Raw genomic sequence first — 250,695 nt, 5'->3', positions numbered from 1 at the left:
TTGGAGATAGATCTAAGGCTAAAACGCTGTCTGTGAGAAGAAAGAGAATTCAACAGGGGCTCTGAAATTTTGTATATGGGCATTCCAAGGGAGGCCGCCTTTTTCAGAAATGGGGCCCATCCACAAATACCTATAAAGTCCTGGAGTTCAGCAAGTTTGTGGTTTCTCCAAAAACCTGTGTGTTTTAGAGCAGTGACATCAATATCAAAGCCCAGTTTCAAGTGCAAAGTGTGTATTTTGCTTCTATCAGAGCATTCTCAACCCTTCTAAGGCCCCAAACTTACTGTTAGTCGTGGTGAGGCGGAAAACTTTGAGTTGTATCTGACCAGACCGTAGCTGCGTAGGTGTCTTTAAAACAGAGGAAAACCATAACTTCAAGTAAATCAGAGATTTCCTAGAGTGAGAGCTGGGGACCTGGCTCAACAGTTGATATGACAAAAAGCTGTTATATGCCCTCAGTCTCACCAAAGACCTTTCCAGTAATTCCAGTTCTTCGTCAGCCGTTGCCACGGGGAATGGGAACATTTCTACCCTCTGCACCCCAGGCAGGTGCATCGATAAAAGGCAAAGCACACTGACAAGCCATGCCTGCCTGGTAGAAAGCAAGGGAGCCTGGCCCCAGGAACGCAGCACATACTGGAAGAAATATTATGGTCACAAAGCCTTAATAGGAGGTGCCTTATTTCCTCCAGAAAATGTGTCCCTGGCATGAAGCTTTTGGAAGCCTGCTCTGATCTTCCAGAAGTTGTGTCCTCCCCTGCATGAGTGTGATGGACACCAAGGGGACTGCTTTACCTCTTGATCCTAAAAGGCAGGAGGGGTGTCCATGCTCCTTGACGTGGACAAGGTGGATTCACTAAGAGGATGATGAGAGAAAGGTGCTGTTTTGGCACCTGGTGCTAAGTACCCCAGGCCCAAGGCAGGAAAATTTGTGGAGACTCAGCCTCTCCCCTTGCACTCCTGCTGGTACCCTGAAATTTCACCGAATTGCTGGATCATTAAAGCTTCACAAGCCTGTGTTGAGAGCCATACTGTAAAAGCTGAATTGATCTAAAACCCTAAAATCCTCAATTCCTGAATCTTAGGAAGCAATTCCTGAATTCAGCATCTGGTTGGGACAGCTGAGGGGCTTCCCATGTAGGAGGAAAACCTGGAAAAACTCTACTCTGCCCTTCCCAGGAAACAAGATTGTTCTCCAAGTTAATGAATTTCTGGTTCTCCTTTGTTTATAGAGACCAAGTTGTCAAGCAGGAAGATCTTATGAAGGCTATGAAGGGTTTTCAGAGTCAAAAGTATAAAGCCTGTACCGAAAGCTGAGGGCTTGGTTACCCTGAAAAGACCTGTTCAGAACACAGCCTGGTTTCAAAGATGTGGCTAGTAAAGGACTACCCCACAGGCAGCTGAGAGAAAGCCTCATTGGCAGTTCAGGTGAAATATTTCAGAGATCGTTTTGGCAGCTTGGTTTTGCCTGGGAACTGCGAACACACTGCAGAAGCTTCTTTTTCCCTGCTTATAGTGATAAACAACACATGGGTAGGTCCACCAGTTTGGTGTATACAAGAAGTGGGGGAGCTGTGTCTTGCACCAGCTGGGGTCGGCAGGCATGTCCCAGGGCCACGCTGGCTGCTCTTCCAGGGACCATCCCACGTAGGAGAAATGACCCTGCGTCCTTGGTGTCCAGGAGCCTCACCCGGCTCTGACTAGATGATCACCTTTTAATAATGCTGCAAAGATTATATTGATTTTCCAGGCTTTAATCATAAGGAATATTTTAGCCATTATGTAGCAGTAAGATTTAAAGCCTTGGTTTGCTTGTTTAATTTTAGCGGGCAGACAATTCCCAGCAGATCTGGAAAACTTGATATGTGTCATCTTTTGAGCCGACACAGAATACCCCAAAATGAGGTTGTTTCAATTCTGCATTAATGCCTCCAACTCACAGACTAACACTCACTGGGACAAGCAAAGATCACCTCACAGAACCAGTCTAGGCAACCAAAAGTCCCAGTGCTATACTTAAAGCCTTTTTTTTTTTGTATACATGACCCAGTAGCATGTACCTAAAACACAAAATAAAACTAGGAAAGCAGATATGTTGAGAATAATGCTTCTAGCTGGCTGAAAGCAGGGATGTCTGGGAAAGCCTGGTGCCCTCATCCTCCCTACACAGTTGCAGAGCAAGGGATGGGTGAGAAGGAAGCTGTTTATTTTCTGCCTGGAAGAAGATGGGCAGAGCACACACTGGGGAAGGGCCTGGAGGAGCCCGCAGTATCTCTGAGCACCTCCAGCTGGGAGAGGAGGAACCCAGGGCTGGTGCCGGGACACTCTGAGCCCGGAGGCATGGGCTGAGCCCTCGGGTATGGGCCAAGCACCCACACATCTAAAAGGAAAGGTTTGGGCAGAACTGATATACTCTTACTCCTGGTCTGTTTTGCAGTATTAAATCTCAGAGAGTGAGCATGATCTGTACAGACTGGCTTTGCATACCAGAGAAGCTGCTTTGGTGCGGGAGGTGTTAATGAAGTGCCATCAAACGGGATGAGGCAGCAGGGGTGTGGCTGATGGCTCCTATGTGCTTTTCCTTCAGGTAACCTCCTCTCCCTGTCCTCGTGCCATGTCAGGGGAGCACTGATGCCTTCATGACCAAACCAGACCCATTAATCTTAAATACTCTCATGCCAAGAGCCAACCTCAACAGTGTATCCTAAAAGGAAGAAGGACTTTCTGTCCCATTTCAGAGCCTATGATGCACTCTTTTTTTTTGTTTTTAGAGCCTGCCTGTGTTTTGTCAAGCTGCTGTCTGTGAGAGAAGAGAGCCTGTCTCCTCCATTCACAAAAGCCCTGGCTCTTCCCTCCTGGCCTTCACGAGCTGGAGGTACTGGGGCCAAGGGGTGCACGATGGAGTGAGGGGTTCGGCACTTCTCCCAGCTCGGAGTCACCAGCAGGAGCAGGAGGAAGAGGCCACCCACCTCTTATGGTAGTAGTCCATAAACCAAGGGCAACATCAGTAGTAAGGACTGGAGACAGACTGTGGCACAGGACACAAATTATGTATGGTTGGTCAGGTTGGCCCCTAAAGCCATGTGTTTTCCCACAGGAGGCTTTTCAGACCAACCACTCATTTCTCCAGCACGTCTGCAGCAGAAGCCATGCCAGAGCACCATGCCAGCTCTCCTTTGCTAGCGCCACAGGTACAGCGTGCGGTTTGCAACCACCACCCGTATGTCAGCTGGTGGGATATGTGCCGAGGCCTCTGCCACCTGGGCTCTGGCTGTCTTCTGCATTACTTCTGATACATCCTTTGGGAGCTACATTGCTAACGCAGAGGATGAGTCCAAGAAAGAGGTAAAGTCCACTGACAGTCATGGCCAAGGGGCTGTGACCAGATCTTACCATGTGCCCTCCAAGTCCTCCAGAAAGGCTTCAGTTCCAGTAGGTCGGGGCTAACAAAACTGGACTCTTAAACTGACAAGACAAATACACCGTTACCCCAAAAGCAAGACTTGTGAAAAGATGTAGCATTCGGTTGTTTTGAATTCTGCCCCCGCACAGACACACACACACAGATGCAAGAATTGTCCTTCCAGTAGAAATGGTGTCTTCGTGCCTTTGGAGCCTAACAAAAATTAAACCCTGCAAAGTACCACCTTGACCTCAAGAGATTTAATCTGTCCTTTCACCTGTGTTCTCTTTCCATCCCCCTCAACTCACACCCATTTCGCCAGCGGCCTTCTCTTTCTGACATTATAAGGCCCTATTCATTTTTGTTCCTACTTTTGACAAATGTTGCTGTTTGAATAGGTACTTTTTGCATAGATGTCTGCTCAAGCTGGATGCTTGGAAAACACCAAACCAAGTGGTTAGGACATTTACAGAAATATAACTTATGGAGAAGCACAACAAAAGAGAATATTCTGTGCAAATATTTTTTGACATTTCCCAAACACAGAGGTGTAGGGCTTTTCACAGGAAAATCAGAATGATCTGAATCTGGCAAAATGGCTGTTTGTTGGGGATTTGTGTTTTACTGCCTTTGCAAAAATGCAGCCAAATCTGGAGAAATCATAACAAAATTATGATAATGAGAGTTTTGCACATGCTCAATAAAGCCGTTGTCAATTTTAGCAATTTCATTCCCTGAAAACTCTGTTGGTTTTGGGTATGCTCCAGAGCCAGCTATGACTTTTGCTACATTTGCAAGGAAAAAACTCTACAGTTAGTTACGATTTTGTTTTGGCCAATGGGGGAGTCTTCAACTTGGATTCAACCTGCAGGAGAATGTCATCCCTTCTGCTACCAGTGACTCGCAGGAGGGAGTCTGCCCGGCTTAACATCAAGAGGATGAGAATTAGCCCACTTGGAAGTGAGGAAGGAGTGTAACGGGACAAGGAAACTGGGATGGAGACTTGGAAACAGGCAAAGAGGAGAGAGAAACTGGGTTTGGGAGTCAGAGCTGCCACCTGGGGTCTGGGTCAGGGAGCCCTGTGCTGTGAGACCAGAAATGATCAGGGCTGGGACGCAAAACATAGATGGGGGTAGGAGACAACGGTGGGGCCAAAATAGCGACATGAAGCCAGAGGTTTGGAAGAGGATGGGTTTGGGGAAAGAGTAGGGGGAAGGGACAGGCCAGGACAAGTCCTGCCTGAGGATGGACAGGGTGATGAATTTTCCTCAACAAGAAATGTGATGATGCTCAGAGATGCAGAGCATCTCAGCTGCAGCTGGCATCAGTAGGGGGGCATGCTTTGGACTAATGAAATACAAGTAATGCCAGAATACCATAAAACAACAAAGCCCCCCAGTTAGTTACTACTTTTGACTGTGACCCCATGCCTCAGCTCACTCCAGCGATATATTCTCTCTCCCTTTGTCTGCCACATTTTAGACAGGAGTGGTGAAGAGAAATACTTGTGGGGCACTCTGACACTGCTGTGCCCACAGAAAAGCCCACGAGGACACAGATAATTCTCCACAGAGCAGAGCTGGAATAGTGTCTAGCAAATAAGATGTACAGCTACACACCAAACAGTGACGAGAAGCTAAATACTGAAAGTTGCTCTCCGAATCAGTGTAATCAATGTTGAGTAATGAGAAGGTCCCTGAGAATGTGTGAAAATCACACACCCCAAAGGAAATGGGGGTGCCTGAGCACCTTCCCTTGTGTTGTGCCTCGAGGGTGCTCCCCGAGGGGCCATGGTGGGGTTCCTGGAGGCAGCTTTGAGGCACAGTCCTCCACCCCACAGGCAGGAAAGTCCCTGCCAGGGCCCACTTAGGTCAGGGCAGGAAAGCAATGACAACCAACGCCTTCGAACCCTGGGACAGGGGTTGTGAAAGGAAATTTTTGGGAGGAATTATGGCAGGGCAAACTTTACTCCCAGCAGGCAGCTCTTGTGAGCTGTTGCCAGACACAGGGGAAATTGTCCTTCAGTGAAGTTGAAGTCACCGTGGAGAGGACTTGCCTGCAACTTCAGTGAGTAGTTAGTAATTTTCTTTCTGAAAGTGACCTTCCTCACTTTATCGTCTAGCTTTTCACTTGTGAGCATTGATTTCTCAGCTTCAGCTTTATTTCCAGGTCATGTTGGCACTACCCTGCCTTGCATGAAGAGTTTGTAAAATGTGTATGTGACGTTTTTCATTTTTGGGTGGAATGGGGCTACAGAGCCATTTGACGAGGTGAGTCTGACAGGGAACAGTGTGAGCACATCCCCAGATACCTCTCTGCTCTTTTATGCTTCTTGGCCCTTTGTGCTACTGTTGTGGGGGGCTTCTCATTGCCCATTCCTCCTTTGGTGCATGGCCAGCTCTGAGACCACCTTTCAGACCCTGTTCTGAACTTGGCTGTTACAAGCCCTGCTACAAATGTCTCTAAAAATAATCATTTAGCATATTGTTTACCCTGCAGCAGATGGTAAGACGCATGGTACAAATGCAGAGGGCATTTCCTTCTGTCAGTTGTCATCCAGTTGTTCTCAATCTTAAATTGACCACTGTAGGACCAGTACAGGGGCAGTATCCAGAACGATGGAGCCCATAGAAAGCCAGGAGCAAAGTACGTAGGGCACAGAGCCCAGATCTTCCAAAATCCATAAGTATGTCCTTACTAAACAGGATGCGTCCTGAAGTTTCTGCTGTTTTCAGACATACTGAATCTCAATCAGATGTGGTGATGCTTGGTGGTGTTTGTCCCCTGTCCAGGAAAGCCCCCGTCCCCCCTCATGCTGGGAGGGCACTGGGAGGAAGAGGAGGGCTGACACTGGAGAGTTTGGTGGCACATTCAGCTCAGTGCAGTTCCTCATAATTTTAAAGTGTTTTCTTGTTCAGGGTTGTGGTTCTAAAGTAGCACTTGTAATTCAGCTGCTGATGTTGAATATCGCTGCTGCAAGTACAAATAGGTTTGTATTTCATCATGTCTCACAGTCTGTAGATAGGACACTCCATCACTTTTGATCAAGTTCATGTGGTTTAATATCTCTCACTTTACTACTTTTCAAAGCCTTATAGACACAAGGAATGCTCATGCTTTGACTGGCACTTAATACACATTTTTTTGCCACGTTTGTTTTGTGCTTCCAGATTGCTAAGTGTTGCTCCTTGCTGCGTTACACCAGGAAGATATTTGAGGCTGAAGCGGCTTCAGTTGCCTTCTCCAGGGCAAAACTGTTTTTTGTCCAGCCCTAAACCTAGACATAGCTGCAGAAAAGAGGCAGGAGACCCAAACCAGCACCGCAGAGTCAGTGACAGGAATGGGTGGCAAACAAAAGGTACCTCTGCACTTCAGTGGTGAAGTAAGATAACTTGCACCAATTTAGCCAATACTTTGTGTATGCAAAATAAGTGTGAAAGACACCGGCAGACAGATGAATTCCTCCGGGAAGAAGGTAACAAGTGCTGAAGTGTTACACTCTTCACTGATGAAGCTCCCTTGACCTCGTTGGAGCTTTATGTTTTGTTAAGCGTAGAAGAAGAGGGCTGCTTATGTTGCATTTCCCATTACCTACTTCTTTGACACCACTCTGCCAGGGAGCTGGAGTTGTGCACATTTAATTCAGCCGTTGGCCTGTGAGAACTGATCTGTGCTCAAGGTTTCATACTAATTTAACACTGTCATTTTAGAATTAGAGTAGTTAAAACAATCTGTCCTCAGAAGCCAGACCGATAGGAAGAAATGTGTAAATCTGGTGCAAGCAGTGCCAATGTGGCATTTGATCTAGCCTTCAGCTGTGTTCATTTTTTGTAACCATATTGGGGCAAGTGCTGTTTTGTTACTCAACGCTAATCTGACATCTGATGTCTGCCTCGCATCATTGTCTCTGGTGCAGCTGGATTCAGCCCAGAAACACCCACCAGACTTGCACCCTTTAGTACTCATCTTCCAGTGCTCAGTACCTTATTTGTGGGAGGCCAAAAGGGCTGTAAAAAATTGTCCTAGTTTCAGCTGGCATAGTTAATTTTCTTCCTAGCAGCTGGCATAGTGCTGTGATTTTGATTTAGGATGAGAGTACTGTTGATAATGCACTGATGTTTTAGTTGTGGCTAAGCAGGGCTTACACTAGTCAAGGACTTTTCAGCTTCCCATGCCCTGCCAGCGAGAAGCTGGGAGGGGGCACAGCCAGGACAGCTGACCTGAACCGGCAGAAGGGCTGTTCCATACCATATGACGTCATGCTCAGTATATAAACTGGGGGGAGTGGGCCGGGGGGCGGCAACCGCTGCTTGGGGATGGGCTGGGCATTGGTCAGTAGGTGGTGAGCAATTGCATTGTGCATCACTTATTTTGTATATGCTTTATTATTATTATTATTATTATTATTATTATTATTATTATTATTATTATTATTATTATATTTTTATTAATTATTATTATTATTTTCCCTTCCTTTTCTGTCCTATTAAACTGTCTTTATCTCAACCCGCAAATTTTACTTTTTTTTTCCCCGATTCCCCCCCCCATCCCACTGGCAGGGGGGCGGTGAGTGAGCGGCTCTGTGGCATTCAGCTGCCTGCCGGGTTAAACCACAACAAAAATCAATCACTTGATAGGACAGCCCTTTGCATCCACTTTGCACAGGCAGGTACAAGATGCTGTACGAGGTGCGAGCAGTAGGAATTTGCCCTGCTGCCCGCTGGCTTGCGTGCAGCTGAATTTGGCCTGCTCCTACGGTTAAACTGTAGAAGTTGGTTAGCGGGCTTCCCAAATATTATGGCAGACTTGCATCTGCAAGCCTGCTCGCTGCTGCAGCTGCTTCCACACCTGTCTATTAATAGCCTCCAAATGATTTTTTTTTCCCTGAAAGTTGCTGCTGCAAATTCACTTCCCAGAGTGACTTGATTATCCTGGTTATTAGTGCAAATCTTGAGTTAGACCTTTAAGGAAACACAGCGAGGTATCAGTTGTTAAGTTAACACAGCTCTGCAGCTAGGATGAGAGCTAAGGTCATGACCTTATAATGGTCAACCAGCCTATTAGTTTAGCAATGTGGGACTCAAATGTCATTTCAGCACCGGTCGGATGCTTGAATTTATTACCCAGAAAGCTCCTTACTTGAAAAGGATAGGATTTTTTCTACCGGCTGCTATAAGTCCCCTTTTTAAAAATAATAGCTATAAATCTGCACTTTAAAAGTTCTCTCTGCGCTCCTTAAATTGTAGGGTGACCTATGGCGAATGAGTAGGCAGAGCAGGTACAGCAAATCATTCGAACCTGTGGGCTTCAGAAAAAAAGGGGAAAAAGGCAAGATAAAGGAAAAAATGCCAATCAAATTTAAATGATGATCCCATTAAATAATGATTTTCATTCAGACCTCACCTTTCAGAGTTTTCACATTTTATGGTTATGCCTTACAGGAAAGAAATTCTGCCCCTTTATTCCCTCCCCCCCCCCCCCTTATTAATTTGTGATATTCTGCGATAATTTTAGTTAAGGGGGGGGGGGCAAGAGAGGAAAAAACCTGACCAAAAAAATCTTGCTGTATTCAGTCCCCTGAGAATGTTGGGTCGAGTTTTTTGATCCCTGTTGCTCATTGATTTGAGGGCTGATGTAGTGCAAGGGGTCCCTATTAGTGGCGTCTGTCACTGCTGTAATGTTTTTGTTATTTTTCCTCATTTGTTCGCTCTGACATCATGTCATTACAGAATGGTGCTGTTCAGGCCCTGCCTTGGCTGTTCGTTAGCGTGTGTTTAATGAGCAGCTTAATTGAGCTGTCTACTAGGCCACCTGTCACCCTCCGGACTTATTAACATACTAATGGCCTGACATTGTATTCTCTGACAGGCAACAGGGTTTACTGATTTGATGTCTGGACATGGGGATTTTATGCAGGAATGAGAGAGGATATTGGGAAGGAGGTTTAAAAACGCAAATTAACTCTTTGGTATCTATGTATTTATGGCTTGCTTGTAAAAGTTCAACACAAAGTAGCAGGGGGAAACGGCCCTGCTTAGCAAGCCCGACTTTGTCATTGCAATTGCAGCACGTTTCTTCAGAAGAAAATATGCTTGGTGTAAGAAGAGCAGGCTTTACTTCTATTACAGTATTATTGTTGTTGCTGCTTCAAAGGAGAAATCTTCTTAAGCACAGAGGAAAGTTTTGTGACTAGTCTTTTCTCTACTGTGGCTAAACAAATGAAAGGCAAGAAATTTCCAGTTAAGGGATTTAAGTGCACGACATTGTTCCCACCTTTTAAAGCCAGATGAAGACATTCATCGCCAGTGAACACTGTGCTGAATTGTAAAGGTTCAAAGAAATGGCTTAAGTGCATGCAAGTTTAATAAAAACACTTGTTTTGATTTGGTTATTTTTTGTTGTTGTTGTTGGTTGTGTTTTTCTCCAGCAGAGGAGTAGCAGACCTTCTGTCACGAGAGAACTCCTGTTACCGAGCAGATAACAGATCCAGATGGGGCGGCTCTAAGTCCAGCACTGCAATAAATCCACCTCATATGCATACTGCACACCCAGACGTGGGCAATATTTTTGGGTGGTGGTGTTTTTCCTTCCCTGTAGGAAAGACTAGGGCTGGGTGGGTCTCACGAGACCTTTGCACAGGTCCAACTGCTACTTGCCAGCATTCAGAAGAAAAAGAAATCCCACTACAAGCAAACGCAGTGCAAAGACAAACGCTGAGGAGCGTGGTTTCGGCTGTCGGCTGTTTGGTGGTGGGTGACACGACCTCGCACGGGCTCAGCTAAGAGCCTGGGCAGCTGTCGGGACCCAGCCAAAGAGAAAACACATGGGGTTTTGGTCCCACAGCTGCCTGGCACCATCCTTGTGGGTGTCTGCAGATGGGTTGGGATATGGGGCAGGGAGAAACAGACCACGTGGGGCAAGAGGGGTCCTCACCGCCAATGCAGCAGAGTTCGTCCATTCGCTGTGAACCACCTCAATCCCCCCCCCACCCCACCCCCCCCCGCAGTTTGATGACTAGCAGCTAGCCGTGTTTAAGTGTAATAGGACAAAATAGCCATGCTTCCAGCAACGCAAGCAGGGCTAGGCAGGAGGAGCCTTACGAAATATCACCCAGGGGTGACAGCTTATTTTGGTGCATCTGATTGAATAACACCCACCCAGACCTCTCCAACCTTAATGGGCCAGCACATGGCTAGGTTTCCAATTTCCCAAACTCTGGATGGTCACAGATTTTAAGATCAAGGTATCCTAGTGATTATATGGCACAGTCCCCTGTAAAGTATCCACCGAACTCTGCTATGAGCCAGTAACTTCTGGCTGAGCCAAGCGTGTCTCTCTGAGAGTTTCTCATCATCTGAGTGGGACAGGGGGAGCACACACGACAGGGAACTGGCTAGCACTCCGCTTCAATGAATCTGCCCTAAAGTGGTCTAGGAGGGCAGCTGACAGTAATTATATTTCTTGTATTGTGGGGAGGAGGTAATTTTGGCCACCTCTGCCAAAGTTTGCTTTCTGGAGTTTGGTCAGAGTCCCAGGTCGCTTCAAACAACAGCAGTGACCAAAGCAGCTATTTTCCATCTGTCTTTGGCAAAGGGAGCTGCTCACTTTCCTCTTGAATGTGAATGTTGCCGATGTGGTCTGCACTTTTTGCCTCATCTAGATTAGATTCTGCATTGGGCTCCCTGAAAAATCAATGCAGCAAACAAAGAATAAAACACAGAGGCTTGCTTACCTGCCAAGCACGTTCAGCTGTGCTTTGGGGCTGGTTATTCGTTGACCTTCAGTTATAATACAGGGGATAAGTTTTGATTCTCAGAGCTTGAAATGGCCTGTGGTCTTCCTCGCTGGAAACCACCTGCAACCCTCATGGTGCCACAGCAGAAACCATGAGCAGAAGTGGGGGAGCTGTTGGTGTCAGGCTGTCCTCTGGGGACTCCCTTGGATTTGAGTTCGTGCTCCATCACATCACGGGAAGAAGCCAGATCTCATCGAACTTCAAAGGCTCTTACTGCATTCATCATTTCAGGTGGGTATGTTCATGGTGCAGAGGCTTGCGGGCATAGTTTCTTTGAAAAACATCAGAGAAGAGAGGCTTCCTTTGGCTTCTGTCACATCTGTTGTATGTATGACCAAGGAGGGAACACTAGTATCTGATGTATCTCTAGTCTCCTCACTTAGATGGGATTTATGAGCACTTAGGATTGTTGTGTGTTTGTGTGCTGAAAAGCACATTCATTTCTTACAAAGAGGAGCGTGCCCCTGTGAGACCAGACAGGTGGCATTTTTGATTGTACTAGTTCAATCTAATTAAGCAGATGCAGCCTGGGTCTTAAAAGTATTTTCTGGCTACCTTGTTTCATGCAGTTTGGGCAGGAGTCCCACTTGGAGGTATTTAAAAGAAGGGTAGACGTGGTGCTCGAGGACATGGTTTAGTGGTGGACTTGGCAGTGATAGGTTAACAGTTGGACTTGATGATCTTAAGGGTCTTTTCCAACCTTAATGATTCTGTGATTCTATGATTCTATGTCATATCTAATTGCTGTAAGAGAGTCACACACCAGCCATGGACATGTCTACATGCAACTTAATTCAGGTTCTTCTGATGGCATCAAATTCCGTACAATTGTGTCAGAACACACCCAGCAGCCTAAATCTGTAGATTTATTTTATTTACCACTGGTAATTCCTGCTGGGTGTCTGGATTATGCTGTGGTAGATCTATGTGCAATTTAACGCCTCGTGACCAGCCCTCTGCGTGTGCTTATTTTTGTATCCTTCCTTTCATAGATCTAAATCACACCTTCTGAAGTTAGTGTGAATCAGCTAAGCACATCAGAGATGCCATGAGACAGGAGGTGAAATAATATACCTGTTGGACTATGTCCCCGTGACTTTGTTTTTGCACTGATAAAGAGCAAAATTCATCTGGATGTGACTCCGCTCAGGTTGGCATGACTGATAGTGAAAAATCTCACATCATGAATTATTTCAGTGGCTGCTGAAGAAGCAGCAAAAGTCTGTATGCATTGGCAATGCATGAGTTTTAAGAGGAAGGCAAATTAATTTCCTTATTAGTGTTCAATTAGTTAGCAAAGAACTTCAGGCCTCACCCCTGAAGCTCCAAATGCTATATTTTTTGTAAAGCTGCTCATTGTTTGAACAAGGTGCTTTTGCATGCAACGTCTGTCTTTAATTTCCATCAAGGTGCAAGTTCCCTTCTGGTTTCTCCTCTCTTCCAGGATCCCCTGTGTGCTGATAGGCATCAGGTAATACAGCAGTGTCCATGGAAAACCTCAGAAAGAATTACAGGTTGAATATTTAGGATGATGTTTAAAATAATAATTTTAATACTGCATTGAGGACTACATTTATAGCATCAATGACAACTGAAGTTTGTTGCTGCATGTACCCTCTTAGTGTGTAGTGGAAAAATAGGTTCTAGTTGTTACATTAGGGGTGCATGAACAACAAAAACTACTCTGCACTGTCGGAAGATTAAGGCTAAAGAATTTAGAGCTGCAGAAAATAGTGCTTACCACCATTCAGGTGAGTAGCCTGATCAAATGTCTTTTCTTTCTGCATCACTGAGAACTGCTGTGAGAGCTCAAGCAGCATGTTTGCAAGTCACAGCTGGACTGCAGAAGGTCACCAAAGGGTAGAAGATGGACATGAATCCAGCTCTTTGCAGTGCTTGTCCAGGATCTTAACCACAGATTCAGTGCCTTGACTTGGGAACTGCTTTCTTGGGATCATTTATTAATAAAATAAATATATGATAGAAATATTGTGGTTTAAATACATACAGAAGGTATGAGGTACTGAGGAGTTAACTACTCCTAGCTGTAATGACAGGACAGAAATGTGCTGCCAGCTTGACTTGGAAGAGCATTGAACAGACACATGGAGATTTATCCAAGCTGGCTATTTTATCAGACGGAAACATGCCCCATCCCTTTATAAAACTTCAGATTCTTTCATTTCTGCCCAGGGTATTTAAGCTATTTTCAGCAGACTACTTTGAAGTCAAAGACATCCAGTACTCCCACCACTCATGGCTCTGGGCATGGCCGGTGGGCTGTGTTGCAAGGTGAAGCACTCACCACCTCCCAGGCTCCCTGACATGGGATTAGGGATCTGACAGCCCTCAAAGTTTTATGACTCATCTCCTTCTGCATCAGGGTGTCCATAACTTATAGGGTCTGAGCTCCTGACAGATCAACAGGTGAACAAAATGCCCAAAACCTTGGGGATCCTTAAGGCTTCCTTGCCCCATGCCATGGAGTAGGGAGCCTACAAAGCCTGGCAACCACTACCAGGCCTCCAGAAATTGGCACCCAGGGCTCACAGGTCCAATGCTGATGGGAAATTTTAAGGACAAAACACTTGAATGATTTCACAACTTCCAGAATTTCTCATAGAAAAGAAATGTCTGTTTCCCTTGGATCCAAAACTGAGGGAATCCAGGGAGCCACCCTCTCCTCATTCAAGTTAAACCACTACCTGAGCATGTTCTTCTTTTTCATGGGGTGCTTTCTTTTAGGAAATGGTGAGTCCTGCTCCAGCAGCTACAGAGGGAATGTCCTATTATCTTTTTCACTGAAAGAGTAGGCAAGGATTTTGCTTCAACTGAGCCACTGTACTCCTTATGTCAGAGATAACCAACTAAGAAACACACACAAAAGCTCTTCTAGCCTTACAATGACTGCAAACACCCCGGAACACCTTCTCACACAAACAATAGAATAGGCAGAAGCATTGATTTCCTGACACTTCAGGATGTATGCAGATGTACCATGTTAGCTGAGAACAATAAAAGCCTGGAAATAAGAAGTAAAAGACAAATCTCATGTATCCCTTAATTCTTTCATAAAATGACACTCTCTTACTCCAAAGGCTTCCCATCCCTCTCCAAAGTGGCATGTACATTCAGCTTCTTCAAATGTACATGGAAAAGGTGTGTCATCTTCCTGCTTTGTCAGTACCGTCAGGTTTTCAGTGTTGCTCAGCTGACTGTCTCATGCCTTTGGGAGAAGATCTGCCATAGACCGCAAGCGCAGAGCTGCGAAGGCAGATGCACTGCCTTGACCAGGTCTTGCGTGAAGGGTTTTCAGGCTGTTATTAATAAACGTGCTTCTCTTCTTGATGAATACTAATAAGACACAAATTTGCCTTTAAACTTCTTGTGGAGAAGAGTAATTGTCCTGACTGTGGAAAAACTTACCTCTGAAAATGCAGGATTAGGTTACACCAGTACTCACTCCTTCAACATGGGTTTCACCAATTCTGTTAAGGCTTCTTCAGCCTCTTTAAGGGGATCAAAGGCCAAGATCATGCCCCTCCTGGGAAAGCAACAGGACACTTTTGTGATCAGGATGCCAGCAGGACCCAGCCTGAGGCCAGAAGCTAAAGTGGTTGAGCTGGAGATCTTCGCACCACCTCTGTAGTCATCTCTTACAGTTGCAAGTTTAGTTGTATAAATCACTGAGCTTTTCCTTTTGTGACTGGTCGTGTCCCCTCCCTTCCAAATATTGCTAACAACACAAGAGATGATACATTCCTCAACCTCACAGCTGATGAGAAAACAAAACATGTCATTTTAAAGCAGCCAACATTTCTGTTGAAGGTTATTTTTTTGCCAAAGCATGCATTCCTCATTAAAAGAAATAGAGACAGCAAGGAGCCCAAACTTTGTGGCAGTGCAGGTTATGGGTAATGATGGCAAATTGGCTCAGGTAAGCATAGGGCAAGGCTGCAGAGATGTCTCTTTTTGCTCTTGAAAATAAAGGGCAAAGCATTGAAGCAAGGGAGAAGGTACAGAATGTTGCAATTTTCTCCTTGTTCAGAGCTTAATTGGACAAAAAAGCTATTTAGCTCTAGCTACCATTAAAAATACACATATAAAAATATTTTTATGAAAAGGGAAAAAAGGTGTGTTTATGAATTCACTACCATCCTCTTGATTTTTCACTGGACTTAGAAGGACCCCAAAGCTTTTGACCCCAAAAGCATGGCCACTTACTGCAAGACTAGTTTGAGAGCCCAAGCATAGCCCAGGGGCAACACCTCAGCAGGACGCGCTGGTGCATGAAAACACAGACACACACTCTCATGGAAGAGCATAAATGAAAAGGTGTTAAGGGAGAATGTAAGAGGAATGAGGGGAATAAACGGACCTCTGCCTTAGGGAAGAAAACAGTCCTGGGCCTAGTTTACCAGAAAAAAGGCAGCTACACTTATAAACTGCTAGATACCTGCAGCTTGGCAAAAGATGGAGTTAGCTACAAGTGGCAGAGGGAGGAGTACATCCTCACAACCTCCTTCCTAATTCACTCTACTATTCCTGGCCAGGAGCAGGCACGGAAACTACGGGAAAGCTGTTTTACCAGCTTGCAAACCTGAGCTCGAAACCCACTTTCTCCCACACACTCTGTTTTCCACCAGGATCTGCTTTTCCTGCCCTGACACTGGTGGCCCTAAGTATTCAACATGCTGGACAGGATCCTGCACATTTACACACCCTGGTCTAGCAAAGAGCCTAAGTGCCTGTGCAGCCCTTTGGAAGGCAGAAGGCAGGTCATATACTTAGATTTAACTTCATCTGGCTCATGGTCAGCAAAATAAAAATTGTTGTTACTTTTAAAAATGAAATCCTGCAGGACTTAAAACAGTGATGTGGCACCTCTTCTTTCTTACCTATAGAGGAGAAAAGCAGGAGACAGGGTCACAGGCCTGTTGCAAGTATAGCAGATGGGAAATTCAATAAAAGAGGGAGATCATGGTGCTGTTGGCAGGAGAAACAGAGTTCCTCACCATTATAGCTGGGTGATGAGTTTTCATCAAGTATTTTACCTTCTGAGAAGCAGAGTTGCATTGGATGAAACTTTTTGCAAATGTTTCAAAAGTAAAGAAACTTAAAATAGATTTTTTTAAGAAGTCACAGATATCTGACAACCAATAAAGGTAAGTCCATTCCATACTTTAAAAAAAACCAACCAAACAAAACCAGTGTATGATAAAGTGTGGGAAGACAGAGTTGATGTATACCATACTTCTGCTTTTGGATCACCATCCAAAGGTCACCATCCTGTGCAGCTTTTATGGACAGCCCATATTTCTTTGAAGTATGATGACATGGGCTGTCCAAACAACTGCTCAGGGATGTAGGCTCTGGGAGGGTTCCCCTAGGCTGTCATATATTGCTACAAACCTTACAACGCAGAGACCTGGGGAGAAGGGTTTACACCCCAGCCTTTGCTTTGGGCATGCTTGTGTCTGGCACCATACTTCATCTACCCAGGATGCCTCAGAGGAGCTCCATAGGCCATTCAGAAATTGTATTATTGTTGTTGTGTGGACAACAGGAAGGATCCAAAAAAGCCTTGATTTTGAGTCTACTTAAAAATAAATAAATAAATAACCTCGTAAATAAATTTAAAAAAAAAGAAAATTCTGACATTATTTGTTGGGTTGATCAAGCTGTTCCATACTGTTTCCTCTTTATTTACCTGCATTTGTATTATAATGTTTACCATAACACAAAATCAAAATAATTTGACACACAGAGCTATGCTGAGTAGTTGAGAATCCAGCAAAAAATGAGAATGTTTAGTTTCAAAAAGACCAGAATGTCCATCCAACACTACTGGAATCTTCCCTCCTGAAGCAAAACTGCAGTAAAATCATCTTGATTGATTGATTTTTGTCACTAAGGTGGTATTTGTCAGTTCAGCCATTTTATCATATCGGATGCATGATTCAGCATGTTAATAAAAGAACTTCAAGGTGCAAAGTACAAATTCACAATCTCCTGTGAGACCAAAGGACATAATGTGTTTTATAAAGGTCTATAGCTTACTGGTATATGCATATTGTGTACTGGCAAACACTTCTTACATTGGTCTGAAGCAGATCCAAGTTTGAGAGGCATTGACAGGCTCATCCTAGCCCAGGTTCTTCAGCCAGCCTTGTGGCAGGAGCTGCACGGTCACCCTATGGATGATCTTCGAGTCTACAGGATAGCTGCATTTCTGCGTTTTGTAGCGGGATATATTACTGCTAGGGGCATGCTGACAATGTAAATGTGTCTGCTAGCTTCTGTTTCTTTCCTAAGCAACACATTATTTTTATTCTTCACGTTTACCAATGAAAATCAGAGATGTTATCCTGTCAGTTTGGGGCATAGTTGGTAAAATTAACAACAATGAAAGAAATGTCTGTGTGGTTTTCTTAGGGACAAAAAAACAGAAGTTAGAAAGTGCTGATTATGCTAAGCCAGAAATGTGTCTGTATTTCCAAAGTAATAATACTTTAAAAAAAGCCCAGGCATTGGTTAACAGGCTATATTCACAGGCTAAGAAGCAACAAGAGCAAGAAAATCCCTGAGAAATGTTAACTGAAAGTTAGTCCATACATTCCCCCACAGGGAGCAGCACGTTCTTCAGAGATGTGTGTTTACGGGCAGTCAGGAAACGGTGTCTTTCAGAGAGTGTCTGATTATTTTCATGATCCAGAACTAAGGGTAGAATCCTCCTCCCAGAAAAGACAGAGGAAGTTTTCACCAGAGGACGGATTTTCCCCTGCATAATTTTAGTATAATTTCTTCATAGTTCATTTCCCCTTCTGTTGACAGCACTGGATCAACCTTGCTGTCTTCTCAAGTCTGTACGGGGCTCAGATGTCACCTTGTGGTGGGGAACATCTCTGCCCCCTCTCTCCTCTGCATGGCTCCTGTTGCCTTCTCTCGGGGGGGACAACCTGGTTGGGACTCTCCAAGTCGAGCTGTTATCTGTGCTCTGTTGTCCCATTTTGTCTCAAGGGTTTGACATACAGCCAGTCTTTTGTCTTGTCTTTTCATTAACTAAGTGTTTCTTTTGCCATTGATCTAACGCTCACCCTGATCACCTCCACGGGACACTGCACTGGGTATCTTCATAAGGGCCTCCTGTAGTTCTTGGGTAATTTTTCACCTCTTCCTTACATTGTGAAATGCTTGACAGTTTTCACCTGCTTGTTAAAACAATATGCTAGACAGCAATCTCCTAGATGGGAATATCTGAAAATTCCCCCCAAAATAGACTTTAGCAACATCCCTCTTTTAAATGGCCATTCTGGTTTTGAACAGCCACATCCACCCTCCTACAGGAGCAGGAAGAATGGCCAAAGGTTTGCAAATGGAGCATGTGTCCTCTGATTTATCCTTCACGTTTATCCCTGAGGTTCAACATGTTTATGAGCCGTTTCCATCAATCCTGTAGTGTCCTAAAGGATCACTGTTCTTTTCTCCAGGTAAGGCAGGTCACATTGGTTTATGCCCAGTGTGAAGAATTTCTGTGGAGTCCAAGGGAAAGCTTTTTTCCAGGTCATCTTTAAGGTCTCAATAATGATTGACCTGCGTCAGGCACTTCTGGAGAGCCTGTACACCTCTTCTGTAACATCCACCAACACACACACACACAAAAGGAGGTTTAAGCACTGTTAGAAACACACAGTTTGTGATATATTTAGATAAACCCAGAAATACTTTCATCGATCTGAACTGCTCACCCCCACTTTTTCTGCTGTATTTCTAATTTCCAGAAAAGGAGGATTACTCCACTAACCACAGGTCCAAGAAATGCAAACGTACCCTCTTGGCTGTGTTTATGGGAGCTGTGGCTCTGCTCACGCCAGCCAGATAATACTGTATGGCAATTTGCAAACTTGCACTCAAGTCATCTGAAATACCATGCCTCTTTCCTGTTCAGCTCTGGCAAACCAGTTTTCCTCAAAGATGGTTTTGACTAGAAACCACACACAGGTAATGCAGGTTGCGCAGTCCAGCACTGGCCTGGGACTGGAGACGTGATCTGGATGCCCAGATGTTGCTGCTGGAGAGGAGATGTGGGCTTTTTGGATGGGGGCACATGCGGGTGTATGCTAGTCGCCATGACAAGCTTGGTTACTAATAGTGTCCTGTGGACAACAGCTGGGAGCACCTGCAAGGGGCACCTGAAAGACCAATGAAATTCTTCCTGAGCCTTTTCTTACCTCCAAGTAGAGGTGAGAAAAAAAAAAACAGAGGAGAACTGGCACCGAGGACTTTGCTCCAACACCAGAGCAGACCATCATTGCTTGCCAGCAGCTCCCAGGACACAGTCAGTGGTATACGTGGCTCTGTTTTGTTGCTTGTCACATTTTGGGCAGAGTTAAGACAGGCAATGGTGGGGGGCAACAGCTTTGTGACCTGGGGCCCTTTCGGCACTGTCAATACAACAGCCAGAGCAAGGGAATGCTTTTAGGCCACCATCCTCTCTGAAACCTCTGGGCAGGATGGCAAAATATGTCCCAAAGTGCTGCAGTCTCAAAAGGACATTTCCAGGTTTCCTGGTCCCTAGGGTTTTTTCAACACCACCACCACAGTGAGCATCTGGAAATGTCAGTTTAAATCAGCCAGTTTCTATGCTTCAGTGACTCGTTCTGTTGGCAGCAGCGTATTGCACCTGACAGGCAGAGAGCACGGGGGGATCCGTGTTCCCTTGCTGCCCACCCCATGTGCCTCTCCGACACCTCCGTGTCCAGCTACAGGCTGCACCACTCTGCTCACCTCCACTTACCTGAGCTGAGAAATGTTTTACCAAAAAATGTAAAAAGTCTTTGTCCCACCTCAGGGGCAGTTATATTCTCAGCATGACTTTCCCCAGTCCCTCCTCCTTTCTGCCTTCCTGGGGACACTGGATGTTGCAGACTCGCAGTCGGCATGCCAGATGAGATGACACTGCCTCCAGCCTCTGACCTGATGCTTACTGCAGGTGAAAAGATCACTCAAAAAAAAATCCGTACAATTAGGTGCTGCTGTCACTCATCCTCAGAAATCTTTCCACTTATTTATGGTAGCAGTTGCTGATCTATATGGACACCCATTTTGAAGATGGTAACTTTATTCTAATAGGTAATTCTATGCCTTCTTGTTCCTGCAAAACAGGCTGAGCTATTTCTAAGGTCATGGCCCAGATCTGTGTCTCTACAATGAACTTTGACTGGGGTCATGCATTTAGTTTTCAGTGTGTCTGCAACTGAATGGACACTACACTGACCCCTGCTAAAGAAGCCAGTACTGAAAATGCTGCCTTCAATAATTAATAGTAACTCGTTCTGATCCTCAGGCTGGCCAGTTAAGATAGCAGATGTCAGGAGCATCTAGGGCAGATGGCCTTGAGCCTTGTCCTGCTCACCAGTTGGATGTCACGAAGTATAAGGACTCTTGTTCAACTGTGCTTTCAGTTTCTCCTTTTTGCACAAAATAAAATTATCAAGCTGATAATTATTCTTCCAATTCCTGTACCTAGGGAGAAGGAATAGACAAACTCCAATATATTTGGATCTGATTTGGAAGAAGGGATGCATGGAAGTATTCTATGAAGCCCAGGAACTGAAATATGGGTCATGATAACATCATAACATACAGAAGACAAAAAATTTTCATGAACACATTAAATCCAATGGGATAGAGAAGTAAACTGGCATTCTTGCCTCATTCTACCTGGAGAAGGGAAGAGAAAGGAAGCACCTCCAATTAGTAGTGCTCCCCAAGGTATTTCCTTCTTCAGTCTCATTTTCAGTTGCAAATTTAAAAGATCATGAAAACCTTGGGGGCTATTTTTCCTTCACAATTTCTTTCCCATCAGAACAGCTCCTGAAAATGAGGAGAGAAGAAAGCATGATGTTTTGCTGCTATCCAAAACCAAAATCTGTGAGCCTTTTCTCTAAAAAGCTGTCAGATTCCTTTTTTTGGAGGCAGTATATCTTAAACGTAGCAGCTGGTTAGCCTTTTCATTAATGTGAAAATACACCCCATCGGTCAAATCGCAGCCTTTCAGAAAAGAATAGCTTGCATATGCTTAACCAGACTTGTTAGGTTTCAGCCAGTGACATCCCTGAAGAAGATGAGGGCAGACTTCAACAGCAGACCGAACCTGAGTCCTTCTGAAACTAACTCTGGGCAGCACCAGGAGAGCGGAGGACATGTCTCTCTCCTGAGGACCTCCCCACTGGCAGCTCACGTACCCTCAGGATGAAAATCTCAAAGATTGGAGAACTTGGCTTCTTGTTTGCCAGGGGGTCATTTCACTCGCCGTTATTTGCTACATTATCACTAAAGCTCTGAGTTAAGCTTTGCTTATCTAAATGCCTTTGCCGTCCAAATAACAAGCGATGTCTAAACTGGAGCCTGCTCCTCTGTGCCGGTGTGCCCCTATAGCCTGCCCTGGCTAAGGGTGGAGTTGTGCTGATGGCTGACCTGGGTCTCTCACAGTGGTAGTATCTAGCCAGTACAGATGCCAGTTAGCTGCTTCTTACAAAAGTCTGGAAATACAAAACATGACTTTTTTTTCTTTTTCAAGAGTTAGCAAGAAGTCTATGCACATCCACATAGCCCTTGTTAAACTACATGGAAACAAAGATTAGCCAGCAAAAGAATGTACAGCTGGGAAAATAATAGAAATGAATATCATTACATGCATCTGGTTTGTGGGAAAATTAAGATAAGGCCATAAGCCCTTAATAAGGCTAGACATTAGAAACATACAGGGAGGAGATTATAAGCATACCAAAAAACAGTCTGCATAAAGTGATTTATCATGGGCACATTATAAAGTACTACCATGCCCTTCCCTCTACGAGATGGCTTAGGGTCTAACGAATGAATGAGGAGCACCAAGCTCCCCGGACACAGAAGTTAAAGGCGACAAGATTTACTACACCCATTCAGCCCTGGACCCACAAAGGAGCCAGCTTTCATTATTTTCAAGGGGGGTTATGGTGCTAAATACATCAAGGCCGTCTTCCTCACTTTTGAGAGCCTGCCATTGTTGCTATTGAAAGCCACCGGAGCGGCGTCAGCCTCACCCCCGTGGCTCTGGCCCTCCACGTGGAGCCTGCGCTGGCTGCAGATGGCAACCAGCAGCGCCCTGTCCCGTGAGCAACAAAGGGCCGGGAGAGTTACGGGGTGGCCACTTAACCCGATTAACGCTCTCCCTCCACTCGTAGGTAGACAACACAATCCTACTGCCTGTTTCTGGCTGCTCACCATGCTGCTTGGAGAAGCTGTGCTCCTCCATCCTTGCTCCTCGGTCTTGCCTTCCCCTAGTTTGGGGTCAAGTCCTGCTTCCTGTTTCCTACCATGAGGTACTGGAGCAGGTCACCTGGAGAAACACTGGAGCCTTCCCCTTTGGGAGGCTTCAAGGACAGGTTACACAAATCTTTGCATATGATGGATTTTCAAGACTGAAGGTTGGACGGAGGGATGTGGGATGAGTGAGTTGGCCCGTCCTGACCACACCTCGCCCTGTGAGTCCATGCCTGCTTTGATCACCCTAATGTGTCCTTACAAGCCTTGCAGTAGCTGCCAAGGGCATGAGCTCCCAGGACTGCTGTAACTGGTGCCTCACTGCTGCCTGTGTCAGTAGAAAACGGAATTTTTCAGTGCAGCTCAAGAATGGTGGGGATTAAATCCCCACCTGCTCTTCATGGAGGACAGCAGCTCTTTAGAGGACCTCTCTGCAGGGTTTACACAAGTGGCCAGAGCGCTCTGGAGGCTCAACCCCTCATCGCTCCGTTAGTGACAAGAGCCCCATGCCCTCCTATGGGTCCCCAAGGCTACGCACTAGCTGGGGACCCAGCCCTATGCTTTGTGAAGGCTCCTCAGGATCCTCATCCAGGTAAACCCAGAAAGCATGTCAGAAGCACTTGGAGGAGAAAAAAAATGAGGCTTGCCTGTGTGCACAACACAGTGCTGTGCTGGGGATGCTCACACTTGTTCCAGGGGTGCTGGCTGGAGGGTGTGTGTGATGTTGTGAAGCAGCTGCAGAAATACTGTCCTGACCCTCAGAAGCAGAAGTGACACCCAGCTGTGCTGGCAGGACAACGCTGCCTCCTCCTTTTGCCTTCTGCTGGGTGGTGTTGGCAAGATTAGCATGGGAGAGAGCCAGCAGAGAGTTTCTTTGAATTAAACATTTGATTTTGTGGAAAGTATTTTGCCCATTTGCTCAAATCTTTGATGTGTTAAAATGTCTTTATTAGAAACTGGAGATCTCCTTAAGGCTTTTGGCCCTGGTAATTATTATTTTTTGTCTAGTAGATCTCCCGACGTCATTGTTTCCAATAAAAGTCACCCTCTCAGTGGCCAAGCTGGTTAATACTGCTAATCATAGGGTTATGCTATAAGGAGTTCTTGATAGAAAAAAAAAGAAACCTTCAATATGTTCAGCAATTTCATCCCTTGCTGAGATGGCCTGGCAAGTGGCTCTTATGCTGGGATGCTGAGCTATAACAGAGCATAAAACCATCAAAGGCAGAGACGCCAAGGGGAGCACAGACACAATCAACTCTCCAATTTCCAGCCATCCAGGCTTCTCAGTTAAGGCAAGTGATTGCCTCCAACAGATCCTTTGCAGAGCTGCCAAGTTATTAGGAGCTGCTCAAGGGAGAGGGAGCGCAGAAGGTGTTCCCAGCGGCTGAAACCTCACCCGCTGCCCTGCAGCCGCAGCCCAGCTCAGCTCGGGAGCATTGTTAGCCTGTTTCCCTTGAGGCTGGTGGGAGAGAAAGCGAATCTGAGTTTCTCTGTGGCTGCTGTTTGGTGCCCACATCGGAGTGAGTTATCATCCTGACAGTTTGGTTTTGCGACCGTGTTCTTCCCTCCCTACAGCCAGACTTTGGTCAACACCTCTGTGCAAGGATTTCATAGAATCATAGAACCGTTAAGGTTGGAAAAGACCTCTGAGATCATTGAGTCCAACCGTTAATGATTTCTCTCAGGCGATCTTCCTTCCCTTTCCCCTGCCCACCCGCAGGTAGGTCTCTGCACTTAGAGATAGGAAGTGTTTATGGATGCTGTCTGATCTTTTCATGGGACTGTCCAGATACATCATAGGGGAGACGCCCTGTAAAAATAAATGGCTTTTAATATTACCTTCAGTAGCAAAAAAACCCACTGGAAGGCAAATGCAAAAGGAGTGGGGAAAAGTTGGGAGTCCAACAGGGGTATTTGAGATAGTAAGTCAAGTAACAGAGAAGTGAATAGCCAGTTGTCAGGATTTCTCTTCCTGTTATAATTCTTAGTGCATGGTAGCACTAAGTCAGGACACGGTTATACCAGGCCACGTACAGACACACAGCCGCGGTGTCCCCATTTCAAAGAGCTTAAGCCAAGTCAATAAGATTGGCAACTCACCCTGGCAAGGAGAGAGGCTGCAGAAGTGAGCAGCAAAGTCCCCATGTGGGATAAACCAGGCATGAGTGGGACAGCAGGAGGTGAGGGGGCTGCAGTCTCTGCCAGAGCACCCACCGAGAAGGTGGAGCGGGGAGCTTGGGCTTGAGCACCTGACGGTCTGAAGGAAAGGGCTGAAGCAGAGATTTGAGTCATGCAAGGCTCTGCTAGTAAATGAATCTTCCATTCAGAAGCTGAATGGAAAAATAAGCTCAGTTCAACATGGCTGATAAGTAATCTTTTTCCTGTTCGAACAAACCAAAACAAAACAAAACAAAACAAAAAAATGCATCCAGCAAGCTAAGCATGAGAAACCTGCTGCCTACAGTCCTCTGCTGAAAAAGGCAGAAAAATATGATCTCAAAGCTCCTTGGTGTGTGTATGGGTCTCGCTCGGGTGAGTGCTGCAGCCACTGTGGCTCCTGAATAAACCTGGAAACAGCTCTTCCTCCTGCGATGAATCTGATCTTTCTGGTTTTGTACTTGTTTTTAAACTTGGGCAAAACAGGTGAAGCCAGGCCAGGTAAGCAGCTTAGGTTACCCCAAACACTTGTACTTTCTGGTGTCGTTACTATTTGGCAAAATTTAACCCAGGTCTAACTGAGAAAGTTTCTTCCAAACAGGAACATTGGTGTTACCTCATTGCTACTCCTTCACCCCCAGGGATGGTGCCTGACCGCGGCGGGTAAGGAGGAGGACAGAGTCCCTGTCCCACAGAGCAGGTGGTCTGAGCATGGCCAACTCCACAAGAAGAAATGTTGTTTCCCCTCCCTTTCCCTGGGTGTTGGAGGGGCAGAGACAGTGACTTGGTGCAAATCAAGATGGTTGGGGCTAGGGGGAGGGGGCTATTGCTGAATTTAGTGACGGGGATAGCTCCTCAAATGTCTCAAACTGAAAGGCGAACACATCAACACATCAAACTGAAAGGTGATACTAAAATACGATGGGATGTGAGGCATTCTCACTGTTGAGCATGGGACTTCTAACCTCGGCTCCCTGCACAGCTCATGGAGAGACGGGGGGATCCTTCAGGGAGATATTCAGAGCTCCTCAGGGGAAAATGATCCCTCCCGCTGAGAGGCACATGTTGGAGGTAACCCAGGTACTTTCTGCCAGGCTTCCTCCTGCATGTCCCTGCTGGAAAGGGAGGTGGTGGTACTGCCCTACAGCCACTGCCTGTAACACCTTGCTTCTTTCCGCTTAAATTAGTGCCTGGATGCAGTGAGGCTCCCTTGGGGAACAAGGGCTCAATCCCTGAGGATGGAAAACCAGCTTATGGCAGACACCAGCCAAGGAGAGGGAAGCAGCAGCAGCTCGTGCTGTATGGGCAGCGTGGCTGCAGGTGCCCGGCCACTGCCCCGGCATGGCAACTGCAAGGTCCCAGTGATGTTTTCCCAGCAGGATCACCCTCTCCACCAGTGCGAGTGGGTCCAGCTTGTCCAAAACGAGATCCTACCAGCCAGCCAGCCCACAGCCAGTCCAGCTGCCGATCTGCTCGCTGCCTCAAGAAGCCCCTTTGCAACCAGAGGGTGGGCTCGAGCAAACACATTCTGAAACCCCCAGACCTGAGCAGCAGCAAAAGCCCTGCCCTGTGCATGCCGAGAGGTTTCCCCAGCCCCCGTTAGGAAAATGAGGGGGGGTGTTTCCCTTTTGTGCTTCCAGCAGCCCCGTGCATATTGGCCCCCAGCTCCAGGCCCTGTTGTGCATGTCTATCATCAGGTCTAAATGTTATTAGATGAGGACAAAACCTGCAGGTAAGCTTCTTCCTGGGCTACAATGGCAGCGTGGAGAAAAGCTCGGCTCCCGCTGGGCACGACACGGCCCCCCAGGGAGAGGGACGACCAGGGTCAGCAGTGGGGACGCAGGCGCCCGCAGCCCAGCACTTGCCCCCATTCGGCACCGGCCGTCATTGTTGCTTCCCACTGACCAGCTGCCTGCGATCCCCCGACCGAAAGCAAAATGGGTAACACAGCCCCCATTCAGGAGAGATTAAATGCCTGAAATGAGCCACACCTCTGAACAATTGCTTCCTCCAGGAGGACCAGCATTCAATAGCCAGGGAGCCCATTGATCCCCACCATAAAGGAGGTGGGGGCCCGCAGGAACAAGGTTTCACGCCACCCCTCACACCAGCTCTCCGAGCCTCCCCCCTCCAACCGCCCGCTTCGCCCACATCGCCCTTCGGTCGCGTTCGCTTCCCCAGAGGCAGGCAGCAGTCTTAAAAAACTCTCATATTCGTCCTGCAAGGCATCGTATTCCTCGCTGATCGCATTAGGACCATCATCTTACAACTCTCCCTCTCTGACAATTAGTTACTATCATTCACACTGTGCAATCAGCTGTTAAATCCTCATTTATGTTAATTTGAATGTGAATGTGCTGCTCAGCAAAATGTTAGATTGCCATGTTTACAAATATACTACAGGTATTTAGAAATTTAGATGATACAAAACATACTGCTTAAGCTACTTGTGATGCCAGTTTAAATAACTTAAGCCTATTTATCAGTTATTTAGTGATTCTTCGCACGTACTACTGTTTTTTCTTCGTGCCACCCCTTGTCACACAAGCAAAAACATGCTTGCTTTTTTAAAAAATACATATATAATCTAATAACTGGTAATCTCAATGATAGAATTTAATTACATGCAACCTCTACATGGGTAGCATGATTTAACCGAAACACGTTTTTCTAATCCATGAAAGCGTCTTTAAAGTTGGTGCATTTAGAAATAAAGAGGAAAATAACCTCTTTGGCTTAGTGCTAGTAGAAGCTCTGTCTTAGAGAATGTAATATGTCCATGTGAAGTGATTTTCCCAAAGCTATTACAGTATAATAAGCTCAAGAATTAGTTTCAAGTTAAAGTTTATCTCATTATGTGCTCTGACCTGTATGCATCTCACACTTCCCATCAAAAGCTGATTTCTTCTAATGGTTTTTCTTCAATGCAGTCAGCAGGGTTAGGCCACTTAGCTGCACGAAACCTGCCTCTGATGCAGAAACTCTTCCCCCAGTCCTTGCTGGGAGTGAGTTCAGACGAGGTCCCACCTTCCACTGCATGGAAAGCAGGCGGGCTCTCCTCCGGGCAAACTGCTGCCTTTTCATCTGGAGCACAGAGGTCAAGGCCATCCTGATTTCCTGGGTGAGGAATTTTGGTGGGTCCAGCCGTCTAAGCACAGCCATGCTTATACCACACCAAAACCCAAAGAGGGGTGAGACCAACCTGCTCGTAATCCTCTCTTTGGGAAAACAAGTTGTATTGAATTAATGAGGAGAAGGAATTGCATCTTACTCTAGAAACCCTGTTAACTTTCAATAAAGCTGTAGGTTACTTAGCAGGTCCTACGCAGTGATTGCACGCTCGCTGCTTCTGCTTCCCTTTGTCCCTGGATAAACAGAGAACAGCAAGTCCCAGCCTTGCCATTAATTTTGATTGCTGAATGAATCATCACGGCAGCAGCATTAGTCTTGCCCTGGCACCCTGGAATCATGGGTGCTATGTGCCACTACTGATCCTCCAGCCCCAAAGGCATCCTGAAGCCTCTGCCCCTGAGAAGGTGGCAATAGATGAAATTCCCATAGGCTGTTGCCTGAAGCAGAAATGCTTTTGAAGTCAAGGAAAGCTGCATGCTTGCAGTTTTGGGGGTGGCCGTGAGGTAACATAGGCACCGTTCGCAGCACTACGTGTGTAAGGATGGCAGGACGTTGCAGACAGCACAGGAGGATTAGCTGCCCAACACACAGCACCGTGTCCTACCTCTCTTCTTTCCAAAGTGCATCTCAGCTAGAAGAAAAGGAAGCATCTTAAAAGGAAGATGCTGAGCATGAGAATAGTGTGTGAGGAGTTGAATCAGGCAACACATTCAATGGACCAAGCATGTGGTCCTGAGGCACAGCAGCTTTGCAGGAGCTGCGGGCGGGCACAGTGGGTAGCGCTATGACAGTCCCAGTGGAGCAGATGCTGCCTTGCTGGAGCTGTGGATGCTGCGGGCTTCTGCGGCATTCACCGCCAGCTTGTGTGCCAGCAGCATCCACAGCTCCAGCAAGGCAGCATCTGCTCCACCGGTCCTCTGGTGCTGAGGAAGCCCCACGGCCACTGCAGCAAATTTTACCCCAGTGGATGTGGGGCAACAGCAGGGTGCGTTCGTAGAGGCGTAGTTTGTTTGGTTGGTCTATGCCACCGTTTGGGGGGGCGTGTTTCTTTTTTTGCCTGCAAAACAGAGAAAAATCAAAGTCAGGTCATTCTTGTGGTGTCTTTTGATTGAGCAGTTTAGGGAGGCTTGGGCTTCCCTGGAGCTGTAGGCACCTGTGAAGGGTGGAAGCTTCCTGCAGGCTCAGGTCTCCGTACGCACCTCCAGGATTTCTTTGCAAACGCCGGTGTCTGCAGGAAGGACCCAGGCCCTGCAAAGGGAAACCATGACATAGCAGAGAGTTGCCATACATAGGAATAAGGGGGGCGAAGGTAAGAAAAACCTCGGGACTTCAGGCCAGAGCCCTCTGAAGCAGAGCAGAGGATTGTGGTAGCCATGTGGATGGCATGGGACCTGTGCTCTTGGGTCAGGAGTTTTCCCCCCAGCTAACCTTTTTTGGCCTTTGCAAACTGGTCCGCAGTGTGACTCCTTTCTAAAATTGAGAATAATCTGTCACTTGCTCCCAGAAGCTGGGATCATTCCACTCCTGAGCCATCGGGAGGGCAAAGGCGGCTGGAAGACAAGTGACTACACTGTCGGGAGCAGCGACGCAGGTAAAGGCTGCCATCATCTGCTGTCTCCATCCTTCTTGGCCCCAGCCCCAAGGTAAATAAAACCAGCAGTAGTCTCTACAATTATTCACCTCATTAGCAGGCTGCATTTCAGTCCTGGCTCTGGAGGTGCCCGTGAAGTACTGAGACCCTCCAGTGCTTAACAGAGCATGAAATGTGCAGATTGCCCGCTGCCTGTACCACCACCTCTGAATCCACGGGTCAGGCTGAAGAGGCATCCCACTTCTATAATACGAGACAGCTTAGATTTTTTAGTATTTTGAATATATTTCATGCTCTCTTGGCCAAGTCCCCTTTCATTTCTCCTTAGCAAGAGTTGTGATTGCCAGGTGACCATGACAAATAAAGTTACTTTCCGTCAGAGTCCCTCTGCCAGATTCTCAGCCCAATAATTGGCACTTTTTGTGAAAGTGCTGGCAAAAAAATATTTGTTATGTTTATTCAAAAGTAGAACTGTCTCCAAGGAAAAAAAAACTTTTTAAAGATGAAAAGTCAGTTGTTCAGACAATCTTCAAAGTGCTCGACTTAATCCGTGGGGGACTTGATTTTGCTTTTCTCAGTGCAGATTTCTTCCCCCCTCGTTCACACACCTTGAGACAAAGGCTATAGTTAAGACGGCGAAGGGGGAGGGAAGAGGGTTTTTTTTTGTGCGGGATGCGTAGCAAATTTATTCTAGAGACCGCCTGAAATAGGCTTCAGAAAATGGATAGAGTGTCTTCTGGAAGAAAAGGCCCCTAAGTAAACTCCACCGCCATTCAGAAGATTTGCTCCGGCACTTAACAAGTGGAGCAGGAAGAAAGAAAAATCTGTTGTCAGGTTTGGGGTGTTTATCAGCTACCCTCTAGACACTTGACCTGATGCCGGGGACCCCCTAATCCGCTGATCTGCATGCGGCGAGCCTTGCAGGATTCAGGCCCACGACCGCCGCTGCAATGGGCTGGAGCACTTGTCCTAATGCGCTGATCCCGCGGCACATTGTGTGCCACTCACCTTCTCCCGCCTCCCGCCTCCCCCCACGCCGCTCCCCCCAAATTTAATTCTACTCACAAATTGTGAAATAAGTTGTTTGGGCTGGATTTGTCGAGTGAATTGTCCTCCTAATGAAACAGTCTGGTCATTATACAGTTGTCGAAGGAAGATTTAGCTCTCCCATACCCCAAGACCCATGCAGGTTAACGTTTTGCGACGGACGGTTGACAAAAGAATGAATAGCCCAACGCTGTCAAATCAGGCTTACAAACAGCTTGGCATACAAACAGTTACTGCTTGTGTGCATGTGGATTTAGGGTCCCCGCTCTCTTAATGGCACAGATTTGTAAGTACAAATCGCTCAGTCTTCAAACTGTTTGCAAAGGGAAGAAAATGACCAAAAATTAGTTTGTTTTAGGAGTTGTTTCCTCCCCTCACCATCATTAAAAAAAAAAGAAAAAAAAAGGTGGATTGGGGAAGCACCTACTCTTACATTTGGCGAAGGGCAATGTACTCGGGCGACCTGGTTTTGCCAGAAGCCCCTGAGCTGCTTCTCCCCTTTTTCTTTCCAAAGCAGCAGAAAGCCTGATCGAATTAATTCTCAAATCTGGGGATTTGCAGCATTCATTTCAATGATTTTTAATACCTGCTGATTAAAACTGTTTGCAATATTTTTTCCATTTTTAATTGCATTAATCATTAACTATAATTATTTAGATTTATGAACTCTTTTGTTCAGCAGCTATGCCTGAACTAGGTGGAAACAGTTTGATTTTCATAAGGTAGGGTGACTTATTTTGCCTAATGAATTGAACTAAGCAGAAATCCCAGAGCGAGAGTAGACTGTGGAAAATTTTTACCAGGTGATTTATCACCAGAGGGACACTTTAAATCTGGATCAGTTTTATTAAATCTGCCAGGTGTTTATTAAAGCTGGAGCAGGAATAATAGCTTTCTGCAATATCACATAATGACCATCATTCTGCAAAGCCCCAAAATAGCCAGCCGAATATGGTTTTCAAGTAACAAACAAGGATAATCTCAGGACGTGTTTGAAATAACTTGTGAGCGCTGGGCTCATCTGACACGCATTTCGCTCTTGAGGACATGGGTTTAAAAACCCCCTTCCCCGCAGAAGTGCAGCAGCAGGGCTGGGGGTTACGCCTGGATTCCCCACCATGGCTCCTTACTCCCTCCAAATTTGGAGGAACTGAAAGCCACGTCCTCAGTGATGTGTGGGGATGAGCCAGTGCCTTGGCTGCTCCCCATCGGGTGTCCCCCGGGGATCACCCTGCAGATGTAGTGCGGTCCCCTCGCATCAGGTTATGCGACCGTGACCACGTGAGACAACAGGGACAGCTTTTTTCCAATAGCCCTGAGAAACAGCTGTGAAAGCCATAGAGGCGTCGGTACAAAACCTCTGCCATGTTCCTGTTACCTCAATAGCTGAGGCTGGAGGCTGTGGTGCTCAGCCCTGCTCTTGCAAGACCTGTACTGGTGTGGGATTTCAGGGTCATTGGCAGGATTTTCCCCTTTCACAAGAGTCTTATTTGCAGTGGATGTGATTTCCCTCGTTAGAAACAGGGGTAGGAGGGATGTGGTTCTCCCCTCTCCTGCTCGCAGGGCCATTCATCCTGCCAGGCAGCCACCGCCCCACTCTGCAGGGCACCGAAGATGGCAAAGGGATCTCTTCAGCTGAGAAAATGGCCTCTGCTTTTACAGGAGAGTGATAAGGCAAGGGGATGCCTGGTGCACGCTGCAAGCCCATGTGCCTCTGGGTCAGCCAGAACCATTTTTTCAGGTGACAAGGATTTTTTTGGTTTGTTTTTTTCAAACCAGTCTGAGGATGCTGAGATAGTGGTGCAGCTAACAGAAGGCCTTCTGCAGGCTGGGTCTGGATTCACGTGGCGTATCTCCCACTGCATCCATCAGGGAGCTGCCAGCTTGCTCTGCCGAGGCTCCTGGCCAACGTGAAGTCGTGGGGATGCCATGGTCTTGCAGCTGAAGCTCAAGCCTGTAAGCTGTGCTTAGCCACACGGCGCCTAACTGGGCATCTCTGGAGTCTGTTAACAGGGAAAATCATCCTCCTCTGGAGAAGCTGGCCTCCCTCCTCCCTGATTATAGAGAGAGCCTGGAGAACGCCTTTACACTGGGGACCTAGCTCAGAGGGATGAAGGCAGGTGAGATAAATCTCATGCCCTGACGTATCCTGAGGTGGCTACAAAGATCTGCTGCAGCTCCGGCAGAGGACAGAGACAAGCAGGTCTCTGCCTGCATCTCCTGAAATGGAGAAAGCACCTGGTAGCTCCCCAGCTCCCACCCAGCACCGCACCAGGAGGAAGAAGGACACAGAGCTATACCTCTGGTAGTATCTTCAGCCCAGCTCTCCTGGCTCTTGCCTGCCTGGCCACGTCCCTGAGCCTGGAGCCAGCCCACCACCAGACATCGCTCATTTAAAAGTTGACATGGGTGCATCGAGACCGCACAGCTGTGATTGCAGGGTAGAGGCACCCCAAAGTGGACCAGCCATCTGGTGAGACACAGGGACCTAGATGGAAGGGTAGAGGAGGTGGAGATAGGAGTGTCCTAAATGAATACGGCAAAAATAGAAAAGACTGGGAAAAAGTTTACTGATGCCCTTTGGTGGAAAACTGGAGGTGTGGGGAACTGCTGAATTTTGCAGTGGGATAGGAAAGGAGCTTTTGCATTTCGGAGAGGACAGAAGGTAGCATCTGCATGGATGTGTGATAGGGGAACTATGTATTTAGTGGAGTTGTAGTACTGTTTTGGATGAAAGTATTTTAATAAAATGATAGTGTTATTGACAACTATCAATCTACTGAAAAATAAAGAGAAATGCACTTGGTTAAAGTATCGCCAAAAAGTTCTGCGCCCCCGCGTTTTTAAATCTTCAGTGGCAGTTGCAGTTACGCAGAATTTCTGAGAATCAGAGCATAGCGTGTAAAATTGTCCTCCCTGACAATGAGCCCTCCCTTCCCCGGCTTGTAGGCCCTTCAGAAAACACAAGACTGAGAGGCTTGCCAGCTGAAAGCGCACAGCTCAGCCTTCGGACACCTGGTCATCCTTTAACATACTGTGGAGGGTAGAAGTTACGTGTGTCCCAGCTGTTGTAGAGACACTGAAGGGCAAATAGCATTGTGTAGGAGGTTTTTTTTGTCTAGTATCACATCAACAAGAGGCAGCCAAGTTCGTTTTGTGTACGAGAAGGAACAGGGCACCAAAGCAGCCTGGTAACACGGAGTCACCACAATGTTTTGGAACAATTTTCCATGCCAGTGTCATTGAGCCTTTCATCTTTTAATTTAAAGCATTCACATCTTGATGTAAATTACCTTCTTATTTGTAGGCTCCCCAAGATCACTAGGCATCACTACCAGCATATGCACTGTTTATGCACTGTACTATTAAAACAGTTGTGAACTCTGTTCCTATTAAAAATGGAAGGACAATACAGCCCAGTCTGGCTATTTTATGTTTATTAGTGTGAGGAAGAAGGGAAAATAGGAATTTTTATTCAGCTGCAGCTAAAGGTCCGCAGACAGGAGTTCAACAGTAAGATTTTTAAAATTCAAAACATAAGAATAAGCAGCACTTCATTGCAGAGTTGAAAGATAATTGTGCAATTAACTGTATGAGGTCAATAATGCCAGAGCTGGATGCTTCTGACAGATAGGGATAATCAATTCAGCCTCTGTATGAAAGGCTTGGAGGTAGCAATGAAAAATAACATAGCACAAATGTTTCAGTGTTATAATGAACACCAGACAAATCATTATTGACTTTTTTTTTTTTTTTTACTTATTTTAAGAGCTAGCACACAAGTATCTTCTTTGATTAAATGTAACTTTAGAATTTTGCTTTAAGTTCAGTATCAGTCCCAATCTAAGTGAGGACATTCATTTAGAAATGTAGCAAAGTCTTCTTGTAGTTTCAGTGTCTGCACAGGTAATCGCCATGACAATTTTCAGCACTGATGCCCCGTCCTGATTTGCTGCAGAGGGGAAGGGGACCACCTGAGCTCTCCTCATGTTGGTAGGCATCCAGACTTGGGTGCATCAAACGTCATTTAAAAATCTGGCCCTACATGCACACGGCCGTGGCACCAGAGGCAGAATGAGCCCTGGGCAGGGATCGGCAATCACAAATTCAGGAGGAAAGAAACGTGGAGCCACAAGGTTGTGACTATGGACAGGGAGATCCCTTTCCTATTTCTGCTTTCCTGTGTAATCAGGCTGAGCTTCAGCAGGCATGGCCAGCATGCCAGGTACTACAGCCCCTTACGTAAAGGCAGAATCGTGGACTGGAAACACTGTCAGCCTTCGCCTGGGCTTGGTATTAACCGTTCAATGCTGTGACTTGCTTGTACTCACCCCGTTAAGCTATTTTCACAGTGGGGGGATCCTTTCACAGCCTAAACCGTGTCCTAAAAGCCTCCTGGGAAGATGCTAATGAATGACGTGAAGCAACATTGCAGTCCATGCCTGTGCTGTCCCCTGCCTCTGCCGAAGCAGTGCGGGGTCAGGCACCTCGCATCAAGTAGGTGTGAACTGCCACGGGGTGAGTGGGGACAGTGACCACAGTGACGTGGTGACACTGGGGGAAAACAAAGCCCTTTTTTTCCCCACAGTTAAAGCTTGATGTCACAGGTCTTGCCATGACCTCCTCCATGTGTATTCTGTGCCCTGGAGAAGCAGGAGAGAAGCAGCCTTGCCACCAGAGCAAGCGGAGGATGGCACCTCGCGAGGCGTCCCTCCACCTGCAGCGCCGCGATTTGGCCATTAAAACAAACCTTGGCCTGCAAAACAATTCAACTTCAAGTGATTAAAAGGATTAATTTGGTGATGCTGCAATCAGAGCGAGAGCACGTGATTCATTATTCATCAATTACGGGTCTCATCCACACACGGCTGATTAGGGTGCATCATTGCCTCAAATTAAGCACGAAAAAGATGTTTTAAAGCAACCATATGGTTCTACTTCAGAAGCAGTTAGCTTACAAATTGAGCGCATTGACTAGTCATAACTATTGATGAATGAGGGAAGAGTGCACCAAATTTATTTAGAGAGTTTCCCCTCCACTTGTGCTGTTTTTTTTTTTTAATGTGATCTAACGAATAAGCAGAGTCAGCTTTAATTGCCAACTCACTCTCGGATGAAAAAGACAGCCTCCAAAAGACCATTTTCCTCCTCCCTCCCTGCATAATTCGCTGAAAAAAAAGGCTAGGGAAGATGATTTTTCCCCCTGGACTGAAGGCAAAACCTCAGCTTTCTTTTTTCTTTACTCCATGGCACAAGGTCTAATTTAACCATGGCGCTGCGGCCAAGCAGGAGTGAGGCTTTACACGCTTGTCAAGGAGAGAGATGGGGTTTTTGGCTGTGGTGGGGGTGGCTACAGGGGGCTGGAGGGGTGCGGAGGGATGCAGCGAGATGCTCTTCTGGGTGACAGGAGGGGTTGTGCGGAGCTGCCACCTGCAATGGCCTCACGGCTAAAAGGGGAGGCAGGGGATGGAAATGGCAGCACACAAACAGCTTCTTGGTGGAGAGGGTGGCCGGTGCGATTGCTGTGGTGGGACAGTCGGCGTGTCTGGCAATTATGTCAAGAGAGATAATTGTACTGGCTCAGGAGAGCCCAGAGCTTCCCTGTTGCAGGTCCACGTGAATATGTTTGTAATTTGGGGGACACCACTCACAGCCAGCTCAAGTCAAAGGGGAGATTCCTGCTGGCTTCACCAGGTGCTGGATCAGGCCTTTAACCACCAATATACCCAAGGGGCAGTGCCAAAATATATGAGATGAGGCTCCTACCCAGCTTTCTAATCTCAAACGATTAGGGTCAGAGGTGGTTTTCAAATTATAAATACTAATAATCTCCTTCTTTTTGCAATAGCTTGCTATTTTCAGTAAAATTATAACTGGTTATTCTCCCTAAGAAACAATATAAATAAAGGAAGAGAACCATTCTGACTGTCAGTTTTTAGGACAGAGAGTTCATTTCTTATTTGTTTGTACTCAGCTGAAGAAAATGGCAGGAGCTCAGTTTTGGTTGCAGGCGTTCCCCCCTCTTGTTTTGATGATTTAGTGTGCATTGCCAGGCTGCTCTGGGGCTGCAATCACCCACCTGGAACCCAGGGCCATGTAAATGCACTGTGGACAGAAAATCACACTCCATGTCAAGTTAATGTATAGTTACACATATACTAAAAAGGTAAAAAACCTCACCCTTAAAATAAAAGCCGTTTGCAATTTTTGAAACATACTATGGTGACCTGATATTTGTTTGAGCTGATATTTGTTTGGACTTTGCTTTATGGAAGTTGTAAACATTTCAACTTTTTGTTCTTGTTCAGAACTGGAAAATTATTTAAAATGGTGGCAATTCTTGAAGTTTGGGTGAACTGCAATACATCCAGGTTTCCTTCAATTCAATGGGTTTGTGCCCTGGTTGTTTAATTACAAAACAGAAACTAATGCAGATTCTCTGATTGTTTTCTCTCTCTTTCTATTTTTTCTTTTTAAATCAAGGCATGTCCAGCAGCCAGGAATTTATCTGTGCTAGAAATGTTTCTTTATGGGATCCCCATGAGCAGAATAGGAACCAGAATGCTTAAACAGTAGGCAAATATTTTCCTCCTATCTATGTGAAACTCAGACTTGTGTTGGTTTTGCAAATCAGAGTCGATCACATGTTCCTACGCGATTTTCATTTCTTTTCAATCCAGGGTATATACTACAATTAATTGCTTCCTCCTGAAGCTTTAAATAAAAGGTGGTTTCAAATAAAAAATAGCAGCCATTAAATTTAATTAATTTCTCATGCAGCTGGCCTGGTAAAGGGGCACCTGCTAATTGAGAGCAGTTTCTAAACTGTAGATTGGTGAGACTACTCTGGTGGGTACAGGGAAAGGCATTACTATTTTTCCCTTGTACACGAGCACTGTGCAAATTGCCCTGTGTAAAACTTATATTTCAGTCATTCTATGTGAAAGCAGAGATTGAGGAGAGAGTCTTGGTGACAGCTCCCCGGCCCGGTCCCTTTGACCGTCCCACGCAACAGGTACACCACAGGTGGAAGAGCGGGAGCTCAGCAGGAAGCCCTCCAAAGGGAAAAAGCCCCCTGTTTTGCATCCTCGTCCGTCCCCTGGGATCGCCAACGATGCTCGGTCCCACAGGGGACTGGTTTTGTAATATGGCTTCTTGACCCCTGGGAGTTAATGGTCAGCCACCAACCTTGTTTTCACCAGACTACCAATTTCGGAGCCCGCTCGCCGCCCCTAACAGACAAAACAATGTGAAAATGGAGCACAGCGCTCTCTGTCTCTCCACGTCCCCCTTTCACAGGCAGCCGTATCTCCTCCTCGCCCTGGTAAGCTCTGTCTGGGAACTGGCTCAGCGAGGAAGGAGTTTGCTTGGCTGATCCCGCCAGATGATTGCTCTGGACACCAGCATCTCTGGTGCTCCAAGCTTTTCCAAAATCAGCTGGGTCCCTCTGCGGCTTTGTATTGCTAAGGGTAGGTGTGGGGAGGGTAATATATTGAATTCATAGCGTGAGGGGCTGTTTTTTCATTCAGTGCTCTGGTTGGGAAGACAAAGGTATTAAATGAAGAAAGAAAATGGTAAGTTTAGGACAGCATCAAAATATGTGCAAGTTTAGGACAGCAGCAATACAATGAGTTTTAAATGTAACATAGCCAACTTGCTCCAATATGAGATTCCCTAATCATTTGAATTTCCCCACTTTTATGGCTTGATTTTGCAACCTTGTCACTAATAACGGTGATCTTGTCTCATTCCCTTGTTTTCATTTTATTGATGAAGCGAAATAGGAGAAAGGCTGGGGAGGAAAAGATATTAAACCACTTTCATAGCATGTCTTTTTTTGGTATATCTTTCAGCCTTTACCTCGTTAAACTGTTATGGGAATTTTTAAGCTAACTATCAACACATACACACCACTGCGAACTGTGTGTATCTCTCTATTCTGGTTTAAACAATCTGGAGGTTTGTAAGCATGAAATAATTTTTCCTCGATCTTGTGTTGCTTCACAAGTAAGGGAAATAAAAATAAGCAAGGCTGATCATAACCTTGATTCTGCGTGCAGCATTGCCATCCGAATGTAAAGGAAAACTCTCCCCTCGTTTGCGTAACTCAAAGAAGTCTTGACCAGGCTTTCTTTAAGGTTCCCCAAAATGGCCTCTTCCAGCTGAGATCAAACAGGAAGCTTTAGCACAAAGGAATTTCTCTGAAAAGCTACTCAACAGGAAAGGGGGATCAGAGTGGAAACTACGTCATTATTCATTACTGTGTCTCCTACCAGCAACTGGATAATAAAATACAGGACTGACTTTTTTTTGCAGGCATCACTCCACAATCTCCAGTCTGTGCTGGTAACAAACAGAAAGACAGAAAATGTCTTCTGTATTTTCCTTCTTCTTAAAATGCATGACTAGAAAGGGTTTGGATTTTAGCTTTCAGTTCTTTTTATGGGCGTTTAAACACTCCAAAGCTCCTTGAATAAAACTGGCAAGATAGCGCAGGAAGCTTTAATCTTCTCCAGGCCAGTCACTGGAGGGGGAGCACTGAGCTGGTCAGGAGGGTGATGTTGGGATAGAGGGTGGTTAAAGAAGTCAAGACAAAAATGCAGAAAAAAAAATGAAAAAGGAGTAAATTTATCTGCTCCTTTCTCTCCTCCTCCTCCAAAGGGAGCAATCTGGCCCGCTCTCTCTCTTTTGTTTATTCATTTGGGATAGGGAAGAAATAGATGGTTTGATGTCATCTGAAATAGATGGTCATCCTCCAACAGCCCTAATGAACTAAAAAAGCTTGCTGTTTAAATACTGATATTCTTTAGCACTGTGTTTTGCTGCAGTTTTAAGTCACACTTCATATGAAAATTGCTGAAAGTAGACTTTTTTGCAGGATCTGCTTTTAACTAGTGTTGGAAATGTAGTTTAATTCTATGAAATGCCTGCAGCTGAAGCAGCTGCTGAGGTGGCGTGGGACCTCCACGTGGGTAAGCAAGGGCGTTAGGAGCCACTGCGGTGGGAGAAGCATGCCGTCCAGGGAGAAGAGTCCTCAGGCCATGAGTCAGTCTGCAGATCTGTGGGAGACGGGAAGAGCATGTCAATGCTCGAAGAAAGCAAAATGTTAGGCCAGGTAAGAATTATCTGTGGTCTTTACGGGATGTGCATATCCAGCCTTCCCTTCAGAGGTATGAGTGATACTGATCAACTGCATCAGCTGATATTACAAAATTATGCTATGTATTAGAAGTACGTCAATGCAAAAGGAGACATTGCTTCAAAAGCCAAAGTTACCAGGGCTGTTGGGAACAGTGTGGTGGGAAATGTGTGCAGGCATCTGATCAACACAGACCAGCTGCTGAAAGCATGGGGACAACCGCTGCTGGGTCAGGCCTAGGCTTTCAAGGCATTCTCCTGATTTATTCCTCTGGCTCCTGAGTCCCACGTGTCTGTCTGCTCCTTGGGACACACAAGACCTTGAATGCTTGTCGAAAGATTCAGCACAAAATATGCGGATATTTAGTATCTGTGAAACTAACAGAAACGTGTCACAATTTGGGATGTCATCTACTGAAATTTGTTTTCAAATGAGGTAACTATTTTTTGTGTAGAATTAGTGTATTGAACAACTACTATGTCCATTGAATTCATGACAAACTTTGACAGTAACTCTGGCTACACTTGAATGAAAGGTTTGCAACATCAAAAATCAAGGCTACTAACCTATGACAAACATCACTGCAGAGCTTACCCATAAAGTTGATCCTTTTGGTAAAACACTGAGCCTGGCAATGGTACTTGCAAGGAATATATTGTTTGCTTGACTACTTTTGAAATCCAATGGCAGCAGTTTGGAAAATTATGCCAGGTGATGAAACATACTTTTTTAATATTTTGAGTGATGATGCAAAATGCCTCTGGTATAATAGTGGATTTACTCTTAGTTTGAGGATAAACCGTACCACTGATGCAGAGACACCTGAGCTAGTGCTAATGCTGAGTTAATCAGGGTCCAACAGGGATTACTGCTTTCCAGACAACTTGGATATTGGCATTGTATTCCTGCAGCCAGGCAAAGAGGGGAGCATCACGGAGAGATACCTGAATTAGCGCCACGCAGTCAGCTCTGATGGCATCAGGGCTGCCAAGGAGTCTCAGCTAATTCATCCTTTTGGGCCAGAATTTGCTCTGTGTGGAGATATTTTGCTAATTTGGGTACCAACTTGAACCACTTGTACCATATTCCTTAGAGCATCTCACCTTTCATTTTATGTTTAAAGCACATCTCTCCTTGACTTGCTGCGATCATGACTGTTAGTAGAAATTGTACTTGAATATTTTAATTTAAAAGCAAAGTATTTTGCCAGTTGTATCATGCTATGAAATGATCTCAGGCCTCACTGTGTTATGAATGGACACAAATCACCCTAAACATTACTGCTACCAAGCCATGAAAATAATGCAAAACTAATCTGAGTAATACCAACACGAAAAAAACACAGTCAGTATGGAAATGGACATTTCCTTCAGGTATTATTTATACAGTCATTTATACAATCCCATTTTTCTTCCCTGAGTGAGCACCAGTCCTTAAGCTTCTCATCATGTTCCCCGGCTTTTTTGCTCAGCAAATCCCACTCTTCAAGGCTCACCGACCCACTTTGTCCTGTCACCTTTATCTCTCCCTCCCAAGGGCAGCTTCTCTGCCCAGACAAATTGAGCATCAGCCTCTGGCACCACCCCTGTGCCCCTGCCCGTCTACCCAATCCCTATCTGTAACAGGGGCTTTTTGGAAGTGCTTTTGCCCATTGGGGCAGCAGGTCTCCCTACCTTGGAGGTGCTACTAGGGTAATAAGGAAACATCTTTCTTACAGACGAAAGTCCAAAGGCTGGAAAGGACTGATGCAGAGAGAAACAATGCACGAAATGCCCATTTTACCAGAAGGCAATGTTTCTGTTAACAGACCCATGAAACCATATGAACTGTGTTTCTTTTAGTTAGTCTTTACCCTGTCTCTGCTGGACCGCGACTAATCCTCTTTAGCTGAACAACTTCAAAGTCTTTGATTAGTTACCCCTTGCAAGCATACAGCAGCTGCCTCTTTGCCTCCGGTTACCTGCTGGCAAAAGCTGCAAGAAAAGGTGTTACCGGTGAGCGTCTGATCTGGTGCTTCGGGTCAGCCCTCAGGTTCCCCCCTCCCCGCCACAGGACGCTGCTCCCCAGCAGGCGAACGCCCAGGCGGACCAGGTCCGAGTTATGGAAGCTGACTTCTCGCCGTCTCATCTGGGAGGGAGCAGGGGGAGGGTGGCGGCAAGGTGGGAGGGCAAAAGCAGCAGGTCAAACCCTGCAAACCCCTCTCTCCCACGTCAGCAGCCCCCACAGCGCCAATTCCAGGAGAAGATGTATAGCAATGCATGCGTCCTGCAGAAGCACTGCGTGCCAGTTTATATGCATTTATGTATTGAGAGAATGAAAAATGCCACTGGGCTGGGACTGAATTCTGCGATACAGAGGCATCTGTTTAGAGGTTAATTTTATAAAAGCAAGGGTTAGAGTTCCTCATGTGCCATCATGCTCAGCTCTCGTAGGACACCCACAGCAGTTATATGTGCTGGGCCAAAGCAACATTAATTCTGGATCTCTGCTTTTCAGTATGATGTTCAGCCTCTAGTTCTCTCAGCCTGGTGATAGTGTTCGCTACAAACCTCACTGTGATACAGCCTCTCCTTACACTAGAAAAATTCGCAAAACTGCAGCAGCACATAGTCTACTTCCCCGGGAAAGCGTATCTTCCACTAGTGAAACTCCAGACCCAAACAGTGCCTGGTAACACCTTGGTACATACTTGTTCAACTGATAAGAAAAATAAAAAAGCCTACAACAGAGAAAATATCTTTTTTTCTTTAAGACTTTGATATCATTGCTACTACTACACAGCTGTATTTATAAGGATGGATGTCTCTCGGCTGTCCTTTTTGTTCTCCCTTATCCAGTCTGCATAAGTAAACAACAGCAATGCACATCAGGCAGGATCCGAGAGTAGCTCTAAAATAACATAAAAACTCTCTGTATGTAACTATTTTTTGAGTTCCCTAGTTAGCTTTCATTTTATTATTATTAATATTGTGTGGAGGCCAGAGTATTAATAAGAGGTGAGGACTTGGTTACCGTGTCACCATAAAAATCTCAAGGTGATGGCTCCAGAGTTGGTATACCCACAGCACGTGCCTTGTTTCGCAGCACCTCTGACAAACATGCCTTCCTGGATGTGCCAGATTTACACACCTGGGGATAAAAATCCCTGTGCGAGCGAGTAATCCCACACCAGCCGTTTCCTGGCAGTCTGACGCAGGGCGAAAACCAGCCTCTACTCCAAACACTCGGTGCTGTGAAGGCATGCACTATACAATAACAGATGATAATAATCAGAATATTTTGTCTTCTTATGCAAAGATTCATTACAAATTGACTTTGCTTCTAGGGTTGAGCAGTTCTGGGGACAACATGAGACCTGACTGAGATCTCCACTTGACTCGTCTTCACCCTCGTTCGGCCTTGAAGCATTTCCTTTCCTTCTGCTTTTCTGAAAAGACGGGAGAAAGCAGGATGGGAGAGAGACAAATGGGACACTTGTAGTGTTTGGGCCTCTGCAGCACAGCCTCTTCTAAAAGAGGAATGAGGGGGACCAGCAGGAGGGATCTAAGGTAGGGAAAAGCCCCAGGGATGGACTGGGGTGTTTCCCCCAGGGAAGAAAGGAAGCCTCCACCTCAAGCTAAGAGCAGTTTGCTGCCCAGACTGCCAAGGCGCTTCAGTTTCTGCTTGGTGCATGTGGTCAGTAGCAGGCAGACTTTCATGACAGGTTTCTGCCTTCAGGACTGTGCAACAATTGCTCCCTACCATTTTGCAAAGGACGGGTCAATATTTGTTACAATTTACATTTAAGTTTCAATTAAAATTTCCCCAAATTTAAGAAATAAAGCACATCATAACATGTTTTTGTGGAAAGGTTATCTGTCTTTGGGAATAGTATGCCTCATCTCTCTCCTCTTCTCTAGCATCCCCTACAGCTCTAATATTTGAATGTTTTCCAGGCATGAACTGATTTTTCCTTATAATGTACCTGTGAAACAGGGAAATGCTGGCAAACCCATTCTGAAGGGCAGGGAAGACAGCGAGATGGGCAAGGGTTAGATTTACCACACAGCATCCTTGATGTGCGGGGTACGCTTTGTGCACCCCAATCCACCAAAGTCAACTTCATCCCACCGGTGGTACCACTGCACCCCCTGAGAACTGGGGTCCACAGAGGTGAGACAATTTATATCTCTGCATTTTTGCATTAAGTGCTTGCAGCCGTGCTCTGACCCTGGTAACCGATGGGAGAAGGAAGAAAGCTTTCTGCTCCCTCAGAGAAGGGACATTTGTTTCCCATTTACTGCTGAGTAATAGCCCACTTGCAAACAAATTGCCATGAAGTAGCTGTTGTACCGCACGTTAGTGGCCCAGGTTGATTTACAGCAAATTGTCCATCTGTCAATATCTCTAGAATAGACCTCTCTCTCCAGGCTGTAATATTCATGTCTAGTTAGCTCAGCACTTCTGAATTTAGGAGCTGAAACTACACTTGAAATACAATGTCGTTCAGCAGTTAAATCACAAAAAGTGCTCTCTCTGTAAGTAGTGGCATTATCAGAAAAGTTTGGGGCTGCTGATTTAGTGCTAGCCAGAGCTCAGTTCCCTGTAGAGGATCAAAAAAGGGGATTTCCACAAAAATAATTAAAAAAAAATTGGTAGAAAAAAAGAAACCGAACCTCAACGCCAAAACTTTTGCTTTGGTCTAGATAGAAGTGTTTTGTTCTGGCTTTAGGTACTTTGGTTTTAGAAAATAAAACGGAGGTAAATTTAACAAAAGAAATGCCTAAGTAATACACATCCACAATCTTCCATTATAAACGATAAACGCTTCTGGCTGTTTTTCCCAGAGAGTTCACAACTGGGTAAGCCTGGCATAAGCTTATGACATTTAGTGGATGTTCTAAGTGTGCATTTTTTTCTTTTCATTCACTCCATTTTAGGAAGTTCTACAATCAGATAATTATTTGTTGCATTTATATACTCCAACAGCGGTTCCTGCAAGCACCATGCAGAATTGCCGCTCTGCCCCAGTGCCCTGGCTGCCACGCAGGTCTGTGGCAAACGCCTCGCGGTCCTGGGTATGCTTCAAGCACAGCGTCCAGAAACCAGCATGTCATTAGTTTTATGGCATCTTGCATACTTTCACGCCCAAGTGACAAGGGGAGAAACACTGACCATAGCATTTCATAACCTGAAGATGAGTGCGAGGGAGGTGTAGCGAGATTTCGTACGGGAGTATTTGGGGGAACCATCTGGGATTCTCTGAGGCTGGTAGGGGCTGCTGATCCCTGCGACGCTGGCTGTGAACCAATCCTGCTCACGTTTCACAGCAGAAGAATGGGAACTAACTGCTAATGTTCAGTTTCACCCGAAAAATAATCAAGTGTCAATCACTGGCTGAACATAAGAGAGCTGGTGGCAGCAGGGAGGTTGCTCTTCCTACCATATGTCTTTTCTCTTGCTTTGGATCCACGGTGGCATTTGTGAAGTGTCAGTACTCGATTCTTTCCATTACCTGGTTTTAATTAACCCCCTAAAGCCCCTTTGTGTGGCTGGTGATATCAGCTGGGGCTCTGAATAGAAGCCACCCCTGTCAAAAAATTTTGGAACAAGCTCCTCTTGAATGGGCCCAATGAGCCGGGGGGCTGTTTCCTCCTTAATCCCACATTTAATAGCACGAGCTGGGGACAATAGGCAGCTTCTCCAGCTTTTTGCGGCTTGATTCCGTTTGACATATCCAGCCCTCTTTTGTCCCCCCGGCGAGGACACGCCACCTCCGCGTGCTCCGCACGGGACGCCCTCCCTGAGTGTCACCGAGATGAAACGGCCCTGGGCAGCCTCTGCCTCCGGACCCGTGCTGCCGGCCCCATCGCTGCCCACAAAGCTGCCTACCGGCAGGGAGGGACCTGGCCAGCAGAGCAAAAAAACCTGGATGCCACCGGTTTTGGTTGGTCTTTTTTTTTTTTTTCTTATATTCCTATAAGGATGTGTTTCCATCAAAGAAGTTAAGGATTATAAGATTTCGCCATGGCAACATGCTATTATAAATGCAAATGTAAAACTGGGAAAGGGGGAAGCCTTTATTTCTCATAATTAGATGACAAAAGGGTATAACATCGGAATTTTTCATATACTTTGAAACTGAGAAAATCATCTTCTCCTCTGTTATCTTTTTTTCTGGAGGGCTATTTTTCTTCAAAAAGAGCTTTTGGCTGGAGACTGTGGAAGAAAGAAATTTTTTTAATTTCATTTTTATTTTATTTGAGTGGTGAGATTGACACTTCACCTGAACAGTGGCTAGATCTGACTGGCTGCTGCTGTTTTTGGCAGGCATTTGCTATCCAAAAGGATGAGTAAAAGATCAGTGTGATCATCAGTTTGGGAGCCACAGTTTAAATCAGGAGACTTCACAAGCAGAAGCTGTTCTGCCTGTGACCTTTCATTTGTATTTACAGCACCGGAGCTGATCACATGTTCATTAGATATTTCTTCAAATGCCTGCTGCATGTAGAATAAGTGGACTAATTAGGTTTAGTTTTGAAAAAGAAAAGTCCTAGCACGTGTGTAGTTGGCTAAGCGTAAAACACTGAGAAGCACATTGTACAGAGAACACCTGTTAGCATCTTTTTTTTACTTGTCCGTCAGTATTTATCTTCTTCACTTATGCAAAAAAACTTTAAAGAGTAACACAAAAACAAGCAATGACCAGCCTCAGTGTCAGATTACTCCTACCTCGGGAAAAGAAGAAAAGTTTGAATTATAGCATATACTAATCCAATCTACTTTTCACATAAAAGAAAAAAACAAAGCAAAACACTATAAAGGCCCTGGCCTAGTGCTGGCCCAAATTTCCACGCGTAAACAGCAACGTGTGGGGACTCCACTTTTGGATGGTGCACTTAGGACTCTCTTAAACAGATCTTGTTTGCACAGTAATGAGTCTTTCCAGGAAATCACAATGTCTTAGGACTAGTTACCAAAGATGAAAACAAAAATTGGTAATAACTCCTCTAATCTGCCTGTATACCATCCAACCAGACTTTTTTCCCCCGCTATTCATACAGCCCTCTTTCAAGGTCCCTTTAAAAATAAATTTCTTTAATGATGCCTGCAAACTCTCATCCTGCCCTCCGAGGATTTTTTGCTAATTTGATGAAGACCACACACATAAAATCAAATGCTTTTGTCATTTGTTTCTCATTGTACCCGCTTTCTAAAAGAAAGCATCGCCTGCGTTGTCTGATCATAAACATTGGAGTTCACAATCTGGCACCTTTCCAAATGTTCATTTTTCAGGGTAGCATTTTAGATAATTGTTGAGCTTCATGGTAACTATCAATTACATGACTCGCTGGAAGCACTAGCACACTTTTCTGTGTCCTGATATACCTTATGGTCTATCATTGGACTGGCTTTAAATCTCTTTGTGGTTTTAGTCCTCACCAACACAAGTAAAGCAGGATTTCATCCTGTGACTTCATCACTTGTAAGAGTATCCAGTGGTAAAACAAGTGCTCTTGCAAGTGGTATTATTAAAAGCTGCATCAATTGGTACACATCATCAAGAGTTATTAAGCCTTATTCCAATGGCGTACAGAAATATTGTATGGTACATACTTCCAGCCAAATGAGTATGGCTTGTGATCTCAGTTCTCAAGCTAAGGAATGTTTATTCTAGTAACTATTTCCAGCACAAGCAAATGCAGAAGCATCACCCATCTAGGTGCCAGAGGCCAAATGCTTCAGGGCTATGCACCTAACCCTTAGACCCTTGGGTCCTGACATAAAATCCCTACTGCTCAGCTAGGCACCTAAGGTTCCTACGTGCTGAAAGAGGTTTTGGTTGGGGATGGGATGCGATTCACCTCAGCCAGCCTGTCCAAGTCAGCCAGTAACGTGTGCTGAAAAGGTGTGTCTGAAACACAAGCTTCATGCACTTGACTCGAGCAATCCCATTTGCATTCGCACCATGCCAAAACAGGCTGTCCTGGCACTTGCATGTTGGCCGACATAATTGTATCACATAAACCCTGGGCCACACTACTTCTGTTCTCCTTCCTTCAGCGTTGTCCATATAAGGCAACTCAACCACATTGACTCCTTCAACTCCCTCCTGGCCTGGCTGACCGAGGATATAGCTGCCATCAGACAGCACCCTTGCTGCCAAAGAAGGGGCTCACTTCACAGTCATTTGTACGTGCTGTCTGCAGAGGGTCAAATATTGCCTGCGGGCCCCTCAAATACTTATTTGTCTCCCCTTTCTCTTTTTCCTTTGCTGTCCTTGAGCTCCTTCAATGTCTAGGATGCCTCACTAGCCTTAAGACTAGACCATAAGATATACTTCATCCTAAGAGGAAAGCAGCTCTTTTCCTTTTGATGATGGACCCCCTTCCCTAAGCTCTTCTCTCACCCTCTGTAAGGCCCCTGACATCCCTGTGAAATCTCGCCGTTGGTGCCCCATTGCCCAGGCATCGTTTTGCTGGAGAGGCCAGAAGTGCTGGTGAGGGGAAATCCAGGTGCAGAGCCCCCAAGGGAGCTTAGCCATGGCAGACACTCAGGATGATTCAACCAGAAAAGGATAAGACAGTGAAATATGTGGTCAATGACAGTCTCAAACTATAAGGATCCCAAAAGTCTGCAGGCATCACAATATGAAGTTAAACAGATTTCTCACCATTTCAGAGAAATAATCTCAGATGTGCTTAGGGCCAGTATACCATCTCATAGCAAAATAACTATCAGGACAGTAAACATTAGCTAAAGGAGTCATCTCTAAACAGACAGCTTGCCAAGTAAAAACGTAAGGGGCTGTTGCCTCTCAAAAGATGACAATCTAAGATAATATAAAGCAACATAAAGAGATTTATATGAATACGGTTATGTATATGCTTCCTAGGAAATAATTTGAAAGAATTAACAAATTGGAACACCATCCTAACTAAAATTTCTCACATTTCTTCCCAAATCCTCACAACTCACTGTTTTTGAGAGAAACCCCGTTACTGTGTTGGGATCTATCCCTGCCAAGTAAATAGGGAAAAGATGAGATTTCATCCTAGAAAGGAAAAAAAAGTCTTCAAAAAACATGAAATTAATCTGAAGGAATGAAATGGAAAAGGTTTTTTCATATTAATAACTGAGCTGATGAAGGCTGTATGAAGCTCAAAGAATTGATATGACATTAGAGTAGCAACAGCATTAGGAGTCATGTGTGTCTCCACACTTGACTCCAGAAATTGTAATAAAGTCGGTATCATGTTTAGTCTTGAGACTTTTTTCGGGGCTTTTTAGTGATTTTACTTTCGACAGACTGCGTGAATAAAATCCCATTTTTGTAAAATGTTTGTATTCATTTACTGTGGTTTCTTAATTCTGTAAAATGGATTGTTCTCCAGAACTGGTCAGCTGTTGCTCTCTGACTTCCAGGAGTAAAGCACAGAGGTGAGGTCCTTTTAGCTAGGAAGCTTCCCGCTCTCTGAAGATCCACCTGCTCCATGAAACATGATAGTTTTCACATCCTTAGTCTGTATTTGAGCACCCCATTTTTTGTCTCAAGTGGATTTGTACCAGAAGCCTGGTAGGCCGGAGGGTTATTAGGAGTGCTGAGCGGAAAGGTATCCTGCTGATGGGATTTGTTATTTAGTTGGGTATCAATGCTGGAAGCACATTTGGCATCCAATAAACAGTAATAGACCTGAGTCTATTACTCTAAGTGTGTAAAAATGGTCGCATCCAGAAAAAATGACACTTCTAAACTAAGAACAAGCTTCAAGCCTTTGCCTCCAGTGTTTGCTGCTGGATATGTCGTAGGAGCAGACAGAGATCAGAGGAGATGAAGCTTGCCAGAGGCTCTGCTTCACTGAATGTTTCGCACCTCTTTCCTCTGCCTGCTCTTTCGAAGCCTGATTACACAAAGTTAACGAAAGCCCTTTTGCCTTCTGTAAAAGGATAAGGATTAAGTGGAAGTTTGCTGGTATGGAGTTCATTCAGCCACACTTTCCTTATCTGATACAGAGCCCTGAATGATGTCTGAACAAATTGTTCGGTAGGACTAGGATATTAAAAGCTCTACTGTAAGGCTTCTTTCCTTCATTTTGTGTAAGGAGCTATCCTTTTCACTGGATGGTACCTTGTTTTGTGATGGTCAGTGAATATGGGAAAAGCAACTAATCTGGAGGATCCTACACTGGAAACAAGAGGCACTTGTCCTCAGCAAGAAATAAATGTCCTCTATTTAAATGCCATTCCTACCTTGAGTAATGAGATAAAGGTGTGACACAAAGGGAAGGACACATTACAGAAATCCTGTATGATACTTGCTGCAAGTGTACTGCATCAACATTAAAAAATGATTAGATGCTGATCATCAGTAAAGATACGATTGTTTCCAGCGTTCCACTTCAAACACAGAAATGTACTAAAAGGAAACTCAGAGCATCAGTAATGAGATTTATTACTCTAGAGGTGAACTTTAGGGGCACTTTAGGAAAACTAAGAAAGGATGAGCAGAGATGGCCTCAAAAAACTGGCAGATAAGAGTAAGCAAGAGTGACGCGGTTTTGGTCTTTAAGCCTGGTTTTGATCAGATTTTTTCGTAAGGGATTTTAATGGCAATGAAAACTTTGTTTTCTGCTAGCATCACTGCCTCTGAGGGGCCACGAATTTTCCCATGAGCATATGCTCAAAATGCAGTCAGGAATATCTTGCTTAAGCCAGCTTCTTAACTCCCACTGAAATCGCTGAGTCTTAAGCACCTTCTGCTTTGTTTTCCTGACCAAGACACCCTCCCATTGCATCTTTAATATAAATCCTGCTTTTATTTTCATTCCCTGTTACTTTCAAGCATACAAACCAAGCCAGCATCTTCCCTGAAACAGGCTCTTAGAAGAGTAATTCCAAAGGCTCAGGCAGGGAGACAGGTAACAGGATTCCCTCCCTCCATCCCCCCCATAAAAATTACCCTTGCCCAGGCCTAATATGTAAGCTCTCCCCAGCTTCACAAACCTCCCTGTTCCTTGGAAAAAAAAAAGGAGAGAGGAAGGAAGGAAAAGATACATGATCAGCAGTGCAGCCTAATGGTCAACATGATGCACACCCCGGGCAGTTCGAAACAGAGAGTGGCTCAGAGTACCAAGGTCCCGCTCTGCCCTCGGCTGCGGGAATGGTGGCAGGGCACCTGGAGGGGGGTATTGCTCAGGAACCCCTTGCAGCATTTAGCTCAAAATAGGCACATCTAATCCCAGGCAAGGCACCCCTGCCAGAGCTGGGACATCCACAGACACCAGTGGCTCAGTAGTCTGGGCCCAAAGCTCCCAGGAATGCATCAGCAGCGGCTGCCCCCCGTGCCCCTGTCCTGTTCCCCCCATGCCCGCAGCCCACTCCCTCCATGCCCAGGGAGGCTCCGGCGAGGATCTGCCCCGAGGGAGGCCAGCAGCCGCCCTGGGCTCCCCGAGCACCCGTTCTCATTGACACGGGCCCCTCCAGTGCCTCCCGGTTTGTGATGACAAAGAGCCGTGCCCCAGACCTGCCTGCGGCAGGGAACCGGAGCCGCCTGGGGACGGCAGTGAGGGCTGAAGGGAAATCCCAAGCACAGCCAGAACGAGGGAAACTCAAGCCATCTCCGGTTTCTCCCCAGCCATCTGTGTCCCCTCCTGGCCGGGGGGGGCCGAGCTGGAGGAGAGCAGCTATGCTCGCCCCGTGCTGCTGGCTGGGTGTCTTCCTCCGGCGTGGCAGCCGCGTTAGCCGGCGTGGTGCATGGCACGGGGCAGGTGTGCCACAATTCATGTCCTCCACGGCCTGCGGTGTGAGCAAAAGAAGAAGTTTCTGCACTGCGAATGATCCAGCAACGCTGCTGCCCAAGATTCACCGCCTCAAATTGCTCATTAAGTTGGAGAGATGAAATCTATGACATAACCTGGCCATTACCAGCCAGGGAGCCGACCTTTCCTTTCGGCCGGTTTCACGACGGAAAGCGCCGGGAGGGCGCGGGCCGTTACCCCAGGGCCAGCGCCGTCCCCCTCCCGCTGCCGCGCCCGGGGCAGGGGCGCTCAGCACCCCGCTCCCGCTCCGGGCCCCGCCAGGCCGCCAGGCGGCGCTCGGCCTCGGCGGGGCGCGCCGCGCGCGGGCAGGAGGCCGCCTCTGCCCGACTGCTTCTGCCGCGGCCGCGCCGCTGGCACCGCTACGGGCGCCGCCTGGCGGCCTGGCGGGCGGGCGCTGCGCGACCGGCAGCGTCCCGGGGCCGCCGCCGGCGGGAGAGGCAACACCCCCCCCCGGTGGCGCCCGTCGCTACTTCACCGCCCGGGTCTCACACACACACACGCACACAGAGGCATGCAAACATAAAGTCCGCACGGGTTTGTTTTGCCGCCCACCTTGGGCAGATGAATTCGGGACGGAGCATTTTCAGCTGCTGTTGCTTGCTACCCTCGAACGCAGGCAGGCAGCAGCATGAACGAGCCCTGAAAAGAGCAGCCTGGCTAGGGGCTTTTGGCAAACCGTAATTTACGATTGCTTCCCCCTTCAGCTTTGCTTTCACATCTGTGTTTTGTTTACATAAAAGATAAATCCCTCCTACCCTACTGGAAATCCCTCTATTGACGCTAATTCCTTAATTTGCTGCTTAGCTCTTTGCAACGTCTGCCACGTCAATTTAGCAGGTTTTTCAAACCACAGGTATGTCTATGCAGCATTTTGCGGGCAGGTAGGAGCTCCCGCCACCCTCACCCCGGGGCAGCTAACCAACAGCCAGCCGCAAACCAAAATTTGGCAGTATGCTTTCTGTCCTCCGTCCGTCCCCCTTCCACCTCACGCCCCCCAGTACAGCTCGGCACAGCGGCAGGCAACCTCTCTGCCACCTGAGGAGACGTGCCTGCAACACCTGAGCTTCTCCTGCCCCTCCGGTGCTTTTGGACTGTCAAGATAAGCTGGTGATCTGCTTCCCGAAAGATCAAACAGGTTGTCGATCACTAGACGTGGTTTGTTGTTAGCTATATTTATCATTGTGGAATTGACTCAGAGACTGCCTGAGGGGGTAGTTGGTGCACTAGAAGAAGAGGAATAAAAAGGAAAGGTTGGTGGGATGGGAAATTCAGCCTGCACCTCAACTGCACGCTACAGGTTGCATCTCCCTGAGGAACAGAGGGGCCCGCTCCCTCTCCTCCCTTCAGAGATCAGTGGCTCCAGCTGGCAGACGAGAGCTTCTTGCTGTTAAAGGACATGGAGAAACGGCACAGTTGGCCTGGCACATTGCTGAACACCAGCGGTCCGATTTTCTTAACGACCTCTATGCTCCTGCATTCAGTGGGAGATGGGGAGAGCTGAGCTTTACTGGCAGTCTGTACCCAGCTGCTCAGCTGCAATGATGTTCACAAAGCCAAGATCGGTAGAGCCACACGTCAGCCGAAATCTAGGCATAACCACCAAGCACCTGAATGGTGCTGTACATTAAATCAGCCAGAGGTTTTAGTCCAGCTGTTAGCGGATGACCATCACCACAACAAAAACTGCAGCCATAACTGGTGGCACAGTTCCTCTGGGGAACTCCAAGCCAACAAGAAAGCCATGACATATAGCTCCTAAAACAAAAAATATTGCAATCACTCTGTGTAATGTAAGCCCAGACCTAGATACCCCATATTAGTGCCAGCAGAATAATGACTGTTCATCATGGGTGAGGCCCACGCTGCTCAGTTTTTTCAAACATTAAAATAATATATTTTTTCTATGGTGTGCAATGAGAAAATACAATTAAGTGCCCTGCAGAATTATACTCCTTAAAAATCACCTGTTGGATTAGATGAAATCAGTATCAGGTCTTCAAAGCAAGTGTTTTTAACAGGAGTAGATTTGTTTTTGTTGAGACCTTTTTGTGCTGTAAAATTGGTTGTACTGTATGTAGAACAGGAGGAGGAAGCATGGCTATGCTCGAGAAAGAACATTATGTCAGGTGGGCTCCACGTTTTGGGCTTGGCACATTATTTTGGCTTCCTTCTGAGAAGAAACCAAAGTCAAGTCCTCCGAAATAATCTGGCTATCAGTATAGCTAGCTTCTTTCCTTGTTTTTCATCAGGTTTCTCAAGCCTTAGCTGGAGAGGTGATCTCACTTACGTGTACACAGTCCTTGGCCTGTGGGTTCAGATAAGCACTGGTTGCTTCCAAGTGTGGAAGCAGGGTTTTGGTGTTTGCTTAGAAATGTTTACCCCTTGACAAGACGACAAAACATCCAGTTCACTTTATGGATGACACTGAACAGTGACTACCAACCTTAATGGTTAACCCTAGTCAACTCAGAAGCAAGCATCGATTTATCACGCCCAATCATCATTCAATTCACATGGGTTTATACTGCTGTAATAAGTATATACATAACATATGTATATGTATAATCACTCTATGTCAGCATATGGGATATTATACTTTTCCATACTGTGGGATGTATACTCTGTTCCATAAAAACCTCTCTACTGCTTAGCTTCTTGCAGAATTGCTGCTTATTTTTATTGACCTAAGGCTGTAGCATTTCTGATGCATTATATGATTTCTCTTCACATTCACAGGAGAAGAATGCACAGGATAAGAGGTAAAAGCACCCCAATCTCAAGCCTTCACATTCTCCCCGGAGGAATGCTGAAACTCAGAATAATTTCCCAATTCAAGAAGCTATATATATGCACATATATACATATGCACATACACAGAACAGCTAACAGGTGTATTTCTTTTCCTTCAAAGACAAGTGGCAAAAGGTATCAGTCATCTTATGCAAGTGCTTTTGTAGTGGTCCACTTTGCACACAGATAGGAACATGTTACCATTCCCCGTGATGAGATACTGAGAGATGCCAGACATAAGCAGGAACACTGCTGGACAAAAGCCGCTTGGCTCACTTATGAGTCTGTAAAACAGAGCTGAACCCAGGCAAGGCTGATATTCATCCCTCAGCCTGGCTCTGAACCCATAAGAGGTTTAGAGTCTGAGCCTACTGTGTTGTGAGAGCTGAAATGACAGGGGTGGGAGTGTCTGGCATATTGCAGAATCTGGTCCTCAGGGAAGTAACTTACCAATTAAGAGAAGAAGAAATTGCTGTCTAATAGACTATGGTACTATGGGGATTGGTGGTTGCTCATGGTAGCCCCTTGGCTGAGCAGAGAGCTACCCATAGGTAGAAAAGAGGGCACGCTCCTGCTGCAGCAACCCTGCTAGATGCAGGGAGTCAGAGGGAAAAGGCTTAAGGGAGGTTGGGCTGGATTTCAGCCACCATCTCGGCAAAGTCTAGAAACTTGGCTCAGGAGCACAAGGTGACAGAGCTGTTTGTTCTAGAAAAGGGAAAGACTCAAAATGACCGCTTTAAAATTTATTTTTAAAATACGTGGTCCACCGAGAGTGAGGGGAGAAAACAATTTACTTTATTTGCAGGTTATATACTCAGGAAAACTTTCTAATGCTAAGTTTGATTAAATACTGAAACAAGTTAAACAGGAAGGCATTGGAATCTCTGTAAGTGGAGACTGTCAAAGATGATCTGCAGTTGCTTTACAGCCCGAGGAATGGAGCATACAAGGTTTTCAGACCTCTTCAAGCTCTGCCTTTCTGGGTTTCTGTCATTAATTTTAATATGTCCAGGAGAGTCAGCTAACCCGTCCACAGCTAGAGCACAGCACTGTGGGCAGTCTCTGTGGAGCAGGAAGGTACAACTGAAACAATGAACTCTTGACCAGTTTTGTTTTGTTGTTTTTTTATTTTTTACATAGTTCAGAGACTTAGTTGGAATAGTGGGACTTTTCTCCTGTGTGGACAGGAAAGTCTTGACGACAAGGATTATACTCCAGGCAGAGATGAAGGCAAAGGTGCTGTCATTTAAATGGCAGAGCCCCCCAGTTTCCCCTCCACTCCACTGCGTGACCTCAGGAGCTCTCCTTCTGGGTCCCTGTTTCGTTCTGGACCCTTCAGGGCAGGGGCCTCCTCTCGGTTTGTACAGCAGCTTGTCTAAATAGCAGCATGATGTTAGCTGGGCTCAGAAGATGTTACGCTAATTCAGATATTAATAACTGGTACTAATAGATGCCTTGTGCCCTGCAGCAGCCCACGGACGGGCTGCATGCCACAGGATGGCAGCCGTGCACCTCGCACCAAGCCGTCCTGCAGACACCATCTCTCCACCTCCCTCTCCCCCTGCTAGATAAGCGGCTTGTAAGAAGGGTTTCTTGGGGGAAACCACAGACTTTGAAAGCTGCCTCCCCTGTGTAGCTATAGCCAGGTACTCAAATCTCACTTCACAGAAATTCTCAGCATTTTTAGCATAGACCTGAAGCTACCAGCAGTTTGCTTCACCGTGCTGTCCAGATGCTTGGGTTTGACAATTAACATTTCCAGAGCTGAAGCTATACGGCAACCTGAGGCAAAGAAACATTGTGCTGAGCTCAAAGACTGGGGTGAATAGTTCAATACCAAACAAACCAAACTGGGGGGATGAGTTGATATGCTTAAGGGCAGGGCCGTCACTCGGAGGGACCTCAACAGGCTGCAAGAAAGGCTGACAGGAACCTCAAGAAATTCAACAAGAACAATTACCAAATTCTGCACCTGGGAAGGAATAGCCCCTTGCTATGGTAAGGGCTGGAGACTGACTGGTTGGGGACAGCTCTGCAGAAAAGGCCCTGAGGTTCTGGGCTGACAGCAAGTTGAGCATGGGCTAGCAGCCTGCCCCAGCAGCAGAGAGGGCCAGCAGCATCCTGGGCTGTTTGAACAGAAGCACAGCCAGCAGATCAAGGGAAGGGATTTAGCACTTGTTAGACTGCATCTGGAGTAATGCTTGTAGGTTTTGGGATTCGCTGTCCAAGAAAGACATCAATAAACTGCAGCAAGGTCAGGAGAGGGCCACCAGAATGGTCAAGGCTGGAGCACTTGTCCTATGAGGAGAGACAGAGGGAATGGGGCTTCTTCAGCCTTGAGAAAAGAAGGCTGTGGGGGGACCTAATAGCCACCTCCCCATATCTACTGGGAAGTCATCAAAAAGATAGAGCTAGACTTGTTACTGAGGTGCACAATGGGAAAGCAAGAGACAGTGGGAAATACAGGAGGACCCAACTTGATATAAGAGAAAAAAATTCTCAAACACTGGAACAGGCTCCCCAGAGGGGTTGTGCAGGCTCCATCCTTGGAGGTTTTCAAGACCTAATCTGGTCTGATGCCAGAGCAGGCCCTGCTCTGGGCAAGAGGTTTGACCAGAGATCTTCTGAGGGCCCTTCCAGCTCAGTGACTCTGGGATTCTGTGAAACTGCCTACCTGACAGTACCCTCCTGAGCGGTAACGGCTGAAGAGCTGGGGATGCAAAAGCTGGCTCTGTACCTAATCGCCTGCATAGTTGTGTGTGAAGAAGACGAGCAAGCTTTTTCAAAATGTCAAAAATCATGCATGCAGACACAAGTGTGTGAGAGACAATGAGTCCTGACTGGAGCTTCCCATTGCTCCCACCTATAATGCAACATCAACCTCCGTGCAAGTGATGTCTAATAAACACATTGTCCACAAGTTCTCAGCAGCAAGATGAAATCACTTGTAAGACTGTGGGCCTCATCTTGTTTTTCTTGAACATCAAACTCTTGGGCATTGCAATACAAAACTTCTTTAGAAACCACTAGAGCAGAAAAAAATAACTGTATTTCAGTTAGCATGAATGGCATGCACATTTTGTAGTGCACATGAAAGCAACAAACAATAGGCATGAGGAAAATCTAATAACTTTTAATAAACCATGTTTTTACAATTGACAGCATCTTATATTTTCACAGTGAGGCACGTCAATAGAAGGACCTTTCCTTCCTTGTGCCATAACACGGCAGTAGCAACATAAGCAAGCAATGTGGTGGGTCAAGGTGGAGGAGCAAGAAGCTGGCAGTCACTCAGCTTCAAACTCCCCATTTGCCCCAGGGACAGCTCAGCCCTGCACAAAGGAAGGATGAGCCAGCCTTAACAACCTATCATTTTCTTCTGTATTGCTTGTGCCAGATGATAATATTTTGCAAGAAAAGATTACAATCTGGTTAAGGGAAGACTCTTTATTGGTTTACCCTTTTCTCATGTTTTGTGCTGTTGAATGACAAGGGCAAATAATGTTCTCTTTTGAGGATGTTCATTCAGAGTTGCCCCAAACCTGTTGGTAACAGGTCCTTGGAGTGGAGGTGCACACAGGTGTCAAACCCGCGTTTTCTCAGTTTCCACAGCTGGGCTACTGAGCTGGCTGCCAGCCAGACCCTTTCTTAGATTACTTGACAACACCCAATGGACCCAAAGGAAGACTGAAATTACCAGAAATAAAGGTACTTTGTGTTAGCCCTAAAGGAAAACATAAAGCGAAGGATGGTTTGAAGCAAAGAGGGAATGAAGATCTTCCCCTATTAGATATATCCAAGAAGGGCAAAATGGGTTTAAAGTGGAGTTTATCCTGAAATACAACAGACTTTCTGATACGTGTATACAGAGTCAAACACGCCACTACTTTACATGTGATATAAGTACGGCAAAGTGTCTCTTATTGTGTAACTTTAACAACACAGAAGTAGTCTAGTGAACAGATCCTATGCGCTCCTCATATTTGCCTGGTGGACAGCCCATGTATTTATTACAAAACAGGTTTCCCCAGAGCACCTCTCCGTCAGGAGCTGAATGGGCATCTTGGGAATTCAGGCATCTGAATGGACTTCTGATGGGCAGAGAGTGAAATACTGCTCCTTCAATTCTGAATAAAGGGGGGGGACTGAAGTCTCTCACACACCAGCTCTTCCAGAAAAAAAATGTACAGTCACAGATCCCAAATTCACAAATTAGACAACTTACTTGAAATATCTATAGTATAATTAGTTGGATTTTTTCCTTTACATTTGCATATGCAATACATCTCATAAATAAGTAGGTAGGGCTTGAATCACAGCAGCATTTTAGTGTCTAACTACCAGTGGTTTCAGTGACAATAAAATGCCCAAATACTTCTCTGAATTGGACCTAAATGACACTCTAACCCCTGGCTTTGGCCAAATGCCCTTACTGAGGTAACAGCATCAGCAGTTCCCAGAGGGCTCCTGGGTATGTAAAGGCGAGGCATTGTTTTTGAAAAAGCAGCAAATATCCTTTCATTTGAATCACAACAATTTTTACTCTTCGTTCCCCACTGGTGCCCTGCCAGAGTACCTTTGCCGCCGCAGCATGTTGCCTCATGTTTTTTTTGGGGGATGCTCCTACTGCATTTCCTTGTGAACCTGCTTATGACTGGCCTGTCCTTACAACTAATCCCACTGGTTATTCAGACTAGTTAGTACCAGGCTAGCTGCAGAGATTTTAGCTTTTGGTAGGTACTCTCCTGCGGTAACAGTGCTGTAAAACATGCCACAAAGATGTTGTTTTCCATGCTGGATGATGGAGAAGCATCCACAGCATTTGAGCCGTGGTTGAGAGCCACGTTGTGCCTCTGATAAGTTGTGACTGAAAATTTCCAGTTACTCCTTCCAGTTGGATGAGCAGGCTTTCAAACCAGACCTGGGTTTTTCTTGTTTTAAACCTGCACACAAAGCCCCAGAAAGCAGGCAGAGCAGAATATGTCCCATGGGGACAGTCACGGGGCTCCCCACGTGGAGGACCAACGAAGTGCTGGGAGGGGAGCACAGCATGCCAGAGATCCCGTCTCCCTCCCTCGGCACCAGGTTGGCCATCCCCCTGCGAACACGGGTCACCAGCTCCCACTGCTTGGCTGCACCCCGGCTCCCCTCCTACAGCAAGCAGGGAGGCCGTCGGTCACCTCTAAGCATTTTGAGGCCAGCCCTTCGTGTAGGATGGCACACCCGACGGTGTAGGAGCAGAGATGATAAAGACAGGTGGGTGTCCTGCTGCGGTGGCGTTAATGACCGGGGTAGACCTTGGCCCGCTCCCCCGGTTGTCAGGGGAACGGCATGGGTTGCCAGCCCGCGAAAACATAAAAGAGCAGCAGCGAGTGGGAGAGGAGGCACTGCCGCCGGCCCCGCCGGCTGACCCCGCTCCCAGCCGCAGCCGAGCATCCCTGCCGCGGCAAGCTTGGCCAAGCGGCAAGCCGGGCGGTGACGGACCCATCCGCCGGCATCCGGAGAAAGAATAAGTCGCTGTCTTTGTTTCAGGTCTAAAAGTGTGTGTGTGTGTGTGTGTGTGTGTGTGTGTGTGTGTGTGTGTGTGTAAAAATAACAGAGGAACGTTTAATAGCTTGTATTTTTATGAATGAAGCCGTTTCTCTTCCAGCACAATTATTTCCTTGCCAGCAACTCTGTTCCTGGCAGGTATTTTCTTTTCAGATTTGTTGTTTTGTAATCACGGTGAAATAACAGATTCTGCAAAGTTTGTCTTTCATATGTTGCAATTGTTTATATGCTCTACCTGTATGCCTTAGGTAATGATTAATAGCTCTCTGAATAATAACCACAAAGAAAGGTGGAATGATTTTCCTCCATTTTGCAAATACTTCTTTAGGCAAATCTTTAAAGGTGACAGAAGCGTTTGTGGGAATTATTCCAGCTGACAGAAGTTGAGTCATTTTATTCAGTTAAAACTGCCTTGAGAAGACACTGGAAGAGGAGTATCAGGGTAAGAGCAGCTAGGACCTGTGTTTTATTCTGCCATTTAATTTACCTGTGGTTTAGACCTGTGTTTTATTCTGCCATTTAATTTATAAATCACGCCAGTGATACAGTAAGGACAAAACAAAGTAAATACATCGTCTCTATATAGTTGGAGTCTCAATGGCAATGACAACATCCACTACGCGAGTGAGTGAACGGGAGCCGAGATAGCCGGCGCCAGGAGGTCCTACTCCAGAGTTTCAGTCTCCAGCTGCTTAGTGACCATTAACATTTCATAACAGCTTTCTATCATGCAGTTTTCTCCTCTCACATCTTTTTTTCTTAACTTAGGGTTGGAACAATAGAAAATAAAGTGTTAACATATGCTCTTTATACCATTTTCATTCATGAAGTAAGCATTATGTTTTGGGCTTGGCAAATCTTTAATTTAGTGTAATGCTTAACTTGAACTTTTGTCTGGGTCAAGTTAGAAAGGGCACTGGGAAATAATAACAAAAAGGTGCAGTCAAGCTTTCTTTCCTAAAGTTCACTCGGTGTAAGTAACCTTGCTCCAGGGAGTAGTTGGTTTGACATAAAAAAAAATGAGAATTTTAAAAAGTGGGATTAAAATTAATTTTAGCACCTCAGTGTTCAAATGCTCAGCTTGAGCCACCAAGGATAACTCTGGTTTTCAGGCACTGCTGACCCCCCATCCTTGGGACACCTGATTTCCCAGAAGGTGTCCCTTTCTGAGGACAGATGAACAAACAGGGATTTGATTGTGCATACCTTACAATTACAAAAGTACTTGTTGTATGAAAACGTGATGCACTTGTGCATTCGTGAGCATACAAATTCATGCTTTATGCATGTGTATACACTTTTTTTTTTTGAATACTCAGACTTTAAATCACAGGAAGCACAACCCCCCTAACATTTTCATTTACATACATTCAGTGCATTCAGAGTCAGCACCAGTACTGAAGGAAATTGTGTTTGCTAAGGCTTCTCTTTTACAAAAAGGCAAAAAGCTAGGTTGTTCAAGAAGGGAACGAGGAAGTTATTGAAAAGTACTAATCTATAATTTAGAGTAGAAGTAAGATCTTTTCACAGGGTAACATATAACTGTGTACTCTGGGGCTTCTCTTTAACACAAAGCCAGGGCATGATTTTGTATTCCTGACACCTTTTGGTACAGGGCTCTCTCATAAGCATCAGGACAAGAGTTCAAGCCGCCAGTGCTTCCGTTATTTGAAAGCTGCAGAAGGCACTGCAGAGAAATATCAGTCAACAGACTGGAATAGCTGCCTGGTTAGATAGCAACAGGAAGAAACTTATTTTTCTATAACGCCTTCCCTCTGAGACTCTTAAAGCACTTCATAACCACTGGATAGAAAACTGGGACTTGTAGTCATAGGTTGTACTAGCAGGCAGGATGGAGACACGCTGCCATAATGGCACTGCTAGAAATAAAATTCTGATTTTCCATTTCATTAGATCAGATTTATACCACTGATTTCAATCCCGTTACACAGGTGTAATGACAAATCCTGCCTGTGGTGCTCGAGTGGGTAAGGTATATTTGATCTGCCGCTGCTTTGTAAAGCTGTGCAGAACAGTGATCTCCTCACAAGTTAGGAAAGCTTTATACCACTTTCTTCTCACTTTTAATTTATGTAAATGCTTATCCTGATGCAACTCAAAGGTGAATACGCAGATCAGTGTGTGTCAGCCTTCCTGGACAGCATGTACTGTGCACACCTCCACGCTGGAATAGCTCCAGGTCTGCTCTGGCAAAGCAAATCCTGCCACTCATCTTGGTCCCCCGCTCTTTATTAGGAAAAGTGCAGACTGCATGTGTGAAGCGGGGCATGAAAATGAACGCCTTACACATGCATCCTTTCTGCTTTCTCAGGGTTGGGAATAATCAGGCTGTGACCTGCCGAGGGTGACCTTCACCCAAGGGAAAAAGGGAGGTATCACCACTCCCAATTCTTTGGGAGGACAAGACTTCCTCCTTTCCCTTGAGTTTTCTCTTATTAAGCTGCCTCCCTGCAGTTACATGTCACAACCGTCCCCACTGTGACATTTGCCTCTGGTATGGACAGAAGCTTTACATGGGATGGACAGGCTTGACGATTTTGCAGAGGTGTTTTTAGATGAATTGTCTGTCCTGGAGTCTGTGTACACCTGAATACCAAAATACTCATACGGGAACATTTTCAAGGGTCTGTGTGGTGTTCAATGCAGCAGAATTAGCTATTTTATCTTGCATTTTTATCATTGCTGGGAAGGAATTTGTTCCGCTACACTTGACAGCACAGCACTGGCTGCTCAGCCTAATGACAGCAGCCCAGGCTTTTGCTGCACAAGTAAATGCAAATGCAATTTTCAAGTTATTGGCAGCAAGCACGGATCACGCTGCAGCCTGGAAGTCTGTAGAACATCAGCTTTTATCACAGAGTTATTTTCCTACATTTATCTGTGGAGTAACTAAATAAATATGATAATTGTTTGAACAGAGACGGGAAAAAAAATACCTCTCTCTCTGCCATCAGCCCACTTAGGGAACTCCTAAAACTCCCACAGAGTAAAAAGGCCAAATCCAATATTTTGTTTCCCTCAAGGCCTGAGCCTCCCTAGGGCTTTCTGGTCAGATAATGTAGCTACTCTGCAGTGAAGACTCAGACTAGACTTATTAAGGGACTGACTCTTTGCATTTTACATAACCCTTTACATTTTCCTGTAATCTTGTATTTTAACACCTGCTTAGTTCAGTAGATGTTAAAAGCTAACCTCACCCTTTCTCACGTGCGTACCTCTCTGCAAACCGGAGATGTTATTTTTTTCAGTTATAATTTAACAATAATTTTTTTTTCCCAGAAGAACCAATAGGCTCTCAAGCAAATTGTTAGCATTATCTTTAAGGGAAAAAAAAAAAAAAAAAGAGTTCAGTTTACTCTTTCAAATGCCAAAGAAATTGCATGGCTAAAACCTCCAGTTAGTCACGATGCAAACACAGCACAGCCACCCAACAGTAGCCCTGTGCAGTCTTTAAAAACCCCTTTTTCAGCAAACATTTTACAGGTTAGACCGGTATTAAATATCACCAAAAAGAGTACACAGATGAAGGCAAGCCTGGGGCATGCTTTGCTCCTTAGAGTAACGGGAGCTTTTCTGCACTCCTCTTCCCCCTGCCTCCCTTATGAGGTTTCTGCGCAGCAGGCGAGCAATGCATCGGCCACGGTGAGATCAGCCCAGTTAAGCTGCTGTATTTGCCTCCTTGCTTCCACCTTCACTTTGAAATGCAATGTATTTTTTTACACATCCCTCCCATACCTGCATGAAAACAGGAAAAGAAAGAGGCAGGCTTCGTAGTTCTAAATGCTTTTGGCGTTGTCCAGCCTTTCATGCTATTTTGATCTAAATTGGGTGGTTTTGGTATTCATCCTGTGTACATTACTCAAGCTGCACAAGATTATATGGATTTAAGCTCCTCTTTGCTTCATACAGCACTTTCACATAGGCACATGTTAACACAAGTGATCAATGAGGGGTTTTAATTAGGTTTTTTTTCTGAATAGAGAATGGAAGAAAGCACCCTGTGAAGAAATTAATTGCATAGGCTTGGGACTTCCATTGAATAGGATTAACTTTCCTTGAGACAGTAGCATTCTCACACAACAGTCAAAGGGTTTTTATTGCTTTTTTGCAGTTTTCTTAATACACAGATCTGCAATTAGCCAAAAAAAAAAAAAAAATTAGTGGAATGATCAAAGCAAATTCAGAAACCTGAAATGACACTATTACTAAATAAGCATTGAAAATCTCTTTTAGCTATCAAAACCTGCGAAGAAAAAGGAGCAGGGATGGAATCTTGTGCTAGAAAACTTTTGGGATAACATGTAATAAAACAGGCGTTTCGATGATGGAAAGAGGATACACATCTGAAAATACGCATGGCTGAAGCAATCAAACTGGAATAATTTTCTGCTGGTATCTATGTCTAGTCCGATTTTCACTGGAAAGGCCCCCCACTCAGGGCAAAAATGAACAAATGATTTGCTAGATTTACATCACTCAAAATTGTTTTTTCAGAAGCAGGTTATTGCTACTGGAAGCAAGGAAAATTTCCCTAAAATCACTGAGATTTTTGTTTGCTGCTAAGCAGAGCATGCAGCTTCTCTTCTCCTCTCCCTGTTGCAGAGATCCCATCTCCAAAGCGGTGGCTGCCTTACCCCTGCCCAGGCCAGCACTGCAGGCTGGAGGGACTCTGAGGCAGTGGCTGGGATCTAGTTTTCCTCCAGTTTTTGCATGGAAGGGACAACTCATTACTGAACAACAAATATTGCATTGGATATAAACCACACAAATTAGGAGCCAAAGCAGAAGCAGAACGGATGGCTCTTCTAGAGGAATGTTGTTCCTTTTCTTTTACTTTCTGTCAAGACACGCTTGTAAAGTTAGCAAAAAACCTGCCCCAGGACCTCAGTTTTGTACTCTTTCTGTATGTTCTGCCTGATTAAAGAGTTTCCTGATTTGTTGAGGAAGGCTTCCTACTCCTTCCTTCTCCTTCATTCCTCCATCCCATCTCTGGGCTGCACTTGCCTCTCCTCCAAGCCCTTTCTCACCACCTTTCCCCCTTCTTCTCTCTACAGCTGCCTCCTTCGCCCACAGCTACCTCCTTGTTCCACCATACAGGCTGCTGTGGTTTCTTCCTCATCCACCTGCATCTGCTGGGCCTGTGCTCTGGGGTTTAGGTACTGTGTCCAGGTACTCCTAGATATGCTTTACTTACTTGGTTGTTACGGAGTTGCTCTTGGTGCTTAGAGCTGACCTTTCCTCACTGTTCTCCAAGTATTCAGCTAAACAGATCTGGTTATAGCAAAGAGTCCTTCAATTTGGGGTGGTGCAAGAGCTTCCCCTCAAGAGCTATCTCTTCAATTCATAGAAACCAAAATCCACACTTCAAAACCTTTCTGAGGTGTTTTAATGCTGTAATTGGCAGGTAACCACTGCGGAAATGCTGTCAGCTGCTTGGAGGAGAACTGGGTCAACTATCAGGAATTCCCATCGGGTAGTGGTACTCTACCACTGCTCAGTGAATTTGGGTGACTGCTTACCCAGGCATAAGAAAAAGCAGGCATAAGAAAAGACCTCTGGGGCAATACAGTCTAGTTACTATTCAAGGCACTGAGTTGTTCTCATACACTGTTTTAATTTTTCACTTCATTCTCAAACACTAAATGCTTATGCCACTGTGACTCTGGACAGCAAGGCGGTGTCGGCGGTATGACTCAGCAGCTATTTATCTACTAGTTTAACTCACCTCTTGTTTTTTCCACTTTTAATCGCATTTCCAAAACTGGACCATGTAAAGATAAAAAGGGAAGGAAAGTAGGCTTTACCTCCAATTTACCTATGCAGGGTGTGGATTTGTTGAAGGTTGCAGCTGTAACAAAAACTGACGAGTAACTGATAAAAAGAAACATTGCAATCGCAGTGCATAATTTCAAAACACTGTGTACTTGTTAGCTGACTGTATGAGACCAACTTAGGAAAAGTATCAGTGCGGTTGGGTGAAGGGCATGTTATTATATCCCACCTATGCCTCATTTGAAACATGGTTGTTTGGGATGTTGTTAGAAATAATACCACCATGAAGAAACCGTGTTGTTAGAATAAACCACCATCTGTTTGGACAAATTATTTCTTTGCTGGATTGGACAAAGAGATGAACCCAAGGTGGTGCTACTTCTGCTGGAGGTCATCTTGCAGCCTGGTAAAGCTCTAGATTCTTCTACTCAAAAGTTTAAACCAAACCTTCAGCAATAGCACAAGACTCCTATAGTGCATACCACATTTGGGCTACCGAGCCATTCTGTGTTTTAATCAAAATGTATTTATCAGTCAGCTCACTGCAACCGGTTAATGAACAAGTTCAATCACTTCTGGTATGAAAATGTGTTACCATTTTTATTACTCCAGCCACTTGCAAGGACTGATGAACATTGGGTATAAAGTTGGACAAGAATGACTGTCTAAAACAGCTGAATTGAACAACTATATGGAAATAAAACGCAGACCAGCTCCTTCTTAGCTTGAGCTTCTGTAGATAAAGGAGTTATTCTTTGCACCAGAACAGATACATAAAAGCAGGTAGGTTTTGGTTACCCATCTGTGAGGGAAAAGCATTCAGATAATTTGCCAAGTTCAGATTTGAAGTACCATTCTTGTTTCTTGAGTTCAGCCATCTTCTAGCACAAACTGCAAAGCTGAAAAATGCTTATATGATTTTTACAGGACTGCTATACCTGCTATGCTAGGTTATGTAAGGAAATGTCAAATGGCTTATAGAAACAAGTTGTAAAATCTGTTGTGTCAGGTGGATGAGTCCTTAAATAGCTATAGATTTTAAAAGTTTTAAGTAGAACAACACCCATAGATGTTTTCTTCATAACTATATGATAAGCCTCCTTTTGCCAAAGTTGGTAGCATAGTAGAAGAGTAAGACATAGACTGAGTCTGTTGGGTTGTTTTATCACTGAAATGCTGTCTCCTAGCCATAATCAAGGAAGAAGGCTGCAGAACTAGTTGAACACATGCATATTAAATGCATACGATGAGACTGTTGCTTAGTCTCTGAATACGTACTGATTGTATTGGAAGTCTAGCTAAGCTTGATTGGAAAATTAGGGAAGAGAAGGCATACCCACCAATTTTCCATAGAAAATTGTATGGAAATCCTTGACATTTAGCATGATCTGATGCATTCTTTGGGTTTCTATAGGTTACATCTAAAAATATTTTAGTGAGCTCAATGGATAAATTATCTCTGTTAAGGGGAGTGGGTAATGCTCAGAGAGAGAGCATGGTGGAAAGATGTATCCCACAGCTCAAATTCTCCAGTTTTCTGAAGATACTCTGTTGTTCTTTCTAAATTTGGAGATGATGAAGAACACAGATCCACAATAGGCAAGAGAATCAGCCTATATTTTCTTTCAGCTTAATGGCAATATTACAACAAGGGGCTTTTGTGCATCTCCAAGAGCCCTGCTGAAGGCATCTTTGCATCACAAGCAATCCAAAATATAAAGAATCTCTGCAAAGGAGGAAGATTTTTGAAAATAACTCTGTTAGCTTTTGCAACTTCAAAAGTACTTCCTGAGAGACAAAGGGTTTATTCTTTGTGTAGCTCACCATGACATTGACACACCAAATTAAAAAAAAAAACATTAACAATTCTGTGTTTCAGTCCTTTCAATGATTAAACTCAGATCATCTCAACTATTTTGCTTCATAATAACAAGACATCATCCTGCAGATGCATACATTCAGGCCCTGGCCCTGTTTTCTTTGATCCTCTTTCTTTTCCCCACATCTTCTACCCTGGCAAAGTCCTGTCCCTCAACTGCCATGTTTGCAACTTTTCCTTCACATTCTTCTTTATCTTCCTTACTGAAACTCAGACTCTTCCAAGCCACTCCTAGAGAAGACAAGCCAAAGACCTCTCCCTAGACTTTTAGTGAAAAGAACCTCTTGCTCAGTTGTGACCCCCTCCCTCCTAACAGTGCCTTGACAGCAGTAGTAATTCAAAAAGATAAAACTCGGAGTCATCGAGCTAGTGTGGTTTAAGTTTTATCTCTGCTTTAACTCGCTTATTCCTTGCAAGGCAGCTCCCCCTGCCCCTAAAAATTAAAGCCAACCTTTTTCCAAGCCTTAACCAGTGCAGACAGCAAAGTAATTTGATTAAGAGCCATATAATGCACGTTTTTCTGTAGATAATTGGTAGCTTAAGTAAAGGTGCATTGCAGGTGACTTTGACACTTCGCAGACAGACAACCTGCAGCATATATTTCACTGCTTGCATATCACTCACCAAAGCCACACAGAAACTAAATACCGGGAACTAAATTGATAGGAACGTTCCTGCATTTCAGGGAGCAGAAGAGGATGGCAAGTATTTCTGGAGATAACATTTCCTGGAATGCCAAGATTTGTCTGGATTTTGATGGACGGAGCCCAAATGCTATTAGCTAAGCTAAACTCGAAAGAGAACTTTCTTTGCTTGGCTGCAAGACAGTAGAGAACTAAAGGTTCTCCACTCTTCAGGTACTGAAAAAAAATATGAAAAGGAATCAAGAGTTAAAACTAATGAGGATGCATCAAAGTATTTTATTCTAATGTTTTATGACTATGAAGTCCTCACATGTCATGTAGAAAAAGCAGTATCTCCCCTTTTGACGCAGGCAGGAGTTTGAAATGCAGAAGTGCTGAGTCGTCAATGAAAATCTCTGTTATTTAGTTCAAACTCATATTGTTAACATTGTCTAGGAAATCTTCTTGCACATATTACCTCCAAAACAGATAAATCCAAATAACTTCATTGAGTTTGGAGACAGTGGTGATATTACAGATTTCTGGTTTATCACAACTGTTAGCCACAGTTAAGGGCTGAGAAAATAAGCACAGTGTGGAGTTTTAGTAATAGGATTTTCATTGTGCTGCATGATTAGATGCTTAGATACTGGAAACCAAATTAATCCAGCAGTAATGATACCAGAACAGCTACAGCTTGGATGAGTCTGACCTTTGAAGTTAAACATTAGCCAACAGTTGGATTGGTATTTCTGGTATGTTCCACAACATGGATTAAATATTTGATTTAAGCATTAAAATGTCTGTATCCTTCATTTAAGAAAACAACATACTAAATTCAGGGAGTACATACAGAATTAAATCACGTTTGAGTCAGTTTGCGTACATTTACACTATATAGGTCTTGTATAGGAACGGCCATAATCTGTCAGACTAAAGATCAATCTAGTCAAGTAGCCATCTCCATGTGCAGCCATAACAAGATGCGTAGGAGAGATTTCGAATAGGACAAGAACATGTGATACCTATTGCTATTACTTTCTTTGCCTCCAACTATTTTCAGCACAGGGCTTTCTGTAGCCAGGTGTGGTGCCTGTGTATGTGATAACTGCAGTGGACTTCTCAGTGAACTTGTCCAGTTCTGTCTTGAGTGTGTGAAAACTTTTTGCACCCCCAACATCCTTTGCTAAGGACCAACAAGCCAGCTGTGACCCTACCGGTTTTATTTGAGATGTCTTGCTCTTGTTCTTGGAAGAAGCAGTGAAAAACTGATCTTCACCCACCATCTCCATGTTATTTGTGCTGTTATAGGTCACCACCATATCCTGTCTCAACCATCTCTTTTCCCATCTACAGTCCTACCTTACCTAGTCCCACCTTACTTAAAGGGAAGCCCTTCCATATCTCGTCACTCTTGTTGCTCTTCTCTGAACTCCGGTCCTGTGGTATCCTTTCTGAAATGGTGGGATCTGAACTGCACACAGCAGGCAAGTGTCAGCAAACAAGTGATTTATGCAGTAGCTCAACAGCACCGTCTCTTTTTTTCCCATCATTTTGCTATTACATCTTAACAATTCAATTACTTTTTGACTGCTGTTAAGCAATGAGCTCATGTTTTCATGCAACTGTCTATCACAAGCTAAAGATCTCATTCCTGGAAAGGATATGGTGGTAATGTCTAGCCTGGACAGAGAAGAGGGTGTCCAAGCTGTCCCATAAGCAGATGAAACCATTTAGAGCAAAAGAGAAGTGAAAGAAGAATCCCAAACATGAGTCACAATTCATTTTTCTGAATCAGTGTAGCTGTGCTTCCCCTCTAATGCAGGGCAACCTGAAAAACTGCAATATGGTTCTGAATAGATGAGACAGATAATGAGTGGGAAAAGCAAAGTAATATTAACTGTTGAGTGGTCTTTAGTATAATAAAGAAATTGTTTTTCCTCAGTAGGTAAAGCCAAGTGATATAATTCACTGAGTAAAAGGAGGAGACGCTTGGTGGCTTGGCACCAGTACTAATGAAGCCAATAGCCTTCTCTGCTTTCTCCTTTTGGCTGGCTCTCGTTTTGGCTGGCTTCCTTGGCATAGACATCACTGGCAGTTTTGTGAGAAGTCAGAAGAACCATACGCTAATTTTCACTAAGGAAAACACAATTCGCAACTGCAGCTGCTCGGCGGATATCCGTGATTGTGATTACTGCCTGGCAAACTTGATGTGCAACTGCAAAACGGTGCTGCCTTCTACCATGGAAAAAACTACCTACAATAGCCACCTGACCATTTGGTTCACAGACACCTCTGTGCTGGAGATGCTCCTCAACTTCACAAGGGTGTGGGATTTGAAGCTGTCCTTCTGTGGCACCACTCCTCTCCCAACAGAATACTTGGCCATTTGGGGACTTCGAAAGCTCCGGGTAAACAAGGTCAAGGGACGACTTCCAGAGCAGAGTGTAACCATCTACAGCAGCAGCAACAATGAAAAAGAAGACTCACTTGCAGTGCACAACAAAGACAGGCAAATGCTTGTATATATTTCTTTTCTGGATACCTCGCTTTTCAATGGATATTCTTTGCTGAAGTCGTACAGTGTGGAAAACGTCTCTAGTATCACGGAGCACTTTCCCAGCCTGCTGTACTCTGATGTTTTCTCAACCTCAGATAACAAGAGCTATGTTGTAACATTCATTTACTGAATTATTTAACATATTCAGTAGTCAGAGGCATGGCAGACTGCTAAGAGAGAGATGGGACTTCTTTAAGTCTGTTTGGTTTGGCCAGGAGGAGCTGTTATGGGATGGACCGTTTGGACTGTGATAGCACTCTACAAGGAGGTGTTTAAAGACAGACTAATTCAGTAAATGCTTTCTTAAAGAACAAAGAAAATGTGAAACAACCATTTTAGAAAGCATTGGTACAAATTCTTTTCATATATTGTAAGTTAAGAATTGAAATCTGCAGGTGAATTTTGTTTTAAGGTTGTGCCTCAGACAGAAAAAGACACAGCCATGTACCTCCAGTTGTAGGAGAACCTGAGCCTCCCGGAGAATCACTTGGGTTAGGTGGCAGCTCAGGAGGTCTCCAGTCCAACCCCCTGCCCCAAGCAGGGCCACCTCTGGGATCAGACTAGGCAGCTCAGGGTTTTCTGCAGTCAGGTCCCCAAAACCCCCAAGGCTCTGGCCTGCACAACCTCATTGGGCAACCTGCTCCGCCGCCTCCCTGTCCTCATGGGGAAACTTTTTTCCATGGATTAACCGCAGCCTTCCCTTCTCCAGGCTGAGCAAGCCCAGTTCCCTCACACTTTTCTCATAATCACATGTGCCAGCCTCCTACCATCTTGGTGGGTCTCCACTGGACCACTTCAGCCGATTCGTATCCTTCTTGCACTGGGGGGGAGCAAAACTGCCTGCAGTACTCTGTATGCAGTCTAGTAAGTGCCAGGACAAGGGAAACAATCCCTTCCCTCCATCTGCTGGCTGTGCCCCTGTCGAAACAGCCCACTGCTGTCAGGTTCAAGGGGTGCAAGGTGGTTACAGGTTACTCAAGCTGGGAGTGCTGAGTTGTCCTTGCCCTCTGGTACTCAGTCAGAGCTGGGAACCCTCTGCTCGGCCTGGGTGACGCAGCCTCTTACAAAAGCAGGGATGGGCTACGCAGGCAGCCTCCAACCTCAGCGCACAACCGAAGGTGTGTTTGGAGGATGACCGGGAAGCTGCGTTCTCTGCCAAGCCATGGCATACATCATGGGGAAGCGCTGGGCAGCAGGCCACCTGACAGGTGAGGCACCATGCTCACAAAGGTGTTTCTCCCAGGGAAAGGACTGTCTCTTGCACATTGGGTGTGCCGACACCTGCAACTTCCCCAAATGCAGGGAACTTGACTTCATCTTTTGTGATAATGGCAAGCTCTGCTCATGTTCTTCCCTATGAGAAAGGAGAAAGGCCCCATCCAACAACTCTCGTCTGATAAGGGAGGCGAGGCTTCTGGCAGACATGCAGCAAACGATTTTCTGATGCGTTGCAGGAGAAAGACTGCCATCCCCTGAAAAACGTACGTCGGGACTATTTATATAGCCCAAAGTCTGCTCCTTGCCCATGTCTGCAGGATTTGCATTCAATGAGATATGATTAAGGCCAGGATCCGTCTATATAGTACAATAAAGGCTTTGGAATAGCAAGTCCTAACAGTCTTGCATTGCCAGCAAAGGATTACATGGAATTGGGATAAAATATGTATACTGAGGGGAATGGCTATCAAGATTCTGAGGAACCAATGAATTTTCTTCAGCAACTTTAAAGAAAGATTTTTTCTATAGCTGTAACCAATGGTGGAGCAGTTTTGCTTCATAGCAAAACTTAATTTTTCAGAATACTTAAACACATGCACACCCTCCATTACTGTGAGCTTTCCCACTGAAATGAACAATGAAGTAACTATTGAATTAACGGGGTCCATTTGCAATTGCAAATGCACAGCTTTAAGCACACGGGTGTTTGAAGGCTGGGGACTGAACTTGATTTAACTCAACCAGAGAACTATTAAATCAGCTGTTGTAAAGATGTTGCTTCCTTTGTCAGCACCTTGGCAACAAACTGTAAGTCTTCTCCCCAAATCACAAATGTTTCTAGTGATACCTCTCACGATTGTATCACAGGTTCCAAAACGATTAGGAGCTGGAGCTGGAGCTTGGCAGCGGGCAGGGAGGGGGTGTTCTGAGCACGTTACATGCCTGGAATGTATTACAGACACAGGCAAACAATTCATATTGTCTGCCCAGGAATCCCATGCTCCAACTGTCTGTGCAAGAGTACTAACCTTGCCTTCACAAACTGGCTAGTCACTAATCCTGCACAAGGTAGCGCTGTAAAAAAAAAAATAAAAATAGAGCTGGCACACACAAATATATTGATTTCTAAATGTTACCAACCCTCTTTTTAAAATCTGGGAAAATCAAACCTAAATGATCTTCAGCGAATTCACTAACTCTGCTGCCCTCTAGTAAAACATGTGCTGAATAACACAGTACTTCCACATTGCCATGACAGCAGGGGTTGGCTGCTGTTACTGTTCCAAACGGACACATGCAGCAGTAACTCAGGATGTATGTATTCTGGCCTTGTTGGGAAGAAACCATGAGATTAATAAATCCATGGGCTTTCTAACACTGCAAATTACAGTTTCAGTTACTTTTGCCACTGTAGCATTCTGACGTAAGAGACCTTTTATGTCTGTGCCCAAGTAAGCACTGCAGAGATTTTCCTGCAATCGGGAAAAAATCCTCCTCTCAGTTACACACACAGCAGAAATCCACAGCACCAATATCACAGTGACCTGTTCAACTCCCCTGTTCTTCTTCAGCAGATACCAAGGACCCGATTCTCCCAATTTCAATTTTATACGGCTTTGCCGTATGGAAGTATGCATTAGAAGCTTGCAGAATTTCTTGAGAGCAACGCATACAAGACATACACCACATATACGTCGTGGGTTTTATTAGTTCTGTTGGTGGAGGTTTCTTTTGTCTGCATGTAAACTACACACAGTGGTACATTAAGCATCACTCTGCGGGAATAATTACGTGATTTTGTGAATGTTTTAAATCCCAGTGTAAGATACTCACACTTAACCACACTCGATACCCTATGGTGTTTGAGCATGTATTTATAGCAATTAATATTTATATACACAATGGTTTCATTCTCCATGTATCAGATTCAATGTGTATGTATTTGCCAGTCTTTAACCTTGATGCATGATTATTGCATATGCCAATAAATGGAAACTGAGGTGATTTTTTTCGTATCAGAAAAAATGGAGATAGGAGCCATAAATTTACAGTTTTCCTTCCTACTAGTAATTCTGGTGTGACTTTGGGAAGTCAATACAGATTGAGAACAGCACAAAAGTAACGCGATGCTTTCTACGGGAGATGTTGGGCAGCTGCAGCGAGAGGCTGGAGGAGGCCAGCCAGGCCCCCTGCACCTCCTCCTGGGCAGACTCCCACGGCGGCTGGCAAGGACGGGCGGCAGGGCAGCCTGGCCCTCCCGATATGGCAGGCAGGCCGAAAAGAGGCCCCTCCAGTTCCCAACGCTTGTCCTTTGAGAGACCGTCTCCAAAACGGCCAGCGATCTTTTCACATCTGCCACCAAACCCGCAGTTTTAATCGACACGCGGCTGCTGAGGCCAGCCTGACTGACGCCTCAGGATGCCCCCAGTCTAGATGACGCTGAACCCCAAAGGGCCCTGCACACGAAAAACGCTGCTACTTAGCACCAGGGAAGACGGACCACCGCATTATTTCCCCCCTTCCGAGCCAGAAGCCAAGATCTCCTCAGGGAGGGCAGGGGCTTTCCAGCAGAGGCTGTGCAGGGGAGCGAGACCCGGCTGAGGCGAGCACCCCGGCTGCCGAGGAGATGACGGGGGCTGGGGGCTGCGCGGCTATTTGCACGCTCGCCGTCCCCAAGCTGGCTGTGGAAAACAAGCCCACGGGGCTTGTCCCCCTCGCCTCGGGGCCACCAGCCACAGCCGCCCGCCGCAACGGCGCGGCTCCTCCCGCCCACCCCCGGCTCGCGCGCTGCGCGGCCACGTGACGCGCAGCACTGCCTGGCGCCGCTCTCTCAACACAAGATGGCGGCAGCGGCGGCCGCTGGGAAAGGAAGCGGGGGGGGGGGGGGTGGCGGGCGGCGAGGCGGGCCGCTCTAGCCCCGGCTCTCTACGCTCCCCGGCGCGCACGCTCTATCCTCCGTCCTCGCCGCCTCTCTATGGTCGGGCGGCCGCTCGCCGTTGGCGGGCGGGCGGCAGCGGGCGGCGGGCGGCAGGGGGCGCTGTGGCCGCCGGCGCGGCGGCGATCATGCTCGGGGAGCCGGGCCTGGGCCGCGGCGCGGGGTGGCGGGAGCGGGCGGTGCCGGTGGCGGAGCGGTGCGGCGCGGGGGCTCGGTGCCCGGCGGGATGTTCCGCAAGGCGCGGAGGGTGAACGTGCGGAAGCGGAACGAGTCGGAGGAGGAGGACGAGGAGCGCGACGAGGAGCCGCCTCAGGAGCCGGCGCCGGCGGCTGGGGCGGGGGGGGAAGGGCCCGGCGAGGCCTCCATGGCGCTGGCGGCGGGCCCCGGGCTCCTGCCGCTGCCCGCCGGCTGCGTGCCCCTCGCCCTGCCCGGTAGCCCCGCGGCCTTCGCCTGCGCCGCGGGCTACGGCGCGGCTCTCGGCTTGGGGCTGGGCTTGATGGGAGGCGACAGGGCAGGCCTGGGGGCTCTGCCGGCGCCCGCCCTCCTGCCCCCGCCGCCGCCACCGCCGCAGCAGCAGCAGCAGGGCAACGGGCTGCCGGCGGCCGGCCGCCCCAAGGAGAAGAAGCGGCCGCGGGAGAACAAAGAGGTGCCGCGGGCCAGCCTGCTCAGCTTCCAGGACGAGGAGGAGGGTGAGGCGGGGGGCTGCCCGCCCGCGGGCACCGAGGGGGGCTGCAGGGGCGGAGGCCCGCTGCAAGCGGACCAGCTGCGGGACCCTCCGCCCCTCGTCGGCGTCCCCCAGGAGAGCCGGGGCCCTTGTTTTATTTATTTTTAAGGCAGTGGCGTTGCCCCGTGTGACATGGGGGTGGCGAGGGGTCGCATACGAGGGGGAGAGCCCCGGGGGCGCGGTGCGGGGGACCAGGGATGCCCGGGCAGGCAGCGCCCCATCGGCAGCCGCCTTCGGCCCCGCTCCCTTCCCGGTCCCGGCCCGGGTCCTGCGGGGCCAGCGTGCTCCCAGCGGCGGGGTGCTGTCCCGCGGGTTTAGTTCCAGTTGAGCGGGGTAGATTGCCTCTGCTTCTGTACTGCTGGTGCCTGCCTGTTGCACCCCTCTTGCGCTCGCTGCAGCTGGGTGGCTTTGCTGGTCGGGACGCAGGCTTTGGCCTGACCTGGGGTTGTGGGGTAGCAGGTACCGGGCCCAGCGCCTGTACGGCCCCCCCTGCCTTCCCCCAGAACCAGCAGTGCTGCTGGAGGGACATCTTCCCTGCGGCTTTGTGTCGAGTTTGTTTTCATCTGATGTGGCTGGTGTTCACAGGTCACGTCGGACTGCCTGTTGTCCTAGCAAACTCCATGTGAAGCCACTGGTGTTTTGTTGCAGAGTTAGTTCATCTAGCCGTCCGTGAGGTTTATTAGATTAACCTTCACAAATAGTGGAAGAAGTGGTTGAGCAGTTTCTGGACCTCAGCTTTTGGAAAAATAGCATAGTTGTGTTTGTACAGTGCTTCAGCTAATAATTCTGATGGATTCCAGCAAGTACTGCACTCACGAATTGGGCCATTCACACTCAGATAATGTGATTATGGACAATAGTTACTATGTATTAAAAATGATCAAAAAGCACTCCTCAAACTCCAGAGTTCATTGCATCCCAAAAGTTCAGGGTGAATAAAATGAGGAGCTTATTTTTGTGATACCTTTTGTCAGCAGGAGAGTTAGTATGCATTTTGAATTTTCTTAGAGGGAATTCTCTTGTAGTCACTGGAACTTGGATTCTAAGACTAGTGATTTGAAATCTTGACAGAAATACTGGAAACATGGAATTACACTGTAGACTTTTAAAAAATGCCCAAAACAATCATATTTGGATTTCCTACATCAAACTTTGCATTTTTTTTATTATTATTATTTTTTTCCCCTGTGCTATTTAGTTCTTTAACTTATTTCATACCTTTTGGTAGGTTGTAGTGCTGCAGGCATTTGAACTGGTAGTACAACCAAAACCAGCCGTACCCTTACTTGTTAGTTGTGTATATGTGTGGCTGTGAAAAGATTGTTGACGCCAAATGTTGGGGCTTCATGTCATTTTCTTCCAAATCCGTGGTGGTTGCAGTGAAGGATCAGATGGTGTGTGTGTGTTTGTTTTAAAAAAGATTGCTACAGTCAGATAAAAGCAGGTCATGTGTGTACACTTTTGTGTAACTTCTGCCTCGCTTTTCTGTGATGATGCTGTGAGTGGGATGGATACACTTGAAAATGACCGCAAAAAGATGAGGTAGACGTGAGTTCACGTGAAGGGATATGGGACTGGTTTTGTTGCAACAGTGCACATGTAAAGTCACATTAAATTATGTTGTTAGTGGTATTTATTAAGTTCTAGGGACAAAATTAAGAGATTTAATAGGTAAGCATGCTTCTTCACAGGTCTAATGTAATGTTTTCCAACTTCTTTTTTAAAGAAACCGAAGAAGTTTTTAAAGTGAAGAAATCAAGTTACAGCAAAAAGATTGTAAAACAGTTGAAGAAAGAATACAAAGAAGATCTTGAAAAATCAAAAGTTAGAACAGAGGTCAATTCTCCAACAGATGGTAACTGCAAAACTAACAGTAACTTTTGTAATGGAAAAGATTAAGTATTGTAAATACAAGTTACTTGGCTTCAGGATGAATTGTCAGTCTTTTTAGAAGATTTAGCATTTAGAACTGAAGTAAAAGCATGCATTAAATGTGTTCATTTGAACGTTACAAATGCTGTTCTGAAGCTGGTAGAGAGTTCTTTGATTCTTTCTCATGTGGAAATGAATGTAGAAGTACGAAACTTCTCAGCTACATATACGGTTGTCAGTAGGCCTCAGTAGTTTCTGTATTTCAGCTCTGTTTATGTCAGATGAGTTTCTTCCTATTGAATTAGGAAGGAATTAAATTAGTTTAGAATTGTTTCTGGTGCTTATCTGACAGGATGTGTCCTTATAACGCATTTTCTCAAAAAGGAAGATTTTGGGGTGAGCAGAGTGGTGTTCTTTATTATTAAGTAAATTATTCAACAGTTGCCTGTTTCAGGACTTGGACCTTAGAGTAGACTTGATGATTAAGGTGGCAAGATGAAAGTGTTGGAGCAGAAGGCTCTTTAAACAACGTACAGTCCTCCAGAGTTTGGAACAGAGGCTAAGATTTCATTTCATTGCACTTCTGCTATTGTTTTTTCAGAAGCTTATTGGTAAAGCATAACGATTCCTTTTCCAGTTAGGTTTTTGAGTAGAGTAATAACCTACAGCGCTATGAGCACAAGCTGAGAAGCTTATGATCTCAAGATTGCAGTGGTATAGCTGAAGCTTACGAGAGTTGAACATGGTCCCATGCAGAAAATTGCCCTTTTTTAAGTTAGTTAAATTAGTCTTTTAAAAATCTTAAAGATTTTAAAAAGGCTTTCCCTGCATTTAAAAAAAACCCACAAATTCTTTCTTATTAGAATCTTTAAGTTGCCTCTGCAGTGGTATGGGGCATGATCAGAACCAGAAGCGATCATTTCTGTGGCTAATGTTCAGGTGATCTGTGGAAACCTGGATCTTAATTCTTGCTTCTGTCACAAAGATCCTTAAAAAAATGCATTTTGCACATGGCTAGTGTGTACTTATTTTCTGTTTGTCTGTTTTGCAGTCTCTGTAGTTGGTTTGATTATAGTGCAAAGACCTCATGGCTGCTACTGAGTCAGTAGTCCGGATTCTCTAAACAAATGCTAAAGTCTAAAAAACTCAGATGTGTACGGCTTGGGTTGGATAGCTGGATTTATCATGCATTTTTTTACATAATATTTGTACCTACTGCCTGTGTCTGTATGTTACCCACCTAATGTAGGGTAACGTTGCACCCAGCCCAAGAGGAAAATGAAAGGGTTATTTTGAAATGAGCCTGTTCTTGTGGAAAGATTTGGCGTAACACAGGCAATGCTTTATGTAAGAGGCTGTGTGAAGGTTACACATATGATCTTAATTATTGAGTTCCCTCACTTTTTTAATACTTGGCAATATGTAGAATATTCAGTGGTTGTTGGAGTGTCTGCTTTGTCAAATTTTATTTTGAGAGGATGTCAGTGACTTAATCACAATTAAGAAGGTGTATTTTACTAGAGCTCAAACAATAAAATTATAATTTAACATTTTAATTTGATCTTTACTTTTGGTTATTAGACCTTAAAAAAATACATCCGAGCAGTCTTTATAAAAAGATTAAAACATGGGCTTTGTTGTCTTACCAGTCGAAGCACCACTAGAAAAGACAGGACAGATTAAGGATATAGGTCAAGAAGATGGGACTGCAAACAGTGAGCATGGTGAAGAAGAAATGGAAGTTGAAAGCGAGAAGGAAGAAGAAAAACCAAAAGCCGGTGGGGCTTTTTCAAGTGCTCTGTCATCACTGAATGTTCTCCGCCCAGGTTGGTTATTGTAGTATGTCTGATATGTTAACAAATGCTTTAGCCAGCATTTACAGCAGCTTAATGTATTTGAGAGATTAGGAAATATTTTCCAGTAACATATCCAGCATCTGAGAATTCAGGAAACTGCTGTTTTCCAAAGCCGTTCAATTTTACAAGCTGTATGAGAGAAAATGTTTTACAACAGAATCCTTCATGTTGATGTCAAAAGCAGGAATTTGTCTCTCAAAGTGATGACAAACTGTAAGAAAGTCTAGATTTGGAATATGTGACTTAAAATGAGTTTTAACTGCTTTCAATTAAAATTCTGTCTTTAGTTTGAATGTCTCCGTTACCTTGCAGAGCTGTATCTCAAATGTTTTCCTATCTCATTTTGTCTAATGGGGTTCTAGTCAGGCCCTGAGGCCAAAGAAATCAGCCTGAGAAAGTATTTTGAAAACTAGTTTACTAATTGTTAGCTAACTCATGATAGCCTGCTCCCCAAATAGAATGATGGATGTCCTGGGTCGACAGACTTGACCATATTTCAAGGGAAAAAGAATTGCCTAGTTGACTTCCAAATCATTTTTCCTTTTAGGAGTAATTGCAAAGTGGTGCAATGTGTACATTATTGCATCTCTAAAGATATTGCTGGCTTGAATAGAGTATCTCATGTCAAGTATGAAGAGAATCTGAAATTTAACCTTTTGTGCATGCCTAATCAAAGTAGTGGTAAAAATTATTCATGTTTCAAAAAATTTATTTTGGGGGACCGTTCTTTATATCATGTAAAGTTGCATTAATTTTGTGCTAGGGATTTTAGATTTATTTAATTAGGCCTGCTTTTCTTCTTTCCCCTTGATTGTACAGTCTTCTCATATTAGCTTTGTCCGGTTTGGTGTCCTCTTAATCTCTGAGTTGTCATCATCTGTTGAAATGGCTGATATTTTTTTTTTGTTCCCTAAAATAAGAAGAGTGGGGAGCAATATCAGGACAGGAAGTGACACAGTCAAGAATCTCATTTTCTTCCTCCCTTTGCAATAGTCAGCTCCTGTAAAGGGCTTCCTCTTCTTCAGGAATATTTCCCATAGGAACATCAGGTTCCTGCTCTTATGGCATGTGAGCTGCTGGAAGCAGAGCCAGACTTTTTGGGAAAGATCCCAGCTTTGAGGGTTTCTGGACAGAAAGTTTGCATGCGTGGCTTATAAGTTGATTGTAAATGTTTGTGTGAGTATGGATTTTTTTCCTCTCACACTTTTTTCTGTTGGCAAAGATGATTTGGTAGGGTGGCAGGGATGTGTAGTAAGTCGTAATACCTGTTTTGTTGCAGTGGTTGTTTAATGGTGCAAACATCTGTCTCTAGGAGAAATTCCAGATGCTGCTTTTATTCATGCCGCTAGGAAAAAGCGTCAAATGGCTCGTGAACTTGGAGACTTTACTCCCGTTGACAGTGAACCAGGTAAAGGCCGCCTTGTTCGAGAAGATGAAAATGATGCCAGTGATGACGAAGATGATGACGAGAAGAGGAGGATAGTTTTTACAGTGAAGGAAAAATCCCAAAGGCAAAAGATTGCTGAGGAAATAGGTAAAACCTTTTTAGAAGGACAGCTGATAAACATTCATACTGTTATCACTGCAAGCACTCCCATTCAACGCTTTTAAACACCATGTTTTTCAAACAGGCATGAATGTGGAGTTGTATTCTATTTCTAAGGAAAAGTACTGCATAATGGAATCTGTATATAAAATTTTGAGCACAAACTATGTTCCTGTGCTTAGAAGCACACAACTCTACTGAATCTGGTAGAAACTTACAGTAAGGATCAATAAGTATTATTCCTGTACTTTGTTTTTTAGGAACTATATAGTTGTGTAAAGAAGAACATCAGTTCTTTGGTATAGCATTCTTCTTGCTGACAAGTGGGTAAAATAACCTTTTGGAAAAGGGGAATTAGTAAGATGTATAGGATTTTAACATTAGAGGGTTTTATCAGCAGTTAATTGCAAACTTACCCATTGGTTTTTTTAAGTGGAACCTCTGTGATAACAATTCACAGGCTAGCATCTTTAATTCCTCATGAAGAGGAAAGGAGGAGACACTGAGATGTTCCCACCGAAGCATGGTGTCTCGGGTTTTTGAACTTGCGGCCCTTACTATGAATACATTATCTTCTCCTTCTTGTTACCTGTCTGTTTTACTCGTATTAAGGTATTGAGGGAAGCGATGATGAAGCACTGGTGGCAGGGGAGCAAGATGAAGAACTCAGTAGATGGGAGCAAGAACAGATACGGAAAGGAATCAACATACCTCAGGCATGTATTTAGTTGTGAACTCTTTTTGGTTTGTTTCTGCGTATATTGGCTAAATCCATTACAAACTTGAGTAGTTTACAGAAGGCTGTTTCATCTGAGAAGTTCAGTGTGTAACTTCTGATATTCTTTAAAGAGAAACGAGAGGTCAGATTTTAAGTATCTGGTGCTATCCGTTTCATTAGTCTCTCTGTTCTGGGTAGATAGTGATTCTTTGTGGTGCTGTTAACCAGCATTTATTTGCAGCCTAAAACAGAGCTAGAATAATGCCACTTTGAAGAGACCTCTGTTCTTGTTTGTCATTGGGTTTGTAGAGTCTGTGTAAACAGTGTGTGTTTCTTTGTTGTTTCTGTGTCTTGTGTTGCAGCGTAGAGTTGGAATTTGTAGCAGGTTGTACCATATGTTGTCTGTGCATTCATAGTGCGGTTGCCACTCAGTTGAAGAGAATAGGTTGCTTTTAAAAAACATTTCAGCAAAATCGCAACCAAACACACCGACTCTAAGAACCTATGTCATTCTATTAAATAGTCTTGGCAAAATTTAGTATAGTCCCAAACACTTGGTTATTGTAGGAGTTCTAGACTGGTTAAAATTGTCATTTAATAACTTGTTATAAGTATAAATATTTAGAATAATAATGATACTAAGAGTTTGTCCATTTAATAAAGTGCTTCTGAGGGAATTTGTTTCTTCCACCTTAGGTGTTGGAAATTGTATGCTTAAATCCACTTGATAATTACATTTTGTAAATGTACCTGCCTACATTTTTCACTTATAACATTTGAGATGTGAAAGAAAATAAGTTTCTCCTTTCTTTGAAGTCTAATATGGTACAATTGCATTTCCTCTTCCATTAGGTTCAACCAAGTCAGCCTGCTGAAGTGAATAATCTGTACTACCAGAACACTTACCAGACACTGTCTTATGGTTCATCATATGGCATTCCATACACTTACGCTGCATATGGATCATCGGAAACCAAGTCTCAAAAAACAGATAATACAGTTCCTTTCAAAACTCCCAGTAATGAGATGACTCCTGTTACTATTGATTTGGTAAAGAAACAGCTTAAAGACAGGTAGGACAGACCATCTTTTTAGACTTAAAGACCTGTCCCCTAGCTTTCTGTTCCTCAGGCGTCTTTTAGTCTCGGTGAGCAAACACAGAGTTTCATCGCTGGAAAAGTACTGACTGGCACATCCATTAAAAAAAAAAAAAGGCAAACAAAAAAAGCTCAAAGTGAAGATGACATTGACACTTTGTTCGAAAATCTCCTTGGATTGCTTCTCTGGAAGTGAAGCTTTAAATGTGAGGCCATTGCTCTTGTTGAAGACAGGTCTGAGTTGCATCTTCCGGACACTGCACAGTCTTATAGTCAAGAATTGAAAGGCCAGTGAGGTGTTTAGCTTGTCAAGTTGCATTCTTTTAAACTGTGAATCAGATTTTTCCCCTTCAGTAGATGAAGAATTTAAATTTTAGTGTATACAGGGTTCGTTTTTTTTTTTTTTGTTTGTTTAAACACTGTAATCTGCTCGTCAGGTACGCAAAAGGTCCTACTGAATAAACAACCCAATTGCAGTGAGAAATCATTTGTAATGAACAACTTGCACATTACATGTCTTCAAAATTGGTTTGTATGCCCCTTGAATCAAGGTAGTAGAGGAATAAGACTGCTTTGTATAAGCTATAGTTCTCTCCCCCTGCCCCAAAACCTTTCCTCCCGGTTTTACTTTAGGGCCAGCCTTGCACTATTCTAAGTGCTATCAACTCCTTGAAAAAATTGTGGGAGTGGGCAGTGCAATACACTTAGCATAGCCTAGAAAATTAATTCAAACCAATAGCCTTGCTGTTTATTTAGAGAGGGGAGAAAGTGACAAATGAAAGTTACAGAATATGTCTTTGCAGTATTTCCCATATATAGACTTGGTACTTGCACTGTCTGTTTAATATCTCAATGGTCTGAAATACACAGACTTTTGGATGTAAATTTGCTATTTATCCATTGCCCTTCAGGTTGGACTCTATGAAAGAATTGCACAAAGCTAATCGGCAGCAATATGAGAAACATCAGCAAAGCCGAGAGGACTCTACCAAGGCAATTGAAAGATTAGAAGGGTCTTCTGGGGGTATTGGTGAACAGTATAAGTTTTTGCAAGAAATGCGAGGGTATGTCCAAGACTTGCTTGAGTGTTTCAGTGAAAAGGTAAGGATGCAAAAACATTCATCTTTTTTCAAAAAAAAAAAAAAAAAAAAAAGGGACTCTTAGTACATGCCAAACACCACATCTCCCTCTGTTTTCGAAAAAAGTTCCCTGAGAACATATTCTTCTAAAGGTTTGGTTATTTGAGGGTTGAAAAGATAACTTTTTGTCATGCTAAGGTGGTTATCAGAAACCTCTCTTTCATAGTGTAAGAGATCGCTGACTTTAGATTGCCTAAAAACACTTTTATATGTCTTTAGGATTTTGGTAGATATTCTGGCATTTCAACTTTACTCAGATGCTGCTTTTTACTTGCGTTGGATATCAGATTAACAAAAATAAGGGCTGAATTACAACATTGCTAGTTTCTGGAATGCTTTATGAACCCAGTAACAAAGAATTGTATTTTCTGTGTGGTTATAAACTTCCTCCTGCCAGGCAGTTTCACATACTTGGTATTGCTCTAGTGTCTGAAGGAGAAAAGTTTTAAAACTAGTGTAGCTGTCTGAAGACACCCAAACTTAAAAATATACTTCTTTCATGTAGTGTGATACTTTTGTATATGTCTAACTTGAAAACTTATTCTTTCTTTTGTTATTCATTATGCTTTAATTACTTACTTTGTTGTAAATATAACAGGAGCTCCTGAACACACATGTATTTTTATTTTGATATATATATTACACACACAGAGGAGCTGTAAAATTCAGTTAGCAGTACGTAGGGTATTTCTTTGTTGTCTTCTGACTTGAATACAATAGTATAGTACCTTCTTAATACATTAGCTGTCAGAATTACTTGACTAGTTGAAGCTACTGCTTACCTAGCTTGCTCGGTGTGGGAGAGGAATATAAAAGCATTCTGGCTGCTCATCGGTTAGACATTAATTGTCCAGCATTAGTGGTATTGGGAGAGTCCCATCTTCAGTCTTGTAAGTTGAAGAATAGTTATGTCGTGAACTAACCCGAGAAGTGTGGACCAGTTAATTCACCCAGCTAATTGATTAGTTACAATAGGTATTGTTCACTGAAGCAGCAGTATTCCTGAGTCTGTACTGGCATTAGCTGTTGAGTGGTAGGAGAGGTCCTTTCCTTTGTAGCTCTGTAAGTGCTGGTTGCCCAGATGCCTACATTCTTACTTTTTATATTCTTTCTCTGAGATAAATTTGTGTTTCAGAAAACAAGTTCATGCCATCTTGTTCAAATATTTTCTTTAAACAGATTGTTTTAGAATGCACCATTCTGAGTATAAACCAAGCCTTTTAGTCCCCCAGACTTTGTATAAACCAGGAAAACTTACTGTTAAGTAATACTGTAACAATTTCAGTTCAGTTTGTAGGAACGTTATTGACCTTTCTAGTTACACTAGTAAATAAATCAATTCCAGCCGTTATACAGCAAATTAGCTACTGATAATTTAACAAACAGGCTTGTTAAAGTTGCTATCTTACAATATACTTTTGCTTTCCTGGTAGTTGATCTTTTAAGGATTCTACACCTGGACACCTTCTTCTCCCTTCCCACCCTCCCCATATCCCACCTGCCATGCCAGTCCATTGAACTTTTAAGATGGGATTTTTATCATCTCATGCTTCTTAGGGGCATTCACAGAGTTTTGCTGTTTTCAGTTGGAGGCTGCTGCAGTACCTGTATGTACAATGAGTTGCAAAATTAGGAGATGATGTGGTCAGTTTAACAGGAGCATTTCATTTATTATGATGTCCTGTATATTCCTCAGTTCTTTGGCCAGATAATCTGTTTTGGAATTCAGTGCTTTCAGCATGACAAAGGCACCATCAAATTCAAAAAACAGTAGCCTACAGGACACCACAAGGTTTTCTAAAAAGGAGGCAGGGGGAGGGGACAAAATAAAGTAATAAAATCAGTATCAGTTTTTATTTAAATGAAATAATGAAATGCAGCAGGACAGTAAATTCTCCTTATCATTTGAGTGTAGAGATAAATTGCCTTCAGTGTTTTTGTAGAACCTGTGGCCTTGACTACTTCATATTTAAATTGTGTATGTGTGTTTATAATGTACGTAGTTGTTATAATATACATAAGCATATAAAATGTGTAATATGTGTAATAACGATATTGTTTGTGTATATATGTGTGCGTGTATATATATATATATATATATGCATACATATATGAACACATATCCTAAATATGTATATAGCTAGGTCCCTCCCTGTCCTTTTGAATATGATGCTTCGATGCTTTCTCTTTATTTTGTTAGGACTAGTCATGGTTATTAGCCAAATTCACATTGGTACTGATCTGAATGATAAAGTCATTTGTTGAAGAAGCACTAATGGGTTCACAATATACTTGTCCACTCCAAAAGAGTCCATTCCCCTAGAGTTTTCTTGTATGTCTATTGACTTAGTTTTGGAGAACAGAAAACATCATCATAAATTAGACTTTCTTCCCCCTACCATCTTATTTCTGCACCTATTCACCATGTTCACCCCTTTGTGACACCCAATCAAGCAAAACCATTTTGTTTGTATTCCGTTTTGAAGAGATTCTGAATGTTAGAAACACTTTGCTCATTGGTAAGGTACAGTGGAGAGTATAATGAGGCAGCTATTATGCAAATTCTAGAAACAAGCTATAGAAATGTCAAATCCTCTGTGATTTTTTTCTTCCCATAAATGATAAAACCAATGGAGTGGAAGATGCTTGCATGACTTCTTTCAGAACTAATTACTGTCAAAATTATGATTTCTGAGAAGGCTAGAAAGTGGTAACAGTGTCTTTACATTTTGAATGTAGGAATATGCAAGGGATACAGAAAGATTAAATTGTTCCAAGCATATCTTTGACAGCACAGTTGAATGAACTGTTATTTTACCTGCAAAAGCAAATTATCAAAACACACTGTGTGTGTCAGAGAGGGGGACTGTAGGTTAAAATTATCCTTGTCATCTAAATGTTCAGAGCACTTTCCACTTTTCCTCTTATGCTGTTTACAGTGAAAGTAAAGAAAAAAAACCCAAAACACTGAATTCAAGGTATTGACTAAACAAAACACAATGAATGAGGGCTGTAACTTTATAGTAGTCAGTGAAATTGTCAGTCACTCATCAACCACAGTATTGATTATAGAAGAATAATGGCTTCTAAGTCTCTTGTGTTTTAAATGGGAAATATTTTGAGTGGATTCATATATCTGAATACATAGCTGGGTTTTTTTAATCCTGAGGCAATTATAGAAAGAACCTCTAGGGATGCTCCGAAAATTTTTCATTTAGCTTTTCAGTTTTAGAATTCCCTTTACACATAAGAGAACCAGCTATATTTTCTGTGGTAAACTGCAGTAAAACTAGGGTTTTTTTTTAATTATTATTTCTGTTTTCAAAATTGTCTTAAATTCCGAATATACACTGCCAGCGCTGGAATATTCCCTCCTCCTGTGTCTCTACTCTGTTTTCTCCAAAAGAAAGCTGTACGTATTTTGAGTTGGTGCAGAGTTGCTTTCATTTTAGTCCCGGTAGCCTAGTTTATATCACAAAGAGCTAATACTTCTTTCCTTTTAATATCTCCTCTGATGCGTGTGTCATTCTCAGACAGCGGAAATGGCCCTGTAGCTATAATCTCACAATCTTATATTTTACTGGAGGAGATTCTTTAATAGCTGCTGAGTCACATTCTGAATGACATCAGGAAACAATTTCTGATTCTGTCTTTTGTTTTGAAAAAAACTTAATCCTGGATGGTAGGCAGCAATGAAATATTTGAGGTAAAAGGCTGGAAGACTGTGGACTAAGCATATGTCTCAGAGGTAAGGAGGATATGGCTTAAGTGTTCATACCAAAAGGATTTGCCTTTCCAAATTAAGAGATTGTGAAAAGTTTTGTTTTGCATTTGAATAATCTAATCTTAACTTGTCCTGGGAAATGAGTTTTTGCAAAAGTGAGCAGTGAATCTGATATTTAATGTCAGGAAATTCCCAGTTGTTATAACATCATCTATTTTTGTTACAGTTGCTACTGAAATTTAGTTCACTTAAAAAAAAAAGTCAGCAGATCTGATCCAACTTGTCTGTATTGTTCAAAGGTTATACTTAATGCATAACTCACACAAACTGTACAATTTTAATTTAAATGATAGGCTAGAGTAACATTTTACTAATTTGAATTACCTATTGGTAGAACATGCTTATGCAGTGGTTGATTGAATTTCAGTAATGATATTTCAGCATATGCTAATAAAAGTTATAGCAAAACAATACCTGCTAGCTTCAGGAGGTTAGATTCCTGCTTTGTTTTTTCACTGTATACAGTCAGGTTACTTTCTCCTTAAAGTGTAGAATACTACTACGTTCTTGTTTAAAGATAGAGAGGAAACGATGAGGTCTGAGAATTGTAAGCACTATAACACAACACGTAGCACACTTGGTAGAGAAAACAGAATACTTGAAATAACATTTCACACTCTAAAATGGTTGTCTTACTGTGTAGACTCAGTCAGCAGAAGTTACTTTCAGAATGCTATTGCTATGGTTGAAAGCTGTCAACGTTGTTAAATGCATGCATTTTCTTCATGTTGAAATATTTACTGGTCCAAATGATACAAATGGGTAAAAGGAAACAGTTTGTGCTGCTAGAAGTACAGTGACAGCATTATGCTTCGGAATAGTATGGTACCCCAGAAGCTAAGCACCTGAAGAATTTGTTATTACGTAGTGTGTTGTATTTTTACAGGTGCCTCTGATTAACGAACTTGAATCCGCAATGCACCAGCTGTACAAACAGCGAGCTTCCCGCCTTGTCCAAAGACGACAAGATGATATTAAAGATGAATCTTCGGAGTTTTCAAGCCATTCAAGTCAGTCCATCTTGAAGGTTTTTATTATTCATTAAACAACCTTGTTTACTTAGTATGGCTTAATTTAAATTTAAATTTTTAAAGTCTGACTGTCTTAAAGTGTATCCTTACTCCTGAGATAGATAGAAGCAAGTTTAGATAAAAGTTTTCTAATTTGTTTTGTTTTAAACTCAAAGCCACTCTAACTCTGACTTCATCTCTCCTTTCTGTTGCTCTTAACTGTATTTTCTCTTTCCCAGCCCTGAAAATGTATGCATGGTGGCAGTGGTAGTAGTGGTAGCATGACTCCTGATTTTCCTCTTATGTCAGGACTTTTTTTTTTTTTTTTTTTTTGCTTCTTAACCTACTTGAATCTATAAATTTCCTGTAGCATCTACAGTTAACTCTGTACAAAGCCATGAAGCACTGGGCTAGAGCTGACTTCTATCTAATGCTCTATTTTGTAGGCAGCATAAGTATTTCATTTCAGATGCTTAACTGGTAAAGCTAAAGAACTGGAAGAAACTGGTGCCATTGTTAAAAATCAGACTAATACAAAGTGACCCTATATGAAATACAGCTTAAAATTAGCTGGTTAAAATACCTACTTACTGTGAGCGTGTCGTTGGGGGATTCTCATTGAGGAGTTTTCTTGTGGTGATTACTCTTCAGTATGTAAAACTCTACAAAAGTATAAATGTTAACTTGGATGGAAATATATGTTCCTTGGAGGAGGTTTTATTCAGCACGTTAAACAACGGGTAAAATACCATATTAATAGTAGTTGTCTTTCTGCTTTGGAGAGCTTCCCATTTTTAAAAATGGCTTTCTTGTCTGTCCTGTTGCTGACCTAACATCCTATAATAAAAGCCATTTCCTATTCTGTCACAGTGTGTCCAGCAATTAAATTTTGTTAATACCATTAGATAGAACTTACTGAGGGTGATAAAGTGTTAGGGCATCAGAGTTGGTCATCCCTTTATGGAGTGGTTAGCATACATATTCCCTTTAGGACTTTATTTGGAGCCCCAGGCATCACATGTAGGCCTTGAGTTTTACCATGAAAATGCTGTTGTGAGAACTAGAAACCTAATGTACTAAAACATATTTCCTTAAAGAAGCTCAGAATGGATTATTTTAGACTGGAATGTAATGGTGGGGTGGGAATAGTTGTCATTGTCAAGGCTGGGTTTTAAAGAGAGATCGTATTTAGTATCTGGGAGTCTTGAGAATGAATTCCACTGTGTCTAGAAATAGTTCAGCTCTGTCCCTCAAATTATCACAGAAACTAGGAATTGATGCCAGCCTTTGATTTGATGTGTGTTGCGGACATAGATGATCTGCTTTTCTTCATACAATGTCAGAACACTAAAGGGCTAGATGTGAATTTGTCTGCCAACTATTGCTTTACTTCTGTGTAAAAACAAGTAGCTCAGCTTTGAATAACGTTTTAAAAAATTGGACAAATGATGGCTTCATCTGTATGTTAAGGCTCTTAGTAGTTCTGGTATAGAGTTGGAATACTGACACAGATCATCATTAATATTTTTAATGATGGATTTATAAATAGATTTAGTTAGAACATGTAAATTTACTCATGAAATTTGGGTAGGCTTTTGTTTAAATTTTGATGTTTATATTTTGGTGGGTGGACTTGAGCAGTGGCTAACATTCAATCCACTTAATAAAATTTACCTGAAAAGGATGAACTGGAAGCACTCTTTTGTCTGCCTGCTGGTTGCTGATCAGCTTCACTGGTTAGCTGCGTTGTTTTCTATAATCAGGAACATCTATAACGAATCACGGCTTAAAAAGAGGAGGGAGGATGATTTATTTTCCTGTAGATTTGATGTGTTTTAAACTCTAGGCAATCTAAAGCATATAAACTTAGAAAACACTATGATGAGAACTCTGAAATATCGGGTATTCCTACTCTGGTCACTCTTCTCTGCCTTTCTTTTTGTTCATTTTCTTCTCAAAAGATACATGGTGAACGTGTTTATGTAAGGAGCGCTTTTTGTCTTGGAACATTCAATTTAAGCAGTTTTTATTAAAACTGTTGACTTCTATATAGTTGGGCACCGTTGTGAGAGGGACAAGAGTGAAGTATGGTGAAAACTATTTGACATTTAAGTGGAGATTTTTCCAAACTCCACTACTTCCTCTTTTAACCTCTACACTTGCAAATTCAGGCTTCTGGGTGCATCTTTTTGAAAACTTCGACTTTCTACTTCAAATTACACTTAATTTAAAGTAGGTAAAAGTCTCTTATGAAACTGCCTACAACACATTTATATAATCATGGATAAGCATTTTAATTTTCATCAATGTAATTTTACAGATAAAGCACTGATGGCACCAAATCTTGAATCTTTTGGACGAGACAGAGTGATCTATCAAGAACAAGTCAAGCGTCGGACTGCAGAAAGAGAGGCTAGAAGGTAGAGTACTGAGATTTCTTGTCCATTAGGAGTCTTTGCTTGCAGAATACAGTTGTTCTGTGTGACATACTAATGTAAGTAGCAATGTTTGCTCCTTTCCTGCAAAGGGAAGAAAACACTTAAGCTCATATGCTGGGCAGGGGTATTCTTATATATCCCAACTTATCATGCGAGTGTACAAAACAAGGCACCGTTACATGATACTGATTTAAAATCACTAAAAGAAAGCATCGTAAACCTATTCCGTATCCATATGGTCTGTGCTGGTTTCTCTTCCCTCCATTGTTTGAGGCAGCAACATAATGGAATGTTTGAGATGATGACATAGTGAAAGTTTTTTTCAACCTGGATTTCCTTGCATTAAAACTTATGACAAGCTTAGGCAGATCTGTTCATTGTATAGGGGGGGAAAATGTAATAGCTGGTTTATACTGCTGATCCTTTTCAGAGCTCGTCGTAGACAAGCAAGAGAGCAAACTGGGAAGATGGCAGATCACCTTGAAGGCCTTTCCAGTGATGATGAGGAAACTTCAACGGATATTACAAACTTCAACATGGAGCGAGGTTAGAAAAGCTACTGAAGCTTTATGTAACAGAAACCAGAACATTTGTCAGAGAAAAAAAAAATGCTCCAAAGGCAGCCCTGTCTGTATATTTCACCATATTTTGGAGAAAGTTTAAGAACTGTTCCTTGCTGGATCATCAGTGTGACCAAAACAGTCTCTTCTGCCAACCTGTTGTGCAGCTTGCAGCTGACTAAATACCCCCATCCTTAGCGAGATTCTTTTTATTTAATTCAGACATTCTTTTGTTGGCAAGAAGTAAGCTTTTGTACCTTCAGTGGACGCTAAGTCTGCCTTCTAATCTGTTTATCGCTCTTCAAATATCTGTTTGGTTTACATGTGAAATTCTGAAAACCTCAGTGTTTTAGAAATGTTTTTTTTGTTTGATAGGAAGTATTTTCTGGAGTTTTGCGTAAGCATCTAGAAATGCAATGACAAGAGTTCTGTAGACTCTTGTTACAGCCTGGCAAACTTTGCAGATGACAGAAAACAATGTTGAATGCAAACGTTGCAGAAAGATCTTGTGGTACTGACTTGATTTGAAATTCATCTGCAGTTTTATGATGGTTTGCTCGAAGTAACCATTATTATGCAATTATGCATAACCCTAATTATGCAATAAATGGAGATGTAAGTTAAGCTAATGCTTTTAAAGCACTGGGAGAACTGCAAGAAACCTGAGATTTTGGGAAGCATGGATAGTTTGATGGAACAGTCATCTTTTACAGCAGCAGTTAAAAGGCAAAGAATTCCTGTGGTTACTGTGAAACCAGTAGCGAAGAAAGCAGAACATCACTGTAGTAATCCTGTTACATTCTCATTTTGAACCTAAGTACAATTATCATTCTCTCTGATTAAAGATAATTTAATCAGATTAGAAGAAACATGGAGAAGGGGAGCAGCAAGGACGACATATATAGAATTGCTTATGTTGTATGTGAGGAGGGATTAAACAGTTTTGGACTCTTCATCTAGGAGAATCATGTTGACTTTTCGCAGTATGAGAGCTAGGGGGCATGAAATGAAGTGATAGGATAGGTTTAAAGTAAACAAGTCACTTCCCACAGAGAGTGTAATAAAAATGCCAAAGTCATTGGTGTAGGTGGTTGTGGAGACCCAAAGTATGAACAGAGTAAAAAAGCAATTAGATGAACTGTGTAGCAGTTGGATCCTTCAGAAGTGCAAACAATTTCCACACCTTTAGTTGCTGGCTGATTTACCAAAATTGTGGATGCAGGGAGGGCTCTTTGATAAACAAAGCAACTGTTTACGGTCGTTATGTGCTGTAATTAACTTTACTAAGTTAAATTATCTAGATAAAAAATTCAGTGTAGCTGAATTGCTCTTTGTAACTTGGCACTTTTATGTGTACAAAAGCCTTTTGGAGGAGTTTCATCAGTTTCTAAGTAAGCACAGTATTTCTAAAGCCTTTTTTTAATCATTCATAGCTTTCGTGTTAGTCCAGAATCAGCAGTGAGCTATATGGAACAGAAGGATGCACTTTGGAGCTGCTAACTTTATTTGTAGCATCTCTTCTTGATCCCAGTGTGCAAAGTGTGTTTATATGACATAATCTCGTGTTCCCTCAGCCTTGTCTCTACCTGCTGTGTGTACTAGTTATGTTAGTTGTGTACAGGTTACTACTGTAACTGAACATTTGAAACTGTGGCTGCAGCAGAAATGACTGATTAAAATGAAACTAACCCTGGGAAGTAGAAAAGATGAAGGGAAAATAATATATAGAGAAAAAGTTTTGGACTGCATAGAATACTGGTACTGTAAATATTAAAAAATGTAAGGAAGGTGCTAAGGGCTTGTAATGGTTGCCCAGTGCTAACAGCCATGTTACGTTCAGCAGTTTAGCATGGTGTCTGTCAGGACCCACTCTGTCTGAAATGCCGATTCGTTTGCCTTATCTGAGACGCCCTCCTGTACTTGCACTTGGATGAGCGAAGTTGTAAAATAATTTGGGTTGGAAGGGACCTGGACATCAGCTGTTCCAAACTTCCATGCAGAGCAAGGCCAGCTTTGAAGTTAGATCTACACTAAACACAGCCCAGTACTTGACCAGTCCAATGTCTGGTAACTGAAAGTCATTGTCGGAAACGTTTAAAGCAAGACCTGTGATAAAACAGTACATTGGAGAGTGCTCATGTGCTCATGTTTTTATTGCTTTGTATATTTGAGGCAGAAGTAACAGAACTTTTAAAGGTGGTGGGTTTTTGGTTTTGTTTATAGTAGTTAGCTTATGCCAGTGAGCATCAAAATCCATCTTGAAAAAGGTATTACAGGGAATAGGTGATAAACTTATTACCCTTTTTCTCCCTCCACCAGATCGTATATTGAAAGAATCCAGCAAAGTTTTCGAAGATGTTTTGGAAAGCTTTTACTCAATTGATTGTATTAAGTCACAGTTTGAAGCTTGGCGCTCAAAGTACTTTGCTTCTTATAAGGATGCTTATATTGGCCTCTGTTTACCAAAGCTGTTTAACCCTTTAATCAGACTTCAGCTGCTTATCTGGACTCCTTTGGAGGTAAGAGCCTCTGCAAGCATCTTCTTCTATGTCAGCTTCTATATAGTGGATCTTTTGCACTTCTGCAGAGCAAAGTAAATTGCACCTTTGATGTACGCTTCTTGTAAATGCATGTTCTAGGCATGTAGTTTAAAATGGGAGTCTCTCTTGGGGTGAAGCTTTTCTGGGGAGTTTCTGGACTCCCCTGTGTCACACACTCATCACGCTACCCCTGTCACACACTCCTCTGTGTTCCCAGCAGGCCAGAGTTCAGTTCAGCACGTGCCAGTACCTTCTCAGTGAGTGGTGTAGACCAAAAAGCCAAACAGCTTCTTAAATAATACATTTAGGTTTTAAAATACTTCAGAGAAAATTGTGATTCTAGAGATGTTGTTTCTTCAGAAGTGGAGCTAAAAAGCCTGGTTTTATGTTGACTTACAACCTATGTCTCTACATTATACGACTTATTTTCTCTCACCTACACCTTCATACACTGTAGAACTCTGGCTGGCAGTTTCCAAGTCTTCCTCATAGTACTCATTGCCCAGTTATTAGGTAGGGAACATGGGAAAAGCAGGACAGCACTGTTGCAGCCCGGTATCCCTGGCACATGTTCGTTATCCAGCCTGCGTATATGTGCTGACATGAGTAGCCATCAGGACAAACAGTTCAGGCAGCTTTTGACTCACACTCTCTTCTTCCTACCAGTGAAAGCTCTTGTAAGGTATTTCTGCTGCAGTCAGGTGCTTATTTTCACAGTACTGGTAGGAACTTACTTTTTTCTGTGATGTTGGCTTTTACTGGGGAATGGGAGTGGGTCAAGGCACAGAGTGAGTGCAATTGCATAAGCCTGGGGGCTTGGGGTGGGGTTTTTGGGTTTTTTTTTTTTAGGAAACTAGGCTAATAAGGCAGATTGTCATCTTCCCTTTCAAAACTTAGCTCATCTACAGCACCATCTGCAGATGTGTCAGCCTGTCTCACAAGTGACTGAATCTCTCCTTTTTTCAGAATTTTTTTTTTTCTTAACTACTAAGAGAATATTTGTAGAAGGAGATCTGTCACCTCTGCTCTGATTGCAGAGGAAGGGGGGAAGCACAAGTCTTTTTCAGAGAGAATTCAGAGTATTTAATTTGAATAAACAAGGGAAAATCTATGAAAAGTGCCCTCATGTGATGGCATGATTAATAGTGTCCAGGCAAAGAGGCAGAACATTTTCTTTACTTCTCAGGAATCAGGTTTGCCTATGTTTCTGAAGGAAGTAGTATCACTGCTTCAGAAGTAGGGGAGCCAAAGCAGGTGAAGTAATTTGCCTGTCCTTGTGCCAGATGAAGAGACTGTTTGGTCTTCAGGCACTATACCTTCCTTCTTTTTTATTATTTCCAGTGCAGATGAGTACCTGACACATAGACAAAAAGGGCTAGATTTTCAAGTAGTTATTGTGCTCAATTGCTGCTTACCCTGCCTGCTTAGCACACTTGGTGGACTGTTTTAAAGTAGTTCTGTTCTGTTTTGTGACTGTATCATACTTGCATATATAATACTTCTTTTTCTTTTTTTTAATGTGTTGACTTCAAATCTCTGTTAAGGAATCTAACCTCAATTTTTTTTTTTATTAGGGCAAGTGTCGAGATTTTGAGACTATGCTGTGGTTTGAATCATTGCTGTTTTACGGCTGTGAAGAACAGGAGCAAGTGAAAGATGACGCTGATATTTCACTATTGCCTACCATTGTAGAGAGAGTTGTTCTTCCTAAATTAACAGGTATAGTCTTAGAAAGAAAATGGGGGAAAAGGAGTGTGTGTGGAAGCTGATGCTTGTTTGTGTTTTCAGATTTTACTGTTTTGTAAATTATTGCTTGACTGTCTTAGTACTTGTATTTGAGTATTTGCAAGGTATTTGAGTATTCTTTAATCTCTTACAGTGATTTCTGAAAATATATGGGATCCTTTTTCTACAACCCAAACATCTAGAATGGTAGCAATTGTACAGAAACTGGTAGATGGATATCCTTCAGTGGTGAATGCAGAAAACAAAAATACACAAGTAAGTTGTTTTTTCTTAAATTTCTTGCATAAGTTAAAGAATTTGAATATATTTTTAATACACTATATTGGAGAGCACAGCGTGCTTAGTGAGGAGCAAGAAAGAGAATTTTGCAGTTATTTGATACTCTGCAGCCTAGTTATGGAGAGTCAAGTACAGTAATAAATTAGGAGGGGGAACTTGGTGAAGTCTCCCCAAAATAGATGCTAGAGATAAAAAGAGATACCAAATGTACTAAGACGTGTTGGTCTGCAGTTTTGCTTTAAGGGTCAGCTACAAATAGTCATGCTTTTCTTTTTTAGATCTTTGTAACCTTTTCAAATGTATTGCCTTGAAGTTTGATTGTTTTACTTATCTTCTATGAATGCAAGAACCGGTGCCAGATTTCAGCTCTGCTAATTATTATAGGCTTCTCTAAGAGTTTATTTATATGTGTGCTTAAGTATGTATGCCTTTTACTGTTAGGGTCACAAATGTTCTTTGTTGCTTTGAAAATCAGTTTCTGAGTAGTTAACTACTAAGCAGTGCTTTGGACACTTTTAAAAAAATATTATCTGTTTCAGATGCTTTTAAAGGCATTGTTGCTAAGAATGAGGAGAACACTAGATGATGATGTATTCATGCCCTTATATCCAAAAAAGTAAGTTTGCTTTCAACTATGGTGTTAGACCTTCATTAGCAAGTCGGTGTCTTCTGTCCGTAGTTAACAGGGGCTTTTTTCCCAGTATGGTTCACTGGCTGGATACAGGAGATCTTTCGTTATCATGCTGTGAGGATTTAGCAAAGACAAGCAGGATGGAAGGGAATATTTATAGAAATGAACTGTGTGTGGGAAGGAGGAAGCCAGCAAACTCCAGACAGAGGTGGTCTTGGTTGCTCATTAAAGAAATCTCTTACTTTCCAGCATCTTAGAAAACAAGAACTCTGGTCCATATTTGTTTTTCCAACGTCAGTTTTGGTCCTCTGTTAAGGTAAGTCAGTAAATACATCCAGTAAATCTTTGGTCTAGACAGTGTAGCAATAAAATCCTCTTCAAATTTGTGGAAAGTGGTAGATGGAAATTGCTTTACCTTTATTTGAAAGAACTCTGAATTAGGATTCTTAGTCTTTGATAATGCACTGTGCCCTCTTCAAAAGACTGCCAAGTGAAAGCACCATCATTTTAACTTGTACACTGTGGGTTTACTTAGCATACTCAACCCTTTTTTTTTTTTAATGTCATTGTACCTGTCAGAATAAGACATGTTGCTTTTATTTCACTTATGTGGGAATGAGAGAGCTTGGTTTGTATTTTTTTACGTATATATAGTATGAGAGTCTTCATGAAAATAACTTGGCCCCTTACGGAAAGCTCACTGCTATTTGTAAAGTATAAGAGCATTTGTAATCTTAATTTAATTGAGATGATAGAGTGTGAAGGAAAAAGTCTGTGTGTGGAATGTGCACTATAGAGTTTGCAAAGGTCTGTAAGAAGCTATGACTGTTGTAGCTTATTTCCGATAAAAGGCTGTGAAGAAAATTAACTCCCAGCTAAACAGGAAAGTAAAGTATGAGACCATGTTGATTGAACTGCAGATCTCCATGATCACGCAAACAGAACTCTTATCTGGAATTTTCTATTTAAATTGCAGCAGTGAGGGAGGCTGTATTCTGAATAGGTTTGCAGTCACTTTATTTGCTTAAAATATTTGGCATGGAATTCTTTCACTTTGACATAAAAGTCAACTTCTTAAATGCTGTCTAGAGCAAAAAATGCACACAGCTCATTTATTAAAATACCGTTGTTAAAAGTGAAACAGGTCACTTATTTAGGGCTTGTGTCTCTTTTAAGAGTGAAATTGACTGCTTCGGGCAGTATCTGTCAGAGCCTGGGCAGTTTAGAAGTATGCATGCTGTTACCACTGTTTTATTTTAGGGAAGCATTAAAAATACAGCTCTCTTGCGCTAGCAAGTCAGTTATAGCATCACAGACGAGCAGAAATAGAAGCTGGGAGGCAAACGCTCCTTTACTGTTTCCTGATGATCTGCCTCAACAGTAAACTGCTGGCTGCGTGCATTTGTACGAGGCTGGCAGCAGTTCTCCCCAGGCCATGCGCCAGTGAGGAATGACAGCTGTACAGTTAGCTTAGGCAGCACTCCCCTGGGGGACGCTTTCTGCATCTCTTGTGTCACCGTGCCTTGGAAATGAGGGTATGCTGACAGCGTAGATGGGGATTTCATTGACAAGGGGGCTGCGAACTTGCCCCTGTGTGGCATATGCGAGAGAGAACAAGATGGCTTAAAACTTCAATTATTTTTTTCTGATTTCTTGTGCAAAACATGAGCAAAGTTGAGGTGGTGGTGGTTGTATGACAATTTATAATGCTCTAGGCTGGTACTTCGTGGATTCTGAATGGTTTTGAAGCTAACAGAAGGCATATTTCCACTGCTTACCTTGGTCGTGCTGTTGCATGTGAAGAGGCATGAACTTCCTGGTTTCAGTACGTTTTTAAATACTTATTTTCCCTGTGTTGTATTTTCAGTTATTAGGAAACTTTCTCCAGTGGTATGGAATCCTTTCAAACAAAACTCTCCAGGAACTGTCAATAGATGGTCTGCTAAACAGATACATTCTTATGGCTTTTCAAAACTCTGAGTATGGAGAGGACAGCATTAAGAAAGCTCAAAGTGTAAGTAAAATCATACAATGTTTAAAAGCACTTGTAATTCACAAATTTCAACTGAAGGAAAAATGTAGGTAAAGCTTGAGGTTACCTGTGAAATCTTGGCTTTGATTTCTCAAAGTTGTAATGTCAGTGAAAATTTTATTTCAGTTTATTTTATTTTTTAAATATACAAACTAAAGAAAGAACCTTCTCTGGCTCATACCTGTAGATAGTTTAGGTGTAGTGTAGCTTTTGGGGTTTTACTGCTTGAATTTTGGACTGGGTTTTTTTTGTTAGGGTTTTTTTGGGGGTTTTTTTGGTAGGTTTCTCACTGTTTCTCTCAATTCGGCCTTGTTACTGCAGTCCTACCTGGCAGACTTGACAAATCATGTCAGATAGCTTTTAAAATTTTGTTACATTGTGTTTAACTTTCTTTTTCCTGTTATGTCTAGGTAATTGCTTGCTTTCCTAAACAGTGGTTCGCTAATCTAAAAGGAGACAAGACTATTTCTCAGCTAGAAAACTTCTGTAGATACCTTGTTCATCTGGCTGATACAATTTATAGAAACAGCATTGGTTGCTCTGATGTAGAGAAAAGAAATGCGAGGTAACTTGCTTTGAGTTAATGCGGTTGCAATTTTTGTGCTTTGTGTCATTTTGCTGATGCATGCAAACGTGGGTAAATATCTCCATACTGCTGCATGTCTTTTGAAACTTCTTTGAATTTAAGCTTAAAAAATGTTACAGTATGGTAGGTGGGGAGATTTTTAAGGTGTCTGAAAACAGCAACTGCTGGAAATCTTTAAACATTCATAATATATTCTGCACTACTGCTTAGTGTCACTGATTCTGGCAAATTTTGTAGCTACTGGTTTTGGACTGTTCCACTTTGTGAGCCTGTTACCGATTCCTGTATAATGGCTTCTAAATTACAAACTGTGCTTTTGTATACAGCACAAAAGTTCTGACTTTATTTACACAACCAACTAGATGAACCTGTTTTCCCCTAGATCAAAGAGTCGTTTACTTGTATCTGGTAACCAGCATAATTAAAATTTTGGATTAAATCCATAAATGTTACTGCCGGCCAAGTAGCCTGAAATGCTATGGGTGTGTCGTTTTAAGCAATGATAAACTTAAAAACCAAATGTTGCACTGATACGCAGGAATATAACAAGACTGGAAGATGGTTTATTCCTGTGCTGTTGCATGAGAAGGAAAGGTTTTGAGGTCAATAGTTCTGTTGTTTCAGCAAACCTGAAACTTGGAAAGACGAACCCCCTTGCTACCTGCGTTAGTCATTCTTGATAGCTGAACTTGCTTGAGCCTTTGTTGAGTTACTCTTCAATTATTGAGGCTCTCCGGGGGGTTAGATCCTTCTCCCTTTTTGATCTTATGCATAGCACTGAAACATAGAGACAGAAGTTTCCCTTAAACTGTAGCAGAAAAATCTTGGTTAAGAGGTTTTTGGTGTTTTTTTCTGGTACCAATTTTTTTTCCAGTTACCACGTTGGTTATTAGACACTTTTCTGTCTTTAGAGTCACTTTTGGCTGTGGCATAGGAATCATCTCATTTTCAGAGGACACCGAGCTTTGTGTCACACTGGGTTGTGCTCAAATAACTTTTTATCTGCTCTCGGGTTATGCCTCAGAAGTTTGCATCCAAAGTATAATAGTAGGGTCACATACCAATTTAAGTTTCCCATGATTCAAATTCTAAATAGACTTGTTATTCCTTCCTTTCTAAAACCAAAATGCCTAGCCTGGCATGATACTGGAATTGAAATGAAGGAGTTGAGAGAGAATCCAGTAGAGATTCAGCTTTCTGTCTTTTGGTAGCCTGTTTCTAAATTTGAAAGAACTTTCTTTACCAGCTGAAATGATAACTTGATAAAACTTTTGTATTGGAAAAGAAACATCCAATTAATCCTTTTTTTCATAGTGAGCTCTAATTTAATTTCTTATCTTCTGTCCTCCTGCTTTTTCCTGGCATTTAACAAATCTGTTGCCATTGCCCCCATTAAGCAGATAAAATAAGTCTGCAGCATAAATATTACTTTTTATAACTGAAGAATGTTATGTCTTTTCATATAAAACCTAGTACAGTTGTTTGAAACAAAAATGTGTTAATTTCTGCCGAGAGGGAAGTGCATCTTTACCGATGTCTGTTGGTGCTAGTTTTCCAAATGTTGGATGCTTTTTCACAGACCACTAGGTTCATTTTTAAGATTAATTTTGAACTTCTAGTATTTTTTTGAGAGACTGGTCTAAATTTCATGTCCATACTCCTAGCAAGATACCAAAATTGTTCTTGACAGCTGAAGAAGTACAGTCCTCCTAGCAGTTTGTTCACTCTGAGCTTCCTAGATTGACCTGAATTGTAATGCAGTTCACTGGTGGTAAACTTCATACCTTTTTAAAGCATACATTAAAGCATACTTTCTGTCTTGGGTTTTTTGTTTGTTTGTTTGTTTTCCTGGCTTAAACATTAGTTACCAAGAGCTGTGACTCATTGCACAGTACCATAACTAATCCAAGACTTTTTTTGAGATTATACTGCAACTAGTTATTAAACCATATTGTATGATTAATTCCTACTCCCAAAATAAATTTTTCAGTTTCGGCACAAAGCTGATAACCAGCTTCTTTTATCAGACTAAGCAAGTGGAGGAGCAGATGATGTGAAGTTATCTGAAACGGATTTGCTGTATGGATTCATAATGTAGTCTTCTGTTGAAATATTAATACTTGTACACGATTGTGCCTTTCCTGTATTGACTTCTCCTTCCTCTTTTTTAGGGAGCACATAAAGCAGATCATAAAGCTTCTAGCAAGTATCCGAGCACTGGATCATGCTGTGACAGTTGCGAATGATCACAATGTAAAAGAGTTAAAGATTTTAATAGAAGGAAAATAGATTTTTCCAACAACTCATTTTGAGCTTTAAAACCATTCCTGATGTGTAATTTATGTACATATGTAAAGTTTCTTAAACTGTAAAGTATTGATCTTTGTTTTAATACAAAGTGCATTCTTATATACAGCATCCTTAAAAAAAAAAAAAAATTGACTTTGAAAACAAAAATGGAATCCCAAGATTGTCATCTTTACAGAAATCAGATTTTCCTTAAAGTTTCTCAAAATCTTGTTTACAAAAATACTTTGTACCCATGATTAGTAGTCATCTACTCCTGTTAATTGTTCCATGGTTAACTGGAATGTGTATAATATATTATGTGTAATACAATGTATGCATTGTATACCACCATGTTGCTTTCACACTGGATATAGAGATCTTGTACTGTTGGAATAAGCCTTTCATTTGCTAAAAAAATACTTATTTTGACAATAAAATGATCATTATTGGTCAAAAGGGCTGGCAAAACATTCAAATATGTGAAAATCACTTGAGCTAAAGAATAGAGACACTTTCAAATGGAACCTGACCATTAAAAAGCAGCTGTGCTGCACTCAAATTGGAATAGTTAAAAATTATTTGCATTCAGAATATGGAATTCTTAAGACTGTTCTTAGAAACAAAACAGAAAGGAAAACTCAAATCAATGCTTAATTATTTTTTTTAATACAGGCATACAATGAGAAATTGTGATTATTACGCAGATACACGTGACAGCACTTCCTAAGCCCCAAACACCTTTCATTTTGTAGGAGTAATAGTTTACCCATGGACTCTGGACCCTCGTTCCTTGTGCAAGTTGGTTAAATTCACTGTTTGTGTCTTTTGGGGTTTTTTGCTGTTGGGGGCGGGGAGGGGGTGTTTTTTTGTTTTGTTTTTGGTTTTTTTTGTAACTTCATATAAGGAACCTGTTTCTTCTGATTGGTATGGCTAAAGATGTCAAGCAAAATGAAGGTGAAGAAAATTTTACATCCTATGATTTGAAGTCTTTATATTGTAGTAAATACTCAAATGTTACACTTCCCACTAAATACCATCTAAGAATAGTCTTGCCAAAAAAAGCATTTAAGTTAAATGTAAATTAAAAAGAAAACACTTCCAGAATATGATGATTTCCATCAGAACGCTAGCAACTTGATCGTGGAGTCTAAGGCATGGGAACAGCTGTAGTAGCCTTGGATTAAGAACTATTTCCAGGTGTGCCCTACTTTTTTGGGGAACTGTAGCAATAAATTGGCATACTGAATAACATAAATCATTGTATTTTATGCTCATGTCATGTGGTATAAATGAGTATATTTAAAATGTGCAGTTTGTAATATGCACACTTCATTTGGACACTGAACAATTGTTTTTCTGAACTGTTGGGATTGATGGAGTACATTCAGAAATAACTGCTTTTAAAAATCGTTTCAATAAACTCGTCTGTCAAGGAGCTGTTGCAGTGCAACTTGGTAAGCTTTATTCCTTTAGGAAGGTGGTAAAGGAAATGATATGTGTGCTGGCTGACTCTTTAATATGTCAGAAAGAAAAAATCATCCTTAGAAGGTGAATTTTTAGAGTGAACAAAAGTCTCTTTACTTTGAAAATGAAATAGGATAAACACTGGAATTCATATACTTACATAAAGATCGGTTAAGATATTTCAAAAGATTATCCTGCTGGTAGTTATGTGATTTAATAGTGACAGATTTTACCTTTTACGTGCTTAAAATTTTACTGATTTTAGTATTCTGTTAGACTGAAAAGGACACAAATAATCCATGCTACCAACGTTTCTAAAAGACAATTTATTTATACTCAAGTGACTTAATCATCAGAGAGATGCAAAGTTGCAGAATGTTTGGTTGAGAGAGGGAGAAGGGAGGGGTAATAAAAAATATGCAAAATGAGATTTTTTTTTTATTTTTTTTTTCTCACAAGGAGGAACAATCCTGTACAGAGACTTCTCTGCATCTTAACGCATGCCTGCCTTCTAGTCGCAGGATCTCCAGGGTGAGGATGCATAGTTGAGACACCTTTTGTACAGCCTAGTTTGGCTACTCTTTCTAGTCTAGCCACTGCAATATAAAGCTCAGTGAGGGTTAACTTCCTGGCTTTAGGATAAAGTCCTTAACACCGGCTTTTATGCTACAACAAAACTACTGCCGGTATTCAGAAGAGCTGCTACCCTTACCCCTGTGATTGTATATGTGGTTTTTGGGGGGTGGGTATATTCTGTGGACAGAATAAAATATGCTCAAGCACTTCTAAGACCTGTGCTGCCAAGTTAGGTTGGTTGCCCAACTGGATAGTTAGTGTTACTGTTTGCAAATGAACGTAAACATCTAATATTACTGCAGGGGTGAAAATGTACTTTATTTCTGTTTGGATATTTTAGACAATGGAATTCCTTCAACTGAAATTACTGAAAGAGCTGCAGAAATTTAGAAGCCCGTCCTCTCTGAATATATTAACATAAGTGCGCATTGCGTAGTGTCAAATTCGTTCAGAATCACTGAGTAGCAACCTCAAATGCCAAAGCTTTTCACTAGTTTTTCCATATTCAGAATGTTGACTGCCATCTAATACCGAAGCCACAAGGTGGCAGATTCAGATTTCAGTACTGGAAAATAATGGAAGTACTTGACCAGGAGGTGTCAGAGTTTGGATTTTCAATTACAAAATTTTTCAAACGCTGGGGGTAATAAAGCTAGAGAGTGCAGGAAAAGGGTTGGAGTCGACTGTTCTCTTCTGGTGCCAGGTGCCTCTGTCGAAAAAGGTGGCCTGTTGACAAAAGGTGGCCAGCAGTAGTCTGTCTGCGCTGAAAGCCGCCTTCAGCCTCGCTCTGCTGTCCAGCCGGTCTCTGTGGTGGTGGTGTGCTGAGCTGGGCTAATAAAGCAACAGTAACTGGATTTCTTTTGGAAATCAGGTTTATTCACACCCTACTGCCTCCCTGGGAAGAATACTTGTAGTGAGTCTTTCCCTTGCTCTCCCTGGCTGTAGTTCAGGGAGGAGAAAAGCTACAGGTTCAAGCCATCAGCTATCATCTCAAACTTTGCATTTCTTCTCAGTGAAAATATATAGATCTATAACTACAAAACTTAATGCAGGTTTGTAACTGCAGCTTCAGTGGGTGTGCACACTACCAATGGAGCTCCAGACTAGTGGAGCAGCAAAGCTCAGGACATTTATTAAAAATACAGGCATTTTGCTCCCCCTGGGATCATGACTAGGACTGTAAGGGAGGGAATGAGGAGAATATCTTCCCTGTAACCTCATTATAAATTATAGCTACAGAGAATCTTTTTTTCAAGATAGCCTGTAGTCATTTTGCTAATTAACTGCTGCAGAAGACCAGTTACTCATATTACACTTAGCCCGTCCTCCCTCTGCTCCAACGACAGCACGTGGCTGCGGTGTCTAAGCCCTCGCACGCCTGAGGAGTTTCTCCCTCCTGTCCCCATACAGTGTCACATTTGGAGAACAACAGCATGAAGAAACTTGCAGCAAAGTATACTTGTGGGTGATAAGTAATCTAACTTCTCATTTTGGGCAATGTGGCGCCTTTCCTATGTATAAATGGTTAGAATTGTATAGGCACGTAAAGACTTTATGTAAATAAATGTCACCCAATTTTACTTATAAACAAAATAACCACTTTCACATCTACTACTTCACCTGTATCTCACTTATTGAGGCAAATTAAATGCTCCTAGCAAAGTGGTCATACTTTACGTCATGATCTTTAAACAATGTTACACAACTACTTCTTGGTTGAGGTATAATCCAAGGACAACTGCTTTAACGTTAGCCTCCCACAGTTTACCCCGTGTATCTCACTGTTCACTATCAAAATTAACAAATAATTATAACATGTTAAGAGACCGATGTCCTAGATGATGATGAAATCCCATGTGAGAAGGTACTAACACATGAAGTGGCATGGCCATCTTTCTGCTGCTCAGAACTCCGCAGGGACTCGTGAGAAAGTCTAATAACCTCTTCAGCAGTTAGCGTTGTTTAGGAAAAGGAAAAATGTGGAACATGTAAGAAAAAATCGCATGTAAAATTGTCGGTCATTGACATTTTTATGAACAGGGTAATATATTACAGAATTATTACAGTTATTTAATTATTATAATTGTTTTATTATACAGTTATGTATGATTACAGTTACAGAATTACCTTTACCCTAAAGGTCACCAATAGCAAAGGGAAAACCTTGTCCTTTGCTATAAAGGAAAACAAAGTGAAATCTGAAATGTGAAATGGAGAAGTTTGAGGAAAAATTGTGCAGATGCAGGGAGCCACGTGATTCCTCTTTCTCCTCCTTTCAGATACATCTCATTTTCTGCAAGTTCGTTAATCAGTGGTTCTGCTTTCAGTTCTCCCTAAGTTACCCTACAAAAAAGGCATTTTTTTAGAAAGAACCCTAAATATATATACTGGGGGAGGCGATATGCACCTCCAGTGTTGATGTAGTGTACAGCTTTGGTACAATGACTTGGTGAGGTTTGTTTTAACAGGCGGAACATCCTCTTATGTGTGGTGGTGCTTAAAAGCAGCATCCCTGTCACCTTAGGTTTACGAGTTGCCCAGTGAAAATTAAATGTCCTGGGATCAGTGGTCTAAAAGGAAATAACAATACCTATGATCTGACCATTAGGCTTTACCTGTGAAGTCACAGGCAAACCATTCCTGCAAGAGTCAGTAGTGGCGTGTACAGAAAGGAGAACTCTGAGGAGGCTTCAAAAATGGTTGTCGCAAGGAGGGAGGATGGTTGTGGTTTTTTGAGAAACTCGCACGCAACCAACAGGATGGATCAGAGTTGAGTGGTTTTGCCCTGTGTGTGGTACATCAGACATAAAACTTTGGTAGCCTTACAATTGTTAGTTGAATTACTCTCCCTGCACCATGAAATAATGTAGGATTTTTTTTCGAAGAGTACTTAATTTCTGTATATAACGAAAACTCTTGCCCTAAAAAAATGAATGGGGATGAAATAATTGCATGGAGACAAACTTAATAATACAAGGGCCTGCAATTTAAGGCTCTGCTCCAAACAATGACTTAAGCATATGGTTTTGTTCAAATATGTGAACTGTCCCGTTGACTCCACTTGCGTTACTTTTGTGCTTTATGTGCACAGTTAAATATTTTCATAGAATCACAGAATGCGTTGCGATGGGAGGGACCTTTAAAGGTCATCTAGTCCATCCCCCCTGGAATTGGCAGGGACATCTACAACTAGATCAGGTTGCTCTAAGTCCCATCCAGCCTGGCCTTGAATGTTTCCAAGGATGGGGTATCTACCACCTCTCTGGGCAACCCGTTCCAGTGTTTCACTACCTTCATTGTAAAAAATTTCTTCTTTATATCTAGTCTAGTTTTCATAGAGCAGAGACCTGGAGTGAAGCACAGATGTATCTCCAAGATTTGGTGCAGTATTTTTCTTACATGCTTAAGCCCAAATTTCCATAGCCTAGATTTCATACAAGTTCTTGAGTATTGTCTGTTTACTGTTTTTTGTGATAACCTAGCTAACAGAAAACATTAAGCAGGATGTAGGTTGTGTGACTATGGGCCTCACACACCCCGGGGACATGTGGCTTAAAATCACTGTATTGCACTTAAATTACATATTGTCATTTTACCCAAAAGCTCCAATCAGGATAAGACATTAATTGACCTAAAGATACTAAAATTATAACGTACACACATGGTTACTACCTCAAGGAGCTAGCAGTTCAGAGAAGCTGCATCTGCAAACAAGCGGTGGATAGAGCAAACTCAGCTTTAAAGATTTAACGAGTGGTAGGAGTTTGCAGGAGTAAGGCCTATGGTAAGTGCTAGGAAGGATATGCAAAGTAAATATAATTCCAAAACTTTCATTTATTTGTTGTTGATGTGCCAATTTATCGACGTACACCACCGCAGATGTCCCTAAGAAAATGGTGGTTTGAACACATAGTGGAATGGGTAAAATAGTCGGTGGCCTCGCTGCCAGCGGTGCACGTGCCAGAGCCTGGCAGCCCTGGGCTGCTGCTCTGCCAAGGGGAGAGGCAGGGGGTGTGAAGCTGCTGATACCGCTGAGGCTCGCTCTCTCCCCGTTTTTTGCCATTGCTGTTTTTCGCACTCCTCCTCCCACTTTTGCAGCAGGATCTGCAGGCCCAGAAACCTTCCTCTTCCCCTTTCAGGCATCCTAATTCTACCTTTACATCTGTCCTCCCTGTGACAAACGCAGCATGGCCCTGGGCTTCCTCACCTTTTTGATACCAAAGGTAAATGTTGCCTAGGTTGCTGAGAAGCCTTGAGCCAACTCTGCTTTCAGACAGCAAAGACCTTTTAAACAGGCTCTGCTCTGAAGCCCAGTGAGGTCATGGCGGGTTGACCTTGGACTGCCGCCAGATGCCCACCCAGATGCTCTCTCGCTCCCCTCCTCAACAGGACAGGGTGAGAAAATAGGATGAAAAAGCTTGTGGGTCAAGATAGAGGTGGGGAGATCATTTAACAATGGGAAACAGACTTGACTTGGGGAATTAATTTAATTTATTGCCAATTAAAATAGATTTGGATACGGAGAAACAAAGACAATTAACACAACACCTTCCCCCCGCCCCTTTATCCCAGGCTCAACTTCACTTCTTTATTCCCAACTCCTCTACCTCCTTCCTCCTCCCTGAGCTCCAGCTACAGAGCTCTCAACATTTCCAAGTATTTAAGGTTGGTGAGATTCTGAAATTCAGTTGGCAGGTGGGGAGAAATTACCAAAACCTTTTATTACACAAAATTGAGGAACAAATTAAATTTTGTTTGTAATATGCTTTGCTACATTATGCAGTATATTACACTGGCAATTAGAATCAAATATTCATTCTCATTTTCCATTAACTTATAAACAGCAGTATTTTCTAAAGTCAATGATAGCTTTATTAAAGCTCCCACTATTGGATAACATTACATTTTTGACAGTCTCAGCTGATGTAAACTGATACTGGTGGATGAAAAATTGGACATGAGCTGGCAACGTGTGCTTGCAGCACAGAAAGCCAGCTGTATCCGGGGCCGCATAACAAGAAGCGTGGCCAGCAGGTGGAGGGAGGTCATTCTCCCCCTCTGCTCCACTCTGTGAGACCCCACCGGGAGCACTGCATCCAGCTCTGGGGTCCCCAGCACAAGACAGACGTGGACCTGTTAGAGTGGGTCCAGAGGAGGGCCACAGAAATGGGGGCCTCCCATTTGGGAGGGTTGGAACACCTCTCCTAGAAAGGCTGAGAGAGTTGGGGTTGTTCAGCCTGGAGAAGAAAAGGCTCCAGGGAGACCTTATTGCGGCCTTTCAATATATAAAAGGGGCTTATAAGAAAGATGAAGAGAAACATTTTACCAAGGCCTGTAGTGACAGGGGCAATGGTTTTAAACTGAAAGAGGGTAGGTTTAGATTGGACATAAGGAAGGTATTATTTACGTTAAGTGTGGGGAGACATTGGAACAGGTTGCTCAGCCCAGAGAAGTTGTGGGTGCCCCATCATTGGAAGCATTCAAGGCCAGGCTGGATGGAGGTTTGAGCAACCAAGATGTCCCTGTCCATGGCAGGGGTGGTTGGACTAGATGATCTCTGAAGGTCTCTTCCAACCCAAACCTTTCTGTGATTCAATGATTCTGTGATTATATTTTCAACTGATGCACTTCTCTGATGTTTTGAAAAGTCACTAAGCAAATAGTGGAGTAGTCCATTTTCAACTGCATAATAATGATTAGCTGTCAGAAAAAAATTACATTACCCTGAGGCAAAACATATGTGTTCATAAGAAAACAACCACACATGCCATCTGAATCTATTTTTAACGGCTGAAAAAAATGTGAATAAACTCGATACATCAATTGTTTTATGCTACAAGTATGTAACATTTTAGCCTCGGATGTATCTTTTAAAAAAAACCTTTAAATTGCTGTCCCTGTTAGTGATCTTCATGCATGGATAAAACCAGGACACACTTGCTTTGCTTTCACAGCAGCCACATTGCCATTCTTTTATTTTTACATTCTCAGTAGTAAAAAAGTTTCATGAGTTTCTTTTTGATGCTATGCTAGAGATAGTTCAATTACATGTGAGCGTCTACCATGAGCAAGTGAGAAATAGCATAAGCTGTAATAAGCTGCTAGCAATTATGCATTCTAATAATTTCAAAACCCATGGAACTTATCTTTAAATAGTCTTTTAAAATATGGTACTTTTATTTATCTATAGAACATTTTCATCAGGGTCGTCATAATGCGTGTAGGAAGTTGGCCAGCTAAAAATACACAAAGATTACTTACACTGTATTTTACATCACAAATATTTGCTCTGTGTTCTCTCCCACCAGTGTACTCCACTCAGCTGGTACTTATCCTATGGTAGGTATGTGGGATAAGACCATATGTAAATATCAAAAGATTATGTATACAATCTATTATTTCTTTAGAACAGACCAGAGCTATTCAGGGAATATATATCAAGCATAACTTCTTGCGTTTCAGTATGAAGTTTACAAGAAACAAAAAAGGGTCTTTCCATTTTTAATTTTTACCCTTCGCAATGCCCACTTCTCTCTTGCTTTTAGCACGTAGCTCTCAAACCGGCCTTCTGTCGTCTCCTCCGCAGCTTGCGAGGTGCCACCGACACAATACAGCACAGCTCCTGGGAAGCGGTACTCCTCCTCCACTTACAGCCTGAATGGAAATTTCCAAGGAGACGCTTACGGTCTCTCCCTAAAACTTCCCAAGCCCGCCGGGCCGAGACAGGCTTCAGCCCCCATTCAGTGCTCCCACCCGGCACCCGGTGAGCACCCGCGCTGACAGCTCCTCTGCCCACCCCGCCGCTCCCCGGGGGGGGCGGCGGCCGCTTAACGGCCGCCCTCGCGCCCCGCCTCACGCCGGGCCCGCCGCCCCAGGGCCCACCGCCCCAGCGCTCCCCGCTCCTCCGCCGCCGCCCTCTACCGACTTCCGGTGGCGGGAGGCGCAATGCGGAAGGGACGGCGGGGCCGGAGCGGAAGTGAGGTCCCGCGGGCTCCCGCGGCAGGGAGCGGAGGGGAGCGGAGCGGGCGGCCGTCGGTGGCAGGCGGCGCGGCCGGTGAGGGAGGCGCTGGTACCGCTGCGGCTGGGGGGGCCGGGGAGGGCGGCGGCGGCAGCGTCGGGGGGCGCTCGGCGCCTGTCAGTGCGCGGCGGAGCCGTCCCGGCTGTCGCCGTTGCGGAGCTCGGGCCGCGGGGGCGCCGCTGGCGCCAGACAAGATGGAGGCTCTGTCAGGGTCGTGGGTACCGGCGGCAGCGGGCTGTGGCGGGCGGCGGTGCGGGCCTGCCCTGGGCGGCAGGTGTTAGCCAGGCGGGGATCTGCTGGCCCGGAGCCGGCTCCGGGGCTGCCCCGCGGCCGGGCGCTGGGAGACTCGCGGCTGCTTGGTGGCCCCTTTCCTCCGGCCCGGCGAGGGAGAGGGGCTGGGGGTGAAGGGCCGGACCGGCGGCGCTGCGCCCGCAGGGGCCGCGCTGGAGGGCGGGGGCCGGCGTGTTCCCTACCGGCGGCGTGAAGTCCGTGTCCGCCCTGGAGGTTACGGGCACCGAGCTGAAGGGAAGGGAGAGGGCAGAACCCCCTGCTCCTGCCTTTCAGGAAGAATCTTCCCTCGCTGTATGTTTCCTGAGCTTAAGCCCTTAAAATTTGGCTGCTCTCGCGCTCGTTTATAGTTTCTTATTGTTTGGGGCTTATTGTTGTTTTAAAGGAAGCTGTGGCTCGCAGGCAGTTTCACTAGTACAGTACTGCAATGTTTCAGTCGTCAGCCACTGCAGGGGAGGGTTTAAATCCAAACAAAAACCTGCTTTCATTTAAAAAAAAGAAAACCAAAACAGGTTAACGTTTTTGTGTGATCTTTTAAAACGTCTTAACAGCTTTAGTGTTTAAAATATACTGTCATTTTGTACAAGGTCAGAATCAGTAAAATAGATCTAAAAATTGAAGCCTACCCAGGCTTCTGGTCCTCTGCATTTGGCATTAGTTTATGGTTAAGATAGCTGCCACTCTTACATATTTGTGGTGGCTAGAGAACCTTATTTTCATTCTTCTTTTTACTAAGAAGAAATCCTATTTGTTAAGTGTTGTGAAAGAAATTCTTGTTGTCTCTGAGAAGCTTTTAAATAAATCCTTTATTTTGAAAGATGTTTCTCTGGGTAATTGTGTTTTTGAAACATTGTTATGTTGTCTTTAGATAGTCCCTGTATTTGTTTTGGAACACAAGGTAAAACAAGTCTCATGAGGTAGAAAGATCGAGCAGGTTTTCTTTGTTGTTGTTTGTTTTCGTTAAACATGTAAAATCCTTAGGAAAGGATGCAAGTCAGGCCTGCTTTGCAGAAGGTATCTGGAAGCAAAAGAAGGTTTCACTAACATCATCTTGTGTTGGACAGGACTGCCTCTGATAAAGGCAAAATGGCTTTCAGTAAAGGATACCGTGTCTATCACAAGCTGGATCCGCTTCCATTCAGTGTGATAGTGGAAACCAGAAACAGAGAAGAATGTCTCATGTTTGAATCCGGAGCTGTGGCTGTCCTCTGTAAGTCGATATGTTTTGATAACTACAATGTAAAAAGTTGGAGGACTTGACATTGTGTAAGCTGTTTATTTATGGAATATAAAGAAGCAACTATTCTGTTCTCTTATTTGCTAACGGAGAGGCTTCTGATTTAAATGAGGGGGAAAAAAAAAAAAGACATTTTCATATCCTCATCTGTCAAAAGAGAATTTTACACATTTAATTACATTTCATGATGCGTGTATATTTTCGTGTATACTAAATTTTCTTCTTCTAATAGCTTCCAACAATATCTGCTTCTTTCTTTGGTTCTGAACAACCTTCTTTTGAATACATGATAACTCATCGAAAAGCTAATTCTCTATGTTGTATTTCATAATAAAAAATTCTATATTCTTAAATGGTATATCATCTTAATTTGTTTTTTTTATCTCATTTTGTATCATGACTTTGATGGCTTTTTGATTTTTACCTTTATTTTGTCCCTGTATTTTTAACCTATCATGAGACTCTGTATTGATTTGTCTTGTAATAAAATGAGTAATATTTGGAGCAAGGTGTCTTGCATTGCAAAGTTATTTTTACGTGTTTTAAGTGACAAATACATTAAACGTTTCCCTTAAATTCTTTTTGCCCCTCCTTTTTTTTTTTTAAGTCGTAGTTGAAGGAGGACACTAAAATCAGAAGTGCAGAAGAGATCCGCGAAGCCTATAGATAGGATTTTAAAATGTAGTTTGGTTTGTATTTTTCAGAAAGACTGAGCAGCTGGTTGCACAAGGTTTTGAAGCTTGTTTTTGATTCTTTTATAGAAAGCTTTCATACCGTGGAAGTATTTTTTTTAGTCAATAACTTTTTGATTAATTCATTCTGATTCCTGTTTGTGGTTTTCTAGCCTAGCGATTCTGAGCACCCAGTCAGAAAATGGGAGATTTGATTCAATGCCTGAAGTCTGAGTGGAATCAAAAACCTACCTTTCAGGAGGATGCTCTGGCTTTGAGACTGTGGAGTAGGCTGAATGGGGAGTGTGTTCTCTAACAAGACTCAGGGTTAGAAATGTGATTTCCAAAGAAGAGTGGGACTTGAGATACGTTTCCTTTCTTTGGTATTTGCAATTGGCCCTCCTGTATGTGAGGGTGCCCCTTGGCAGTGGCATGGTCTCTTTCTGAGGCACCTGACTGTCCCTGTGTAAGGTACTTACAAGTCGGGCCATAGAGTCATCTGTGCTGGACAGGCTGTATGAACAAGCTCTTCTAGCATATGGCTTAATCTGCACCTTTAATGTGCGATTAGAACAAGCTGCCATTAACTGTTAGAGGCCTGGCAGTGGGACGTGCCAGCATGATTGACCATATAGCTGCAATTTTGTGATGATCCATGTGAAAAACAATGAGTGCTTTTCTCTTGTTTTTGAGAATTTTTTTTTTTTCTGATACAGTTTCTTCTTACTGTGTATTTAAGTAATCTCATGGATTTTGCCAGCAGTATTTGAAAGGCATTGTGTAGTGTGGATTGGGTTGGGAATAAGTGTCCAGTCATAAAGCTAGTGAACAGGTTTAGTGAAACCCGTAAAAAAGGGGAAAATGCTTTGAAGATTTGTGGAAAATTTTATTTTAGCATGTATTTAGTAATTATTGAACATGCTTAAGTTACTTAAATTATTTTTAATACATTGCTCCTTATTCCTGAAAGTTATGCGCAAGAAGGACAGTAAGTTAGTTGCTTTTTGTGCTGTGATACGCTGCAGGCATCTGGATAAACTTTATTCTTTAAAAATTAAAAGCCGTATCAAAGTTCCTGCCCTCTTCTATGCCTCACCTTGTTATCAAACGGAGGGAAGTGGAACCTGAAGGAAGTTTGAAAGCCTCTCTCCTCTTGGGTTCTGTTCTTAGTAATAGCTTGTTACTAGTCTGTAAAGGTTTGTCCTTGATATTCTAATTGGTAGGTTGCAACATAGTAAACATTCATACTTAGCTAGAAGTAGTTACTCTGAATATTGTTTTCAATAACCTTAACAGGTAAACTGCTTACTCTTTTTCTGTCTGGTAAATGAGCATATCTTAGCAATGCATATTTAGCTGTGGCATTTTGCTTTAATTCCCTTCTTGCACCTAAACTCTTTCGGTACTGAAACACAAATCTTTTGTTAATGGTTGAAAGATCACAATCATACTCTTGAACTGACAGCAGAAAAAGTGCTAGAGTTCCCTAGCTCAGGATTTTTTTTCCCTCTTTTTTTTGCTTGCTGTTTGCTTCTGGTATCTATTCTTTTTAATACATATTTAAAGGAGTAGAATTACTAGTGCTTGGGGAAGATTTGTAAAGTACTACTTCTCCATCTCTCTGGTCATGCCACAGAAACCAGTCAGAAGATTCTAGTCTGTAGCCTTACAGAATTCTGGATATTCGCACCAATGTAAAAGCCAAAGTCAATGAAAGACTGGCCCTTGGGGAAGATTCCCCAGATGTTTGTAAAATCTGTGTGAATAGATAGAAAAATGGTCAGATCCCAGTATATATCAATTTAAATCAAGAACAGCATCACTTTAAACTGTTAAAAACTCGTATTTTTTGCTGATGGTACTAACACTTTTTAGACTCTACAAAAATTGGCAATACGGATCTCAAACGGTTAGACATTTTTCAAAAGATTTTAACAAATACTGAAGATAAAATAAGGTGTTCAGCCCTATACCCGATCATAGTTCTTACCTGTATGTAGAATGTATAATATAGGTACAATGTAGTGAAATGCACTTTACCATTAAAGGTGATTCATGTGGTTCAGTTCTGAGAGCCTCAGTGAGCTGCATCTTCTGGGGTATCCATGTATAGAAATTTGGATTTGAAATGGGCTAAGAGAAAGGAATGAAAGCTTACTGATCCTTTAAATGTCGTCTTAAAGGAAGTACATCTGTCATTTTGCTGAGGGAAGGATAACGGTATTAACCTTCATCCCCTTTAGATTCAATGAAGCGTTGCAGGATGATTCAGAGGGTTTAGTTAGGCCTCTGTATGAAATGCTATACAACTCATATGTTGTGTGATTTTCAGTGTGTCTTGTATGTGTTGTAACTGAATCTGTTACTTAAGTCAACAAGATGGAAGAAAGGAGGAGGGTCGAAGGGACAGTTCACGGAGGTGGCTGTTTCATAATCATTCAGTCTTAACATGGAAGCAGCCCAAGCCACGCTTCTGCTGGAATTGTTCTGTGTACTGCTTCTCTCGTGGATTAGCTAGTGTTACTGTGACCAACACATCTGAGAAATACTTTGCTTGTCTTTATATATTTAATACCTCTGTTATCAACTCGCTCCTAGTATTGGGCTAGGCCAAGATATTGAAGTCTGAGGGGATCCTGCCAGCTTGCTTCTCAAGGCCTTGTAAAAGCACTTAGTTTTAAATGTCAGCAGCTTCACTGCTGATTTGTTTAGAATTTAGTGGGAGGATGTCATAGATCTGTTTTTTCTTATTTGACATATAAAATAGACAGTATATTTATTCTTTGATATAGGACTCTCTAATGAGATATCTTACCTGTAAAGATTTCATTGACTGAGCAGGAGGGTGTTCTCTCTCCCTGTTCCTCTCTGGTGAGTCATAACGAAACGAGTGGGAAGCTGTCTTTACTCCTGTCGCCTGCGATGAGTAAAGGAGAATGTTCTGTCGTCTGGGAAAATACTGAGCCCTGAGTGGAGAGAGCAGGAGCTTCGTGCGCATCCTTTGACTTCAATCTGATGGTAAAGCTGAGAAGAGAGCAGGTGTGAACGGGAAGAGGCATTATGCCCACCCTGAGCTTTCTGTAGAGCTAGATAAAGTAAGAGCTGTAATAACCTGTGTGCAGCAGGCATCCTGGTATTCATAGTCGTGTTTAGCAATGCTACGCTATCACCCATTCACATTCCACTTCTTCTTAAAAAGAAAATTCTTCCACGTTGCATTCTTGGGCAGGGGGGTGGAAGCAGGTATGCTATTATCTATCCACAGTAGCAGATGGGATATAATAATTTTGCAAGAGATGTTAAGTTGATATGATGCTTCAGGAAACTTAGATGCCCAGAAAAGAAACATACTAACAGATACATTTGATGAGCACCTGCTGTATATACATAATTATTAAGGAGGGTAGCATTCTATATGCTCACAATCAGAGGTTTGTTTTTTTTTTCCTTTGGTATTTGCTGTCACCAGTAATGAACTGCCACTGGGTGATTCTTCCCCACCCTCCCGATAACGTTTATACAGAGTTTTGAGTGGAACCACATTCCCGTAACTAGGGAAGGAGAATATTTCAAAATAAATTACTACATTCTGTTTTTCATAATGGGATCCTATAAAATAAGCTTAATATAAATATTTTACTGTTTTATATACATATTTAAAGGTACAATAGTAAGGAGAATTAAAATTCTTCAAGCAGTAATTTATCCTCTGGAAAGAGTGTCTATATGTTAGAGAGGAAAGGCCAAATACAGGCTGTGGTAGAAACAATTTTTGAATGTATTTTGATGTAATATTATATTCATCTGAAGCCAATTTGGAGGGACCAATGTGAAGGGACTAGGATGCAAATGCAAACAGCAATTTCACCTTCCTGTCTTTATTACTGTTTTGACTAAGTGTCATCTTCCGGACTACACCTTCCCATTAAACTCTATCTTAAAACACTTAAGAAGCTGCAGGGAAGCAACAGCTATAGTGCATGCCAAGGACAGCCGTGCTGGTGTAGGAGGCTGTAGCCTGTCCTCCTGTCATCAGGTGCCTTTCCTAGGATTCTGCCAGAATTCACTGTCCTCTCAAATCTACTGGGAAGATGTTCTGCTCATTGCTTTCCAGGCATTTCCAACAAAACCACATGGTTTAACAAAGACTAGGTATGCTAGCCTAGCGCACACTGAAAAGTACAAGAAGTACCTACAGTAAGAATCTTCCCAGGAGGTCGGTGGAGGCAGTAACTCTTGCCGGGGAGGACTATGACCTCTTTGAATGGCATAATGGATCTGCAAGAATTTGGTCCACGGTTCTGGAAATACTAAAAAGAAGTTACTTACAACAGAATCTCAAGGCTTTTTGCTTCTTCAGGTAGACTAGCTTTACAGCAACAGTCAAGACTATTCTGTATGTGTACCACAGCCCTTTGCATGATTTTAACAAGGGATTTCACTGGCAACAAATAATTCTCTTCATAAGTGTTCCCTTTTCAATTCAGTAAATTTCCATTTCTGTGGTAGCACACGTGATAGTAAAAGTCTTCGTTTTGCCCTACTGGACATCCAGCGAATGATAGCTCTTGCTAATTAAATGTCTGTTTAGAAGAGTAGTTTGCGTACTTTTGGAGTTACTCAGACATGATGTAGAAAAACTAATTAGCATTTCTACATTTCAGATAATTTGGTAGCTTTTTTGCATGCTAGCACCTCTTTAAATTGAAAATTTTGTGATTTTGTGAATTGACTTGTACAGGCAAAAATTGCAACAGTTGGCTTTCACGTAAAGTAACTATATTTCAATCAAAGCATTCAGTATTAGAAGAAAATCTTTGTAGATTATTGGTGCTATAAAGCTTTGTTTTCAATGGAGAACATGTAACTGGGTCAGAAAGCCCAAATCTGATGGAAAGGAGGTGCTTGTAGGCTGTTACGTAGGTCAGCTTTGTTTTCACACTTCTATTTCTCAGTTTGGTTTTTTTTTCCCCCTCGTCAGTGGTGTTAGTTGAAGCGATACATTTTGTGAAGTAAATTTGCATAGTATTGAAAAATAGTGTTAAAGTAGCCAAGCCTTCTATTTGCTCATCTGTTACAATTTTGTTGTTGTTCCAAAGAGTGTGTTTTTTTTCTGGTGTGTAGTATTTAAATATAACTGCGAACACCTAGAGATGTCTGGGTTTTTTTTCCTTGCTGGGTAGAGGTGATTTGTTATTTGGGGGTTCCTCCCCGTAGTCTTAAGATACCTGTTGATTATGGTAGCATATAAATGTCTTTGTGAAGTGAATAATGGTACTTCATTATCTGAACTAGCAAATAGAGTGGAAAAAAAAAATCATCCTATTAATTCTAAGCAAATATATGAATTATGGCAGATTTAAATACCAGCTGTCATCCAGTTTTCTGTGCATCTATTCATGTCAGCAAAGTATCAAAAGTAATAAAATAGTTCTTCAGTTGGTTGATTTATAAATGAAAGTGGTGACTCCACTCTGATTTTAATGTCACCTATGTGGTAATATTAAAGTGTTAGCTTTAATTTAAATACCAAAAGTTTAACTTTCCTAATTTGACAAAAAGCTTGAAAACCTCAATCTTAAAAGCTCAAAAACAAACTGTGTAAGAATAGTTCATACATTTTTCAGATTTTAAACTTTTTGAAGTGGCAGTAGCATGAGCTTTTTCTTGTCTAACTTAAATAAGAATTCTTGTTTCTGAAGGAACTGCACATAATTTCGGGAACACGTCTTTGTTCCCAGCTCAATGTCCCATGTTCTAGCTGGGAATTGTAGCCACTAACTTATAATGTGTTGTCATAGCACCTTGTGAACCCACCGAGAACATAACTGTAGAAAGCCTAAATGATAACTTTTAATGCGATCTTAGCTTTATAATTGTTAAAATTGCAAAACTAATTTCTAATCTGGAATTAAGAAGAATACATGTTGAACCAAGTTGTCCCAAAGACAGGATTTTTAATGGGGTTCCATTTGTGTAACAATAAGAGGGCTGACATAATCCCTTTAAAATAATTTAACCTTTGTTAAATGAGTCAGTGATTGGTCAGGTGTGATTATTACAGATGCACACTTGTGATTTAACTTGGAACAAATGAGATGTTAACATTTAAAAATACTATGACCTATTAATTTTTAATAAAGATTGACTTAAAATTATTTTACTCTTTTTCTCTTGACACCGCAAATGAGGCTTGCTGGCTTTCTACAAGAATGCATTACAACTTGACCTGAAAACCACATTAAAAGTGTTGTGGTTTTGTTTTGTTTTTTGTTTTTTTTTATACTGCTAAATAGCGAGTCATTATTTCTGTTTTAGAAATTAATCAACTTTTGAATCTAATTAATGAGGTGGGTTAAGCAGAAGCTGCTTTTAATTTCCATTCTGCTTAACATCGGAACTGACACAAAGTAATAGAAGAAATACAGCCTTGTAATGTTTTGTGTCCATCTTTATACACAGACATATGTATGCTTGCATTGTCTACTGTTTAGTGCTCCTCTACAGTGTAATTTAAAATCTGTTAAGTCCAGTGTTATGGATGGAAGTTGTCATTCCAGCTGGTAATTTCTGTCTTTAGAAGTTGCATGTCTTAATTCATTCTTCTTAGCGAGTGACAGCGTTTTATATTTTTTTTCAGACAGACTTAATTGTATTTGCTTACTTCCAGCTATTTAAAGATGAATAAATAGAAAAGTCAATTTCTCGAGGAGAAGTAGGTTCATTAATTTCTAGGACTTTGTTTTTCCGAGTGCATATTTATATTAGCTACATTTTTTTTTCCAAGTTATGGAGCTCATAAATCAAAGTCAAAAGGGATCTCATGGCTGCAGGCCAACCTACCATTCGAGAAGAGATGTTCTCATTCATTAAGAATGTTACAGAGGAAATGAGGAAATGCTCTTGGAAATGCTCTCTCCTTCTGTCAGGATTACCCTAGCCTTCCTGCGGTTTAACTTCTAAGCTGCGGTTCACCCAGTTGGTAATTTCAGTTCTTCATAGAGGAAACTGGGAGTTGGCTTTGCGTACGCTGAGTGTAAGATATTATAGTGATGGGGTCTTAGCCATGTGTGTTTGTAACTTCAGTGGCTCTTGCATATCCAGCTGTATCCGATGACTTTGCATGCTGAATGGAGTGAGAAAGCGTAGATCACCAAGGCAGTAAGCTTCATGAAGAAGAATGAAGAGTTAAATGTGATACTTATGGGGAGGAATCCGGATGGTTCCAGAGCACTTACATTGTTATTCACACTGTTGGGTGGGGAATGATACGAAAACCTGCAAGTTTAATTTTGGTATCTTCAGAAATGGGAAGTGCCATGTGCAGTGGCATTCAGTAACAGATTACACTCTGGCCTGGGTGTTTGGGTTTTTTTCTTTTAGCAGTGCTGTGGAGTCACTCCCTTTTCTGCTATCGGTGCTGCTTTTGTGACTGCTTTCTTTTTACCTCGGTTCCTTAAGGAGAAGGAGGTTTACGTGATAACCATTTTTTATCCTTCTGTATTGGCTAATATCAGTCATCACCAAACCTCATAATTCTTTCAGGTTTTGTGAACACTGACGGCTAGAGGTTCAAACGCATGCCCTCAATGAAGGGGAATCTGCCGTACGAATTTATGTTATAAAGTTGTAACTCGTAGTAGGCATGATGTGCCTTATTGGGAGGGTGGTAGGAGCACGTTGCAGGTAAGCTCTTCTGCGTCCCGGCTGCCTGCTGCGGGGCCTGCTAAATGTACCTTGCTCCTAGGCTCGGTTTCTGGGGAGGCAGTGGCCGAAACCTGGGGGTAGGTGAGGATGGGCCAGGGCAGGATGGATGAAGTGAACCTTCTGAGGTGTGCGGTTTGCTGTTTTCCCATGTGAACTTTGGCCTTAAAAGAAAAAAAAAAAAAAAAGATGGGAAAAGTACAGGCAGCACAAGATAGAAATACTTACACGCTCGCTGTGGAAAAGCTTTCCTCAGAGTTCACACTGTATTAGATCTAATGTAACGGAAAAACATGGCATGAAATGCTTTTGGTTGGTCCTTGGGTGCTTTGTTAAGATAATAGTTGACTAGCCGCAGTAAGTTTTTCTATTTCCATTTTGGTTTTGCTTGTTTTTGCAACCCTTTGCTGCTTTATTAGCGGTGGCCTTTTTTGTTGATCTGAATTTGCAAAGCCCATGTTACTGAATTTACTTCGGGCATTTACTTATTAAGGCTTAGCAAGGATAACAGGCATTCTGTGCAATGGAAAAAGAGAATAAATCCATAGGAGACAGAAAAGCCATTGTTCTGAAATGTCATTAAATGCTGACAGGCACCTTTAAGAAAAATCCTGCAAAAAGTTTGAAACTAAACCTCATCTTTCATTAATAATTTGAAACATGAAAGAAGAACGTGGCAGTTCTCTGGTTACCGAAAGTAGAGTTTAGAAGACTATGTTGACATCATTAAATGTTTGCTGGAAAAATGGATTGAAAGAACGAGGTTTTGAAGTTTAGAAGTTGTTCTTCCCGGCCTGATGGTGATCTGGTTAAGGAAAACATGGTTTGGTGATGCTGACAAAATCACTGCCTGTCAACAATGTGTTTAGATTGGCTGCGAGTCTTAACACTTACTGTGGGTAAGGACTTTGGAAATAATCATGCTGCTGTAACTCTCTTATCTTTAGCATGTGGATTACAGGAATACAGTGTATCAATGCAAGTACTTAAAGAAGCTTTTTTAAAATGCACTTAAAACATTGAATGCGCTTAAGATTTCAGGCTGAGGTTAAATAATTGTTTCATCTGTATTGGAGTTTCTGATGCACTTTAATAATAGAGCTTGGGGACGTTTGAACAGAAGGGATAGGCTTGTGCACAGGCAGGGCTATGCTAAGCTTAGGGAATACTCATTAGAAAGATTCACAACAGTAATTCTAAAGAAGATATAGCTAATGTGAGAGAGAGCACAGCAGAATGCTAGGGCAATAGGCTTTTCTTTATGTCAAATTCTCATTATTTTAGTGTCAAAGTGAAAATTAATTAGCAGATCGTTTCTGAGGAGGGAGAAGGTGCTGATCCTTGGTGACCCAGAAATCTCAATCCCTGGGGATCCATGGCACGGCTGGAATTGCTGGTCTTTGCGCTTCAGGTGCAGTCTCAGTCATGAGCAAAAGCTCAGGACAGGTGGGATCTAATTTCTGCTCTGCAGCATCTCTGTCACCTGGCTCTGCAGTCAAGCTTGTGGGCCTGGTTTTTTCGAGTGCCGGTTAAAGTTCTAAAGCATACACTGACATTAATTCCCAGGTGAATGATGATGCACTTTAATTTCTTCTAAAATATTACAAAACTTTTTTTTCAAAAATGACTATGGAAATTTTGTTTTTCTAATATAAGACATGACTTTTAAATACCATTATCTTATGGACAACAAGAGTTTTGATTTGCTTGGAATATATCTAAAACTAGTTAAAATGCACTTGTGATAATCTTGTTTACTTATCTGAAAATAATACTGCCACATCACGGTTTTATTCTTGGAGAAAAAGGATAATGTTTTTCATGGAAAAAAAAGCAGCATTTAGCACTACTCCAATTTTAACTAATTGCAGGAGAGCATTCTCATGGAACTCATCTGCCTGTGTTTTAGATGCTTTTTATATTAGGAGATAATGATGTTAAAAATGCCAGCATTCTCCTTTTATATCACTTGGAGTTTTTGCAAGTCTTTTTTTTGTTGCCTAAAAACACAGCGTGACCATACTTTGTCATAAAATCAAATACTCATTTTCTGTTATGAAATGCCATATGCTCATACATTTTGATTTCTTTCCAGAAGTTTCACGTAAGCGCTACTTTTGTAATCTCTTGGATTTTCAGTTTAGAGTGGACTCATTCTCCCTGCCATAATGTATGGTCTTTTACATCACAAAATCTTATGTTTTCTTTCCATAGCTTCTGCAGAAAAAGACACAATCAAGAATACCTACTCCAAAGTAATGGATGCATATGGGCTCTTGGGTGTATTAAGATTAAACCTTGGTGAGTAAAATATGCAAGACCTTAATTTTTCATTTGGCAAAGAAAATTGTGCTGCTCCTGTAAAACTGCACAGCACAGGATCTTTGTAACAGGAACTGGGCTCTTTTTTCCTTTTTATTTTTTGTCTTTGTGGGGTAACTTGCAAGTTTGGAGCACTCCCAGAAACAAGGGAGTGGACAAAAATAACTTCCGTTTTCACAATCCGTGTTATTTGCAGCGTAGTTCCTCCTGTTTGTGTTTCCTTTTCTTCTGTGGAACTTGAGAATGAGTTCTTGATGTTGGTTCTTTTTGTACTTTTTTCAAGCAAACTGGGGTCAGGTTGTGTGCATGTAAGCATATAAGTATGTCAACATCACACTCCACTAAAATTCATTCTGTTACCTGTGCCCTTTCTTGTTTTACAGGAGACACATTATTACATTATCTGGTTCTAGTAACAGGATGCATGTCTGTGGGAAAGATTCAAGACTCTGAAGTTTTTCGAGTTACTTCCACTGAATTTGTATCGTTACGAATTGATTCAACAGATGAGGATCGTATTTCAGAAGTGCGCAAAGTTTTAAACTCGGGAAACTTCTATTTTGCGTGGTCTGCAACTGGTGTCAGTTTAGATCTTAGTCTCAATGCTCACCGCAGCATGCAGGAGCACACCACTGACAATAGATTTTTCTGGTGAGTTCATAATGCATTTTATCAGACATTATATAGAATAATACATGCCTGTACAAACTAATCTGTGGCAAGTTTTTATCCTTGTCTTTATCAACTCTTAAATGTACACCTTTGTCCCACAAATGTTGATGAGAGAGAATAGCATTATTTTAACTCTAAGGACATAAGGATGTTGTTAATGATACAATGTTTCCATGGCCGCTTGGAGTTTCTTAATTGGAAGACACAGATTTTCACTGCTTATGATATACTTTGTGATGTTGTGTTTCAGCTGTGGTGTCTCTTATTTCTTCATCAAATGCATCAATGCTTTAAAGTGAGTGTGGTAATGGAGCTTTAAAGAAAATTCTAATCTCTTGAACATTCTGAATTCTAAAATGGTGTGGTGTTTATGTGTGGTTTCCAAGTGGGTTTCCAACATATGAAAGGGCTTTAAAAGCTTTATTACACACATAATTGACACGGTGCTGATTTTGTTGAAACAGAGCAGGTAAGCTATGCTACAGTGCACATTGTTTGGCTGCTGAACTCACTATCTTTTTACAGGATATTTTTGAATAAAGTATAGGTTTTCACATAGAGAATGCTTGGTAAAAGGACTACTACTGTTTCTGCCAATAAGCAGCTTAAATAATGCCAGTGATGCATACTGTCATGCAAGAAATTCTGCTCCCATATTTTCAGCCTTTGTTAAAAATGGTGTATATGTCCACGAACCTTGGAAGGGTCCTGAAGACTTGGCAGTATGCTCTTAGAACAGGTGAAAAACTACATTTCCCCCCCCGCTTCTGTCCAATATACAAGACACCGAACCAGCTCTGGCCTGTGTGCCAGTGCTACTCTACTCTTTGCCACTATTTTGATCAGATAGAGGAATATGATCAGATTGCTATATAGGACAAAATACGTGTATTAAGACAGAAAACAAGCTCTGGTCTTCAGAAACACATCTACCTTGATGTAGGTTTACAGGAGTTACAGAAACCTAGCTGTTTGTCTCTCTTTGTGTCTGGAAAAAAGACTGGGCTCTCTGTTGAAAAGTCAGTATTTTAAGGCTTGAGAAATGATGATGCCTGTTGACACTGTCCAAATAAGCTTGGCTGATTTTGACCCCTGTCATAAAACTTCTTATGTTGGCTGGCTTTTTTGTCAGTAAGAATCAGTCCTCGCAGGAGGTCGATGGAATGTCCCAGATTCCACGATGTAGAAATGTAAACACTAAAAGTCAATAACAGAAAGTATTCTGCTTATGCACTTAGTAAGCTTTCTTGGGCTTTTTCTGTTCAAAAGGTCCAGTCTCAGATTGCCCAGGGAAAGAATGTTGTTTGCTTTCTCAGTCTCCTATTGTCATGCATCCGTATACTTTTCTGTAAAGTGAGTGCATACTTGATTCACGGGATTTGAATCTTTATTAATGATTGAACTGAGGTGTTTGATAAGTTGCAGTTTTTTGGTTATGTTTTTTTTTTTTTTAATTGGAAGTTTAGAATGAAAAGGCTAAAATTAAAGTGAATAGCTTCAACCTTTTTTGCCAAATACATTGCAATTATGGTAGAATTTTCTGGGCGGTGACAAAACCAGCCGTCTTACTAGAGTTTACTTTTCTTTGCTATGCAGAAAACTTTGCTTCCTTTTTATACAAGTGAATGTTTCCAAAGAAGATCAAAAGCCAAGCCCCAATAGAGTGAGGTAAAACAAAAAAACTCACAAAACTCAAACTTTGGTCTTATTTACTTACTACAGTGTTGATTGGTACTACTTAATGCACAGGTGTATCCAAACTGTGGATCTTTCATTTGAGCAGTAATTGGTATTAGAGAATGGGATATGCAGTATGTAATGTACCAACACTTAACCCTGATATTTACAGAAATTTGAAAATTGGTTGCCTATGAATGTATTCCTGGAAGCATGTCTGGGCAAGTGATGTGTTATGGTGACGTATAATAGAAATAATCAATGTATGTTGACAAGAATTTTTTTTCTAGCTTTATTTTGTGGTGTTGTGAAATTGAATGATGCTTTACCCATCACAAAAAGTAACCCTGTAACTGGAATTTTGGCTTGCTTTTCCCAGAGTCCGTAATCTTTGGCTTCTCAAAGCAAGGCTGAGTGGAGAAATATAAACAAGCTTGAAGTGTCGGTTTTTCCTGGGTGAAGAGCAGAGGCTATAAGGGTTATTTTTTTAAGGTCATTAATTTTAATGACTTCACCCCATATTCTTATTGTGCAAACATTTAAACTGCTGTCTTGTAAACTTTGCTATTTCAAGTATGTTTAAATAAGAGTTGTATCATAAAATTATAACATGCCTATTTTCCTTTTCTTATTTGTAGTAGTAGGCATAACATATAAGAAGTTAGTAGCTGGCTTAACAAATTGAACTGTATTTTATTTCCTTCCAGTTATTTTTTTGTTGTTGTTGTTTTTTTTTTTTCCTGATAGGAACCAGTCACTGCATTTACATCTGAAGCACTATGGTGTGAACTGTGATGACTGGTTGTTACGTCTCATGTGTGGAGGAGTGGAGATAAGAACAATTTATGCAGCTCACAAGCAGGCAAAGGCTTGTCTCATTTCACGACTAAGCTGTGAACGGGCTGGCACCAGATTTAACGTCCGGGGAACAAACGATGATGGTCATGTTGCTAATTTTGTTGAAACAGAGCAGGTATGTTAGTCTACAGTTGCACATTGCTGGGCTGATGAACTCAAGATAAGCATGTGTGTGGATATTTTTTGCCCTAAATCAACAGATCACCAGTCAAGTCTGTAACCAACAGGTATTGGAATAGTTCTTTTACAGCTAAATAAGGATTCTAAGTAGGTTACATAATTTGATGATCTTGGTTTTTAGTGTAGCTTAGGGTGAGGGCATGCATGAGTCTGAGTTTCAACAGCTTAAGAAGCTGTTATCCATCAGCTGAACTGTTGTAGGTGGCTGTACTTCCTTTTAGCCGCCTGAGCTGTAGGTGAGTGTGTACTTCTTTTGGCCTGAGCTAATAGTAAAAGACCTTAGAAACAAGCAAAAGACATTTTTTGCAAATACATGGCACCTTGTGGTTCAGGAAAGATAAAAGCATTCCTATGGTTATTTAACACAGATTCTCCGAAAGGTAGTTTTTAAAGCCACTGTAATTCTGCTGCCTTTGATTGCATATCTGTGCCCTTATTATACGGAAATGCAAGAATCATTCTTTGCTGGCCTTTCTTTGCTCAGTTCTTATGATAACCTAGTTATCAAGTTGTTGTTCCTGCAACTGTATTCATGTGAGTAGGTATCTTTGGTTGACTCACTGACTCTTTGCAAAGCCTAGGTGACATCAGTAGGATTTTATCCAGGAAGGGCTTTGCTTGTGCACATCCAATTTCAGGAGTTTAGTCAGAATGCTGTTGTTACAGTTTCTCTGTCCAAGTTTCCTGGCAGGCTAATGTCACTAGATGACTGTGGCATATCATTCCACATAAGTTTTCCTTTCCTGTATACTTTGACCATATAATTTGGCCACTGTATTTTGGATTCTGATGCACAAGATCTGTGCAGGTGTTCTGAGTAGGCTGCATTGTTATTTTCTGTGCACTGGCGTCCATTTTAACTGTTCCTACGGGAAGGTCTTAACAAGTTTTTTAAAACAAGTTACTCTTAGCACAGAAGTCGTTCAGGCCCAAGTAATAAAAGCTTGCTGTATTTTCTTAGACGTTGTGAATCATGATTCTGCAAGGAAGCATGAGAGTGCCAGAACTTCTTTTATGAATTGTTCAGAGGGGATGGAGAGAAAAGTCTAGGGAACACAATATTTTAGCTTATAGTGTGGAATATGTAATATGTACATATATTTTATTTACTCTGTGCTTAGCTAAGGCTAAAAAACCTAAAACCTTACATTCCGTAATACCTATTAATACTATGTTTTTTTTTTCTAAACAGGTGATATTTTTAGATGACTCTGTGTCATCTTTCATTCAGATTCGAGGATCTGTTCCATTATTTTGGGAACAGCCAGGCCTGCAGGTAAGCAGGAGATAGATTAGATTATACAGATAATTCTTATTCATGTCTTTTTAAACATCTTACAGTAGCATTTAGGCTCTTCTGCACAGTTACCTGTCAGGATGAGGCTATCCTTTGGGAGCAAGTTGGTGATATTGTTTAGTTCACCAAGCCTGCTACTCTCAAGTCTCTGAATGCTGTTTTGCACAAGATTTGAATGTCCATTGCTTTTTAGATGTTTTCTCTTTGAAGTTCTGAGTTTTTCTGTTTTAATTTAAATTGCTATTTTAAAATAGGTTATCTAAGGGCACCCAAAGAGACTGTTTTCTTCCGAATTCTTCTTAAGGATAAGTCTTTTCAAGTAGTCAATATGGATCGAGAGTTACTGCAATGTAATTTCATTCCAGTTTTCCTGAAAGAGGGATTGTATCAGCAACTACTACTGTGATACAATTTTTAGAGGGAAGATTAAAAAAAGTTCATGCCTCACAGTGACTCTAGGTTCTTTAAACCAGACATATAAGCATTTTGCAATAGAACTGCTGAAACATTTACATGCCTTTTTACTCAAACCAAGAAGTAATTAGATGATATGACTAAGTATATTAAATAAAAGAAGTGTTTTATAGAAAAAAGAAAAGGAATTTAAGAAAAGCCTATAAAAAGAATGCACGCCACAGCAAGCAGAGTAAATTTTTGAGATTTCATTTAGAAAGCAAAATGAATTTTTAGGCCATATTTAGGATCAAAACAGGTCTTTGAAGAATGATTAATCAAATGTGTAAAGACCAATAATTTAATGTAATCTTCATGTCACAGGTGGGATCCCATCGTGTCAGAATGTCAAGGGGTTTTGAGGCGAATGCACCAGCTTTTGACAGGTGAAAAAATGCCTTAAATTTTTGTCAATGCACTACAAACATCTCATAAGTGATGCATCAGAGGGATGGGATGTGTTATTCCAAACGGGAGGCTTTGTCTATACAAATGTGTGATTCAGCAAAGCAGCAAACTGCCTGGGCAGTTTTTTTTCAAACTTCTACAGGATTGATTGTGCCTTTCAGTGCTTTGTTGAAAAGGTTGAAGAACATTTAAAATAGTGAAATACTTCGTTAAATTAAAACCAAAAATTATAGCATGTTTACATTGAATAACCTCTATTTGTCAGCTGCTGTATAAAAGTAAAATTTATATTTTGATTTTATTCCTGCCATGACACTTCAGCTTCACAGCCTTATGGTTTTAACTAAATGTATGTTGTTAAATTGGTGCTATTATCCTAATTAAATGGTAGTCAATGGTTGTATGCTGCTATTGAGTTATACTGATTTGTTTGGACATGATATAATAAAAGGCTTGCGGCAGTTATTAGAATACCCAGCACATTTCTGCAGCGTCTCAGCCAGTGTTGCAGGTGTTCATGTTAATTTTCTGCATGCCAGAAGATGAGTGTGGAATTTTTCTTCTGTTAACAGGCATTTCCAAACTCTTAAAAATTTATATGGCAAGCAAATTATTGTAAACTTACTTGGGGCAAAAGAAGGGGAGCACATGCTCAGCAAAGCTTTTCAGGTGAGTATGACAGTTCTCTCACTGTGCATATTCTTGGAATTTGCCTGTTTGCGATGAAGCTTTTATATAGCCTTTGAAAAATGAAGCAGGTGTGCTATGCTCTGGAGCAACTACCACTTGTGGTTAAAATTGTATTTATCATAAAAGCACTGCTTAAGATACATAACGTGAAATGAATTTTTAAAAGCTCTATATACAATTAGTGTTTGATTATGTTCAGATTGGTTACTGAAAAATTATAACAGCAACATAGACAATGTTGAGGGATTTTCAGTTATTTTCATATTTCATGCTTATTAGTGGCTTATTTAAAAAATAAATCTTTTTTGCGCTATAAAATTGATGAATAAATATATGATACTTTATGGTATTTAATACTGTGATGGTTCTTTTAAAAATATTTCCCTTGGAATTCCTGGATATATTCCTTAATATTAAAAAAAAATAATCACAAATTAATTCTCAATTTAAACATAAAAGCTGCTTCATAATTAAATAGAAATGTTTGTTCAGAAGATGTTAACTATAAGTGGCCATTTTCATGAATTCCCACTTATTAGGTTAAAAATAACTGTCACATTGTAGTCCATAAATACTGACAATTTGAGAAGTTCTGTCTGAAGCCAGAGAACATGTCAATAGCCATCTGTTATTTCCCTCTCCCTTTTTCCTTTTCCCTTTGTATTGTAATGGCTGAATATCTTAGGCTATTCACTAGTATCATTTCTGTATCCAGCTATCCTGGTAGGAGACATTAGTGCTCCCAGATGCATATCAATGCCCAATGTAGATCATAGCTTTGCTAACAAAGATTGGGTGGACACTCAAGATTTTTCAGGGAATATTAGGGAAAGTTTTGCTCAAGCCACCCTCCACAGCTTGTCTGTTTTTTTCAGTAGTAGTTCATGGAGTGTTTGCTCAGTCCCTGTTGCTTGCAGGTATGTCTAAAATGGTGAGTGGCAGTGAAAGGGGTTTCCACTGAAACAGCTCTTTGCAAATTAACAGTAGAAGAGGCTGTCTTGGTGACCCCTGGTATAGTAAGGAAAAAACTGATGTTGATTGTGACAAGGAAAAGAAAAAACACAGGCGAAATATTAATCAGTTCTGAGTGATTTGTTGAACAATAGTAATAAAAATGGTTGTGTTTTACGTAAGAGAAAGCATGTAATAAACAAGATAGCTAATAGAACAGCTTTAAAAATATTTGTAGCCTCTTATTTAGCTTGTACTACTATACGTTCAGATATTGGTATATTTATACTTTTTTCTTCTCTTTTTACAATGTCAGAGCCATTTGAAAGCATCTGAACATTCAGCTGATATAAAAATGGTGAACTTTGACTATCATCAAATGGTTAAAGGTGGAAAGGCAGAAAAACTACACAGTGTGCTTAAACCTCAAGTCCAGAAATTCTTAGAGTGTGGATTTTTTTATTTTGATGGAAAGGAAGTTAAAAGGTTTGTGTATATAACTTCTGTAAATTTCTTCAAATTAAATTATGGTTCACCCCTTAGCAAGAAGATCAGAGAAAAAAATGTTACTTCTGTTATTGTGTTTTTATTGTATCCAAGATGATGCTTAACAACTGAAATATGAGTCACTTATTTTATTCCATTAAAATTTTGTCTCGTTCTGAGTATGCTCTAAATATCTTAATGGAAAATATCTCTGAGACATTGATGGGGCATGACTTAATTTCAGGCCTTTGACCTCATGATTTTGGTGAAAATGGGCAATTGTCCTTTTTCTTGGGTGTACCCACGTGGGATTACAGAATGAACATTTTTCTCTCTTCCTGTATAATGTTATTCACATTTTCCTCAGCGATGGAGCATACCATTTTCTGTTTGTTGTAAATGCTGATGGTCAGTGCAGTCGTCTTCTAAATCTGTTTCCACCTGGATCCCCCATTTGAGAGATTGTTCTCCACAAAGTATGAATGGGATGCATGTTTTCTGCCCCACTCTGTACTTTCCAGTCCTGCTGTACTTGTACTTCTGTCCCTATTTCCCCACCCCTCTTCCTAAAGCAAAGGCTGTGCTTATCTCAGCAGGAAAAGGGAAGCAGGACTAGAAGTAGGCAACATTCCTGCTCTTCTCCCTTCCACACCCTTCCTCCTTTTAATTAATGCCAGAGCAGACTGTTGAATGTGTTCTCTGTGAGAAAGAGAATTGTTGAGTGAGGGGATTGAGCTACGTGCAGTGGGGTTTCATCTTCTAGTGCAGTGGGAGAGGAGAAGAGAGTTCCAGTGCCACCCTGTGCTCTAACCTGGCTGTGGGATTAAATCCCCCAGGGGCAGATTTTAGTAGGCTTGAATAAGATTAAATTTAGTGGGAGGGTGCTTAGGTCCCATGTCCACCTCAAAATGTCACTGACCATTCTCCAAAAAGCTTTAAAAGTGGTGTGACACTTTGTATTGGAAGAACACCACTTGGTCTTGATGGAGATTCAAATAATATTATCACCCATCAAAAAGACTGACAACGGAACGAAAGCAAAATAGGCTGTGGCTTGTGATAGCTTGAAGAATTGCGTGAATAAAAGATACAGTGATGATTTTTAGAAGTTCATGGACCATCTCCTTTGGAGAACGTCAGGTTTTTATCTAACACAGATAGCAAGTTGCTTTGTATTTCAAATCAAATAAGAGCTAGTAATGAAAAAAATAATTTTGGAGAAAGTTCTTCAAAACTTTCTACAATTGATGGTTAGATCTCCAAGTAAATGTGATGAAGCCTTACTGATTTAATTGGACAAAGTGTGTAGTGGGAATGATGGAAATAAGGAATAAGTGTGTATCACTGGGAGAGCCATCAGAATTTTGTACTCGTAGCCAGGCAAGAAGAACATGGATGTTGCCTAATATGATCCTTCTCAGAGCTTTATAGCATGAGTTAATGGGCTTCTCTTAAAGACAGGGGAGCAGTTCAGAGTGCCTATGGGCCTCACGCATCTGTTGAGGGGAGAGGCTTATTTTTCATTTTTCTTTGGGGAGGAAAGAGAAAGTAATGAGGGGTTGAAATCAGCTTTAGTTTTATCACAAATTCTTGGTACTTTTAGTTTAGTTAAACAAATCTAAGAACTGTCCTAATATTTTTTTTTTTCATTTTTGTTATAACCAAGAGTTATTATTTCCCTCTGAGATTCTTGGGAAGTGTTAGTTGGATTGTTTGCAAAGAAAACTTAATCCTACGTAACACTTTAACCAAGGAAGCAAGGAGAATTGAGAAAAACTGAAGAAGAAAGACTCATGTTATTTGCATGAAAGACTCATGTTGTTTGCAGAAAATAAATTAGTTTTGTGTAGTGAACAGTGCTGCAAAATTCACTGCTGTTATTGGAGCTAACCCTCTATTGCTGACGCATTTATAAACATACTTGTGATCACAGTAACATTGCACTGACAATACCCTGATTTACTATTCTGGTTCAGATCTTGATGTCCCTGTCTTTGTTGATGATATATGTGTGTTAAATGAGTTATTTCAGTTGTTTTCTCTCTCTGTCTCTCGTTGTCCTTGGCACAGATCTCAAAGCGGTACTGTCAGAACAAACTGCTTGGACTGTCTGGATAGAACAAACAGCGTGCAGGCTTTCTTTGGCTTAGAGGTAGGAAAAACAGTGTCCAGATACACAACTCCTCCTGGTGCTTCTGTAGCAATTAGGCTGTAAAAGTAGCATTACCTTCTCTATGAAAGATGAATTAAAATGTTTCATTTATAGCATGATACTTTTCTCGTTCTGGGGCAACCAGATCTTAGTAGTTACAGAAGCAGTAGTTGTGTAGTAGTTGTAATTAAACAGTAGTCATGCAGCATTATGAAAGACGTTCACTCTTTTTTAGGTGTCAGTTTCTTATGTCTGTTAGGGTTCAGGCTTGCAATTCTAGAAGAGGTAGTACTGTTGTAGTCCTTCACAAAAACACTTGCATTCACAGTTACTCTATTAGATGAAGTTCTTCAGCATATAGGATTACTGTTCTTAGCATCTGCCAATGCTGTGTGTTCACATTTTCACAGCACTGTGCTGTGAATTCTTCATGGGACGATGTCATGGTTGAGGCTTTGGCCACACTCAAATTGAGTAGCTGGAAATTAGCCATGGGATTCAGTCCTCCTGCAGGGTTGTGCTTCAGCATATTGGCTCGCTATTGAAACAAAGGTTCTAGCCTGCAAGCTTATACAGTAGAGCTTGAACACATGAACCTGATAGGAATTGGTGGAGTAAAACAGTGCTGATTGCACTAAAAGAGTAGCTATGAAAAACTTTTGACAGCTCCGCTCATCTTAAACTAAGTTTGATCCTAAAGGTAAAATCCTTAGCATGTTTAAAAATGAAAAACTATGGGTGCTGTCACATCAAACGAAGTAAAAGGATTATTCTTTTGTTTTGTGAATTTTATTTAATTAAAATGCTCTTGTTTTAGCATCTATGGGAGGAATTTCTGAGAGAACTACAAAATCCATTGGCTGTAGAACAATCGTTTCTGATTCTGGAATATGTAGTGCTTTGCTGCTACGTTTAGCAAGTGAACACTGTTGCCAGTTCGTTGGTGTTTTAGTCAAACGGCATGCTGAACTGTTTACCCTCATGCAAATACTCTGAAATTTTTTCTCTTAACGTTCAACATCAGCACATACAGTAGCAGATACAACACAATTTGAGAGATCTAATGCCTTTTTTTCCATTGTTTCAGCTCTGCATGTACCATAGGGGGTCACACCTTTTAATTACTAAAATTAAGAAAAATAATTCTTATTCTTTGCTTTAGTTCACTGTGTGTTGAAGAGAGTAGTGGCATGCTTTGAAAATCTCACAGCATTGTATTGCATTATGTAGTTTGTATATCTGTCCCTCCTGTATTGACTTTGTCACGGGAGAGACAAATGATTACCTTAAAGTCTTTTCTGGTCCGAAATGGGTTTGCTGGAATTTAACAGTTCACTGTAGACAGAAATGCAAGCTTGAAGCCAGCAATTAGGTTATCCTAAATGAGCCATGAGAAACATTGCCTCTTGTATTTTACTGATAATACAGTAGTTTTCTATGGCATAAGAACAAATCTGTATACACTCCTGATGCATTATAGTACTTGTATGGCAAACTTAGCTTTGCAGCTCTATTTTTTCCTTCCTTATCCTTTTAAGAACTGGATGAAATATCATTTTTTTTTAGACCAGGTGTGCCAAATTTTTCCTTGGTGAGAGCTAAATTATGATTTCAGCTAAAATATGAGAGCTAAAAGTATAAAACTAATTAATAAGAAGGAAAATGGTAAATCCTCATGAGCTGCTTACTTAATTTTAAAATTCTGTTTAAATGAGATATTTAAATTTGTACTTTTTTAACATGATAGATAATTTATATAGCAAGTACTGAGCTCTGGATGACCACCTAAAATTACAAGATGAAGCACCCAATTTCTGAAGCTTCTTTTCTTGTTTATTTCTACTTAATTTTGTCTGCAAGTTTCCTTTTGTAACTTTTGTTAATTCCTGCCCAACCTTCAGAATTTTGCCTTTATGTCATTTTATGTTCATCATTTTAGACGACTCCTTCTTGCCTTTGGACACCTCAAGGTTTTAAAGATTTCTTAAAAGCTCTTGAAAATAGCTTTTCTGTTTAGTTTTAATTTTTGATATTTATTTTCAGTATTATGTTGGTAGCCACGAACACTAGAAACTTACTTGACTTTTTTTAAATAATCATGATTCCATAAACCAGGATTTCAATCAAGGTACAATGTCCCATTCTACATCTATGAGCATAATGCTACATTTAAGTAATGTATTTAAATGTAAAATAACACATTATATGTATTATATGTATACAATTAAACACATTTAACGTAGACTGTGCATCAGGGAAAATTAATTCAGGTATGTTGATTGTAAGGGTAAAGATTGCAGTGTGTTAAGCATGAAAACAAGAGTGAATGACAGAAGCCATTGCTATTTCACTGATCACAGAGCTCTGTTGCTGCTGCATTTGATAATAGAAGTCAGTGTGTTCGGTGTTACACTTTTTTGGGAAAAACATGAATTCCTCTAATTCTGAATTATGTAAGTAGAAAGACTTGAGAATCAAAAATAGCTTACCTTGTAACTAGTGAATTTTTAAATTAAAATATTTACAAATCAACGACCTAATTTTTTCCTATATTGCTACCTATCTTTAAAAGAAAATGAAATGCTGGTGCTGAAGTTACATGTATGATACAGCCTTTCAAAGATGACATGGTGTCAGTTTGTTCAGAATGATACATATAAACTAAAGATATTTTTTTGTGTGCATATATGCTGAAAAGATATGATATATCTTTTATTAAATACATTTAAAGATTTTTCTTTTGCAAATATTGTCTTTAACTGTTGCAGATGCTAACAAAACAACTGGAGGTATTAGGATTAGCTGAGAAGCCTCAGTTGGTTACTCGCTTTCAGGAAGTTTTCCGGTCCATGTGGTCTGTGAATGGTGATTCTGTCAGTAAAATTTATGCTGGAACAGGAGCCCTTGAAGGAAAAGCTAAGGTAAAGTACATTTTATTAAAAACTTTAGCAGTATTCAGTATGGGTTTTAAAAAATTCTGTCATTAATATAACAACTATCAGATTTTTAAAATGTGCTTTTGTTGTAATCCTAAGAAAACCAATCAGCCAAACAAAAAAAATTAACATAAAAAGGTTGGTTATGTTGATAACCAGATCTTGTTTCAGTACATCCTTTCTTAGGCATGCCCCTGCCTTCCAGATAACACCATTCTGAAGGAAAGGATGAGGCTCAAAACTTATTTCTTTAGATCATAGTTCAGAAAAATGTATATTCAAATCCGCTTTAGTTTCTTCGAATATTTTCATTTTTCTCTCTGTAACTCTGCCTCCTATTGTTTCAGTTTCATTCTCTATATCTCCTTTCTTTTAAAATGTGTTTCACTGGATGTTGTTGTTCATGCTTTTAGTGTTTATTAACAGTGTTAACATTAAACAGGTTGCAGCTGAGTGTTTTTTGTTTGCGTGTTCCTCCAACTGTTTCTTTTTAGCTTTGCAATTACTGAAAAAAAAAAAAAAATTGTGTTTCTACCTTGCTTTCTAATGTTGTGATAACAATTCCATACTACATGACAGCATAATGCTCTGTTTCTCTTCAACTTCTTTTGTCTTTGTTGATGCCTGAGTTGTTAAGATTTTCTAATGCTGTCTTTTATTTTTCTTCAAACAATGTTCCTTTTTTGTTTCCATAATTCTCTCTCAGGTGATACCTGTCAAGACAAACAAATATTGAACCATAGCAATTTTTGCCCTTAGTTCCTTCAAGAATTTCTTTTCATACTGTTCTTTTTATTCAAGAATGCGCTGCTTCTTGTTCCATATTATATACTATGTACTCATAGTCAACTGTTTTGTTTTTCCATCACTTGTTCATTCAAACCATATCAGGGTCCTTCTCTGCACATGTACAAGGCATCACCCTAAGCTACATAAAAAGAAAATAAGTAAAACAGCCTTGTTGCTTATTCTACCTTTAAGTGGTGCATACAAGACTTTTTCATTTGGGAATTGCTTGTAGTTTAGTATAGAGTGGAATTTGGTTAAAGATGTTTAGTTTTATTTTCTTACAAAAATGTCACCCAGACTGTCAGGAAAACTACAGTAAGTATTTTATGGGGTATCTCCCCTTCTCCTGACTTTCTCATTCAACCTTACTTGTTTATTTTCCTAAATTAATAGTTTTCAGCCATTCATTTGGCTACTTAAATTTTTTACTTTGTAAAATGCGTTTACTCTATTTACACTTCCATTTTTAATGTTTAAAACAAAGAGTACATTTACTCTGCTGTCTTTGTAATAATGCAGGATCCCTGCCCTGGTACAACTGCTAATGAGTACCACATCTCATAAATCAAACACAGTGTCCCTGACAGAAGTCCGTCTATTTGAAGAGGATCCTTAATACTTGCAAAGCCATACAATGCTTGCTATTGTTTCAGTGAAACCTGACCAGGTCACTACTCAATATCTTCTTGAGTACTCTGATAATATATTTTAAAATGTAGCTTTTAAGCTGTTAGTTGTACTCTCACTTCTCAAATGAAAAGTTTGATGGTTGAAATTCTTCCATTTCTTGCTCGTCCGTTTGATTCTTCAAAGTCCAAGAGTACTTAGAAGTAAAAATATGGAAATTTAGGATGGGAGAAAGAATATTTTAACCTTAAATGTGTTAATATGTATTTCTATACTGAAAAACAGTCCTTTTTAAAGTATTATAATACTCGTTACATCTAACTCCTTACCTACTCTTTCTTTTGCTTTCTCTGGGTTCCTTTCAATTAATTGCCTGATATGTGAATGGTGAGTGTGTTTTTTGGAGCATGTCATAAGTTACACGTTGTCTGACAGAAAGGGAGCAGCATCCTATTAAAATCCTATTGCAATAGTATGCTTTCCCCCACCTCATCCATAGTGTCTTCCAAAAATCATGGTGCCAATTTACTATACTTATCCTTGGCAAAAGAATAGTTTGTTTCTTGTTGTCTAGTACAATTCATAGAACTAAATGATGGGTTAATTTCGTAGTTTTCTTAAGCTTTTGTCTTTTTTTCTTATGCATTTAAGAGACCTTCGTGAACAATGCAAGCTGTAAACTTGGAGTAGTTTTTATAATAATATAATACCATGCAGCATCCGTGATGGATTACAGTCTGTATTTTCTATACATGCAATAGCATGTGTTTACATACACTCACAGTCAAAATACGCTTACGTGCATAAGACAGAATAAACCATGTAATCAAGAAAATGTCTTTGTGCCTGTCATTGTCAGTGCTGTGTACACAGATTAACACCGCTGTTTTTGAGTCAAGTATGAGACTGCATGACATGTTGATTACGTTATCCTCTAGGTGTCTGACCCACAGGGAATATCTGTAGTAGCAGTACATCTCTTGAATTAGTTCAGGTAGCTGGACACTGTTCTTTTGGAGCACCGTTCGATCGTGCCACTTGTGTGCAGTGTAGTGTGCAATGACAGTGTCTTCGTACGTATGTAGCCATAGATTAGTATATATGTTCCTTCTGGGATACTGCATGAGACTTGCATGCTATTTTAAAAAGTTAAGGGGTCTTAGTAAATTGAAGCAATCTCTCTTTTGAACATGGATATTTCAGAATGTGAATTCTGAACTAATATGCTCGTATGTACATATACATGCATATTCATGCATCATGACATTTGGACTCAAGTGCTTGCTCATCTCTCACTATTTGGGGAAAAGCCCAAAATCCCATATCATGGTCTAAACGTGGCAGTATATCAATTTAATTTTTGAAGGGTTTAGGCAAAAAAAAATTATTCCCCTCCCCACAGTATTTTGTTTAATTTAAATAATTTAAACTGGAATAATCTGGTTGTTAGATATGCCTTGAAGGTATTACTGTGTTGTTTAGCATTTGGGGGTGGAAAAAAGCACACATAGTACAGTAGGCTCTGAAGACTTTATTTAACACTTAAAGAAGGAGATTGCCTTAGATTTTAAAATCATTAATGCAGTTTACAAATATGTTACTGAATATTGCCAATGTTGTTGTGAGCAGTGTCCAACATAAAATATTTTATACGTGTTCCTCCCTAACAGGCTGGAAAGCTGAAGGATGGTGCTCGTTCTGTGACCAGAACGATTCAAAATAACTTTTTTGATAGCTCCAAGCAGGAGGCCATTGATGTTTTGTTATTGGGAAATACCCTAAATAGTGATTTAGCAGATAAAGCACGGGCTCTCTTAACCACCAGCAGTTTACGCGGTATGTGTCTTTTCAGGATTTTAATCTGTCTGATAACTATTTGGTGTAAGAAAGCTGTATGGAGTCTATTTTCAAAGCAATATTGGAAAGTATAAATGCTATTTTGTGTTCTGTTGGCTTATTAAAAGATGAAAGTTACTTCTGCTTTACTAATATTACCAAACTAACATGCTGCAGTAATTTCTTCACTGTTTATATTTTGTTGATGTCTGGTGGTATAATAGGTAAATGTTTGTGGAGCATATTTGTCAGAACTTTACCGTAGATGCATGTTAGATACGTTCTGTTCAGTTCATCAGATCCATTTGTAGCAAGTGTTAATCATGACAACTACGTGCTGAATTTGGGGAAAAAAATCCTGATTTATTGAAATACTAGGGTTTTTTTTATTGTTTGCTAAATATCTTCTTGAATTTGATCTGTCATGTCAGTGAAGAAATTCTCACCATGGTGTTAAACTAGGTAGAAAGCATTTATGCTTAAGCTTAAGAATGCTGGTATTTATCTTAATTTTGCTTTCTAAGGTACTGAGGAGCAAAGGGCTTTCGGTAGTGGAAGAAAATTTAAGATAACAGGAGCTATTAGAAAATTGCCGGTGAATGATTTTCCATCACAAAATGTTTTTTTTGTGAGAAGTAGTCTTTCCCAGGAACATGTACACCACAAAAGCTTGTCAGGCTGTGGGTGAAATTCTACATCAAAATCGGAGAGATTTCAATAAGAAACTCTGCTTAGGCAGAGCAGCCATGTGGGACTTGGGTGGTCTGGTTAGAGGAAGGTGGTTCACCTAATCAAAGCAGGGAGCTGAACCACAGCATCCTGCATCCGCAAACAGAGGTGTAGCCTACAGGGATGGTCCCCAGGACTACAGTCATGTCCTATCCTTCTGCAGGTCTGATGGGCAGGGAAATAGTAAGTGGGCCAGGTACAGGGCTGTGTTTAGAGTATTCTCCTGGAATATAAAAAATAGAGGAGCTAATTCTTGGGCAAAGAAGGAACTTAAATTTGAGTCTTCTTTCCAAGATCCCAGGTAAGAGTCTCCGAAGTGGTGGGTTATTGCCATTTTTAGGGATTAATAACATTCTTAATTTTTCCTTCCCCTCCCCGCCCCCCCCCCCCCCCCCCTTCTCCCAGGCACTTCTCAACCTAGAATGAGAAAAATGTGTCAAAGCTTCAGTGCAAATCTGTGGCACGAGAAAAAAAATTCTTGCCCAATTGTAGTCTCTGTCTTGTGGGTATTTATATATTTCCTACGTAGAACCTGAAAGACTGTTTTCCTCTCATTTCTTTACCACAAGACTTCGTGTTATTGTAACTTTTCCTGTATCTGAAACCTGCTAAATCAGCCACACCTCAAAATTGGTTGAAAGTCGTTTTCATTTCTTCTTACTTTCTCTGAGAATGCAAGCTGTCCTTTCAATATTTGAAGCTCCTGTCAGCTGAGGAACATTAATCCCTCTTCACTGAACATAATGTCTTTGCATTGTCTGCTAGGTGGTGAATTAACTAGAGAGATACTTCATCATACATAAATCCATTATTAATAAAGCAAGAAAAGAGAATTTGTTAATACTGTTGTGGAACTTTTTAGATTTTGCAGCATAAAAAGATGCAAATGGTCATGTGTAATAAATTGTATATTACAGCATGTTTGCTCACATATTGCTGGAAAATTTAAAAAAACAATTACTTATTTGACTAATATTTTTTCTTGTTTCCTTCTTACTGCATCCGTAGTTTCAGAGCAATCATTACAATCAGGTATAGTATAGTAAATTAAGCTGTAACTATCTAAGCAGCTATTGTTCTTCTCTGGCTTTTTTCTTGTGCCTATTTGCATAATATTTGGTTGTGGGCTCACATTTTCCCAGTGGTGTTTGGATCTGGCATTCCTGTGCCCCAAAATCCCTTAATCCAAGAAAAGCTCTTTAATATAAGAAAAGTGAAAATATAAGGGGTGAAAAATGTTGCAGTTGCGCTTGGGTGCGAGTTATGAAAAGAGGCAACCAATTCTTTAGGGTTTATTTTTGCAAATGCTTTATTCTAGCTGTAGAGAAGTTTGCTTTTTTTATCTGGTTTGGGAGCTTCTATATTTTCATTTTGTCTAAATGTTTTGTTTAGGATAAAAGGTAAAATTCTTCAGTACAATCTGTAACTTCATCTTATTTGCAGTTAGAAGGCTTTATCTGCTTGTGTTCTTGCATGAGACGGACTGATTTTGTAATATCTCCCAGCAAAGGTTAATGTTGTACTGGAATGATCTGAAATAACACGCTGACACTTGTGTTTTGTGGAGCAAAAGTACAGTCAAAACCACTGAGATATGGTTACCTCTGCACATGACACAAAATGAAAGAATTGGAGTATCTATTTAGGTAAAACTCTCAGTGAAGAGAAGGCCTGAAGAGGGAACTTTATAGTTAACCCCTAGTCTTCTGCTTTGAGATATTGCAGTAATATCTTGACCAATATCTATGATGTTGGGCTTAAAATATGCAAGGTTGGTTTCGGAGCATTCAGCAATACTGTGAACATGAAGAAGTGATATGTAATAATAAGAATGTGTAGGGATCAGCCAGATAGAGGAAAATGACATGAAAAATCTCTTCAGTTTAAGAAGCTTATGAAAACTCTTGGTTATTATCATTGTAAGGTAGCAACATAATGCCTTTGAACTTTGTTTTCAAAATTTTCTAATTCTTAGTGGAAATTCTCCTTTTTGTTGCAACTCAAGCTGTTTACATGAAGCTGCTCCATTTGGGGAGATGTGATATATACATATTCCATATTTTTAAGGGAGAGCTGCAAGTGCTTGTCAGCTGTGCAACACTTCATCATCTCCTTGTTCCCACAAACTATTATTTAAAATAAAATATCCTAATGCTTGTATGTTCAGATTTGACTATCTGTTGAGAAAATTTAAATGATGGTTTCTGAGCTATTGCTTTAATAGGGTTCATTGTGCTACCTCTTGGAAGTAGGTTCACAGTGAAACCAGATCAGATGTTTAGTTTCTGGATGACAGGAAAAAAGTACGTTCTTAATACCTGGGGAGATGAAGGGAGAGGAGGAGGGTAAGAAACAAGGAAGCTCTTAATAATTGTTCAGACAAGTCTCCCCTTTTAAGAGAATAGTGAAGGTGTGCACAGTACCCCCTGAACCTGTGTGCTCAGGTAGTAGCCACTAGCCCCGGGTACTGAAGAGTGGCCGGGGGGGATCCTTGGAAGAAAGCATGAGGATTTGTTGTTGGCTAGATTGTTGTTCAAATACATCTGAAGTGTTTCAAGCTTCCCCGCCCCCGGGATAACCACTTCAATCGTGGTCTGTATTTTTGAGCTTTACACGTTTTTTCCCTTTCCATTTGTCTCAGCTTTGCTTTTTCTGTTAGTGTTTTACTGTATCTACTTAACTCTTACTGGGTACTTAAATAATGAAATCTGAGTCACAGGTGACATACACCTGAAATTAACTGCTCCACTGGCATTTTGTCAGTGTTAAAATCTGTTTATTGGAATAAACAGTCACACTGTCATTTATGGTGTTACCATCTAGACGATATCAGCCTAGCTTATTACTCACAACGAGTCATATGTGTCAACTATTTTTTAACTTCCTGATGTAACATTTCAGTGTGGGTTTCATCTGGATACAAATTGCATATATTGAAACATATCTACAGTAATTTGGATGTTGTAGTAAAATAACTCAATCAAGTTCAGTTGCACAGAATATCCCACCAAGATTTTTAAATTAATATTCCTTTGTAGAACTGATTTCCAAATGTCTGCCTGCCTAGTATGAACAGCAGTTAAAGTATTTTTACTGCAAAATAACAGAAAATGTAATTGATTGGATTTTTTTAATGTAGTGAAATGAGACACAATTTTGTTGAAAAGCTAGAAATGCGTAGGAAAATAATGTATGCAGGAGGCTCAGGAGCCCTGAAAAACAATTAGCTTACTCAGTATTTTGGAAAACAGATGAAAATGTAATCTTTTTTTTTTCTTTTTTAATTTATTCTAATTTAGAAAAAGAGTTATTCTACAACTTAGAAAGCTTGCTAGTTTAAAGGTATGAATTTCATGTTTGTAATAAGCATGTTGTCAGTTCACTTCTAAACTTTGATTCTATCCTGGTAAGATTTTTCACATTGGGGGTTCATGACAATGTCAGGAGTTAAACAGGCAATAATTCAATTTTGCAGCTTTTCTTAACAGCTGCTCGGTAACAAATATGAATTATTTGGAGTAACTATTTAAAATTAAGCTGAAAATTGCTAAATTTGCGAAAGAAAAAGAAGGAACTGAAGCAGAGAGAATAAAAGTGCAAACTCTGCTTATAAACTTGCTCAGAGTCCTACGAAGGCTAATCTGTGCAGATCTTCAGAGCTGTCTGTGATGCTATTTCGGGTTCCTCGGGTTCAGCTAATCCTTTGGATGATTTGGGTACTTGTATGTATTGTGGCTACAACATTTCTCGTATTGGTTTCTCTTCAGTGGTCAGGTGCTTGGGTAGCTTCTGTCCTTGACCCTCGGAGGCTTTTCTGGCATTTGGTGACTGTTTCCTAGTGTGTAGATACATTCAGAAGTAGACTCAGTATTTGGCTCTCACCTGAAGGTGTAAAGTAATTCTGTTGGCTCCTTGCTGTTTTCTTGACTTCATTTACCTGGATTATGATAAGGAAAGCATGGTCCCAAGCATGATCTGCTTGTAGTACCCCAAGGAGACACTGGTCAGTTCATTGTCTTTTATATCTGAGTAGCCCATATATGGATAGATGATTTGTTCGGCAGTGAAGGAGTTCCCAAACAAAAAATAAAATATATTATTTTCTTCTGTTGTTTCCAGTTTGTTTCAAAACCATGAAGGCTAGAGAACCCCTGATTTTTGTTTTAATTGGGTGGCCAAGATTCTGTAGCAAATTTAAACATGGTAAACTTAAAAAGGATAACTAAAAAGACAACAGCAGCTCACTAATCATCCTATTTTGGGGATTTGAATGAAAATATTGTGCCCGGTAGCTGACCATTTTGCAAGACAGCACACAATGAAGGCAAGAATTCCATCTAATATTTATACAATTCTCAGAGTCTCATAACCATAAGAGTATTCAAAATAGGTAAATTAATATCACTTAGGTAAAGTACAATGCAAACAATACTGTTTGCACCTGATGCAATTTTTATTCCACTGAAATTAAAGAAAAAAAGAAGCGTAATTTTAAAAAATACTCAGATATGTTTGTTTGCATTAGGAAATATATCTGTATGAGTATATTATGCAGCTGATTTATGAAGGGACTTTTAAAATCTCTGTAACTCTAGCGTCTGACCATTGAATAATCTTGTTTGTTTGTTTGTTTCTCACAATGCCCTTTACAGATGGGTCATTACTCCCTCTCCCATCTGGCAGATAGAAACAAGGCACAGAGAAAGGCTGGTGTGACAGAGAAATGAGTTTAATTGTTTTGAATCCTAGCCTAATTTCCTCACTAAAGCAGAATTTTAGGAATTCAATGACCTAAAAAATAATTCAGATTTGTGGCTTAAATAGACATACTCTAATATGATAAAATAACGTACCTTATCTATTTAGTAAATGTAGTATCAGTCATTTTTACACTTCTAGAAATTAACATATCTGTAAGTTGTTTTTGTAATGGAGATTGAATTTCATAAATGTGATATGTGAAAATGAGGTAGATATCTGTGTTGGCGTGTATGAAAAATAATGGTTTCCATAGAGAATCACAGATAGAGTGAAAGAATGGCAGATATTTATAAAAATAGAAATTATGTTTCTTTTATATATTATTTTTATGTATTACTTTGAACAAATTACTACTGTCTTTCATTCAGTCAGTATCCTACCCAGACAAGTAATATGTCTGCAAATGTACTGTCCCTTGTGAAAAGCTGCATTCATCTTGCTTTCACAGTTTAACTTTCTATATGTCTGTGCATGGATTTGTTGCCATTTTTTTAAGGGAAAGATCTCATTGCCAAGTTTTCTGAAGAAACATTCTATATAAAAATAATATCTTTTCAAATGTTTTTGCAGCATCTGTAAAAGTGCTAAAGTGTATGTGTGAAAACTTTTATAAGTACGCAAAACCGAAAAAAATTAGAGTCTGCGTCGGGACATGGAACGTCAACGGGGGGAAGCAGTTTCGAAGTATTGCCTTTAGAAATCAGACCCTCACTGACTGGCTTCTAGATGCACCAAAGTTAGCTGGTATTCATGAATTCCAAGGTAGGATTTGTATGCTGTCAATTTTTTCTTGAAAACTGATTTTCGTAATTAAATCATAAACATTAAAATAGATATATGAGGTCTTGGTTCTTAAGTTATTTATAAATGACAAATAGCTTTTTTAATATTTAAATGCAGATCGCAAAAGCAAACCTGTAGACATATTTGCCATTGGATTTGAAGAAATGGTGGAGTTAAATGCAGGAAACATTGTGAATGCCAGGTAGGTGGTACAATCTGTACAGTACTAGTTTAGTTGATAATCACATTTTTTGAGTAAAATATTGTTTAAATTTTTTTTCTCCTGTTTTGTAATGGTTGGGATTAGTCGGGATTAATTTTTTGACTGCATTCCAGTTCTCTCTGCCAGTTTCTGTGCCAGGACTGCAGACTTCATCTCAGTTTTCCGTAGCAAAGCTGTGATCACTTAGATCATGTATAATGTAATCTCAAGGATCCAGACAGTCAGTACTGGACCATATTTTGGATTGCACCTTCAGCAGCCCCTCCACTTTTTCCTTCATTTAACACTTTGAAGGAATTTACCTCCAATGCTTGTAGTGTTCTGCAGTCTCTGTGTCTTCCTGCTGCTGGGAACAGGGGGTCCTGTGGAGTTCCTTCCAAAAGCATGTATTGTTGGTATGCCTTTATGTAGTGTCTTGCATCAGGTTTTGATCTGTATAAAGCAAGGCTTCCTTCCATGCTGTTGGTTTTCACTGTCATTCCATGTATTACATGTATATATTATTGTGGAGTTCGGATTTTTCACCCTTAGCAGAGTGGGTTATTAAAATATATTTTTACCAGTGGTGGGTGATACCAGTGATGAAGTCTTTATGTGTAGTCCTAGGTTCATATTCACTTTGTCCATTGTTTTGTCTGCCTCTTTTGCGTGTTTTCTGTTGTTTAGCACGCTTTTACTCATTGGAAAAAGTATCTAAAGCCTGTAACACTGTTAGCCTTTGCACAGGCTTTTGTCTCGAGGACAAAGTGGCAGTTCGTCATCCCCTAATTTCACACTATGTCTAGTTAATGCTTTTTCCAGGTCTGATATTTTTCATTTATATCCAGTGCTAGCTCTGAAAACCATAGTCTACTAGGTCTCCAGGGAAGTTTCTTCTTGATCTAAGACCGTGGACATCTCTGTTTTTCCAGTATTGACTGAGCTTCAGGCTAGGAAGTAACTCCTCACAGAAATTCTTAGGTTTTGCTCCTCTAGTCTTGCCTCAGAAATACAGGAAAGATAGCCTTGGCTCCTAACACTGTCTATGGTGTTGAGAAAAGTGAGGCAGCATTTTATGAGGCTGAATTTGAAATGATGATGTCATGATAGTCTATAGCCTGTGTCTCTGCTAGGAGGCATTTGAGCACCATTCACAATTTGGCTTTGGCTTACTACCCCAAGGTTTAGTTAGGGTTATTGTATGAAGTTTATTCAACTAGATGAACAGTTTAGATACCTGCCTAATTTAATTTATTTTAAAAACTGGCATTTTTATTCTCACTGCTAGCACAACCAATCAGAAGCTCTGGGCTGCTGAACTGCAGAAGACTATATCAAGAGATTACAAGTATGTGCTGCTGGCTTCTGAGCAGTTGGTGGGCGTCTGCCTTTTTGTGTTCATCAGGCCCCAGCATGCTCCTTTTATCAGGTCAGTGAACGCACAGCTGTGCCCAAGTTGGGTCACCTTCAGTTTGCTTTGTATTGCAAGCTGACATACAAGTGTACTAAGAAGCATATGGAGCTCTGAAAGAGCTGTTCCATCTTCTGGGGAACCTAGTTCCTTAGATTCTTTTATCTTAATTTTTAAATGCCTCATCAGTTGCCAAGAAAGCTTGAAAAGCTGAAGTGTTATATTGTTACCTGCTGGATAGCTGTTGGCATTTTTTTTAAAATAGCCAGTGGCCTTACTGCTGAAAGAACAATGTGAAAATGTTCTCTTACCAACATAATGTCATACTCATACTTAAAGCTGTTAACTTCTGTGGCACTGTATTTGAAGGTTTAATGGTTGTTTAACCTCTTTTAGGGATGTTGCTGTTGATACTGTAAAGACTGGCATGGGAGGAGCCACTGGTAATAAAGGTGCAGTAGCAATTCGGATGTTGTTTCATACATCCAGTCTTTGCTTTGTCTGCAGTCATTTTGCTGCAGGGCAATCACAAGTTAAAGAGAGAAATGAAGACTTCGTGGAAATAGCTCGCAAGCTCAGTTTTCCAATGGTAAGCAACAGTGTTCAAATTCCATAATGAATGAGAAGTTAAACGCTTTGAGCTCCAGCAGTGTCATCCAAAAGCTCTATTTATTTTTTTCCCCTCCCCAGATTCCCGTGGAAATCAAATTTCTTTGGGTTAGAGGTCTCAGAGATAATTAAGTTCCACAATTTTTATTAAAATAGATGATTGCAGAAAGGATGGACCTTTCCAGTGCAATGACTGATAGAGATGATGAAGCATGAATTCACTTGCATTAGGCATCAAGGATTTAGCATAGGAAAGAGACCTTATAGATTTCTGACATGCAGTAGAACTTTTGTAGGCAGTGGACTCAATCAATTAGGAGAAAAAAAAAAATCCATGGGAAACAGCACTATTTTCCATACACAAGAATGATTTTTGCTAACTCATTTTAACTTCTTGTTTACTCATTTTTGTCAAGTCGGATTGTACAGTTCTGTACCATATTCTCATAAAGGATTATCAAACACTAAGTAAATACTTGATAATTTTATCAGTGCAACAAAATGCTTCCTTGAGACTTAAAGCTGTCTTAAATTTTGTAGTCAAACCGTCCTTTGTTAGTTTCTATGGCACTGTGCAGGAGTCTGACATCTTATTTTACAGGGTTTTTAATTTCTAAATTTGTCCCCATGGTCATGTGTCAGTTTATCTTGAAGGTACTGTATTCTTATGGTCCCCAGAAACAGTTTCTTAAATGCTGCTGTTTTAATCTGCCAGTGTATCTGCTTTGATTTACTTAAGGACAATGGAAAAATCAAAAGAAAGAGGGAAGTAAAAGTTCTCACTTTAAACCCTAGGCTTTTTTTAAACTAACAGAGCCCTTCCGTCTCTCCCTAGCCATGAAAATTGTATGTAACTGAAAAGTCTTCAATTAAATCTGAATAATAAAGCCCTCAGTTTGCAGTCTGTCAGGATATTGTGCCACAAGATCCCAGAGTAGTGTTTTGTTCTCCTTTGTAACCTTTGTGACACGTAGCAGTCATCATCTTAGAGCAGACTTCTAAAACAGGAGTAGAAAGATGAAGAATTTTAGAATCCAATTCAGATGATTCATGTTTCTTTAGAAGTGCAAACTACATAAGAAATGTTACTTCTTCTTTCATATTCTATATGTGTGAACACCGTACAGTTGGCTATGTTATTCTAACCATATGAACACTAAATACTAACACGCATTCTAGAAATGATGCATATTTTACAGTTAAAAACTGAACTTCTGCTCCTGGTTGTTTTTAACGTCATTGTGTGCTTCTGTTTTACAGGGAAGGATGCTCTTCTCCCATGACTATATCTTTTGGTGTGGTGACTTTAATTATCGAATAGATATTCCAAATGAGGAGGTTAAGGAGCTAATACGACAACAGAACTGGGATCCTCTTCTAGCAGGAGACCAACTTATCAATCAGAAAAATTCTGGACAGGTATCTTAAAAATGTTACCGCTCTTAAGAATACTTCTATTTTTCTCTTTGGCTTTAGCAATTTTCTGCAGTGCTTCTGTAAATCTATGTCCTCAGCATGTTTTACTTATCACTTTTGTCCAGGTGGCGGTATGGAAGGGTGGGACATAGCAACATTTAGTAACTTATTCATAGTAACTGACCTAAAGAGGCAGTGATACAAATACAGCAACTAGCTGTAGGAATGAGTTTTTTATTTCTCTCCTGAAAAAAAAAGGAAACTCTATTGTCTTTTTAGGACTTCGTGTTGGAGTTTACTAATTATAATATTTTTCTTTTTATCAGGTGCAACTATTTAAAAAATATTTATAGAAGTTCTTTTGGTAATGTTACTGTTTACTTTAAATTGCTGCAGTAATAGGTCTAATGCTGTTACTGTCATTCTGTTGGAAAAATGAATAGTCCAAACAGTAGACTTTTTACTTACAAAGAAAAAGAGTATGGAATAACAAAGTCTGAAGAAAGCTTCGCATTTTAGATTTTTAGGGTTTCTTGGGAGGCAGCACGTAGCAATTAAAGGAATATTTGTATTGAATCAAATTTTGTGTGAAAGTGTGTATTCTTTCTCTCCAGCTTTATGTGGGAATGCTGTAGATGATAAAATGAGAGACAATCCTCTGTTTTTAGTTTTGTCTGCTTGCCAGCACTTTGATCATAAGCAGTGTTTTTTCCGAATTAGAGTTCTCTTCCATTTGCGCTGGTGTCTTATGCACCAGAACGGGAGGAAAAACACTTGATAATTTATTTATTTTTTTAATAGCCCAGTTCCTAGAGAGAGAGAGATGTACGTTCAAATGGGCAGACAGCATGATTGTCTGTTAATTCAGCCAAAACAAAAGAGGTGTAGAGGTCTTGAGGAAACTTACAGCAGTTATAAAGCTGGAAAGATCTGTGGAAACTACCGGAATATGAAAAAGACTCAAAATAGCCTCCTGGTTGGGGAGAAGAAGGGGTACTATTGCACTGTTGGGTAATATTCCGTTATTTGGAAGTGCCTGGCTGGACAGCAGGGTGTATCAGCAGGCTAGCGAGGGTAGCTCCGCAGTTGTTGCATGTGGCCGTTAACTGGTATATCTGCTGTTCAGGAAAGGTGTTTACATAGCAATTTTCTTCATAAAAGTAGGTTAAGAAATAATTACCGAAGGCAAAGAAATTAATAAATTGTCTCAGAAGTTGTGGATCTACTGACATTCTGACATTGATCTTCTGACGTTGGTTTTTAAATTGACTGGATTTCAATTTATATTTCCAACTAGAAAAGCAGGTTAACCTGTCATTTGATGCAGACTTGACTATAAGATCTAAGTTAGATTTGTATTTTACAGATTTCTGATGTGAAGTAAAACTGCTCATACAAGATTAAACTGAAGACTGGAGCTGGTTAAGTTAACTAAAGGGTTTTAGCTTATGTCTAGTTTAAACACTTAAGGAATGAGCAAATCTCCTGGCCTTCTAGGGTCTTGTGTCAGCTGGGTGTATCTGTTTATGTTGCAAAGTATCTAACAGATTTTTTGATTCCTTTCAATTGTCTCTGTATCTCTAAATACCATAATGTACTCTTGGCAGATTATTTCACGTAGTATCTTTTTATTCTGTTTTCCTATTTTGCTTGAGAAGAAATGGTGATATTATCTCTCTATTCTTTCAGTTCATGTTGAATGTATTAAGGACTCTATTTTCCCTTAACTCCTATGTATTGGTGGGGCATCTTGTGTCAATTTGGGCGAATGCTTTGCATGTTCAGATAGGAACATAAAATATAAACCTTAATTCCCAACTTCTGCTGCCATGTGAGCAACTAATTGAAGTGCTGTGGACAGCACCTGTGTTCTGGATGACCTCAAGTTCTGAAAGACATTGGAGGAACAGTAGGTTGCTCATGAGCCTGGGTGTAAAGATATAAATGTTGACATACTTCTGTTTAATGATGGGGTCTAGGTCACTATTTAGTCTTAGTGGCAAATGTAGAATGTTTTCAGCAGATAAAATTTGGAGAAGGATTCATATTATCAAATGACTTTTTTTTTTTTTTTTTTTGAGATGTGTAAACCGGCTTTCACTGTTAGAAAAGAGAATTCTGATTAGTTTCAAGCTGTTTCCCATCTGTTTCTGTCTTCTGGCATGACACATAACTGCTTTGTTTCTTACAGATTTTTAGGGGGTTTCTGGAAGGGAAAATAAATTTTGCTCCTACATACAAATATGATCTGTTTTCTGATGACTATGACACCAGTGAAAAATGTCGCACACCGGCATGGACAGATCGTATTCTTTGGAGAAGAAGAAAATGGCCTTTTGACCGATCAGGTTTGAGTGCTTCCTTAACTTGTTTAAAATATTCTTTTAACTGGCTTGTAGAATCCATTTAGTGACATTCACAGTGCCAGCGATTCTGAGCTTCTATCCCTGGCTTTGTATGAGGCAGAAAGTTTATAATAGCATCTGCAATCAATACAGTGACACTGAACAGGAGGATCAAGAATCAGATACCAGTTACTGATATTTCAGTAGTTCAAAAGGAACTTCTGTCTTTTTTCTGTAAAACACTTGGTTTTCGTTTACTTTCTTTTTTTTCTTTTTACAAATAGCTTATTTTCAAAAGCGTATTCTTGCAATCACTGTGTTTTTTCCCCTTTTGTTTTCATTAATACTGAATGTAGCTGAAGACCTGGATCTTCTGAATGCTAGTTTTCACGATGACAGTAACGTCCCTTATACGTGGAATCCTGGTACTTTGTTGCACTATGGAAGAGCAGAGCTGAAAACATCTGATCATAGGTTCAGTTTTGTTTTATACATTACTTCCTAATCATTGAAGATATAATATTCATGTTATATATTTTGTTGCTAGATGCTCTGCTTACAGGTTTTTCTCCTGTATTTTTTTCCAAGGCCCGTGGTTGCACTGATTGACATAGACATATTTGAAATTGAAGCAGAAGAGAGACAAAAAGTTTATAAGGAGGTGATCGCAATGCAAGGACCACCTGATGGTACTGTAATGGTCTCCATCAGAAGTTCTTCAGCAGAAGAAAACTATTTTGATGATAACTTGATTGATGATCTTCTTCAAAAATTTGCAAGCTATGGTGAAGTTATACTTATAAGGTTAGAAAGACTTTTTACATTTAATCTCTATTCCTCTTCATTGTTCCCGCCTATTTCCTGAATAAAGTTACTTTGTTAGAGGGCATTTCAGTTATGATCTGCTTCATTTTCAACATTTAGTTTTCAAGTTTAATGTCTCTACAGTTGAAAATTAGTTTTCCATACCTGTATGCGTCTCAGTTTTCAGACTTAATTTTTCTAGATACTCTTTATTTTTGAGATAGAGATCATGCTTTGTCAGAAATCAGAGTTAAAATTTGTTATTTATGTAATTTTATACAAATTTTGTATTCTAAAATTAGGTTAGTAGTTTTAAGTGAACTGAAGATGAGAGGATCCCTGTGAATGTTGCATTTTCACTAAGCTGTTAATTGAACTATTAAGTGTTGTGGTATTTTGTTTGGGTTTTTTGGACGGTTGTTTTGTTTTGTTTTGCAGAAGACTAGGAGTGTAGTCCCAAGTCCATAGTGTGATGTAATGTGGAACACCTAATACAAATATCTAACCTGTAGCCACACAATTATTATTGAATATGTAACTGTAGTCACATAGTTTTTAAGAGGACAGTGCTTTTTTCTGTGTGATATTTACCTGGTTCTCTTTTGCCTTTTTTTTGTTGCAAGGATACATTCAGTTAAAGCTTATTAGCCAATTATATATATTTTAATGAACTTAAAAAAAATAATTCTTCTCCATCAAGTGAAACATTGAAAAACCTTTAAGATAAGAGGCTTCCAAAGTTAGTAGGTAGGATGAAGTATTTTAATTATTGTTTCCAATGGACTTTGCAGGTTCGTGGAAGACAAGATGTGGGTAACATTTTTGGAAGGAAGCTCTGCTTTGAATGTTATGAATTTGAATGGTACTGAGGTAATGTAAAAATTTCTGAACTTCCGTATAGCAAGAGAAGATCCAACTTTTTAAAGAATACTTGGGTGGGTTGGGTTTTTTGTTTGGCTGGTTTTAGTTCTTAAAAGTTTTTCATGTTCCATACTAGACTGTTGCATCTAATTTTTTTTTCCTTTTTTTTACTTTTGATAGCCACATAGCATTATGTTGAGTTTCAAAAGCCAGCTGAGAGAAGTGCCAAACTTAATTTACTTTTAGGAGGAGGACTGTTAGAGAAATGAAGATCCCATGTTGAGGGGCCTCTTCATTAAATGAGGGATTTTTAACTGTTTTTTTAATGATTTAAAAAGCAGGGTTTTTACCTTGAGTTTGTAGTATGAACAAGTTTATCGTATTTACAGCCTGCAATTATTTAAAATTCAGCACTCCTGTACTGCAGTCAATTTAAAATGTCAGTTTCAGTTCTCACTGACTTCTGTAGGGCCAGTATTTAATCTTTGTAAAAATTTTAATTTTCATGTTCAAATTTTTACTGATATATATTCCTGTTAAGACTTAGATTCTGCAATGTGATGTTTGCAGATGGATCCTTGCATCTGCTGAGAGTTTCACTAACAGTCCCTGCAGGATAGGGGCCCAGTGTCATATGTCAGTTTGCAGAATGAAGGCCTGCTGTTTTATCAGTCTCTAAAATTGACTTTATTAATGTAGTTTATATGCAAGTCTGTTTTTCTTTACAAAGAATAGTGTTTCTGTCGGAATAAAGAAACCAGAAGTTTTCCTATTAAGTGAAAAGGAAAATCTTATGAGACAAGTTGTTAGTTTTTCTTCAGAAAAATATTAAATAGTTATTAACAGTTCAAACTACATAAATGTACTTAATTACCAAAAGGAAGTGAAAAGCATAATTATTTTTGTGACATGTCACTGTCATTGTTTAGTGCCTGAAATTCTGATAACCTTACTTGTGATATTTTCAGGTTTGTTTTCTTTTCTTTTCTTTTCTTTTCTTTTCTTTTCTTTTCTTTTCTTTTCTTTTCTTTTCTTTTCTTTTCTTTTCTTTTCTTTTCTTTTCTTTTCTTTTCTTTTCTTTTCTTTTCTTTTCTTTTCTTTTCTTTTCTTTTCTTTTCTTTTCTTTTCTTTTCTTTTCTTTTCTTTTCTTTTCTTTTCTTTTCTTTTCTTTTCTTTTCTTTTCTTTTCTTTTCTTTTCTTTTCTTTTCTTTTCTTTTCTTTTCTTTTCTTTTCTTTTCTTTTCTTTTCTTTTCTTTTCTTTTCTTTTCTTTTCTTTTCTTTTCTTTTCTTTTCTTTTCTTTTCTTTTCTTTTCTTTTCTTTTCTTTTCTTTTCTTTTAAAATCTAGAATGCTGAATTTTAATGTTCCTACTCGTAACAATTTCTGTTTTGTGCATTCCTCTTCGGCAATTCAGCTACTAGGAAGGATTATAAACATAAGCTTGAAAAATCCAGATTGGATCAGAAGTCTGGAAGACGAAATGAATCTAGAGAAGATTAATATTGGGCTGCCTTCATCGACGAGCTCCACTTTGCTTTGTGAAGATGCTGAGGTTACTGCAGACTATGATATGGAAGGTTTGTTGAAATAAAGTATTCCTCATTTTGAAATGCTTACAGTCCTAAATAATGTGGTTAATGCATATAGCAATACTTTAACAAGTTTATGCCCATCTAAAACAGTTAAATTAGAAATCCCGTTATTTCCAACAGTAACTTGACAACTCGTTGAGCAGTGTCAGTTTGCACTGTATCTCTAGGTTTTACTGATTTGCTGACATTCTCTTTATTCTTCTCACTTTATCCTGTGACCTACCCTCTCAGGGTCACTTCATTCAGGCAACTTTTACTGTTCACGGAGACGCCCTATAAGCAAGATATACACAACTTCAGAGTGCAAAGCAATTATTGTTTTGCTAATACACATAATAGATTAATAGGACTAATGAGCTCCCATGCTAAGCATTGGTATGCTTACCACCCCCAAGAAGAGCCTGGTGAGCCTTTGACAGGCAGGCAAATATGAGTCAGGCAAGCAAACCTTCAGCCTCTGTTGCTCCTTGGAACAGGCTGATCTTCAGCATTGATGAGTTGCTGTTTTCCGGTTCACTGTTTTTTGTCAGTTTTGGGTTTTCCCTGAAGGATTTTTTATATCTTTTCATGGCATACTTTTCTAGCAGGATCCTCAAGTTGCTGAATATCACTGTTGCAGCAATTGTGCCTCTGCATTTTTGCTTTTCTTTACTTGCATGTTTCTAATCTATGTACTTTGTCACAGCTTATTTTTTAATCTATTAATTATTTTTTATGAAAGGTCTGCTTCACTCTCTTCTCTACATTAAAATATATTCTTCTTATATCCTTGGCAAGTAAAACAGCTGTTTTTTGAACAGTAGCAAACCCCACACACACACACCTTACCTGCTGACACTTCCTGTGGGTATTGCATTTCCATATGCATTTTACAGGGTTGGTTTTTTGTCATTTCTTGGAACAGATGTACTTCCCAGATGTAGTCATTATGTCTACATCGATTTATTCTAAGTTTGAGTAGCTCATTTGCTTTGATTTTTCTATCCAAGCTCCTTAGTGGCAAACCCTACGTTGCAAAAGTTTCAAGAAAAGAGATGGCAGCTATGTGTACTGGAAAGAGTAGACTAAGGTTTTTTTGTACAGGTATTTCATGAAGGAAGATATGTTTCGGTGAGGGTACTGATATGGGAAACCTGTATGAAAAGTTGGAATTTGCGTTAGTCTCAGTGTCATAAGATACTTCATCTGTTTTCCATGCAGGTAGGAAGCAGGACTTTAACAGTTCAGACGCCTGTATGATTGGTTGATTTTATTAATAGTCTTACATGAAATGGTATGATTCCCTTAAAATGTGACATCTCAAATCCCGCAAGACTCTTAAATCAAGAGTTAATATCTAATAGCAGCCTGATTAATCTCTTACTGGTGAGCAGAGCAGAGTTGAAGCTGGAACTTCTATAGAACATTGTATGTTGTTCATGTACCTGAAGGGAGAGAAACCTAGAAGTTATGGAAGAAAGGATTACTGTGGTCTTACTGGAGTGTGATGGGATAATTGTCTGTTTTAGACATTTTGAATATCAACATAAAAATATTCTAAATTGACCGTTTACTTTTTAAAGGCACATCCATATTTAACCTTTTTTTTTTTTAAACGTCATTCTGCCTTTTCAAACAGAAGGTATTACAAATAGCAGGTATCTTGAAATCCCCTGCCCCGCCTTCTGAAGAATGATGAGTGAAGCTTGCCATCTATTGCAAACCAGGGAAATAATTTTTGCAAAGGTCTCCTTTGTAAAGCTAATTGTTTCTTAGATTAAGCAACATTACAGTTTCCACACTACTGTAATTACCTGTAACACATATCTATAATATAAATCGTGCGTTTGGAGTATTTTCAACTGGTTTGAATACATATGCATTCTTACTGTGTAATTTTATGATGCAAGAATCATACTTTAGTTGTTGAGCTAATTCCTTGGAACTTGAGGGCTTTTTGCAGAAAATCCCATGCCCAGAATCAGTTTATAATTTCCCCACTTTTTAAAATAAGTAACTATTGTTCCCTTTATTTTACGTGCTTTTTCTTTTTTGGGGTGGGGTTTGTTATTCAGGAGACATTGATGACTATAGTGCTGAAGTAGAAGAAATCCTTCCTCAGCATCTACAGCCAACTTCAAGCTCTGGTCTTGGAACCTCTCCAAGCTCTTCACCACGTTCCAGTCCCTGTCAATCCCCTACGCTGTCAGATGGACCTACCCTCCCCGTGAGACCAAGCCGAGCACCATCAAAAACTCCTGGACCACCTGTTTCCACACACAGTGTGTATTACATTGCTCGACTACCTCTATTACTGCTATACAATCTGGCAGCTGTATGGCCCACTGGTAGAATACTACCTTACAGATTATTTTTAATGGAGCTTTTAGATTGATATAAAAGGCTATTCTTGTCGTTATCTAGCATTTTACGCATAAGTTGCCTTGGGCGAATCACCTCATTCTTTGCGTGTCAGTTTTCCTAATGGGCAGTGGAAGAGCTTTGTTTCCTGAGTCTCAGTACACTGTCCACTGATCTACGCTGCTGCAAACTACCGAACTTGCTCTAGTTCTTTAGCATTTCATCATGAAAGAGACATCTCAAAAAGTTATGTGGTTAATAGGCTTTTTAAGTTGATTAGTTTAAAACCTCTGTTCAAAAATTCTGTCGCAATATGTCATATAATCCTAGTTCACTTCAGTTATACTCTTCAAATACAGCCCATTTCAATTAATGCTCCTATCAGCTGTAATATGTAAATTTTAATCAGTAGATTTGTAAATTGTGTGTATAATATGAAAGCTTCTGTTTAAACACAACTTTGTTTTAGTGACAAAGTGAACATTTAGAATTACAGTGTTTGGAATGGCTTCTAGAACAGTTTATTTCAATGTAATTTGGATTAACTTCACAAATACTGCTAAAATGCTTTCAGAATTCCCCTTGTAACAATTTTTCCAGAGCACTTAGTTCATAGATAAGGGTCAAAATCAGAATTTGGAACTCTGCAATTTGTAAGAATATTCAGGATTCCATGAAAAGTATATACTGATTAAAGCATATGAGACAAAAATCTTGGTTTAGGAAGTCTGCTTCTTTTCACCATTGGTTTATTCCTCTTGTTTCCCCTCTCTCAAAAACTTGTGTGTCATTCTTTCCAGGGCTGGGGACTGACTGTCCTCTCTGTGAAAATAACTTGCTATTAGAAAAGTTCTACTGTGATTAGAATGTACAAGTGATTAATTTTTGCATTGTTTTCTGTCACGATCTTCAGCTGAATTTCAGCTTGGTACCCAGCAGAAAGAGTCTTCTCAGAGCTTGGAGCCTAAGCGTCCTCCACCACCTCGCCCTGTTGCTCCTCCTGCGCGCCCTGCTCCACCACAGAGGCCGCCTCCACCATCAGGTAATGCGGTGATGTCTATCAGGTGGTCAGGAATATTTTGTTTCAAGTCTGTGAGATGAACTTTGAAGTCCACATCCAAACTACATATTGTATTGTTGTTTTGGGGCTCAATGGAACATACCATTTTTTCACTAAAATGTTTAGTTGGTACATTTAATAGCAATAACAGCATGGCAAATAACAGCATTTTTCAGTACCATTTAAATATTATTGTCTTTGCTTAGTGAGTAAGTTTAAAATTTTTATAAACTTATTTTCACAGTTTAAAAATGTGGGCTTCTTACAGCAGCGTTTACTCAACCTTTTCATTTTTATAGCATCTTCATTTTTAAAGTAAAAGACAAGTAATCTCATACATTCATTATTTTATATTCCTTTAATTTTGGCATCAGTATGTATGCGTTTTATCATGTCCAAGTTTTTAATGTAGAGTTCATCTGGATCATCTGAAAATGTAAACAATTGAGCACTAAGAGAAACTGGATGTTCAGAAGCATATGGGCAACATAGTTAATAACAAACTGACCCTTGTCATTTTTAACTTTCTCATTCTTTTTCTTCCCTCTTACTGTACTGATATTTTTCATTATTGCTGCGTTCATTTCTTAAATTCTGTAAGGCGGTAGGAGTCCTGCACCTGCTAGAAAAGAATTTGGAGGTAATGATTTTAATTGTTTTCGAATGTGACTACGTAGCAAAACTACTATGGTGGTTTGTTGTGCCAATACTTATGATGATGATCAAAAGTATAAAAATGGGTAATTCTTGAATGTCAATGTAATTTCTTTCTCAGGGTTTGTATCCCCCTCTGAATTACATTTGACTTTTTAGTGAAAAAATATTTCTCCAGAAGTTGGTACATTGTAGTCAGAGAGATTAAAGTTGTTCCAGGTTTTTATTACTTTGTCCTGGTCAAAATATACCCAGCTAACTTCTCTGTGAAAGAGGAAACTTGTCTTTAGTTGTGAAAAGGCTAGTTTTTTTCCTCACAGTCCATGACAAGGAGCATTGTAAAATGCATAGTGATTGTAGCTGCTTGCAGTGATTATCCATTAATTAATTGTTCAAGTTGAAACTACTGCTGGTCTGGCCCAGTTTCCCCCGGATGACCACCAGTTAACACAGAGCTCCAAATCACTGAGCTGTATTTGTCTCTAAGCTGGACATTGACATACGGGTAGTTTATTTTCTGTTTCCGGGGCTGAAATGTGCTCCCAAGCCCTTCCTAGAGACATGAAACATCCTTCGTAGTTCTTGGAACTAGCGTGTACTTCAGAAACACAAACCTAGCAAAGGAGTTTATTCACTTACTTTGAAGGCACTGGAGAGCTACAGGCCTTTACAAAGTAACAAAATCCTGAAATAATTCTCCCCTAATTCCTTCCCTTTTGCTAATGCTGAGGGCCTTATCAACCCTTCAGGCTAGTTTTGTTTTTTTCCAGCTTGATCTGGTTTTGCATGTAATAACAACTCACATGCTCTCAGAAGTGACTCTTCTTGAAAGTAATCTTTGTCCTCCTTTGTCACACGCTTCATAGTTGAGCTGTCTGCTTGGACTTAAATCAGCTCATTAATACATGGGGCAGAGTGGGAATAGTTAGTGGCTCTGAAATACTTTCTTAATGGCTTTTCAGACACTGCCACTCAGTTGGTAGGAAAGAGGGTTTTTTTGAGAAAATAATTCAAAAGTTTTGACCAATCTCAGAAAATAAGTAAACTATTTTACATAGTCTGTAAATATCAGCTAACTTATTCTGATGTCAGGCAGAGATGTGCATGGCTCTTAGATACAGTTGAGAGGAGGAGGTTATTATGCCAAAGGCACAATATTTCAAATTAGTTAAAATGCTTAAGTTTTAGAAAATAGCCAGTTTATACACAACGTGCAACATCTGAGAGATGTAATTCATTGTACTACTTCAGTCCTATATAGTTTTATATGCACTGACACAATCCTGTTTGCCTAGTTTGTCTCAATTGTGCCAGACTAGCCTTTTCTTACCCTCTTTCCCAACGTAGCTTTCCATAAAAAACTATAACTTGCACAAAAGTTGCTTTTTATGCAATCTTTTTGAAGAGATTGTAGTATATTTTTTTCATATATTATTCTGACCAAAAGCTCATCCCACTTTTTCTATCCTCTTCATTTTCCACTCATGGCATACATTTATGAGCCATAATGCTTTGCTTTTCAGCAGTACCTGAGCTCAGCTCTGAGCAAGCTAGCACAGGACTAGAGCAGCATAAATGTCATAGTGTGTTACTATGCTTGGGGAAATGGCATCTGTTTCTCTTACCTAGAACGCAGGCTCCTAAAGCAATGTGAAAATATCCCTGTGTACTGTATAAGCATATAAAACTTTGTTTTTAGACTTTTGTAGCACATGCAAAGTGACATTGATCGTGTCTTTAAAATGTTGTGCATTTTAAATGTTACTTTTTTTATGCTCATGTGTTTTAACCTTTTTTTTTTCCTGAATGCTTCACTCCCTTCAATGCCCATAACATTTCTTCCAATGGCTCAGTATGCTTTGAAGATGGGAGCTGGATTTGGGCATCTAAGTTGGTTTTGGTGTCTTGTTTTTTTGGGTTGTTTTTTTTTTTTTTTTTAGTTCGGTCATATTTTACATCAGAAGTAACTGAGAATTCAAGGAAAAAAGGCTATGTACTCACTGCAGGAGTTTGCAAAGTGTAGATTTTTCGCCTGCTAATACAAAAGATTTCCACTGAGGATTTTATAAGCTCTCAGTTGTTTATAGTTAAAAATTAAAATGTTGCACTCTGTTTACCCCAGATTTTTTTAATACATTACAGAGTAAATTCTTACAGAACATTAAAAATTATAAAGGCTGCTAATTGTTAATTACCTGAAGTTAAAAAATATTTGGGGTTTTTTTTCCCTTTAATAATATTAGTCAGACTTTTCCTGCTTAATGCAGGAAAGGCTTATAGTTGTCTTTTATCATATCATTTTATCATAACAGTTTAAACTGTTAAAATGGGGTTAAGATTGAGAGAATGCACAGGATTTTCAGTATATGCAATAATTTGGGTTACATTATGGATTACATTTTCACTGTGATTATCCTCCAAATAAATAAAATAAACCTAGAAAATACAGTAATAAAGTTGACGTTAAAAGAAATGCAAGTATGTTAAGCTATGAAAATACATGCACCCAAGCAGCAAGTACTTCTTAGTGTACACTGATATTTATAGTCACTCATTAAACTTAGCCTTGCAAGAACCATTCAACATCTTTGTTTTTCCCCTTTTTTTTTTTTTGTGCAGAGCAGAGTTCAGGTTGTCCAGGTGCATTAGGATATGGCAGTCATTTTGAAAAAACTTGTTTTAATTGGTTTATTTTATTTTTAAATATGGGGAAGAGCACCTTTCTTCTTTTCTTGCTGAAGAAGGAATGTTCAGTACTGGAGGAAACAAGAAGCCTTATGCTAAAACAGTAAATGCATTGTTCAAATGTAGGCAAATGGCCTAGATTTCATATATATATACACACACACGCACACGTGCATATATATGCACATTTTACTTATGAGAAGTTGGGGTTGCTTTATTTTCCATGAAGCTGATGTGTAAATGTAATCTTTGCAAAACATGCAGTTCTGTCTGAAGGATGTCGGGGCATAAGTTACAGGTTGTTTCTGTATAAATCCAACCCCTTTCCTTAAAATACTATTTAAAACAAGTATGTGATATCTTTACCTCCAAAATACTGTTTCAAACTGCAATAGAGATTTCAAGCTATATACAGGCTACAGTAACAGTTTAAAATGAGACCCAAAAATGTGTTTCAGGTTCAGATATACATTTTGTGACTGTCCTTAAGATTAAAATCTTCCTATAATGCCAATTGTGATAGCATTATCACAGCACCATAATTTTGCTTTATCACTGTTGAAGAGTATTATTAGTAAGTGAAATTTGGGGTATTTGACCTTTATGCCCTTTCTCTGCCATATAATGAATATTTTTAAATTTGCAAAACCTTTTAAAATCCTCATGCACAGAAGTCTTCCTCTGTATGGTGCACCAACATAGGAACGTGTCTATGTGCTGTGGTCAAAGAGATTCTCTGCCTTCCTTCTCCTGAAAGGAGTTCATTAATCATCTTGCATAAAACAAGATTTGCTTAACAAAAGCATCCTGAAAATACCTATCCAAAGTATGGGCCGAGTTGAGCTTTGGGAGGGGAAAGTGCAGAAGATCTGTGAAATGAACAGGCTAGTTCCCTGCTCTTGAAGAGGTTTTATTGTGTCCATTTCCATTAATACTCTGAGATGAACAGTTAGCTTTATGTCTCTGTAACCACAGAGGGTTCAGAGGAGTGTCCTGTACTCTGTTGGGCGGCTGTCCACCTCCCTTTATTTTCCTCCAGTTAGCAGGCAGGCTTCTCATAGCCTACAGGTTACCACTTTCTTTTCTCCCCCAGGGTTCCTCTGGGTTGCATGGGAGAAGGGCAGAGCTAGTACCTGAAAGCAATGAAATGTTCTCGGGCAGTGCTCTCCTCCTGCGTCCCCTCCTTATAAACGCTTGCTCTTCATCCCTCCTCAGTGCTGCTTCTCTCACAGAGAAGTTCTGTCAGAAACTTCTGCAATGGAAATCTAATGTTAATTGGCAGAGCCTGGAACTCACCCAAAATATATAACACATGCCAGTATTTAACATCTTTGAACCAGATGTTCAGCCAAACCAGAGATCTGACATCTCTGGAGATAATCGCATACCAGCCTCATCTACAACCTTCACTCTTCCTACTCTGAGTGACACCTCCACCCATATCTGACAAAATTCACAGCACTCTTTCCCGATCATAGAGAGCTCCTGAGCAGATACCACACATTGGCACATGATGAGAAAGCATGAGGCTGTGTCATCGCTAAGGCAAAAGTTGCTTTTAAGGTAGGCTTCTTGAACACTGGCTCCCTTTCCTTCCTGTATACTTGAGCCACGCCAGAGTTGCCAGATATTACTGTTACTTTTTCCTATGCGCATGCCTTAAGGACTTCTCCTTGCATACTGTCTAGTGTTATCTGTGTCCTGCCATGTTTTTACCGTACAATTTTATGGACCCAGTATATGCTTGATCATATTGCAGAAATAAAATAATTCAGCATGGTTATGCATGATTGAAAATCTTCTTTCTCTCAATCTGAACTGTAACATCTACTGTGCACCAGTTGATACAGCTTTCCCAAGTACAGAGTGCTGCTCGGAGATAACTTAATGATACAGTTCTGTAGGATACAATACATTATATAAAGTGGGAAACATATTTCTTCCACAAAATTGCTTATTCAAATGTAGTCTTGGCAGAAACATACTACGTAGTATTCTCCTAAACTGCAGGAAGCAGACTTAATGTTGCAGGGTGTAACTGATGTACCTGTTTATTTTCAAGTATTTGAGTATAGGTATGTGCTCTGCTTTAGAAGAGTTTCAAGACTGACATTTAATGTCATTCTGAATTTACAAAAGTTTGTGGAGAGTGAATACTGAAGACATGAAATTATCTTTCAACTGTAATGTAAAATTGAAATAATAGCATATTTCTAAACATGATCATACTGGCTGATCTCTAATTTGTATCGGTCTGGTTTCCCCATGCTGCTACAGTTATCTCCTACAAGTAACTACAATCTAGCTAGGCCATTTTTAAATTATGTAAAGCTGTCTTGTGGCAGTGTTCTTTCTGGTTTTACTTTCTCAATCTACTGCTTTTCTTATGCAATGTACAGCTTCTCTTCTTTCTCTGAAAAGGTCTTGGAGCTCCTCCCAGTCCTGGGGTAGCTAGGAGAGAAGTAGAAGGTAACATAACAATTTTTGTATTCTAGAAACGGATTTCTAATTTAATACCTGAGTAATACTATTGCCCTCGTGATACTAAAGGTGGTTTCATGAAGGTATTTATTGTGTAGGATCTTTCTTCTTCTATTTAACATAGTTTTCAGACAGCCAAGTTGCTTCCTGTTTTTCAGTGATGGTGTGAATTGTTATAGAAGGCAGCCTTCATTTATGAAAAATTAAGTGAAAACTTAGACTGCACTAATCGAGAAGAATGCTTTCAAGGCTGACTCTCAGAGGAAGCTGTAGCTGACTGATTACTAGAGTAAATACCTGTAACTAGAGTAAATATACCTGTAACTAAATCAGGACTCTAGGAAGCCTAAATTTTCATAAAGAACTATGTACGTTCATATATTTTGGGGAGAGAAACTGCCATTTAAATAATTTAGTCTATAATTTAATATTTTCTTTCTAAAGAGTACAGTGTAGGTATTTTGATTCTGATACCTAAATGTATGTGACATACATCTATGAGAAGCATTTCTCTTGCATTATTCTACTTGGGGTATATGCATATAGTGCTGAATGGGTCCTGTTTTAGCCATGTCAGCAGAGTCATGGTTTTGGGTTTCTTCCTATCCCCTCAGGAACATGTCCCTTTGTAGCAAATATAGGTATGGCAATAAAAGTCCTATTATAGTCACAGTCAAGATATCCTCCTGTATACTACAATTAATTTTGGCTATATTGCTGGTTCATTTTTCTAAATTGGCAAAATCACTATATGCATAGAATAGTTCAGGTTGGAAGGGACCTCTGGTGGTTATCTAGTCCAACCCCCTGCTCACAGTAGGGCAAACTGGCGCCAGGTTGCTCAGGGTACGAGTTGCATTACTGAGAACTGTACCCAGAACCCATTCTAACCGGTTCTAAGAAAGCAGGGTTGTCTGACAACTGGAAGCCGATTTGATAAACTAAGTGTCTTATGTACCACAGAGTATTCCTTCCAGTTACTGTAACTGACATGGTGATTTTACCTTCCTGGGAAACAGGCAACAGAAACACAAGCCAGAATCCTAAACCTCTTTGCCTGTTACAAATTGTGCACTTGTCTGAGGTAAAGGTAATTTTTTCCTATCTTGCACTTCACAACTTGAATGTTGCATACCAGGTTGTCATTAGCATCAGCATGTAAATGTTGAGGTTGGTGCTGTAATACATTTATTCCATAAACAAAGAGAGTAGGTTCAGGAACTTTGGTGTAGACCCTGTAGATTGCTGAACCGTGTATAATTACAGATACGCTCTTCTGATCGCATGATTTTTTGAATTAGCATGTTACATAAGTCCATGTTGTTTTAAAGACTGCTGTTAGAATATTTGCAGAATATACTACAAAAGAAAACAACTTCTTCTAGCACAATAAGAGAACACAGGGTACCTGTACAAGTGGGTGTCTTTAGCTTGCAACAAATAGGTGATTTGACTTAATTTGTAATTAGAAAGGTCAAATTACTTCACATGTGCCATGGAGTAAGAGTGTGCTAGAGTAACAGCTTAGCTGATGGATAGACTTCAATATGTAACAACTTTAAAAAAAAATCACTAATGTCTTTTTGCTCCCATTTCCATTAGTGATAATGTACCGTTGCTGTATAATACCTGTTTGTAGCTTATCTAACAAAGCTAATGTAATTTTTTTTCCATGCTTCAAAGCACAAAAAAGTCCTGGAACACAAAGAAAAGATAACTTAGGTAATACAGATACATGCTTTGTACTAATTATACTACAGAAAGAAGTTGATTTTGAAATATGTTCTAAGTCAGCGATCTCTAATATCTGTTCCAGTTCGTAATCAGCCTCCACCTTCAACTGGAATTTCAAGTGCAGGAAGTGCTGGATATGGTACAACCAGACCGGTAGGTATTCTGTCTTAAAATAATTTTCCTCCTAAGTTTCTGCAGTTTATTACGCTGGTGGTGGGTTTTTGTAAGTCATAACAGATGTAAGAAACTGGCAAAATTGACTAGTCATTTTACAGCTTATATGAGTTAATTCCCTCAGCAATTCTTGTCTGTTGACTAAAAATACTTCAGAATATATATACTGGACATGACTTCATTGTTTTGCACTCTGTACAGTCACCTCATAGGCTCCCAAATAATACCACATTTTATGTCCACTTTCAAATAACTGCAAAGTACAAAGTTATTCTTTGTATTATATATTCCTCTTGACTACGTTGGTGATTTGGCATGATAAGATGTATTATCTTCTGTGCTGAAATGTATATCCTGATGGCAGTTAATTGCTTGCAGGCAGTTAATGCATTATATAGGCAGCTGATGTATTATTGGTGATTACTTGATATGTAATGGAATCTTGTACCTTGTTTTAAAAATTAATTTTTATAAGGGTCTTCACATAGAAGTGAAACATTCAATTATTTCAACAAACATTAGTTCTGCATTTCATTATTTCTGAAACTGAACTGAAGGAACTGAATGAAGGATTTATGGGTGCTTTAATGCTTCACTACAAGCAAGAAATTAAGAGAAGGAAGACATCTGCCTTATTTCTCCTAACAGCAGCAAGTAGGAGCCTTGCATTAGGGAAGGAGAAAGTGTTTTAACAGCTATAGTTCATCTTAAAGAAGTACTAAGAAATGGTCTTGTTTGTTGATAATTCTTTAGACTTTGCAGCATATTTCAGAGAGAATTTTTGCAGCAGCATTGAAGGGCTTTTTTTTTTTTTCTTTCTGTATCTACAGCAACTACAGTCTTTGTGCTTCCTTTGTTCCCTCTGTTGTGGCAGTTCCAGGCTCTTCAACTTAGATCGTACGTCTTCATACCTGGATGTTTTATAGACTAAAAAGCAGGAAAAGCTGGCTCTTTTTTATCAGTTTCTTGGTCATTAGAGAACTCTGTTTTCCTTCTCTAAGGCATTTCACTCTTCTCATTGGGATAATGTTCACGACGACACTGACAGGATGGAGAGCAGAGAGATGAGTCTTTAGTAAGGCTAAAAAGCATTCTGATTGCATAAATGTCAGTGGGATAGATACTGATGAGGTTTTTGACCTATCTACAAATATGGCATCTCTTCTTTGATGCATATCTTTCTTTCAGGTAAAGTAATAGACTAATTGTTGCAAAGGAGAGAGAGAGAGAGTATGAAGAAGCCATTAAAATAAGATGCAGCTAACAACAAGATTTTAAGTTAAATCCATATAATTTTGTTTTATAAAAGGTTGTAGAGTCCTTTTCCACCTTTTAAATGAGCAAGAAACAAAAGAACGCTGCCAGCTGTGCAGAGATATCAGAGTTCTTGTAGAGCTTAAAGGAGTTGTACCTTACTGGGATTGCCACTTCTACGGTACTTTTGTACAATAGTGAAACCACTAAGAACTACTGTTGAGAGCCACCATTGGAATCACTTTTTGCTGATTCATTTTTCTCAAAGAGATTGATTCTCACAGTGAACAGTTCTTGATCTTTGCGCTTTTTTGTTATTTTCCCAGAAATGTAAAATGCCCTCTTCTAAAATTTGGATAAAGAAGACCTGGTATACAAAGGACAGAATGTATTCATTTATCACCATGTGCCTCGCTTCTTTTTTTTTTTCTGTAATCTGGAGCAAGCATAGGATTTGCCATTTCTAAGTCAAAATAATTCAATAAAAAAAATGGGCGTACAGGAGAGACTCCACCAGTATCTTGGAATTGGCATAAGCGCAAGAATTTTTGTTCATATGAGCAAGATGGAAAAAAAGTAGTACCGTTCTCTTGTGCTGTGCTTCTCAACACCCAGGCTGGACGACAGTTAGAGCTGCTTGCCCGTTTCTAGAAAGGACCACAGTACTGCAATCGCCAGCATAATTTGACAAGACAAAGCTGACTGCATCTCTTCTTTTGCAGACATTGAGACTTTCTTTAAAAAACACCTAAGCAAACCAAACCAAACAAACAAAAAAACCCACCACAACGAACAAATGTAATAGAAGGTCTGAAAAAAACATTTCCTAAGATCTGCTTGGCTTTTCAAGCCTTAGCTCAACCCTTGTTTGGATTTCCTAACTGATACTGCTGCTTTCCTTTTTCGCAGTTTGTTTTTTGGGCAGCATTTCCAGGATTTCAGGACCAGGGACAGTAGCCACGGCAGGCGCCACTTCCCACTGGGTGCTCCTGAGGATTATCTCAGACTTCCTTTCTGTTTCTCTTCTGTTCCTTTTTGATGTATCTCTTTTTTTAAAAATACATTTTGGCATTTAATCCAACCAGCCTTCTGCCTGCTTTCAGAATATTCAAAGAAATGACAAAATGCATCTTGGTGATTAAAGAGAAGACAGATATTTTGGAGGTTAAGTGGTTTAAAACATTTAGAAAGTGGTTAAACAGACTCAGCCAAGCATAATGAATCAGATATTATACAAAGTCTTCGAAGTAGAGTACATACATCTAGTAAAAGTAAAACCAAGGATGATACTTGTTTTGCAGTGGTGACATTTATTTGCTTGTTTTTAAATCATGTTTGTGTAGAGAGCTGTGTAATGGGGTTTGCTCTGAAAACCATTTCTAGAACATCCACTGTTACTAAGATTTTGTCAGAATATACCAAGTACACAAAATTTTAGAGGAAACATCTTAAAAACTATCTTGCCTCATGATCTTTTTTTTTTTCCTCCTGAAATCTAGCATTGTTATTCTAACACTTTACATTCAGCTTTCAGCTGTGGTGTTTGTAATTCATTCAGTTTCAGTTGTAATCTGGAATAGATTCCTATTTCTCTTCAAATACTGATGTAGACTTTTAAATTTTGTTTTATGAGAGCAATTCCATTCTCACCATACTAAGTTCTATTCCAGCAAGTTCCAGCTGGGAAGACTCCAGCCTTCAGATGAGGCAGAATGTGTGTTTCATTAATACTGTTTGCTGAGGAACAGGAGTAACTACCTTACAGTTAGCAAACATTAAGTTTCAGAGAAAAGAACAAACATGGTCTTTTATGCATATCTTGGACTTTCACTGTATCAAATTGACTGTAGCTGTTGTTTGCAAATGGCAGGCTATAATTATAGCCCAAAAGGTAGAAAGTGTCTATAGTCTGCATTGACAGTGAGTTATCAATGTGTCCTTTCAAGATCGCCAAATAAAGTAGTTGTTGGTTTTGTTGCTTACAACAATTCACAGACTTAGGTAAAATTAACTTGCTAATACTAACAAAATAATGAGAGTTTCAAACAGTGTTGCACGGGTAAATATTTATATAAAGTTGAAAACTGTTGTAAAAATCCTTTGCTTTAAATTGAACCCTCATAATGTTTTGAGAATAGATTCTTTGCTTTTATATGTGCATAAAAAATGAGCTCAGCAACTCTTATCAAAGAATTTATTTTTCAGAGAGTCCTAATTATCCTGAATCATTTAACAGTAGATGACTACAGATCCAAAGTAGAACTAAAATAATTTCTTTTTACCAATTATTATGTCAGACTGTTCCACCTCGAGCTGGAGTTATTAGTGCACCACAAAGCCATGTCCGTCCCTCTGGGGGAAGACCAGGACCTGAAACTCAAACCAAACCAGCTGAACCACCAAGGGGTAAGTGTACTTTAGATGTTAAATATAAATGTCACTGTTCAGTCAAGAGGTACTGTCTCTGGTTTGAATGCTTTGTTTTCAACAGATGTCTTCATTTTTCACTAGAGATTAAGATTCCCGAACGTAGTACCATTTGGCAGTTTCTGTTAGTGTTGATCATCCACAAGTATTGTAAACCCGTATCAGATAATAGGCAGCAGTCAGAGGAGATCTAGACCCACAGAGTTCATGCCATAAAGAGAAACTTTGATCAGATTGCTCTGTTCTGGTCTGGGCACATCGGTGTGTCCTATCATAGGTGCTGATCACTGGATCGTTCTCTGCAGCGGTTGCTCTGTAATCATAATATTTGGAATAGTGTTTATGTTTGACTCTCAAAGCCACTTCCTAAACTTAAAGGGTTTTTTAAAAATTGTATTAATATCAAAATATACATTTTATAATAGTGACTTCCAAAATACTTTTAAATACAACTGAAGTACACTTAAGAATGACATGGTTTCTGTTCTCTTTTTTGTATCTATAGTAATAATTTTTAATGGAGATAGGCTGAGCTTTTGATGACTTCTAATCTAGTTGCCATGAACACCTGCCATTCTTACAGCCCCTTCTGCAGTTCTGTCTGGTGCTTCCACAGCCACGTGTTCTCTCAGTCATGCCATTAAGATTTCTATTACAATTCTTTACAATGAAAAACACTGCAAATATACTTGCAGGCTCACCATTGCTTCCTGAACCACTAAAGCCTCAGGCTGCTGGACCTGCTCAGCCCACCACTCAGCCCCTGCCTGCGCTAAGGATGCAGGAGCCTCTCATACCTGTGGCATCGCATCCACCTCAAACAAGTGCCCCACAAAGTCTGGAACCCCCACAACCGCCTCCTCGTAGCCGATCATCTCACAGTTTGCCTTCTGAATCTGCTCCTTCACAGCAGCAAGTAAGTAAAAAAAAACCTTGTATATATGTTTTTTCATTATGTAAATTAACACAGCTCGTACCGAATGCTGTAGATTTGCGAGAAACTCCTAAAGCAAGCAAACAAACAAAAATAAAGGTCAAAAGATTGGATTCAAAGATCATCAGGCTCTAGTAGGATAATACTTAATTGCTTATGTATTGTCCGTGAATAACTAACATCTCAAATACTAAACATTTAACTTAAGATTTTGTATGACAGACTTATGAACAGCTTGTTCTTAAAATTATGTTGTCATTTGACACCTTTGTATGGAAAAATACTCAGCCTAAGAAATTTAATTTTATAATGACACATGCATGACTTAAACCGTATAGTAACTAGCTAACACAGGTTTTGATTATAAAGTAAGCTTTATAGATTGCATGATGTGGTGCTTTATGTTGATGATAATTCATTGCAGGAAGATGATACTGATAGATACTTAATAGAAATACATTTCTCCCATTTGCCAGTGTCAATTAAAATATAGAAACACATCAAAATAATCTGAAAATTTAATACTGTAACATAAATATTCTGTACTCCGGGACCATTTAGAGTGTTGTTTTCAAAAGAAAAAAAAAAACCTTTTTCTAGGAAAAGCCATAGTTTCTTACTACTGTTTAAAAAATGCAGAAGTAGGTTTTCAGTGTCATTTCTGTATACGTAAGGCTAAACTTCTTCACTAAAGGCCAGTGCTGTTAGTTTTTACGGTATCAGGTACTAGGCCAGATAATACATTACTTGAATAAAAGCACAAATTTGTTGAAGCTGATGGATTTGTGCCCAGTTCTTACCAAGAGTAAATTTGTGGTTTTGTTTTCTGGTGTTTGGGGTTTTTTAAACATAAACTCAGCTGTGGATATTTATGACTATGTAAGTTTTCATCAGTATTTTAGATTTTTACCTTATCCCTATATCTGAAGCCTGCTTTCACTGACGCAGTTAGTTAATACCTATTTTGTACCACAATGAAGCAGCCAAATGCAGTCCTCAGTGAGTTGATTTAGAATTCTAATTGAAAAATCTTTAAATGTTCTTCCTTTCTTTCTGCTGAACCCCTCTCTCTACCCGTTAACTTTTTTTCATTTTGGAAACTTAGGCCAAAAAATGAAGGATATTTTTGAACATACAGATAGAATATCAGGACTTTTTGTAGTTTGTTAGAAAGTATGAAGTGTTGCCAGCAGAGAATATACATGGAGGCATAAGGTACTTGAGAACGTACCAATTTTGTGAATAGAAACAGATTGCATTGTGTCACTTTTGAAAGCCTCATACCTAAACGTCATTTTACTACTGACCATTTTGTGAAAGAGGTGCAAGCAGTTCTTTCAAAATTATTATGAAAATTACATTTATCTGTGAGTATACACAGCAACCAACAATATGCTCAAGAACACTGTAAACAGGTTTTTGAGCTGTATAATGTTGTGGCTATATTGTTAACAATATCGAAACCAGATTGTTTAAGGCTAGTTCAGGGAGCTATAATTTTCTCTGCAATCAGATTTATTTCATTAACACAGGCTGTGCAATCCCAAGGAAGGCCCAATTTGAGCTTCAATTATTGCCTTCAGCTTAGGGTTTTTTTATTTCAGTTTCCTTTTTTTTCCTTTTTTTAGTTAAATGATTTTTATTTCATTTCTTGATCATCATTTGTAAATATGAAGTTTTCTGAGAATAGGTCGTTAAATAAATACAAAGTCTTTTGAGAGGTAGTGGATTCCAAGCCCATCCTTTGATTCAAAGCTTGATTATGATATTTAAGAACCTAAATACCTCCTTATAAAAATAATTGCTTGTATACAGTGTGAATATTCAGGACTATAGATTACCAAGCAATACATTAAAAAAGAAAAGTAGTTATTGTAAATAGTTTTATTTATTGTAAATTAAGGAGATTTTGGTTTTTGATTGAATGAGAAGTCTTACATTTTTTTTCAGCTTGAAAAGCTGTTACTCTAGATGAGTAATATACCAACACAGTTCCCAGAATGAGGGCTATAGTGCTTTTCATGTTAATAGATGGTTAGAATTAGACCATCAATAGTCAAATTCTTATAATAAGTCTTCAAAAAACAGCACAATCAGCTGCACAATGAATGTCTGTATGGAAATAACATTAGAATTGGCTTGAGCTGGGTTTTTTGACTCTTAATGGTAAAGCTTATACGTCTTACAATAGAATACAACAGAAATTTAAAATATGATGTGTAATAAATATTTTTGGTTTGTATTCATATCTCAAAAAATGGCTTTGTGAAAACTTAAAGTATTTTTTAACATGAGGTTGCTTTGTTACTTGGATTTTCTTCCTAATTTTCTTTCCTTTGATGTCTGTTTCTCTTTCACAAGCAGGAGCAACCATCAGGGTAACAGGTATCTGACTATTTACCAATCTTGTATGTGGTCTCCATCTATTCAAGCAGAAAAGATGTATGAATCTTGTTTTCATACATCTGCAGTCTCATCCACGTTAAAAATCACCTGTCCACATTAATGAATTGACTGTCATACCATAGTTTGCTTTTTCCTTTCATAATGCAATTAAAATTGATACTGTTAACTGTATTTATTAGTGCCATAGCAAATATTTTGCTTCATCATCTTTTATGAAACAATTGGAACCTCGCGTATGTTGCTTAGTCACTGCTGAATCTCTTGGTCTCAGTCTATTTGGAAAAAAATGAGTAGGTGTTACAGTCAACATTTCTCTTTAATACAAATAAATCCTGATGCAATTGCACTAACAAAGTTTTTTCAAAATAAAACCCATATTTCACATTTCTCAAAGAACAGAGAACTTACTATTACCCAAAGTAAAATATACTGTTTGTTACAATTTTAAAAGCATTTGGTTCCAGAATTATTCAGAGCACATTTTTATTTACAATACTAGAGCAACTGGGATTCATAGTTTCTTTGGGATCTTGTACTTTTTGATAACTTGGTTAATGAACACAGAACTTAACCAGCTGGTGCCAAGCTGCATTTGATTTATATTCTTTCTACAGTTCAATTTTTCACATTTCCCCCCTCAGTTACTCGATGCCTTTGTTTTAATAGTATTTTCCAAAACACTTACTATGTACATGTCAAAATACCAACACTGAACTCCTCTATTTATGGTTTGGTAACATTAGGCCTCATCTATTTTAGAAACTCTCTGACGTAGTACCAGGGATGCATGTAACCAACATTGTTGTTTCAAAAAAACCACCAGAGCAAATGCATTGTTGCCAGCATACTCCATTTCTCCTGCCAACCAATTCAAGCTACAACTGCAATTTTTTAAAAGAAATTGCTATATTGGATACATTGGGAAAAACTTATAATATTATTCCTGACAGTCTCTAAAGCCTGTAGACTAATTTTTCATAGCTGCTTAGGCAGTGGATATGTAGAGACATGCTTCAAACTATTCACAACAAATACAGTAAAAACAAGAGGTTTAAAGATTGAGCTTAGGCTATAATAATATTGTATTTTAGCTGATAGTTTAGTTTGCATCCTGGTTCAACAAAACATTAGTTCACAGAATTTTCATGCTAAATATCCAAACTATTTGGGTATATTAAGGCGATGTGTTAAAATGACAAATTTGTTTGCGAAATTTGAATTCTCAGAAGCTGTTTTAACTTAAGCTTAATTCTTTGCATTTTTTTAATTCTTTGCATTTGTTTAATAAGGGGAAGCTCCAAAATCTGTTCTGTCAGTGTGATGACTTGAACAAAGGTAGATATTCTACCTTTCTGGACAGTTGTTACAAGGTATAAAAGTTGCATTGTTGTTTGAAGAAATTGATAAAAACAGGAATTTTTTTTTTTTTTTTTTTTAAAGATGAGAAGTTCTGTGGAGAAAACTCTGTCTTCTCCATTTGGTATTATTCTAAACAATGATAACTTGCCATTTTAAAATATTACAAACTGATGATTGTATCTTCACGTGTCAAGAAGCACTGGAGATGCCTACAGATGCATATGTCTACACAGAAGTGTCTGAAGTGCATATACTAATAAAACTAATTTTTCCTTTCATTGTGATGCTTAAATATTGCTTGTAACATCAGTGTTATAAATTCTCAATGAAACCTAGAGCTTTTTATTTCATATTTGTGCTGGGTTATCACTTGTTTAGAATACAGCATCATTTCGCAAGTTTCTTAAAGATTTTCTTATACAATGCCCACTAGGGCTTTTGGCTAGGATTCTGACCTGCATGAAGTAGATTCAAGTTGCTTCAACCAACAAGGGGGAAAATTGTGTTTACCAACTAGTAGGATCTTCTTCAGAGAAGAGGTTAAGGGTTAGTGTTTTCCAGAAAAGAAGCAATCATTCTACTACAAGTGCATTGGGCAAGTTACAACCGAATTGTATTGAAGCTTCAGTTTAAGCCCAAGAGCTTCTTTTCTTCTCGTAGAAGAGTGAGAAATGGGGAGTTAGAAATAATCTTAAAACAGCCAGCCACATGATTACTAAGCACGTTGTTTTCTTTCCAGATTAAAACAAATGGAACATACGGCACTAAACTCGAAACACAGTTAGACAGTGACCCTTTTGAAGATTTGTCATTTAAGCTGCTTGTGTCAAAGATGCAGACGTCTGTTCGAACATCACCTGTTCCGACTTCAAACCAAAAGGAGTTGATACAGTTGCCTTCAGCAACACAAAGAAATGCTGATATTTTGAATACTGTCAATTGCATGCCAGCAACGCCTCCTATTCCAACCTTCAACACGTCCCAGGAACATACGCGCAGCTCTCCAAATCCATTTATTACTGGACCGAACTGCACAAATCCATTCACTGAAAGAACTCCTAATGCTGGAAACCCATTTAGAACGCAAGAGTCTAAAATAACTTCACATTTACTAGAAGGACGTGCCGCTTGCGATCCTTTCCCTTCTCTAAATCCCCCCAGTTGTAATACAAGCAAGCCTGTATTTTCTGTTGATGCATCTGAAAACACTTTTTGCTTGCGAAGTAAATCTCTCATGGTAAAAAATGTACAGCCAAAAGGATGGGTAACGTTCGATGATGAGGAGGAGAATTTCAATGTAAAGCTAAAGCCATCTAAAAGTGTTCCAGATTTTAAGCGAATCAGTTCCAGGAAGTCAGCTGGATGTCCAGATTTGCTGGGCACTGAACAAAGTACTTTTCTTGGTTCAGACTTTAACTTTGACAATGACTGGAATAAAAGTTCTACTGATTGCTTCTGCACAATGCCAGCAAGAAGACCACCTGCACCTCCTGTACCATCAAGAATAACCAGCAACAGATCCCCCACAGATCCTTTCACTTCTTTGGCACCTAAGGTGTCACCAACGCAAGATTTTACAGAAAGATAGATGTTCGAAAATATAAGAGGTTATATTTGTTGCTACATTTATCCAGTAGAATAATTGGGCATTTGAGATTATTCTGTGTGCAATAATTAATTGTCAAATGCACTGAGACTTAACTTTACTCGTAAACAGCCACTATTGTTTGTGTATAAATTTTGGATATGTATATATGGTAGAGCACAAAAAATTGTCTGAAATTTATTAAAATCCTGATGTAATAGTATTTGAGTAGACAGAGAAAAGAAGGATGAGCTACTAATCTCATTAAAATATACCAATCTTGGATATAGTTTTTGTTTAGGGAGCTCTCTCATTTCTGTTCCCCTTTGTGGAATTTAAAAAAAAAAAAAAAAAGAGGCTCCCTGCTGGAAGCCTCCCCACTCCCTTTTTACTGTTTTGTTAATTGATATTTATAAGTATTTACCAAAGAGCTGCCAAAGTTTATTGAGATTTGAATGTTGACAAGTATTGTTTAGAAGTTCATTTAATTTATAACAGAGGCTATGGATATTTGTAAGGCTTATATTTGAATTTGAGGCACGACAAAAATAGTTAATTTCAAAATACAAACAAAACTTTGCATATTAATATATTCAATATTTGCTTTTAATTTTCTGTGTCAGTACATTTCACCTATTAAATATTATTGTGACATATATTCACTCGCATTACTTCAGAATAATTGTTCTATATCATCCATTTATTCATTGCTATTGTAAAGATACTTTTTTCCACAAATTGGAAACAACTGATACAACAATTTTTCCCTCAACCTCCAGAAAAAAATTCCCCTTGGGTTTTGAGATACAAAGCAGTCTTTACCAGTTGCAGACAACATATTGGAGTTGCCTTGTCCCACTCTCCTCTTTTGCACATTGGAAGTGTTTTCTTGTCCTATAGAAAGACCTGAGTGAGGGAATCGGCAGCCATGTTACAAGATCAAAGAGAGAGTCATCTTAATGTGATTGGGCTGTCCGCTCAGCATCCTCCCCATCTTATTAGACTTACTGCTGTATTTTTAAAATCTTACTTCAAAGAAAACGGGAGAACAGTCATTCTCTGAACTGAACAATATCATTCTGTCACTTTTGCAGTTAAAACTGTGTGACTCTTCCTCGCCCAGAGACAGTGACCATCTGCGTGGTGCTGCTTTCAGGCTAGTGGAGGCTAAGTCACAGTTCTACGTATCATGCTATAGAAACGCAACTCTCTGCTTTTATGATTTTCTAAAGCTCCTGTGAGATTACATAAAATACGGTATTTTGTTATCTTGAAGCAATTTAAAATAACTGATTTCCTTAGCTCCATTTATTTATGCTATAAAACCCTGCAGTTCTCCTTACAATTTGCAGTGGCTTAGGACATAACTCGTGTATGCAGCTGCGTGCTTTCATCCAAAGCCGAACGTGTCACAATGTTGTCATCTCTTGGGGGACTGCAAATACGTGCCCACACGCGTCGGCTTACTTGTGAACAAACTGTACTGGTTCTGCAAAACCAGGGACTGAAACACAACATACTAGCATTATATTTATAGTAGCAAAATACACAATGACAGTACCTTTTTTTTAAATTCTCGAATGCTATCAAAACATTATTTATAAAAGAAGCCACTCTTCCTTTAAACAGTATATGGTTAGCCACGAGCTGCAGTGGGATAGAGGAGTGATGATAGTGAGTTTTATATTGTGCTTTTTTCTGTTCAGGTCATTAAACAGTACTTGCACATTTTAAACAGCAGTGGTACTATACTCTTTGTGCTTCGGTATGTGGATTACCTTGTTTTAAACTGTTGCTATAACCATCTGTGTGATTGGTGTTTTGGTATATTCTTACATTAGCAAAACAATTTTTGGGGGAAACTTTTTGCTAGTGGGAGTTACGTGATAAATATGTTCTTTGTTGAATATTTAATTACAGTGATTAAAAACTACCTTCTAAAATGTACCTGGTATACAGCACCTCTACGCTTTACAGGATTACGGAGATGGACAGCAAAGTACTGCAAAGATCACAAGAAATGCTCCAAAAATATAGTGTGTAGATACATCGCTAACCGCTGTAACGTGTAGTAACGAAGATAATTACTAGCAGAAGTTCTGAAAATACTAAGAATTAAAACTAGAGACGCTCAACGCGTTTTCATGAACTCTGTGTTCCCTGTGGTAAATCGCTCTGTTAAATGTAACGGTTTTCTTGCTTGTGGCACACAAATATTTATGGCTGTATCCTTTCCAGAGCTGCAGTATTGAAACTCAGTGGCGTACAACATTCCGTAGCTACCCTGTGGAAGGCGGTGGTGTATTCATGAAATAAACATACCTGCCCTTACGCAACGTTAGCTTTTTCGCTCGCTTTGTACCTCAGGTGCCTCCCCGCGCCCCCTCCTTACGTCGGCACCTCTGTTACCGCTAGGAGGGGTGGCGCGCGCCCCGGAAGCGTCCCTGATGACGACAGCGGGGGGGCCGGAAGCGGAAGCGCCGCGGGTCTGCGCGGCCGAGGGGGCCGGCGCCGGGTGGGAGGCACCGTTGCTCGCGGCTCCGGTGGGCGGGCGGAAGCGGGGCGGGCGGCGCCGCGCCCTCAGGGCGGCCCGGAAGCGGCGGGTGCGGCCGTTCCCCCCCCCCTCACCCCGCGCTCCCTTCCCGCCGCCGGTATCCAGGGACGCGGATCCGTTGCTGTGGGGAGGGAGGGGAGACGGGCAGCGGCTGCAACGGCATTAACGGCCGCCTCCTCTCCCCGAGCGGCCCCGCCATGGTGCGGCTCCACGTGAAGCGCGGCGACGAAAGCCAGTTCCTGCTGGAGGCGGCCGGCAGCGCCCGCCTGGCCGACCTGGCGCCCCTCGTCGCCCGCATCTACAACGGGAGGCTGAAGGTGCAGCGCCTCTGCTCAGGTACCGGCCCGCCCCGCGCAGGCAGGGCTGGGCTCGCCGCCTGCCCGGGCCTGGCCGCCCCTCCGGCGGGTGCGGAGCTCTGAGGCGGGGGGGCGGGCCGCTTTCGGAGCGAGGGGAGGCCGGCTGCCCGGGGCTGGAGCACCCCTCCGCCTCCTGGCTGTTCGCGCCCCGCTGGGAGGTTGCTTGGCTGCAGCCTCGCAGGAGGTCTGTGCTGGCTGGCGTGAAGAAATACCTCTCGAATCCCAGCTTAGCAGCACAAGCCATCCTCCCCTAAATCTAAGAGAACAGCGAATCCCTACCAAAGTTGCCAAGCCACGTGTAAATTCCCACTTTCTGGTATTTTGGTAGTCCTTATGTTTTGGGGAGCTTCCCACTGTACGTGGCCGACAATTCGTCTGTTGCGTGACTGAACTGCAGCGTGTCCTGTCCCACAGAGGCTGCGTAAATCCTTTGTGACCAGAGGCGTACGCGATATGTGAAGGAAATTCTCGTGCTGCCTAGTGCATGCGTGGTGCGAGGCATCCACTTGCCATGTGATGGAGAGTGTGGGTGTGTCTGAATTAGTGCTTTAGTTCAATTCGGGAGTCAACTTTTGAAAAATATTTACTGTTTGTCCCTGCTGACCACGCTTTGGTTCGCTTTGTGGATCAGCCTGGGAACACGTGAAGTGGGATTCCCTTCAGGTGAGACTGACCTGAGGGATGTGGTCTGTCTAGGCCTAATGTGCTCCAGCCTCGACTATGTTTGTAGTGTATGAGGCCATACTGAGGATAATCTGAAAGAAAAAAATGCCAAAACCCAAACACCGTGGTGTGGTGTCCTGGTTTCAGCTGGGATAGGGTTAATTTTCTTCCTAGTAGCTGGTGTAGTGCTGTGTTTTGGATTTAGTATGAGCATAATGTTGATAACACGCTGATGTTTTAGTTGTTGCTAAGCGGTGCTTACCCTGGTCAAGGACTTTTTCAGCTTCCCATGCCCTGCCAAGAAGCTGGGAGAGGGCACAGCCAGGACAGATGACCCAGACTGGCCAAGGGGCTGTTCCATACCATATGACGTCATGCTCAGTATATAAACTGGGGGAGTTGGCCGGGGGCCAGCAATCACTGCTCGGGGATGTGCTGGGTATCTTACATAATATAAATAATATATATATATAAATAAATACATATATAAATAAATAAATATATATAAAAATAAATATATGCCGGCTGGGGTTAAACCACGACACGTGGTTACCGTATTTTCAGCACTCACTCTTTCCACAGATCTGCTGCTGTTGCTCCACAGTACTTGCTAATTTAGTCTTAGCCTTTATGTTGTCATGTGTGTGCCTGTATTCCCAGCCACAGGAACGGAATTGCCATTTCTTGGGACTTGGGGTACTTCTGGTGTGTCTGTTGTGAGATGGATATGCTTTAATTAATGCGGTGATGGTAAAGAGGCTGGGGGGCCTTCAAGGAAAGGATGCTGTGAAGTGGGCTGACAGCTGGATAAGTTGTTCCAGGGGAAGGTAGTGAGTGTAGCTTGCAGGCCATGGATCAGATGCAACAGGCTAGACAAGAGCTAGGAAACCGAATCCACGCACTATCTGCTCTCGCTGCGTGAGACTGTGCATTAGTAACCAGCGTTTGCACCTCTTTGTTGTCTCAGCTAGAATTACCCTGTACCATTTTTTCTTGATTAGACATGAATTATTGTAGAGACTTTTTTATTTCATACTGGGTGTGAATCTGACCCCTTGCGTTGGATGTCACATGGACAAAGGTATAGGTAGCCCAGTTACGTATTTTCTGAACTGCAAAGAAATTTATTACTTTATAACAATAAAATGTGTTTCTATTTCAAAAGAAGTTGCTTTCCCGAAAGTACTTAGAAAAAGGAATATGCAGTCAGCTAAAGCTGACTAAGGAAGTACCAAAACGAAAAAGTTTATGGCCAGCAAGTATTGTCTAGGTCTGCATACCTGCATTGTGTCATTTGTTACATTGTTTCGTATATATGCAAAATGTATGAATTATAATGTAATTACAGCACATATAGCTATATATTTGTGTGTATATATATATACACCTTATTATTTATTCCATATACTTAGCTCTTTAGAAACTGAAGGCTAGGAGTAAGTTTTGCCTGCGTGTACATAATGTGAAAGGCTTTTGTAAATGATATGTTCTCAATAACACACATTTTTAATCTTGTTCTCTAAACACTTTAAAGAGATGGAGGAGCTGGCAGAGCATGGTGTTTTCTTGCCTTATAATATGCAAGGACTGACAGATGAGCAAATCGAAGAACTGAAGTTAAAGGATGAGTGGGCAGAAAAGTGTGTACCAAGTGGTGGAAGTGTCTTCAAGAAGGATGAAATTGGGCGAAGAAATGGACATGGTAAATCAATCGTAAATGTTTGTTTCTTTCCCTGCAGACATAGATAATCTATAATATAATGAGGAACATGAAAAGCATATTTCTGGACCTGTGACTTTTACCTCACTGTCCTAGAAGATGGAAAAAAATTAATAGATATTAAGTATACATATTTCAGGCCAGCATGTTAGCTGGTTCTTGTTTATTTGCTAATTATAAAAATAATCCGTATAAAAATAAGTAGCAGCTATTTTAAGAGCCTGCTTTCACGACAGATCAGCTAAAATATCAGTTACATAGGCAAGTCTTCTGTCTTGGATTAGGGCCTGGTGTAATGTTGATTTAAAAGCCTAAATAGCAGTCTATCTCTTCAGCACATATGTTATTTAACTGTGCAACTGTAGTACTTGGAAGTAAACTCCAAAGATAAGTAAACCATTATCAGAAGCAAGTTTTACTGTTTCACTTTAGTTTATTCTCCCCATTTGTAAATGCATACTTGTGTACCATTTTTCCCCAGAGGCTCCAAGATACATTAACAGGTTGTTTTCCTAATATTTCTCCTTTTTTCTCATTTGCTGTGACTCAGACTTACTGAACTCACTCCTGTCACTTTTTCCTTCTGGAACTCCAGCCAAGTGGTTTTGCCTTAGCACTTGGTATGTGCATTGACCACCACTTTAGAGTTGAGAGCGTGAGGACTGATTGCACAGAATAGACCGCGATTGTCTTCTTGCTGTCTGTCCCTGTACTCTTGACACCACAGCCGCCCCTGTCGGGTCAGCCGCCCTTTAGATGTTGATGGCAGGGCAGCTCAGTTAAGGAGGAATCTTTGAATAACATAGTCTTAACTTGTCATATGCAAACAGCTTACTCCAAGCGTCTTATTTTGGGGAAAATAATTCTTCTAACACAACACGTTGCGCAATCAAATTTAAGCCTTTGCTGAACTTGATTAAGAGCTTATATTATAGTAACGTGTTTTCCCTCCTGACTGCGTTCTCGGAAATAGCTGAGTGTCTTGTACGTAGGCACGCGGACAAAGCCTGTCTTGTTTGGCATGGGTGTGAGCAGTGTCAGGCCTTACAGTAAAAATTTGCAAGCAACATTAACATAAGGACAGTACCACTTGTAGTTGTACTTGGGCATTTATTTGTTAGTGGGAGGACAGCTTTGTAATATTAACAAAGTTATAATATTGAACAGCATGGAAATGTGGGCCAAACTAAATACCATCAAATGATGCATTTAAATGTTCAGCTGTGAATGAGTATGATTTAATTGGATTTTTGTTTTTGAGGAGAGGCTTTTTATAACAATTAAAATAGGTAACTGTAATATGAAATGCACATTGTATTTGCAAAACTGCATTTGCTGTTAGATTGAAATTTTAATTGGAAAAAAGTCAGAAAATTCCAAGCTCTTGTCCCTTTTGTGCACATCTGCCAGCACAGCCCGCAACAGTCGTAAGTATGGCATGGGAAAGAGAGTCTTGGTTTTGGTTGTGGTATGAGATTATGGCTGTTGCTTTCTACTCGGTATTTTTGTCCCAAATGAAGTTCCAAATACCAATCAAATGTCTTTGTGGCAAAGTAAGTTTGGCTCTCCGAGGACAAATACTATTTTGTTTCTTAGGTTAGTAATAAATATGGCAGTGAACTAGCAAACTTGTTTAATTTGCTAACAGTAGAGAATAACCTGGACAAGTCATTTGCTTGGTTTCTTTATAGTAAGTGTAGACTGTTAAATATCTGTCTCTACTTTTTAGCTCCAAATGAAAAAATGCAGCAAGTTATAAAGAAGACAATAGAGGAAGCCAAGGCATTAATCTCTAAGGTAAGCTTCCTGAAGTAGCATGTGGTATGTGGGACTTTCATAATAGGTGCTATGTAGTTGGGCAGCTTCAGAAAAAATAGACTTTTTTCAGTGCTAACATTTTTTGAGTAATATCGTGAAGTGATGTGAACAGTCTAATAAAAACTGACATTTCTGTTAATGATTTTCTTAATGGCTTCTGGCAAGCTGGTTCAACAAGTTAAGGAATAAGGTATTAAACATCAAGCGAATGCTGGCAGCCGAGACCACACTGAATGATTAAATCACATATAATTTTATCCACATGCTCTTAATTTGTTGTTGATGCATTCTTTAGGTGAATGCTTGTCGTGTTTTCTGGTGAAAAATTAACTGCATTCTGTGATGTTCCTGGAATAAAATACCTTTTGCTCATTAACATAGTCTTTCGAGTTTTATGTATAATTAATTGAAAAATGTGTTCTAATCTCTTAGATTAGTCCTTGGTTTTACAAGCACTTGGACTCATGCTCAGTCCCAATGAGTTTGTATATTTAAAGATAAGTGTGAGGGTTTGCCCTGATGGAACTATGGTCTCAATGATTCAACTTCATTTTACCAAATCTGTAGATGCTCTGTATTGTTTCTCAACTTTCATTTGACGTTGAAACACAAATTAAGTAATATTTATTATCAGGTTGCTTTTTTATAAACATCTGCAAGTAATTTTCTTCTCCCTACCCCTACAGTTCTGTGAATTAGTATGTGTGGAACTTTAAAACAGCTTTAAACCAGTTATGCAAATAGATAACGTTACTGAATTTTTAGTGTTGCTTGTGCACTTAAATTGGCCTTCTTGGCTGTTTCGTTGATGATAACAGTGTCATATCAGTCGTTGAGAGTGAGCAGCTCAGTGTTTCCAAAGGCCTCGTGGAGGCAAGCCGAGGAGCTGCCCTATTGCCTGTCAGTGCTTCCAATGCGCTGAGTTGCAGCAAACTTTTCCTGAATTGAGGCAGGATTTCAGCCAAACTGTTCTGAGTCGTAGCAAAATCTATGCAAAATGAGAGATGTTTCAGATTAAAGCTTCTGGACTATAAAGATTTTCTCCAGATGGACTGTTTTTTCTGTTGGATTGCATTTCATCAACTCTTGTTTCTAAACAGGGAGGAAATTAATAATATGTATTTTTACTTCTTGAGTCGAAAATACCTGCAGATCTGGTCTCCACTTTGCAGGTCTTCCTGGGTGAAACTTCCAACTATATACCATGTTGTCATTTACAATAAAAAGTTGCAAAATTGCCGCACTGCATGCTGACTTACTCCAGAAGTCACTGCCATTCACTGGTGAATGAAGTTAAGGATAGTTTGTGAAGTGGTTTGTTAGGTTCATCACTTTATAATGATGAAAATGAAAAAATATGCCTCTTTATTTAAAACAAACAAACAAAAAAGTTGATCATCTGAGATTAAGAAAACAATTGTACTTGCCAGTTAAGTAGTTTAAGCGCATCCACAAGGAGGCAACATTCTCTTACTCTCTTTTTTATAAACCTTGATACTTAAAATATTGGAACTATTAAATCCATAAGCAAAAACTTTTTCTTCTCTTCCAGATGTGTCTTGTTTTTCCTCTGTCTGTTGCAGTAGGGTTTGGAATGATCTCAAGTATTTGATCTTACAGATCTCTGCATAAGCCGTGCAATATGCCAAACTTTACTCTTCTGCTCACATGTGCTCTATTTTTTTTTCCCTCAAGTTTCAGGCCCCTTCTTTAGCCCTCACTTGAATTCTACTGTTTTGAATCTTGTTCATGAATCATAAGTACTTGGAACAAAAGACTCCCCATCCAGTTTCTGTGTTCGTATGTGTACTTACTTGAATGCCTGTATCTCGCAGGCATTTGTTGCTAAATGCCTCCTATACAATTTAGTGAAGGATGTCTCTTCCTCTCTGCCCCCCGCCCCAGTGTAAGCAAGCTAAATGGAGGAGGCAAAAGTGTAGTGATGTATTCAGAAGTCAATATTCAAATGAGAAAATTTGTGCTCCTAATAACTTTGTGCAGCCAGTTAGCTTTGCTCAAATATCCCACTGTTGAACCTTTGAACTGACTACAAAACAAAGTGTTTCTTCATATTTTTTTAACTTATCAATGATTCCTGCCTGTATTTCAGAAACAAGTTCAGGCCAATGTGTGTGTTAATATGGAGATGGTGAAAGATGCATTGGACCAGCTCCGAGGGGCTGTGATGATTGTGTATCCAATGGGATTGCCTCCACATGATCCAGTTAGGATGGAGTTTGAAGATAAAGAAGACTTGTCGGGAACTCATGTATGCAGTAATGTATTTGGATTACATGTAGTGCCTGGGTTGAATATGTGCTATGCTGTTCTCCATTTTATCAATGAAGGTTGTTTTCATTTGCATGACAGATTTTGTTTAATATTTTTGTCTGATAGTTTATGTAAAAGCACGCCAGTAGCTTAACTAGAAAAAAGATGAATGAAGTTTATTTCAAATGCTACATACAAAGTTCAGGTAAGTCTGGGACTCATTTTAAATAGCTTTTCATTTCATTCTAATGCCAGTATTGAGAATTTATTGCCTAAAGTGTTTATGTTAGATCAAGACTGAATGGAATATGAATGAAAATGCTGTAGATGAGTATGAGGAGACAGATGTAGCAGAAGTATAGTGTAAAATTACACTGGTCTTTCTGTTAGTAATTCCAGAAAGATTTTCCCAGAAAATTTTTCTGGTTTTGAAAAAAAGCAAAAAAACAACACCTCCCAGCACTTCACCTTGTTTGTTTATTTGTCACAGGCTGGACTTGAAGTCATAGAAGAATCAGAAGCACAATTATGGTGGGCAGGAAAGGAGTTGAAAGAAACAAAGTTGCTCTCTGACTATGTAGGGAAAAATGAGAAAACAACGATCATTGTCAAGATACAGAAAGTAAGTATCGCTGGGAGATTTCTTCACAAGTTATTCACCTTTGGCTGTCTAATTCTCTGTGGAAGAGAATTGTCCGTAGGTGTATAAAATGGATTAGATTAGTTCTGTCTTGAGTGTCTTAAAACTGTACATCTATTTTAAGGTTTTAATTTATTATGTTCTAAGTTTTTCTTTAGTAATTCCTTTGCCTGTCACTTAAATACTGTAGTTGCTATTACTTGCTCCATAGCACTTTTCTAAAGTACAGCAAAGAGGTATTTAAAAATAGATGAAATACAAACTGAAAAGTTTTAAAAAAAAAATCCCTCAGCTGGCTCTCAGTTCCATCTGAGTGCAGAGCACTGACCAGACCTAGACATTCAGTCTGCCCAGTTTTTCTAATTCTACTTGTGAATGTTTTTGTCTCCATATTCTGGCCTTTAAAAAACAGTTTTAATGTTTTGTGCGTATGTGGTGTATGGATACCTCTCATCCCCCTTTCAGTCTGTTCTGTGTCTGAAAGACAGTGTCTGTAACTCAGTAATTTCCTGCCTGTGATGCCCTGAGTTTCTTGATGGCAGGTCCTCAAACTGTCTCAGTTGCCTTGGAAATGTGGACATGCATCTTCTTTGAGAGCACACGGGTTGTGGAAGAGCCTGAACTTGCGCTCTCCCAAAGCGTTCAGTGAGAACTTGCTGAGCGCTAGAAGGTAGAACAAGCTGCTGGGCCTGCACCACCCAGTTGTGCTGCAGCTCACCTAAAGCTCCCAGCTGACATTTTTTTAAAGAAATGAGACTTTCCAGCTGTCAGATGTGGTGAAGCAGATGAGGCCTTCTGTGTTAGTTGTGAACACAGGTCTGAGTCATCCTCTGGAGTAATGAGCTAAAACGAGCCCAAGATCTCCTGCTGCTCCTCAGTTTTATAGACCTGATGCTTCAGGAAGAGCCAGCCATTAAGTGTATACTGGTGCCTGATGCAATGGTCGTGTTCTTGCAATATCAGAATTAGTACCAAGCTACTGGGACTGTTTGTTATTTTTTTGGACAAAGTGATTTTGTACTAACTGCGCAGTTGTGTTTATCTCTGGTGAGAATGCCATACTCAAGGGAAGAATGTTTGGTGTTTCAGTTCACTTTCAGAGCTTTGTCAGAAGATGTTCGTGTGTGTGTGTGTACGTGTGTATATATATATGTGTGTGTGCGTGTGTGTGTGTATATATATATATATAAAAAATTACCACATTCAAAGGGTGCTTTTGTGAATGTCAGATGTCTCAGAGTACTTAACCATAGCTCAGAATTACTCTGGAGCTGCATTTCACTTCCACATCAGTGAGAGCTTCTCTGCCACAGAAAGCATTAATGTTTATGGTAGAGGTTTTTATCTGCAGATTATCTCTTATTATCTGCAATAGAATTCCTCAAAGATAAGTCAAGTGATTTGTGTGTTTGTCATTTAGAAGACCAGAATTGCTTTCTTTTTCCTATCAGGGTGACTGAAAAATTGTGTGACAACTCAACAGCCATTGAAGTGTAGGCTCCCAGGAAAGTTGTCTTACTGTTTCATCGGTTGATGGACCTCTCCAGAGAATGCAAAATAGTGCAGTGGTTTTCTATCTGACAAGGAATAACCTGCATTCTTGGCTTGGAAAGCTAATTTAAACCACCTCAAACCCTTTTTGTTCCAGAGAGGATTCACCATCTCCATTCAAACTGTTCTGTTTGCTATTGTTGACAATAGCAAACATCAGCTATTTTCTGCTGTGTGCATCATTTCTTCCATGAGGAGAGTTGCCTGGAAAAAAAAAATTCTTTTATTTCTAGTGTTTTGTAACTGCCTGCCTCCCCTGCTTTACCAAGTCATATGCCATCTTGAGTCTGTATTAGCAGGGGAGCTAAAGATGGATGGGCCCATCCTGAGACATCTAGAATGGCCTTAAAGCAGAGAGATTTATTATGTCTTTTAGAGCAGAAGTTTAAGTAAAATAAACTCAATCTTGTTTGCATCTTCCATTGATGTCCACAGAATTGACAGCATGACTCAGATGCTGAGATGAAAAAATAATTCTCACTTGAATGCAGCAGAAGTTTCTCAACATTTATTTTCCTGTCCTGAGGGACCTTATTAAGTTTGAGAAATCCTATTGTCTGAAGAAAGATTTTGCTATCTTTTCATAGCAGCTTCTCTTTTGTATCACAAACGCTATCATAAAAAAAAAATTACGATTTCCTTTTCAGAAAGGACAAGGAGCTCCAGGGCGTGAACCTCTGATTAGTCATGAAGAGCAAAAACAGATGATGCTGTATTACTACAGAAAGCAGGAGGAACTTAAGGTAACAGTGTCTTTTTACTGTATGTGAGCTGTGCTGTTGTAGGCACTAACTGCAGGTTGCATTCATTACTGCCTTCTTAACCTGTCGTTCTGTTTACAGAAACTAGAAGAGGATGACGATGACTCATTTCTAAATGCTGAGTGGGCAGACAACCATGCTTTGAAAAGGCAATTTCATGGTGTAAAAGACATCAAATGGGGGCCAAGATGAAGCTCTGCATACGCCTTTTTGCCTCTTTAAGCTGTTTGGTTGATACACTAGTTTGCAACGAGGAGTTGTGTCGTGTGCGGTAGATTCCGCTGACAAAAGCTGAAATTTTCACTTCCGTAGCAGATGCCTGTTTCAGCCTTAGGTTTTCGATAAATGTTTACATTTCTGTGTAACTCTAGCAGCACTTGTCTCTGCAAAGAATAGAATCAATCCTGTTGAGGTTCGTTATTTTATTAGAAACTTGTAATTTGAATATTGAAATATTAAACTATTTCATAGATAATATATCTAGTAAATATGCACTAGAATGTTTGGAATTGTTGTGAGTGGTCTTTATACTTTCTTCCTGATTCTTGCATTTCTTTTAGATGGTACGGTCTGTAGAAGGTAATTTATTTTATAAGAAACCAGTTTTCCCAGGCTAATCCAGTGAAAGTTAGTGATTTTTATGTGCTTGTTTGCATTTCAACATAGCTAGTTCCAAACTGTCATTTTTAAATGAGTTGACCTCTTAACAATTGTTTAAAGGAGGTATTTTTATATAAACACAAATAACACAAAAATCCTTGTGGAATGCTTCATTTTCATTCTTTTGGTTTAGTTTTCATTGACATTGGAAGCCAGCCTAGTGATCTCATTCAGTTTAACAAGCTGTTAGCCATGATGCTTTTATATAAAGATTGACAGAAATCTGTTTACAAAAGTAAGCATCATTTGCAGGTAGACTGCATACGATAAAACCAAGTTTAATAGGGCAAGATCTCTAACATGGAAGTACTTCTAAGATTATGACTGGATTAGAAGTGGTTAGTTTCTAACAAATCAGCATTTTAAAATGAGAAGTAATGAAATTTATCGGAGAGTGTTTCCGCTTTATGCTTGATGATTAGGATCCTGTTGCTGTTTCTAAAACGTATCATCACTCGGTTCTGGGTTCAAGACTTGCAAAGGAAATGCTAGTAGACTTGAAGCAATGTTGTGTCTGTTTTTGCAGGGAGGATTCTGATTTGGGATACTGTATGACTAATGGATAATTAAATCTCTAGAATTATCTAGGTAGATAATTAATGTTTAGAAACAAGTTGCTCAAGTTTTACATGTTTATACTTCTGTGTCCTTAAAGGAGATGCTTTTCTATGGAGGCAGGTGCATATCCTCGTCAGGTTGCTGAGCAGTGGAACGCCAGGATGCCCTGAAAATTCTATGTGAGGATCAACTGAGTGTTTTAAAAAGAGGTGAACCAATGTGGGCACTCACAGCCAACAACTAAAACCATGCCTTCGTTCACACCCCAAAGCAGTTGTCCCTAGGGCAGCAGGGAGCCAAGAACGCCCGCGTTTTCAGTTCTGCAGCACAGAAGGGCGAGCCAGCTAAGGATGTTGGTTTTGTAGTTTGCACCAGGCTTCAGGACACGAAGTTGCCCCTGCACACGTGTGCTTCCTCTCCACCTGAGCCAAACTAGATCACATTCGCAAACTACATCAGTCTCGAGAACAGGCAGTTGCTCATCCGCACGTAGCTTAAGTCAATTTTTAATGTGAAATATTTTTTACAGGTGCCATGTCATGGCACTGTGGTGCTAGGGCTTCTCAGCAACTCTGGAAGTCAGATGGGTTACGTTGGCTGTCTGAAGTTACACCCACATTTGACATTTTTCATTGATAGTTTTTCTTGTCTTATTCATGCCCTAATCCTCGTGTCAGGAGGGCTTAGTGGCAGAGACATTTGAAAACACAAACGTCTGAGAGATTATCAACCAGAAGCTTCCTGCCTTGCCAAACCTGCCAGTGCAACAAGATGGAAGTAAATTCTGTGGTCGTTGAGTGTCCGCTAAAAATACCTGGCTGTGGCTCTCCAGATTCACAAATCTCAATACTGCTGGCTTAAATCTCTTTGCTTGCTTGAGTCATTGTAGAATAACAAAAAGAAAGTGTTTTGCTAGCTGTTTTTTTCCACTGCAATGACAAAGTCATCATTTTCTTTAAGTATTAGTATGGTTGAAGAGACGTGGATCAAGTTAAACTGAAGTGTTTGTTGAACTTGCAGCTAGAAGTTTGAATACAGAAAGGAGAATTAATGCCATGAACTATTAATGGTGTTTTTGCTTCAGTCACGGATTGTTTTAGGAAAGTTTTGTGTCTGGTAGTTTTTCTGGAATATCAGCTTTACAGTAACATGTTTTTTACCAAAAAAAAAAAAAAAAAGATCAGTATGTGGGATTTTTCTAGGTTGCAAAACTTAAAATATTTTATATTTTAAAACTGCTTGGAATTATTTCAATGTGTCAAGAAAATGGAGCAGGTTTTAAAAGAATACCTTGTTCTACCACTATGTCAGATGACAATCAGTGTCCTGTACGGTTCTTTGGAGGTTTTTTAACCATCTGTAGCTGAAGGCTTTTTTCCTAATGTGTTCCTTTGCTATCATCAAAGGGTGGTGTGAAGAAAATCTGGAAATACTTGATTTCTTAATATCACTGGCATCAGTGCAACCCACAGAGACATCATGAATCTTCTTGATCCATAACTGGGATTGGCAGCACTCAGTGAAATCATTATAAAACCATAAAATGCATTTGTTTATTATAAAAGCTGTTAGTCACCTAGCTCCAGCTCCAGCTCCAGTCGTACCCATTGTAAGAGGCCCAGGTTGCCAGAGGTGTTGCTATGGCTTTTAAGGGGGCTTCTACAGATATAAAACCTCTCCCTCTTCTCTCTCTCTTGCAATGCTCTCCTTTCACAGGGATGCGTACGAATGCTGTCTGAGGTCCCAAATTTCAAAACAGGTTCAGGGAAGTAATTATTTTGTTTGGGCAATTATATATATCCTTCCAAAAAATCAAATTACTATTTATAGATTAATGACTTAGGGTTGTTGCACATTTGTTTCCCTCTTTTCCAGCAATGTTCTAAAATATTTATGTCCTTTTGGCAGCCAGAGAAAAATGTAGCCCTGTTTATAAGCTGCTAAAGCGAGTTGTGTAGCAGCCTGGCACATTTTCTATCCAGGGGGGAGTTAGAACCTGGCGGTTCCCAAACTGAATTCCTCCAGGGATCTCTTTGTTTCCTGTGCTGCTTGTGACAACGCTTCCCGCTCCCCAGAATCCCATCTTTTCTGTTTAAGAAGCCGGCTGAGGACAGCCAGCTGTGCCGTCTAGGTTTTGTCCTGCCGCCCTGGGAGAGAGATTCCCGAAAGACGGACTTACCCATAAGCTACCTGGGCTAGAGATCCGCTCTGGGATCGGGGGTTGCAACCTGAGCTTACCTAGCAGCGCTTATTTATTAGCATTTATGCACCCCGGTACTTGTTTGCCTGCTCCTCGTCGTTGGAAAGCAGCTTTTTTTAGTTACTTTAGTTACTTCGGTTTAGTCATAGCTGCACTGAGATTAGTGGCCTTGGCAGGAAGCTTCCCAGATGTTTTGGATCAGTTATGATGAATGCTTGCAAATATCCAACTGAATCCCTCTTACAAATAGAGCTTTCATCTTAGATTAGTATTATTCCGAGGAGTTTGTTATGTGAGCTCCCAGTCCTGTAAATAACCAAAGTCATCGCTGGCTTTTGGCCATTTGCTTTAATGTCCTTGATACCAGGAAAGTATTCAATAGCAGAGGAGACAAAATAAAAATAACATAAGCAGTAAAGTATCTATACTTCCAGGATCTCACTCGTTAAACCCCGCTGCACATCCATGACTGCAAGTAACTGGTTTTCTGTGACAGAACCCTAATGTGTTGCTAGCGCCTTCCTCCCTGCTCTGCAGCTGGCATACGTGTCAACGGAGCCCAAGAAGCTTTATTGTATTTCCAAGACTTGTTTCAGTGAAAAAGAGACTTAAATTACCATTATATGGAGGATTCCAAGGGGACGTTTGAACAGGACCTTTGATTATGGTGCTTATAATATTGTCATTTCCTCTCTAAAAGCGAGGGGAAATCAGGCATAGGAAGTAATTAACAGAGAAGAAACTCCATTTTATTCTACAAACCTTTGACTGCTGTTCTCTGCTGTAACTGGCCGTTTTCTTCTTTAGCTGAACAAACAGTCCCTAAGATCAGTGCTCTTCTGAGTCCTCACAACAGCATCTGCGGATCCACTGGATTCATTTCTTGCGGCTGAAATTGAATGAACTTGCTGGAGAAAGATGAAAGACTACAGGAACAAGGCAAAGCCTATAGATATTTATATATCTACCCTAAATAATTTGAGAATTATGAGATAGGAACACCACATGTAGGTTTGCAAATCTGTGAAAGCGTTTTATCTTTCTTCTAAACTGTTTGTTTCTGGAAGTTTGATAGCAGACATGCCCTTCTGGAGGGAAAATCCATTCTCTATCAAAGGACACACACAGCGGAACGTTGCTAAAATGTTTATTTTGTGGCCGTATCACCATCCTGATTAATGGAAATTTACGTTATGTGTTGTGAGAGTTGCTAATGCCATTATAGTCCTTAACGTGCTATTGAGGTTTCTTTGAACAGGAGCCTGAGCGGCAGGAAGGCGCGGGCGCTTGGTGCTGTGTGGACGTGGCTCCTGCGCTGCTTTCCCCCCGGCAGGTCGGCTGCGCTCCCCAGGGTGCGGGGCGGGTGCTGCTCTGCCTCGGGATGCCGATGCCGCTCCAGGCCTGCCCCGTGCCCGCCGGTGGGTTCTCCTGACTCCACAAACGTATTTTCCTGTTTTGTTTTACCGCATGAAGGTCGTGGGCAAAAACCACCGGGGAGCTGGAATTTGGCTGTTGTACTGGAAGGTCGCAGGGCAGGGTGAGCCTAATATCCACAGTGTGTTTTAAAATACTCCGGTGACATTTCCTGATTATTTTCCCTCTCCGTTCCCCTCTCCACCACTCCACAAACCCTTGTGCTCAGTTACAGGTTTTGGGGGTGTCAGGAGGGGCTGGCCGGCCACGTGGCTGCAGGATGGGGTGTCTGTGGTGGGCTGCCCTTGCTGCAGAGGTGACCCCGGGGGGCTGGTGGGCACCCAGTCCCTGACTGCGTGCCAGAGGTGGGGGCCCAGTGGGCGCAGGGAGCCGGAGCCGCTGCTTTCGGCAGCGCTGACGTCCCGACAGGGTGCAGCTCTTGTTCCTGCTCAGCACTGACAACCGTGGGAGCCAGGAGCCTGCGAAGGTCTGGCCTGATGGGGTCAGAAAGCGGAGGACACCCATCACCACGGGCAGCAAGGTCTCCTTGCCAGCAGATGGGAGGATTTCCCGGCTGCCAGTGACCTCCTGAGCCCGTGCGCTCTGGCATCGCCGGTCTTGGAGGAAGATGCAACAACTTGCATGCGCCCGCCTGGCTGTCGGTGTGTGAGTCGGGAACCACCAAGAGCACGAGCTCGCGCCTTTCCTCCAGTTGTTCCCATCCTCGCCCACCATCTCGGGGCGCTGGGTGGCGGTGGCCCGGGGTGCCCGTGGGGCTGCCCCCTCCCTGCTGCCCAGCCCCGGCTGCCCACACGTGCTGGGGGGCGACTGTGCCTCGCCCAAACCCACCTGCCCGCCTGTGTCGAGGGCTGTGCGTGTCCCCATCCCGTGCTCCGGTGAGTACGGGCCACGCAGCAGCTACAGCGGGGCTCTGTTGAGAATGAGGAAGTTTATAGCAAAAATAGGAAATCTGGCACTTCCTCAAGGAAAAAGAAAAGGTAATTATTGTTTTATTCCAAAGATTGTGTTTGTAAGAGCAGCTCTCAGCAAAGGCTGAGTAATACAGCCAAGTACTTATAATGTTGCAGTTAAAAATTGTTGTGTGGGGATTTTTTTGCCCTGCTAATCAGCATACAGCTGCCACTCGTGGTACCGTGTGAGGGTCTGGGGGCACCGCTGGGTAAGTGGTGTGTTGTTTCGCACCACCTGTGCTTTGCCTCTCACCCAAGCGACAGCTCTGCAGTTCAAGGATTCAGCCCATAATTGTCCCCAGCGCAGCGGCCAGTTGTGAGTTTGCAGCTCTGTTTCTTCCTGGCTCTCCCTCCCTCAGCACCGCCCTGTGGCCTCGTTCAGAAAAGGACATTTCACCTCTTTCCTGATGAGGGATTTTTATGAAAACCCTGTTTTAAATTTTTGCTGCAGCTAGATCGGCAGGGTGGTGGAGTTGCAATGCAACCAAAAGGCTGGAGAGCGGGGGTTGTTGCAGCTCCGAAGGCTGGCTTCCAGGTGTGGTTAGAGCTGGTCACGGCTCGTAAAACAATTTAGGTTGGGAGGACCTCTTGAGGGCTGCTGGTCCTACCACGTGCTTGGAGTGGGGCCTGGTTCTGAAATAGATCGGGCTTCAGAACTAGATCATGTTGCTCAGGGTCCTGATTTTTCAAAAGAAAAACAAACAGGCAGCTCCCTTGTGACTGGACCTACCAAGGTTTCCTACGGATTTTTATCTCCTGGATGGTTGACTCTACTGCATGAAGAAGGTGTGAGCTCTGGCTGACGCTTTCAAGCTCTCATTACCCCGTGAGAAGAGTGACTGGGCGTTACCATCACATCTTCAGGTCTTAAAAATAGCTGGTCTTAAAAATGCAAGTCTTAAAAAAGAGTCTGGGGAGTTGTATACGGCTGGGTCAGCGCTCACCCCATGGCTGGCACCTTGGTGATCCTCTACAGCCATAATTACTCCGCAACAGGGATTAATGGGTAGTCATTCGTGCCCTGGATGCGTATTTCTCAGGTGCCCTGTGCGTTTGAAGGCACGTTCCCAGCGCCTGATGCCTGCCCAGGCTGTCACCAGAGCTGTTTGTAACATCAGGCTGGGATTTGTCTCTTTCTCTACAAGAAGCCAACAAGTCCTGCCATTTTCTACAGTGCTGGAAAAGGAGTTTTTTACTACAGTACTGGGCCAACTAGATGTTGGGGCTGTTTTTTTTCTTCCAGAAATGAGAACATGAGAAAACAAATCAGGAATAGTGTGGCCAGCAGGACCAGGGAGGTGATAGTGCCCCTGTACTCGGCACTGGTGAGGCCGCACCTCGAGTACTGTGTTCAGTTTTGGGCCCCTCACTACAAGAAGGACATCGAGGTGCTGGAGCGTGTCCAGAGAAGGGCAACAAAGTTGGTGAAGGGCCTGGAGCACAAGTCTTATGAGGAGCGGCTGAGGGAGCTGGGGTTGTTTAGTCTGGAGAAGAGGAGGCTGAGGGGAGACCTTATTGCTCTCTACAACTACCTGAAAGGAGGTTGTAGCGAGGTGGGGGTCGGTCTCTTCTCCCAAGTAACAAGCGATAGGACAAGAGGAAATGGCCTCAAGTTGCACCAGGGGAAGTTTAGGTTGGATATGAGGAAAAACATCTTCACTGAAAGGGTGGTCAGGCACTGGAACAGGCTGCCCAGGGAGGTGGTTGAGTCTCCATCCCTGGAGGTATTTAAAAGATGGGTAGACGTGGTGCTTGAGGACATGGTTTAGTGGTGGACTTGGCAGTGATAGGTTAACGGTTGGACTTGAGGATCTTAAGGATCTTTTCCAATCTTAACACTTCTATGATTCTATGAAATCGGTCCCCTAATACTGAAGGAGATTCCTGGAGGACTTGGTTTGCCAGGGGCATCTCAGAGCGCCTGGACCAAGGGTGATCACGGTGGGGCAGCCACCCGGGGGTCTGTTGGGGCGGCAGTGCTCGGGGGCTGGCAGGAGCCCCGCTTTCTCTTCATCTCCAAGTGACACTTGGCAGCACAGTGGGGAGCACCCTCAGCACTGCTGAAGCCGTGGGGTGAGGTGCACCAGATGGGGTGTTTTGGGCACAGGCCTGGGCAGTGCGGCGTGCCAGCGTAGGGCTCTGTGTGCCGCAAACACAGCGGGGCTGAGCCACGCTCCTTGGCAGGGTCTCCGTGGCGCTTTTGTGCTCCCAAGCTGGAACCGAGCTTTCTGGCGCCCGAACCCGCATCTCCTCTGAGAGCAGCAGCGCTGCTGCCTCGGTGGTGCTTTGCAGGGCCTGCTCCAAAGCTCACTGGGGAGCGACCCCGTTTGCTTCACAGGGTCTGGATGGGGTTTGGGAGCCCAAGAAAACCCACCGCAGGCAATGTGAAATCACCTGCCTTGGCCCATGCTTGAATTCTCCATCGCTCAGCCACGCACCTTGCAAAAAAGGATCTTTGTGGTCGTTTATCCCTCACGCTTCCCAACGTGTAGATGAAGTCAACTGGATGGTTTCCACACCTGGTTTTGGTCCTTTGCTCCTTGCTTGCATGGATACGGTTTTGTTTTCCCAGGTTTTGTTTTCCCAGGCTTTGCTTTCCCAGGTTGCCCCAGGGCCTACCCTCACCCCAGCTCGCCCCCAGCCCTGCCCGCGCCTTCCTTCCCGGCCGCCCCGGGCAGCAGCGCGCCATCCCGCCGATCACAGCCGCCGCCCGCCAAATCGCTGGGGTGACGCCGGGGATTTTTGGCCGCGGTGTCACACAAGCGTTAGGCACGCCACACCTGAGCGGCTGCTGATAAAAGGTGCAAGTTTTGGAAGGATTTATTTACTGCTTCCTGCAACCTCATGCAGGGAGGGATTCCTGGTGGAAAACTCTGGGTGACTTTAAAGGCAGGCACGAGGAGTTAAACAGCCCCACCAGCACAGCACAGCACCATCCAGCAAGTTTAGGTGTTCGTGCTGGGGCCTATCATTTTATGCACGTAGCATAAACCTAATAGTTACGAACAACAACTTGCAAGCTCTCCTTTATAATATTTTCTTCTTAGGCTGCTTTTCTGGGCAGCGGCAGGGATTTTACTGCTGAAACTTTGTCCTGCTGCTAGCACCCTCCCCTTGTGTTACAGTAAAGCAGACCTGCCACTGAAACAAGCCTGGCTCACTGTACGCTGCTCCTCTTTAATTGGCATACGCTGTGTTTTCCCATAAAATGGTGATTTGTGTGGGCTTGGGTCAGGTAAGTACATTCCCGATTCATTTTCAGGTTTCTATGCTGGATGCTTTTTCTGCAGAGGGTGTCGTTTCAGAAAGCTTGAAATAATTCGGTGTCTGTTTCTCAGGTTTTTCCTTGTTTTCACGCTAACTTTCAGACCAGTGTGAACAGAAAACATTTGGGAACGAGGTGAACCACTAATTGAGAGCTTTCTGCAATTAGACTTGGAAAGTTTAGATGAAAAGAATAAAATAGCAACCCAAACTCAGACTATAAACAGTTCAGTCAAGGGAACAGCTCCTGAGTGAAGCTCGACCTCCTGCTCTGGAGCAAAAGCTGCTTTCCCTGCCCTGCTGAGTTACTCTTGGTGCTGGGGCTCACGATATGGCTTTGCCACCATGTTTGAGGATACATTTAAACAGGCACGCGTTATATTAACCACATTTTTTTTCTCAAAACACGTTCCCAGAGGCTGTGAAATGCTCCATGTTGGGAAGCAGGCTCTTCTCTGGCACCCGCGGAGATTTCCTACTGCCTGCCCTGTGGTGGGAGGAAAATCAGGAGAGAATCAGGTCTGTTAAGTCATTTACAGTCAAATATGCAAAGGTAACAGAAAAATAAATTGCTAATCTTCACTTTAATACACAGGATTTTTTTCCTCCAGGATTGGAAAAGTAGAACAGAGACCTGGGAGTTGGGAAAAAGTGAAGTATTTTGCAGTTTTCCTCTAAGGAAGAGACTAACCTCGAACTTACAGACTGGTTTCTGCTGATCTGCTGCCACTTTGGTTGCTTCATCACCAGGAATGAACACCCCTGTTTTCATTTGGGAACCCCAAAGCAGGACAATCAAATGGAAGATGTGCATGGATGAAGTGAACGAAACGACAGGGAAAGGAGCAGTGGTGCCCAGCGGCGAGGCCAGAGGCAATGGGCACAGATTGAAACACAGGAGGGTCCCTCTGAACATCAGGAAACACTTTTTCACTGTGAGGGTGGCCGAGCACAGGCACGGGTTGCCCAGAGAGGCTGTGGAGCCTCCAGCCTTGGAGATTTTCACAAGCCGTCTGGACACGGTCCTGGGCAGCCAGCTCTGGGTGGCCCTGCCTGAGCAGGGGGTTGGACCAGATGCCCTCCAGAGGTGCCTTCCAACCCCAGCCCTTCTGTGATTCTGTGGCCACCCCTAGGACAATGCTAATTTTACCTTGAGCAAAGTGAAAGTCTGGTGGAAAAGGCCAACTCCCAGGTTTTGTTATGATGTCAGCTTCAGGACTAAAACCCTATGGAGGCTTACAGATAAAAAATGCAGAAAGAAAATACACAAATGTTAGCGACTATAAACATTAACTGCTGGACAGGTAACTTCCAAAAATAGATCAGCTGGAGATCAGCTGGCCTGTGGGCCCCAGGCTCTTCAGGAGGGAGTTTCATTGGGGCTCGGCGTTTTGGGGAGACAGCCGGAGCAGGGCCCTCAGCCCTACTCCCCGTGCACAGCCTGCTTTCTGCCATCAAATGACGGCCTCTTCTGAGGGTCAATAAGCAGAAGGGGATCCATTATTTACTAGTATGGTCTGTCAGCAGGGGGAATTGTTGGGATGTAGATCGTCCCCTTTCTTTCTGGCTGGGAAATGGGTGGCACCTGCCCCCATGAGTCAGGAGGAAGGAGCCAGCTCCTGACCAGAGCCGTCCCACACCTACTCACAAGGCCAGCAAAAGGAAAAACCTGCCTTCTTCCGCCCTCAGGACAAAGGCACGGGGTTTTTCTGGACCAAAACCTATTCATTGATATGGTGCAGTGGCATAGGCGATGATGACTTTCTATTGGAAAGGGGGGGGGGAGAGCTGAGTCCCAGCGGGTGTGCCGCCAGGCTACTGGGCTGCGCTGAGCGTTTCATGCCATTTCCCAGTGCCGCGGGTGACCTAAGCTCTCCGTCCGCCTCTTCAGCCTCTCTTCCTTCCGCTGATAGGACGCTAATCACTGCTAAGATTTTTCCAGTTGAGCACGGGATTGCACCTTAGTCATTCGAGCGAGGTCCCTTCCTCCCTTTAAAGTCTTCCCATGCTTAATTCGACTTCCTATCAGTAGGAAATGACAAGTCATGTCAACTTTTTTCTTTCCAAGTATTTCATGCTACTTCAGTCTACCTAGACGCACTGCGTCTGAGCGGGAAAGCACAATGAACTCATGAAGTATTACCAATAGGAAGTGACATTTTTCCTCCTTTTGTTCAGTAAATTCCCTATGGACTGCAGTTAAAATATTTGAGACATTTTATTTAAAGACAGGAAGGTTGTGTTTCCCACTTAGATACATTTCTGATTTGATATTTCTGTCCGACTGAAACCAAATCTGACTAGTCTGGACAATTTTCAAGTGAAGATTGTGAACTTTCATACAAAAATCTTGAGAACTTAACCTTCAATCAAGTGCTGGCTCTAGACCGTGTTTTAATATCAGAAAAATGACCACAGCATTTCACCTAGGAAGTAAGTGTTCTTAGTATGTGTCCATGTCAAGAGTCTTTTATGAAAGCAGCCATTTTTGAGCTTGTGCTTCACAAATTTGCCAGCATGGGTAGCAGCAGAGTTACATCTCAGGCAGGTATCTTCTGATGGTTGAATGGTGACCTTTTCCTTAACGACAGGGTACCGAAGGTCTTGAATGCAGACTGATTTTTGCCCTTATGTCCCTGCTTCAGCAGTGCTTTTCTTCCTAGGGCTAGCCTTGCCCGGTGGCGACGATGTGCTTTAAAAAAGGAGCTGTAGACTCCGAGAGGTATTGTGACATATCTGCACACCGAAGTGTGCCTGTGACGCTACCATCAAGAGGCCTGCTGTTAAGGAAACCAATTCTCGAACCCTGAACATTTTCACTGAAATACCGGGCACTTCTTTGCAGCTTAGTTTCCAGACCTCCCAGCCCAGAGAGGGACCCTTCTTTCACGTCTCTCTTCGAAGTAATTGCATCAGTTGGTCTCAAGCGAGCAGAACTTAACCCCCTTCTAATCAGGATCACTGTTACTGGAGGAATGGGATTTATTAGGGAAAGGCTGGGTTAATGAAACAGCAGAAAAGCTTTGAGAACCTGTGTTTAATTTTGCTTTGTCCTGCTCACTCTATTAATAATACTCATATTTCTCAGCAATAGAGCACGTTCTCATGTGATTTATGAGCTGCAACACATTAATTGGTTACAAGCACCATGTCCTAACACAGGTGTTTCTCCATGTTATGCTGCTTAAATCTTTTTCCTTAACCTGCCTATGGCAATTGATCCCAAATTACAGTGAAAAGTAATCCATAACATAACATAAAACTATGAAAACTTGTAAATGTGTTTTTCACAGAATGATTTATAGACAATCAAGGGTTTGAAACTCTCCTTTTATTGCATATAGTTCTCCTTACTTTACAAATAATTATATGCACTGATACAAATGTTCCTTCACAGAAGGTACATTTCTTTTTTTAAAAAAAAGGGCTAGGGCGTCATCCAAAATAAGCCATTTATTGTTCGTTAATATAAAATGTATTCATATTTCTAGGAGGTGTGATATCCAAACCACTGTTCATCCAAATTTCTTGTATGATCTGCTCCCTGCGCTCTATCCTTTCGGCCAGTTCTGCCGCCTCTGTTGAATTATAACCTGAGTAAGAAGGTCTGTAAAGTCCCGCTATCTCATCCTGGACATCCGAATCAGAGGAATCTTCCTCCTCCTCCTCCTCTTCCTCATTTTCACCGTTCTCGTACGCTCTGTCACTTTCTGGCACTAAGCGATCCTTCTTTCTGTGCAATTTCTGGCAGTCATTCGAGCATGGCATGCGGATCACCAAAGCACACAGCGTGAAGGTTAATCCCACGCAAACGCTGGACATAAACAGGAGAGCGGCTCTTTCATGGTGATCTGAAATCAGAAAGCCAGTGCTTAAACACTTTACAAATTCTGCCAAAGCTCAGCTACAAAAAAAAAAGCCAGCTGCCATTTCTGAAGCGCCCCGCATTACGTAGCCATAATGGTGGGGGGTGGTTGGGGGGACGGGGAGTGTGGGGAGGCTTTTTCGGTCATGCACTGAAACCACCCTGCACTTGCAGTCTGAGCGCTGCTGTCTCTGCCTCTTCAAATTACTGTGCAAAAAATCCCAGCCTCTTAATAACATTTTAAAATAACAGCATTATTCCATCTTTTTATTAGCAGCTTACTAGCATTCTCAACCAGCTACCAGAAGCATACCCTTTTTTTTTTTCCAGCCATCCTGCCAAAACGGGCCTTACCCTCATGAAGAGGGGGCATGGGAAGAGCAACTCTGGGCTCCCCGGAGCCCAGCATCTCCAGGCCAGGCTGGGTAGGGAGCATTTGTCTTCCTTGACACAGTCTGAGATCGCTTCCCAGTATAGCAACAAGTGAGACAGATGTGGAAATGGCCTTTCTCGATGGGTTGTAAAATCCAGCCCTGGCTGCTTGGGGTGTTGCTGGGAGGTCTCAAGGGCAGTGGGGCCTGGGGGTCTCGGGAGAGCTGCTGGGGGGGCGGCCGGGTGCCACCGGCAGGGAGAGCCTGTCTCACTGTGCCGGCAGGGGAAGCCCCTGGCAAAGGCTGTGGGATGATGCTCAACAGCTGTGTGGTTCTTGGCGTTTTCTAGAAGAGCAGCAATCTTAGCTCCAGAATCGCTTCTCAACGTCAGCCTTTGCTCACTTCCAAAATTCGTGACTTCTCCTGTGGTGTTAAGAGTTCTGGTGATCATGAATTCATTTGCCTAAACAAAATTTGCCTTAGTGTTGCTGAGTCACAAAACCTGCCATGCCCCATACCAGAGATGGCTGGGTTTGGCGTTTGGTTTTTTAAAATGCCCCTTGATGATCCTTGTATGTATGCAAACCAACATTTCCAAAAATGGATGTCTCCAGGGCTGCTCCCAGATCAGGACCAGGTTTTCAAAAATAACGAACAACCAACAGTCCCCATTGAAAATATTCATTAAAAGAAACTTGGCTGCAGTCTCTAAAAGAGTTTGGATCCTTCAAGATGGAAAATATTCTATAAATATCAATCATGCTGCGATTGTCCCATCCACAAGACTGATTATATCGTAGTAATACCATTGCTATAAATATGGGATTACCAGTTGTGACCTTCTGAGGTGATCCTCCCTTTTCCCAAAATGCCACAATCTAATGAACCAAACAATCTCAGCCTCGTTTTCCTACCTCTAATGTATGCAAATGTAGCCAAGGAGTTGCTAACGAGAGTTCCATCTTTCTTTGGAAGTCTTGATTCCTTTGGATCAAGGTTGACACCTGTGACATGAGGAAGGAAAGCAAATTCAATCATATCACAGATGATGAAGCTTCTAAGCTGATATTCACCCAATAACTTTTCAACTAACAAGTCTGCCTAAAACACAGGCAGGCCAGCGCTGTGCCGTAGGAAACTCGCAGAACATTAGACCAAACAGTGTTTGATAAATAAAAAAAATATTGACATAAAATATAAATAACAAAGTATTAAAAATATTGAGTATCTACAAAATGGCAAAATTATTTAAAAGAATCTATTACCAAGTGAAACCCCTTGCCTATTCCCATTAAGCTTTCTGAAATAATTTATTTCCATTAAGCTTCGCAGCTCTCAAATGGACTTGTCAGCCCAATCGCTGCAGTACACTCCCGTCATTGATGAGAGCGAATATGCATTAGCCACATCCTTCATTTGATCTGCCTTTAAGAAGAGCAGGTGTTGGCATAACTCTTAAAAGACTCTTCACCCTGAAACAACTGCAGGGTTCACTTTTACTCTTCCCACGGTTCAGTCAAAGTTAGAAGACAGCGCACTGGTTATGGGTGGGTCTGGACGGGTCACTTGTTTCGCAGCGGTGCTGTGGCAGCAGGACCGTGCTCGCCTGGGTCCCGTCCTGCTCCCAGCCCATCATGCTGCCCTCCCAGGGCAAGAGAAGCTATTTCAGCAGGGTCTCCATTACCCTGTCCCACCTCCCTCAGACCAAGCTCTGCAGAGGGAAAATGTCCTATTTCAATCAAAGACAAAGGAGAGCGGCAAACCATATTTTTTAATGGTACGTACCATTGTTCTGTTTGACGGAAGACTTGCTATCGGTGACCAGGGGGTTGACAGCCGTGAGGATAAATTTAGGAACTGAAAAGACAGAAGACAAATTGTGTACTGTTAGTTTTAGGAACCAGATCCCCCGTTAATTACCAATCCCACTGCTAACCCTGGGTTTGTTACTTGCGTTTCCGAGGGTGGTATTGAAGGGATCGGAGCAGGTGGCCCCACCACTCAGAGATTGGAGTGGGCGGCTGCGTCCAAGTGCCAGCCCTGCTGGTGTGCAAGCCTGGCCCCTGTGCTGCAGCCAGCTTGAGCTTCCTCGGTGGCCCAGAGGTGCTCCCTCACACCTGGAGGACAGGAGCGTTTGCAGAGGTGGTGCACGGTGCAGCCCCAGGCAGAGCTGTGTTGCTTATCTGCACCGTAGCAGCCCTGGCTGGGGCGGCTGCCGTTGCGTTGCCTTGAGTTTTACTAACCTAGTAATACTCTGCTGGAGCCCCAGGAAAAGGGCTGTGCTCAGTGACATGTCCTCCTCCCTCCTCCACCACCCACAGATCTGGCACACCAGGAGGCACGGCACCAGGATGCTGTGGGATTTATGGTAAGTTGGGAAACAAACTTTCAAAAAACCTTTACTGCAGAAGAAGTAGGAGATGTTTGTGAATAATCAGCTTTATCCCCAGAGTGTGAATGCTGGCCTGGAGAAAATTCCCCAGTGGCATTTGCATTCTGCTCATCTTACTTTGCTTACATAGAAAAAGCATTTACCTCTCAATAAATTAAAATTACTTTCTCCAAGAACTGGGAAGGAATAACTCAAAAAGTTTGTGCAGTTTCTGCCAGCCATAGGCTGAAAACTTTGGTGGAGAAATGGAGATGAAGGCAGTACCGAAGGCAGAGGTTTAGGAGGGAAGAGGAGGAGATATGCAGGAGTTCACATTTCACGGTTCTTAAAAGTCATTAATTTTACACAGGGATAACATAGTCCTGGACTATAGGACAGTGGCAAAGAGCACGCTGCTCACAGGGTTAGCACTGGTGGGGAGGAAAAGGAGGTGGGAAAGGGAATAAAGTAACTGGGAAGACGACTGAAAGGAAGGTGGGGTGGGCAGGGAAGGGAGAAAAGGGCAAGTGCGGCAGGCAGAGCAAGCCTGAGGGATGGGATGCACAGGTAGAGAGCCAGTAATTTTCACCTAAAGATCAGTGAAACACCAAAGGGGACAGATAATGAATGCTGTCATCTCTTGCTAGAGGCTAGTAAGGGCAGCGCTGGACCTGTGACTGGATTCACACACCGGGCCCTGTGCCCGCGTGGAGCTCCAGGAACATCAGTGCAGCTGCATACAGTGGGGGGACCTGCCCCCTTGTCTTCTGCCCCCTTTTTTTCCTACCCCACAAGGGGTGTGCCAACCAGCGGATAGGAGACAAAATTGGCCAACAGCTGCGCTACAGTCAGGTGCTAAACTGTGTCTAAATACTGGTTTTCGATGAAGGTAATTCACTGTAATTCTTGGAGAAACGTGTGAAGTCTTGTGTGACATCCTCTGCGCAGCCCCTGCGACAAACGGTCGCCAAGGAGGAAGGTGCTCAGGATGGGAAGAGATGTGCTGGGTGGGAGCGGGCTGTCCCCTTCACATTTCATTAGTTTTTTCCCTTGATAAGTTTTCGCACTCTTCTTAAAATAATTAAAAGAGCTAAAAGCAGGTGCATCATGCAGACATCGAGAGTTCACATATTCTGCGTTAGATGAATGGGCCCTTCAGATACCCAGCTCTTGGCACCTGCTCCCTGTACTATGTGAAGGCAGATTGATTGATTTTCAGACTGATGTGAAGGGGGGGGGAGGGAGAAATTTCAAGTATGAAGCTCACCTCTATCCCACATAGAAACATTTGCCAATAAATAGTGTTAAGGAAAGTTAAATGGAACAGAGAAGACTGAGGTTTGGGGCTTAGCATAGTTTTCGTTTGAAAAACAACTAAAAATAGCACTTCTTTCTGAGCAGAACTTTTCTTTGTGTGTGGGCTCAAAGTCATAGCTGTTTCCTTTTCTGATGAAGGCATTTTTTTGGGACTCTTAGCTCCTGTTTGCAATAGAAGGCCAACAGAGATAGGGGAGAATGAGCTCATTTCTATTTTGGCTTGTACCTCATCGTAATTCTGAACTGTTTTCCAGTGGCGGAGTGTTTTTGTTGGTGCATGAAGCAGACAGTGAGCAGGCGGGTTTGTTTTCAGGCTGCACTTTGAATTTGCAGGCCCGGCTGTTATGAACAATGTGTGCATGTTATGAACAACATCCTGGAAGGACACATCATACCCAGCGCCTTTGTGTGTCCTGAAGGTCCTGTTGCATGGCCTGGTACCCAGGCAGGGGCTCCTTCACCTGTGCTGATGTTCATCCTGCTCCCCTCCCAGGGGGAACTTCCCAGGGCTTTGCTTGCTACAGGACAGAATCCTTTCCCTATGTCTTCCCATCAGATTTCAACACCTATTTAATAGGCCATTCAAATACTTGGTGTAGGGGGATGCTTAATTCAAAATGGCACGGACCAAAAAAGATTCTGACTGCTTGCATTGTTAATTTTCATTACGGCTTCATTTCAGACACGAGGACTTTAACTAGGATAGGCTGCACCAGGTCGCTGAACAGAATAACTGGTACTAGCATGAGGAATTTTTATCAGGATAATCACATCTATACTACAACTTGTGCCAGCACTGCTTTGTCAAGGAAGGTTGGAGTCAGTCACCTACTGCAAGCTGCCAAAGGCAGCCCACAGATGGATTTTGAATGGCACCCAGTGAGTGCAGATAGAACGCAGGGCATTGGGAGCTGTCTTTCCTGAGAGAGGCTCCTGAAGTCCAGCCTCAGCAAGAGCCAGGAGATGTCACCTCGTGCAGACACGAGATGATGCTGAGGAGGTCATTGGGGGCACTGAGACTGCGAGAAACCAGCACCTCCTGGCTCCTGCTAAGTTTTTACTAGCAGGAATTAACTGCAAAAATAAAAATGCAGCCAGACACACTAGCCCTAAACGGTTGCTGACCACTGAGGTGGGGAGTATGATTTTTTTCACATTCCTGACCATGATGGAAATCTTTTCAAGTGTGGCACTGGCCTCAGACAATGTGGTCTGCTCTGTTGTGCTCCTGTCACTTCAGGGGGAGGCCTATTTACCTTATCTGGGGAAGCATCAGGTTAGCAGGGATCTTCTAGTGAGGGGAAAGAAAGTAAAATGTCATTCTGGAATATGCCAAAACTCTTCCCATGTTCACTGTAAAATAATCAGACCTGCAAATCATTGGCTAATGCTTCAGACTGAACAGCTCAGTAGGATTTGGCAGAAGAGAAAGTCTTCAAAATGGGCCAGCAACACACAAGAACACTATTTACTACCCACGTGTTTTTGCAAAACCACTTCACTAAATAACAGAATGCATAACCTCGCTGCAAACAAACAGACGCTGGTTTTCTAGTACATGGATGTGCAAGGAAGAATGATCTGTTATAGTTATCCTTACTCTAATTAAAAAGAATTCCATTAATTCATTCATAAAGTTACTACAGCATGAAGGCAACTGCACAATAATATAATGTATTAGTGCAAAGGCAGATCTCCAGCTCTCTTCAAAAATATGAAGCTGAATTACTGCAATGCCTCTCACCTGACAACTAACTCATGGGGAGACTGAAAAAGAAAATCTCACATGCCAGCAAGGACACAGCCGGGGCTCATTTTCCTCCGATCTCCAGGTACACGGTGATCTGGTAATCAATCCTACACCGCTGTTCCCAAAAGCAGGTCTCAGATAACCTGTGCCCTTTGGCCACTACTCACTGGAGATGCAGCGAACGGACTCTACGATATGTTCCCGTGGAGCTACTGCTGTGACTCCCTACAGACCAGAAGAGTCAGAAAGGAGCAGGGCTGGCAGCTTTCCAAGCGGTGCACAGTAAGCAGAGTGGTAACTTGGTGAAAAAGCTTTTACGCATTCTCTGGTTGAAGCAGAGGCATGCGAGAGACAGTCACCCCTGACCCTCACACTTCCACCCCACAGCTAGCCAGCAGCAGAAAGCGGAGCCTGACGAAATCTGTTTGAGGCTTAAGAAATGTGCAGCCATTCCTAAAAATGTACGATACCAAAATAAGTCACTACATTAAAGTTCTGCAACCACTTGTCTCTCACCTTTACTGATACTACACTTTGCTGTCCCACGGCCTTTGCTTTTGACAAAAAGAATTGTAGGGAATTCTGCTTTCCCCTGACGTAACTATATTAGTCTATGGTAAAGAATATGGAAAACCGCTCCCGCTTGTCTGAGCAATGAGCTGAAGTAGGCTTCAGTCCTGCAAGGGATGTATAACCTCAGACTTTTAGTGAGACTTTGCCCATGAGAAAGGAGATCCCTCTGTGAGGCTGAAGGCTGTAGGTGTGCTCATGTGAATCAAATTTCAGGACCGGGCTTGTACACAGTGCTTCAATTATGCTGGACTGCTTTACCTGCACTGATGGCAGGCAATGCCAGGTTATTTTTCCTAGCTTTGCTGCAGGTGAGTTCTGTAGAACAGAGTCTTATTTTGACAGTATTTCTCAAAATATTAAAACACATACTTTGTATTTTATTGTCAATTGCATTTTTACAGGAAAAAAACCCTTAATGCCTGAGTTTACATAAGGTGCAGCTCTGCCCATGGGATTGTTCACATATTTGGTTGTTCTTGAATGGCTATGTCACAAACTTCCTATATTAAAAGAAAGGGGAGATTTAGGAAGCCTCTGTGTGCGTGTGTGTATCTGTCTGTCTCCATATGTGTGCGCCATTTGGCATTGGTTTGCTTTGCAAGCAGAATGACAGCTTTAAAATGATCATGCATTTGCTCTTACCACACGCATAGCTGACGTTAAGGTATTTTGTCACTCCAGGTAGGCACGGACTTCCAAAATCCCGGCTAGTGACGATGATTTTGCATCTCTGTTTCCCATAACACCTTTTTGATAAAACTTCTAGCGCCGTGTAAGACAAACAGTCTGAAAGAAAAATACATACCATAAATATACAAATCAGAAATGATAGCTACTACATGCATGACTACAGATACAAATCTGCTATTGATTTCAGGCATATGTTTGCCTAAGCAGGATTTCAGAATTAAACATTAAGATTCGTCAATGCAAGGAAGTCAGCTGCAACGAGAATGTGAACTTGCAGCAAGCTACCTACCTCATGCTGACTTCCAGGTGCATGCTCTGGTTGCAGTAAGATTCACGTCAACCTCCAAATGAGGTGCCCAGTATAAGACCGCTATGTTCCCTTCACGATCACTTGGAAAAAATAAGCACATTCAAATAGCTCTCCTTCTATTCCGTCTCAAGATGAGTGTGCAAACAAAGGGAGATGCAATGCTGTTTGCAGGTCTTTCTCTTGGTCCCTGGGTTATTGAGCTGATTTGACGGAATGCCTAATTTCAGTTCAAGTCAGGTGAGATCAATTTTTGTGTGTCACAACAGCTAGGGCTACAGTGAAGTTCGGAGCATTAAACGTCGCTTTTGATTTATTATGCCTGTCGCTGGTAGGAGCCATTCTACCGTGGCGAAGAGGTCAAAACAGGCTCAATATTTAACCAGGGAAACGTTTGGCTTCTTCCTCCCATACCAAATTCCAGGCTGTTCTAGTAAGGCTGCCACCACAAGCCAAGTTTGCATGCCTAAAGCAACCTCAACGGCATCTACACTGCACTGCCTTCATGCCCTAATTACATGAGGTAACCCGCATCGTTTTCAAAGGAGCCTAAACTACCCCTGACTTTGTGCAGACGAAGAGAGTCCAGATTGCTGAACCTCCCCCTGTGGACTGAGCAAGAAGCACGTGCCGTGTGTGAAAACCTGCCTTGCTAACATCTACACCTGGAGCTGGGGTTTCTTTATTCAAGACTTACGCCTTCTACCACAATTTATAAAATAATAAAACTTGATTAGCAGGATTTTACACTGAAGCTGAAATTATTTGAGTGGGGAAGTGTACGTGTCAGACAAACTTTAAAAATTCTGCTTTAGAAAAAGAAAGAATGTCTCTAGATGTGATTAAATTCCTGGTATCCACATGTGCTAAACTCAAGCCACAAAGCAAAAACACCCCTTAGTTTTGGTTTCTAAACAGGAAATATGCAGAAATGACAAGTCTGGAGTAAGACTTTGCTGAAGCTCTCTGCCTCCAGTCAGCGTTACCTCACGCATTTTGTGACTTTCTGTGGATGACAGATATTTCTCACTCTAGTCTGCCAAGGTAGGGACACTCTAGAGATCTGAAAACATAGTTCTTTGGGCATTAAACCAGTCCTCCTTCCTGTAATAAAACTCAGATAAGGACGGCACCTTGTCACCTTCCAACTGCTGAGGCTCATTCGTGCCTCTTCAGAGGTCGGAGAAAGAGTGCTCGCAAAGACATTCCAAAGGTTCCCCGAATCAGTCTTGTTTGGAAAGAAAGGGGAGGTTTGAGACTGGAGTTCTTGACAAAGAAGATTCACCTTTAATATGTGAAAATGGGGCAGATTTGTGGTTTTTAGAGTTAATCCCCTGACACCAGCACTAAGTCAGTCATATACTTGAGTGGAGCCAGTGGGAGATACTGGGCTGATTTGTTTGTTTGGCAACGGGCTCATGGGTTACCTTTGGACGTGAATTTTTAGGAGAGCAACTCTTTCTTTCTCTTTTCAGAGACCTAAAAACCTAATGCCCATGTGTCCCAGGCGGCTGCTGGGCAGGCAGGGAAGGCTGAACTAAAACAATGGATGGTTCTGGTTAAGTCAGTCATCTGGTTTAGTCTCCCTCCTTGGCAATTTTAGATGAGTAAGGATTTATTTGGGTGGACATTTTAGGCAGCCAAGTAGCTTATTTTGTTAAGTACAAAAACAATTGAAGAATATCAGGAGGGATTATGAGATAGAATCATAGAATGGTTGGGGTTGGAAGGGACCTTAAAGATCATCTGGTTTCAACCCCCCTGCCATGGGCAGAGACACCTTCCACTAGACCAGGCTGCTCAAAGCCCCATCCAACTTGGCCTTGAACACTGCCGGGGAGGGAGCATCCACAACTTCTCTAGGCAACCTGTTTCAGTGCCCCACCACCCTCATAGTGAAGAGTTTCTTCCTTATATCTAATCTAAATCTACGCTCTTTCAGTTTAAAGCCATTACCCCTTGTCCTATCGCTATGGTCCCTTATAAAAAGTCCCTCTCCAGCTTTCCTGTAGGCCCTCTTCAGGTACTGGAAGACTGTGGTAAGGTGTCCCCAGAGCCTTCTCTTCTCCAGGCTGAACAACCCCAACTCTCTCAGCCTGTCTTCATAGGGGAGGTGCTCCACTGATCATCTTCGTGGCCCTCCTCTGGACTCGCTCCAACAGGTCCACGTCCTTCTTATGTTGGGGGCCCCAGAGCTGAACGCAGTACTCCAGGTGGGGTCTCACCTGGAATGGAGTACAGGGGGAGAATCACCTCCCTTGACCTGCTGGCCACGATTCTTTTGATGTAGCCCAGGATGCGGTTGGCCTTCTGGGCTGCAAGTGCACATTGCCAGGTCATGCTGAGCTTCTCATCAACCAACACCCTTGTTGATGAAGTCCTTCTCCTCAGAGCTGCTCTCAGTCCATTCTCTGCCCAGCCTGTAACCCTGTCGTAGAAGGCCACCAAATTTGTCAGGCATGATTTGCCCCTAGTGAAGCCATGCTGGCTGTCACCCACCACCTCCTTATTTTCCATGAGCTTTAGCATAGTTACCAGGAGGATCTGATCCATGATCTTGCAGGGAGAGAGGTGAGGCTGACTGGCCTGTAGTTCCCCTGGTCTTCCTTTTTTCTGTTTTTAAAAATGGGCGTTATGTTTCCCCTTTTCCAGTCAGTGGGAACTTCACTGGACTGCCACGACTTCTCAAATATGATGGATAGTGGCTTAGCAACTTCATCCGCCAGTTCCCTCAGGACCTGTGGATGCATCTCATCAGATCCCATGATTCACAAATGAATGGACTGGGAGCACAACAGCAATCTGGCAAACCAAATTATGTTTTCTACAAAATTTCCTGCCCTGGGAGCTACTCACAGTGTCTTAAAAAACAGGAGGCTGTTGTGCTGATGGTCTTCTACAAATTCAGTGATGCAGTGAGTACATGTTTCATTTTGCCTTTGGTAGATGTTTGCTCATGTTTCTGTGGGAGTTAATAGTTCCTTATCATCTATATTCATGTTGGATTTGGCTCTTCTACCTGAGGAGCCAGTTGTCATATGCCTGCAGGCTCTTGGCAGGCCAGTTTTTGGAGAACTTCCCATGGCTTGCCTGGTGTCACAGGTGAGTAAATGCAAACCAAGGCTGGTTTGCTTTTGCAGGACAGCACAGAAGTTAACTGGAAAGACCCATAACAAAAAAAAACCCCACAACCCTATTTAACAGCTTCCTGTGGTCTAACAAGATTTTGGCTTTTAGTGATTCAGTCAAAAAATGTTCAATTTTTTCCTCTCTGGTCTATGTGAGTCCTTGCTATCTCCTCACTAGGTCTCCCGGCAGCTACGATGCCAGCTGAGCAATGCGTTCCGCTTGGAGGAATTCTGCATACTCAGTACTGAAGGCCGCTTTTTCAATGGCTGCATCTTTGTCTGTGCAATCTCCCACAAGCAGACATTGCTGAAGTGCATCTGCATCAAAGGCAGAGGAATCACTGTGTACCGAAGGGATGATCAAGCTAGTTTCAACCAAACTTGCTTGGGGTCTAATAGCAACCCAGCTGCAGCAACGCAGAACTCACGTTGGAGTAACTTATCCTCCTTTTCTGGTCAAACACCTTACTGCAGTGTCTGAATGAGGAGAGGCTTCAGTCAGTGCTGCATTTTGAGTAAATGAGTGACTAGTCCCACTGAACGGTCCTGAAGAAATCACAAATAAGGAGATGAACGTAACTATGCAATATGTCTTCTTTCTGAATATCTAAGCAACGTTTGAGCTACGCTTATGTTTATGTGGCTTGCTAAACTGGTACCATATGTTTACAATAAATCTGCCTCTTGAAAGGCACGTTCCCGACATGCTAGAAGGCTGGTGGCATCCATCAGCAGTGGTGGAAAAGGCAGCAATGTGCAGCTGGGAAAACACTCCATGCTTCACGCCTTTCTCCCAAAGTTGCCTGCTACACACCAAGACTGCTGGTGGATCTTTTGAAACAGACACTTATATGGATGGCATGGAGATACGGGTGTCAAGAAGAAGTTCTTAATTCAGTAATAAACTATCAAATCTGACTGCAGCTATTTAACAGTTAGAGTAGAAAGCCTTGTTTCTGGAGGAAAGGCTCTTTCAGCTCCCTAATTAGCTTTGTTTAGGAAAGTTTTGGCATGCAAATGACATGCCATAAATCATGCAGGCTTTAATGAGAAGCAATTTGTCTTCTGGTTTCTTAAAGCTTCTCTCAATTCAGACAGTAGGAGCTTTCCCTCCCTTTCTTTCCACCCTGCCACACAAGACCTGCAGGTGATGGGGCAGCCAGAGCTGGCCTGAGCGTCTTGTGCCAAGCTCTGGCAACGGCGTCCTGTCACACCCTCTCCAAACGTTACTAATTGCTGTCTTCTCCCACATCACTGTGCACAGGACGAGCCTTGAGACACGGAGGGTAGGGGATGTGTCTCAAATGTAGATCTGCATAACGTAAAACGTAACATGCTGGTGAAGCACCAGGGCACCCAAAAAAGAAACCCCTCCACAATTTGTCACTCCAATACTGGAGCCCAGCTGCTTCTTGCTTTCATCCCAGACTGCTGGCTTATGCTGCTTTATGCTTTCTGTGCTGTGCCTACCCGCAAAAGAACAAGGAGCTTGCTTTTAAGATCAACTGAAAGCAAAGATTTCACACTACCAAATCGGGATGGCTTGTGCTTTGTGGAGCCCAAATATCAGCTCTGGGGATAAGAACTGACAAGGGGAAACTATGGAGTTTGGAGGAAGCTATGGCTGCAGACTCCTAAAGAAAGTTACCATAATAATATGGTAATTTATGCAAGAGCATGGCACACAGGGTCCTGCCTATGCATCAGAAAAGGGCCATTTGAACCACTGATTCTAGCAAAAACACACAGTATGATCAGCAGCACTTACGAAAAGTGTTGCTGATACCTTTATATTCCAGGTCCAAGTATTGTCAGTAAACAAGGCAGTATGATACGCTAAAAATACTACTTACTGCCAGCACAGGCCATTCCTTAGACGTGAATACAGTACCAAGGCTTTCTGAAAAGCTGCACCCTCTCTCCCCCTCTCACTGCCATGCCTGTTGTGAGGCCCTTGTAGCCTGCATGAGATTAGCCCATTGCTTGGTTTTATTTACAAGCGGCTCTGAGTTCAGAATTCAGTCTCTTAAGTATTTTGCATAAAAAATCCCGCCCTCGTCTTTCTCTCCTTCTTGCACGTGCATATGCACAGAGTGGAGGATCCATCTGCCAGCACAAACACTGAGGGCAAGAGACAAGCGGAGCTCCCCACTCGCTGGCAGCAGCGGGAACCAGACCCCCTCTGCTCAAACGCTCCTTGCTTTGTTTTGCACCATTCACGTCTGCATGTACACAGGCAGGAGCTCCTTGCCTTATTTTAGGCTGGAGTGCCAAGAGTACTTTTCCAAATAGTTCAAAAATCTAAGCTAGAAATAACTATACACAAGAAAACCCCTCAATTGCTAGTAAAGAAAACATTACCGGATGAAGTGATGTACATCTGGGCGTGCTTCAAGCAACTTCAAACAGCTGCTCAGCCAAATATGACCTTCCCTGTTCGTCTCAGCAGAACGGTAACTGGACTCTAAAAATGGTGGCTGCTCTCTTCTTCCCTTCAAACAGTCACTTCTCATCCTGCCACTGCTTTGAACACCTTTTCTTTTTGGGGAGCTTTGTCTTGACAAGATTTGTTGGGGCCAAGGGGTGCAATGGCTCCTACTGGCTCCTTTCGGGGCCCAAAACACCTACTAAGCTTCCCAGTTTGCTCAGGCTGACATGGACAAGGAACTTTTCATATCTGATGTCTGCACAGAGAGAGTCAACTTAAGGATTTTTGTGCTGGAAGCAAAATTGAACAATTTTATCCTTACTTTTGCACCCATAAAATTCAGTTGACTGTTGTCTCCCGTACCCAAAGTGGCAAGGCACTAGCAGCAGAAGCTGCAAAGGGAGATGTGAACCTATCCCACGTCCCCAAGCCCTGGTCCTGCTACAGAACAGTGCCTCTGCATCTGCCCTGCTCACACCATCCCTCTGCCTTCGCAGCTGGAGCGCATTTGCTCTTTCACGGTGTCCCTGTAAGAGGTCCTATGCTGTGTTACTAAAATAACTGCTCTGCAGCCTCAGGCTTTTTCCATTCAGGAGCCTGCCACTTGCATGACTGCCCACAGGGCTTGTGTCTGAAATCAGCCCCATAGTTAGCTAGTAAATACATGCTAAGCAGATGATGCTCAGGAACGAAAGGGCATATCCAGGCCTTGAACCAGTGATACCTGCAGTCTAGAAAGGACTTAGTCACCTTCTCTGTAGCAGCTCTGAGCTACAAGCTCTTGCTTCTTCCCCCAGCAGAGGACTGGGCTCAGTGTTTCTGTTAATTGACTAAGTGCTCCTTGAAGTGTCTGTACTTCAGTATCCAGAATTTCCTAAATTTTGGCCAACTTTACATGGTTTGTGTTTTATGGCACCTAGAATCCTATAGCTAGCATGAACCTAATAACTTCAGTGTTTAACCATTTTCACATCTGCCTATAGCCGTTTGTACCTTTACTTCATTTACATCTGCTCTCAAGAGACTTAAACAAAGGACTGGCTCTCACTAGGAGTATACCTCTCTTAGTAAGAGAAAGAAACCAAAAGCGTTTCAATCACTGTTAGTGAATAAGAGATGTAGGCCCTTTGAATTGTCCACAATACTGATACAAAAAAAAAAAAAAAAAAGGAATCACAGTATCAGAAAATACTGTTACATAACAAAATCATGATGCCTTGTGGGGCCAAAAGGAACCTACAGGATTTTGGAAACCTCTCTGTCTTGCCTTGCTAACATCCATTCTTCTTAGCTGAATGCCATTTCAGTGGGAAGAGGGGATTAGGACAAAACCCAGCCCCAGGGTATGTCATGCCACAGTGCAAGCTGTGATGAGAGGGCCTGAATTCTCCACCTTCCCTCTCAACCTCCCCGAAGTGGGAACAGGTAAAAAAGAGGGCTGTGCTGGAAAGGACCCTACCTTCCAGCAATGAAGATATGCAATTCAGGGCTCTGCTGGTCATTAGTGCTCAAGGGAATGCACATCTGACCAGCCAATGCACATCCAGGTGAAATTTCTGGGAAGGACATTTTAGTGTTCTAGCTTGCAAGCTGCAGCCAGAGGCGACCCACTACCAAGCCTTCTTTCAAGTATTTTCATGTATTAACAAGAGTAATTTATGATTTGAGAAATGTTTGTTGACCTGAACCTTCCTTGTACTCTCTATGGTAACCTGTTCTGGCACAACTCTAACTTCTTTCGGCCAATAAATTTTCTTTTTCCTCATGCACATGTTAGTACAAATATAAAAGAGATAATATGTCAGAAAAGGCAACAACTCGCACAGGAACAAACTGCTAAAGTTTCCTGCTTTGGTGCTGGGCACAATAGATTCCTCTAAGCAGAACCAACTGCTACAAAACCGCACCCAAAAAAGTTTTCGTTTTCTTGTGAAGTTTTTGATAATCTTAGTAAAACAGGGAAGTTACCTTCTGCAAATCCTGCACAGTCTTAACAGTGCCAGTCATTTGAACAGCTGCAGAAGCAGGACACTGCTTGGAGTTTTTTGTTTTCCTGCAACGATCCAGAGATCTTACAATGGAAATAATTCCCTATGCTTCAATGAACTCTGCTACTTATGGTAGGAGCGTACTTTGCAGAAGAAACTTTTCCTGAAGGCAAAATATCCTAAAATGCCTGGAGACAAGATTTTACACTGTTCTTTGAAGTGGGCAATGGTGACCACTCATAGGAATGAACGGCCTTGATGACAAGTGGGAGAGCAAGACCAGAGACATGTAAAAAGACTACATTTCACTTTGATGGTCAAAGTGATAAAAAAACAGGCAAAATGTTTTATAGTGATCTTATATGGAAACTTCACATTCTTTGACAAATCCTCCCTCTCCCCCAAACTGCATCAAGCAAGATGAGTTGTTTTAAGCGCAGCTTTTTGTTTCTGGTCATTTTGAACGAAAGTAAGAGACGTTTTGGAATGAAAGGTGCAAGTTATACATATAATTAGGTATCAGTCTTGGGACTGAAGCAGTGCTGTCTTATCAGCCATGGTACAATGAAAATCTGTCAGCTGATTTGACAAGACTGTTCACAGAAAAGCAATGGTTCAGAATACATCTGTCTCAGTCCAAAGCTGCTGTTTGTCATTAATTGCTTATCAGCTATATTACATGTAACATGAGGTCACCAAAATCTAGAGAAGTATCTGATTAATCCAATGCCCAGTACTGCTAGCAGGACCATATCAAGTGTGGATAGATGCAAAAATCTTGAGCTGAACAGAGACTTCCTATACTTGTCATTAGGACCTACAGATGACTTCTTTTCTGCACAGTACTAAAAAAATGCCTCACAGTTTCCCTGTGATGCAGTGAAAGAAATGGAAAGGCTCAAGCACTGCCTTTAGGCTGAGATGCACAAATGTGGGTACAACGAACAATGGATGTGTGTTGGAGCAGTTTAGGTTTTGGTGCAAACATATACACGTACGTGGGCTCTGATTCAGGAATGAAAAGCAGCTGAAGTAAGTTTTCCAAATTGTTTCAAATCATTAAAACCACACTGACATTCAAATTACCATTGCTTTCCCTGAGAGAAAGGTACACGAACATTAAAAAAGTCCAATTGTGCACCCACTTACATCTGTATGTGCTTAAATAACCACATAAATAAGATTTAAGCTCAAGATGGGTAGATCTGGAGTCAATTGGATTTGGCTCCTAAGTGCTAAGTCTTTTGTGATAACTGAATGTGTACTCCCAAGCCACAAAGGTGCTTTTGAAAATTATACTCGCTGCAGAGGGTTACTTGTACCACGCAGGAAGAGGCCAAGCACTTTCATTAAGTAATGAGAAATCTATACAAGGATCTACCTTCTATAGATCTACCTTGTGTTCGTCTCGGGGTTTTATGCACTCTCTTATTACCACAGTTTTAGGCTGCTTTATAGAACACAAAACCAGCAACAGCCAGGGTGTTGCTCAAGAGGTGCCCGTATGCAGGGGGCCACAGCAGAGAGTCTGTTGCTGCTGCAAATTCTTTCTCTATTTATACTGGGAAACTTTATCCAGTAAGAAGGGTTTGCAGTATTCTGATCTGTGAACTCTAAGTGCTGACATTAGAGGCAAGTGAGTGATTTCCAGAGGTGAATGACGCGCAAGAAATAAGATGGCAGCCCTTCTCGATCAACTGAGCTACCTCTGCTCTGCATCATACACTAACACCACCATGATGAAGAATGTATGGGTCTGTCAGAAACCTGCTAAAATGTTTCCTCCACAAGACAGATAGGCAGAGCTAAACTCTGTGTGATGGACCATGCAAGATAGCCGGTGTGAAACATAGACCTGGCAATTTTAAATAGATTCTTGTCTAAGAACACATTACAATTTTCAGCCAATGCATTTTTAATAATATCTATAAAACTAAATAGAAACATTGGCTTGCAGACAAATGGCTTTTAAGAGTAATTATTGATCTCTTCTTGATATTCAGAGATGCTTCTTACAGATTTCACTTGTAGCATGTTTCTTAGGAGTAAAGTTCAGCCTCTGCACAGGGCTGGCATCAGTCATATAAGTCCTTCCCTGGGTGGTATTAAGGGATGTGAACAGCACATATATCTTGTGCTGGCCTTCTCCACAGCACGAAAATTTACCATCATACCTTCAGTGTCAACCACTGAACATATTATTCACACAAGCATCAAGCACCCTCACAACCACATGCTACTATCAATTTAGATATTCAGCAATAAAAAGTGAGTCATAAGTCATTAAGCATACACCAGCTGAGACTACACAGTGAAGTCAATGACTGGTTATTGATGTAAACCATACAACTACTTATGATGTTTTGGGTTCTTTTACCTATTCAAAAGGGAATGGTCTGTGCCTGAAAGTGTTCACAGTCTGACCAAAGTAATATTAATGTTATAGCAAAATTAACATATTGTTTATAAATTAATTACTAACATAGTGGCATTAATTTTATATATATATATATATATATCAGGATGCATCTGCACTAGTAAATCAGCAGTGAGAGGGCATGTTTCTGCCATGGCAACGCAGTGCTCCATTCTGAGAAGTATGGTCCCTGCGCCTGTCTGGTCCGGGCCAACAGCATCCTCTCAGCAACTCCCCATCGCAGCTGAGGAGCTAGCGCAGGCCAGGGAGCAGCCCCAAGAAGCAGTCTGCATTCAGTCATTCTGCTCTGGAAGGTAAGAGTTTAGTACTACCTACATAGGGCATTCCTGCCTGCAGGGCTTGGTGCCAGAGAGAAGTCCCAGGCACATTTAATTTTCTAGCATACTACCACAGTCTTGGGAGTCTGGGCATACAACAGCATCTAAAGCAATGGACCTCGACCTATGGACCCTATCCTTACAGTCTGCATTTAAGGCAAGGAAGAGCTGGCAGAAACAGAGATCAAAGAAGAATGCAACAGTAAGACAAGGTGTTGTGACACTCGGGTTGCCTAATCATTGTCAGAAGTTCGAGGAAGAAGAGAGGCAAACAGATGATATTTAGTATACGTCACCTAAGTTCAAGACAGCCAACAGAACTAGTTTTTGATGTTAATCATACTAAGGACTGATTAACTACATGAAAGTTTATGACTTTGCCGCATTTCTTACTCTATGTTTCTCCCTCATACTGGGCAATTTGTTTGAGCTTCAGAACTAGTCTCTCTCATGTTTCAAGCTCTGGTGCTTCCAAAATGCCATTGCTCTTGCACCTGAAGTTTTCTCCCCGTCTCTGTGCACCCGTTTGGAGAAGGTCTATCAACAATGTAAAAACATACCGAAGGCAGGGACGCGCTCCACTTCAGTCGAGCAGATGTTCTCCTCATGTGCCCATCTGCCATAGGTGGCAGAGTAGATGATAAGGAACTTGGACTCCTGACAGTGGAGTTTCAGCTCCTGGTTTTCACATGCTGATTTGGTTTTGTATTCAGCTAAAAGAGAAGCAAATAACAATATGGTAGCATGAGGCAATTTACTTGGCTGGACTGTTAATAGCAAATAGCAGCATGACAGAAAACAGCTTTTTCTGCAAGTTCTGTTGTGAGTGATATGTGGCACTATTACAACCAGAGACAAAGCCGATAGCAAAGCGGAGTGTTTCCTCCGACTGAATTGCTCCCATATGACTATCTAAAGCCTCCAGCTCCTTTTTGAAAGGAATTAAAAAGTTAACTTTTGCCAATCTCCTCTCCCAGTGGAACAGCCTCCCCCCTTCCCGCCCGATTTCCTGGCTTGCTTTTCCATGAGGAGAAGCCTCATCCTTTCCTTTTGTCTCTCCCCGGGACAATGGTGCATTCTACGCCTACTTCAGACGCCCGCCTGAGTGCTGAGAGCCTCCGACCACTCATCAATCATGGGGATGGCTGGCATCGCCCAGTGCCACCGCATACAGCACGGAGCGAGCGCCGAAGAATGGGAGGCACAAAGGCATGGGGACGGGCTACGTAGCCTGAGCCAGACAGCGCTCTCAGCTATATTTGCATGGCTCCACCGAGGTCAGTGGGTTTCCCTGGGCGTGACTATCCAGCACGGGCTCATTTGACAGTTTTTCCTGACAAAGCCATGTGAATCAGGAGCCTGAGAAAAATACACCCCCTCCCTTTCTGAGCTGGCAGAGGCACACTGGCAGTGCTGTCAGCACCGAGGTGGGGAAGCCAGCGAGATCGTCTTCCAGACAGCGTGGTTTATCCCTCCTAGGGAACTGCTTAAAATCTGCCATCTGGCCAAGGAGGTCTCTTGCTGGCCTAAACAGCTGCTCTGCTTGCAGCATTTTACCACTCGAGTCTTCCTGTTCTAGGTATGGTGGCAAACCTTTTTACTGCAGATAAGGCCAGGGAGAAGAGTTTATTCTGCTCCATTTTTTTGTCCTTCAAAAATGTGAAAACAGGAAAAGGAGGTTCCTGAGCTGAGCAGGAGAAAAGGGAAACCTTATTGTTGCTGCATGGTATCCCTGTGAGTGGAGCGTGGGTGTTGGTGCTAGGGGAACTGGAGAGAGAAAAACCTCCTATCTATTCAATAAAGAAAACATTATTGTTTCATTTAGAATAGAACAGATTAAAAAAGTGGTTAATGTTCTTGGTAACAGACCAGTTTCTTCCATTCAAGCTCATCAGCAGTCACAAGTTTAAGTCTAAAAAGAGTGATTTTAAAAAATACTTGACCTGCTGCAGACTGTTACTTCTGCAGAAGCACCTGCCATATCGTACACCCGTAAGGATCACGCCAAGAAAACAGAGGCTCTGACCCAAGGGCTGACAGCCTAAAGCGGGGCTCTGTGTCTGTACGGCTGCGCCCCATGGTTGCTGAAGAGGCTATGGAAGTACAGACAACAGGAAAAAACCCACAAGTGGTAGAAGACAAAGGTAAGAATACAACAGAGACCTCTGCAGAGATGCAGCAACAGAGGAGAACACAGTATTTCTAAACAGATGAAAAACTAAGGGACTCAGGCAATTGCTTAAGTCCCCACTTGAAGGCAAGGAGATTGTAAAATATACTTAAAGTTATACTCAAGTGATTTCCTGAGTAAGGATGTTTTCCACAGCCAAGCCTAACAATATTGGTATCTTACCCACAAATATAAATTTCCTGTCACATGAAATCATGTAATTTGCACTGGAACTGGACTGTTCCTCAGTTCTCAACACAGCACTTGCTGTCAAATACACTTTTCACTAGCTTTTGCAAAATCCACATCACGGAGAACATTATATAGTAAAAGTAGCTCATTTACAGTGGCAAAAATATTAAGCAGCTTGTAAAAGTAACAAACAGGATCTCAATCCACTTTAGATTAGTAAAAAGAGATTTCAAATGACACAGACACAGCTATGATATTCAAATTCATCTACTATTAATAATGCAGTAATTGTAATATGTAAAAAAAAAAAACTTTAAACTTTAAAATAATAAAACAGATCATAAAAATGTTAAATTTCAGACATTTTTTTCCCCTGATGATTGGCCCAGTCCATCTCCCTGGGAGTTCTTGTGTCAGTGCTTTGCCAAAGGTAACACCTGCCTACTCCATTTCCATATCTCTGCTCCGACTTCAATATTCTGCATAAATTGGCCCTTCAGCTTGCTTGCCACCCCTGTTCCTATTCCACCAAACATGTCTATCTTAATGCTCTGATTAAAGAAAATCTCTTTTGTGCTTTCTCCTTTAGTTGTGGGATGGTATTTCTGAGTTGACTGGTGAACCTACCCATAAATCATCATTCAACTATTTTCTTTGGGACCCGTTTCAGCCACACTGGGGATCAGCTGCCAAAAAAAGCTGAGCCCGCGGGCTACTGGGGCTTGTTCTCACATACAATAGCAGCAAGAATAACAATTAAAAAACACCAATAAATGAAACCTCATGATGATTGTCTTAATCTTTCTTACCCTTTTCTCATGTTTACAAAGTGCATTCTCTTTGAGGCAGGATTTGTCCCTTTACATACCAACGTCAATTACCTGCGTAGAATACAGATGGTTCTACAATGAAATTCTGTAATAAAGTTAGCCACTCATGTGTATCCTCCAGCCATTTTTCTATAAATAGGAGGTAGTAACAGAGGATCTTTGAAAGCTTTGGTCCTACCTCCTTAAGCGTTTTTGCATATTCCTTATTATCATATCTTTTTCATCATTTGGATCCTTAGCCCAAGCATCTGTTTTGCTGTTCAGCTCTGTCTTTCTAATATGACATTATCATTGCCATCTCTTCGAAAATAATTTCCAAAACATTCTTCCTTTATAGTCTCATGTTTGACATCTGACCCTGCCAAACTACACTGGTCATTAAGTTGGCAGCAAGCACACTGAAGTTGTAAACACAATGGAGAGCTAAGGTAAAGCAGAAAAAACCAATTTGCTATTAATCTAAGAGTCTCAAAACTTCACATGGATTTATGCAAAGCCTTGTGCAGTGGCATTTGAACCAAAACAAACAACGAAACACACACAAAAACACAATTGCCTGATATGGATTACTTACTAGGTTTGCATTTAAAGGAGACAAGGAGGAATTTAGTGGTCCCTGGACACAGATCAGGTCCAAAAACCCGACTATTGACAAGGAGTTGGCAGGATCTCAGGTTTTGGCATTCATCCAGCACTTTCTAGAACAACGGGCAAAAAGGATAGGCTTGAAAACAAGGTATGAAGGTATACAGCAATGAGAACACTTAGTTGTACTTTCTTCTATACAGGAGAGAAATCATTCCTTCACAACTTTTTGGTTATAAACATGTAAGAAGCATGTGTATCACTGCATTTAAGCCACAACTCTACTGGACTTTGATTCACGGCCAAGTTTATGGGAACACATCCATCACAGCGATGCCCATGGCAACTTAGGATGTTACCAATTTGCTGTTGCTTGTCACTTTTTCCTCTGCCCCCAGCCAGTCGGCCAGACCTCGCTGTGTGCCACCACAGCCTCCGTGGCGCTTGGGACTCTGCAGAGCCCGGAGCAAGTGGGAACACGCTCAGCCCCCAGCCTCTTCACTGACGTGCCCGAGGCACTCACCCACTCCTGATAGCGTTTATGGGAGTGCAATGTCCAGGTGAAGCACGGTAACTCAAAGAGATGTCTTTTTAACCATTTCATCTCAATCTACTTAAGTTTACCTGATCACACTCTCTAATATCTTCACTTGAAAGAGTTCTAACTAATGACTTGGTGTGTTTAGTGACACTGAGGCACAACTCTATCTTTAAGCCGTATGTAGGACCTGCTTAAGGGGCACTTACTTCTTGCTTGCAGTTACACACATTATCAGGTGTTGACTTGCCACTTGAACAAATTTCAGAATTGGTTTGATGAGATAACACAGATGTGCCTGTCTATTCTAAGCCTGCTTGTCTTTTTTTTTTTTTTTTTTTAAAATGCTCTTTGAAGGTTCTATCTACCCCAGATTCTTTAGCCTGGCAAAATATCATGGTTCTTACTGTGCTGTTTCACTGGGAGTGGCATCAGGAGGAGGACAATAAAAAAGTCAGAAGTGTTATACGCAAAAGGTCATGTGGACCGTCTCCACGTTCAGAAAAAGGACTGAGTACTCCTAGTTCTCACGTTGGTGTTCCCACTTCATCAGTGGTTTCGGAGCTGTAGCTATAGCAAATACAAAGACATTGCCCAAGATGAGTCTGAGTCCAGTTTTTAACTCAGTCACAAGCCAAAGCACCTAAAAAAACCCAGTTCAAATGCAGCAGTGTACTTATGAAATTCTTATTCGCCTTCAAAGCCCAGTTTAGAGAGGGTTTTCTATACGCTATTTTTGGATAGTCTGTGGTGTTGTGCCCAGGATTCCTGATGTTTAAAATCACAGCAGGCTGTGATAACGAGGGCGTTGTCTCCGGGTCAGATATTCTTAATAGGAGTAACTGTAAGATACCATTCTCTGATAGTTTTAGGTACTCCCGTAAAATCTATGGGAATTTTTGCCTTGTTTCTCATCAGAAGGGGTCTCAGTCATACCAAGAGGCCAAATCACAAATTTACCACTGTGATAGCACAAGCTGCACTCTTGTTTCCAGGCTGAGAGAGCTGGCAGTGGCTGAATCTCTCCTGTCATCCCTGGAAGCCATCCCTCCCAAGCAGAAATGATACACATTGGCAGCACATTGCAGCGGTCCTATAACACTCTTGCCTTTTTGTTCCCATTGGTAGAAGAGGACTTGCATCCAACAGTTTTTGAGCATTAAGTGCACTCTGAAGAGTTTAAAAGGGAAGGAAAAGCACAGCAGACTTAATTTTATCAGTCAATTCTTCTTTTACAGAGTTGTAAGTCAAACAAATAACTCTTCCTTAATTGGGATGGTTCTGGAACAGGCCAGTGAAAGAGTTACGTCTTTAATAAGTGGAGACAGCTGTCCCCTACTGAGTCACCTTCTGCTTGCACCTGAGCTGAATCATCTCCTGTGCATCTATTTGTATTTTCTCCTATTTAATGCAAACAGCAGTCGCATTTTCTATCATGTTGCTGTGCAAAAACACGCAACCACAAAAGCAAACAATGATACTCGTAATGAGATAGCAGTGGGCTGTTAATATCCTGAGACAGATCTAACTTTGCAGTGATCCTTTTAATAGGAGGTCACTGTAAAAAATGCCTGTTATGCTTCCTCCCGGCTGCAGGGTAGCATCATGCCCAATTATGCAGACTGCAGATGCAGTTCCAAAGGGAAGGGGAGGAGGGATGAGATCACTGGTGCTCTTTTCTAAGAAATCAGTTTACAGGATCTGTCTCTTCTCCTTGACAGAACTGGAACTCCCTGAGATGCAGAGCATTCGTATCTCTCGCGTTCATGGCCTCGTCAAAATGCTTTCATGCCTTTGATCAGTGACAGTGCCTGAACGATGATGATAGTTTATACAACAGTTATCCCATGCTGTGTTTATTATCTTCAGGGGAAAAAATGCCCATGGAGACCTCACAAAGGCACTCAAAAGCCCAAAATAATCACTGGTGTCACCTCACTGTAGTCAGTAAAATGACATCAAGGATGCATCTGGCCTACTGTTTTTGGTGGAGAGATGTACTTTCACATGGCCCATAGGTCACATCTGGAATTTCTTTAGAAGCTGCAGTACAGGATGGGCAAGCCACACTTATAAAACTGCCCTAATATTGTTTCTGGAGACAGGATATTACCGCCAAACCACTCTGTGAAACTCTTCAGCTCGCTAGTGGTGGGAACAGACATTCCCTGTTGTCAAGAAGCAATGTTGTTGGCTGCAAGCACAAATGTTGCAACCTTCATCAAAGCTTCCGTAGAGCATTTACAACAGCTTCACCAACAGAACATGTTGAGATTCCACTGACTCCTCATTTTTGCAACGATTTACTGAATTTGGCCTAACACTGAGCATGTTCACTATGATGAAACAAGCCTTTGACAGCAGTGTAAGTCAGATCTTCTAAGCCTCGTTACAAAAGTCTCCACAGCAGAAAGTAGTAATTTATGGAGTACAAATCATTTTAAGCTATACTTAAGCAGGCCCAGCAAACAAACCATAGGATATTACTGATACAAATCATGTATTCATAGAAATGCAGATATCCACAGAAGTGCTTAGGATCTGCTGTTTAGCTGTCATGGTGCCTTTTCAGTGAGTGAAGATAGGCATGGAACAAGCCAAATGCCAACCAGAATGCCATCTTCTTCAGTGGATTTGTAACCCACCTCTGTCCAATGTTTGTATCCTCTCCTGGGGACAAAGAGAGCCTGCGTGATGGATTAAGACTGGTCTGCTCAGTCATGACCAGCCCTTGATTAGAAGGGAATTGATTATTTTAGGGAACTTTGAGAATGGGGTTTCCAAAGTAAGGTTCATCAAAACAGAAGGCCATCTACAAAGCTTTCACAATCCTATGGTAATATCCTGCTGGCCAGACAAATCCTTTCAGCTGTAATACTTTTGATGGTAAACTGACATAGACATGACGTCATTTCATTCAACATTGTGAACACTGCTGTTTTCATGCAGCATAGCTCACCGCACGGAAACCGTCAAAAACATTCTGTGCATTAAGAACCTTTACAACGTGCAATACCTGCAAAGAGGTGGGTGCCACACAGTTTATGGGTTCTGTCATCCTGGTTTCAGGCTCCTGAGTACTACACATGTGGTAGTCGTGCCCGTAAAATGCTGACTGAACACTTATTGTTGAATGCCGAGGACAGCGCAGACTCAAATGCTCCCCATCGCAGGCATAGGCAGTATGATTTTGCAGAAGTTTGGTTAGGTAACCTAGAAAATATTCAGCTCTGTTACAACTAGTACAGGAAATGACAAGCTCGTTAGATAATAAGAAAACCACAATCAGTCTCTGGAAAGGGCACTGTAGTCAAGGTTATACGTATGGCCTGCTGCCACACCACATGGTTCTGTGAATGGGTTAACCTTTACATGCTAGTAACGCTCAGGTCTGGAAAACAAGAGGTCGCGTGGCAGTGAGTCAGAGCCCTACCAGCACTCCAGCAGCGGCACTATGTCGGAGACGTCATTTCACAGACGATAAATGGGCTCAGGCCCTTGCCAGTCGTGGTTGCCAGCAATCCCCGGGCATGTTTGCAGAAATCGGAAGGGCTATTACTTCGCTTTGCCGGCTGGACTCTTGCATTCTAGCTGGCTAAGGTACTCCTCACACCTCATCTTAAACTGATGCTTTGCATTTCTGGGCTCCTACACGACTGTGTTTCACACAAGTGATAATAAAAGTGATTCCCTCTGTATCACTGAATCGGATATTAGGACAACAGAAGAAAGGTGGTCCATAAGTGCTGGACGCCGTAGGTGCTGGACAGAAACCAAGAAGTAAGATACATAGAATTTTGTATTTGCTAGAGAGTTTGTCGGTGTTACCAGAAGAGGGAGAGGTAGGATGCGTACACAGCTGTCCACCTGTACCCTCCATCTGCATCTTCTAATAAGTCCATGAGCAGCAGAGCTAATGACAGCTGTTTTCCTGATTTGTATTTCATCGTGTATAGTCTCTTTAGCTAAGATTTCTGTTATCACTACAAATATTAATAAATTTAATCTCCTACTCCCCTTCTCTCTGTTCTGCAGAATACTTTAATGGAAACATGCAGGCTGCTACCTTTGACCATTACAAATTAGCCATTGTGATGGGAAACCATGAGGGGTCATTTAAATCGAAGACCTTCCTCACCTATACTTATGAAGCCTTGATATCTCTACCACGCTGTCACACTTGATTGAAATCTATCTTTAAGCAGAAAAGGTTTGTGGGTGAAGGAGAAGAAGAGGCGTAAGGGACAGGAGAGAGAAAGGATACAAAATACCAGTACACAAATGAAGCAGTATCTTTCCTCATCCCTCATCCGTAAACATATGGAAATTAGACCCCAAACCACTTTTTTCCCCATGACTTTTATGACAACCCAATGTACTACAATCAAAGCAAATCTGTTTTCTAATTCTTCCACTATTAGCCAAACTTTTTATTAATGTGCATACGATAGCTATATTTGAATAGTTTCCTTATTCCTATGCATGCATTAAATTCTGTACAGTTCTCTGTAAAATCAATTCTAAACTTCTAGAACACCAAGTTCATCCACATTCACATCAAAAAACCCAAACAAAATTATCCAAACCCAATATATTAAATAATGAGAAAGCACTAAGAGCTTCCACTGATTTATTTGAGAAAAGATTTGTAGAAGTTTTAAAACTGAGACCATGACTACATACCTATCTTTTTAATTTCAAAAATTAATTTTCCTATCTTTGCCTCTTTTCCAAACATATAATTGGTCTAATTAAAGACAAAACCTAGCATCTTCTCCTCAGAAGCCTTGCTTACCCCGCTGTGGTGACAGTAACATTATTACTGTTAAGTATAATAGAGAAAAAAAAACAAACCCTATTTTCTTTTTTGGTGGCTGAATCAGAACTAGAATGGCAAGGTTTTTTGTATCATTAAAACAAAAATTAGTTTTCTCAAAGAAAATATTGAAAAAGAGTTTGCTCACACCATTTAATTTTTCACACTTTTTGCCCTTTTTAAACCTTTCACCAAAGATGAGCAATTTAAGAAAAGGGTTTTAAATAGAAATTTAAGTATGATATGAAAATAAAATATTTCGGTTCTCTGGCATCTTTTCCAGCTCCAGCTGTGCAACTGGATAGGAAAATTTAGCTCCCCTATCAGTTACTAAGTCTGGAGAAAGGAGAAGCCTGCTCCGCTGTTGTCTTTGCTGCTCCTCATCTAGAGCCCAAGAGAGGAGTCAGCTAGATGCACCTTCCAGTGCAGCAAAGATGTAGGTGAGTTCCTCACCTCATTGAACTCAGTCTGGGCACCGGCACTAAACTCAGGACAGAGAGAATTTCATGCCCTGTATTTGCAGTCTAGATCTCAGGGAGACCAGCCCAGCAGAAATCCCCGTAGCTTCTCACAGGCTAAAAAACAAAACAAAACAAAAAACAACAAATCTCTCTCCTACATTTTCTGTGTAATTGAGATCACAAATAATTGAGCTTCCCTGCCAGAGCCGCTCCTCTGTCAGCCTGCTCCTGAAAGGCGCTGAGTAGTGCCAGGAAAACGGGCCGAATGCCCAATTGCACCCAAGCGACTTCGCTACGGTCCGATACTGCACAGGGGCCTCCAGTGGCATTTACCGCCACTGAACGCCTTTGACATTGCCATCATAGCATAAAGGGACACAGTGTAAGAGTATTCAGTCCAACGTGAGCTGTGGGCACTCAACACCTTGAAAGATTTAGCCCGATATTTGTAATCATTTCAGTTTCTTCAGGTTTTAAGTTACTTGGAGCCGAGAGTGCTGTATACAAAACAGCCCAGTATTCCCTAAAGAATATCAGCTATGTTGTGATTTGGATGAGTTCCCTGGCATCTTAACTGCTACTTTGATCCTGCAAATTCCTAATCCAGTATCTAAGCTCCTTCTTCCAACAATTGCAACTATTCAATCCTTAAAAAAAATGCTTTTATAAAAAACTTGCTCTGATTCTGTATAAGCAATATGGTTCACTTGTAAAATAGCGTTAGATGGAGTGGGGAAAATAAGACAACATGCTCTCCGGCCTTCCAAGTGGCGTTTAAAGTGACTCTGCTGTTATTAAAATCCTTGTGTATTTGCACACAATAAAGGATAAAAATAGTAATGGAAATTGGCTGAAACCTAATGTTCTCTGATAAGAGAAGTGGTGACGTACTAGTATCTCAATTGCTCGCCTCACACGGCAGACCACATAAACCTGCATTTTTTATTACTATACACACAGACTACGTACACACAGGTGGAGCGGTCAGGCTTTTGCGAAGAGCGGTGTCGACTGGGCAGCTCACAGCCCTCGCCGAGAAAGAATTCCCGCTCGAAAAGTCACGATTTCCTCTTGCTCTTCCCTGAAAAACTCCAGCTTCTTTCCTCTCCTTATGCTGGCCCCCTTCACGTACCGGGGCGCTGCCTGCCCTGCGCTCGGCAAGGGAATAAAGCGTCCTCAGCAGCTGCCGCCTCTCACCTGGGTCCTCGAGTGGTGCTTGCACGGGAGGGAGCAGTTCCCAAACTGCCTTCCCTCCTTTCCTGGGCAGCGTGGCCTTGTAGTCGCCCTGCTAGAAAGCTTCATCTTCTTGAGACCATGAGTATCCCTATATTGTTTACCAAATTCTGTACTGGAACACACTTCCCTCAAGGCAGCAAATTTAGCCGAATGACAACGTAAGGTTAGAGGAAAAATATGTTCTTATCTCTACAATTAATAACAGCTGTGATTATCAGGAGAGAGGGCATTGTAACAGTCGAATGGGTCTGTCATTCCTTCTGAGGCACGCTTCCTTTTCTGCGTTTCTCTCAACTGGCGCAATTAAATCAGGTCACCCAAAAGAGACAGCAGGGCTGCGTCACCATCCAAATCAGACAGCAGGATTGTGTCACTTTCAGGCATCGTCCCAGCACATCGCCTGGGCTACAGGCACTTCAGGGCGCTATCCGTTGTTCAGCATCCCTCGGTTTGTATTTGTTTAATTAATCCGTATCTGTTAGTTGTGAATTCTGAGAACATTTTTTTTTTTTTTAAATACCTAATATGGGAGCTAGAGGCTGTGTCTGGACTACAACACATCTCTAAGCCCTGATCCCCTGCGTGCTAGGCAAGCACTCGCTAGCTCCTCTCCAGCCAGCACACGAGGAGGTTCCCTTCCCCTGGAAAGCAGGGCACGGGGAGGGCTGGAGCACCAGTCATCTACTGTGAGAACTGTCTAAATTGGAAAAACTTGGCAATACTGCAGTGTCCCAATAACATCTCTATGCCTCTGTGTGAAAGCCCCACCAGGAGCTTTCCCATTTATCCAAGACACACATTCATAAGCAATGTATGGGGTGCTCTGCATACAAAATCACATACAAGATGTTACAGACTGGCTCAGAAGTTAAGCCTGAATCATACGGCAATAAACAGATCCCATTGATCTGAAGGCCAGAAGGTATCATCCCACCCAACTGTCTGCATAACCCAGACTACTCACTCATTGTAACTCCTTACTGAGACTCAAAACACCAATGCAGAATCCAAGCGTAATCCTTTCTTCCAGAATTAGCCAAATTAGTCACAGCATCCACTGTGTTGACAAAGAACTTCAGCTAAAAACATAGCACCAGAAAAACACACAATACACAGAGGCTGAGCAGCCGAACAAAGCTTTAGGCCTTACTGATCACTTCTTGTTGCAGAGGAGGACTGATAAACTGTGATAGCAATGACAGACAAAAATAACTGGCGAAGAGCGTAAAGGTTGGCAATAGATACCTCTTTGTGTGAAACAGAGCTCTTAAAAGGTTATAGTTTTTATACTCAACATTTGCTCCTGGCATTATTGCTTTGAATAGCAACAATAATGGTAGCAATGAACCTGAAGGTACGAAAATCCAGAAAGATTTTTTTTTCTCTTAAAAACACTGAAAAACTGGGAACTTAGAAAGTTTCAGTTTAAAAACATATGACTACCAAAAAGCCTGGAAGCGGTCAGCCAAGAGATGTTACGTCTCCCATGTATGGCACAAGACCGTACAGGGTACTCAGATTTGCTGGATTCATTCCTTATGGTAGAGGATGCTAACACAAGGCCTTAAGGCCCTTTTTCAGTTGTCAGCATTAGAGTAAAAAAGAAATGTGTATATTCTGTCCAGCCTCGCTGCACTGGCATGAACCTCACCATATGGAAGCATCAAGGAGAACAGCATTTCAAGCTGTGAGTCTAATGCCTGGCACATATTAAATGCAATCTCAGCGTTGACTGATGTAATGTCTTTTTGGCAAGAGAGCAGCTTTGCAATGTAATATTTTTAGAGCCTGAAGCCAAGTAGCATGCAGCCTACGAGGATTCTCAGAAGCAGGCCTTCATATACAGATTTAGTAATATTAGTTCCTGTGCATCGTTCAATCTAGCTTAATTAGCACAGCAATTTGCTAGCTTGTTTTAAAGACATACAAATCCATTTTAGATCAAAATAGATTGAAATAGCACACATATTGTTGTGGGAGTCCCAGAAGGCTAATCGATTCGGTAAATCTACATCAGCTCCCGCAGTTTTATGAAGAATTGTGCCAACAGCCATTAAAAATACACAAGCAAGACTGGCAAGTTTGAAGGAAGAGATATCATGCGGTGATAACAGAATTGTTGATAAACTCTACTACACACACCATTAGAAGCATCGATCTGATATTTATTGGTATTTGGGATCCAGCTGCAGTTACTTCTCCAGCAATATCTTCTCCATTGGTTTGTGAAGGAAGCGTTGAAGAGAAATTAACCCCTAAGTTTCCTCCCCAATCCCTTCTGCCATACCCTCCACTGGTCTTTAGAGGCAGCTATGCCCCAGACCATGCTGTTCAGGGTTACTGCATAATCCCTGCTTTCAGAGCCGGGCTGTGTGTGTGGATATGACAGTGCCTATTTGGCTCTGGTCACAGAAGCAAGGATCTGCCTCTCATAACTCTCTTTAGTCTCTCACCTTGGTTGTCTGTAACTTCTTTCTGTGGTAGCTCCTTTTTAGAATTAGTATTTGTGACAGAGGGCAAAATATTATCCAGGAAAGACACTGTTTCTAAAATTTAAAACACTATGTTTCTTGCCCCATCATTTTATTCTTTTTTTATCCAAGTGCCTTGTAAGCATACTGTTCGAGTCATTCTAGCCAGACTTGGTCTTAGAGTCTTTTATCAGTAAGAAATACCCTTAGGCAGAAGCATTGTTTATTCTACTCACTGTTCAGAAATGAGCATAACAGCTTCACTCAGCAGATACAGATAAAAATACTTGCTTAATATGTGCATACTTGCTTAATATACATACATACCTGCTTAATATATGCTTTCTTGCATAGTCACTAATTTGACTTAATTTCCCTCCATTGATTGTTTTTTTTCAGTGTGCCTTTTTCCACTACTCCTCCCAACACTCATGCTCTTTACAAGTGACTGCTATCCTGCTAACTTCATTCTCGTGCTTGTACTGTGGCAGATGGCATGAAAAGCTGGTTTGCCATGAAAGGCAAGTAATTTTTGTATAATCACTGTATTTTTTATATTATTTGAACCTTTTTTATGTGGGGATAGATGTTCACTTGCAAAAAATAGTGGTAATCTAGTTTCACTGATAAGCTAGTGACCATAAAAAACGCGTCCATTTCCAAATGTCTAGTTTGGTTTCAGAGCATCCAAGGCTGTTGCTTTTCTTAGAATCGGTCCTTGAGAGTTTTCAGTTGAGCACTTCTAAAGGAGATTAAGCTTATGAGCTGATGATCTCCCTCCATCTGCCATTCCCCTACTCAATTCAACAACTTTTAAGCTCGAAGGCCAGTGTCAAACCTGAGGGGTACAGGGCTCAAAAGAAATAAAGTTCCTACAAGTTTCATGAAAACTGAAGGCTGAGCTGACAGGTCAAAGTAAGAACTGTCACATCCAACTCAATCTAATTGACTAATGCTAAAAGTCAACTGGCTGCTGAAGAGGCAGCGTACTTACACTGGAGAGCTAATCATCCTGCTGCTAATGGAGCAACTTGTTTTCACTGGCCTTAATGACAGATGAAGGATTAAACCTTCAATAAGAAAATGCTTAAGTTAAAAGTGAAAATGCTTTTGGGACAGTATGGCAATCAAAGCAGGAATCAGTGATGAAGATGTCAGTCAGGTTTTCCATGAACTGCTTTATCAACATGTGCGCTTTCTTAAAGAAATTGTCTTGTTTAATTTTTTCCCTCATACCTCATGGATCATAACGTGGATCATAGCCACCTGATTGAACCTCACTCTCACTGTCTGCTAAATCTGAGGGTCAAATTAATCAAGAGCTTGGTTCCACTTAAGCCACAGAAAGGACCCAGGTAACCAGCAGATAATTCATCATAAAAACACATTCAAACTCTAGCATGTGATCAGGGTGTATTCAGTGAGTAGCAGCACAAGCAAGAAGCCAAGCCATGAGCTCTTCTTAGAAAAACAAAACCAAGACATCATGAAGAAAGCATAGATCTCCTGTAACTTTTTGGTTATGCCAAATGGCCACTGTTTCTCCAGGAACCATATAACCTCTTCATATCCGTGCCACTCAGCTCAGACTTGCAGTTATGTGTATTAAATTTTTGCGGAGTGGGAAAATCCATGAATCCTGCACTCGCAGACCAGATGCCTATTCTCTCTCTTATCCCCTGCCACAGCTGTTCTCTGTTTCCTTCAGATCTACAGTTTCATATACCCTTGTGTTGTCTCCTAGGAGTGATGCTTATTTTCGTTGTATCCCAATGGCTTTCTGAGGAAATCAGAGAGATCCCTATGCACTTCCTTCTTCTCACTCACTTTTTATTTCCTTCTTCCCTTCTTGTGTTAGGAACATGCAAACTATTACTGATCCCCAAAGATTTTGGTCTGTAGTAAACCCCATGCTACAGTCAGTTATACTTCTCTCAGCTGTTCCATGAAGCCATAGGGGCAAACACTTGTCCTGGGACTTAATATGGAACTATTACAGTAGAAAAGGAAGATTTTCTCCCTCCTATCCTCAGATGCTGACAAGAGGTACAACGCTGTTAAGGGAGACTGTGAGGCTCTTTTCTGCCCTTGCCAAAAAAACCCTTCTTTGGATTGGAGGCAGAGTTGCCTCTTCTAGTGCCATTAACAAGAAGTAACAAGAGAAAGGCTCAGCAGGCGGCAACTGCTTCTGGAGACAGAACGAGTGAATCATTATGCCCAAGAGACAGCAAAGTTATAATCTTCCCAAAGACTGCAAATAGGAGAACCTCAGGGACTAGAGGAAAATATTTCTTTGAAAACTCAGATTTATGAACTTGAACCTCCATGCAAACTTGAGAGCGGGGACTGTTCACTGCCAGCTCCTCAGGAAACAAAATACACGTTTCATTTTACAAACAGAACTCTGACTCAAACTCTGCATTTTTTGTATTCCCATTTATATTTGACACTCAAAAAATCAGACAAATGATAGATGAGGGAATTTGCCTTTTGAATCACTAAGTCCGTCCTCTGGCAGCTCACAGATCTGCAATGTTATGATGGCTTATAGTACAGCGAGCCCAAGCCAGAAGAGCAAAAAAACCCCTACCCTACCCTCACAGCCTGATGATTTTCTTTACAACATTTCACTGTCCCCAACTCAGTTTTAGCCTGAAGAAATAAAATGTCCAAAATTGCAAGATGATTCTGAAAAATTAATGCTTGTCTTGCCATCCAAGAAGAAATACAATGAAGAAAAATAAACAGATATTTGTGGGTTGAGACCCTCATCCAAAGCCCAGTGAAATCCTTGGGAATCCTTCCAGTGACCATAGGCTTCAATCAGGTCTTATATTATGAGTGATGTTTTAAAATTAATTCTAAATTAAGAGCCAAACATCACTGGTATTTAATTTGCTGCCAGAAGCCACACAATAGACCTTTGAAACAAAACTCTTAAAACGCATAGAAATTCAGATGAAATGACTCACCAATGCTGAACAAATAAGGCACAACCATGCCTCCTTCTGCTCTTCAGCTCCCTTTAAGACACTATTTTCTCTGTGTTTGGTAATATATCAAAATATTTCCATTTTAATTGTAGATTATGGTTGGCAGATGACAGAATTCTGGTGACTGGTCAGACAGTGCTTTCTCTGTCTGGGGACACTTCCACAAAACTCTGAGTATTTATTTGGAACAGGTCTGTAACCCCTTTCTCTAATAAAGCTGAGACTGTCTGGAAACTCTGTCTTACTAAGGGGTATCGGCAGCAGATGGAATAGGAAGGCAGGGGGGAGCTAATCCCTACTATTTATTTTGAACAAAAGTAACATATGATGTGTCAGGTGCCAGCAATCTGCACAGTGAGAACAAAGAGAGTTCCTGCCCCAAAGGTGTGAGAATCTGAAAGACAGACTCAAACATGTTGGTCTCCGAGCAGTGGAGCTCAGGAAGTCAGGTTTCCTATAGTGTCTCACGCCTGAATTTCCCAACATCTGTTGTAGGGGTAGGAGCATCACACTATGCTTTAACTCGCTTCTGGAGCAGCATCCTTTCTTGGGGATGCTAGTAGGGCGTAGCTGCTTACGCTCGCAAAATGTGTAGGAACTTAATAGGACCAAAGCTTTTACTTCTCTAACAAGGATGACTACATTTGATCAGTGGATTTAACAAAAAATACTAGGCAAAATCCGTATCTAAAATGGGATTTCATAAGCTACACTTCCTCAGGAAAACAGCGAGAACTGCAGAGACAGGCCTGAAACAAAACCTTGGATCTCAGCACCATGATCTAAACTAAACCTCACTTCTGACACACACCTCTTTGTTCCACCGAACAAATCCCAGATCCAAAAGCTGCTCCACTTTGAGAAACTTTAAACCAGAGTTTGAGGTTTAACTCCCATATTACTGAAATGAAACATATTTCTAAAATGAAATGTTTTTCTTTAAACAAAGCAACCAAAATTTTCATTTGACTTTTACAAGGCAGTGCCAAGAAGATGCATCATTGACATCACTCCTTTTAGCACCTCTTCAAATATCCTGGTCGAAGGACAAACTCCACTTGCCACGGTGAGTCAACAAAAGCAACTCAAGAAAATTTATACAGGATTTTATCTGACCAACACAAACCCAACAAAAAATCCTCTGCATCATTGTGGTCGGTCATGATTGATCCTGCCACGTTATTACAAACAAAGCATTTGCTCGAAGCATTTGTTTGCTTTCCTTTTGCCTGGGGGAATCTGGGATGGGTGAATGCCACAGAACTTAATGGAAACTTTTAATGCAGAAAGGCCACAAGATCAGATTATATTTCTTGGCTGAACTGGTTTGCTTTTTCATTAGATCAGTTTTCTATTGTTGGGTCAGAAGATCAAGTCCATGGAGTTAAAGCAATGCCTAGTTCTGTCTGAACTGTTCTGGAAAAAGAAAGAAAAGCTGACACCGGCAGACAAAGATTAAAAGGTTCTACCTAAGCCGTGGCTGCTTTTTCTGTTCACATCCAGAAACTCATTCTTCAGCCCAGTTATGCAATCACACAGTTACTTCATTTTTGATCTTTGGTTACAGCCACGTTTCCTGAAAGCTGCCCAGAAAACCTGGCTGGGACTGAGGTAAAGACAGGGAGATTGACCGATGAAGCGAGCAAAGGAGGCCAGTTCAAGCAGAAAGCCTAAGCTCAAAGCAGCATGGAGAAAAGAAGAAGAAGAGGAAGAAAGGGGTATAGAAGAAGGTGAATGGGTGTTCCTCAGTGTTCCCAGAGAGAAGGAATTTGTCCCCAGACGGATAAGAGGTCAGTTCACTTTTGCAGCAGAGGGGGAAAAGGTGGAAGAAGGAGCAGGGCTAGGACAGAGAGCCAAGGGGAGAGCCCAGCACTTTTCCCATTGCCAGCAAGGAGGGCAGGGGGATGAGACGAGGGAGCAGTGACTCCTGCTGTTGGGAAGGTACACGCTCCTGAGCAAATGCCACCACGCCCAGCAAAACCAACTCTCCCTCAGCAGCACTGGTAGCAGACAGTTGGGCTTTCTATAGCACCAGTGTAGGTACATAAGTTACATAAGTATGTAAGTTAAGTATAACGTATAAGTTTGCTGGTTTTGCCAGCTCCCTCTTCACTTCTGACAGTCTCCTGGGAGTCCAGAGTATTTAGGATTTTGGCTCCCAGAGAATGGAGAATTAGCAAAATTCACAGCAGTCTTCAGTCTCCTGGATTGGGACCTGATCTGAAAGGTGAAAGCTGCAAATCATCACTGAGAAAAACAATGTGAGGACAGAGCTTTGTCAAGTAGGAATGAAACTGCGGGCATGAATAAATATTTTGGTGAAAATTTTAGATGTGTTTTGAAGAGTAGGTATGAGGGGAAGAAAATTCTCTAGCTGTAGGATCAAACCAATATGAATGAAGATCTAAGGACAGAACTGTGGATTACATCTCTCTCTCTTTTTTCAAATCTTCAGCTTTCAGTTTCAAATTTGGCCATAAATGCTTGGATGCCACTTTTAAAAATTAATCACATAGAGGACTGCAGACCTCAGAGCAAACCTCCACTTTCAATTACCAATGCAATTAATAAATATGTTCTTTGTTGCCACCAAACTGCTAGAGAAGAATAGATTATGCAGATCTTTAAGTATTGTGTGTATCAACATTACTTTACCTCCAATATCTCCTGTTATTAAAAGGAGAAACTAATTTTGCTTACTGACACCGAGTCCTCCTCACAAAGTTCGATTTAGAACTGCTGCTGGAGACTTGTTTCAGAACATTTTTGTCCCTAGAAAATACCAGTTCACATACCAATTCATAAAATGTTATTGCACAGCGAAGAAATGCCTCAAAAAAAAAAGCCAAACCAAAAACCAACAAATTTTTTCTTTTCATAGTTAAAAGCTAGACTGAGAAACATATGAGAACAAGAACCTGCAGCTCCATATCCTATAAGGGCAAGAGGAATAACAAGACCACAATAGCAACTGACTTGCAATAACCAAATGAAGATATACTACTCACAGCCAGAGCTGCCAACCTCTCTCTTACGAAAAGAGGGGGATAAATACTGTACTAGTTTCACTGCATCTGTGTAGTGATCCATAAAAAATGATCACAGTTTTCTCAATGGGGAAATAAATAGAAGTCAAACATAAAAAAAAAGAATAACTAAGAATAACTCTTCATTATCCACATACACTGTTCCCTCTCCCCTTTCCAAAACATCAATCAGATCCCAAGAGAGGTCATCTTTGTGTTGTTAGAAGCAGGCAGCTATGTCTTGTGATTAACAAATGGACTCTGGGCAGGTTACAATTGCTAGCACAATTTAATACATACATAAAGAGAACAACAAAGATTACACTTGCAGCTGTTGCAATCTGACAGCAGTCTGGGAAGTGATTACAGAAAGCTGTCAGAAAGAAGGAGGGGAAGGAGAGAGGAACAGAGTTCGGGCTGCTGAGGTAGAGATCTGATGCTGGAAACACACAGAGTGGAAAAGGCAATGATCCAAAAAAGTATGCACCTGATAATCTGAGTGTAAAAGCCTGAAATCTGTGAAAAGGAGGAAAAGTTTAAGCAACTGGCTTTCCAATTCTCTATGCACTCCGAAATTCCCAGTACCAAATCAAATCATGCACAACACATCCAAGGCGCAGATCTCGGTTCCTTTTGCTATGACGCGGGCTGCAGGTGGAAACCTATAACCTGCTGCCTGGAAGCTTTACCCTCGGAAGGGCAGGATTAGACCCGACCCTTTCCAGAAGAGTGGAAGTGCAGGCGATGGGTGAAGCTGGGGGAGCCAGCTCCCTGCTCCTCATCCCTCGGGATAATCCCCCAGGACCTGCCCGCACCTTGGCAGCTGCAGGGTGCTGCCCCTTTAAACGGGGCAGATTTCTTTTCATGTAAATTCAACAGAGCTTATGAAAATCAAGTCGCTGTTCCTGCTGAGGGAGGGAGCAAATAAGGAAATTCAGCAACTCCAGACGCTCAGCCTGAAGCTGCTGTTACGGAGCTTGTTGCAGCTCTTTAGTAGGTATTAAAGAGACTGGGGATGGCACTGCAGGGTGTCATCATCCGTCTGACAGTTCCTGGCCCACAGCACCTACTTTTGAAGTAGCCAAAAACTTCTCCGTGTGCTCTGGATACCTTTTTTTAAAAGGCTCCAGTAACATTTTGGTCTTTTCTGTCATTCTGGATTAGATCTCCGTGTTAAAAGTAAAATGAAAATGTGAGCAGAATTTGTTCAGGTCTGGAAACTTCCCAGTCTAGCAAGAATTCTGGAATCTCATTTTCTTTTCTACATCTTATTTACTGAATTGTCTGTGTGACATTTTTAATACTGATCTCTGGGGTGAGACAGAGATTTTTCCTTGGTCATTCTACCTATTTGGAAAGCTCAGTGCACAATGAATACTGAATACAGCTGTACCTCTGAAATGTACCTTGGATAACCTTATCTAAATAACTTCATTTGAAAAGTGAATGGACTTTTGTGAGAGGAACTTTCCTAGGTAAACTAGAGGGATATTTTTTGACTCAGTGGCTATTTGAAAGGGAAAATTTGAACACTTATTTTATTTTCAGGTGATTTCACATGATTACATCGTGATTCCAAAACTAACATCTATAAGCCAGCAGTTAAGACAAAAAAACACCAAAGAATGAGATAGCAAGCATTTAAAAGCCTTTTACATGGGAAAGGAATCTAACAGGAGAAACGTAATTTATCCAAGTATATAATTCTGGCCTTTATATTTGGTGGTTGCTTGCTTAGAAATGTTCAGGCTTACGGAATTGGACACAATAATAAAATCATAAACTTTATTTTCCTATTGCTGAGAAAATAGTTTCTACAGAACCATCGCCAGTATTTTGAACTGTATTAACGTGAACTATATGAATACGCGTAACAACACATTTGGACTATTAATTATATACTAACTTTGTTCCGGCACACTCGACTGGCTTTTGGAAAGTTCTGCTCTGTTCATTGCGGGTAAGGTTTGCTTTCTGCCCTAGAGGCAGTTCCTTAAGCTTGCAACTGCCAGGAATATGCTGTGCTTACTGTAAAATATAGAAAGGAGAGAAAGCGCTCTTCTAACAGCAGTGAGATGTCCTGGAGCACAAGAAAAGTTACAAGAGTGCAGTTTTCTCAAACAGAAAAGGAAGATCGCTTCTTCGTTCCGCTGGAAACAAGGACATCTTCCCAGTTCCTACAGTCATTTCATTTGGCGGTGACACAGCACCCTCGCCGTGATCACAGATGTATGTGATTTCTGAATGACAGCTAGTGCCTCTGCTCGCTTTGAAGCGACTCTCGCCGCCCCAGCGCTACGAGGCAAACGCTCTCCCAGCAGAGAGAAGCCCAGCATTTGGTCGCTGCCGGGGTTAAGGACGGCTCGCTCAGGGCCCGACTCCAAGTCTCCAGGAGAAAGTGGGAATCTTTCCAGGGACTTCCACGCACTTCGGGTCAGGCCCTGGCCGACCCACGCACAGCTCTCCGACCGCGCAGCGGAGAAGAAACCGACACGTCCCAGTCCTGGCGTCCCTTCCCGCCCGACCCCTCGGGAAGCCCCTGACCCCCTCCTCCTTCCTCCCCTCCTTCACAGGGGGCCGCAGCGACGGCACATCTCAACCGTGCGCCCCCGCTGCCCTGGGTACAGGCCCGCGTCCCGGCCCCGGGACACGACGCGCCTGCCGCTCGCCGGTCAACACGCAGCGCTCTCGGCTCTTTCGGGCGGGGTCCGCCAGCGGGCCGAGGAGCGCAGGAGGCAGGCGGGCAGCCCCGGACCCCCGCGGCGGGGAGCGCCGGCACCTCACGCACCGTGCCGGGGTACGGCGCTCCCCTCCTGAGGCGTTCCGGGGGGCGGGCAGCCGGGAGCGCCGCCAGACCCCTGCCCGGCGGGCGCGGCGCAGGTGCCCTCCTCCTCCCCCGGCGGCCGCCGCCGAGCCCTCCCGAGCCCCCCGTCCGCCGCGGCAGAGCCCCGAACCCCGCCGCCGCGCCCCTCAGCCCCCCGCGCCCTGCACCGCGTCCCGGGTGCCCGTTAGTCGGTCCCGGCGCTCCCGCCCCGTACCTGAGAAGTCGGCGAGCGCCGCGACCTCCGCGTTGCACACGAGGATCAGGCAGGAGAGGAGGCGGAGGAGCCCCCGGGGCTCTACCTGTCTCCGGCGTAGGTGCTGCCCCGCATCCCCTTCCCTCATGGTGCGGGAGAGGGCAGCTCGGGGCGGGGGGGCAGCCCCACCGCCTCACATGATGGAGCCGGCCCCGGCTGGCGGCACGGCCACCCCCGGCCCGCCGGGCGCCCTCCGCCGCGGGGTAGCGCCGGCTGCCCCGGGACCGTGCGGGCGGCGGGGCGCGGGAGGAGGAGGAGGGCGAGGGCGGAGCGGCCCTGCCCGAGGCCGAGGCCGAGGCCGCAGCGCAGCCGCCCCTCGCCGCGACGGGAGGGGAGCGGGGGCGGCGCGGGGCCGCGGGAGTCGCGCCGCCGCCGCCGCGGGGGAGCCCAGGAGGGCGGCGGGGAAGGGAAGAGGCTTCCCGGCCGCGCCGTGCCTGGCACTGCCCTCAACGCGCATCGTGCGGGCCGGGCTGACTCAGACCCGGCTGCACCTCGCCCGCCCTCCCCCAGCTCTCCCCACCCCTCTCCGGGCAGCTCGAGGTCCCGGCACCTCCCTCTTGGCGAAGAGGCTCGAGTTCGCCTTCACACCCCGTGCGAAGGGCCTTATTTTTAACTTATTTTCCCCCCTCGTTCCTGCGTGGCAATGGTTGGAGGGCTGCCGCGGACTTACACGCACACCCTGACTCATGAGACAACATTTCTCTGCTGCTGTTTTTCCCAAGACAGATGCGAGGTGCTCCCCATCGCTCCCTCTCCCCCGCCGCGCAACTTCCCTGCTTTCCGACCTCCTTGGCCCACATGCCAGACCCCACCGGGTCTGCTGCTCCAGCCCGGCTCCTGGCTTTATGCGTTGGCTCACAGGTCTCTGGGGGAAACCCAGCTGGCAGTTTTGCCCGGCAGGATGCCTGGATGAGGGATTTCGGTGGGCAAACAGCTGTGTTAAGAAATGGCCCTGATTCTTCCATGTTGCAAAAAGAAACTTTCTCTGTTTCCTCATGTTGTTGCCTGACAACACTTTAGCGCAGCCCTTAGCTTTAAGACCCATGCGGTTCAGCGTAGCTGAGTTTGAAGTGTATAGGCTTGCTTAAAGCATTCATTGCAAAGTGAGAAAACATCTTGACGTTACTTGGAGGGAGTTCAGGTTGTTCCCTGAAATCTTTTGTAAGACTGAAAAGCAAACCAATGGGAAGTTCAAACAACTTGTCCTTACAACCTGCTAAGTCACCTTCAAATATAATTTGGAGCTCCTTTTAAGGTATGAGGGACTAAAGGGAATCAGACGGGACGCTCATTTCCTAGTTCCTGAGCTGCCCCTGGGGAAAAGAGCCTAGAAGCAACGCTGGAAACAGGGCATGAAAGCATCTTCTGCCCTGGGGTTGTGCTTGGGTATAAAGTGGGTAGGCAAGAACATGTAGCTGTTTACATCCTGGCACGCATGTTCACGCTGATCTCCTTTCTCCTGAAAAAAACCCATGAGTGAGTAGGGGAGAGATGACGGAACCAAACGAATTCTGTTAAATCCGTTCCTCTCCTCCTGCTCCAACTGAAGCTGGATAACATCCAGCTTTGAATTTCCAAACTTTGGCACCTCTTTCTGGAGGTTACACTGAACTTTGACCAGCTTGAACTTCATGTTTGAATCTGAATCCACTTTCTTTCCTCACCCTCTCCCCCCTCACACACAGAACAACAACTGGGCAACACATACATTATAGTGGTGCTTCCTTAGTCTTGGGCAGATAAGAGCAAACCAGGTTTCACACGGACCTGCCTGAGGTCAGGGACGTTCCCTCAAGTTTTACTGAACTCAGATAAATGGGATCAAAGATGCCGAAGTAACAGGATAAAATGGAATAGCTCCGAAGCATCTGCAACTGCAAACACGGGTGGGAAGAGAGAACAGTAGCTCTGCCAGGTGTGTGAAGCTCTTCCTTCTGGCTGCTTCAGATAAGGACAGTGTTTGCCTGTGAACTGAACCAGTTACCCTGTGCCTTCCGACTGTGGTACTGGAAGGAGACTTGTGGGAGTCTCTGGCCTGCTCCTCTCATTTTTTCCCTTGATCTTGCCATACCTGCTCATTTAATCGGACACTTCCCACACTTGCTGGCACAGGTCAGCTCCACCAAAGGCAGAAATGAATGCCAGGGAAATGTTGTAAGTAGCACAGATTTTTATCCCTCCGTAAAAGAAAGCATTTGGGAGCCATACTCAGATCTTCTAGAAAGGTGTCTAGATGACTACGGTGAACTTACTTGTCTACCCTAACTTTGTACTTGCCCTGTCCACCATAACTACATGTCTTTCATAACTTCGAGCGAGTGCAGTTGGAGGATCTATGGCTTCAGGATGCCAGACCCTCACTCTCTATAGAGCCAACGGAGAGAGATCTCATGCTCAGGCCACCTGCTATGGCCCTAACAGGGAGTGTGTCACCTCCTCCTCTCTGAAGTGCTCACTAATCCCTGGCACGTAGATGTCAGGGATGGCAACTCAGTCTGCTGTGTGTGACTCCGAGCAGACAATGGGTATGTGACAAGTACACAAGCAATGCAGAAGGATATATAAAATGTCAAAATCACTGAGAAATATCCTGTACTCATGCTTGAAAGGCTTTGAATCAGAAGATCCTGCGGGGCTGTTTGCCTAATGAGAACTTGTGAATCTTCTCTTTTCGATGAGATAACATTGCCTTCTCTAGCCCCGTGGTGCTGTAAGAAAAAGACCATTCCGTGGTGCGGGAATGAGCCTGGTATCTTTTGGCACTGTGCAGGTATAACCCAAAGGCAAAGGCAGTTTTCAAGTGGAATGACTGAACTGGGAGAGGTTCAAAATGTTGTAGGTAACCTCCAGGGAGGTGAGGCAGTGAGGGTTGAATAACAACACAAGAGGCAGCTGGGTGCTCCTATGTGTAGGTATCTGCCTTTTAGGCAAGCCCTCCTATGGGGGAGAACAACTTACAGACTTCGCAACCAACAGGAATTGAACACGTGCTTTCAGTAAAATGGCATTGACAATTTTTTTCTTTTCTTCCCCACCCCCCCCGCCCCCCAAATGGGGGCTACTTTGCTCTTCAACATTAATCTAAAATCTGTAATGTTTTTGGTAATCCCTGCTATTCCCGTCTACAGGTAGTGCTTAAATAGTTGAGACAGCAGTGTAAAACACAAAAGTAGGCAGGCAGAAAGTAGTATTTATCCTGATGTGCAGAGTGTGTTTCTTTGCCATAGCCTTGAAAGCAGTTTCTACAAGCTGGCAGTGCTCAGCAGTTGGAAGACAATATAACTAATCCAGACACGTTCAGCATGTAGAATTACAGGATCTCTCAGCCTTGGCCTTTCCTTATGATCAACAGGAGTGAGATCCATTTTTTCCCCAAAGAAAAAATGAAAGCCTGTAAGTTAGAATCCAGGGTAGATATCATGTCTGCTTCAAACAGTTTCTCTTTTTTGAACTTGGGGAGAAAAGAAAATATTTCACACTGTCAGAAATGCAGGAACTGTGTTGTTGCATGGAAGTGTTGCAAGAGCAAAGGCAAAATCTGAGCTCTTCGTTTCTTTTTGCTCCATATTATTCATTTTTCTCTGAACTTCAGCCAAACTGCCAATTTGAAACTCATCTCATGGCTTAGTGTATGGAAATTCAAATAAAATTAGTGCTGTCAGTTAGGAAACAAACAAACAATGTGAAATAATAGAAGACAGCTGAGTTATCTGGCCTAAAATTTTCTATTAGTAAAAAAAAAAAATCACAAGATATATGGCATAGTAACAAAAATTATCAGAAATATATAATCTCAGAAATACTTTTTCACATATATATAAACACACTTCTTTCTACAATACCTCGTACTGCTTTTTCTTCTTCTTTTCTCCCCAATAATTTTATTGGGAACTGATATGTCATTTTAATTCTCTTCTCCCGGAACAAAGTTTCCAAGAAGTTCACTAATGTTCTCTTTGGCTTTTTGGGGTAAAAAAAAATAGAAGTATAAAACTCCAGACTTTTCCCACATTTTTAAATGCTTTATATTGCTGCATTCTGAAACAGATGAAATCTACAAGACAGTTCAAACAAGTGGGCTGCTGTCCTCTCCCTGTTTCTATGGAAATGAGTGTCAGACCAGTTAAAACAAAGCACATGCTTTACAGTAATCACTATATGGCGATTATTTAAAATAACATAGCACATTTTTCCTGATTCAAGCCCTATTTCTATGGATACGAGAATGAAGATAGTGGTAGAGAAGCCTCTCTTGTGTTTTTTCAATTCTAAATGTGTTTTGGATGCTGTAAGTTCTCACGGGGTGCTACAGATCTTAAGTTCTAACAAGATCTTCAAGTGTGCGGTAATTTGAACTTGAGAGGACCAATTCTGCAAGCCGTACTTAGGAAACATTCTCACGCATGGAAGCAGAAGTTTGAATGAATACAGAGCACAGTACTTCACCCAGCAGGTTCAGAAGGAGGGGAAATATTTGCTATTTTCTGCCTTTTTTTTGGACTGACCTCAGAGAGAGCAAAGTTAGCCAACAAGTTTTGAGTTTTGTGGTCATAAGCTGCTTCCTGCATAATCAGCTCTTGGCCGAACTAATCAGAACGTCATAGAGACCCTGACCACTTCACAAAAAAGCAGGAAGAGGTAACATATGAAGTTTGTAAAACCAATCTCCTCATGTTTCATCCCATCTGGATGAAATCTCATTCCAACTTCCTCATCGCATGCAGCAGAAAGGTCACCGCTCCTCATCCTCCTGAATGCTGCCAGTCTTACTGGCATCCCTCCTGTATACAGATTATTTTCTCTAGCAGTACACCTGGGCACTTGTATAGACATGAAGCAAGAGGCATGCCCCATCTCACACAGCTTACTGCTAGAAACAAGAAAAAAAAAAAAAAAGACCTAAGGTGGAGAAAGAGCAAACGCACGAAGAAAAAGGTCCTGGCTTTGTTGTCCTTGCCCTCTTAAAGCACGTAAGTCATTCTGGGTCACTTCCTGACACGACTCTTCAAAGACGGACTGGAAGAGACTATGCGTCTTGCCTCTCAGTTTAGGAAGGACATTAGGACAGAGCTGCTGGGTGGACCACAGTCTTGGAAATCAGCCTGTTTACTTGTGAAAGTGCCTTATTATGGGTTTATGAGTCTGCCTTTTGGCAGGCAGGTTGTTGTCGCTGTTTCTCCTTTAATATGTATTTAGGCTAAGATTTTCCAAAATAACTAATGATTTTGTATACTTGAAACTCAAGAGAGCAGCTTTTTAAAGCCACAGAATCAATGTCAAAGCACTGAAAAGTTGGTGGCTTTTTCAAAAGCCTTGGAAAATGAGGCCTCAAGGTCTCTGAAGTTAGGTATGCAAAGGCATGCAAAACTGGTAGTCTTTCAGAAAAGAGTAGCCCCTATCAATATCTAAACAGTGAGAGTTAACAGTTTTGCGATCTAGACCTCACACTAATTCAACTTGAGCACCCCACAATTAGAAGCAAATAACAAAATTTGAAAATAATACTGCATTGTTTCTAAGTGTTTGCTTTTCCTCTCAGGACTGGAAGGGTTCCATCATGGTAAATTCTGAAGAGATGCCTTAGTGGTTAAACTAACTCAGGCTTGATGATGGTTGAAGATTATTTCATGTGTAGAAGGCGGGAAGGATTTCAGTATGCATGGAAGATACCCTTTTTCCCTCTCTGGATGTAACTATCCCGTAGTGTCAAAGGTCCTGTTCTGTACATTGAACTAAAGGGTTTATTCAGTTTATCGCAAGTAGATACCCATAGCTGCTTTCATCTTATACCTCCTCTAGCTCATCCCAGCCTGCTCACTGACCTTCCTGCTCTACTGTCCTCTTTCCTTCTTTTCTGATCTTTCCATCCATCTTCAGCGTCTGGGCAAGCAGCCTGACTCCCGACTCATACCGTGCCCTGGCTCAAAACCCTGGTGCTAATGCACGTTCGTACTGCTGATGCCGCAGGCGAGTTAGGTCCTTTAATATCGATAGGGCTCTAGTGTAATGGTAGGGAAGATAAACTGTCATTAGTCAGGTTTTAAAAGGTACTTCTTTAGCTATTCAGAAAAGTGCTGCTCCAGCTGAAATAACTAAGAGACTGGAGGAGGAGGAGGAGGAGGGGTCATTTTGTTTTTCAGCCTCAAGAGCAAAAAAAGTTGTGGTTTTACTAAATTGCTGTAATTGCTTATGTAATTGCTGTAATTGCTTATGCCAGAGAGGCACTGGCATTGCAGGGCAGTTTCACTAGGTTATTGCCTCAGCCCAGGCTGCCCACTCAGCTCCTGAGTCCATACACCATTCTTGTGCACCACCCAGACCCCTTGTTTCTAAATTTTTGGAATTCAAGCTTTGCAATGTCTGTATCTCCAAGTGCGTGAGCTGGCACCGGGCTGATCAGAGCGAGGGTGGTGGGAGTATGGGGCGCAGGGCATTCAGACATGCGGTGAGGATGAAGTGATGGTGTTGGGCTGCATTGGGAATATCCCCTTCTTGCGAGGCTGTGCTGAGGAAGTGGTCCTGACACTTAGCCCATCTCTTGGCATCATCCACCCCCTCTCCCTCTGTGATCCCATGCTTCAGAGGTCAAAGGCTGGAGAGCGGAAAGGTCTGATAAACAGCTCTATGTCACGCAGGAACTTGACATTTTGGGAAAAACTGAAGGAAACTTTTCTATGAGATAATTCTGTAAACCATGAAAAAACATTGAGAACAACAGTTTTAAAGATATGATTTTAGATGACATTCAGTCCCTCCGAATGCTTTCTATAATTAATTTATACATCAAATGAAAAATTCATGATAAGAAACTACTGCATTTCTTACATGCTCTGGACCAAAATTAGTGTGGAGTCAGGGATCACAGATCATATGTGGCCATTAAGTGATACCATACTGAGAGCAGTAGTGGTGCAGCGGTACTGTAACTGGGAGGGGTCCGCTAAACCAAACATCAGTGTTCTTAAAGCTTAACTCTGATCTGGGATTAGCATGGGCTGCATAGCTCTGTTTAGGTATGGGTCTATCAGCAGCCCTACTCATAAGGATAGTCGCTCATCTGTAGTGTGAGATTGCAGACCAGGAGATAAGACTGAGCTTAGTAAGGGTCACCAGGGCATGGCTAGGAAATGATACACGTTTATATCAACAGACTTAAGGCGTAGCAAGCATTGCTGAGCTACAGCTAAAGGCCAGAGACAGGGGCTGGGTGAGCGGGACAGGAGGGTTTATGGCTGAAACCAGAAGATAGACCTTGATGAAGCGATTGGGTAAGAACTGGCCTGACCTGCCAAAACAGATTTTGTCTTCAGGATTGCATGAGTGAGGATCCTCGAGCTAGTAATAATGTTCAAGTTTGGGAGGCAAAGGCAAATTAGGCAGGACTGCAGGGCTGGGGCTTGTTACTCTAGATACTGTTCAAGCCAGTAAAGGCTTCAGAGGTGAGACTATGGCTGATGCAGGAAAGGGTCACTTGGCTCAATTACTTTTGTATCTGGAACTGTTCGTTGAACAAGGGCAAGAGCTAAGGTCCGTGAGAGGGACTGAGAATTATTTTTCAGACTAGCAAATGCCAAAGGGGCAATGTGTATCTTGGATATGATTACTTGTTCATCTGGCAAGAATCACAGAAGTATATTTCAATTTACTGAAAACTGGGCAGCTCGGAAATTAATAGTTGACTCATTCACTGCTTACATCTGTTCAACATGTAGCCACAACAGAGCAGATAAACTTTGTCTGAGCTTGATGTCTCATTCTTTGATTGGGCCTCCATGAATGGAGCTGGCCAAAAAGCAGACTTGGGGGAGGAAAACTGTCATAGATATAATAGAGAAAGAAAAGGACATAGGCTTCAAAGTACACTGCAGCAAGAACATAGAAGTAACCTGGCTTGAAGTGAAACTAACAGCCTTCCTCACCATCCTCATTAAAGCCTATGACGGCTACTCAGGCAGTGAGGGAAGAAAATGATTGCATTTGAGGTTGAAATTAAAATAATTTTCACTAGCATTTTGCAGTAATATTTTTATACTAGATATTCTATGAAATACGGTATGATGATAGTGCTCAGGCTAGTAAGTCTGACAACTATGGCTTTTACCTGGAAGGTATCAGTATGGGTGCTTTGAGCCTTTTAAAAGCTGTGTTACATAAATATTTTTCAGTTCTACTAGCTCTAGCCTTCCTTTTCATCCCCTCAAAACCAAAACAACTCCCTGTTGAGAATGTTATTTGCTTTGCATATTATGTGCCCCCCAATTTCTGGAATTGCAAATGCATTTGTATATCTGCATACCTTCAATTAATTTTGAAGAAAACTGTAGGGTTGAAAGAGAGGATTCCTATCATCCAGAACAACCCATCAACAATGTCTTATGGAAGAATTGAACAGAATTTTATGGCAGAATTGAATTGCGCCTTTGCATAGAATTTGCTATACTATGGCGAATTCCAAATGAAACTGCTACCAAAACAAGCAGAAAAACAGTTGAAATCTACTGAGTTAAATAAGTATTTCTGGAAATATCACAAATGATTAGCAGAGTTTGGATTATGATATAACCAGCAGGATTAAGATGCTTTTTAGCCTTGTTCTTCTAAGTTACTTTTAAAAAGCCCTTGTACCTAGTATCCAGCAATTCATATTTTCACATTTCCTTTTTTCCCAGTCTCATGTACTCCTTTTATTTTACCCTTTTGTGCCTTCTAACTTCACCTTCTTTTATTTTACTCTACCATCTCGTCTCAAAATATCGCAGCATCTTCCATCAACATTAAAGCATTTGTCCATCCTGAATCCTAGAATGGCTGTTAATGTTGCCCTCTTCTGGATCACTTTTTTTTAACAGTATTTTGTTAAGAAAAACAGTTTTAACAAAAACTCATGTCAGGAAAAACATGAAAATGTTAATATTGCTTTTATTTATTACTTGTAAATAGGAAAAAGAATCCATTTTGGATAGATCTCAACTTGATTTTAATTTTCTCTTACTGACATAACAATCTCCTCTATCTTCCACTACTGTTTCAGCTGTTGGTGTTTCATATCTAACAGTTTATTGCAACAAGACTTTCTTCATTCCTCCTTATCGCTGTGCTTCTCCTGGAGTAACTCTTGCTGAAAGCAAACCCTCTGGTTTCAGTTTAAGTCTAGAGAACAATATATTTGGCTACCTTGAGTGATGTGTTTCACAGGCTGACAGGCAACCAGTACCCTTGTACAGTGCCTCATTATTTGTTTGTAATTGTGAGTGTTTATATAAGGTATTTTAACCAGACAGGTTTGAAAATGTAATGGAAACATGGCCTGTGAATTGGAAATCAGTTTATGACTGTTGCTTTTGCAAACGACAACCATTTTACCTTTTCCCTGGTATCTGAAGGAGTTCTCTCCTCTCCCTGCTTCCTGGCACCCCATGCGTTCCCCTTCCACGCCAACGCTTGGGTCTCCTCAGTTCAGCGCTGCATGGGACTGCAGTCCTGTGAAAGTCTGATGCCAGCGGAGGCAAAAACCTGCTCGGCCTTGGGAGCAGCGACAGATGAGAGGCTGTTGCAGGGCGCCGGAGATCTGGTTTTGAAGTCCCCCTTCCCCAGAAGCCTTCACCCCTCCGTGGTACCAATCAGGACTGCGTGGCTGCGCTTCAAATGAGGCGACCAAAGCATCCCGAGAGAGAAACGGCAGGGAAAAAAAGGTGTGATAACGATTTTTAACGCTTTTTGCCAACTTGGGCACCGATTGCGCTGACAACCAAACGCGTACTTACATTACGCAAAGGGTAGTTTATGCTTCTGTGCACGCACAGGTACGAAGGGCCTTTGCTTCTGAAGGCCCCGCTGGGAGGGCGGCTGTCATGCAGCAACGGTACGCACAGGGCAGCTTTGGGCAAGGAAGCG

General features: G+C 41.9%; 5 protein-coding genes and 2 long non-coding RNA genes across 26 annotated transcripts; 4 read left to right on the top strand and 3 right to left on the bottom strand.

Moving 5' to 3' along the window:
* The first annotated feature begins 59,295 nt into the window (after positions 1-59,295).
* Positions 59,296-73,789, top strand: EPCIP (exosomal polycystin 1 interacting protein). 4 transcript variants are annotated; one of them, XM_087757713.1, is made up of 3 exons: positions 59,370-59,418; positions 60,041-60,154; positions 69,953-73,789. In XM_087757713.1, the coding sequence occupies exon 3, from the start codon at positions 70,023-70,025 to the stop codon at positions 70,695-70,697; it is 675 nt and encodes a 224-aa protein (XP_087613839.1). In that variant the 5' UTR covers positions 59,370-59,418; positions 60,041-60,154; positions 69,953-70,022; the 3' UTR covers positions 70,698-73,789. The 4 variants fall into 4 exon arrangements, with proteins under 4 accessions (XP_087613840.1, XP_087613839.1, XP_087613841.1 ...); XM_087757712.1 differs by lacking the exon at positions 59,370-59,418 and adding an exon at positions 59,585-59,694; XM_087757714.1 differs by lacking the exon at positions 60,041-60,154 and having other exon boundaries at positions 59,296-59,418.
* Positions 73,790-74,859: 1,070 nt separating this feature from the next.
* Positions 74,860-103,712, top strand: PAXBP1 (PAX3 and PAX7 binding protein 1). 4 transcript variants are annotated; one of them, XR_015704586.1, is made up of 20 exons: positions 74,860-75,409; positions 77,171-77,299; positions 78,966-79,142; positions 80,485-80,706; positions 81,331-81,434; positions 82,289-82,509; positions 83,445-83,634; positions 88,343-88,466; positions 90,787-90,886; positions 91,335-91,450; positions 93,784-93,983; positions 95,579-95,723; positions 95,884-96,005; positions 96,569-96,645; positions 96,910-96,976; positions 98,528-98,674; positions 99,103-99,257; positions 101,450-101,531; positions 102,240-102,365; positions 103,491-103,505. XR_015704586.1 is itself a non-coding variant. In XM_087756549.1 (19 exons), exons 1-19 carry the CDS (start codon positions 74,947-74,949, stop codon positions 103,578-103,580), a joined length of 2,931 nt encoding a protein of 976 aa, XP_087612675.1. In that variant the 5' UTR covers positions 74,860-74,946; the 3' UTR covers positions 103,581-103,712. The 4 variants fall into 4 exon arrangements, 3 of the variants coding, with proteins under 3 accessions (XP_087612675.1, XP_087612677.1, XP_087612676.1); XM_087756549.1 differs by lacking the exon at positions 102,240-102,365 and having other exon boundaries at positions 103,491-103,712; XM_087756551.1 differs by lacking the exon at positions 103,491-103,505 and having other exon boundaries at positions 102,240-103,220.
* A 193-nt stretch (positions 103,713-103,905) lies between these two features.
* On the bottom strand, positions 103,906-110,243 carry LOC148055718 (uncharacterized). 2 transcript variants are annotated; one of them, XR_015704588.1, is made up of 3 exons: positions 110,120-110,243; positions 105,480-105,550; positions 103,906-104,438 (listed from the first exon to the last, which is right to left on the bottom strand). It is a non-coding gene; the product is annotated as an uncharacterized LOC148055718 (long non-coding RNA). The 2 variants fall into 2 exon arrangements; XR_015704587.1 differs by having other exon boundaries at positions 109,869-110,197.
* A 265-nt stretch (positions 110,244-110,508) lies between these two features.
* On the top strand, positions 110,509-177,800 carry SYNJ1 (synaptojanin 1). 13 transcript variants are annotated; one of them, XM_087756547.1, is made up of 33 exons: positions 110,509-110,661; positions 111,978-112,123; positions 122,740-122,826; positions 123,231-123,498; positions 125,944-126,169; positions 127,427-127,510; positions 128,309-128,370; positions 128,965-129,061; positions 130,350-130,519; positions 132,590-132,671; positions 135,440-135,592; positions 138,703-138,859; positions 140,597-140,620; positions 144,920-145,111; positions 145,250-145,334; positions 146,623-146,763; positions 147,142-147,334; positions 148,615-148,773; positions 150,962-151,118; positions 151,472-151,589; positions 151,704-151,919; positions 152,711-152,789; positions 154,194-154,356; positions 156,426-156,632; positions 157,625-157,753; positions 158,373-158,411; positions 163,532-163,579; positions 165,275-165,313; positions 165,408-165,478; positions 169,051-169,159; positions 169,876-170,096; positions 172,476-172,499; positions 174,619-174,754. In XM_087756547.1, the coding sequence occupies exons 2-32, from the start codon at positions 112,000-112,002 to the stop codon at positions 172,494-172,496; spliced, it is 3,921 nt and encodes a 1,306-aa protein (XP_087612673.1). In that variant the 5' UTR covers positions 110,509-110,661; positions 111,978-111,999; the 3' UTR covers positions 172,497-172,499; positions 174,619-174,754. The 13 variants fall into 13 exon arrangements, with proteins under 13 accessions (XP_087612673.1, XP_087612668.1, XP_087612667.1 ...); XM_087756542.1 differs by having other exon boundaries at positions 138,694-138,859; positions 172,479-172,499; XM_087756541.1 differs by having other exon boundaries at positions 138,694-138,859.
* Positions 169,168-177,907, bottom strand: LOC148055717 (uncharacterized). The gene is made up of 3 exons (XR_015704589.1): positions 177,787-177,907; positions 169,978-170,184; positions 169,168-169,493 (listed from the first exon to the last, which is right to left on the bottom strand). It is a non-coding gene; the product is annotated as an uncharacterized LOC148055717 (long non-coding RNA).
* Positions 177,908-178,000: 93 nt separating this feature from the next.
* Positions 178,001-188,307, top strand: CFAP298 (cilia and flagella associated protein 298). Its single transcript, XM_087756553.1, has 7 exons — positions 178,001-178,354; positions 180,572-180,739; positions 182,487-182,554; positions 184,686-184,844; positions 185,337-185,468; positions 187,685-187,780; positions 187,880-188,307. Exons 1-7 carry the CDS (start codon positions 178,216-178,218, stop codon positions 187,988-187,990), a joined length of 873 nt encoding a protein of 290 aa, XP_087612679.1. The 5' UTR covers positions 178,001-178,215; the 3' UTR covers positions 187,991-188,307.
* An 11,868-nt stretch (positions 188,308-200,175) lies between these two features.
* On the bottom strand, positions 200,176-241,112 carry EVA1C (eva-1 homolog C). The gene is made up of 8 exons (XM_087756552.1): positions 240,763-241,112; positions 225,738-225,934; positions 222,173-222,296; positions 218,967-219,119; positions 207,754-207,897; positions 202,886-202,957; positions 202,015-202,104; positions 200,176-200,715 (listed from the first exon to the last, which is right to left on the bottom strand). Exons 1-8 carry the CDS (start codon positions 240,887-240,889, stop codon positions 200,318-200,320), a joined length of 1,305 nt encoding a protein of 434 aa, XP_087612678.1. The 5' UTR covers positions 240,890-241,112; the 3' UTR covers positions 200,176-200,317.
* Between the last annotated feature and the right edge of the window lie 9,583 nt (positions 241,113-250,695).

This window comes from Nipponia nippon, unplaced genomic scaffold, assembly GCF_047370975.1.
Source record: "Nipponia nippon isolate SJK-2023a ecotype South Korea unplaced genomic scaffold, ASM4737097v1 scaffold_2, whole genome shotgun sequence".
NCBI classification, from domain to species: domain Eukaryota; kingdom Metazoa; phylum Chordata; class Aves; order Pelecaniformes; family Threskiornithidae; genus Nipponia; species Nipponia nippon.
This window is presented reverse-complemented; position numbering and strand designations above follow the sequence as displayed.

Excerpts from the sequence above, each read along its gene's own strand:
- EPCIP (XM_087757714.1), top strand. The coding sequence starts at position 70,023 with ATGAAGCCAATAGCCTTCTCTGCTTTCTCCTTTTGGCTGGCTCTCGTT.
- PAXBP1 (XM_087756549.1), top strand. The coding sequence starts at position 74,947 with ATGTTCCGCAAGGCGCGGAGGGTGAACGTGCGGAAGCGGAACGAGTCG. Across the intron at positions 82,510-83,444 it reads AAGAAACAGCTTAAAGACAG|GTTGGACTCTATGAAAGAAT; the intron begins GTAGGACAGACC and ends ATTGCCCTTCAG. Across the intron at positions 88,467-90,786 it reads GGAGTTTTCAAGCCATTCAA|ATAAAGCACTGATGGCACCA; the intron begins GTCAGTCCATCT and ends GTAATTTTACAG.
- SYNJ1 (XM_087756534.1), top strand. The coding sequence starts at position 112,000 with ATGGCTTTCAGTAAAGGATACCGTGTCTATCACAAGCTGGATCCGCTT. Across the intron at positions 112,124-122,739 it reads CGGAGCTGTGGCTGTCCTCT|CTTCTGCAGAAAAAGACACA; the intron begins GTAAGTCGATAT and ends TTCTTTCCATAG. Across the intron at positions 170,097-174,618 it reads CTGCTCCTTCACAGCAGCAA|ATTAAAACAAATGGAACATA; the intron begins GTAAGTAAAAAA and ends TTTTCTTTCCAG.
- CFAP298 (XM_087756553.1), top strand. The coding sequence starts at position 178,216 with ATGGTGCGGCTCCACGTGAAGCGCGGCGACGAAAGCCAGTTCCTGCTG. Across the intron at positions 184,845-185,336 it reads AAGACTTGTCGGGAACTCAT|GCTGGACTTGAAGTCATAGA; the intron begins GTATGCAGTAAT and ends TATTTGTCACAG. Across the intron at positions 185,469-187,684 it reads TCATTGTCAAGATACAGAAA|AAAGGACAAGGAGCTCCAGG; the intron begins GTAAGTATCGCT and ends TTTCCTTTTCAG.
- EVA1C (XM_087756552.1), bottom strand. The coding sequence starts at position 240,889 with ATGAGGGAAGGGGATGCGGGGCAGCACCTACGCCGGAGACAGGTAGAG. Across the intron at positions 219,120-222,172 it reads CTCCTTTAAATGCAAACCTA|CTGAATACAAAACCAAATCA; the intron begins GTAAGTAATCCA and ends CTTCTCTTTTAG. Across the intron at positions 202,958-207,753 it reads TAACGTCAGCTATGCGTGTG|TTCCTAAATTTATCCTCACG; the intron begins GTAAGAGCAAAT and ends CTGTCTTTTCAG.